The 288,358-nt window shown below is 39.3% G+C and overlaps 2 protein-coding genes and 2 long non-coding RNA genes across 17 annotated transcripts in view; 2 read left to right on the plus strand and 2 right to left on the minus strand.

The window, feature by feature from the left end:
* The first annotated feature begins 4,035 nt into the window (after positions 1-4,035).
* Positions 4,036-132,342, plus strand: LYPD6 (LY6/PLAUR domain containing 6). Of its 9 annotated transcripts, none has more exons than XM_044768940.2 (6): positions 4,039-4,298; positions 27,663-27,754; positions 101,100-101,275; positions 108,487-108,585; positions 127,286-127,441; positions 129,375-129,543. In XM_044768940.2, exons 1-6 carry the CDS (start codon positions 4,251-4,253, stop codon positions 129,392-129,394), a joined length of 591 nt encoding a protein of 196 aa, XP_044624875.2. In that variant the 5' UTR covers positions 4,039-4,250; the 3' UTR covers positions 129,395-129,543. The 9 variants fall into 9 exon arrangements, 7 of the variants coding, with proteins under 7 accessions (XP_044624874.2, XP_070363807.1, XP_014687184.1 ...); XR_006526927.2 differs by having other exon boundaries at positions 4,040-4,298; positions 127,286-127,512; positions 129,375-132,342; XM_044768938.2 differs by having other exon boundaries at positions 4,043-4,298; positions 127,286-127,416; positions 129,375-132,342.
* Positions 132,343-169,966: 37,624 nt separating this feature from the next.
* LOC123285264 (uncharacterized) lies at positions 169,967-200,938 on the minus strand. The gene is made up of 3 exons (XR_011502810.1): positions 200,816-200,938; positions 183,066-183,135; positions 169,967-170,102 (listed from the first exon to the last, which is right to left on the minus strand). It is a non-coding gene; the product is annotated as an uncharacterized lncRNA (long non-coding RNA).
* A 753-nt stretch (positions 200,939-201,691) lies between these two features.
* MMADHC (metabolism of cobalamin associated D) lies at positions 201,692-218,886 on the minus strand. Its single transcript, XM_044768937.2, has 8 exons — positions 218,739-218,886; positions 218,173-218,232; positions 213,022-213,166; positions 210,435-210,652; positions 207,611-207,716; positions 206,897-207,027; positions 203,131-203,217; positions 201,692-202,214 (listed from the first exon to the last, which is right to left on the minus strand). The coding sequence occupies exons 2-8, from the start codon at positions 218,179-218,181 to the stop codon at positions 202,020-202,022; spliced, it is 891 nt and encodes a 296-aa protein (XP_044624872.1). The 5' UTR covers positions 218,182-218,232; positions 218,739-218,886; the 3' UTR covers positions 201,692-202,019.
* LOC106825099 (uncharacterized) overlaps positions 218,884-288,358 on the plus strand; it is a 76,035-nt gene continuing 6,560 nt past the window's right edge. Inside the window, exons 1-5 of one of the 6 annotated variants that reach the window (XR_011502806.1) lie at positions 218,884-218,950; positions 220,525-220,645; positions 264,145-264,292; positions 285,258-285,355; positions 285,968-286,048. This is a non-coding gene — a long non-coding RNA (uncharacterized lncRNA). The remainder of the gene's footprint in view (positions 218,951-220,524; positions 220,646-264,144; positions 264,293-285,257; positions 285,356-285,967; positions 286,049-288,358) is intronic. The other 5 variants (XR_011502808.1, XR_011502807.1, XR_006526924.2 and 2 more) reach the window with 5 other exon arrangements.

A 288,358-nucleotide genomic window follows, 5' to 3' on the forward strand; every position in this document is an offset into this window, starting at 1 on the left:
TAGATCATCCAGACCTCAAATTTTCGCTCCATCATCAAGAAAACCCTCGAGCCCTTTTATCTTGCTGCTCTGCCATTCCTAACCAGTGTGTGCATTTAGCTTGAGTCTGTTTTCTTTCACTTAGCATTATGTACCACAATGCATTGTGCTAAGTGAAATAATGTTTGTATTAACAGTCCATTCCTTTTCATTATTTAGTAGTATTCCCTTCCATGAATGTACTGCAATTTGTTTATCTATTCTCCAGTTGAGGGACCTTTGGGTTGTTTTCAAGATCTTAGCAATAAAATTTCTATAAATATTTGTTTACAGGTTTTTGTGTGAACATAGGTGTTCCATTTCATTTGGGTAAATATTTCGAGTGGGAATATTGGGTCAAATGGTTAAGTGTATATTGAAATTTATAAAAGCTGTAAAACTGTTTTTAGAGTGGCTATACCATTTTGCAGTTCCACCAGCAATGTATGAGAGTTCCAGTTGCTCTGCATCCTCATCAGCATTTGGTATTATCAGATTTTTTTCAGTCATTTTATTAAGTGTATGGTAGTATCTTATTGTGGTTTTAATTAGCATTTCACTAATGGCTAATGATATAGAGCATCTTTTCATGTGCCCTTTGTCATCTTTAGATCTTCTTTGATAAAGTATCTGTTCAAATCTTTTGCTCATTTAAAAAATTTGGTTGTTTGCTTTCATATTGTTGAGTTTTGAGAGTTCTTTATACATATTGGCTACAAGTCCTGTGTTAGATACACGATTTGCAAATATTTTCTCCCAGTCTATGTTTATCTTTTCATTCTCTCAACAGTGTTTGCAGAGCAAACATTTTTAATTTTGATAAAGTCCAACTTATTTACTCTTTTATGGATTTTGCTTTGTATCTTTTAGCTTCGTATCTTTAAATTGGATTTTTATATGTTAAAAGCCAAATTTATAAAAAAGCAAAGAATTCCTCCTAGCGACAATAGATTATCTACAAATAGCACATTAGTTGTACCTTCTAAATGTGACATTAAACAAGAAAAAATTAGGTAATTTATGGTGGAAGAACCAAGTTAGAATTATGAAAGATGAGACAAGGATTTAATGACATTAATCTTTAAAACATAGAACTAAAGTCTTTAGATTTTGTACAATAGCAGCATGTAAATACATGAAATAAAATACTTCGTGGGAGTTTCAAATACTCATCTATTCATCCAATTATTTATTTTAAAAATTTTACTGAGCACCTACTATGAACCAGTCACCATATTCTAGAGGGAGGTACATGGATGAATATGATGGGAGACAGAACTTTGGGTAAATAAATCAACAGATTGTAACACCATGTATTGAGAACTATAGTTGGCGTATGTTCAAAGTAAACCTTGCTTCTTTTTGCACATGTAGTGGTTTCATCACACTTAGCTCAGTTTGCAATCATTTATTTGTGTGACTTGATTTAATGTCTGTCTCTCTCATGGTGTGCTCCAGGAACATAAATATGATATATGTTTTCTTCATTGTGGCTGGCACATAATAGGAGTTGGATTAATGGTCGTTGAATAAATAAAGTGCTTGCTATTGGAGTAGAGAGAAGAGGAGTTGCTAAGCCTGCCCCTGTCAGTTTTGAAGACTTCATAAAAAAGGTAATATTTGAAGTAAGTCTTGAAGCAAGGGGAGGAACTTGCTGTTAGGGGTGGGGGTAGGGCTGGTGACGAAGAGAAGGGCAGCATTCCAGCACTGTACACTCTTAGCCATGGACATGTGAAGTCACATAACATGTGTGGGAAGGACAAAAAGTTGCAGTGGGGCAGGATCATCCTGCCTAGGGAAGTGTCGGGGCAGGAGATGAGGCCAACGTGGAAGCCTGGGGTCAGGCTGGGAGGGAAAGGCCTTGCCAGCCAGGCTAGGTCTGAACTTCATAGCAATGGAGTTACAGTGACTGAAGGATTTTAAGCTTTTAAGGGACATGATCACTTTTGTCATTCTTAAAGAGAGATCGCAGCATGGTGGCTGACTGATTAGTAGAGCAGTTAAGGCTGTTGCTGATGCCTGGGTAAGAGATGATAAGGGTGTGGCAGCAGCAGTAGACATGTTGAGGAGGGACTGACCTGAAAGCTATTCTAGGAGACAGAATTTATGTGACTTGGTGATTGATAAGATTCGGAGGGTAAAGAAGGAGTATTTAATATTTTAGCTCTTCTGATGCCTGAAGAGTATTGTATGTTGGGAGTTAACGTATTTAAAAATTTTTTTCTTGATCAATATGTATTACATGTTCTCTAGAAAATACATAAAGCATAAAGAAGGAAACAAAAAATCATCTATAATCCTAGCACACAGAGATAAACACTGCTGAAATTCGGAGTGCATATCTTTCTATCCTTGTTTTAAAATACATTTTGGAAAAGAGATCCCAAGGGTTCTATCTCCACCCGGAACTCAGAGCCTCATGAACTGCGTTAATATATTGAACTGCATTTTGAACCCAAATCATAAGTTTTAACTAAACTATGAGCTGAGGCAATTAAAAAAAAAAATCAAGTGAACTAGGAACACGGATGGGAACTTCAGAAGGAGGAATTTCTTCCCTGGAGACGGGATAAGTGGCAGCGCTGACACTTATTAATAAGTACCAGACTCTAACTCTCAGAGGTAGCCTGCCCAGTCCCTGAGGGGCATTTCCAGGTTCAGTTTGATTAATTCCTGTTCAATTCATTCAACATGCTGAGCCCTGCAGGAAGACAGCACCACAAGGAGCGCCTCCCGTGTTCCAAGGTTCTAAAGGAGCGCTGATTATTTTTGCCCACTTGAACCTGGAGCTTGTGTAAACCTGTGTACATAAACGAAGTAAGAAAAAACTTGCTGAGGTTCAGGAGGTGTTAGTCAAAAATATGTTGTCGGAGGCCCTTCCAAACAGAGAGAATGGGAAGGAAGTTAAAAAAAGAAAAATAATAAGGATGCTTTTATGTTGAAAGGGGGTAAGGAAGAGCAGAGGCAGGAAGACTCAGAGGGGGCTTGCCTGAAAAGAAGCTCGAAGAATAGAAAGTCCAAGGAGGAGAGAGAGGGGCCTCAAGGATGAACAAACAGAGCCACTGGGGCAGACGGTCCTCGAGCGGGTAGCCCTGCAGATCAGGTGCGGGCGCAGGCGGGGCTGCGGAGGCGAGCTCCCGGCTCCCGCGCTCACCCGCCGAGTTCCTCCTCCAGACCTCCCCGGGGACCTTTCCTGGTCAACCCGCTCCTGGCCAGCGCCGGCGGGGCTCCGAGGGGAGGCGGGTGGGGGCGTGCTTCTCTAACACTCTGAGGCTCCGGATTGATACAAGTCCAGGAGAGTCACACATGATTTACAATAAGGAAGAGAAAATCAATACCTCTTGAGAGGTTGGGGGGCGGGGGGCTTCACTGGGGGGGAGGGTATGGTAGAGGGTGGGAGAATTATGTCCACTAAAACCCACACCGGATTCCCACTTTCTCACGGAGATCTGCCTCCCAGACTCTCTCCCCTGCTCCATCGTCTGGCCCGCAGTCTGGGTCTTCTACTGCAAACGTCCAGTGGTCCAGGTCTGCCCTGGGTTCGGAGCTCGCCCTGCTCTTCAGCTACTGTTCCTAAGTGCAGCGAGCTTCGCGCGGCCATAGGGGTGGCGGGGAGTAAGATCTGACCGGGGCCATTCCACACTGCCAGGCTTTCCATCCCTCTGCTGCTAGCCAAGGTGAGGCGAGCGGCTCAGGGGGTCGCTAGCAGGAAGGAATCGTTGCAACCTGAGCAAACACTGCTCGTTTTGAACGCTCACTGGGAACGAGCTTCAAGGGCAGGTCTCAAATCCTCCCTGTTCCGCCCGCCGGACTCGGCTGACTCACCCCGCCGGCCAGAGCGCGGGCCCAGGCGCCCCACCTAAGGCCAGGCGGTCCGCTCCAGCGGGCCAGAGTTTGCAGACTTGGCGCTCAGGCCGACTCTCCCGGAGTTGGGTCTTGCGCGCCGGGCCAATGAGCGCGCCCGGCGGAGGGCTCGGCTCCCCCCGCGCGCGCTGATTGGTCCGCGGCCCGCGAGGCCGGGCTGGCCGGCCGCGGCTGCGGGCGGTGGCGAGTGCCCGGCGCGGGTGGGAGTGGCGCGCGCGCCCCTCGCCGCCCCCCTCCCCTCCCGCCGCGTCCTCTCCCTCCCTCCGCCCTCCCGGCGCTCCCTCGCTCCCTCCCCGCACTCCCCGGCTCCGGCGCGCGCTGGCGGGGCTCCGCATTGCACACTCTGGGGGCGCCGCAGTGTTCGTGGGATGGGGCAGCGGGCTGCCGCTGGCGGCCGGAATCCGCGTGCAGCCCGGGTGAGTAGAGGCGGGCTTCCCGGGAGAGCACAAAAGGAGACCCGGTTGGTGCCAGCAGCCCGAACTGATGCGGGGCCTGGGCCAACCGGGCAGTGGGCTGAGTCCTTGGAACTACCCAGTGTTTGGACAGCCCCCCGGGGGGAGCGGAGCTGGGGTCCTCGCCTCCGCATCCCGCTCCGGTGTTCTGCCTCCGAGTAGGCAGCCAGCACTGCGCGCAGCGTGGGCAGGTCCAGAGGGGCGTGTGTGTGCGTGTGTGTAGCGCTGGCGCTCAGGGGGTGGGATGGAAATTGTCTGGAGCTGCCAAGTTCAGCGCTGGAGGAGTCTTTCCCAAGAGTAATTCAGCACCTTCCCAGGGCCAAGCGTGCGTCCACCAGGAACTCCAGCCTGAGGGAGTTCCCGGGCGGGGAGTGGCGGCGCCCCACATGTTGCTGCGGGGCAGGCGCGGGGCGGGTGGCGGCCGTGGCCTGGCTGCGCCCACCCGGAGCCGGTGCCCCAGGTGCGGTGAGCGGGGGCGCCTCCAGCCATTGCGAGAAGGCGCCAGGCCCACTGACCACCCACCTGGGCGCCTCGGCGAGGGGGCCGTCCGTCCACCCAGCCAGGGCTTCGCCTGGGCTTGACTGGGCGACTGCTTTTCTCTCTGCTAACAGCAGTTCGGTTGATTTACATTTGGATAAACAGTCAATTTCAGCCTAAAACTCTCTATTTGTGGGTCTGACTCACTCTGACCCCCACCACAGTCTCACCAGCTCTCCGCCCCTCCCCACCCCCGCCCGCAGTATCGACCCTACTCCTCTCTGCGCGGTTCAAAACTTGGTGGTTGAACGTGATTGCATCCGGCGTGGTCCCTGGCATCTTAAGTGTCATAGTCATTTGCCATTTCCTAGGGGACTATAGGACTTGTTATAATTTGAGGGGGGCGGGGGCGGGGGACTTTGGTAGCAATCTACTGGTGGAATAGCACTGGCCTCCCAGAGCGTATGACAAAAAGAATGTTAAGCTTCTCTTCTCCCTCTGGTAACCTACCTAAGGTGTGACCTCCAAAATTCAGTTTTCTTTGTGGGAGGCTAGGGAGCTTAGATTCTCCAGGGGGAAGCTTATTTCTTGTTAAATTGACTTACGTGGCATACACTGTGTTCTGCTCTGCTCTGGCCAGCCATTGCAGATGCCGTGATGTTATTAGAGCAGTTCTCTTAAAGCCATTACATTTTCTGTCGAGTGAGAGGACTCGAGGAAGCTGCTTAAAATTTTGAAGCTGCACCTTATTTCTCTAGAAGGCATTAATGGTTACTGTATATGTGCTCACGTGTATCAAGTTTGCAAAAGATATTTGTGCAATCGCCCATGAAATGGCTCAAAGCACATTTATGTTAAACCCATTTAAATGTAAAACATCTATCTGTTTTCAATTTTAGTTACCACCTTGACCAAAGGCACCAGACTGAGACAGGACTTGAAAGAGGCTTCCTTGTTTAAACAGAGGTTTTATAGAACTCCAGTACTGAGAGCACACAGTAAGCTTTCTGAGCTTGTAGGCACGCAAAGGCTGTTAAAAATTGTGAATTGGTTTCTCAGGGTAAAAATATCAGAAATGCTTCCAGACCAAAAAGGTAGATAAGATTCATGGGCTTATATTTTGAAGCTGTTGACAGTCTTTGTAAGATGAATGTTTATATCACAGAATGCATAAATGGGGCTGATAACAGGCAAATAATGCCAAGTAAAAAACCATACCATATATTGCATCATGCTGTTCAGTTTACAGGGCACATTAAACTGCTGTTAAATCTGTTATTAAAGTGTCTGTGAGGAAGTCAGATTTTTATCACCCCCATTTTACAGATGGAGTAACTGAAGCTTTCAGAAATTAAGTGAGTTTTCCAAGGTGAATAACAGAGTTCAAGTTTTTTTCCCAGTTTTTCCCTCCCTTGCTGCCTCCTCCCTCCCTCCCTTCATTCCTTCTTGCTGGGCTACATTCTTTGGTGTTTTCCTACTTCTAATTTCTGCACTCTTTTTACTATCAACCCATGGCTTCAGGACCATTCTGTACCAATCCCGAAAGGCTTTGCTCTCTACCAAGTATCACTTAGCTCCCACTAAGGTGTGGGCTGATAAAGATTTAAGGAGAAAGCTAATAATGGTTTTAAGGAACTACCCTTTTCAAAGGGGTATATTATTTTTATTAATGAGTTGTTAAATGTACAAGCAATCGAAACCCTAAAGAATGAGGTCCTAATGGTAGTGTTTCAGGAAAGTCAAGTGACTAATAATGGCAGAGATGTTTGAAACATCGTGAGTCTCCCACTTTATGAGCAGAAACTCCTCATAAAGTCTGTAGACAATTACAACGAAGCCCTAATAAATGATTATTTCATTAGTGCCATTCTTATTTTAAAAAGAATTGGCAAAACAGATTACTTAAATAAACCCAGAACCACTCTGGAAAAAAAAATACCCACTTATCAAAAGTCCTGAAATCCTTGTTAGCTTGTTTACAAATGCAACAGAAGACAGTGATTAAAGAGAAATCATGTTTTTACCTGTATTGCTAGCAATAAGGAGTTTACAGGTATCTGCCTATCTGATTATTAAAAATCCATCATTTGCACATCTGTTTTTGGAAAATTATTGTTCATAGTGTTTATTTGTGACGTTGCATAATATTTATTAAGATAGAGTTAATTTTATTTGCATTAAATAGGTAGTATTGAGTTTACTAGTAATAAATCTTGGTTAAGTCTGTGGGCTTTGGGTTCAAGTTCTGGCTTCACATACCCTGTGAGGCTTCAGAAAGTGATTGTACCTCTCTGTGCTTTGGTTTCCTTATGTGTGAAGCATGGGTAATAATGATACCTACCTCATGCAGTGTTTCAATTTATCCATGCAACCATATTTAGTAAGCACCTACTATGTGCCAGTACTGCTCTAGGTGCTAGGGATACATGGACAAACTCCTTGCCAGTGCAGTTTATCTAAGAGTTAATGACATGTTGCATGTAAAGTGCTTAGCATAGAACATGACCCCTAGTAAATGCCCCATGATTGTTGGCTGTTGGTATCATACATTCATTCAGAGAATGTTCACTAAGTGCCTAGCAGAAGCAATGTGGATTGGAGCATATAATGATACATATTTCAATGATAGGTATTTCAGTTCAGTTAAATATTCCAGTGGGAGGGGGAACTCCAAGGAAAGACATCAAGTACACAATCAGTTCTCTAAAAGAGACTTCAGTGCAGATGTGTTACGGAAAAAAAATGGAAGGAAATACTTAAAAAATCAAATTACCCATAAGAAAGTGGGGAGTATTTCCCACTTATGGCAACTTATGATGAGAAAAAGAAAGATCTTGTATTCAAGCTCTTTGAAACACTAAATATATAGCAAAAAAATAAAGGGAAGAAAAAGAATGCTTACTTAGATACATGTAGTGGAAAAGGAATATTTGAATTTAATATTTGAATATTAAATTGAGCCCATGAAGGGTGACAGATCCCAGGCACACTGAAAATGAGATAAAAAGTGAATATGAAAAAAATCTTTGCAATGGATTCCCAGAACAATACTGAAAGATTCTTAAATACTGTGAAATGAGAATTGTGGAAGCACTTGGCTTACCTTATACCAAATATATACTCAGAGATACAAAGAGAACATAGTGTAAATGAATTCTTTGCTTCTGCTTTTGCCATGTATTATTCCTACACCCAGGCTTTCTCAAGAAATAAACACGTTGGAGATAATAGATCAGGAAATGGCCAGTGTGCAGGATATTCCAGACCTAATCAACAGACTAGATACTAAATTCCTAAGACCAGATGGCCATTACCCCAGTGTGTTGAAGAACCTTTGTCTGTAAGTGACAGCTCTCTGGGGCGTTGGCTGGCAGCCTTGGGGGGCTTCTGTCAAGGGAAGGGTTTCAGGGAGGACCCTGGAGCCATCAAACCAGATCCAGGTCCCAGTGGACAAGTGGGTGATTATTATTCAAAGCAAACACAGTTTAAAGCAAATACAATTTATTTTGTAGAAAGGGGCAATAGTATATTAGAGTTAAAGAAGGAAGTATGTGTGTGGCTACAGTGTTGTAGAAAATGTGTTATTTTTAAACTTTCAAAAAGCCTGACCAGGTTTCAAATCCCAGTTCCCTCCCTATTTATGAACTTTTTGTTTGGCCAAGGAACAAAGAGTGGAGATAAATAGATGTTTCTCTGAGTGGACAAAGAGGCTCTTTGGGCAAGTAGTTTGAGGATGGTTTTATTTAAACTTTTATAAATGTTTACAGATGGTATGCAGTTCTTACGGGTAAGTAAAAACCAAGCTGATAAAGTTGAACCACAGGAATAACTTAAAAGACAACCTAAATGGGAAGAAAAATAACAGAAGATTAAAGTCAAAATGGAAGATTAAAGATAAGTGTCCTTGGGAAAAGCAATCCCAAGCACATTTATAGGAGATGGTTTTAAATTCTCTTCTCATCAGCAGTCAACATAGCTGGATAATATTCTCTCGGTTTGGATCCCGGGTGTGGACATGGCACTGCTTGTCAAGCCATGCTGTGATAGGTGTCCCGCATATAAAGTAAAGGAAGATGGGCACGGATGTTAGCGCAGGGCCAGTCTTCCTCAGCAAAAAGAGGAGGATTGGCAGCAGTTAGCTCAGGGCTAATCTTCCTCAAAAAAAAAAGTAGGACATAAAATTATATATTAGTGTGATGCCGTTTTAAAAAAGTGTAGTTGTCAGGGCCATCCCGTGGCTGAGTGGTTAAGTTGGTGTGCTCCGCTTCTGGGCCCAGGGTTTCTCTGGTTCGAATCCTGGGCATGGACGTGGCACCGCTTGTCAGGCCGTGCTGAGGCGGCATCTCACATAGCACAACCAGAGGGACCTACAGCTAGAATATACAACTATGTACTAGGGGGATTTGGGAAGAATAAAAAAAAAAAAAAAAGAACAATATTGGCAACAGATGTTAGTTCAGGTGCCAATCTTTAAGAAAAAAATGTAAAAAAACGTGTAGTTGAGTAAGCTTATATAAATCCTCTCTACCTACCTGTTCATCCATCTATATAGAAAGGAATGAATCAACATATTGACAGTGACTGTCTCTGGGTGTTATGGGATTGCAAATGGTTTTATTGTCTTTTACTTCAATATTTCACAAATTTCCTACAATGAGCATGTATTGCTCTTATAAAAAAGCTGTTATGAAAATAAGATGTATTATAACCTTAGATTTCATATAGTCTTACTCTGAGAAAGGCTCTTTTGATTGTCATTTCTATGTCTTCTGCAATTCTGTAGTTGAAAATTTTGCCTTCTTTTCACCCCTGAAGTCCTTCTTTGTAAAAGGCAGCATATTTAAATACTTTTTTTGTATTTGGTCTTAGGGAAAAATGTGGCTGAAGATGAACGCTGGTGCTTTCTTTAGTGAGAACTGGGAAATGGAAAGGGATTCCATTTTTGCAATAACTATCAGGATATGAAGAAGCAAGTTAATGGAAGCACTGCTGAGTCCTTCCTAGTGTGTAAGCCCCGTGAGGACAGGGACCAAGTCTCTTTCTTTTCTTTTTGGCTCCACAATGCTTGCCTTGGTGTCTGGCACATAGCAGTCTCCCAGTACATACTGTTGAATGTTTTGAATGGAATGAAAGGGCTGAAAGCTCCTACAGAGTCTCAGAAATTGAAATAAGAAGAGATCCTAGGGCCCATTTTGTCCTTGAGGTTGTATGATTCACTGAAGTCTTAGCTATGATCTGTAAGTCATCCTGAGATTCCTTGTTGCATATAACCCCTGGGCTGCAAAAGTGGTATGTGTTGGTCATCTAGGATCCTCTGGCTTATTCTTGACTTTTGACCCAGGTCCTGCCGCTTGCTTCCCTCTCTTATTTCATTTTGTTCCTGTGTTTTTAGACTGGAGTTTTGTTTCTTTCCTTGGCTCTGGACTTTATCTTTCTCTCGGGTCTGGGCTTGAATTCACCACCTTCCTTTCCTGCTTTAGACCCCAGTGCATATGATCCCAGTGAGCTCTGGCCCTTCCTGATAAGCTAGAATCTTTGCAAGATAAAAATATATACCCAAACTATTAAATATTAACAATTGACTATTAGCACCAGATCCCTAGAAGAAACCTAGGAATCCTTGTATGTTGTTTTCCAACATCAGCTTAATAAGGTACTTATGCAGTAGTATACTTGGTATTGTCAGAAAGAATCTTAGCAGAAGGATGGATGATTTTATCTTGTTATTATGTAAAATTTGGTGTATATGTGACTGCATGCAACTCTTATTCCTCAAAAAAGACAGACGTGAAGGACCCAGATAGGAGCCCTCAAATGATTAAATCAAGCCTTAGGATTGTGGATGAGGATTTGGGGGAGGTGGCCATTATCTGATGACAGAATATAAAGTTTTCTAGTTTGGAAAAATAAAAGCTCAAGTGATAGGACCGTTGTCTGTCCATTATGAAGGTTACTGCAGAGCCTACTAAAGGATCTTCTTGGATTCAGCTGCTCTAACTCCAAGACTACCATTGGTCACCTGTGGCACCCGTGTAACCAGAAGGCTATAGGACAGGAACCACTGCTTGCCATCCTTTGTAGGAGTCCTTGTAGCAGTCCACATAGCACAGCTCAGGTGTGAGGAGGTGAGATCCACACTGATAGGTGCGGGAGCCATCCTGGCTTAGAAGCCTCATGCCCCCAGAAGCTGATATCTCTTGTGACAACTCCACAGACAAGCTTCCAGGATCCCATAAGGGATGTACCCAGTTTCCAGAATCAGAACCCTCCGAGAAGCCCTGAGTATGAGGTCCCTATCAGGTAATTTTAGTTTTCTCTCAATCTACCAATTAAGGATCATAGTTATAACTCGCAGCTAGTTACCGTTAACTAGTAACCTAGTTGACATTTTTACCCTTATCAGGTTGCTACAGAAGAAGAGCTAGGCAGATACCAGAAGTCAAATTTTCACGCACACAGTTACAAATAGAGTGAACTTGGATTATTTTTCATGAAAATAAAAAACTAGAACTAGAACTCATCTGTTGGTGTTTGAAAGCAAGGAGTTTTAGACAGAAAGTAGTAAGCTCAAAGACTATGTAATACCCCTGTCTCCTGTCCTGCATTCCCACCTGCTCATCCTTACTCTCTTTTTTGCCAAGAGGGGATGCAGGCTAAAATTAAAAATAGGTTCAAAAACATTTTGGTGTATACATGAATGATTACCATATAATGGGTTGTTAGGTGAAATGAAAGTATTGGGTGTGAATCTTCCGTGTTTTGATAGATCTTTTAGAAGCCATAGATGTAAGAAACCATAAACCCAGGATTATTCCCCTATCTCTGCCATTTTTTTTGAAATCATGATTGTTACTTGAATTATCAAAACAAGTATCTTTAAGCATTCTAAATGCTTAAAGAACAACACAGTTAATGTGTTTGAGTGGTGGGATTTGGGGTGAACATTTTCAAAAATGTATTTCTTAGTATTTTTATACCCTAAAAAGCAGGAGAAATAAACCTCACATTATTCTCGTCTCGCTTTTTTCCTTTTTAGTACCCAATAGTATAATAAATTAGCAAATGTGCACATTATTTAAGTTTCCATCAAGACATCTAGAAAAACTGGTTCCTTTATGCCATTAAAGCAATTTAGATAATGTATGCACTTACTTGCACTTATAAGAAGAGCATTTATTGCTCTCTGCTTTTTATTTGCAGGATTCTGCCTGTTTGTGAGGGAATATGTCAGTTTTCCATTGGCAGAGAGGCTGTGTGGAAGAAAGGATAGAGGCCTGGGCTCTCCCGTGTTGTAATCCTGGCCCCACCAGTTGCCAACTGTATGACCTTGGGCAAGTTATTTAGTTTCCTCCAGTTTAACTGGTTGCCATTAACTAGCTGGCTGACCTTTAGCAAGTTAGTCACCCACTGTCTGGGCTTCATTTGCTTCCACTATAAAATCAAGAGGCTGCACTAATTTAAATTCCCAGATGAGTAGGAACCAACATATATTTTTTGACATTTAAAACTACCCATTAAATGCTGATCTAATAAAATAGTTTTGAGCAACTGAAAGTGTGGCATAATGTTGGTATTTAGACCAAACTAAATTAAAAGACAGAGTTCTTGACTTCTAAGAGCATGAGATCCATAATAAATAATTGAAAAGATGGAGCACATCTCCCTGGAATCTTGCTGTGTAGATTTTCACTGTTCTTTGACTTGATTATCCATGTGGAATACATTTAATTTCTTAGAATTTTTCTGTCTTGAAGAGAGAAAAAATCAACTTTCAAGTGTTCTAAAAATATTACCACTTAAAAATACTGACTTGAATAGAGGTAATATTCTGCATTTACGTGGTGTCTTTCCGTACAAGATCAAAGGAAGGGTATTAGAAGTACATGGTTTTTCTTTTCTGTATAACTTCATAGAAGAATTTTCTTTTATGGAGTTCTTTTAATTCATATTCCCAATCACCCAGCCGAGTGAATTCACAGAAACTTTTGTAGGCGTTCTGACTCGTTCTTCGTCAGGAGTGTCCTTCCATCCATTATTTCCCAATTGATAATCCTTTTTATTCTTCAAGGCCTAGTTCAAATGCAGCCTCCCCAAGGAAGCCTTTTCTCCTGATTCCCTGGTCCATGTAAATTTTACTCTTTTTACTTATACCTGCATTTTGTACTGACATACTGTTTTTTACATCCTAGCTTATTGTTTACGTAATGTCTTATTTCTCTTGAATGCTAGCATGAGTGTATTGTCTTGCACAGAGTAAGCTCTCAATAAATATGTTGAATAGAATTACAACTTTCATAGAGAAAAAGCTGTAAAGATTGGGGAGAAGGGGGGAAAACCATAAAAGATTGGTTTACATGGAAGGGATAAGTTTTGTATATTATGACAACTGCTGCCTAATTTTAGTCTTTGGATGCCCACGAGGAACAAATAGATACCACACACTGTGACTATTATCCTCAGAGACACTTCTCTACTTTGGTTTCCTTAGGAATACCTTCTAGGTACTGAGAGTCTTTACGGAACAGACCCTAAGCCCCACATCACCATGACCTAGGACTTGGGAAAGTTACCTCTGCCATCTTCGCAGGTGGAAGTAAAAAGCTGGCTGCTTCACATTTTCATAGTAAGCTGTCCTGTGCTTTTAAAAGTGTATAGATAATTTCTATTAAAAAAAAGAGAAAAAGTTCAAAGAAGAAAATAATCATTCCCCTTTCTATCACTGATATTTAAGTATTCATATGTAATTTCTTTAGTACCTTGATAGTCTTCTTTTTCTCGAGTTTCCATGGTGACTACCTAGCTATGTATATAGCTCATTTCAGTGTGTTTGATACTTATCCTAATAGAATAAAATAGAGGACTATATATCAAACTTGCTGTATGTAGATAAAGATATACAAAGTCCTTCTGTGATATTGGAAAACTCTTTCAGGAGCCAAGTCCCATATGGCCCCCTTCTAGTAGAAGTGAATAACACATAGAAGTTAGGGCTGGTGCTTTTTAAACAGAGAACTAGACAAGGTTAGATCTGTTTAATCTCTAATAGCCAATGTTCTTCTTCCTGTTCCATTGTCATAGACTGGAATCACAGCCAGCTGAGTTAAAATGTTATTTTTTTATTGCAGTAAGATTGGTTTAGAACATATAAATTTCAGGTGTGCATCGTTACATTTTGATTTCTGTGTAGGTTACATCATGTTCTCCACCCAAAGACTAATTACCATCCACCACCACACACGTGTGCCTAATCACCCCTTTCGCCCTCCTCCCTGCCCCCTTCCCCTCTGGTAACCACCAATCCAATCTCTGTCTCTATGTGATTGTTTGTTGTGTTTTTATCTTTTACTTATGAGAGAAATCATGTGATATTTGACTTTCTCCCTCTGACTTGATTTGCTTAACATAATACCCTTAAGGTCCATCCATGTTGTCACAAATGGCCGGATTTCATCGTTTCTTATGGCTGAGTAGTATTCCATTGTGTATATGTACCACATCTTCTTTATCCATTTGTCCCTTGATGGGCACCTAGGTTGCTTCCAAGTCTTGGCTGTTGTGAATAATGCTGCAGTGAACATAGAGGTGCATGTATCTTTACGCATTCATGTTTTCGTGTTCTTTGGATAAATACCCAGCAGTGGAATAGCTGGATCATAGGGTATTTCTATTAATTTTTTGAGGAATCTCCATACTGTTTTCCATAGTGTCTGCACCAGTTTGCACTCCCACCAGCAGTGTATGAGAGTTCCGTTTTCTCCACATCCTCTCCAACAATCATTATTTCCTGTCTTGTTGCTTATAGCCATTGTGACTGGAGTAAGGTGCTATCTCGTTGTAGATTTGATTTGCATTTCCCTGATAGTTAGTGATGTTGAACATCTTTTCATGTGCCTGTTTGCCATCTGTATATCTTCTTTGGAGAAATGTCTGTTCAGATCTTTTGCCCAATCTTTAATTGGCTTGTTAGTTTTTTTGTTGTTGAAATGTATCAGTTCTTTATATATTTTGGATATTAACCCCTTATCAAATGTATGGTTTGCAAATATCTTCTCCCAGTTGTTAGGTTGTCTTTTTGTTTTGTTTATGGTTTCCTTTGCTGTGCAGAAGCTTTTTAGTTTGATGTAGTCCCATTTGTTCATTTTTTCTTTTGTTTCCCTTGCCCAGTCAGACGTGGTATTTGAAAATATGCTGCTAAGACCAACGTCGAAGAGTGTACTGCCTATGTTTTCATCTAGAAGTTTAATGGTTTCAGGTTTTACATTCAAGTCTTTACTCCATTTTGAGTTATTTTTTGTGTATCGTGTAAGATAACAGTCTACTTTCATTCTTTTGCATGTGGCTGTCCAGTTTTCCCAACACCGTTTGTTGAAGAGACTTTTCTTTCTCCGTTGTATGTTCTTGGCTTCTTTGTCAAAAGTTAGCTGTCTGTAGATGTGTGGGTTTATTTCTGGGCTCTTGATTCTGTTCTATTGACTTGTGTCTGTTTTTGTGTTAGTACCATGCTGTTTTGGTTACTATAGCTTTGTAGTATATTTTGAAATCAGAGAGTGTGATACCTCCAGCTTTGTTCTTTTTTCTCAGGATTCCTTTGGCTATTCGGGGTCTCTTGTTGTTCCATATAAATTTTAGGATTCTTTGTTCTATTTCTGTGAAAAACATTGTTGGAACTTTGATAGGGATTGCATTGAATCTGTAGATTGCTTTAGGAAGTATGGGCATTTTAACTATGTTAATTTCCAATCCAAGAGCATGGAATATCTTTCCATTTCTTTGTGTTGTCTTTGGTTTCTTTCAACAATGTTTTATAGTTTTCAGTGTACAGATCTTTCGCCTCTTTGGTTAAGTTTATTCCTAAGTATTTTATTCTTTTTGTTGCAATTGTAAGTGGGATTGTATTCTTAATTTCTCTTTCTGCTACTTCATTGTTAGTGTATAGAAACACAACTGATTTTTGTATGTTGATTTTGTGTCCTGCAACTTTACTGTATTCATTTGTTATTTCTAAAAGTTTTTTGGTAGATTCATTAGGGTTTTCTATATATAAAATCATGTCGTCTTCAAATAGTGGCAATTTCACTTCTTCCTTTCCAATCTGGATGCTTTTTATTTCTTTTTCTTGCCTGATTCCTCTGGTTAATACTTCCAATACTATGTTAAAAGAGTGGTGAAAGTGGGCATCCTTGTCTGGTTCCTGTTCTTAGAGGGATAGCTTTCAGTGTTTCTCCATTGAGAATGATATTAGCTGTGGGTTTCTCATATATGGCCTTTATTGTGTTGAGGCATTTTCCGTCTATACCCATTTTATTCAGAGTTTTTATCATAAATGGATGCTGTATGTTGTCAAATGCTTTCTCTGCATCTGCAAGATGATCATGTGATTTTTATTCTTCATTTTGTTAACGTGGTATATCATGTTGATTGATTTGCAGATGGTGAACCATCCCTGCATCCCTGGAATAAATCCCACTTGATCATGGTGTGTGATCTTTTCAATGTATTATTTCATTTGCTAGTATTTTGTTGAGGACTTTTGCATCAATGTTCATCAGTGATATTGGCACGTAATTTTCTTTTTTTGTGTTGTCCTTGTCTGGTTTTGGTAGCAGGTAATGTTGGCTTTGTAGGATGAATTAGGAAGGTTCCCCTCCTCTTTCATCTTTTGGAAGAGTTTGAGGATAGGTATTAAGTCTTCTTTGAATGTTTGGTAGAATTCACCAGGGAAGCCATCTGGTCCTGGACTTTTATTTTTTGGGAGGTTTTTGATTACTGTTTTGATCTCCTTACTGGTGATTGGTCTATTCAAATTCTCTATTTCTTCTTGATTCAGTTTTGGAAGGTTGTATGATTCTAAGAATTTATCTGTTTCTTCTAGGTTATCCAATTTCTTGGCGTATAGCTTTTTGTAGTATTCTCTTATAATCTTTTCTATTTCTCAGGTGTCTGTCGTAATTTCTTCTCTTTCATTTCTGATTTTATTTATTTGAAACTTCTCTCTTTTTTTCTTGGTAAGTCTAGCTAAAGGTTTGTCAATTTTGTTTATCTTTTCAAAGAATCAGCTTTGGTTTCATTGATTTTTTTCTTTTTGTTTTTTAGTCTCTAGCTCATTTATTTCTACTCTGATTTTTATTATTTCCTTCCTTCTACTGATTTTGGGCTTTGTTTGTTCTTCTTTTTCCAGTTCCTTTAGGTGCATTATTAGATTGTTTATTTGAGATTTTTCTTATTAGTTGAAGTGGGCCTGCATTGCTATAAACTTTGCTCTTAGAACCATTCTTACTGTATCCTATGAATTTTGGCATGTCATATTTTCATTTTCATTTGTCTCCATTTTGATTTTGCCTTTGATTTCTTCATTGACCCAGTCATTGTTCAGTAGCATTTTGTTTAATCTCTACATATTTCTGGTTTTTCTGATTTTCTTCCTCTAGTTGATTTCTAGTTTTATGCCTTTGTGGTCTGAAAAGATGCTTGGTATTATTTCCATCTTCTTAATTTATTGAGACTTGTTTTGTGGCCTAGTATGTGCTTAATCCTGGAGAATGTTCCATGTGTATTTGAAAACAATGTGTATTCTGTGGCTTTGGTTGGAATGTGCTGTATATATCTACTAATATCTACTAAGTCCATCTGGTCTAAGGTGTCATTTAAGGCCAGTGTTTCCTTGTTTATCTTCTATTTGGATGATCTATCCATTTGTGTAATGGAGTGTTAAAGTCCCCTACTATTATTGTTACTGTCTAATTCTCCTTTTATGTCTGTTAATAATTGTTTTATATATTTAGATGCACCTATGTTGGGTGCATAGATGTTTACAAGTGCTATATCCTCTTGTTGGATTGTTCCCTTTACCATTATATAGTGGCCTTCTTTATCCTTTGTTACACTTTTTGTTTTAAAGTCTACTTTGTCTGATATAAGTATTGCTACCACGGTTTTCTTTTCATTGTCATTTGCATGGAGTATCATTTTCCATCCCTTCACTTTCAATTTGTGAGTGTCTTTAGGTCTGAATTGTGTCTCTTGTATGCAGCATATATATGGGTCTTTTTTTTAACCAATCAGCCACCCTATGCCACTTTTTTTTTTTTTTAAGATTGGCAGCTGCACTAATATCTGTTGCCAATCTTTTTTTTTTCCCCTTCTTCTTCTTCTTCCCAAAGTCCCCCCAGTACACACTTGTATATTCTAGTTACAGGTCCTTCTAGTTGTGCTGTGTGAGACACTGCCTCAGCATGGCCTGACGAGTGGTGCTAGGTCAATGCCCAGCATCTGAACCAGTGAATCCGTGGGCTGCTGAAGCTGAGTGCATGAACTTAACCCCTCTGCCACGGGGCTGGCCCCAATCCTTTACCTTTTGATTGGAGCATTTAGTCCATGACATTTAAAGTAGGTATTGATAAGTATGTACTTAGTGCCATTTTGTTACTTTTTTTTCTGGGTCTTTTAGTAGTTCTTTTTGTTCCTTTCTTCTCTTGCTCTCTTCCCTTGTAGTTTGATGGCTATCTGTAGCATTATGTTTGGGTTCCTTTCTCTTGATTTTTTGTGCATTTATTATAGTTTTTGGTTTGTGATTACCATGAGGTTCATATATAATAACCTGTGTGTATAGCAATGTATATTAAGTTGATGGTCTCTTTAGTTTGACTTCTTTCTAAAAGCTCTACTCTTTTACTCCCCTCCTTCTGTTTTATGTTTTTGGTATCATATCTAACATCTTTTTTTTTTTTGGTGTGTGTATCTGTTACCCTCTTATCATGGAAATAGGTAATTTTAATACTTTTGTCTTTTTGACCTTCTTATTATCTTCATAGATGGTTGATCTACCTTTACTGTATTTTTGCCTTTACCAGTGATTTTGTTGCTTTTTTTTTTTAAAAATCATTTTCTTATTCCTATTTGTGGTCTTCTCTTTCCCACTTAAATAACTCCCTTTAGCGTTTCTTGTAAGACTGGTTTCTTGGTGATAAACTCCTTTACTTTTGCTTGTTTGGGAAACTGTTTCTCTTTCCTTCCATTCTGAATGATAACCTTGCCAGGTAGAGTATTCTTGGCTGTAGGTTTTTTCCTTTCAGCACGTTAATTATATCGTGCCACTCCCTTTGAGCTTGTAAGGTTTCAGCTGAGAAGTCAGCTGATAGCCTTAAATGGTTTCCTCTGTATGTAACTTATTCCCTTTCTCTTGTGACTTTTAGGATTCTCTCTTTATCTTTAATTCTTGACATTTTACTTACAGTGTTTCTTGGTGTGGGCCTCTTTGGGTTTATCTTGTTTGGTGCTCTTTGTGCTTCCTGTACCTGGATGTCTGTTTCCTTCCTTAGGTTAGGAAAGTTTTCAGCTATTATTTCTTCAGATAGATCCTCTGCCCCTTTGTCTCTTTCTTCGCCTTCTGGGACACCTGTGATACAAATGTTAGTGCACTTGATGTTGTCCCAGAGGTCGCTTAGAATGTTCTTGTTCTTTTTAATTCCTTTTTCTTTTATCTGTTCAGCTTATGTGATTTCCTCTAGTATTCCGTCCAACTCCCTAATCTGTTCTTCTGTATCATCTACTCTGCTATTGAGTCCATCTAGTGAATTTTTCATTTCCGGTATTGTATTCTTCATTTCTGATTTGTTCTTTTTTTATATTTTCCAATTGTTTGTTGAAGTTCTCACTGAGTTCATCCATTCTCCCAAAATCAGTGAACAACCTTATAACCTTTTGTTTGAACTCTTTGTCAGGTAGATTATTTCTGTTTTATTTAGTTCCTTTTCTGGGGTTTTGTCCTGTTCCCTTATTTGGAACATATTCCTTTGCCTCCTCATTTTGCCTCTTTCTCTGTGGTTATATCTATGTATTAGGTAGGTCAGCTACATCTCCTGATCCTGGAGAGGTGACCTTATGTAAGAAATTCCTTATGAGGCCCAACAGTGTGCTTCCCTCTTGTCACCAGTTGCAGATGTTTCAGGAGTGTCCTGTGTGGGCTACATATATCCTTCTGTTGTGACAGGGTTGCTCTTGCTGCAAGTGCCCAGGGAGGCTAGGCTCTCCCTCTGGCTGGCTGGCTGTAATGCTCAGCTGTGTGTGGCTGCTATGGACCCTTCAGTCACTTTACTGGGCATGGGGAGCCTCAGCACAGTTGACTGCAAGGTCTAATAGCACATTCCTGTTTCGGTTTTTCTGTTAAGTGAGTAGGCCCCCAGCATGGTTTGTTGCTAGGCTCAGGGGCTTATAATTGCTGTAGGCCTTCATCCTGCAAGGCTCTTGTCAGCTCTCTCAGGATTGCAGCTGAGTGGGGCTGGCCCTGGCACTCAGTGGGAGCACCCAATTGTTTCATGCTTTGGAAGGTGGAGCCGATCCCCTATGTGGCTGTATGAGACGCATAAGTCTTCTACAGTTGACAAGCCCCTCCACCTGCAGGGCCACAAATACTGTCAACACAGTCCTGCCCCATGTACTCACCCTGACGCCCTGAAGTGGATCCCGTCACCTCACTGCAGAGGCCCCACACACTCCACCAATGCCCCACACACTCCACCCGCTCCTTGTGTATGCCCTGACCCTCGGAGGCAGACCCACTTGCCGGGATGCAGAGGATCCAGGCACTCAGACTATGCGGGCCTATAGGTTGCTCGAGGGCTTGCTGTTGGGTGGGGACAGTCCCAAGGGCAGGCTGCCTGCCCTGGCTGACCTGGATGAAATCAGTGCTCTGGTGGGTGGGGCAGACGCCTGTGCCAACAGGCCAGGGGAAGAATTCCAATGGCTTCTGCCACCATCTGTGTCAGCACGCCTGTACTAGGTCACAATAATGGCTGCTGCCAATGGTCAGTCCCTGGAGAGGTCTCACCTCTCACCAAGATGCACCCAGAGCCTATCAGGTGAGTCTCTTTTCACCAAAGGACTGTGCACTTTTCTTTCTGGTGATTTTAGGTTGCTTTCCAAAAAAGGTGAATTTGTGTGTGGGCCCTTTAAGAGCTGGCTTGTTTCCCCTTATGTCCAATAGCTTTTCTGGGGGCATTCCCCATTGTTAGTAGCCAGCAAAGCCAGATATTATGACACTTGTCTCAGTAGTGCTGAGTCCAAAGGATGCTTATAGTGGTAGCGCTCCCCCGCTCAGGTCCCCCACTGCTCCAGGGAAGACTGCATACCTTAGGATTGCTCCCGTCTAGCAGTGAAGCACTGTGGCTTGTGAAGATGGCTTTTTTTCCTCTCCAGAAAGGAATTTCTCCCTCTTCCACCTCAATCAGGACTGTCCCTTGTTGCGGGGGTTCTTTCCATTCAGTTTTCAGTTCTCTCTCAGGGGTAATTGTTCCAAGAGTAGTTGTCAATTTGTTGAGTCCATGGGGGGAGGTGAGTTTAGAGTCCGCCTACACTGTCATCTTGACACCAACCCCCTAAAATATTGTTTTAAGGAACACCAGTTGAGATGTGGCTGGATCAGTATCAGCTCCACCCAATTCTGAGAAACAACTAAGGGTTCACCTTCTACTCTTGCCAGTGTGGTTATTCTTGGTATAGGCAAACTATGCAAGTGAAAATCAACAGGATGCAAGAGATATTTTTCCCACGAAAGCTATTCAGAGGCTAAACTTTCTAAATGAAGGACAATATGTATCATATAATGGAATAGAATTGTAAAGAAATCCACTGTTTTTATGGTATTTTCTTCTCTGCTTGTAAACTATCTGGGGGAGACCTTTGCTAGAAGGGTAAGTTTTCAACTAGGCCAAGCAAATTCAAGAAATGTACAGTGGTATAGCACCTAGAAGACATTGCAGACATGCAGGGAACCTTATTTCCTATAGTTTCTGGGAAGTTTTGACGTTGCATGAGGGTTTCAAATATCTCCAGGAGAAGGAGTGTGCTAAATAAGGTTGAACATAGAAAATGGAAAGGAAAAGAGTTCAAGAAAGAAGGACTAAAGTAAGGAAAGGATCACTTACTTTATAATCGATTTAAGAAAACTTTCCAATCCTATCTGATTCAGATCTTACCTGGGAACCCCTAAAATGAACAGAAAGCAATTTGAGGAGAACCACAGAGCTCTATTTACCTTAAATTATGTGCCCTGTTCCTGCCACTGCCTCCATTCTAGCCACTCCCTTGGTAAGGCATTGTCTCAACTCTAGAGTCTAAAAGATCATGGTTGAAAGGCTTCCCTTAGGGGGAAAGGTATGCTTGCAATGAATGAATCCCAGCCGGTTAACAGCTGCATATTGATCAAGTAGGCAAGTAAAAGTTGAGGGAATATAAGAATTCAAGGGGATTGAGACAGACTCAGAAGAGGCAACTATTTTGTGGTGAGATATGAGTGGAAAGGGAAAATCTTGGGGTCATTGCTTATTTCCCACTTTTTAATCTAAACTCTCATCATGCTACTTGCTGAATTATCAATCACCAATTAATTACTGGATTTGGGCCAAGCCAGTTAACTTCTTTGAATGTCCGTTTCCTCATTTGTAAAACGATTGTAAAAAATCAGCACTTCTAGAGCAGGATCTGCAAGAAGAGCTGCTGGTTCTGTGGATGTTGAAGGGAGAAAAAAAGTGTCTGTGGTTGAAGATGTTTGGGAAACAATAGGTTAAATAATAATTTTTTTTTTCTTTTAATGGCAGGACTTCTCAGAACTTTTAGTAACTGAATGTTCATTCTAAATATCTGTGAGGAGGTGGACTATTCAGTGAATCCCAAAGCTGTTTGACAGTAGAACTCATTTTGAAGGTGCTTCTCGAGGGTCAGTGTTCTGTGCACAAAATATTGGACTTGCTGATGTCTGAGGTCGTTCTGGGTTTTAAATTCTGTGAATCTACAATTAGGGAATCTGTCTCTCTTCCTGTTTCTTTTCTAGCTACCCTCTTGCTTATGATCTAGAAGCGCTTGTGTTGTCTATAACCTTTTTGATCAAAAATGTACTCTTGTTAGAAAATCTCTGTGCCTGCTTTAAGAGAAGAAAACATTAAGATAGTGCAAACCTGCAAGCTGTGCATTTTCCCCTTTATTTTTATGTTTTAGACTACATCAAGTCACAGGCAGTCAGAGCACAAATAATGAATTCCCCAAACACACACACACACCACCTAACAAAAATATTGAAACATTTATATTAATAGAAGGGATAATATTTCAGAAAAGAACAATTTGTAAAAGACCCAGATTTTATTCTGACAGAGGCATTTCTGAGCAAAGCAGTGCAATTAATCAAGAGCTATAGCATAACAATGACAAAGATGAATACTGAATATATAGAAAATGTGCACTATTCTTTCCTTCATCTTCAGGGATTATAGAAGACGTTTATTACACCTTGTGCCACCAACACCCATCTTGGATTTTCTGTGTGGCTCCTGCCAGATTAACCCTTTGCTTGACGAGATGCTGGTAAAAGCTGGGTATTCTTGGGAGGGAGTCGAGGCAGGTATAGATGTCTGGGACACAGCGTGGCTAAGTCTGGATTGTGCCTCCTCCTCGTGAGATAGGTCTGCTTCCAGAGGTCGTTGGGGGTGGGGGAATACAGGGTGGTCATCTGTAATCTCTTAGGTTAGAAAGAGAAAGGATTGACACTGGCTGTTTTTCATAATATTATCATTGCATTTTATGAATTCTCTGAAATTAGAGTAATCTGAGTCTCTACAGGTAATCTACAGCAGACAATTTACAGCAGGCTGTGAATTTGATTTCCTTTATATCTTTTTAAAGAAATAATTTATTAGGTAATGTGAGGATACAAAAGCCAAAATATAATAATTTCCCTTTTAGAATTAAATTAATACCTTGTGCTATTTCTAAGCTGATTTATCCTCCCCCCTTATTTAAAATTAAGAATCTTTGTCAAATGTTCTGTTATTTGAATTCAAGCTTATCTCTGATGAAACATCAATATTCCTGTTTAGTTTTTCTTGTCTTGTTAAAAAGATTGGAATTAGGGCTGGCCCTGTGGCCTACTGGTTAAAGTTCTGTGTGTTCCGCTTCCACGGCCTGAGTTCGCAGGTTAAGATCCTGGACGCGGACCTACTCCACTCATCAGCCACACTGTGGAGGCATCCCACATACAAAAAAAACAGAGGAAGATTGGCACAGATGTTAGCTCAGGGCTAATCTTCCTCAAGCCAAAAAAAAAAAAAAAGGAATTAGTTGTATACATTCAATTATATTTTTAAACTCTAACTTGAATTTTGAAATTTGGTGAACAATTGCTAACTATATTTTTCCCAAGTGATAAAAGATGTTTTGTAATATTGTCTTGATTCAGAGGTCACGTGTGTCCTCACCTCCTTGAATTGTCTTGACGAGGGTTCCAAACCACGCTGTGCCCTAGTTTTTGAATTCAGCTCTCTCATCTTTAGAGGCCGCCTTTTCTATTCCCTTAAACGTATGAACGGTGTGTTAGTTCATCACTCTTTGCCAACCCTGGCACAGAGTAGGTGCTTGGTAGATATTTGATGAGCGGAGATTCTCTCTTCTCAGTCAGTGTTTGCTGAATAAATGAGAAGATTAGTTAATGAGCAGTACTTCCTATAATTCTCACCACTGTCATGCCAGTAATGTAACCATTACCTGGCATACAAGACTATTTTTCTTAACAATTAAAAGTAAGTTTTTAGTAACCCGCACACACGATGCTAATTAGTGTTTAATGTTTAGTTTCCTGTTTTTAAAGATACACAGATAAAAGAATTCTGCTTAGATATTTCTGTACAGATTTTAAAAACATAACAGATGATCCATGTGATTGGTTCTGTGCTGCAGAAGCTCAATAAGCTTTGGAAGAGACCTGAGTCCTCTCCCGTCAGACTGAGATGCTCTCTCTGGGACTGAACCTAGGTGCCGTAAAACCACTAGGCAGGGTTTGTTTTGGCATGTTACAGCATTGCCCCTTGGGAACGCTCAATCATTTTATGGAAGAAGGATTTCCATAAAGGTTTCTGCATAACTTTCAAGTCATCTTACGTGAATCTAGTTTGCGTTTGGCTGTACTTGATTGTTGATGTTTTATAGGCAACACTCTGGATGTGTAGAAAGACTGAGTCTTCCCAGCCATTTTTCAGACTTATTGACCAGGAAGTCTTCCTTATTAAAGACCAGTTGTTTGGGACATGACTGGGTTTACACCCTTCTCTTTTCACAGGGGGCAGAGAAAAGGCTCCTCCTTTTCCTGTTGCGTTCCTGCGGTTTCCATAATTTCCTAACAACACCAACATCATTATTTGACAATGTGGAGTTGATTTATTAAAAGGACCTGTCCATTTAATAATCCACCTAATGGCAAAAGAGTTCAAACGTCTTGTTTTGGGGTTTGGCATGTTGATTTTCTTTGCTGTAATTTACCCAGTAAATGACAGTATTGAGATTTCCTTTCTCATCTTTTTTGGCCAAGTATTTGTGTCATTTTTTTGGCAGGACTTGAGAAACTATCTCTTATTGATGATTTTGAGAATTGTTCATACTTGAATAGAGATTATGAGCTTAAGTTTAAATAGCTTTGAAATCTTTAAAAAATAGTTACATCTTTTAATATTGCATCAACACTGTCTACATTTAACTTGCCTAACAATTTGAATGACCTAATATTTTACATTTGCCAATGCAAACAGCAACAATCAAGCAACAAGTACTTTTTTCTGGGCCCTATCCAGAGGTATAAAAAGGAAGGGTAAGACATGGCAACTGTCCTCATGGAACTTGGAATTGGCTTCCCTCTCTGTTTCTCTCTTTAAATCTTTGAGGACCAACTTGTGCCAATCACAGTTCAAGGTAGAAAAACAATAGTGAATGGAAGCAGCAAAAGTCTGGGGATAAAGCAGTGAAAAAGACTCACAAAGATCCCTGTCCTCATGGAACCTACATTCTAAAGGGGTGGAGGCAGAAAATAAATGAATAAGAAAATATGCGTATGTTAGATGGTGATAAACACTATGGAGAAACTAAAGTGGGGAAGAGGGAGAGAGTGTCAGAGGTGGGTGGGAGGCAGTTGGTAACTTTAAATATGGTGGTCCTGGAGACCCCACTGTGAAGGTGTCGCATGAGCACCTGGACAAGGTAAGGGAGAGGGCCATGGGGACCTCTGCAGGAAGAGCCTTCCAGGCAGAAATACAAAGGTGCTACAGTGGCATCGTGTCACACTTGCTCTCAAAACAGCAAGGAGACCAGTGGCAGGAGTGGAGTAAGCCAGGGGAGAGTAGTAAAAGGTCAAAAACATAAGGGGGCAGGCTGTCCATCACGCAGGGCTTAGAGGTTATGGTAAAGACGTCCTTCCTTCCTCCCTTCCTCCTTTCCTCCGTTCCTCCCTTCCTCCCTCCCTTCCTCCCTTCTTCCATCCTTCTTTTCTTCCTTCCTTTCTTCCTTCTTTCCTTCCTTCGGAGAACCTGAATGATTTGGGGAGCCACTGGAAGAATTTGCACCAAGGAATGACCTGGTTAAATGTATAATTTAAAAGATTACTGGCCACTGTGAGGACAAATAATAGGAGGGAGCAGGCAAGGTTGAAGGGGGCTGTTGTGATAATCCAGATGATGTTGGCTTAGACCCAGGTGGTTGTGGTGGAGATGGTAAGAAGGGGCATTCTTTGTCTATTTGGAAACAGTGGAGGAGACAGTATTTCCCAAAGGGTACGATGTGGGGCATAAATGAGAAAGCAGAGTCACAGATGGTTCCAAGGGTTGGGGTCTGCTACCTGGAAGAGTGGGGTTGTCTTTTACTGAGATGGGAAGGCTGAGTAGGAGCAGATTTGGAAGAGGATCAGATCAGCTTCAGACACCTTGCATTTGCGATGTCTCTTGGGCTTCCAGATGGAGATACGGAGTAAATGGTTGGGAATACGAATATCAGTTCAGGGAAGATGTAATTTGGGGATCTTTATTATCTCTGTAAAAGAAATGAAATGGGAGCAGATCCACAGGTGTGAGGAGATCAGATCAGCATCAGCATGTCAGAGCAGAGTGAGGACAGTTAAGTTGTAGTCGTATGAGTCCTTTAGTATTTGCTATAAATGCAGAGAAGTCGGAACTTGTGGACTACAAGAGATGCAGCAACTTTCATGGAAAGTGTGAGAGTTGGACTGGTCTTTGCAGATGGGTAATATTTGGAGGGGTAGAAATAATGGTGGGGAGGCATTTTGGTTAAAAGGCACCAGAATTAAACACACTGCAGTCTCTTAGCAGGAAGGTAGTGAGAGAGAACATTCCAAGATCACGGCAGAATTTTCTCACACATGGATGGGGTAGGACTTCCAGTTTCTGTTCAGTCTGTTTCCTAGGATGATATGCAAATGTAGTGAGACTTGGGTCCCATTAAAATCTTGAACATTTCCCAACACTTTGCTAACAGCTTTTCTTTCTTATCCTTGCAGCTGGTGCTGCCTTATATTTTATAGTAACTTGAAACTGACATGTGGGGAATTTTAAGTACATGTGTTATCAAAACAGATGTTTCACAGACTTTATAGAGGAGGTCATCTCATCTTTCAGAAAGCAGCCTGGAATTTGAATTTAGTTCCTCTCATAATTTTATGTTTTCTAAAGTAACTATGTGGGAAATGTAAAATTTATTAGCAACTTTTTCTTGTTCTTGGATTTTCGAGAAATGGCAATTTCAGTAAACCTGAAAAAAAAATTATATGTTGTGCTACCTAGAGGCAGATTATTGAATAACTTTACTTTCCTGGTGATAAATCTAAGGCACGTAAGTATTTTAATGCTTTCCCTGGGACTTTGGAGTTGTATTTTATACAGAAAAAAACCCCCACGTTCTTTTTTGATGCAAAGTGAAAATTAAAGCAAAAATGAACTTCATAAAATAATACAAAGGATGCCGGCTATAGAACAAATGGTTATAGAGATTTTTCCTCGTGTTCTCTCTCCCCCTCATTTTTACTAGAATTCAGATGAGAATCCAGTCTTGTTTTTATTCTGTGTAAAAGTTTCTCATGGAGTTTCAAAAGCTCCAGGAGTTTGGCAGAACTCCCTGAGGTAAGAGCAAATGATGTTTTTCTTTGTTCCTTTTACTTAAAGAATGCTTTTATAACGATGTGGTGTTAATTGTTTGGCATAATCAGGTGTGACATTTCCATATCCCTATTTTTTTGTTGGGTTTCAAAGAGGTACAGAGTACATTTCCAGCAGCCCTTGTCAGTTTATCGGTCAAGACCCCCGGGTGTTGGCTAGAGAGCAGCAGTCAGTGGGCAGCACGGTGGGCCCTGTAGCCCTGTCCAGTAGAACTTTCTAGTCTCTTCTGTGGTGACAGAAATATTCTATATCTGCACTGGCCAATAGAGTAGGCACTATTGAGTTCTTGAAATATGGCTGGTGCAGCTGAGGAACAGGATTTTTAATTTTATTTAATTTTAATTTACTTAAATTTAAGTGGCCACTTGTGGCTAGTATCTACTGTATTGGACAGTGCAGCCTAGGCTGACAGCTCGTCTTGGGCTTTCTGGAGCACGGGGTGGGCAGATGCCCACCCTGCCCTTGCTGGGGCCTCTCCACTACCCTGATGAGTGTCCACAAGCAATCTTTCACATATGGACACAGCAGTCACAGTTATTTCTAGTGACTGGAGATAGTACAGGACTTTGTGAAATATCTCCCTCCTGTCCTTCGTGGGGGTGGGGAGAAGGAATATAACAAGGAAGAATGATGTTAAATGAGATGAGGTCATTGTTGTGGTCTTAAAGACCCTCGATATTAAAAAATAGCCTGCTTAAATATTTGAATATTTTATTACTGATTATGAAAGACGCTTGTGCTAGGGAATACATTTTTTTGAGGTAACGTTGTGAGATAATCATTTTACTAGTGTCTTGTAAGTAGGAATTCTGTGAGGGACCCAATTTCTTACCCTGAAGAGGATTGCTTGTGAATAAGAAGCACTCTTAAGGTTTTATTAATTTCTTAAATTTGAGTGGATTATTGAAGGCCTGCTATGTGTTTTTGCATAAATACCGAGAGTGTGTGTATTGCTCTGTGATGAGGATTATTAAGGAGAGGGATAAATAGCACAGGATATTAAAATGACTGAGATAGGGCCGCTGGAAGGCCAGGAAGAAGGGTTGAATGTGTGACCAGGACAGACAGTGGGCCCAGCCTCAGACTTCTCAGTTGGAACGTTGGAGTTATTGAGTGTGCCACATTAAAAGTACACTGCAGGATCCTGGTGGGTGCTAGAAGGTAGAGAAAGGAAGCCTTTTGCCTCTCAACAATCAGTTTTTACATCTGAAGAATTCCACACACTAGCAGCCTTACTGCTGCCGTGATGAGCCGTCCACCTCCTGTCTCAGGAGCAGTCCCCACTGAATTTGTGGAGAAAGGTGTTTAAAAAGATTTGTTGATTGATATTTCTGTGGTCCTTCTGCCACTCTCACTCGTAAAACTAAATGGAACTCATGTGCCAGGGACTATGCTTCACTTGCCATCTAAACGAGGAGGAAAAAAATGTGTACATGGAAGAAGAAAACTAACAATAAAAACGCTGTGAGATAGATCCCAAATGAGTGGTGCAGACAGTAAATGCCTTATCCCGTAGTTGTCTTAAACACATAAAGGGCCGTCAGGTGGAGGAGGTATTAGACTCACTCTCTGGGGCTCCAGAAGGCAAAACTGGCGGTATTTTCTTTAATTGAAGGAATGGTTTTTGAAGGCCTATTTTGTGCAGAGTGCTCTGGGCAGGGAGAGGACAGGGTGAGCAGCAGATGAGGATGTGACAGTGGCTGCAAGTTGTGGGGAGATTCGTTTCAGTCAATGGAAGGGCAAGCTTCGGAACATAGAAGAGGCTGCTGCGAGGGGGTTAGCTCCCTTCACTGGAGGTCCCCACGGAGACTCCTGGACTCTGAATGGGAAAGAGAAGACTCAAACTGGTGGAGCAGGGGTCAGCAAATTACTGACCGTGGGCCAAATCCGGCTCCCTGCCTCCTTTTGTAAATAAAGTTTTATCAGAACCCAGGCATGCCCAGTTGTTTAACTCTTGTGCATGGCTGCTGTCACACTCCAGTGGTAGAGGTGAGCAGTTATGATGAGACCTTCCGGCCCACAAAGCCTGATTTCTTTACTGTCTGGCTCTTTATAGAAAAAGTTTGCTGGGCCTTAAAGAGGATAGATCCAGTGATATGTAAAATCCTTTCTAATTCTTTGAATGTAAGGGATTCCAAAAAGAAACAAGCCTTGTGGGAAGTGTGGAGAAGGGTTCCTGTGAGAGATGGCCTCTCAGTTGGCCCTTGAAGGAAACTGGCTGGTCCTGGCAGAGGAGGCCTTTCCACGTGACCACTTGGGCACATCTCATGGGGGTTAAGTCACTGTTCCTTGGATACAGTGTACAAACTCATTCCAACATTCATTTATTAATTCGTTAATTCAGTCAGTCATTCTTTATGCCTCCAGCATGTTGTTAGCCAAGGTGGACAATAATCTGAAACACTTCTCTGCCTGCTCTTGGTAAAGTAAGTCCAAATTCTGGCATGAGCTGTTGGCATTTTGATAATAACTTTACCAGTATGGAAATGCTCATTAAATTCAGTGTTTATAATTGACTTTTATGGAGTTATTTTATTTTAAGTATAATAGTCTCACCTAGACACAACTTAGAATTTATTCATGTGTTCGGTTTAATTGTAGGATGTAAGAAATGATTGTTCCACAATGCATACCTCACTGTATTTGCAGTGTTAAGGATAGGATGCACATTACTATTCATGCCTTTTTAATTGATTAGCCTTTAAGGCTTCTGAAAGCCTTTAAAAGTTGTTTTGTCAACATTAGACCAGCTGCTGTGTAATTATGGTAGCTCTTCTTGCAGTTAAATTCTTTTAATAACGTGTTCAATCTGCCGATGCCAAAGTGCTTTGAACCTGTGATATATACTATAGAGAGCTTTTGTTTTTACTTACAGATGGTTGGTGCTATTTTCTGGGCAACTCTAGAATTTTCACAGAAATTTTAAAGATGAATTACTTCAAAATGGGAGGCAAATGAATTTGAACATCAGGTTACTCCTCCCTCTATAAAAATTCTTCTTATGTGACTTGAATTTTGAACTTGACTCATAACAATCTAAATATGCTCATTAAAAAAAAAAAATTCTCTACCTTGAAACCTTTTAAAGCCTCTTTTCTCTGACTCTCCAGCTTGTAAATCAGAACTTTTTGGCACCAGTCAGATGATGGCAAAAGCAGTGGGGTTGGTGATAAAGACTCTGCTTAATGAGGAACCAGGCTTGGTGGTTCTGCCTTGCGGGCAGGGGGCTGAAGCTTTGCTTAGAAAACCAAATGCTACTTTAGCAGTGTATTTTGCTCCTTTTTTTTGCTGAGAAAGATTTGCCTTGAGCTAACATCTGTTGCCAGTCTTCCTCTTTTTGCTTAAGGAAGTTTTGCCCTGAGCTAACATCTGTGCCAATCTTCCTCTTTTTGCTTAAGGAAGTTTTGCCCTGAGCTAACATCTGTGCCACTCTTCCTCTGTTTTGTGTGTGGGTCGCTGCCACAGCATGGCTGCCAATGAGTGATGTAGGTCCACACCCTGGAACCAAACCTGGGCCACTGAAGCGGACCATACAGAACTTAACCACTAGGCCACATGGCCAGCCCCTGCTATTTTTTAAAGTTCTCTCCTGAAGTCTGGCATGAGAAAGTATACCTAGGGGTAGAGACTAGTATTAGAAAGATGCAAACAGAAGATCCTGTGCTTCTTTCCTCCCCTGCCCCCTCAAACCCTGCCATACATACACACATAACACACACAAACATACAGACTTCATGCAGCATTTTTAGGAACCGGTTGCACTGGTGCTTAAGGTAGGTAGGAGGTGGGAATGGTGATAATGGTGGCTGTGGAGGTTGCTCCTGGTAGCTCTGGCTGTTTGGGTAACTTCCTCCTTATAGCATTTTAAGAGAGAAAGGCAAAGCCATTTAAACTAGAGACACAGAGCATTAGCACCTGGAGGAACAAGAGTCTGTATGGGTCTCCAGCTGGCTCTTTATGGCCCCTTTGTCCAACTTTTTTTAAGGAATGCATCTATGTTGTTGGAAAGCCATAAAGTGAATCCCTCAACCACCTGTGCTCACCTTTTCTCACCTCTTTGTGGTGTAAGGGGGCTGGGAGAGAAATTGGCCTTTTACTGGGTGAAAAAGCCAATCTGCTTCAAGTTTGAATGGAAGTTCAGGAATATTAATGATCTGCAAAATCTGGAGAAGAAGCTAACCGTGACAGCATTGGCTTATATAATGGCAGGGCCAGCCGAAAATTGTGCGTCTTGTTCTTGCTCACTCACAACGTGCAGGTTTGTTTGCCTTAGGAACTCTTGAGCCCTGAGAACTGAGCATTTGAGAGATTGGAGGAAGCATGGACGTGTAGGAGGAGAGTACTTGTGTGTTATGAAGTAGCTGTTGAGACGCTGTTATGAAGAGAACTTGAATTTACTTAGTTTAAAGTTACCTAAATTAATTATATTTTTTTCTGTGGCACAAAACTTGTTTCTGGTAAATGACTTAATCTTTTCAAAGTTATATTAAATGTTAATTCAGTGTTTTTAATATTTTTGGCTGGCAGAATAGTCCACGTGGGTGTGACCAAGAAAACTAGCGTGACTCTCGGTGTTCTATCTCTAAATATCAAAACTTGTTAATATCATTATACAGTTTTTTGTTAACATAATCTTTTTGCTAGGGTACATAGTTTACATTGATATGATAAGAATTAAATCTGCCTTCAAGTGTCAATTCTAATTGCTTGCTTGAGACCTGACCTTCTAATCAATCTTATCACATAAACATTTTATATGCTTTCACATATAATGCTTATCACATTAGCATTTTATATGCTTTCTCAAAGTCTTGTATGTAGTTTTAGAAAATTGTAAACTTTCAAAATTGCTCTAAAGGCTGCAAAATTGTTTTTGTTATTCTCTTACAGTAATCTGACATCTCGAGATTGCGTTGAATCAGGGAGAGGAGATGTTGACTTTAACCTTTGGTGCTAAGAAAAGACCTGATAGTCATAAACCTACATATATATGTATACATGTATCCATACGTATGAGTAATCAGTTCCCAAAGAACCTCACTATCCACGAGACAAAGGACTTGTGCACACTCAGATGGTGGAACGTCTGGGAGGCCTGCTTCTCAAACTAGCCATCCCTCTGTCTTCTGTTATATTCAAAAGTACTCAGGCATAAACTCTTTTTATTTTTTTATTGAGTATTTAGATTCTTATATATAAGGAGCAAAAACTCAACTCAATTTAGGAAGATTTATATTTAAAGGATTGTCTCATGCATGGAGCAGAATGGATCTTTTTCTTCCCCCTAACTAATTCTCTTTGGATTCTGTAAGGATTGGCCTTTGCACTCTGGGTCTGTGAGTTTAATTAATAGTAGATTTTTATGGCTATGGTCTGTGCCAACCCTCCTGTACATGGTTAAGTGTAGAACAATGGAGGGAAGAATCAGGCATTGAAACCGCTGGAGGACCAGAACTATAGTTGGGCCTCACTAGCAGAGACTTGAATGCATCCAGTACTCTCTTCCCATCTCTTGATTTCTCTCAGCTTGTTGGTTTTGTTCTTTCTTACTGCAGACCCAGGTGTGGACGAAGTGGGAAGAATGCCCTCAAATGCTCCTGAGACGTACACATCTCATAGTTTATGCCACTACATAGGACTTACTCATTCTCTCTCTGGTCCCAGACTCAGCAGTCCTGGGGAAGAGAGCTGATTGGCCTAACCTGGGACAGATATCCACTTGGGCCAATAAGCAGTGGCTGAGGCGGGTAGGACCACATTATACTAGTCACTGGTGGCCCCTTTCCTGTGTCTCAGTAAAAGGAGAATCAGTATAGGCTGGAGAAACTTGGTACACCTGAGATGTTTTCCTTTTCCATACATAGACACATCACTTCTCTCTTCCCAACCGTGACTACTCAGCCTGTTCCAGATACTTTCTTTTTTCCTATCACTTCTATGTTGCATGCCATTGCTTTTCACGATTTGATAAAGAACTTGAGGCAAGACAGGAGGACAGGAGGAGAGTTCCTGGGTCTGTGATTTAGAGCAGGTGTCTTCTGATCGTTTCCCTTGGGCCCTAGTGCTGCTCATCTTCCTTTTCATAATTTGGGGAGAAGTCACAGCTCGGGAGAATGCCAATGAAAAGGTCAAATGATGAAGCTTGCAGTCTGCTTTTGGCCCAGGAGATAATGTCCTTTTCTAAAGGCTAAATGTTTTCTCAGGATGAATGGATCAGTCATGAGTCCAAAATTTCATGACTACCTTAGGAGATATTTGATTCTTTATGTATGCATAACGTATGTATAATAGCTGGAGAAAATGTACTTCTGATTTTTATTTCCTATTTTGTTTTCATTATCCAAATTCCTTTGTACAAACTTTTTAGGCTAAAAAAGTTTTCTAAACCCATTTAACATGTAACTCTTCAAAAATTTACTAGGATTCTATGTGTGTTCACTTAAATAGGAATCATTCTTTTACCCCCAAGTTAATAGTGCTAACTCGCTGCTGTTCTGCTTCTGACAGCCATTCAGATGTGATGGATTCCGAAAGGAGATGCAGTTGATTTCTAAATCTTGTATTTTCTGCTGCTGCCTCGTTATCCCACTCTGATTGGCATTTAACCATTGAATTAGTTTTTTCTGCTCCTAAGGAGAGCTTCAAGAGTTTTAACTTCAAGTGTTTGTATTACAATGTGATGTTTGCATTATAATTGACACTGACTAAGCACTTTTTGCTGGAAAAGGCATTGTCTCTTAGGGTTGAGGGAGGATTTGGACACACAGTTACCTGATGCTCTCTTTCAGGGTTCAATTTAGTGTGCTTCTGGGTGGCTCTTATAGGTGAACACATTCATAGCAGTCTCATCTGGCACATGTTAACGTGCTTACTTTATTTCTCCCGTCAATGGTGATCGTATTCCCGAGAGCTGTTTCTCTGGGCTTGTTGACTGATAGGGCTGTAAATATATTCCTGAAGGGTGAAACTGTAGCAGCTTCAGCACACATGAAACAAAAACAAATGTCCCACTGTTTTAGTGTTACAAATTGTAATCCCACTGCAGCATGAAATTTAACGTGGTGATAGTTCAATTTCTACGCTTTCTGTTTTTTGACATGATGGCAGGATAAATCGGATTAAAAAAAATTAAACATGTTTTGCTGACCATATTGTGTGCATGGTTCATTCTTTGCCCCCTAAATTATGGAATATATTATATTTCAAAAATAGCACTACCTTTAAAAGTTCTTACCTGTAATTATTGGTAGTAAATAAGCAAAGATTGTTTTCTGGACCTATAAAGGATTTTGAAGAAAGGAATGTATCTTTGTCTTAAAGAGACCAAGTAATGCCCTTGATGTTTCCTCTTCTATTATATTCATTCACTCAGCCAACAAACATCAGTTATATATCTGGCCTGTTCTACTTCTGGAAAATTAAAACTTAGTAGCAGGATATAGACATATAACAAATTTACAAGGAGGAGTGTAGAAGTCATGATTGAATGTGCAGTGAGACACAAAGGAGGGAGTGGCCAATTTAGAAAACTGGAAGATGACAGCTGAAGTGGGCCAGCTGAGCAAGATCTGTGTACCTGGGGAGGACAAGAAGGAAGAAGGAAGAATGTGAACCAGGATACACAGCATAAACACAGCATGGTCAATTGGAGGGAGTCACATGTTTGAATAAGGTTAAGGTAAAACGTATAAGGATGCATGTAGCTACAAGTCGGACACAAAAAGGTAGGCCAGAGACTTAACCATATATATATATATATATATATATATATATATACACACACACACACTGTATATATAAATATATATGTATTGCCATATATATATCTTATTTGGACACACTCATATATGTATGTACATACGTATACCCATATAGATGCATGTACATATATGTACATAGGTATATATGTATTTATGTGTGTGTATATCCAACTAAGGAATATGAATTTTATTTTAGATGCTAGTATTTTTCAATCTTTTTGTTAACTGTTCTTAAATTTAAGAGGAGTAGGAATACTCCTGTGATTCAATCTGGGGAAGTATAAGAATCTCGTAGGATGGAGAAAAGGGTACATTAATAATTTGGAAAACCCACAAGATGATTGTGCTAAGTCCCTATATCTACCCCATTGAGAATTATAGCTAAAGGCAATGGAAGCCACTGAAGAGTTTTAAGTGGGGGCTTATATTGTCTTTAATATCAGTGACCTTGTAAGAGTACTGTCATGATCCCCCATACAACTTTCAGCACCCAATTAGAAAACTCATTTGTTGTCCTGTTGGCACAAACACATTTTAAAGACTAATAGGAAAGGAGTATTTGGGGACAGAACATCAAAAAGATAGAACAGAAAATGGAAGCTATTATTCGTAGCTTTATATCTTTGATTTCCATGATGCAAGTCTTTTCTAGGACCCCTTGGGGGTGCCCAGGCCAAGTGGGAGAGCAGTGGAAGGAGAGTATGGCAGGTGTAGTGCCTGATGCATAGCAGGCATGCAGTGATTGTCAGTGCCCTGTCCTCCTCTTTCAAGCTCTAGCCCTTCTTTGAAAATCAAGACCCGTCAGATTTTCTGTTACTGGTTAATGTGAAGAGTGACTGGGAGAGGGGGTTGAAACTGAGAAGAAAATAATGACTCAGATATTAGGCCTGTATAATGTTAGAACAGAAAGGGAATTTAAGATTATCTAGTACCCCCGACCTCTCACTTCACAGATGGGGAAACCAAGCCCCTGAGAGACTGAACAACGTGTCCAAAAATCGTAAAGCTAATAAATGTCGGGGAAGGACCAGAGCCCAGCTCCCCTGACTCCGAATATTAGATCTTTGTAGTCATTTCTTCGTGCTTTTCTTTTTTGCTAAACCATCAGAGTTAGCTCCATTAGAGGTTCTGATGAGTGTGTCTGAGACGTATCCCTCCATAAACTATCCCCTCTTGTCTTTTAAAGATTGGCACCTGAGCTAACATCTGTTGCCAATCTTTTTTTTTCCTTCTTCTTCTTCTCCCCAAAGCCCCCCAGGACATAGTTGTATATTCTAGTTGTGAGTGCCTCTGGTGGTGCCATGTGGGACACCACCTCAGCATGAGTTGATGAGTGGTCCACACCCAGGAGCCAAACCAGTGAAACCCTGGGCCAGCAAAGTGGAGTGCATGAACTTATCCACTTGGCCATGGGGCCGGCTCCTCCCCTCGTTCTTAGTGGCATCAGTATCCACCAGTTGCCTGAGCTAGTCATTTGAACATCACTTCTGTCTCCCTCTTTTTTTTTTTTCTTTTGTGAAGAAGAGTTGCCCTGAGCTAACATCTGTTGCCAATCCTCCTCCTTTTTGGCTTGAAGAAGATTAGCCCTGAGCTAACATCTGTGCCAGTGTTCCTCTACTTTGTATGTGGGACACCTCCACAGCATGGCTGATGAGTGGAGTAGGTCTGCACCTGGATCTGAACCTGTGAACCCTGGGCTGCCAAAGCAGAGTGGAACTTTAACCACTCTGCCATGGGGCTGGCCCCCTGTCTCCCTCTTGTATTCAGTTGATCACTTGGTCTTGTTGATTTCACTTTGGAAATGTGTCTCAAACCCATCTTTGCTTTCATTGCCTGCATTCTTTCCTTAATTTAGTCTTTTTTCCTTTTTTCTCTGCACTTTTGAAATAGCCTTAAATTGGGGTCTGCCTTCTGCAATCCACTCTCCTCACTGCTTTGGGAGATTTCTTTGTAAAACATAAATCTGAATGACGGGTTCAGCAGCCTTCAGTGGCTTTTCATCTGTGAAGTCCCTCTCCCATCACAGTATGGCCTCAATGTCCCTCTTCAACATTTTCTTCTGTCCATTTTCTCCTCCCTTCATCTCTAGGTTCTGATCACACCAGTCCATTCAGTATTCCCAACTTTTCCATGTGTTTTCCTGGGATGCCCTTCATACCACAAGTTTATGCACGTATCAATGCCCAATTCTATGCGTGTATCACTTTCTCTGTGAGGCCTTCACTTCCTTTCTTGGTTGAGATAAATGGATCCATCCTCTGTTACCCCCGAACACTTTATTTATACTTCTCCAATAGCCTTAAGTGGTGTCGTCCCATGTGCACTAGAATTAGTTTTCTTTTTTTAAAATACATCTGTTTTATCCGATAGTCTGTGAACTTGAGCTCAGCATTTGTGTCAGATTCATTCCTTTGACACCTATGGTAGGCTGAATAATGGTCTCACAAAAATGTCCACATCCTCATCCCTGGGACCTGTGAATATTACCTTACATGGCCAAAGGGATTTTGTAGATGTGATTAAGTTAAGGATCCAGAAATAGGGCTATTATCTTGGTTATGCTGGTGGGCCCAGTGTAATCACAGGGTCCTTATAATAGAGGGGCAGAAGAATCAGGGGCAAAGAACACGATGTGAAGAGAGAAAGAGGGGAGAGAGGAGACAGTCAACAGAAGCACAGGCTGGTTGTGCTTTGAAAATGGAGGAAGGGGCCACGAGCAAAGGAATGCAGGTTGCCACTGGAAGCTAGAAAAGGCAAGGAAATGGATTCTCTCCTAGAGCCTCCAGAAGAAATGCAGCTCTGCCGACACTGGATTTTAGCCCAGCGAGACCCATTTCAAACTGCTGACGTCGAGAACTGTGAGATAAGAAATATGTGTCGTTTTAAGCTACTAAGTTTGTGGTAATTTGTTATAGCAGCCGCAAGAAACTAACACACCACTTAACACATACCTGACACGGAGAAGGGCTCAGTGTATCTGCGTCTTATCTGATTAAGTGGAGAATTATTCCTGATCCTCAATAAGTGACCCTCGTAATTATGGTGGCCAATGTTTTGTGAACCTTTTGCTGTGTGCCAGTCACCGTGCTAGGCACTTTATGCGTGATCCTCATAATCACGCTGAGGCCAAGTGCTTTTATTATCCCCACATAGTCAATGAAGAAACTGACACACAGAGTGTTTTAATAATTTGCCCCAAATTACACTGTCATAGTTAATGGCACTAGGACTTGAAGTGAGCACTGTGGCTCCTGGGTCTTGGTTATACCACCATCTTGTCTAATCCTGTCCTCATATCACGTATGCAGAATCTACGTGTGCTATCCTAGCATGATACGGCATGAAGAAAACCGGAAGAACTAGATTTAAATATTGATATCTTCAGTAATCAATGGGCTCTGTAAATGTGGGCATGTCAGCTAACCTAGATTGTGTGCTTGTTCTTGTCAAATCTTTCTTTTCCTGCTTATGTTGTGGGGTCGATGTGAGAACTGAATGATAAACCATGTATGAAAGTGCTTTGACAAGTATCAGGCACTACACGTATGCTGTTTATCATAATGTATTTGGTTGCCTGTGTATCGTCCACCGATTCCCCTGTACCAGTATTATCTGGCTGATTAGCTATGAGGTCTGACTCATTTGGCAAGTGGATGCTTAATAGTACTTGATAAATGCATTTGATAAAAAAAAGCTCTTTTGCCCTTTTGGTTATCATTGTTATATTTTGGCTCACTGATACCTGAGAGCTCATAGTTTGTTCTCCTGCTAGAACTTCATTTTGTTTCCTTCTTTAAGTGGATCTTTCTCATTGCCCTCATGAGGGAATATTTGTATCTTGTAGCCTAGGAAAGGTAGGACTCACAGAAGACTTGCGGTGATTTCAGCAGCTTTTCAGTGGGGTTTTTTTGCATAAGAGAACAATTAATCCCTAGAGAATGCTTGTCGTTTGCAGTGGAGAATCTTAGGTTGGTGATGAGTTGCAAATCCTGGGGAGTCCTGACTCAAGAAGATGGGGAGTTTAGAAAGAAAGCCAATGAAGTGAATTTTATTCTCTTTCTCCCTGTGCTGCCTTAGCCTGCAACATTACTTGTTCCTTTAAGATACTTTAATTGCTAATTGTTTGCCATTTGATTTTGAGATTAGTTGAGATCACCAGGATGATGGAAGACTAACACCTGACCTGACCAGACCTGAACTGATTGGCAGGTTCTCAACTTTTTGAAGTATTAATGAGCAGCAGGATGGCTGGTTTTGGTTGAGATGACACCTGATTTTTTGTAGCACCTTGTTTTGATTTATTGTTTCTTTTGTTTACCTGTCAGATATTCCCGCCCATAACATAGGGTCTGCAGAGCACAAGTGTTTTATGCAGTATCAAAGCAAGCCAAGCTGTCCTGAGTGATAGAATATCCAAACATAGAATGAGACTGTGATAGGCATCCTTATGGATACATTTTTGTTCTTCTCTTTGATTATTTCCTTGGGATAGGTTCTTAGACATAGGATTATTCGACCAAGGGTATGAACTTAAAACAAAAACGAAATTAAAACTGAACCAAACAAAGAACAATTTAATACGTATTAACAGATTGCTTTCTCTAAAGAGTGTACTAGTTTACACTCCTGCTAGTATATGTGAGAATCCTTACCTCACTGCAACCTCGTCAGTGCTCACTGATTCAGTAAATATTTATGGAGATCTCACAATCTTCCAGGTTCAGACATTTTTCAGGGTTTCAGAAGCGCCCCCGGTGATTCGAAGTGTAGCCGGCTGAGAACTGCTGGTTTAGTTGATGGGAGAAAGATAAGATGGGAGGTTTTTCTCTCATCACTTCTTTGTGGTTTGAGTCTCTCTCACTATCCCCTTAAAGTAGAATCAATGAGTCTCATTAAGTCATTCCTGTTTTGTTTTGTTTTTTACATAGGACATGCTATTCCTAATGAGCAGCTCCTTCATACTCTAACACCATCATAAAGCAACAATTCTCAGTGGTGTCAACTATAGGCTTATTAATGTAATCCTTTGCCCATCAGTACTTTCCAGTGTTCAGATGGATGATCTGCTGGATGCTGTTACCTTTCAACTGAACAGCATCTTCTTGTTTGCAAAGTGCTTCACTAATATTATTTCACTTATCTATGGCACTAACCTTGTCAACCTGACATTTTCATTCTTTCTGCAGAAAAGGAAAAAGAACACAATTAATAAGTAGCTTTTCTCTAAGGTCAGACCACTAGTATCATGTATTAGGAGCTGACTCAGCCCACGTCTTCTGACTTCAAGATCAAGATTCTAAACCTGGGTCATAACCTGCCTTTGGGATTTCTCTAGTTCTGCTCTTGTTTTAATTCACAAATGGATCTGGTTATTAGATCGTTATTAGGGTTATTTCATTTAGTCTTTGCAGATTCTACCGTGCCTTTCTTATACTCATTTTCTTGTCTATATGCTCATTTAGAATTCTAATCATCTAGAGTAGTGTTTCTCAACTTCTTTTTTCATTATCTCTCCCTCCCTCAGGAAAAAACCCTTTAATTTAATTTAAATTCTTCTTAATGAGAGAAATTAAATCCTGAGGAATAAGATCTTGTCAAGTATGTTTGAGCTTTGGAGAGCTACAAACTATTGTTATGTGTAAGATTTTGTTTTGCCTCCTAACAACCAATTTTCATCTTTTTAGGGGCTCAAAAATGCTGTTAGTGGACAAACCAGTTTAGATGACCTTAACCCAAGTTGTCGGGGCAAAGAGGTGGGTTGCAGGACTTAACAGATGGAGCTGGCATCTACGTGTAGCTAGTGGGACACGTGTGAAACTGACATTACTGTATAGCTGAAGGCTGTTTAGAAACCTATCAACCAACTAATTACTTACAAAGAAGCAGTGCTTTAGTGTGAATTGCTGATTACTTAAATATGCCTTCCACATAGTCAAACCAGCTGGAATTTCAAACTTGCCTTTCTTTTCCATATCCTGTATAGATCATGTATATTGTGCCTACCCCCTCTGCTCACTGCCTGATTGTTTTGAGCTTTGTATGGGCTCTTCTCTACTTGTTATCACAGCTCTAGGCTGAACTTTTAGATTTATTAGTTTCAGATTTGTGGCAGTTGCACATGCTTCCATTTATAATTTTAGAGAAATAAATGCTGGCACATTCAGAGCAGAAAAACATTGTGTTGGTAGATAAGGGCCATCCATACTAGGTTTGACTCGCTGCCACCAACTCTGACATCCTCTGACCCTTGGCATGGAAAGAATGTAAATGAGCAGGAGTCAAGGGCCCCAGGTAGCTTCTGTTTGTTTTTGCAAGAGAGCCAGATCTAAGTGATTTGAGAGGATGCCAGATTTTATAAACACAGAGCCAAAGTAAAGAACAAGGATGGCAGGGAGGGGCCCAGGAATTGGGGAGGTGTACTTGTATTGAGTAGAGAGCGGCAGAAAATGAGGCTTTCGTTCATTTCTATGGGTAGAATTTTTAAGATTAACATGCTAATTTCTTTATTGAAGTCAAGCAAGATTTTAAGTCATTTATCAGGGCTCATAGAGTGCCTATTTATAGAAGTCAGAATAAAAGTAAATGAACCATGAATGCTAACATGCGTCCAGCAAATTTAATAAGATTTAAAAGTTAAATACACCAGTGGAGCCTGCAGTTTTCTCCAGAGCCCCATTACAAGTTTCAACCTTATTTCCCTTTTTTTCCCCCCTTCATTTTACACAATGTCTTGTGTGGATTCTTTTAGCCTCAGTGTTTAGAATACTAAAATGATTTAAAAGCTTGTATTTAGAAGGAATTTCATTTTTAGTTAAACATTTAGTTGATGATGGCTTCCTATTCAACCTGCTGAAAAATGGAAGTTTTATTTTATTTTTTTTCAGGCAGCTAGACTTTCACTAGGGATAAAGGAGATTGTATTAGTTATCTTTGTTGTATAACAAACTACCACAAGTGGGTAACTTAAAACAACAAATATTTATTATCTCACATTTTCTGTGGGGTATGGCTTGGATAGGTTTTTGTTTCAGGGTCTATTACAAGGCTGCAATCGATTGTTAACCAGGGCTGGGGTCTTATCTGAAGGCCCAACTGGGGAAGGATCCACTTCCAAGCTCACATGGTTGTTGCATAATTCCGTTTCTTGAGGACTTTTGGATTGAGGGCCTCAGTTCCCAGTGGCTTTGGAAGCCACCCTTAGTTCCTTGTTATGTGGGCCTCCCCAGCTTGGCAATTTGCTTCATCAAAGCCAGCAAGAGATACTGTCTGCTATAAAGACATTCCATCACCTTTGCCATAGTCTTTTGGTTAGGAACAAATCAGTAGGCCAGCCCACATTAAAAGGGAAGAGATTACATAGGGCATTAATACTGGATGGGGCCACCTCAGAACCCCATGCCAAAGAGATGCGTGGCTGCCTTCCAACAAGCCTTTAGTGTCTTGGGCTCTTTGAGGGAAAGGACCTTGTCTTTTCTGAGTTAAAATATTTACAGAGCCTTTGCCAGGGGATGGCCAGCACTGTCTGCTGAACCACGTTCTGCAGCCCTGGGCCAGCACTGTACAGGGGAGGACAAGACCACTCTAAATAAATGCATATAGAGGACCACCTCCTTGAGGTCTCTCAGGCAAGAGAAAGAAAAGCCCCAGAGCTCTCTCAAAACAATGGCAGAAAACACACCTTCGTCTTCTCCTTTTCAAAGCTGTAACAGAAGGATGAGAATAAATTCTGGTTCTGGAGATTCTGGCTTCTTCTCTCATTGATTTCCTGCTGGGTGTTCCAGGACAAGATATCCAGAAGGCCTGTTTTGAATGGCAGACCCTATGAATACAAATATAGGAAAGACATCGTCTCTTCCCTTAAGAAATTTACAGTCTTGTGGACAAGACACAGTTGGAAGCAAACGATTATCAAATGGCATCACAGGCCTATGAAAAAATTATACAGAAGGGACTGGGAGCAGAGAGGCTATAAACATAATCCCAAGGTGCAGGTGGGTGGGTATTAGGTGACATTCAAGGAAGCCTTTCGAGAAGGGGTGATGCTGATCTGAATTAGTTGAGATAGCCTTTGAAGAAATGGGGGCAGGCTTTTCAGGGAGGGTGGGGCATCAGGTGTGAAGGCTCAGAGGCAGGGACCTCAGGAAACTGCAAGTTGTTCATTGTGGATGGAGTTTAGGGGTCCACTGGGAAGTGGTAAAAGATGCGGCTGGCAAGGAAGACAAGAGTCTTAACCATCATCAGAGTTCTTGGATGTTGTTCCAGGGAGTTTGGACTTTACCTTGAAAGAATCAGGGGATAATCAACCAGTTTCGTGTTTTAGAAATAGAGAAGGATTGGAGGGGTGTTAGGAGACAAGAAGGCCAAATAGGATGAAGTGATGGGGGTCTAAAATAAATGTCAGAATGGAGAGGAAAGGATGTATTCAAGAAATACTAAGGGTGTGGAATCATTAAGACATGGGGATTGCGCTGATTGTGGAGGATGAAGCAGAGGAAGAAGTGAAGCTTGCCTCAGATTTCTGACTTAGGTGACTGCGTGGATGGTAGGGTGATTCATCAGTCTAGAAAGTATGGGAAAAGCAATGGTTTTGAGTTCACTTTTGTAATTATTCATTATAAGGGCCTTGTGGGAGATCCAAGTAGAGATGAACAATCTTCCAGGGTATACAGGTCAGGAGCTCAGAAAAGAGATCTAGCCAGGTGACTTAGATTTCTGAGTTATTTTCCCAGAGGTGGTAGTTAAAGCCAAGAACATGGAGGAGATCACCAAGAGAGTATACAGACCCAGAATAGAAAAGAGCTGAGGGTGGCCTCCAGTGACATGTGCAATTAGAGGGAGGAGGAACTGTAAGAGAGGAGGAGAAGGAAGTGGTGTGGTACTCAAACTCCTGTGGTTGTGGGCCACAGAAACCAACACAAGTGAGCTCGAGCAAAAAAATATCTTTACAATTTATTAGAAGGCTAATGAAGTATCTGAGGCAGTTGGGGTTCTGGAACTAGGGACTACAAAGTCACTAGGAGCACAGCAGAACTCTGTCACTCTTAGTTTCACATATCTCAGCAAACTTGTTTCTTTTTTCTATCTGAACACCATCTTCCTTTGCTGCTCTGTGCAAGTGATAAACCGGTGGCTCCTAAGTTTAAATCTTCCCCAAGGAGGAGACCACCAGTCCGATTGGCTGCCCCTCAAGCCCAGTTTCAGTTTTCTAGAATAGTTAATCTAGTTTTTCTATTTTAGGCAGGTGCCCACTCCTGCCAGAGTCAGCCGTCAGAGAAAGAGGAGTGTGGTAAAAATCGTATATACCGTGGTCTGCCCAAAAGTCAGGAAGACAACTAGCAGGAGGTGGGGTGAGGAGGGCCAGACAAGGAGAGAGTTCCAAGGAGGAGGAAGTGGTCCATGGTGTTAGATGCCAGTGACCCCGCGGAGAGGGAGAGTTGAGGAAGAGGAATGCCTTTGAGTAGCTAAATCTGTGAAAATAAGAGGGAAATCTTTTGTTAGTTGGTTGGTTTTTATTTAGATGAGGAAGGCATAAATATACTTCTCTGTGGAGAAGAGGCAGAAAACCATTCAACTGGGATTGAGGAAGTGGGAGGGGATGCAAGTGGAGGGAGGAGCCCAGAGAGGAAGGGGGCCATTGCTCTCACTGAGGTAGGAGGGAAAGAGGGATACAATGTGGACAATTTGGAGGGTGGTGGGAAAAGGGTACACTGCCAAGAAATTAAGTCCCGGTCCTCCAACCAGGAATTATTCACACTCTAAAAAATGCCAGCTGCTTCTCTCATTCCTTCAATAGATTGAATGTCTTTGCTGACAAATGCATTTGGTATTTCACACACCAGGGGATTGACACGGAGAGCTGTGGCCAGGAGTCCCCAGTGGACCAGAGTCCCTATCCGGTGCTAACGCATCTCCATGCCTAAGTAAGCCCATGAGTATCTCATGAGGAGCGAAGATTAAAATGTGAGTGCAGCTGATGGAAATATGGGTCAAGGGCTGGGTGCAGCTGTACAAGTTAAAAAACTTAAAGTGTGTCTTTCCCCTGTCTCCTCACGGGGATTTTCCTCCTCACTGGGCTGCGTCTTGGTTGCATGAGAACAGCGCAGGGCTGCGATCCTGTCTTAGATGGGCTTGCTTCCAAGTTCCAAAACAGTCACTGACAAAGAATATAGCTGAGGATGACTGACCCTGCCTGGGACTTGCCCTCCCACCTCTTGCTTCACCTACCAGAGGATCTGGAAGGTTTTTCCATGCATCTTAAGCCAGGCTACATGAAATTTACTAAAATAGGGATTCAAGGGAAATTAAGGGAGAGAAAGGAAGACAAAGTAGACTTATGTTATATGTCATTAAATATTTTAAAGAAACTTTTTTTCTAGGAAGTATTTCGGTTTAGTTCATCAAAAAGAGGATGAGATGATGGTGATTTAACCCAAATTACTTTCTTATCCTCTGCTTCCCTCCACCCTCCCAACACTTCAAACTGAAGAGTGAGCAATTCTTTTTCTCTTTTATGTCTAGGAAGCAAAACTATGGCTTGTGGCAACAGTCACCAACATTTTTTTGAATGCCTTCCCTGTGTCAGGAATCATGCCATCAAAACCCCTGCGTTTCACTTAGGTGGTATCAGCAGGTCTTACCAGCTGATATGCTTAGCAGATTTTTTTTTTTTGAGGAAGATTAGCCCTGAGCTAACATCTGCCACCAATCCTCCTCTTTTTGCTGAGGAAGACTGGCCCTGAGCTAACATCCGTGCCCATCTTCCTCTACTTTATATATGGGACGCCTGCCACAGCATGGCTTGACAAGTGGTGCACAGGTCCACACCTGAGATCTGAACCGGCAAACCCCAGGCCGCCGAAGCGGAAAGTGGGCACTTAACCGCTATGCCACTGGGCTTGCCCTATACGCTTAGCAGATTTTTAACTGTGGTGCCAAAGGGTGCAGAGCCCTAGGCTCTCTAGTAGCAGGGAAGCTTGGTAAGACTTGTTTTGTCAATTCTTCCAGAGTTTGGTAAAGTCTCCAATATACTCCCTAATTTTAAGTTTAGGATTTTAAGTTTAAAATTCCTCTTCTTGATCCTGGGGAGGGGTGTTGGACCATCAAGGGAGCAAAAAAAGTCCCTGGGCTTCTGCCTCTGCCCCCTGCCACCCACTCAAAAGCTTCAGAAATTCCAAACTCTGAGGGAGATGTCTCTTTGGATGTCAGGTGGCAGAATAAGCTCTCCGGAGGGGCTAATGCATTCTAGGGATTTGGCTTCCTGGGCTGTTTATTGGAGTTGGTTCTTATTCTGGACAGAGGGAGAAAATCAGGTACTGAGCCTTGGAAGTAGAAACTTGATAGCCTTCCTCCAGGGTGAAGTTAGAATGTTGAATAGGTGCAGATGAGCCTTAATCCAGTTTTAAGCTGCCCCACTGTAGCCCATCCTATTTAATTCCTAATACTTGTAACACAACTCCCCTGGTAAGACCTTAAGCCTGATAAAGTCCCTTTCCTCTGTTAAGACTGTAACTATAGACTTTGCTTATGCTGTCACATTTTTGTCACTTTGAAGTCTCTGAATTGAAAGAGTACTCCTTGACTGAATTTGCCTAGCAGATCAGTTAGCCAGATTGGCTCAAAGCCTGTGAGTAGAAGAAGTACTAGTCCCTGTGTCATCTTAAGTACTGAGGGACAATTCATGAGGGCAACTTAATCTGGAGTACTTTGTAGATTTCGTTCTCATTTGTTAATTAATAAACTCTTCTGGGGAGTTGAGACTCTAGAACTGAACACCTGGCTTCAGGTGACTCCAGGATGTTACTGTCTTAAAGCTGGGTCTAATCATTAATTTGCAGGAGCATTTGAAGAGTTTAATTTAGTTGAAGCATTTTTTTTTGGTCTTTATAAGCCTATTTATATGAAGTTCAAAAACAGGCAAAACTAATCCATTGTAATAAAGGCCAGAATAGTGGTTGCGTCTGGAGAAGATGGGGACAGGGCGGGGCCGTGAGCTTTCTGGAGTGCTGGAAATGCTCCATGTCTTGCTCTGGGTGGGAGTTACACAGAGACATGCATCTGTAAAAGTTCATAGAAGTATACATCAGTGAAAAAGAAAAAAATTTCTCATCTAGGAGTGTCTACCATCATTCTCCAAGATCACAGACTTTGTTACAGATCCTTAGTGTAAACCTTTGGAGGGTTGCAAGATTGGGGACAAGAGTGAAAGCAGTGACAATGGCTTGGGAGGCTGATGCAATGGTCCAGTAAGAGACAGTGAGCCTTGGATTAGACCCTGGTCGGGGAGAAAAGGAGATGGAGGGATGAGTAGGGTGTGGGAGAAGGAAGTATTGAGGATAACTCCCAAGAGTCCAGAACAGCAGTGTGGATGGAGGGGTCATTGCTTGGAGATCAAGAATTCAGCTGGAGACATGTTAAGTTTCAGATGCCAGCCTTAGAGATGACAAGTAGATAATTAAATAAATGATTCTGGAGTCATAAAATAGGTCTGGGCTGAAGTGATAAATTTGGGAGTTGCTGGTGTAGTATTTAAAGCAATGAGAATGCATGAGATCACTTTGGGCGAGAGCATAGAAATGGAAGAAAAGATATTCCAGGACTCTGCCCTGGGGGATTGCCGCATTTAGAGGTCAGGCAGGGGAGGAGTCGGAGTCGGAACAGAACGCTAAAAAGGAGTGCTCGGGAGGTAGGAGGACAGCAAGGAGACTGTGATGCTGCCGCATCCAAGGGAATAGTGTTTCTAGAAGCAGGGAGTGAATGCTGGTGAAAGTCAAGTAAGCTGAGGACTGAAATCCTCATTTGGATGTAGTAGCATGGAGGCCATGGTTCACCTCAGCAAGAATGGTTTATGTGGAGGTGTGGTGGCAGAGGCCACACTAGTGTGAGGCAAAAACAGATTTTGTTTTCCCTGAAGGATATTTATTGCTGTAGCTGTGTATTCAAAACATCAATCCTTATGTAACATTTAATTGTGTAATGTTTAAATTGAAGTTTAATTCTAGAGCACAATGTAAAAGGGATTGATTGGGGTACCAGTTTCTTAGTTATTTTAGTCAAAGAAATTGAATTTAGAAAGTACTGTGGGAAATTATTTTTGAGTCCATATATTTACTCAGTAGGGTTTTTAAAGAGATCATTTTCACAGCCCATTCCTGCCCCCACCCAGAAATGAACTGCATGATACTTGATTCATGTTGCTTTAAAGGGCAAAGTATTGAGTGAACTTTCTTGGGAAATTTACAATTTCTCTGGGTGATATTGAGGCTAAATATACCCCCTGGCTAAATGACCAGCCTCTTTTCTGAAACCTATTATAGAAATCCCGGTAATTGAAAGAAACCAGCACAGTTGGTGCTCATGTCACATTATTTCAGAAGTCAAACATACTGTTTTGTTCACTTAAATAAATAGGTTGAGAAAAAATAAAAATTACTATGGCCAGGTCTTCAGTGTAGGAAGTGTTTGTGAATTTGATGTGTCATATTGCTTTGGTCAATAACATTGAAAAGTACAGAGTAGAAGTGTGATTCTTACATCCTGGAGAGTCGTGGTGACACCTGGCCTAGGATTCTGAATGCTTCACAATATTGGCATGAAGGCAACCGTTTAAGTATTACTTAGAGCCCAGCAAGAACTGGATGCCCAAGGGATATTAAATGTTGAATAATATTACACTGAATGGAAAATCCATCCCTGACAATCTCCTTTCTCTTGCTTTCTGTTTGAGTTTCAGGCTCTTAAGAGAAATGATCTGTATTAAATTTCATATTCTTATTCCACTTAGGAGGTACTGCTAAGAATTGCAAGGTCAAATCTATAGTGAGGTTCTTTATATACTGGTGCCAAGGGAGAGAGAATTAACATCTGTTTAATGGGAAGGTGGTACATCTTAGGCTTTTACTATGGATGGTTAACATTTTTAGGATGAGATTTGATTTCACAGCATAGTCATATTTAAAAATATTTTATATATATATATATATATATACATATATATATAGTTGTTTGTTCTTTTTTCCATGTGCTGGAGATGACTAAGGAGAGAAGTAGTAAAGAGCTCAATTGGTTTTGGCACTGTGCCCAGGCTTCAGGGGCAGTTGAATGTCCATCTTGGTCCAGGTGAACTTGAGTCTTCAAGGATCTAGAGAGACTTTGGGGGACTCATCAGAAAAGCTGTTTCACAGACCTCAGGGCTTACTTTAGATTAGAATCACAAGGCCTTTGTGCATCCTTCTTAGATGCGGCTGGGATATGTGTGAATTCATTTTGGAGGTGGCCTAAACAGAACTTGCCTTGATTTCTTGAGGATTTTCATTAGCATGAAAGGCCCTTGTAAGTGCCCATGCATATGCCATGTGTATTTTTGACTTCCAGGTATATCAAACTAAATCATTCTGGGGAATGTGAGGCTGTCATGGAGCTGTTGGAGGCAGATGTGGTGTGAGTGGGGAGAAACTTGAGTGAGAGGTTTCTTTTCCTCTGAAGATCAGTTGATGATAAGAATGATGCGTACTGTTTTTTGTTCGCTTGCTAAAGATGTGATCCTGTTCTCTGTCTTGGTATGATAAAAGTAAAGCCCAGAAAATTCGTATATCTTCTTTGACCCCGGTCCCAACCATCTGAAACAAGATTTAGAACATACCTTTTCTAAACAGAATCAGGAAAGTGGAGTTCTGTTCTTTGTTCTTGATCCACCCTTTTGTTTCCCTGCCTCTTCCCCCAGGCTTTGTTGTAGGCCCATTGCTATAACTGATGCCAGGACAATTGGAATTCTCTCCCACGTGCCAACAAGGGACCATTTTGTTATTATTATTGCTGTTATTATTCTTATTGTTACTGTTATTTCAGAGAGGCAGGGAGTTGGTAGGGGTGACTCCAAGAGGACAGTGTGACTGGGATGCAGGGAAGCCCTAGGACTGAGATCTGAGAGATTATACAGGATATTATTACTGAGAACAATGCCATAAATGTGCAAAGCATACAGAATTGGGCATCTGGTTCCAAAAATCCTACCACTGCAAAATTACAATAGCAGCATTTTCTTAGCACATAAGCCAAGTGTTATTTTAGCTGAGAGGAGGCAGCTGAACTGGAGATAGTGAACACACCTAAACAAATGTGGCCTGGGATGGAGCTGCAGAAACACAAAAGGGCTGCGTGCTGGCGTGGAAACCGCCTGAGGGCTGAAATAACAGAAACTAAAGTTAACAGTGTCCACCTGCAACGTGTGGTTTGCCCTGGGTCTGTTTTGGAGGCCTTAGGAAAACAGCCCTGCAGATAAACTCTCCAGATTTGCAATCCAAAACCTGTACAAAAGAAACAGCTCTCTGTAACTTGGCAATTGAAGAGCTTTTTGGCTGTTAACTCATATTATGCAATCTCTTTGTATGCCTGCATTTCATCTGAATACCATTAAAATAAATAGAGTGGTCCCTCACCTACTCCACACCAACCCCAGCGCTTTTTTTCTCCATTGCCTCTGAACTCTTCTGCTTAGGAGGTGGGGCCCTTATAATCTGGAAAAGCCACTAGAGGAACCGTTAAAGAACACGGGCTTAAGTCAGATGAACCTGAACCCCCATCTGTAAAATGCTACTAATAACTACTTGGCGGAGCTGTTCTGAGAATTAAATGCAATTAATCATATTATTTAGTTGTAATCTGAAAATATATTATCATTAGATGCCATACATATGTAAAGGGTCTAATAATAATACGTTACCAGGTGCTCACCGTGTCCCACCCACTGTCCTCCCGGCTTTGTGTGCAGTATCTCTTTTGGGATAAGCAACTTAGTCCAAGATCACACCACTCATTAGGAGCAGAACTGAGATTTGCCATCCTTAGGACTGACAGCAGAACCTCCATGTAACGATTGCTACTGTCCCCTCATTTGGAATCTGGCATTTGATAGTTTAAGTACAGAGTAAATTCATTTAATTAAATATAGGGCAGTCCAAAGCGTGTGTGTTTTTTTCTCTTGGTTTTGTACAAACCTGCCCACAGTGCCGTCCCCAAACACCATACCTTCTCATCTCCTTTGTCACACTGGTGCCAGGAGATGGCCTTAAATCAGACTTATACGGTACATGGTTATGCATATATGAACCATCCACTCCAAGATTCTACTGTCTTAACTGGGTTTAAGGCCACTGCTGCTAAGAAAATCGATGGGCCCTGGTTCAGAACTTTGTCTAACAAGAAAGATGAAGAGTCTGTTCTACTTTGAACTAGGCAAGTGATTTTTCTATAGCAAAGTAGATGACTTGATTTTATTTTCTTTTCTGTGTTCCTTTTTTGGAAAATGTGCTGAATCATGTGGCCTCTGGAGTCTGTTGGCAGGTTTTGGTCTGAGAAGACTAGGCAGAAATCTGCCTGCTTTGCTTAACGACCTGAGGAAACCACAGCTGCTGAACAGGTCCTGGGGTGCAGTGGGCCCTGTGCACAGGAGCAGTTTTATCAGACTTGAAGGAGTGCAGGCCACAACAGCATTTCTCCCAGATGTGGGCTCCAACCTTTTGAAGACACAGTGGCTCTCACAGGGCCAATAATGATGTCAGCATAGAACAGCAAAGCAAGGGAAGCTGTGTTACGGCTCCTCCGGTCCTGCCGGTCTTTGTGTCATTACCCCTTTGTTTGCTGGCTTTGTCGTTCTTCTCGCCCGGGAGCCTCCCTTGGCCTCTACGTTCCTTCGTCATATACGCACTGAGTCTGCCACGTGCCACACCCTGGGCTGGACCCTGGGGACTCAGTCGAACACAGTTCATGTCTACCTTTCGTCTCTTCTTTTTTCTGTGTACCTTCTAAAGCTGGGGACGTCTTGTTTTAACCATTCTTGGGAATGGCTCTCCTAGCTATCTCTAATTCATAGTAACAGTCAAAGGAGCTTCTATGACCAAACTTTTAATAATAGTACTTGTCCTGTCATTTCATTTTAGTTCTCTTGTTTTTAAGTGGTCAATTTAGCAGCAATATTTTAACTTCTAATATTCATAAATTTATTAACAAACTTTTTTTAACAAATATTTTTTGAATGCCTCTTATCTGCAAGATACAATGTGGTTCCTGTTTTTAGTGAATAGTGATTTTGATGTACACAGATCTTTTAAATGAGAGTTTGCAGAAGTTAAAAGGGAAGCCTTGCACGTAGTGATTTGCCTTGCATTTAATGAGCCGGCCACCTTATTTCGTCCCCTCCTGTGACATAGCCCCTTAGCTTGCCCTGCAGTTGCCGCATGAAACCTCTGACCAGCCCCCAGGGAGTGATACATGCAGACGATATTTAAAGCCATCGGCCTGGAAGAGATCACCAAGGCATGAGTGAGAATTAGAAAAGAGAAGAGGTTTAAGTAGTACTAGCATTTGAAAAACTCAGTATCATGAATCTGGAACAAGGAGGAGGAAAACAGAGAAGCAAAATGAGAAAAAACTACAATTGAGAAAGAAAGAAAACCAGGACAGAGAGGTATCAGAGCAGCCAAGGGAAGGGAAGGTTATGAAGAAGATGTGATGCTCTGTGTCAAATGCTGTGCATAGGTCACGTAAAATGACAACTGAGAACTGACTATCGATGCAGCACACTGGAGGTCATTGGTGGCCTTGATGAGAACTGTTTTGGTGGAATGATGGGGCAAATGCTTGTTTGGAGGGAGTTTAAGACAGAATGGAGGGAAAGGAACTGGAGACAAGTATAAACAACTCTTAAAGAGTTTTGCTGTAAAAGGAAGAAAAGAAATAGGCTGGGGCTGACAGCGGGACTCGAGTCAAGAGGACTCAATTTGGTGGTGGTTTTGTTTCTTTTTGATTTTAGATGGGTCAAACAGCAGTCTGTTTGTCTATTGCTAGTACTGATCTGGTAGGGAGCAAAAAATTGCAGTATCAACAGGAGAATTGCTGGAGTGTTATTGAGTGGGTGGGAAGAGATGGGATCTCCTGGAGAGGTTGCTCAGTGGTAGGAGTATGGACGTTTCATCCCTGGAGCAGAAGAGAGGCAAAGTGTATGGGCAGAGATTCTGGCAGGTGAGGAGAGGTGGTGGTGAGAGTGTGTGGAAGTTCTTTTCTGTTTTCTTCAGATTTCTCATGGAAATGAGAAACAGGTCACCAATAGACAGTGATGCTTGGGTAGAGAATGGCAGAAGTTTGAGGAGAAAAGAGAAAGGAGATGTGACATTGTCATCCAGGAGAACAGGAGTGTGAATGGACTAATGTCTAATACTGTGGACTAATTTCTAATGCTGGTGGTGTATTATCAGTATTAATATACATTTGTCAGTACTGTTCCATTTACCAGGTGCTTTCTCATGTGCTGATTGTCCCAACAACCCTATGAAGTGGCAGAGAGAGTTGGATGTCCTAAAATGACACAGCTTGAAGTCCAAGTGTGGGACTCAGATCCAGGTCTTCTGAATTGCAGTCTAGAATTCTTTTCCTCTGATAAGCTTCTCTTTTTTAATGAGTGTTAATTAGTGATGATTTCCAGTTATGGAAGTTCTTCACAGGATCCCTCTCTATCCTTCTGTGTTTTATTGCTCTGAATAGTCCTAGAGAGGAGAGACCAGATTAAACATTCTTTGTCCATCACTATTAAGTGTTGAGTTTCATCATCTTCAGTCGTGGTCCAGTGTACAGCAAATTTAATAGTGAGAAAATCCTTGCAGAGTTTAAAAATGAAACCTACTTAACTTAATAGGAAAAGCATAGCCTTGTTAATGGAAATTCTGGTTGCTTTCCAGATCATAAATATATGTTTAGAAATACTTTGGTTTACATGGAAAGTTATAATTTCCTTAAGTGCAAAGTATTATTATAAATAGGACTGAGGTATGAAATTATTCCTAGTCTGCAGTGACATCTCATATGATGCTAATTGTACCATATGCATAAGTAATGTTGGGGTAAAATATCTCTCATTTTCCTTTAGGTATGATTAGAATTTCTAAGATGGAATTGATTGTTTTCCTATTATATTAGAAGTGGTTTAATCAATTTCAACTGCTACAGCTCCTCCTCAAAATGCTAACTCTTAAAAGAAACTCTTCAGCACACTCCACCTTCTGAAGATTTGCTCACTTCTTTTTACCCTCTTTTAGACGTGATTCTGTGACCTTAAATCATGGTTGTGAAACTCACATTGACATCAGTCAGCATCTCGTGCAGTGTTATTGACTATGCCAGAAATTAGTAGAGTTTCTAAATCTTTCAACAGCTTGATTCAAATCTTGTATAAGATTTAGTTAGTGTCAGAACAACTTAACTATGCATGAATTTTGGTCTTACATAAAAACTATAGAAATTGTAACCATTTCCGAATGTCTCTAGAAGAGTAATAGATACTCAAATTGATAGCCTGTTAAAATGCTGTTACTTCAATAATTTAAGAGAAAATTGGGAAACGATTGTGCACTGAGCTCCTCTAGAATTCTTTAAGGTAGACTAGGTTTTCTTATTTTGTTAATAATTTACATATGGTTTTGTCTGAATGCAGATCAATAAGCCTTAACTAGAGTCTGTGATGATTTTTTAAAATATTCTCCAAGGAAAAGGATAAGAATAAAAAACTTTGAATGTCAATATCCAGTTTGTAAGAAAATATTCTAATGAGTACTTTTTTTGGGTATTTTTTATTGTGGTCAAATACACATAACATAAAGTTGATTATTTTAACCATTTTAAAGCATACAATTCAGTGGCATTAATTATATCCACACTACTTTAATTAATTACAAGTAGTGATCTACTATGCTCCTTCCAAAACTTTTCCATTATCCCAAGCCCAATAAGTGCTTTTTAAATTACAAGAAAATATTGGAAGTTTTCTGTACCAGCTGACTTACCTTGAATAATGCCTCAAGTTTTCATAGGTCAGTAAATGTGTTTTGGATCAAAAACTACCCAATATTAGTGTTCATTTTGTAAAATACTCATTTCTTACTAGGCTGAGCTTAACCACAGCTTTGGCCTTGTTGATTATTGTTAAAATTCAGTTTTTCAGGTAACGTGATTGCTTTCATGAGCCTTCTCTTAGTCCTTTTATCAAAGTACCAGAGAATTAAAGTTGACATCTGTTAGTTTAACATCAAAGAGATTTGACGATCATGTGTGTTGCCACATGTACAGTCCAAAGATTAAAGTCAGTTTAGTTTAAAGGGACCCCAAATAACAGATGACTAAAGGAAGCAGCACATGGAAACTAGAAGGAGAGAAACATTCATCTTAGTCATTATGGTTCAAAGCCTTCCATGAACTGTATAAATACCATAGAAAGGAGTCGGTTTGGTAAATTACAGAGAACTGAGCATACTTTGAGTGAATTTATAACTTTTCAGTTTAAGGCATTATTGCATTTGCTTTGAGATAACAGTGGTGATGATTTCCTAGTAACTGGATATAGACCAGTAAACAGTACAACTGAATTTCCCCATGTACCATGTATTTATTATGGCCTACACTTCTTTCTCCACCTATAAAACATATTCATCTTTAAGGATCTAAATGAAGCGCCATTTCTTTTGTGAAGCTTTTCCCAATTCCCACAGACCGTCATTGAATCTTCCTTTATGGTCCAATAGTACTCTGCGAAAACATCCACATTGTACCAAACATCACATTAAATTTTCATTTTCTAAACACTATAAGCTTCTCAGGGGTAGGGGCTACTTCTTATTTCTGCCTATATTCCCAACGCAATTACTGGCACTGGAACGGTGGAAACTTGTTAAATATTTGTTGACTGACTGACTGACTGAATGCATGAACTAATCAATCTAAGCATCCATACTGGAGTTTTCATTTTCTGACAGCATCTCAGTTATAAGATGTTCATATTTTATTTACTAAGGCAATTGGCAAAATGTATATAGGGTCCAATTTTATGTGTTTGAGATAGCATACATTTCCATTTGTGATGTAAACTGAAGACAAAGTATTCTGATCACAAACTCCTGGATATTTGCCTATGACTGTAGAAAACTCAAAATGGCAACCTCTATAGAAATTCCTGGATGATTATATTTGTCATGAGAATTGAGAAGGGACTACTGCAAGATTTCGCCTCCATGTCCTCTGTAGCAGAGTAAAATCTCTATCATCTGCTTTGTTCCTATGTAAAGGCCCAGCACTGGTCCCAGTCACGGACACTGGTCAGGGAAACATTCCACTTGATATGGTGCTTGCCACAGTTGGGTGCTGGTATACAGAGGAAAGAGCACAAAGGGAATAGTCTGTCTCAAGGTGTCCCCATGGATCTCTGTGACTAGACTTATCTCACTCTCCTGAGGCTCTGTTCACGTATGAGTACAAATGCAGCATCCTTCTACCTTCAAGTGGCTTCATGGGGCCCATCCTTTCATTTTCTTTCTCTTCCCTTTGCTTTTTTCTTCTTCTTTTCTTTTCTTTCTTTCTTTCTTTTTTTTTGCTGAGGAAGATTTTCCCTGAGCTAACATCTCTGCCAATCTTCCTCTACTTTGTGTGTGGGTCATCAGCACAGCATGGCTTGAGGAGTGGTGTAGGTCTGTGCCCAGGATCCAAACCCATGAACCCAGGCTGCCAAAGTGAAGCATGTGAACTTAACCACTTGGCCACAGGGCTGACCCTGTTTGTTTTTCTTTTGATCCCTCCTTTTCCCTGAAGGAGAGCTCATGAAGTTCTAGGTGGCAGAGTGTGAGTAAGTGAAGATGGATATTATAAGTGCCTCACTTTATTCCTGTGTGTAAATTCACAGGCTCTTTCTGCTTGCAGCATTCAGAGCAGAAACATCTGAAAAGCGTATTTCTTTCACTAAGCCCCCAAGAGAACAAATCCAGCAGGGACATACTGGATTTATCTGAGTTGAACAGTGTTAGCCAGAGACAAGCCCTAGTGTGCAAAAAAAAAATTGGCAATTTGGATAATTAGCAGCAGAGTCCTAATATGGGTCATGTCTGCGTAGGGCTACCTTGGTGACCTTCTTGTTAAGAATTCAGGGACTTAAGCTGATCTTCTCAGCCAGTCAGTTGGGGAGATTTATTTTCTTGGAGTGACATGACCAGTGAATTCAGTGAAGGCAGTTAGACTGGTTCTGTACATTTTTACTGAAGTTTTTCCTTTCCCATGATTAGCAAAGAGAGAAATCAAGCCTTATTTGTTCTCTTTCCAGAAGAGAACAGCTATAGGAAAGAAGGAGGGGGAGAGGGTCCGCTTATCTTTGGCAATAAAAAAAATGCACGTTTGTCTTTATATATACAGAAAGAGACAGAACGAACACAAGAACTACCTGCTTTGGAGAGTGGGGTGGACTTGGGGCTCCCTTTCCATGAATTGGGCAAGTAAGGCAGCTCTTGGGTCTAGAACATTGCCACTGTTCTCCAGGCCACTCTTCCCTGGGTGCCACTCAATGAATACATCTTGGCAAAAGTTCAAGAATTTTCCCCCTAAACCTGTAATTAACTATTATAATCACCTATGTTTTCCAAAATGAAAATGTCCTTAAAACCTAAGCCATATATTTGAACCTTTGAATCTTCTGTAAAAAGATAAATAGCATGTGGGGGAAGTTACCCTTTCTTGAAGAATGAAGACTAACCTGAACTTAGTTATAATTATAAGGAAAGGAGAATCTTCAGAACAGTAATGGCAGGGTAATAGATTTTGCTTCCTGTTGCACTTAGATGTAGAGTTTTTTGTTTCCATTACAGCTGCCTAGGAATTTCCCCCTCTAGATTTCTCATTTACCATGTACTTTAAATTTTAATAATGCTTACTGACATGGAAGGTCTTGATTTCTGCTTCTCACTGATCTCATCATCTTGCCTTCAGCTGCTAGAAGCTCTTCTCTCCAAAAAAAAGCCTAAATGCAGTGCATTTCAGCAGTGAGGGTGGAAACAGGTCCTTTATTACCAGACTCAGAGTGGGGGCCTGAATACCTGCTTCCCAGGTAGAAACCGCAGGCTTCGCTTACAGGCATATTCCCAACTGCTGAAAACAAGGAACTGGTTAGTGCAGGATGCTACTGGCAGTGAAGAACTGTGACTTCTCATTTAGCAAAGAAAATAGACATTTTAGAACAAATCTGAAGGCTAATGGAATTTCTGAAAAGGGAGAGAGTGGAAGTAAGGTGCACTGGTGGGAGGTTCTGGCAGACCAGACTGATGTCCGCTCTCTGCATGGCAGCTTTGCAGCCAAGCAGCAGATGGCTGCATGTGATCCTCATGCACACTGGCTACCTGTTGAGTATAAACAGTGAAATAAATTGAGAACATGGAAAGATGGGTTGTATCAAGACATGGAGCATCTTCCATTCACCTGTGCATGTAGTGCAGAAAATCAAGACTTATCCACCAGCCATCATGATCCTGGTTATGGAAACATAGCCCTCTGCCCTCACCCTCATCATAACCACAGGAATGGTGTTTCCTGACAAGGCGAGGGACTGCAGTAGTAATTGATGAGACCAAATGGAAAAATGTCAGTGCACTCAGTGTGACAGTGACACTGTCCCTCCAGCAGCATTGAGGGGCCTCTTCCAGAGAGTCAGCTCCTTCCTTAGTTTGAGGTTCTCTATTTTTGTGTTAACTCTCAGTTCCCATATGAATATCTGAACAAAATGTTTCTTCCAAATGAGTAGAATCGAGGGCAGATGTAGGGATTGAGTGTGGAAAGTAGGAGAGGGAAGAAAACGTAGTAATGCTTCTAGTTCTGTGAATTTAGTCCTCTTCATGCAGAAGCCAAATCATTTTGAGTCATAGAGGTCCTTGGTTGGGTTCCAGGTGGATGGAAGCAAACTGGCCTCTAATTCCATTCCCTTTCTCACCTTGCTCTTTATTAAAGTAGTGCTGCCCAGTATAAGTTAATTTCACTGACCAGTATAAGTTAATTCATTCTTTCATTTATTTAATTTATGTTCACATAAGATTTACTACATGGGAGGCACTGTGTTAGATGCTGGCAATGCAAAGATAAATAGGACAGATTGCAGGTTGGAGGAGCTCCTGGTCGGGTGTGGAGGCAGGCCTGCTGATAATGGCTACAGCCCTGCACACTCTGAGAGTAGTGTTAAGGAAGCTGGGTTCTCAAGGGGGCAGCTGTTTGAGCTGAGATGGAGGGATGAGCATTCACTGGGCAGATAACGAGGATGAGACACTCCCAGCAAGGGAAACAGGGAGTAGAGGGTAAATGTGAGGATGTAGAGGGAGCTGTAAGTATAAACAATGAAATAAACTGAGAAAATGAGAAGACATCCTTTATCAAGACATGGAGCAACCTGCCAGTTGTCTTTGCATGTAGTGCACAAAACCAAGGTTCATCCATTGGTCACCCTTGAGCCATGGAAGCTGGGGACAAGTTCACAAATGTCCTTGGTGCTACATTAAGGAATTTGAATTCCCTCTAAATATTTGATAGGGAGTGTTGAAGGATTTGTAGTTGAGAATCACATGTCCATATTTTTATTTTTGAAAGTGTTCAGTTATAAATGACTGAACCTAACTTAAACTACTTTATGTCAAAAGAGGATTTTTTTCCTTTCACGTAAGTGGGAGGTCTGAGAGGTCTTCTGGCTTCAGGTACAGTGGAATCAAGGTGTTAAAGTGATGTCATTGGGACTCTGTTCTCTCTAAGTCTTTGTGTTTTACTCTCTCCCTTCATATATGTCTCTCTGTCTCTCTGAGCCTTTCTCTCTGCAAGTCTCTGTGTCATTTTTACTCTAGATTCTTTTTCAGCACCTCCTTTATATGAATTGGCTTGATTCTTAGGAGGCTTTCTTCACATGTTAACAAAGGTGGCCACTGACTTCTTAAGTTTTATATATATATATATATATATAGTAGCAATATAGGGCAAAGTGCTTTGGGGCAAAGTGCCTGGTTGGCTTTGGTTGACCACATGCTCATTGCTGAACCAATCTTTGAAGCTAAAGAGATACTTCCATCTAGGCCAGGGTCAGATGCCACCCCCTTTACAGGTGTTGGGGAATTAACCTCCCTAAACTACTTGGGATAGGCTTCCCTCTTGGCCCAGGGTTCTATCAGCCACAAAAAAAGGCAATGGGAAAGTAACACAAATTCTAGCTACCACATTCCACTACAGTATGGAGGAAGAATGGAGGGCAACACAGGGAAAAGAGTAAAATTGAAATACTCTCTTTCTTCTAAAAGTTCCTAATAATGACTTCAATTTTATTTAAATAATTAAGTATGCTCAACTATCTTTCTCTCACCTTATTTTTTTCTAAAGCTGATTTACAGAGAGAAAGGGGATTAAAGGTTTGAGCGAATTTCTGTGGAGATGGAGGATAGTGTGAATTGATACTCATAGTGTACCACGATACACAAAACGATAGGATTAACCTGGTGCAGGTTCCTAAATGTGAATCATTTCACATGATTTCAGAAAACATATTGTTTTATCTGAAAACAGATGAATATCTTATGGAGTAGAATGCAATCGATACTTTTTAAGAAATGAAATATGAGTCACCAAGGAAATTTCTACTTTCTATTTTGGGCTGAATCTCAGGCCTCCTTGGATAGGCACTTGCTCTACTGTGTAATTGGGGACAGTTGAGAGGAGAAGGTTGGGAAGCACTGGGCTCCGTCTTCCTGAGGTAAGGAAGGCCACACACAGTGAAGTCCTCATGCATAAATGATGTGTCAGGAAAACATATCTGGGAATTGGTTAATACCCACGGAATTCTCCCAACTCAACAGCAGGGGTGAGGGGGTGGAGAGGTGGGGGAGTCACGGGTGTGATGGGAGGGAGGAAGGAGAAAGGAGGGAGAATGGTGTAATTCTTGCCTGAATGCTTGGGTTTCTTTTTACAAAACAGGTAACTACATTTGAAATCTATTCTTCACATATTCTTAGCTTCACTGAAGTCTACTACCTTAAATACCTTTTCCCCTTCTCTATAGTCTTATTTTATGAGCTGCTCAACCAAACCTGTTTTCAGTAACATTCAAGTTACTGTTACTATGACTTATATTAAAAGGAAGATTAAAAATTCTCAAGAACCTGGTGAACTTAACCCTTCCGAATGCTAGGTACACTATCTCTCTTCTTTTCTGGAAGCACTGGAAGAGTTCTAGAGGGTTCCTTATCCAACAGAATGGGTTAGTACTGTATTGCACACACTGTTGAGCTTTACAGTGGGCATTGTCAGATCAAGTTACAGCATAAGACTTAAAGGTCGATTATACCATGGTTTTAGGGGGAGAAGAAAGTGACTGGGAGGTAAAAAATACCCTAAGCCTTAGCTTTTAAAGACTTAGGAAGTTGTGGTTGCCTTGTGACATTTGAGCCATCACTTTTCTTAACTTCCATTCTGATAACAGTCTCCTTAAACTTTTCCTAGGAAGCTCTTTGCTGGCAGAAACACTGTCCTGTGTATGTCTGAGAGAGAAGGGCCACTTATACAGAGTGGGGGACTGTAGGTGGTACCCCTGTCTCTTTGAGATGATTTGCTGATGTTTTCCTGGGTTTACTAAAATCAAGACACCTGAAGAAGTTAAAATTTCAAGACATAAAAATGTTATAGTCACAGCTAGGCATGAAACTGGCTTCGGGGGATGAGAAACAAATTAGAGAAATATGAAAATTAGGAACAGAGAAGCCAAAATGGCCCCGTGCATTAATGAATGGCCTGAGGGAACGTCTGTGCTTGTCTGCTTCTTGGCTTACAAACTGAACCCAGGCACATTTTCATCACAATGGCTCCGTTTGAATAGCAAGAAAGGTCACCTGGATTAAGGGTTTTGACCTGTCACTGCAGTGGAGCTTTGGTTTGCTATCTTTGTTTTTGGTCTTTAAAGTCTTTTTGTTCAATGCAAAATTGATCTCTCCCTGAGCCAGGCTGGAGTGGAGGTGGACCAGTGTCATGTTTCAGTTTCATCCCTCCGCCTGCTCCTGACTACCTCTGTCCTGTTAGGACAGGAGCCCCAAGCCCTGTCTCTGAGCTGCAGAGCAGGGGATCACTCTAGTACTGGACGGGTGCATTCACGTCGCTGGTATGGTGGCTCCTCTTGAGATCCCCATAGTGGATCCCATGCTTATCTCTGGCTCTTGACTCTTGAGCACTCAGCCTCCTGGCATTTTCCCAGATGGAATAATATATGTGGAAACACTTTGAAAAGCATTATATGCTGCTTGTTAATTAAATGCAATTGATTATGTTAATTTGCTTTGAATTCCTTGTCAGTAGACATTCTATCCAGGTAGCTCACCTATGTTTTAGACCTTGAGTAATTTTCAGAATGTTCTATGTTGAAGACCTGAAAGAAGCTGTGGCCGATTTTGAAGATCTTTAGCCTGACTAATAGAAATGGCAAGCAATAGGATATATTGGAGTATATGAGGAAGACACTTGGTGTAAACCTAATTCGGCCTGACTTTGTTTCTTCCCAAAAGGGCCTGACTGTGGCCATTGAGCATGCATTGTATATCTGCTTTAACATTTACTATGGCAAGAACAAATGGCCTTAAGATAAAGGTGCAACTTCCCCCCCACATTGGCATTTCCTTAGGGATAAGCATCTTTCCTTAGGCTAGGAACTGATTGCTATGCTCACCTTTGACCATCCAGCTCACCTGTGAAAACCCAGCTCAAGACAGCAGACTTGCCGCCCTGCTGTGTTCACCAAAACAGCAGACCTACCTGTTGTTTCCATCAATCGCTGTGCCGACAGAGCAGTCTCGTGACTATTGTAAAAGGGACATTTCAATCACATGTGAAGCATCCTGTTTGGGGGTATATAACCACTCTGTGCACCCCACTTCTTTGGTGGCCTTTCTTCCTTTGGGAAGAAGGGCCATGGTCCTCAGATTTTAGCTCAGAGTAAACTCTCCCAAATTTTCATTTATGGATTATTTTCGTCGACAAGCCTTGCAGTGCAACTGCTTAGCTGGGCTTTCTGGCCTCTTACTCTCAGCACCTTCTTACTTTATCTCTGCTTTGAATATTCTCTTGCCCATTCTTTGGAAAGGGGGGTGGTATCCTTGTCCCTCAGGGGAGACCCACACATGTGTTGTAGCTGTGAAGCTATGTGTTGACTCCTTCTCACTAGTTTAGGAAATTTAGGGAGGCCGGCTTGTCCTCTGTTCATATCTTCTACTCATCCAGCACTTCCTGTGCTTCCATTTCATTGCAGATTTTCATGTTGGCTCATTCTTAACTTGCTTAGTGGTCCTCTGCCCTACTTAGAAACAGCCTACTTTTTTGACTTTCAGGAAAATTCCTGGAGACGTTGCTACTTGGAATTGTTGCAGCAGTGCCCACCCGCTCAGCCATGCAGGTCCTGTCCCTATTGCTTGGCCCAAGGCATCAGGGTACATATCCTAGCTATGTTTTAAATCTCAGGATCTGAGGTCTTACGATAGTCAATTCTGTCTTCTAAGTACTATAGATCAATGATGTCCAGCACAAAATATTACACTCCATCAAGTCACAGAATAGTGTAGACAGCAATTGAATGGAAGTATTGCTAGATGTAGTTTATAGACGATGAACAGGTGTGATAAGATGTAGTGAGTATAAGTGGATTCATATGTAGACTCTTCTTTGGAGATATTCATCAATAATAACAACCTTCATTTATTGAGCACATATGCTGTATGGACAGTGCTCTAAATGCTTTATGTGTATTTCCTGTAACATTCGCAACAAGCCTGTATGGTGAACATTAGTATCCTCATTTTACAGATGAAAGAATTAACACACTTGCCCAAGGTGAGTGGAAGAATCAGTGTCATTGTGCAGGTGTGTCTGACTTCAAAGCCAAAGCTTTCCATTATGCTCTGCTGCTATGTATTTACAAAGAAGAATCCTGGAGTGATCAGTAGTAACCCACTCTCAGCAGGAGACAACATTTTTGAGCATTCTCTTGGACGTGGCACCACCTTTATTCATTGAATGATTGATTGATTGATTCTTTCTTGCTGTATACCAGGCACTGAAATGGACTCTGGAGTTTTAAAGGTGAGTAAAACTTGCCCTTGCCCCTGAGACTCTCACGGACCAGTGGAGGGACCCCTTGTTCAGTGTCACTCAGTTAGTGTCAGGGGTAGAAAGTGCTTAAAACCGTATTTGAGCCTTCTCTTATACCAAACTTTTTTTTTTCCTGATTATGAAGAACAGTTCTTGCCCTAAAGTAACTTGACTTAGGGGACGGCATAGACTATTTGTATGGATCTTTGTATGTTTGTATGGGGCTTTTAAAAAAAAAAATAATTTTGTTACTGAAGCTGTTACTGGGGCTTTACATTGAGGTCGGATTCCATAAAAGGAGCTAAGGTGCATGATTATATTTTACATTTATATGGCCCCTCACAACCTATAAAATGCTTTCCAGATATGTTATTTGGTTTAATCCTTATAACGGCAGATATTTGATTCCTGTTCCCCAGAAGTGACTCCCAGAGGCCACTCAAGAGTGTGTGCTGAGCCAGATGCAACCCTGTGTCCTCTGCTTGTGACACACCATGTTTTCAGTGAGAGGAAGAGGTGTTGCTGGGAGAATGAAACTTTCTGAAAGCAGAGAAGGTGTAGGTGATAGAAGGAAATGTGGTATAAATATCCTGACTTGTTTGTGGGGAAGTAGAGGAGAAGGGTGTGCCTTTAGCAGGACAAATGGTTTGACTGACTGGAGTGAAGGAACTGGGCAGAGGGAAGCCATAGATGGAGGTGTCTCAGTCAGCTCGGGCTGACGTAACAAAATACCACAGACTGGGGGAATTAAACAACAGAAATGTATTTCTCAAAGTTCTTGAGGCTGGGAAATCCCAGGTCAAGATGCCAGCTGATTTGGTTCTTGGTGAAAGCCCTCCTCCTAGCTTGTAGGTGGCCACCTTCTCGCTGTGTCCCCACATGGGAGAGAGAGGAGAGCAAGCTCTGTGGTGTCTCTTCTTATAAGGATGCTAATCCCATCAGAGGGCCCCACCCTCAAGACCTCATCTAAACCTAAATACCTCCCAAAGGCCCATCTCCAAATACCATCACATTGGGGGTGGGACTTCAACATATGACTTTGGGGGGACACAATTCAGTCCATAGCAGTGGGTGTGATGGCAGAGAGGTTAGAACTTATAGAGGAGGAGCGCTCTCTCTGACAGGGCACGGTATGTGAGCATCTAAGTGTCGGTGTAAAAGGCACAATCAGTGTGGTTGCAGGATACAATTTCTCAGTGGTTGTTTGGACTGAAAGTAAGAGGAGGGTGGAATTTCTGAGTGCTCTGCATACCTCAACCTTTTTCTCAACATCTCAGAAATTCACATGGTGTATTATCAATCCCCCTGAGGAGGAGGGAAGCTGTGATCACATAGTAGTGTGTGTTGTTCCCATCTGTATAAGCAGGGTGCTGCCATACAGAGCTGTTGTGTTATTTATTTATTTTTTGAGGCTACACAAAGGTCTTGACTGTTCTTTTGAAATCCCTTAGGTCCAAATTTGACCGCCTGGGAAAGTTCCCTGTCAATTGAAAGGATACTGCTTTATGTAGGAGCCCACTAGAAAAAATAGTCTTTGCACATTGGCTCAAGTGCATGATGAAAACTGTATGGTCTTTTGTTCTTTCAATAAACCCAGCTGATGCAGGTATGGCCTTGCATAAGTCGTTTCTTACTTCTGAAGTTAGGATGATTCAGAGATAACTATGAAAGCCCTTTTTCATGGTAATTATAATCAGAGTTCTGAATACATTTACGCATCTATGACTTTTCAGCTTTACACTTAAATAGCTGCCATCAGAAGTATTTTGAGGGCTGATTTAGCTTGAAGAGTTTCCATTTAAAACCCATTCTTGTGTTCCTGGCATTTTCAGCAGCAAGGCGAGTGAAGTCAGTCTGGTCATAGATGACTATGGTGAGTGGTTGAATTCAAAGCTCTTCACTGAGTGAAGGTAACATGGTTATTTCCTCCTCACAACTAGAGAAGCATAAATTTTCAAAATAAATAGCCTTGTACTTGCTCCTTCAGCATATTAGAAGGTACTAAATAACTAGTTTATCAAGAATGAAGGCCCACTGAATTCCTGGGCACAGAGGATGGAGGGTGGGCAGGGCAACCCCCCCAGGAAGGAGTTGGAGCCGAGTGTGGTCCTGCTCACATTGTGTGGGCAGCTGTCCGGCAGCAGACCCAGGGGTGCGTTAGGGAGCTGCCTTTTTGGACACGGTGCTACTTGAACATCAGAGGATTTTATGCACAAATCTGAGGAAGATTAAGGGATCTGGGTTGCACTGTACTGTGAGAGAAGATGAGATTAGCTTTCCCCAGCTAGAAAGACTGGATACATTTTTAAGAAGTGTTTTAACCACAGGGATTTCTAAGTTCTCTTGGAATCTATTACCATCTATTAGCTCCTGGGGCTTTGAAGTACTGACTGCTAAAGACATGGCAGTAATGGTGATTTGCTTTCCTTTGTGGTGGGGTTTGAATAGCAAGGTGCCAAATGGGACTGGAAAGGCTTCTGCAGAACTGATGATGGAGGTAGGGAGATATTACACAAAGCCTGCCTACAAATTGAGTGGCTCGACAGTCTAGAATAAAAAGTGTGATAATCAGCTTACACTGTCACGTTTCTATCAGGGTGACAGGAGTACTTAAGACCTTCTGTTTGGAAAGTCAGAAGCAAATATTTTTGCTTCATCTCTTAATTCACAATGAGGTCGTCTCTTCTCACTGTACAGCTGTACTGAGAAAATGAGCCGATATTCTTTTTCCTCTCCTTGAAGGTGGCTTTAAAGCCATTAGTGATTCTATGAGCTTCTCTTCACTCTGGGTCCCTGAGGTTATACTTTTGCTACAGCTAGACAGAGTTGTCAACAGGTGACCTCTGAACTTCTGGAAAGAATAATAGCGATCATTATGTGTCAGACATGTGCTGTGGGCTTTCATTCTCTAACTTATTTAAACTTCCCAAAAAAGAATATGAAGACCCTCTGACTTGGCATCCATTTAAAATATATTTTAAAACTAAATTTATATCCTTCAATTTGTATTTCATAATTTTGATCCCTTATTGATAATGAAATTTATTTTTTCCTGATTATATAAAAATCATCTGAAATTCATGCTTCTGTGATAACCACAAATAACATTTTGGTGCTCATCCTTTCTTTTCTCTCTCTCTTTTTCTAGACAGACACACTAGTGTGTGTTTATATGTGTGTGTGAATAATTCTTGACAAATTAGATCACATTATACATTCTGTATTTGTTATGGATACCTTTTAAAAATTACATTGTTTGTTCCTTCCCTCCCTTTATAGCCATGACTCACCCACTCTCTCATCAACCAGTATTGAACAACCTAGTTTATATATCTCCGCATTTCTCTCCGTGTGTTATATAACTACCTTCAAATATATGTCTTTATATTTTGTTTTCTGCAAAAAACCATCCTCTAAAGCAGTGTTAGTTATGTGCTTAGGATTCATTATTCACAATTCTAAGTGGTGCACAAGACATTCCCCAAATGGAGGATTATTGTAGCATATATTCTCTGAATCTTAACTTTGTCTTGCTGAACAAGTACATCATAGATTTCCCTTCTGGAGATGGCATAGAGCTAGCTTGCTCTGTTTAATGACTTCATAATGGGATCTGGGGTAGGAGCCCCACTATTTCTTTTTTCCATATGCATAGTCAGTTGTACATGTGCCCTTTATCAGTGAGCTGTTCTCTCCACACTTTCTTGCCTAGAAGCTTCTATTCTATGAATATTGCCAATGATCAAGTGAGTTTCACTCCAGAAATGATACTGAGATTCATTTCTGGGCTCTCACTGCGTTCTGTTATTTATTCCCATGCTATGTTTTGATTCAAATGGATTTAAGTCTGGTATGGCCCTCCCCTCATTATTCTTTTTCAAAAATTCTTGCCAGTTTTTGGACATTTAGTCTTGCCTAAACATTTATTATATCCACTTTAAAAATTGGGGATTCTAATTGGCATTGCATTAAATGTGTGTATGAATTTTGAATTTATAGGATTATCTCTAAGTTTTCTTTTCATTTTTGATGCTATTGTATTTTTTAAAATTTCCATTGCAAATATGGAGAAAAGCTCTAAACTTTTCCAGCCATCTGATGAAACTCCTTCATTGATCATAGTAGTTTTTATTTTTAAACTGGAGTTGGAATTTCTAGGTATATAAATGTATCGTTAGCAAAAGGGGAAAATTTTATCTTCCCATTTACTCTATTTATATTAACTATTTCCTTTTCCTCAGTTCACTGTTTAACTGTAATGATAATAGCAAGCATCCCATCTTATTCCTGGCATTTGATTTTTTGGAATGTTTGCAGTTGATTTTCGGTAAATAGATATTTTCACATTCAAGAGGTTTCTTTCTACTTGTGTTTTACTTGGAGTTTTATTAAAAATGGCTATTGAATTTTACCAAATGCTTTTTTAGAATCTGTTGATGTAACCAACCATTTTTCCTCTATGCATTTGTTGCTATCATGGATGATGTTAATGGGTTTGCTAGTGTGGAACTACCTTTCTAGAGTAAACCCCACTTGATCATTGGCAATATTCATTTCATCTACTTTTGGATTTTACTTGCTAATATTTAATTTAGAATTTTTGCAAAATTTATAAGTGGAATTGCTCTGTCATTTCTTTTATTGTACTGCCTTTATCAGATTTGGTTTTAAGTCTAAACCAGTTTTATAAAATGGATTTAGGAGCTTTCTCTATGTTTCTATAGCCTTGAATAATTTAAATAACATATTTCTATTCTTTCTAAGTTATATAGAACTCACTGTAAAATCATCTGCTTCTGTTCTTTTTTAATGATAAGAATTTAACCGCTTTCCCAATCTCTCTGACAGTAATTGGACTATTCAATTTTCTATGTGCTGAGTCAGTTTTGTTAATTTATATCTTGCAGGAATTCATACCAAGAACTTTAGAATGCTTCTGTTTCTTTCACTCCTTCCTACCTCCATTCTTTCTCCTTCCTAGCTCCCGTTTTCTTTACTTCTTGACTATTACTATACTCTTGCAATCTTTTTCTTATTTCAGAAATCTTTAACATTTAATTTACACTTTCTCAGTCATGTATCATTATCCATTTAGATTTCACAATATATTTGCCAGATATGCTTCTCACCCATTTTTCCTCCTTCCCCTTGTCCTTTATCTTGAGGTCTCTGCACTGATTCATTCTTGGTGCATTAGGGTCTTTCTCAATATTTTTTACATGTGGTTTTACTATTACATGTGCTTTATAATAAGCATGACGTTTATTTGTTTTTGAATCTTTGCATTTCTCCAAAGATTTTCTTTTTAGCTGTATGACCCTAGGAAAGTTATTTAACTTCTCTGGGCCTAGTCTCCTTATCTGTCAAATAAGGATAATAATAATACAAATGTTCTAAAGACTAAATGAGTTAGTATAAGCATTCTGGTTATCTATGTCTATATAATGAACTACTCCTAAACAACACTGTAAATAGCAATTTATTATTATCTTTCATGGTTCTGTGGGTTGGTTGGGCTTAGCTGGGCACTTCTTATTTGGGAGCTCTCAAATAATTCTTGTTGGAGTCAGATAACAGCAGGGGCTGGAATCATCTGAAAGTTCTGCTGGGCTAGATGTCTAAGATGGCTTTTCACTCACACGTCTCGGTTCTCCTCCATATAGCCTCTCTTTCCGTCAGAGTAGCCTGGATTCCTTACATGGGAACCCAGAGCTCTGAGAGGCAGAAAACTGAGAGTCTCCATAATGTCTTGACTTAGAACTGGTACAGTGACACTTCTACCAGATTCTGTGAGGTGTGAGACTAGATTCCATCTGGAGTTGGAGGAGTGACATGAATAGAGAGGGAGGGAGGGAAGGAGCTAAGTGCAGCCACCTTCGTAGACAAACTGTCACAGTAAGTGAAATGCTTAGAATAGAATCTGGCACTGAGTAAGTGCAATATAAGTGTTGACGCAACAATACTATTGTTGTTACTAAATTACTTTTCATATTTCCTTTGAGAGTTGAATGACATCTCGTATGGGAACAGAATCCTGGGAATGTGATTCTTTTCTCTCAGTGTTGGGCAGATGAAGTCTGATACCAGTCTAATTCTTTTTCCTTTGTAGGTAACTTGTTTTTGTCTAGAAGCTTTCAGGATTTTTTATTAAAATCAGAAATAAGACAGCTATAACCACTTTTTAAAAGACTTGTGGAGGTTCTAGAAAATATAAATAAAGGAAAGAAAGGAATAAATATTGAAAAAAGAAAAGATAAAATTTCCTTTTTGCTTATGACTGTTTTTAGAGAATCCAGGAGACTATATTAAGAAAAAAAAACTGGAATTAAGGAGGGAATATGGTAAGATGAGCAATTACAAGATAAACATATAAAAACAATAGCTTTTCTCTATTCTAGCAAGTACCAGAGTTTGCATTGATACCTGTCTTTTATAATCATTCTTAACTGAGAACTGGACAAGCTCTTTCAGCCGGCCAACTGAAATCTTTTTGCAAAGTAGAGAAATTTTCCTCTATAATTTCTTCAGGTTTTGCCTCTCCTCCATCTGCTCCTTTTTCTCTGTGTGTTCTTGTTTGTATGACTGTGATATGCCAACTGCCTTTTCTTGGGAAGGTTTGTCCTTTTGTTATGAGGTTCTGATTTTCCTATTTTGGAAGCTTGTCCTTTATTTTATGATCTGATGGGGATGGCAGGAAGTGGCTGTGTGTGCGGTTTTATTTTGTCTTATGGCTGCCCTGGAAGTGCTTCCAGTGGGATATCAGAGGGAGGCTGCTTTCTTCTCATCAGAACACTCTCTTTTGCTACTAAGGAAGCTGTGGGTGGTACAGAGAAGTTTCCCTGGGGACATCAAAAGAGGACAGACAGACGGCCAGCTGGACCCGCCCCAGGCTCATAGGGTTGTTGCTGTTCCAAGTGTTTCAGTTTCTTGACCTGAACTCTGAGGGTGAACAAAGCAATGAGGAAGCCGCGGAAACCAAGAGGACCCAACCCCAGAGAATAATAAGCAGAAGACAAGCAGTGCTGGTCAAATAGAATGGATAGATGAGAAAGATGATAATTCTAAAAAAAAAAAAAAAAAATCCCACTGCCAATAAAAAATTTTCTAGAATTTAAACAAGGTGCTTTTTAATATTCAGTAGATGGGAAGGATACGCAAGAAATTGCTAACAGTGATTTCCTCCAGAGAGGGAGCAATGGGATGGCTGGGAGACCAGGGTGAGAGGTAACTTCCTTTTCATCGACATTTGCCCCTACGTCAAAACGACACATCAAATATGCTTGCAATTATGCAGTTGAATGGAGAATGGAATGGGCTATAAAAAAATGAAGTAGTGGTGCTAGGATAGGGTGAAAATTTTCTGTTTCTGAATTATAGGAGAATATAACATTTAATTTGGAAGGAAAAATGTATTTTTATTTTCATTATCTTCTCATGAAACCACAAGAGTATTCATGGCACCTGTGACTTTGTCATCAATTGAAATAAAAAATATTTTCACATAACATTAGAGTTGTTGCATACATCTTAAAATATCATTTATGCTCATCTCTGCTTGAAATTATCATTGTTATTAGTATTACCACTAGAGCTTGATATTTAATGTCATAATAAAGATGCATATATTGCTGTATCATGAGTTTATGTATTTTGGTATTTTGATATTGGTATTTAAATATAGTCAGTTTCCTTTGTAATCCTATCTATTTCACTTTATGCATTTAAAAATACTGTTTTGGGAAAGGGTCCATAAGTTTCACGAGACTGCTGAGGGGTCCATGTCCCAAAAATAGTCAAGAACCTATGGGTTATAGGGACTATTGGGGTAAACTACTGGCTTGGGAGATGAAATGGAAAAAATAATTCAAAATAGAGAGCAAAAATATATAAATAAATAACAGGTCAAAATCATTAGAGGGACCTTAAGAAACTTGGAGGATAGTCTAACACTTTCAAAACAGGCAGAACAGAATCCTTCATCACAAGGGGACAAATCTCAATAAAGGGTGGTTGGGAACGTTATGTCTATGTTGGCTTTTGTCGTTGGTTTATTTGTATGTCCTTTTAAAGAAAAACACAACATTGGCAAACCTTCATTGGACCACAGTTTTTGTTTTCAAGTTGAATTTTACTGGTCCACAAAACTCCCCAGTCTCAGAATCACTGATGCTGGTCAAACCCCTTATTGTACAGTTGGAGAAGCCAGCGTGATTGTCCGTGGTGGGCAGCTCATTAGAGCAAGAGCCAGGACTGAAGCATCCTTGCCCTCTATCTCCAGGCTGCTCGCAGCCCACCTCAGCTGAAGACGGCGCTGGTAGGGAGGTCCCAGGACAACGCCCGACACTTTTATACCTGAAAGAACACGCAGTGATCCGTCCCTGCGGCACGTGGGAGCAGCATGTCCTCTGCCTGAGCTCTTCTTGCTGTTTACTGCACCCTCAGGGGTACCTGGCTTTTAGCATTTTTACTAGGGTAACAAAGAAACAGATTTTAAAACTCTCGTATGGTGTCCTGCTGATTGTAAGTCTCAGGCGCTGTTTATGTAGCAAAAGGAGAGCAACGTCAGTGCTTGAGATACTGATTGTGTGTAAGGAGACAACAAAAGGCTGTGTGTGTGATTGGTGTGTGATAGTTCATAATTCTCTTTCTGGAGGAGAGCGGAACAAATCTTGTTTAAACAAATCTTATTTAAACCCTGGGATTAGGTATTCATGTGAATTTTTTGAAGGAAACTGGCCATTGTAATCTTATTTTATTAGCTCTTCATTAAATATCATATTTAAACTTTCCAGTAACACAATTGTTAATAGTCTTTGCTGCTTAATTATAACACCATTTTTAAAAAGTATCAAAGCCTCCTTAATTTCATGTTTTGAAAAAAGTGAAGCATTCAGAGAGTTTGCTTTTGGATGTTAGCATCTGTTCTAAGATTTGGGGTCTTCCCCAGAATATGGAAACAAACAAATAAAATAAATAGTAATGCATAAATAGTACTGTCTACATGTATGAGATGGGTTTCTGTTTGCAGACATCTGGAGCTGTCCTCACTCAGGGGCTTAACTACAGGGATTTATTTTTCTCAATAACAAGGAGACTGGAAGTAGGCAGTCCAGGGCAGACATGACAGCTCCAAGAGACCAGTCCCATTCCATCTTTCCTCTCCTCATGCTCCCCCAAATGACAGCCACACCTCCGAGCTTCTTTTCTATACCGCAGGCAGCAAGAAAGGTGAAGGGCAAAGAAAGGAAAGGAAAAGCCAAATCTGAGCCAGTTGCATTCCTAGAAGCCCTACTGTGACTTTCACTTACATCTCATTAGCCAGGAATGTGTCACATGGTCACCCTAGTGTAGGGAATTATGGGAAGTATATTTTGAGTCAGGCTGGATGCCACCCTGAGCAAAATTGAACTTCTGTTTGTTACGTAGAAGGAGTAATTGGATTTTGGATCTGCAGCCTAGCACAAACTGCTTCACCATCCTGCTTTGTCTTCATTCCAGCTATTTCCTGCTCCTCTGTCAAGTCTCTGTGTCTCCTCCTCCAGGAAGCCTGCTGGGAGCCTCAGGAGGGGTTAAGTGGTCATTCTTTGAGCTTTGATGGCACCCTTTAGTGGTATAGTTAACATAACACCTAACTTATCCATGTCATCTGGAACCATCTGCTTTATTTAAGTGCCTCCTCATTGCACTTCTAAGTGCGAGGAGAGTAGGGTTTCCCTCCAGGTTTTAGTACCAGCTCCTAAAACAGTACTTGGCACGCAGTAGGTGCTTAGTTAAAGTTTGTTGAACTAACTGTTGAAGATGAGTTAAACTTAAAGAAATTCAGGGATGTCAGAGCACTTTTAGTTTTTTTAAATTCTTTTTTGTTTTTCCTTTTTTTGAGGTACAGAGTACACATTTATAAGTATGTTACCAAACCAGGTTCGTTTTGCCTGCTGCATGATTATGCCAATCACTGAGAAGATGAGTTTGCAAAGAGAAAGGATTTAGTCACAAGGCAGCCAAGCGAGGAGGCAAGAGAACCAATTTCACATCTGCCTCCTCCAAAAATGGGGACTAGGACTATTTATGGGATAAAGAGGTGGGGTGGTATAAGTGTGCACAGATGATTGGAGGTAAGGAGAAGTGAGGTAATTGATGATCTGTGCAAGCATAGTCAAGCTTCATGGCTCTTCATAAGATGTGTACTCACAAAATGGCGGTGTTATCATGAACTGAGGGTGGAGTTTTCATCTCCTTAAAGTCAAAGGGTCACTTATTGGTCATCTGTGCAAGCCCAGTTGATGAGTTGGTGGTCTCAACTGGCCTGAACTGAACAAGGAGTTGACTCTTAGTTCCTGAACAAAACTTATGCACCCCACCTGTTACGATGATGACCCAAGCGTCAAAGATGTTACCTATAGGGTGGACTTTAGTAACGTATTATCTAACTACTTTTGCAAAAAGACAACTAACTGAATGTAGTTAAAGCAAGCAGGCCCACGGTTTCTAGTGCATCTATTGGATACATTTTTAGATGTTTTTAATCTGGTAAAACATACTGGTTGTTGATGCCAGTGTGTGTGGGTATTTGTATATGTGTATCTGTGTGTGTGTCTGATCTGCATCTGGGTGTAGTTGTTAAATACACCAGTTATTTCCTATGGCACCAGTGCTTTGACAACTGTGAACCAAGTAGGCATTAGAGACCAAGTGGTCTCAGACATAGAATTCCAGTGTTGTGACAAAGGTGCTGCTTACCCCCCAGGGATAATGGAAGACGAATGAGGCTATTTATCTGAAAAGTGTTTTGAACTGTTACCTCTCCATGAGAAAGGCCCTATATTAATCCCTGGTACAGTTAATCCTCTATTCCCCCTGTCAATAGGAAAAAAAAGAGTGCAGATTGTCTAAAGGTCATTGATTCTTGATTTTGGAACTGAATGATAATGTATTTGTATGTTGGCAGGAGACCAGCCTCCTGTGTGGGTAAAATGAGGCTATTGTTAATGCGAGTCGGTATTTCATGAATTTGCATTATCAGCTTTTGTCTAAGCCCTATCAAGGGCAGGTGACGTGGAATGCATTTGTATTAAGAAGGGCCGAGGCATGTGTGATACATTTGTATCTATGGCTGTGTCAAGGCCCATCTATTGTTTTCTGACTAGATCATAAGAAAGCTATATATATGGATCTCAGCAGCTTTGTAAGTGTTTTCACTGGGTTACATTTCAATGTTTTACTGAAATGCTTATGTGAAGAGTATCTCCAGATCTTTAGCAGAACTTCCAGATGAAGTCATTAACCATTAGGGTTAATGAATGAATGGTTGGTAAGATCCCAGTGTCCCAAAGTGGGGTCCTGGACCAGCAGCATAAGCATCACCCAGGAACCTCTTAAAGATGCAAAGTCTCAGGCCCCACCGCAGACCTGCTCAATCAGAAACTCCGGCAGTGGGCCCAACTATCTGTGTTTTAACAAGCCTTCTGGGTAATTCTGATGCAGGGTCAAATTTGAGAGCCTAAGGACATAAAATCAAGATGTTTTCAAAGTGTCTTACATCATGTCTCTCAGGATCCAGTACCAGGTAAAAAAGTCTCCTTTAATAAACAGGCATGAAATCTTTTTCTAGACAACAAGAATGACATCAACCTTCATGTTTCCATTTTTGCCTTTTCCTTCAGGAAACTTGGAGCTATGTTACTTGCTCAATCATAGTCAATGCATTTGCCTGGGCTTTTTATTTCCTTCCTATCCATGAATTTTATTTACTTCTTTTATTTAACAGCTTTACTATGAGTCTTTTATTATAGGTCTTCTCAAATCCATTTTGCTAGTAAGTGGGTTGGCAGTGTGGGTAGGATATAATTTGAAATAAATTGACTCAGTCACATAATGATTGACAGAAGTATTTGACTAAGAAATGAACTAGATAGTAGGGGAAGCTAGCATGGAATTAAACATATCTTGCAGAAAACAACATGCATGCCCTTGAATACTTATACATGGTAGAAAATGCAAACAGTATAGAAAGATATAAAATGAAAGTAAAAACTTCTTTTACTGAAGGCCTTCTCCCCAAAGATAATCATTAACAATTTCTTGGCTATCTTTTCAGAAAATAAAGGTTATGCATAGAGCCCACATATATAAGTACATGTATATATGCATTTCCCTTTTAGAAAACACAAAAAGGGAGCCAGCCCAGTGGTGGGTGTAGTGGTTGGGTTCGCTTGCTCTGCCTCGGCAGCCTGGGATTCGCGGGTTAGGATCCCGGATGTGGACCTACGCACTGCTCATCAGACTGTTCTGTGGCGGCATCCCACATACAAAATAGAGGAAGATTGGCACAGATGTTAGCTCAAGCCCAATCTTTTTCACCAAAAATCAAACAAATAAACAAATAAGAGAACACAAAAAAGACCATAGTGTACATTCTCATCTGCATCTTGCTTTTTTTTTCTTCATAATATATCATATGGGTCTCCTTTCTTTTTAAAAGCTACACAATGTTCCTTTTTATGGTTGTACTTCAATTTATAAACCTACCTCTTATTACTAGATATTTAGGTTATTAGGAACATTTTCGCCTATATTATCTTGGCACACTTTTAAAATATATCTCTAGGAAAATTGTTGGAAATGGAACTTTTGGATTAAAAAGTGTGCACATTAAAAAAATTGATAGATACTGCTTAATTACCTTCCAAAAACCATAAACTAATTTACTTCTCAAATGAGATTGTCTTTTTTCCCCACACACTCGCTAACATAGGATATTATCAAATGAAAACATTTTTACCCATTTTATAGGTGAGCAAATAATATTGTTTTGAATCATTGTTTCAATTCACCTTCTTTTAGTTTTCTGATAAGATTGAGCATTTAAAAAAGATTTATTAACCAATTTTAATTTCTTTTTTGGTGAACTGCTTTTTAGAGATGCTGTTTTTCCTGACCTAATTCTAAAGTTTACATGCCTGGAAATGCTTAGAATCACCAGAGAAGGTAGGTTTTTTTTTTTTTAATGAGGAAGATTGGCCATGAGCTAACATCTGTTGCCAATCTTCTACTTTTTGCTTGAGGAAGATTGTCCCTGAGCTAACATCTGTGCCAATCTTTCTCTGTTTTATGTGGGATGCCGCTACAGTGTGGCTTGACGAGTGGTGCTAGGCCCACACCTGGGATCTGAACCTGTGAACCCTGGGCTGCTGAATCTGAGCAAACTTAACCCCTATGCCACCAGGCCTGCACCTGATTTTTTTTTTTTTAATACAGATTTTTCTGATTCTACCTTAGACTTCCTGAGTCTGTTTCTCTAATAGTCCATTTTTTGAGATACTGTTGATAATCAGTCAGATTGGACCATGGTCTGTGAGCACTGTCAACACAGTGTCCAAGAGAGGTCTCTCATACCCACAGTGTCTCTGCTCTTTTTTCCAGTTAACAGGAAATAAGTATTCAGTATTGCATTGTGGGCACTATTATTATTGGGAACCAAAATACTCTGTCAACTTTTGCTTTTTTTAAGCTAAAAAATTATATGTAAAAAGTGATCTTCATATTAGGATCCAAACTGTCTTTTGTGGTGGGAATGAAAATAGAAGATAGAGAATAAGTATTTAGAGAAGAATTTCTATTTGTAAATGATGTGCCACTGAAATTTGCTTCTTTCATAATTGTTAACTAGTCATGCTCCTCATACTGCTGTCTGAGCTGGGAAGCTCAGACCTGTCTTTTAAGACTAATCATGGTAACAATATTTTGCTAGGTTTCTGGTATTTTTAATTTCCCCTACATTGCTTTTGTTTTTGATAATGTCATACTCATCTCAGAAAATCTCTCCATGGCTGGCATTTTCCCTTTTCCCAGACTTTATAAAGGATTAATGTATCATTAAGCATCATCCACCATTTGACCTTATGCTCACACAAGGCAAGTTGAGGATATTTAGAACTCTCCAGCTGGGTCCTCTGGATATCCTCCATTACTTACTAATCCTGAACCCCAACATCCTTATCACGCAGGCTTTCCTTGCCCAGGCGAGACTGGCGTGGGGGAAATAGGAAGTTGAATTTGTGTGTTACTAGATACATTTTCTTCCTTCTCATTTATCACAACATTAGACAGGAAAACAGATGAAGAGAACAAACCAGTCCAGAATTTCTCATGTATAAAGAAAAATGAAACTTGATTAGAAATTTTAAAAAAGCATTGGAAAAAAAGAAAAATTTCATCTTTTTATTATGTTACAAACCTACCAAACCATAGTTTCTATGGCCCAAATTCTTTCAGTTGTTCATCTCCCACTTATTTTCCTTTCTCACCTCATTTCTCTAAAATTTGCACTTTCCATTTGTTCTTGAAATCAGTTAACAGTTAATCTATTCCCTGGCATTAGGGCTTCCTCTGGGAGTTTACCAATTGATTGGCCTTTTAATCCAGCTGTTAAAATTCTCCGAATACTCACTGACGCAGAGCAGTTTCAATTTGTGTGTTTTAAAGTGTTGGCCAGGGTCATTAGGAAAGTGAAGTTCACATACCTGCTTTTGGGACTGGAATAGTACCAGGCAACTGACTGGCAATGTCATCGTGGGCTTGGAGGGGAAGTAGGGAAGAGGTATTTGGAACAGTTGCCAAGTCCATTCTCATTCTGGGCTCCATCCACGTGCCACACCTTATAGCACAGTGAAACACACTTCGGCCCAGGTTAATGCAGATGTGCCTAAGTTAGGGACAGGGGCTGAAGGGTGGCTAGTTGTATCTTTACAATGTATAGACGTGTCTTCAGCAATCCCGGAATCCATGGCCAAGTTTCCCTGGAACTAGCTGGTGGTGTATTTGTGGATCTTTACAAGTTTCTATTGCTGGAAATAGGACGTAAAAAGCAATGGAACTTTGATAGGGTAGATGATCAGTTAAGAAAATTGTATTACACTTTTTGTTTTCTTTCCTCAAATTAATTTGTGTTTTATGCCACTATTCAGAAAAAGAAATCTCAGAGTGTGGGAATGAGGTACAATTTTGAAGTGATTTTATTAAAGCATTTACTAAATATTATTAATACTTAAAAAAATGCTCAGTATTCATATTTCCTAAATCCTCACTTTCTACAATTTTATAATAAAAATATTTCTTATCCACTGAAATCTTTCAAATAGCCAAATTATGGTTTAAGGCTTTCTTGAAATTGTATTTTTTTGTTGTTGTTTAAAAGATGTTAATTTTCTTTGAGAAATCAAGACGTTTGCCTTTAGTAGAGAATAAATGTATTAATAACATCTACTTCTCAAATAATATAACATTGTACTTTTTACATTTCTGTCTTTCCTGCTTAATTATGATTTTCTTGATGGTAATGCTGGCTCTTGTTCTACTCTGAACCTCCATACTTAGCACAGAGCTTGGCTCATGATAGGTCCTCAGTAAATATATATATTTTTTTGAAGATTTTATTTTTTCCTTTTTCTCCCCAAAGCCCCCCAGTACATAGTTGTATATTCTTCGTTGTGGGTCCTTCTAGTTGTGGCATGTGGGACGCTGCCTCACCGTGGTTTCATGAGCAGATCATGTCCATGCCCAGGATTCGAACCAACGAAACACTGGGCCGCCTGCAGTGGAGCGCGCGAACTTAACCACTCGGCCACGGGGCCAGCCCCCTCAGTAAATATTTGTGGAACAAGACAATGAATTAGTTGCCTCTGTGGTGAGGTGAATACAGTCTGTGGTGTCACGGAGTTATGAAATACCCATGAAGTGAGAGGACAAAATTTAGTTTCTTAAAAGAGAGAGTAGCGCAGCCTCTGAGAAGCATCATCGTGTGCTGAGCCTCGAGCATTCAACCCTGCTGGTGGGTCCATGGGGGTTATGGTCCGGGTCGCTGAGGTGTTGGAAAGTGGTGGACATAAGCTGGCAGGCGTGAACCACAGCAGCCAGTGGGTTTCCTTCGTGTGCCCTCCTGTTGGGTATTGTTTTAATTTTGAATCAGTTTATAACCTTTACCATGCAGCAATCTTACAGTAAAAATCTGGATTTCAGATCTTGCCTCACTAACCCTCACAGCAGCATTCTGCTGGAGCTGGGTAGTGGAGTTCGTTATAGATGGACACACTCTAGACTCTGTCACTGTCTAGTGGGAAAGAGACACTTTGTGGGATGCATGTCGTATGGGACAAATACATGGAACCTTACAACTCGGCGTAGGATGTGGAGGAATCTGCGCTCCGTAGTCAGGCAGATTTCCTTGAACTGTTCATGCAAAAACAGCAATAGTGAAAACAGGGCCAGGCCAAAGTCTGGTGTTTATACTGACTGCCAAACCTCAGTCCCTAGAGAGAGAGCAGAGAGGGAGGGCATTCTAGACGGAGGGAGTAGTGTGGATTTTCCTAGGCTTGGATGCAGAAGGAAGCATGCCCATTAATGTAGTGTCTGTGGAGCACACAGCAGGCAGGGGGTTGCTGGGAGGAAGGAGGAGATGAGCCTAGAGAGATGGTACAGGCTGATTATGAAGGACTGTGAAGCAGATGCTGAGACAGGATTAGATGTGCAAGAGACTTACTGAACACCTGTAAAGGAAATGGGGCTGGAGCTGGGGGAGGCTGGAGAGCTGTCAGATGCAGTACAGGCCTGACCCTTGTGAAGGAACAAAGGAAGGGAGAGAGAGAGGAAGGAAGGAATAATGGAAGGAAGGAAGGGAGGGAGGGAGAAAGGGAGGAAAGGATCGATCTTAGACTACAGTACCATTCCAAGAAATTTTAGCAAGGAAGATGCAGAGTCCTTGAGACAAAGTCCCCTATCAGAGGAGTCCCATGTCTTCCCGGAATGAGCCTGCTTTAGTATCCCTGCCATGCTCAGTCATTGGCTAGGAGCAGCCTTTGGAAGTGTGGCCTCGGTGTGAACATGGTCATGGATTTTGGAGGACAGTAACTAGGGCCATAGGTTAATTGTGCTACCCACAGTCAGAAATCATGAGGCTTAGACATTCTCTTGGCTGCTACAGTCTGCCCTTTATGCCACACAGACTCCTTCTCCACACAAGTTCAAAGAGTAGCACCTACATGGTTCCTGTGGACTGCTCTTCCTGAGAGGGAACTCAGACGACAAAGGTTAGTGGGACAAACTATTCCGTCCTCGTTGCAGTGGATTTGGGGGCTGCAACTGGTACTCATCCTCTCCTTCCTACAATAGCCATTCTGAGTTCCTCACATCCTTGATTATCTCCTTGGTAGGTCTTGATGGTTTACCTAATGGTTTGACCCAAATCTTCTTTCCTGAGGGGTATGGAATCTTGGTACTCATGCCCTTCTCAGGCTAAGATTGCTGCATGTGTCTGTTCACAGTCACAGTGGTGTAAGGGAGTCCCAGGAAGCACCCATGTGGATCACTTATGTTTCATATGGGTTCCTCCTTGCCTTCATTGTGTAAAAGCAGTCCTGCCTCTTCTTCTTATTTAGGGCCAGTTATCCCTGCCTGTGTGGCATTCTGTTGGTCCTTGGGCACGAACAGCCAAGGTGCCCTGGTGGCATCTGAAACTTGTAGTTCAGCAGGACCCTTGCTGTGTCCCTTGGCAAGAGTGTGTCCCCTTGGAGACCAGGACCTCCAACAATACAGAGCTCAGAGTTGCATGGGTCTTTGGGAGGGACAGTAAGAGGGGCCACTCCTGCTTCCACCTCTTGGTTTTTGGACCCATGTGTTCTTCCTGTTTGGCACACAGCATCATATGGAGGACTCTGATCTAATGCATATGCTGCATCCCAAAGGATGGCACCCTGTCTTTTCAAAGCATTGCCTCTGGGTTGGTGCTTCGGCTGCACCTTTGGAAGGCTATTCCAGCATTTGGTGAGGCCAGCTGCTTCTGAGTGATGCAGTCTGTGATACAACAGTGCATCCCATGGTCTTTGGCCCAGTGCTCTACATCCTTTCTGTGAAATGGGTCCTGATCAGATGCTGTGCTGTGCAGGATTCCTTGCCTGTGGATGAGACATTCCATAAGCCCCCAGATAACAGTGCTGGCTGAGGTTCTGTTGGGTATGAATGCCTACATGAATGAACAGGTCCAATAGAACCCACCTCATAATGGGCAATTCTGGATACATGACTTGTTATCACATGAGCAAGCATTTTGTCTTTAGCAGGACTCGATAAAATGCAAGGGGCTGTTTCTTGAAAGGGTTACACTTCTCTACTGCAGATGGCATGGCCCTGATCCAGAATCCCAGGGTCCTATTTTCTGATTCTCCCACAAGGGCTTGCCATAACTCTGTACTACCTTGTAGATACCGATAAAGAATTTAAACTATATCTTGCGAGCAGTGGGAAACACAGTTTCTAACTGTTGACCTATGTGATTAGATCTCTGTTTTTGAAAACTGTAAGACATAAAGGTTGGGAGGAAAAGAAACTGGAGGAAAAGAAACTAGAGGAAGGCAGACCAGCTTTGAAGCTATTGCAATAGTCCAAGCAAACATTAAGACCTGAACTGAAGTTCTGGCCATAGGCCTGATAAAGACAATGTATTCATGAAAAGTATTTAGGAAGTGGGATCAGTAAAACTGGGGGAGGTTGCACGTCAGGAGAAAAAAAATGTTCAGAACAATTCTGGGGTTTTGGGATGCGCTGAGTAACCAAAAAGCTTTTCATGTGGTATATTTTTGTCGTTGCACTTTAGAGTAAAGAGTCTGCAAGGACTGTACCACTGAAAGAACCTTTAACTGTGCTGAGCCAAAATGTTAATAAGCTACATTTAATCAGCTGGATCTTGAACTGAACCCCAATATTAATTATCATTGAATCAGTTTTTTCTTCCAAAAATACTGAGCTGAGATAAATCAGAAATATAGTGAACCAAAATATCAAATGTTGTTTTCATCTGTTTTATTTACTCTATAACCCCAGCACCTAGAACAATACCCAGTATGTATTAGACATGATAAATATTTATTAGAATTAATTCTCCCAACTAAACCAATAATTAATTTGGAGTTTATGATGGTTTTCTTGTCTTTTTTTTTGCCACATTTAGAGTATGAATTGTTAGTGGGAGATGTTGAACTTGCAGTGTAAATGAAGACTGGAAAAGACATACCTGTTCGCAAGTCTCATGATAAGTAGAGATGGGTTGTATTAAGTCATGGAAAACTCATATATTTCCTCATTTTACCTGGACTTGATATTTTGGCTTCATCAAATCCTACAGGAGGAAAGGACCAAGAGAGATTCTTCTCTTTCCCTCTTGATTGCAAGCAGAGGAAAACAAAAGATCCTGGGAAATACTTACCTCATGACTTTATGACCCAGTTCCAGGGAAGGGAAACCTTCAGCATTCTTCCTAGTCTAACCAGTGCAAGCCAGGGTGCTTTCATTTCCTTTTTTCTGCATGTCTAGGAGTTTATTCTCAGAAAATAATGGGGAATAGACCATGTGATGTAGAAGCAAGGATGCTACACGCGCATTGTTTAGAATCCAAAAATTTGGAACCCTCTGAAATTGGTAATAATGGAGAATTGATAGAGGGGAACATAGCCCTTCAGAATTACCCACATTTTGATCTTAAAAGATTTTGTAGTTAAAGCAAACTGAGTTATGTAGAGACCAATTCTCAACATATAATAGAAACACTTCTTTTCTCTAATTCTCTCAAGACTTGGACTGTTTTTCACATCTCCATCCACAATCTTCCCATTGACTTTAGTGACTTGAAAAGAAACCAGTAGATTCAGAGAAGGCTTAGGAAAAATGGCTGGTTGGCCAGGTGGGTCTTCCAGAGGCCCTGGTTTCCGTGTCTGCTTGTCTCTTCATCCTCCTCATTTGGGGTCCAGTGTTCACGTTTCCTTTACGCTTCTTAAAACTAAAATGACCACTTTCCCCTAAAGTGATACAGTCTTAGTATGTCCAGGATACTTGGAGCAAGCCAGCCTCCTCTCAAAGGCAATTCTTTTGTATGCTGTAACTTCTAAATTACTGATGGCTCTTTGAAGCATGGCGTATGGAGCCAGACTGCCTGAATTCAAATGTCCACTCCCACATGTTCCACCCACGTGACCTTGGAGCAGTTGAGTTATCCTTTCTCTTCCTTAGTTTACTCCTCTATAAAAACTGGGATTAAAAAAAAATCATAAGCTAATTGACAGAATCATATATGAGCTAACATTTTCAGGCATCAAGTAAAAAAGAAATAAAGGTGGGGGTAGAGTGCTTCTTTGTGGTACTCCTGAAAATATGATACCTAGGTCTACTTCACTTCGTTTTTATCCCCTTTCATCCAGCACTAATGATCTGGCCAAGAGTGCCTTCCATAGAAGCAGTTATACGATATTTTCTGATTTGATTTAATTAAAACTTATGTGTTGGTTTTTAGCTGGGTAATAATCATTCTACTTCACCCTAACCTAATTGGTCCTGAGGTTACAACTTCAAATGACTCTCTTTCATTTATTTATGATTAATTTAGAACTCTTCTATCCAATACTGTAGACACTCTTCACATGTGACTATTTGGTTTAAATTACAATTAAATTCAGTTCCTCAGTCACACATTTCCATTGCTCAATAGCCATATGTGGCCAGTGGCTCCCAAATTGAACAGCACAATATAGAACATTTCCGTCATTGCAGAAAGTCCTATTGAACAGTGCTGACTTAGACCCTTGCTTTACATAGAATTTATGTAGCATTTATCATCACTACTTACTATATTCCTGTGCACACAGGCTGGCTGGAAACCTCAGATCCTTATAAGCATGAAAACAGGAGTTGGAGCAACCAGTCATCCTGTATCCAATCCCAGTCCTTTTAAGATCTTTGATCCAGTTCCTTTGCCTCTTGTACGATAATTCTCTACAATATATGCTTCTTTTTTTCTTTTTTTTTGCCACCCATATGAAAAAGACGTGGCAGCATGCAGTGCAGCTGCATAAATTGTATGGTTTTGATGTTGGAACTATGTTATCCTAACTTGGTGGAGTGAAATCAGGATAAATGTATTACTATTCTTCCTGTTTATTCCCAGCTCCGATACTTGTGTTTATTTCCTTTCAGTTTATTCTCAGCCCTGCTTTCCTTCTATGAATAACATCAGAACGAGTGACTAGAAAGTCAGAGAAGATGGAAAATTTGCCACCTCTGAAGAGATGGGGATCATTTCACAACCAAGGCTTAGCCTGATGATCATAGTCACTCGCAGTGGATCATAGTCACTCGCATAGTCACACTCGTAGTGTGGGGTCCCAGTGAATTGAAGAAATCTCCGTGTGTCAGTGCAGATGAGGAGACTGAACTGTGGGAGAGTTTTGTTACTCAAGTTCACTTGGCTCTTTGTAGCAGAGCAAGAGTTTAAGCTCAGGTCTGCAGTCCGCGAAAGCCATTCTCTTCCTGTCACTCCACACTGCCTCTGAAAATGTTGGCGTTGTTTCCTTTCTCAAAAACTCACCCATCTCTCTGGCTACCTTCAGAGTAATGGTTGTGAGCGTGTGTTTGTCCCAGGAGAGGCCTCAAGACATTTCCTCTTCTGTTGTCATAAAAGTTAAGTGTGCCAGGTCGGAAAGGTAGAGTGCGCTTCACCCTGGAGCATTTCAAGGGCTCCATGGGACAGTCACTTCATCAAGAGGATGAAAACCATTTTGGGGAAGTTATTACAAAGAAGCTGTCAGGTTGGAGCCAGAGCATCATAGAAACCAGGTGTGAAGCTGTGGTCATTTTGTAGGTCACAGCCCGCCCACTTCCTTTCCTCAGTACTCTGAGGAGCTCAGGAAGGATGGATAGAGGAGACCTAGTGAAATAAATTACACTGATTGTGTGGGACTGTTTCATAGTCCCTTATCTGAGTGCTGTGGGGAATTTTTCAGTGCAGTTTGCTGGTGCCCGTGGATGAACAGAATGCATTTCACGGCTGTTTCCTTCCACCAGCAACTTACAGAAGCATAATAACATTTCCCAAACTTTGCTGCAAATTAGAATCACCTGGAGGGCTTTTAAATCCCAATACCAAGGTCACACCCCATACCAGTGAAATCACAGTTGGTGAGAGCCAGCATCAGTAGTTTGTAAGGATCCCTGGTGATTGTAATGTGCAGCAAATTTGGAAACCTTGGCCCATTTTTGACAACCCCCTTCGCTCTCTTACTTACCCTCTCTCCTTTTATCATCCTTTCCCCTGCTCTTCGTCTCTCCAGGTTTTCACCTAAACTGTTGTTCCCCAAGGAGGGCCAGCCTGTCTTCCTGGGAAGTACCAGCAAAGCCCTCTTTCTCCCCTGCCCATAACACAAACAAAAGAAATGGTCTTTGAGGCCCCTTCCCTCCAGCAGGAGACACTGTCCCCGTCTTGGTGTCTTTCTAGTGCTCACTGACTGCCCTGAACTCTCTTCTGGGTCTGGCTCTTCCTCCATGGGATGCTGTCTGCCTGCTAGGTCAGGGCTTCCCAAAGTGGGGTCTGCTGCTCCTGGGCAGCAGCAGATGAGTCCTCTGGCACCTGCCAGTTCTGTAGGACATTTAAAAATATGTGTCTTCATTTCTCGGTGCCCCAGTATTCTGATCTGTAAAATAAGGTAGTAATAACGCCTATTTCATAGTGTTGTGGAGATTAAAGTACTTAGAGAGGGCCTCACCCGTGTTGTGTTGAACCTATGAAATTGCCATTTTTGTAGGTCAAAATGATAGAATAGTGGCAATTTCACATGGTTCACCCCTTTCGTAAGTGCCCAATAAATATTAGTCATTTCTGTTATTTTCTATTTTATTTAATTAATGGACAGTCATGCATTGCTTCACAATGGGGATGTGTTCTTAGAAATGTGTCCTTGGGCGATTTCGTCATCGTGCGAACGTCATCGAGTGAACACAAACCTAGATGGTCTAGCCTACTGCACACCTAGGCCAGATGGTGCTAACCTCAGGGGACCACTGTTGTATATGCCGTCTGTGGGTGACTGAAACATCATTATGCAGCACATGACTTGTTTAATTTGAATGTAATTTCATTTATATTTGGTAATTTTTTTTACTTTAAAGCTATTACACGAGCTTTAAGGAAATGAGCTTAATCCTAGTTTTCTGTATATGTGAGTAGCATTATAATTAGGATTAATTAGTTGACAGTGGGGGTATGAGAGGTCCTGTCTGAGACTTTTTTCTCTTTAAAGGAGAAAGCATTTTTCAAATTTGAGAAATCCTGCCCTGGGCCCTCCCCAGTCTGCCTCACTTAATCCACCTGCCCTGTGTTTGTATCCTCACTGCAGGATGGTGATCTTAGTTTGGGATCAGCTGGAAATTCTGACAAGCAACCTGGGCTTTTGCTTTCTCCTCACAGAACACGGCCCTCCGTAGGTGCCTTCCTGAAGACCTTCCACACCTCCTTTCCGGACTGGAGAGCAGATGGTTCTGAACCGGCGTCTTGACTCAAATGAGTAACCAGATGCCTTGCTAGGCCACTCAGGGCTGATTTTGAGAATTATATTAGCTGGCAGTTATGTGCTAGGTGATTTCCCCTATTTTACTGATGGGGAAACTGAGGCACAGAGAAGTTAAGAAACCTACCCAAGGTTAATCAGCTGTCAGTAGCAGTCAGAATGCTAACCTGGGCTAGCTCCAGAGCCAGTGCTCTTAGCAACTGAACCATACTGCTTTCCAGGCATTCTCTCTTTGTCCTCAGAACCATCCTAGGAGGGAGGTACAGGGTCTGGGGTCTCCCTGACTCTGGAGCCGACACTTAATGCCCTCTTTGCTCTGTTGCCTGGGGCCGGTGAGCCCTGCTGGGTGTGGTCTTGTCACTGCCCTTAGAGTGGCCTCCTTTCCAGTCCCACTGCATTCACCTCTCTTTTAGGTGATAAGATGAAGTGGTTTCTCTGACCCTTCTTAACATAGTTAAAAACCACATGCTATCTAAAGTTAGGGCCTTTCTCTTGACTGTAGTTGCCCTAAAGGCACCGTGGCATTCTCTGAGTGGTCCTGAGTGGTTTGCCCACAGGCAGTGCTGGAGGCAGGTCCAGGGGGATGGAGTTATTTGCTCGATTGGTTGTTTTTCCAGCTTTAGTTCCGCTTCTCCAGTTTTGATAAGGCCTGCCTTTGTTAGTGTGCTGGCTTTCCCTCATTTGTTTTTTCTTTGCCTTTCCATGAGAGTAGAATGACATGTATTTTTATTTAACTTAACCCTTCTCAGAGAAAAAGCAAGAACATTATCACTAATAATAAGAATTGTTTTTGCTTTACTATGGCCAAGGGTGGCTGATCCAGGTTTTTAGAGAAGAGCTGTCCTTAAGGAAAAGAATACATGAATTACACTCCTCGAATTAGGAACCGGCCTTGGCAGGGGCCCATGCAATCAGCAACCCGGAAGCTTCCCTACCGTAACTTCATGATGAATGTGCCTCTGGCTGTGACACTTTGGAATTTTAAACATCTCTTGTTTTGTCTAATCCCTCTTATTTCCAGTGTCCTGGTACTGGTATACTTATTTAATTATTTGTATGAACCTAGACGTTTATCTTGATCTTTATATAATGTAATGGATCATCCCTGTCTCCATTTCTCCCTGTATTCCTTCTTCCAGATAAGCTGCCCTGGTTATAGGAAGGAATATGGACCCCTAGTGGGTTTCATTGATAATGCCTTGTGATCTCCCCGGAGGGCCTGTGGAGGGTTGGTGCAGTCATTGTGTCATGAAGCTCCTCTACCTGGCGTCTTACGAATATGTAGCCTTGGTTGTAAGGACAGCAGGGCAGCATCACACCATGATCGCTCTTGACTAACCAACTCAAAGATGCATCATCTCTCCCCCATAGACTAGGCAAGTCAGCATTGCCTCCCGTGTACTTAGCGGCCTTTTTGGTGGTTTTTAAGAATTGCATAAATGATTTTACTAGAGTTCGAGAATTTGGGTAAGCTGGAACTATTAACAATAACAGGTATAACAGATAATGTTATCTGTACCTGCCTCATGGAGGATGATGAATGAATGAATGAGCGAGTGAACAAATGAAACAGAAAGCAAGGACACTTGAGGAACAGAAATAGGAAAACTCAGTAATCAGGTGCTGGGGAGAGGTATCTCATGTGGCTTTTTCAGCATCAGCAGTCAGGAGTCAGTTTAGATACCTACATTTTCTTATCTACAAGAGGCTACTCAGTAATTTTTTCCCTAAGAAAGGAATTCATTTAGATGAGAAAATAAAAAGCTTCTGTTACCAAGGACAATCTTCTTTTATTAATAACTTTATTAATAACGTCTACATCTTTTTCTGCCTGAATGAATGCTATGTAAAATCTTATAATGTGTTTTGCTACAATAATAGACTTCTTTAATAACCGTTATTTATGGAGACTTATAAAAGAAGATGATGCATTACAAAGGAAGAATTCCTACCTCAGTGATGCAGAGTTAGGAGGTCATCTGATCCATTTCTTTGCCTTCAAAGCTAGGGTGAGGAAATCCTTCCTTCCTAAAATAATTGTGCTAATTTGTTAAATGTGCTTGAAAAGTGAAGTTATAGTTTAGACTGTGAGTTTTAGCAGACCTCAATACCCTTTCACAAAAATGCAACTGTGATGGTCTTTGAGCTATCAGAAGACATATTGTGTGTAGCTCGAGGTATTGGTTGATCAGAAATTTGGAAGAGAGTGCATGGGTAGATTTGTCTTTGAAAATATATTCTTTATGAAATGAGAAATGTCGGTTAAGATCTAGTAGTTAGGTACTAAGGAACCCAGTGATTTGAAAAAATACAGCCGTAGGGTTTTTACATAAGCTATTTTTTTGATATTGCCTATTTGATTCTCTTTTCATTTTTTCCACAAGAAGAGAGGGCACAGGCTGGCTATCCTACCCTGTAAGAAATTCAGAAAGGGCTCCTCACACCTATGAAACTAACAATTACAGTTTTCTTGAACTTGAATGAATATAAATGGCTATATGGAAACAGCCTTCAAGGCCTTTTGACAAAAACTTGGTTAGGATTCTTTAAACCATGGACAAAACCCTGCTCCATGCAAGATAGGAAATAATATTTAATGTGGATTGGTTCTTCTCAGTCCTGGATGAGAATCAAGATTAGTTAAGTGATTGTTAGTAGTTCAAGGTAAGCCACAGTCTTCATATTCTCCAGCCACTTCCTGACAGCCGCCAGTGCAGCTGGTTGCCTTTGAGGTGAAGACGAGAATTGTTTGAAGAGAAAGAGCAATGATTTGTAAGCTGCAGTGGGAAGGAGAAGAACTCTGGCCTTCTCCTGCCCCCAGGATCCATGGGGCTCAGGAGAAGGAGCTCCCTCCACTGTAGACAGTCCAAAGGGAGGTGGTGTTTTCATTGTGAGCTGGGCCACAGTCAACACACAAAGTGATGGAAGGAATATTTCATGAAGAAGTTAGAGATGTCAGGGTCATTTGTTTACATTTGGCTTTCAGAGAACGAAGTGAGGGGAGGCAGGAGGGGCAGAGAGCACTTAAGAACATGGCTGAGCATGGCAGTGGCCAAAGGGGACCCGGAAGGGTGATATGGAAGAATTAATAGGCCTCAAGGCCTCAAAAAGAATCTTCACATCAGGTCTCTAAAACCAAAACGAAGTGGACCAAAACACCATACAATGGTCCCTGCCCATAAAACTTGGTTCAAATAGTGCAGAATATCTCCATGGATTCACCGCAGGCAGTGTCTGCTTTATAATTGATTAAAGCATAATTATTCCTAGCACTTCTTCCTTGTTTCTGAAGGTTTGGAAACACTCTGAATTTGCAGAGGAAAGATGAATGCACCACTCCGGATATGGAGAAGACTACCTCTGTACAGTTCCGAGATAACTCTTCTTTGATCAAGAGATAGAAGGCCTATACCTAATAATCTCAATGTCGGATTTGGAACTGCGTTATTTTGAACATAAGAGCAAATCTATTTACGATTTAACATACTTATAACTATCGTAATGTTTCTGAGTACCTTTTGTAATTCTATACTTTTGGAAGGTCTCTAGGATGAAAATTCCTGAAAAAAATATTAAATGAAAACATGGCTTTCTTAAACAAATAGGTCTTTAATAAAAGACACAAAAGCAAAAATTTCCCCAAACTGCCACTCCCTTCCAAGTAAATAAAAAATGGCAGCTGTAACTGAAACGTACCCGGTGTCCCATTCCTGTCTGGAGAGTTCTTTGACTCCATCCCCTCGCAGCTGTTTGCACTTCAAAATGCCTTCTCATCAATTCTCTAGAACCTTCAGATTGACAGAGGAAGCAAACAAGCATACAGCCAACAAGCAGAATAGAGTTTATACAACATCTTTTAGAAATGTGAATATACTGCTAGGCATACTCACCAGACATCATTTATCCTTCAGGAATTGAAGCATTTTTGATGCAATTGACCTTTAAATCAGATTGGTGCAAGGTAGAAAGGCAGCTTTTCTCTATAACTCTCGCCTTGCCAAGGGGTTCAGAAAAAGAAATACGCATTTTTTTAAAATCATTGATTTTTATGCAAATAGGTCCTCAATTCAGACTGGGAATATGTGAACATCTATCTCTCCATAGGTTATGGAAATGAAACCTCTGTGTCTACGAAATCTAGAGAGGTAATCTCCAACTAGTTCTCTATTATTGACATTTTTAAAACCAACTCTAGCCTTTTAGTTGATAAAGAAGTATTAATGTAAAAGGCATATTTGTTACAAAGGAAAATTTGAGCAGGTGACTGGAGCGTTTTTGGAAGACTCTTGCATTGGTCAAAGCTCTTGGTTGCAAGGGACAGAAAGCCAACTCAAAGTAGCTTGGGCAAAAGGGCTATTTATTAGACGGAGACTGAGGCTTCTAAGGGAAGAGAGAAAAATTGGCCAAAAAGGCAAAAGTAGCACATTGCTGGGCCCTTCTCTCCATCTCTCATCTCTCTCTCTCTCAGCCAGCAAGCTTATTCTCTTCTTCCTCCTTCACATGGGAAGAACATGGCATACAAATTTTCCTGAGTTTCACATCTTGGTGGCTTCTGTACCAGAGAGGACTGATTGCCACTTTCCAATTCTGACTTGAAAAATATCCAGAAAGAACTCTGATTTGCCTGGCTTGATCAGATATCCCAAAAACAGTGGCCTATAAGATGGACTATGTGAGAGCATGGCTCTCCCTAATAGCAACATAGGATGTGTGGGAGTAGAAGATCCATTCCATAACGAGGGGCAAGCATGGGGCAGAAGTGATTCTAAATGCCCACTAGAACGACGTTTTCATTGTTTAAACCTTATCTTTTGATTTGAAAATTTTTAATGGAGTGATGTTCCATTTTTAGAGAGGAGAATCATGTCAGTAGGTAACTTCTCCACCTTCTGGCATTTGCAGAAATACTCATGTGAGCTACTGTTAGCTTCTTTTGCACTTTCAGGTTAATGAGGTTGTTTCAAACTCAGTGTTGTTTTTGTGGTGGATATCTGTGTGATTTTGCTAGCCCAACATCCAGTATTGCTTCACATGACAACACCTAGATTTTCCTTTGGGAAACCAATACCTCCCCTGTTCTCAAACCATGTGATTTCCATGAAATTTACACTCTGTGTTTGTTCCAGTGACATGCTAGTGACTGGCCAGCCCTGGCCAATTGAAATGCCACATTCCCCTGAACATTATGGTCCAAGGATGGACTTCCCACCTTTTTAAGGACTTTTTCTGGAATGGTTGGGAAAGAGACTCCCTGGGAATTCTTCTCAAGCTGCTGGTGGCAAGTTTGGGGAGCCCTGAAAGAGAAAGGCAAAGAGAGGGGACGAAGCAGCTTTGAGGGATGGAAATTCCGGATAACAGGGTTGAAAGTCCAGCCATGTCCAAACTTGAGTCAGGTGAGACAGTAAAATTCTATCCCCTCCTTCTTTCCCCTCAGTTTTGTTTACAGCCTGTTTAATTTGGATTTCTGTACCTTGCAACCAGTGTGAAAAATGGAATTATCTTCATGAGCAGAACTATAATTCCTAGTTAGCTCTCCTGCTCCACTTCCTTATATTCCAGATAACTATAGTTACATAACAAATCCCCACAAAATGGAGTGGCATAAAGCAGTAACAGTCATTTTATTTATTTCTCGTGCTTTCTGTGGGTCAGGAATGCAGGAAGGGCTTGGCTAGGCAGTTCTTGCTTGAAGTCTCCATGCAGTTGCAGTCAGACAGTGGCCAGAGCTGGAACAGAGGGGAGGGGAGAGGGGGCTGGAGCAGCTGGGGTCTCAGCTGTGAAGCCTCCGTAGCTCTGTGTGGCTCACTTGGGCTTCCTCACAGCATGGCCCTCCGGGCACTCGGACTGCTTATATGGCTTCAGTGTGAGTGTTCCAGAACACCAGCTATAAGTTGAGTCACCTTCTATGACCCAGCTTTGAAAGTCACACAGTGTTATTTCCTCCATGCTCTGGTCAGCTAGTCAATTAGGTTCGCCCAAAATCAAGAGGAAAGAATGTAGACCCCACCTCTCAATGGAGACATGTCAACAAATTTGCAGACATGTTTTAAAACCACCATATATTATGAGCAATTCTCAAATTGTGAGAAAGGTAGTGTGGTCAGAATGATATATTTAAATAGATAGTTGTGTGGACGTGCCTTCAGTTTATACTTTTGGGAGCTGAGTTAACTTTTTCAGGTCATTAAGGCATCACCAAGCCTAGTCTATACATATTGAAAATTAAGTCAAGATTTGTCATGATCTTTCAGGCTCCAGAATTCCATTTTGCTCTCGTACTAGGCATTTCAAATTTCACTACGAATAGCAGGGAAAAATATTTAGCTTTGCATTTGTTCTCTATTTCATAATTGCTTATATATTGATTTAAGACTGAGGTGTGGTCATTTAGTCCTTGGTACCTCAGTCAATGTAGCTTCCAGAATTACTTAATTGTCTTCTAGTGACCAGTGTAAGGAGTTGGGAGTATCTAATTTTATGAACTCTACATGAAATAGTAATTAGGATGTGGATTTGTAAAACCTCACCTGGGTTGTGGTCCTCTCACTTTGCCTCTCTGAGTAGTGTAGAAATCCTCCTTTATCCTATCTTGTACCCTGGAGTGAAAATAAGAATGCAGCTGTTTTCAAGTTTCTCCCAAGTGGAGAAAGTCTAATAGATCTGAAACTAATTTTTTTTTTCTGTTTCAGAATGTAGCAAGTAATCCATTGGAATAAAACCAGCAGTTGAGTAACTCATGCAGAGGTAATTTAGAGCACAAATTAAATCTGTCAGAGTGGTATTAGATTTGCAAAAGCTCATAAATAACAAATGAAAGGTCACAGAGCTGTGAAAATGAGAGTGTACTTCTTCATAAAGAGAGCCATAGTTGGGGATGGAATCCTCAGTGCATATTCAAATAGCAGTGCATAAAATGGAAACGCAGCATCTTTTCTAAATGTCTAGACCAATCCAAAGGCACAGTGGACTCCAAGGAAAAGTCCTAGAAAAGACCCTTCTTATTATTTAAGCATGTCCAGCATCGTATTTGTGGGGTTTAGGGATTAAAGCTCCATCAACTGCTGAGAACCTGTACAGAAAAGATACATCCCTGTAAAATGGAGCCTGTAATTCAGTAACAACTAGTTTAATTGTGAATGCATGTCACTTATCTTTCATTTTTCAGTTCCTAGAAATTACTAATAGGTGAGTGGTGCTTCATGATTTACTGCAGGAATGTAAGCAGTCAGGATATTAATAAATAGTCCTGCCCATCCTGTTTTTCTCATGGAAAAGAGAGGTGGAAAATATAGCCCAGGCTACTGTGAAGTAGACAAGTTCTTTTACTTTGCATCGCATGCAGATCTTTTTATTTAGTCTTCTTTGGGCTTAACTTGTATAAGGGAACAAAATCTATACTTATAAAAAGCAATGTGTGGGCTTCATCAAAATTAAAAGCTTGTGTGTGTCAAAGGACACCATCAAGAAAGTGAAAAGTCAACAGAGAGAAAGGGAGAGATCATTTGCAAATCATCTATCTGCAAACAGTCAAGAGTCCAGGATACAGAAAGAAGTCTTATAACTCAGGCACTGCCCACCAGACCATGCTGAGGTGGCGTCCCACATAGTACAACCAGAAGGACCACAACTACAATATACAACTATGTACTGGGGGTCTTCAGGGAGAAGAAGGAAAAAAAAAAAAAGATTGGCAACAGATGGCTCAGGTGCCAATCTTTGGGGAAAAAAAGTCAGGGCAGGCCTCTGGAATGTAAGGTCTGGAAGTGAATTCATTAAAAAAAAAAAATGAGCAACGGATTTGAATAGACATTACTCCAAAGAAGATAGACAAATAGCCAGTAAGCACACGAAAAGATGTTCAGCATCATTAGTCACTTCAGAAATGCAAATCAAACTCACAGTGAGATACCACTCCACACTCACTAGGATGGCTATAATAAAAAAAATTTTAATGAAAATAAGCGTTGGTGACAATGTGGAGAAATTGGAACACTGATGTTTTGCTGATGGGAATGTAAAATGGTGCAGCCACAGTGGACAACTATTTGGCAGTTCCTCAAAAAGCTAAACCTAGAGTTACCAAAGGCCCAGCAATTCCACTCTTAGGTGTATACTCCAGAAAATGGAAAACTTAAGTCCTCCCAAAATTTGTACATGAATGTTAATAGCATTATTCACAATAGCTTAAAAGTGGGAACCACCCATAGGTTTATCAACTAACTGATGAATGGATAAACCAAGGTGGTATGTCCAAACAATGAAATCTTATTTGGCCATAAAAGGGAATGGTTTACTGATTCATGCTACAACATGGATGAACCTTGAAAACATTATACTGAGAGAAAGAAGCCGGACACAAAAGATTGTATGTTCTATGGTTCCATTTACACAAAATATTCCCAAAGGGCAAATCCGTAGAGACAGAAAGTAGATTAGTGTTTGCCAGGGAGTGGGGAGAGGAGGGAATTGGGATTGACTTAGTGGGTACAAGATTTCTTTTTGGGGTGAAGGAAGTGTCCTGGACTAGGTGATGGTTGCACAATGTTATGAATATACAAAAAACCCCACTGAATTGTATTATTTTAAAATGATAAATTTTATCTCAATAAAATTTTTTTTAAGTAATATAAAAATATCAGATCTTGAAAAAACAAAAAGCAATGTGATATTTACAAGGATTAATAACACATGCCCTAGAGACAAACCTTGAGTATTTTCTCAGGTTGCTGTGACGGGTCCCTTCTTTTTCTTTTTTGGACAGAGGTCCAGCCACACTGAGTTGCCCCTCCAGTGTGGCTGCTGCAATGGAGGGGAGTGAGTTCTTTGTAGAGTGAACCTTGATCAATGGGAAACAAGAGACAGGAAGGCACCAGGCTGACAAGTTCTCCCTCCTTCCTTCTTCCATGGACTGCTCTAAGGTGCGGGTCTTCCTTGGAATCCTGTGTCTCGTTGTGGCTTCTTGTGAAGTGGTGAGCAGCGTAGTGACCTAGGATCACGTTGCTCTGTGTTTTCTAGCTTCATTCTACCTTTCTCTCTTTCTCCTCACCTTCACCCTCATTGTCTTGGGCTTGTTCCTCTCAAATGAAGTCTGAGCACCTTTAGTCTTTGCCCCAGATTCTGCTATGAAGAGCCTGGGCTATGACACTAAGGGAAGAGCTTGGTAAAAGAAGGCAAGAGACAACATTCTGTCCGATGTTGATTCTATTATTTTAGGAGAGACAGGGCATTTTTGAGCCTATGCTCATTGGCCTTAGGAGAAAAGCTGACTTTTATTTGTGCATAAAAAGTAAAATTATTTGGGGCTGGCCCCGTGGCCGAGCGGTTAAGTTCGCGCGCTCCGCTGCAGGCGGCCCAGTGTTTCGTTGGTTCGAATCCTGGGCGCAGACATGACACTGCTCATCAAACCACGCTGAGGCAGCGTCCCACATGCCACAACTAGAAAGACCCACAACAAAGAATATACAACTATGTACCGGGGGGCTTTGGGGAGAAAAAGGAAAAAATAAAATCTTAAAAAAAAAAAAGTAAAATTATTTTGTCAAACTCATTCTTCGAAGAGCATTATTTTTCAAAAAACCATTTTCCTTTTTATAAAAGTAATACACGCTCATCCAAAATTTTTGAGCAAGCAAATTAAGCAAAAAGAACATTAAAATTATCTTAAATCCCACGGCATTTTGGTGTCTATCCTTTCAGTCATTTTTCTAATCATATATAAGCCTAGAAATACATACTTGTTTTTTTCCTGAAGAAGAGAATAATTTCATGAGTAAAATGTGTTGGGATAATAAAGTTTCAACGACTTTAAGAATTTGGAAATTCTCCGTTAAATACATAAAATTCATGATTAAAAATTGTTGAACCCCCTAGATTTGAAAATTGCACTAAACAAGTCAGGTCTGAAGAATCAGGCTTGCCCTTTGCTGTGGTAAGTAGAGCTGATCTCCTTTAGTGAAGGAAATGGTTGCTTTCACTTAATCCATGATTCTTCACCGTAAGTAGCGTGTGTGAGCATGCGCACACAGACAGGTACTCGGAAGGGATGTGAGGTGATGTGCTCGTGACCTCTGCTCTCCCAGCATCTTTTATACAGGTAAAATCTACCTACAGCAGTGTGTAAGGATCATAGGGGTGGAACACAGGCCTGGTAGGGTAGCCTGCGGAGAGGGGAGAGTGTAAGAAGGGCAGCATCCATCTGTTTGCTTCATTGACGAGGGATAGCAGGATGTCACCTGGGCCTGCATGAGCCTCAGCAATATTAAAATGCTGGTGGCAGGAGGTCCCCTCCCCTTCCCTCCCACCAGCTTAGTCCCTGCGTGGCTGGTCAGGGGGCAGATGTTGGGGTGCAGGAGACGTATGGATTATGATTTGTCATACTTGCTAGTTTTGGGAATTTTCATATTTTTCTGATTTAAGGAAAGTGAGCCATATGTTGTACCAAAGTTAATTACACCATGTTTTACTTTCACTTAGGAAACTATATTGACTGATTTTGAACAATAATACAGTCAGGCACTGCATAACGATGTTTTGGTCCACAGCAGACTGCATGTATGGCAGTGGTCCATAAGATTAGTACCATATGGCCTAGGTGTGTAGTAGGCTAGATCATCTAGGTTTGTGTAAGTATGCTCTATGATGTTTGCACAACAACGAAATCACCTAATGACTCATTTCTCAGAATGTATCTCTGTTGTTAAGCGATGCATGACTAGTAAAAATACTGGGAAATATTACAAGGCGTTTACTGTGTGACAGACGCTATTTCACTGTTTTAGTGCTTTACATATGTCAACTCATTTAATTCTCATCATAAACTTTTGAGGTAGGTAGTATTATGATCCTCATTTTTCAGATTAAAAAACTGAGGCTCCAAGTGGTTAAGTAACTGTTTTAAGATTGCACAGCAAGAAAGTGTTGGAGCAAGGCTTCAAACCCAAGCATCTAGCCCTTCACCTCTGTATGTTACTTAAACATATTAAACACAGGCTGTGAAAATGGAGGCTGCGTAGCCATGCCGCAGAGGTTGTAGTAAGGTTAATTTCAGATGACATTAAGTAATACATAATGTTTAGTGCAAGTATTGTGCCAAGGGAGACTTTTAAATCAATAACCAGAAGGAATACTCTGGTTGAGAAATGCTTTAATGAAAATGTGCCACTTACATTGTTTGATATATGTGAAGCACTGGTGTTGACATCACGTTTCACATTTAAAAAAACTTAGGTTGGCAACTAGTTGATACTGAATGTTACATTATATCAAAATAAAACCAGATAGCTTTCTTCACCACCCCTCTCAAACTGAGCCCTCCCTCAGATTGTCAGGAGATGGGGATGTTGCTACAATGCTCTCAGGTTTCCACAGAGCCTCACCTGACCAGAATGGATGTCCAAGGAAGCACTATTGCGTTCATTTAAGATGAGACAATGTTTGTCTCTGTCACTCAGCAAGGGAAAGATATCTTTGATATTTGTTTCTTTATTTTCTCATCATATTGTTCAACCAGATTCCCAGCACAGTGCCTGGCAGTCACAATTATTAAGTGAACAAGCAGCTTATTCTTTTCCTGAATGCAGATTTTGCTTGGAGGAACCAAACTGTAAACGGAAGATGGTGTTGTGAGCATGAAATTGGCAAGGTTGGCATCATCAAGCTGGTACAGGGCAATAAGAATTCTACTCTATTTCCTAATAGTTTGTCTAATTTTTTAAAAAATAATGAACACACCAATCCATCTGGAGCTAATGTTAGTGTATCGTGCATTGTTTGGTTTCAGTTAATCTTTTTCACAGTTTTTAATCAAGTTATCATAATATTATCCATTTAATATTTTTCTGTTTCATAATTTTGAAAAGTTGCTTGTATCTTGTAAATAGTTATGTCTATTTCTGAGCTCCTTAGACTGTTCCATTTTCTGTATCCATTTTTACATTTTCTATCATTCTGTTTTGATTAATATTACTCTGTAGTATATTCTAATATCCAATTAGTCCATACTGATTTTCTCTCTTGATTTTGCTTTGTAATATATTTACTCTTGGCCTATTGTTCTGACAAAATAATTTTAGAATTATTTATACTGTTTAAAAAAATCCCAGTAAATATTTGTATTAAAACTTATAAACAAAATGTCCAAATTATGTTTTTTCCTCCTGTTTAAAATGAAGTGAATGTCTAACTTGACCCCTTGCCTTGGCAATCGAATGATGATATTTGGAAAACAGCAGAACACGAGGAACAGACTATAGGAAAACAGTAAGAGGGCAAGCGAATAGCACATAGAAATGAAGATAAAAGTCTACATCCTAAGTAAACTGGACAATTCAACCCAAGTAAAAAAGTTTACTGCCCTCGATTTTAATTGAAAAGGACAGAATTGGAATAGCAGGTATAATGATGATTGCTTACTGCCACAGTGGTACCTTGATCTCATTTCATCACTTTTTGTGTATATACCTCAGAACGGTCTCTGGAAGAACACAGTATCACCTAGTGTTTAAAAAGGTGGACTCGATGGCCAGACGGCCTGAGTTTGAATCAACTCCCCTACTTATTTGCTAGACTTCAGTTTACTCAAAATGGGATATTGATAGTGCCTAGCTTGTATGTATGTTTTTCACTCATAGGGTTGGTAGGAGGACAGAATGATACGTACAAAGGACTTCAATAGTACCCAGCCAATATGTTGTGTTAAGGAGATTTTGAGCTATAAAGGTACTTTTTGGTTTGGGAGAAGCCAATTTCCCTACATTTTGGATTTTTTTCCAAGTCTGAAAGCCTACCCTGTACAACTCTGGATGGGCAACATGGCCCCATAAGGCTGCACTCGTGTGTCTGGCCTTCACCCTTATCAAGGGAATGCTTGTGAGCTGTGGTACCTGACTTATTTATGGTTGCATTCTGGCAGCCATCGCCTGGCTTCCTGGCAAAAATAGCTGGATTTCATTAAAATTCAATCTCTCTTGATACCATCTCTGCTGGATATTAGAGGGGACTTCTACCAGTGAAGCTTGAGCAACCTGATTAAGAATAGATTTGGGCTGGAATTTTCTAAGTGCTCTGAAATTACCCTTTATAAAGTTTCTCTCCATGTCTGCCCGATTCCTCGTGCCCTCGGCTCCCTGTCCCTCCCCAACCCATTCCACCAACACGAGATCTCAGCCAAGTCTCCCATAGCTTTCTCGAGTTGGACACTGAGATGAATCTTGCTTCATATTTCAGGTTCGAGTTCTCTCTCGTCGTCCTGAGTCCCCGCTTCTGGGCGCCCTGTATGAGTGACATGGAATCTGGCCCTGCCCTGGCCTGGCTCCTGCTCCTGAGCCTGCTGGCTGATTGTCTGAAAGCCACTCAATCCCGAGACTTCACAGTGAAAGACATTATCTACCTCCATCCTTCAAGTAAGACCATTCTCTTCGCTGCAGAAATGTCACTTTACTTTGAATAAGACATGAGTTGAAAAATGGCCAGGAGAAGGCAGCCTTCACTGTGGGGGAAGTCTTTGGTGATTTAATTGAGGGGTGCAGGCGCTACCAAAGATGCTGTGTATTTTACCCTCCCCTTTTTATAGGGTGTTTATTTTAAGGCAAATTATTAGGCTTTTTTTTCCTGTTCCCTACACAATTGCTCTGATTCTGACCACCCTTCCCTTTGACTTGTGCCAGCCAGTCAGTTATCAAAATGAACCACCATGTCCCAGAGGAAGGTGTAAAAGATCAGCCCTTTATAGGGAAGATAGTAGCTGGTCTTCCTGTCACTGCATCTAATTCTCAGTTTCAACATAATTGCCTCCCACGACTTCCTATCCCCTATCCCTTAGGGTTTCCTGCATTTAAGAATTGTCTAGGGAGTGCCTAATAATGTAGATGCCCAAATCCCTTCTCTAGAGTGTCTGATTGCATATATCTGGAGCTGTCCCCAAGTATTTTTGCTTTCGGCTAGAATTTCAGGGGCTTCTGCTGCTGATATTCAAAGGATCACATTTTGGAAAACACAGCAGTTTTACTGCCTCTTTAGGTTCCCATCTCTGTATTTATTTCGTCTCTTTTATTTTTATTTGAATCCTCTTCTGGATTGCCCCGTGGTGGTGAGAACTGGTAACTGTGTGTGTGCTGACCTTTAGCATTAGCCCCGACTGTGGTGCTGACTCTTCTGAAATGTTCTGTGCAGCAAACATTTTTTGAGTGTCTACTGTGTGTCAAGGATTGCGATAGATATGAAAAGTATAAAGGCAAATAAAACATAGCCCTTGCTTTTGAGGATCTTACAGATTACAAAGCCAAGGCAGCCACTTGGACTCCTTCCATGCCACACTGTTAGAATATTTAACATCTACAAGTTCTGGTTCAGAGGAGAGGTGGTCCGAGGAATACACAGGGGCTTGGAGTCCACCCAACCTTGGGTCAGCAACTAGCTCAGCTGCTTCCTAGCCTTTTGACTTGAAATCGATTCCCTAACCTTATGAAGATTAAATAAAATAATGCATACAAAGCCCTTAGCACTGAGTGGGAGCCATAGTAAACGCTCAATAAATGTTAGTGGAATCTTTTTAAGTCATTGCGCACATTTCTAAGGTGGATGAAATCATACATACCCTGTAGCGTTATTTTGTGGACTAGAACTAATATCTGTAAAATACTAGGCACGTACATAATAGGTGATCGGATGCTTGTTGTTTATTATGTTCCTGTTGTAATTGGCTTAGACAAACTGAGGGCGCTGAAAACCTGTCGCTTTAATTTTTTCACTCCAGATATACTTTTGACAGGCAGCAAAAGCTCCTTTAGACTTATTGCTGTCGTACGCATTCACCAGGATAGGCTGGTGCCTACTGGCTAATTGTGCGGAAAGATTATCTGGCTGCTTGTTTTTGCAGGCCTGTTTAGTTTGAGTAACATTCATGAAAACAAGGAGCTTTGATACTTGCTTGTTTCCCAGGATTGCATTGTTCTTTTCTCCAAACAACACTGCTTTTTTATCAGGTGTGGTGAACACAAACCTGGATTTCAGTCTCTTAGGTTTGGTTGCTGGAACTTCCGGCTTCTGTGGGATATTTTGCCCTCTTCAGTGACAGACTCAGTAGTCCCTGGGCGGCAAAACTGGCCCTGCCTGGCCTTCTCTGAGCCAGTGATTGAATACACAGAGTGGCAAGGAAATCAAAGGGATTGAATGGAAGTGAACAAGAACAAAACAAACACACATACGACTTCTGCCTCAGTGGTCTGGTGGGTCAGTGCCCGGGTTGAGTGGGCCCCCAGTTGTAAAGTCCATTTCAGAATGGGATCTTTGAAGAATGAACTCTGTCAGGCCAGAGGGGCAATCACTTCTGCTCTTTAGAAGTTAGTGGAAAAGTTCTGTTCATGTAATCTATGTTAATTAAACAGAGCCATGGCTTGATTAAAAAGAACTCTCCACATGGAAAGAATTGATGGAGTTTTCTGACATGATCTTGAAATAGGGAGAAGGATAGAAGTCGTTCCTAAGCTAGATTGTACGTAGACAATTCACCAGGAGGTCTGGGCTGAGTTCTCTTTCAGAGTGTCCACTACTGGTCCTGAGGAGTCTAAGTTCTTGCTGGACTGAAGTTACTATCCATGGTTCCTACTTGACCAGAACTTTGTTTATTCTGCCCACTTTAAAGCAGAGTTAGCTTTACACTTCTCTGCCCTATTTCAAAAGTTTTTGCTGTTTGTTTGCTTGTTTTTACACTTTGACTCTTTAAGCAGTCATGGTCTTCTGCCCTTGAGCAGCACTCACTAGACCATGTTCAGATGGAGCGATCTTTCTACAAATAAGCAGGTTTCTGTAGAACACAGACTATAAAAAATATATGAAGGAAATGTGGAATTATTTTGATTTTGAATTGTTAATATAATTGCCTCACTTTGTAGATGGAGGCACAAACAGCTTTCTTGGGGTTGGCGAGTGAGCCAGATGTCTTTAATGTTAGATACAGCTCGGAACCTGCCCAAGGAGAGATGTGGTGATGCTGGAGACGTAAGAAGAAACACAAGTTTTCTATGCCAGACAAACATAACCTCATTTCTCATGGGCGGCACACAGCCCTCGGAGATAATAAGTAGGGTGAGATTGGAACCCGGGTTGGGAAAGTTCAGCCTCCCATGACTAATCTTCTTTGCTCTCTGGTTCCCTGATCTTTGAAGTTTCTAAGCCTTTCAAAGAAATAAACTTGATGGCTTTCAAACTTGAGGCACTGTCCTCAATAACATGATTTTCTATCATTTGTATTCTTTTCTTTTTTCTTGTGAAAAATGGTGACTTTCTTCCTAGTCATGATTAAAGTACTATAGACTAATAAAAACCTTCAAAACAGGAGTTAGTATTACAAGAAATGGAGCTACTTATTTGATTGTTAGACATCACACAAGATAGCAGAATTCAACATCCCAAGTGGCTCCACGTTGTTCTTGGCCTCCATTTCTTTCCCTGTAATAGAAACCTGTCCTGAAGAATCTAACTTTTCTTTGGTTGAATATTCTGAGTTTTTCCTTAATCAAGCGGACCAAAGACTATATCGCTGCAGGGGGAGCTTGCTTGTGCCCAGACAGAGGGCCGAGGAAATTTTTTCACAATTCTATACTACGTCAATCTTAGGGAATGAGGGCATTTTCTAGAAAGGTACTAAGAAATGCGTTTCTGTCAGAAATATGTTCATGGTAATAAAGTTGTACTGACAATATTTTGTTGCCAAGTGGACTGAGAAGGAAGATCAATTTATTAGATTTCTAGAAATTTTATATTTGTATCCAGTTTCCAAAAGCAATGGAAATTAATTTGGCAAGAATGAAAAAAGTTTGGATGCATTACACATCAGCATACCTTTCAAAACAAGATTCTTTTCTCACCACAGTTTTGGTGACTGAAGGCCTTTGTCCAGGCAAAAGTTCCAAGCGATGGAAACAGAGAGGAAATCTTTTCCGATGCCTTACAAATGCATTACGGTCGGTTGAACTACGACTGACCATGAGAGTTAATGGACAGATTATGTTACAGGAAGTAACTGGCACTTTGGGATTTCTTTTTTTCTTTACAATCATCTTCTCTTGAGGGACCAAGGACTTATGCACTGAAATACAGAGTACTAACTCTGTGATCAAGAGCCAAATTAGATTCATTCACAGCTGGGGCCACAACGATTTGAAACTCTACTTGCTCTGTAGTGCTTTGAAGTAACAAAGAGCAAAATAGCACATCTCTTAGGAACCTCTTTCTGTTCTTTTTGAAAAAGACTTCTTTATCAGATGCAGTATCAATTAGCAAGTTACTGGAGATAGTTGTTCATCTGTAGACCGTATTGTTGGCTAAATATTTCCAGAGGTAAGCATTTAACCATTATTTGCTATTTTTCTATAATTACTGACTTAAAGCTGAGTCTGTTTACAGAGATTTGTCACCGAAAAGGGTTTGATTATTCACGCATCAGGGCTACCTGCCCAGATGTAAATACGAGTTCCCACAGGCAAATATTAAACGGTTGTCCAACATGCACACAGATATGAAGTTGTAGATTAAAACTCACCAAAAATGAGATTATTTAGTTAATTGCCAATGATACAAACTGATAAACACATCCAGGCATAAGTGTTTTGAAACAAAGGATTATTTTGCTACCATAGTTTTTTAGCTCGTATATCTGTTTAAATTTTGAAATACTTTGAGTTAATTTCAGAGTTCAGGCCTACTTGTATAAGAAATGACAGTATTTGATGTAATATGCCACTAGTCTTGTAAAAGATAATTCTGAAGAGTCTATTAAATGATCCAAATTTGGGAACACTAGAACTTATTAATGCTAGGTTCTCCATAAGTTTATTCTTGGAATGGCTGGATCGTCAATCTTCATTCAAAGTTCTTAATTTATTTCTTTGATGGGACAGTTTCCAGGAATAACGAATCCAACATTCCAGCTGGAAGTTTTACTGGCTGCAGTGACAGAAAAAATTGGATGCTCCGGTGAATTAATCATGCAAGCTGAAGTGGTACGGCTAGCTTGCAGTCATAAACCCTGGCGAATATGATCATTTTTTGAGAAACGCTGTTCTTTGACAAGTTTTTCACATCGTTTTTTCAAAACTCCTACTTTGATAATTCTACCAACTATTTTAAAGTTCTATCTTTTAAACGTATTTGTATATTAACTATTTTAAAATTGATTGTGAAACTATTTTGTAATGTATCCTATCATGATAATTTCTTAAAAATTTCATATGGTTTTTCTCATAATGTTATTTATGAAAGCAAGCTAATTAAAATGTCCATGAGAATATTGAATGGCTTTAGAATAGAAGAACTTGTTTGTTTTGAATTCTTCAGGCATGTACTGACCTAAACTAGAATATTTTAACTCAAATGTAACCCATCTATCTGGGTGGTGGGATGTGGAGATATGAAAATTATTTGTGTGTAGTTTTACAAAATAGTTTACTTCTGTTTTATTATAATTCCATGGGAAGGAGAGCATGTTTAGCCCTGGTGAAATTTCCTCGTTGGTAAGAAGCAGTTGTATGGCTATGTCTCAGCTGCTTTCCATTCCTTATTTTCTAAAACGACCCATGTACTCACCATCATTCTGTTTATGAATTTGAGTCATCAACTACTTGGAGGAACATAGAACTCTCAAATGGGCCCAGAAAAAGGTCCAGTTAGCTGTCTTTTTTAGACAGTTTTTGACTTTTGCTCATGTTAGGATATTATCAGAGTTGGCTCTATGAAATATTTGAAGAAAGTGCACGGATGGGCAGCTGTTCGAGGCAAGGTGAAAATCAAAGTTATATCTGGCCCATAATTCTGGCCTTAAGCTGCTGCCTCCTCCTTCATTTATTTTTGATAACATACTTAATTGGTTCCATGTGGGCAAAGCAATTTACCCTGAGATGATTATTTCCGCCAGTGGGAAATGCAGGCTCAGCCATCTGTGAGGGCGAACACTTGGCTCCTGCAGATGAAGTGTCTGAGTGTTTGCAGCTTTCAAAGAAGCCAGGTAATTTTACAAATTAAAAAAAAAACCCCAAAACACAAGTTCTGTTTATGAAAGGCAACACTCTAAGCAGCAAAGCAAGCAAATGATTAGTGCTAAGCAGCCAGTAACACAGCCTTCTCACTGTTGGTGAGAAGGCCTGACATTCCCTGTGGATCCTTGTCCTTAAATGCCAAGGAGGCCTGGTGTGCTGGGCCCTCTCTGGAGCATGACTCATGGGATGCCTCCCACCTGAGCGTAGATGCAGGGCGAGGAATACAAGAACCTGGAGGACGGTCTCGTAGGAAGGCAGGAAGAGATGACTCGGGTGAGGAGAGCAGGGGATCAATAGGAGGGCTTCTTGGAATTATGCATCCCTTGGGCTGGAGCTGGGACCCTGTAGTGCATCCACATCCCCACGTGTCCTCAGCATGCTACCCCATTGGACACTGGACATTGGACATGGGCCTGAGAGGCCCCTTAGGAGGGTCACCTCTGCACAGACAGCATGTATTTTAGCAATGAAGACTCTCCTCTTAGCTGATACTTACCATTCCCAGGAAGTCTTAACCATGTCACATCTGACCAATAAAAATATTAGATTGAACCAAAGAAATTGCCAATTTTGTAGGTAAAGAATGGTCAAACATCAGAAGATTTTTAATGATTGAACCTATTATTTATATTTACATGTTGACATGCCTACATAAGTTGACACAAAAATAAATTGTTGGAAAGCCAGAGTGCCTTTTTTAGTTGAAATTTGTATTGAGATAATTGTAGATTCAAAAGTAAGAAATAATGTAGACGGATTCTGTGTATATTTTACCCAATTTCTGCCAGTGGGAACATTTTGAAAGACTGTAGAATAATAACATAACCAGGTTATTGACATTGATATGTCAATCCACCAGTCTTATTCAGACCTCCCCAGTTTTGCATGTGTTCATTTGTGTGTATTGTGTGTGTGTGTGTGTGTGTGTGTATTTATTTCTACATGATTTTATCACATGTAGGTTTGTGTATCCACTACCAAGTCAAGACACTAAACAGTTTCAGCGACACAAGGATTCCTCCTGTTGGCCTCACACCCACCTCCCTCTAATCCTCCCTACTACCATTCCCATCCTTAACACCTGGAAACCACTAATCTTTCCTCCATTTCTAAAATTTCCTCATTTTAAAAATATTACCTAAATGGAATCATGTTACAGCATATAACCTTTTGGGACTGACTTTTTTCATTCAGCATAATTCCCTGGAAATTCATCCATGTTGTTAAATGTATTAATAGTTCATTTTTATTGCTGACTAGTATTCCATAGTATGGATATACCATAGTTTGTTTAACCATACACCCTTTAAAGGACGTCTGGGTGGTTTTCAGTTTTTGGCTATTATGAATAAAGTTGCTGTAAAGATTTGTATAGATTTTTTGTGTGAGTTTTCATTTTTCAGGGGTAAATGCCCAAGAGTGCAATTGCTGAATCATATGGTAGTTGCATGTTTAGTTTTTTAAGAAACTGCCAGGCTATCTTGAGAATCCTTTTAAAAAAATGAAAATGTCTCACTTCACAATTCAAGATTCTGTGCTCAGTCTAAAATGTTAATCTTTTCTCTTGATCCTTTTTGTAGCCACACCATATCCTGGTGGATTTAAGTGTTTCACCTGTGAAAAGGCGGCAGACAATTATGAGTGCAACCGATGGGCTCCAGACATCTATTGTCCTCGAGGTAAACTCTCAGTAGACAGATTGGGGTCCCCAGAGCTGTCCATGAGTGAAAAGCCCTGCTGACTCTGACACATGCAGAGAGAGAGGCATGCTTGCCATCTCAACCGCTTCTCTTGTCTAAAGCTGAGAGTAGATCTTTCATACCACACCAATAACTTATCATCAGAGACTCAGAGACATGAACTGATCCATAGGATTGCCCCCTTTCTCGTGAAGCATTGTTGGAGCTCCAAAAGAGGTGAGATACTTCCCAGCCCCAGTCCCAGCCAAATGCAGGACGAGAAGAGAACAATCGGCCTGTAATCCACTCTTGGAAGCGTTAGTCACTGCATAGTAACTTCCTTTATGTAAAGTATAAATCGATGTTCATATAAAGACTCCATTTATTACATAGCTTGCCAGAGGCTTCTTCTATCCTGAGACTGCATGAAAGCTAGAATTCTGAATGTCATCACTGCACAATAAAAACCCTGAGCTTTTTAAACTATTAAGTTCTCTTTGAAGGGTGAGCTGGATGCCCATCGAAGCATGAAATTTCAACTCAAAGGCCCATTTCAAAATGAAGGAGATGCTTCGTATTCATATCATATCTCATTTATCCTATTGAATTAAAGAGGAGGTTATATTTGGCTATGGAGTCACTGTTAATTGTCTGTTTTATTTTTGGAGAAAAGTCGCTTCAGTTGATGGGGAGATGATTTGGACAGAGCATTTTATTGACAAATGTTTGAGCAAGTGGTGAGATGGGCTTCGCTGCTGATCTAATTCAGTTGTTCAAATGACTGAACACACCAACACCAAATCTGTTTTTTTCAACGTAATGCAAGAGCTCTCATCCTCAGCCCAGTGAATGGCACTTTGTGTCTCCCGGATGACTGGACATTGGGAGAGCATGGAAACTGCAATTAAGAGACAAGTGTCATCTACCTAAGCCAGTACTATTTAACCCCATGAGTCCCCACCTAGGTTACCCAGTAGGAACACCTGTGGGTCTTTTCAGAATCACTGGAACCTGTGCCTGCCTATACCAGTGGTTCTCTGACTTGAGCATGATCATCATTCTCTGGAGGACTTATTAAAACACAAATTTCTGCCTCCCTCTGCCCTCCCTTCTTCCAAGTTTCTGATTCAGCAAGTCTGAGATTGGGCCTGAGAATTTGAGTTTCTCAAGCATTCCCAAGTGACGCAGATGCTGCTGGTGTGCACATCATGTATTAAGAACCACAGCTCTACACAAATTGAGCCAGCATCTCTGAGATGAGGGCCCTGCATGCGTGTTTTTAAATATCCCAGGTGATTCTAATGAACAGTCACAGGCAAGAACACCTGGGAGCTTGTCTCCCCAGTACTAGAAAGTGAAATGTAGTGTTGTCATTGCTAGATTCCTCTTGTTTACTTGGAGGTAGACATGCTAATGGGAAAGATCACAGGGAAGAGAAAAATATGGAGAAACTAAAGATTGGCTTAGTCACAAGCTAGATATCCAGCCATCTGGGTAATCAAAGATAAGTCCTGTCCACATTGCCTTCTGCAGTCACGTGCTCATTTCGGAATGAGCCAGAGTTTTCTAACATCACTGCAGAACGAACGTTTTGGTAGGTTGCTGATGGACCTGGTTAAACCACTGCTTCTCAAACTTGACGGAACATTGAAATGAAGGGGTGAAATTTTAAAACACTGATGCCTGGGTCCATTCCCAGAGATTCATATTTAAATGGCATGGGGTGCAGCCAGGCATAAGGATTTTTACAAGCTCCCCAGGTGGTTTTAATATGCAGCAAAATTTGAGAACCACTGTAAACAGTGATTCTGGACAAAAACAGGATAATTTGCTTGTTTAGCCAGTAACCTTTGTGCTGGTTCCTGCTGGGACAAAGCTGGCAGATTTGCTTTTGAAACTGTTGCCACTGGCCAGAGCTGCTGTACAGGAAACGGGGCAGTGTTCTCTCAGTGTTGCCCTAGCAGAGATGATGCAGAGGAAAGGGAGCATTGTGACTCGGTGCTCTCTTGGACTTTGGGTCATAATTCTTAGAGGTCCAGTCCAAGTCTGGTGGTCCACAAGTATGTCTCTGTCACAAAGAAAAACCAGGGGCCAGTAGCACTCAGCTTAAATTCCTCTCAGAAAAAGAGAAAGTTCCATCTTTCTTTTCTTCTTCTTTTTTTTTTTTTTTGAGTAAGTTCCATCTTGATGCTTTCATTTGAGGTCAAATCTATCCTTCTAGTGTACAGATACCTAACAGTATCAGAGATCTTGACACAATTTCTTCTTTTCCCTTTTATTTTCCTCCCACTTTTATCTTTTTGTCCTTAAATTTTTAAAGATAAATGGAAAGTTATGCCCTCAGGTTCATGACACAGAACAACCATGCCAGGCCGTTTGGGGGACCATGCAGTGAAAGATCAGAATCTGGTTTCTTCTTTCAAGGAACAGGCAGTTTAGCTGGGGAGATAAGATCTGAACATATCAAGTGTCAAAATAGCAGGACACAGGCAAGCGCCAGATGAAACATGGCATTAAATGCTGTGGCAGTTTAAGGGAAGAATTGCTACTTGGGGGCTGAGGTGGCCAGTGACAGTATCATGGGCTGGAAAGATGGCAGCAGCCCAACAAGTGGGCAATAGAGGTAAAGGTTGAAGAGGGTGTGTCTTCCAGGAAGTCACTCAGAACAAAGGCATGGAGACAGGGTTCCCCAAGTTTAGTGGATTTGGAGAGACCTGAACTGGGTAGGGCAACTAGTTTATGTCGAACAATAGTAGGGGTAGAGTCATGGAGCCAGGTTGTTTTGTGGGGCCTTGGACATCAGGTAAGGAGTGAGGACTAAAGCGAGAAGAGATGAAGCCATGCTCAGTTTCTTTCTTGACCAGCCACGTTTCTCATGAGCCACCTTGCCTTTCCTCTGGGTTTTCTCCAGATTGTACGAATAATGAAAATAATGCCATTATTATTAGATTAAAATATAAAATGTTTCTAATTGCTGAAATCTACTGACTAACCCTATATTTGTTTTTCCTGTTTGTTATTAGTTCATTTGAAGCAGCTATAGGATTACCAACAGGCTTAGGAAGGGCAGCTCAGTAGCTGCTATGGAAAGACATCCAGCTTTCTGGGACATCCCTGGTTTTTTGTTTATTTTGTGATATATATAGGTTTTAATTATCATATGACGTGAAAGTAACTTGTTGAAAGTGAAAAAAATCATTTCATGTATTTAACCTTATCTCTATGGAATAAGCTCACATCCCAAGTTGCTTAGGGGATGGCCTGAATTTCAAGAATCTTCAAAAGCTAACTTCAGTCATGTGGATGCACACAGAGACTTAGTGGCTGAGGCTAAGCTTGCTTACAGGTTCAACAGTGTTATTGTGAATCATCATTTGGTCAAGTAAGCATCAAGAAAGCCTTGCCCTAACTAGAATTGCTCTGACCAGCAGTGGTGGCTTCAGCCAGCCACTTCTAGGTAACTCAGGTTCCCCATCACTCTTAGTTTCAAAATATGTTTGTAAGTACTTCCTCCTTTATCACACTGTTATTACCTCTGGCACTTACAGATTCATGGTACCATACTCCCTCCCTAGAAATGAGAATTTAAGATGCCCTCCATAATGGACTCTCATTGCTTCATTTGCTGGGCTTCCATTTCATCTTTGGTCCCTGAGCACTTCCTTTGCAATAACCTTAATTTCATCAACCACCCATTATAAATCTGTGCAGTTTTCTTGACTTTGTGAACCAGAATGGGAAAGGATCTTGAAATCATTTTATATGAGGGAGCACTTGAAGGGACTCATGAAGGAAAACAAGAGTTGAGTGTCACATGCTCAGATCCATGTGGTTTTGCCTGTGACTTTTCTCTGTGCTACAAGATTAAAAGCTCCTTGAGAGTATAAGTGTTTATTAAGAGTCTGTGGAATTAAATGTCAAGTCAAAAACATTACAGTTTTTTAAAAGGCTTATTCTTAGGAGGATACCTAAGCCGCCAAGGATTTTATGTTCCTTCTTAATTATGAAGTGCAGATGCCTCCCTCTGAGGCAGAACCTTCTTTCAAAGTTATTGCTGATATAAAATTAGACCAAGAGAAATCTTAAGATAGAGGGGCACGTATCCTTTTGGTTCTAGCTTCTGTGCTGCTCACTATTTTTCTGTGAAAGTGAAGAAAAAGCTGGGCATGTCCCTTGACGACTGTTTCTATATACATTATCTGGTGTAAGCAGGAAATATAAATGTGATCCCCAGCTCAACTGAAGACAAGCCCCGTGGTTACAAATTGTCAGGAAAGCCTTCTTTATTGTTGACTTTTTTTCAGACAGAGCCCAGGCTGAGACAGACAACCTTTTTGTTTTACTTTACCTAAAGCTGGATTTTTTTTCCTTTTAGGCAATCTTACACTTAGGATATAAGCCCTTCAGCGTTTCTATCACTATACAGGGATCTCTACTCTAGCTGTAAACCCCGTAAGGACCCAAGGCCTTGCATCTTCTTATAGTTTATCTATTAACAGTCCCCCCGACCCCCAGGGTGAAAAAATCAATACCTTACCCAGTGTTGGCCCCTGGGATTTCCCTTACTTTCTGGAGAGTTCATCTGTACATTTACAAAAGGTATGGGTTATATGTCATCCAATACTTGTGGCTGCTGTGTAATGAGATATGTTCAGATGATATTGCTAAATGATAGTCTTAGACTTCCTCCTTTTTTTAAAATAAGTTTGTTAAAGTTTGATATACATACCAGAAAGTGAACAGATCATAAGTGCACAGCTTGTTGAATTTCCACAAAGTGAACAAGCTGTGTGTCTGTCAGCTGTGTTGAGCAATAGAACCCCAGAAGGCTACCGGGATCCCCGAGTCATTACACTGAACCTCCCAAAGGTAACACAATTGTGACTGCTGTCACTGAGCTTTATATAAATGGAACCATGCAGAATGAACTCCTTTCTTTCCCACATTCTATATGTGAAATTCAGCCATGGCTTTGTGAATAGCAAAGTCATTCTTTCTCACAGATGTATAGTAGATCATTATGTAAGTACAGTAAAATGAATCCACCCCACTGTTGATGGACCTTGGGGTTGTTTCCAGGTTTTGAATGCTCTGAGCATCCTTGTGCATGTCTTTTGGTCACGTGTGTACGCATTTCTGCTCGGTCTGTCCCAGGGAGCAGGGTTGCCGGGCATGCAGCACATAACGCTTTGGCTTTACCGGATCCTTCCTACCTGTTTTCCAGACTTGCTGTGCCAATTTATACTCTCCCCAGCAGTGGCTGAGAGTGCCAGTTACTACACAACCTTGTCAACACTTAGTATTGACAGAAACACTAGAAGCTAGAAGTTAATGGAATGACATTTTTAAAGTGGTGAAAGTAAATGACTGCCAGCCTAGAATTCTTTACTGAGACTGTCAGCCTCCTTTCTCTGTACTTTCCTTCTCTCCAGCTGCCCTACAAGCTCTGAGTTCCTGTTTGTGCCTCCCAATCCCCTTAAGACTGACAGAGGCCCAGCTCAGCTTCTCTGCCCCTTCGCCCAGCTTTCTGCCTGGCTTCTTCGCCCCTCCACTTGTGCTCCTTTTGAATCAGCAGGTGCCTCGAGGGAAGAACAGCTAGAGAATGCCAAGCTCAACTCAATGCGTTCATTTCGCTGGTATCTTGCTCCACCAATCCTATTTGCCCTGGTGGCTCGCCTATGCTTTCACACAGATTTTTGTTGTTATTTTTATTTTATCGGACTATTTTAATTTTGTTGTACCATTTCTTGGTAAGAAGGTATACGCCACTCCATCTCAGCTGGCATTGTAATTCTCAGATTTACTCTTTAATTAGAATTTTTCCAGCAGTTTTCTAACCAAAAGTACTACTAGCAACCTAAACAAGATTTTTTTTGTACTCTGAGAGCATCTAACCTACTCCAGTTCACAGTGTTTTTGTCCAGGTGTTTTCTGTTAGCACAGTGGCCTCAGGTAGGAAGCAGCCATTTGATGGTTTTGCCTTACCGCTTTTAATTACTGTCCACTGTAAAGTCTGGTTTACTTGCACTGCATTTACATGCTTTCCCATCCACCTTTTTGGCCTTTGTCTGGTAATAAGCACATTACTTTCTGAATTTCAGTGATTTGCTTTAAAAGAGAGTTTCCTCAAGTGAGTGTGTCACCTGTCCTTAAGAGGTGTGGACGGTCTTTTTTTAAAAAGAGGGAAGTATCTGTTTGGCAATTTCTTCACGAGACGCTGACTGCAGGCTAAAGGAGAGCAGTCATGACTCAATCAGGATGATGAGTATTTAGTTATTTTTAATTTCTGCCTTGAAAAATTTCTTACTTAGGACAAGAAGGGAAAAAAGTATTTTTTTAGGGGTCTCCGGAGAGTAATTGATAGGACTAAGAAAGCCAAGAGATTAATCTGATGCCTGGGTACCAGAGACCATGTGATAATTCCTTATTAGGGTACACTTTAAATAATTCAGCTTAACTGCAGCTCATTTTGTAGTTCATCCTTTTCATAAGTCTGTTTTCTTTCATCTTGGATTCTTTTTTCTTTCACTTTCATTTAACTGAACTTATAATTGAAATATAACATACATACAGAATAGTGCATGATGAATTTTCACAAATTGAGCACACCATGAAAGCAGTGCTCAGATTAAGAAATTGACCACTTTCAGCGGCTCAGAAGCTTCTTGCATGTCTGTTTTCTGTCACTGTCCCTACCACCAAGGATATTGTTATGGATTGAATTGTGTCCTTCCACCCCAAATTTGTATGTTGAAGTCCTAACCTCCAGTACCACTAAAAGTGACTGTATATGAATAGAGGGGCTTTGAAGAGATAATTGAGGTTAAATTATGTCATTAGGGTGGATTCTAATCCAGTATGACTGGTGTCTTTATAAGAAGAAGAAAGTAGGACACAGACATACACAGAGGAAAGACCATGTAAAGAAACAGGGAGAAGATACCCATGTGCAAGCCAAGGAGAGAGGCCTCAGAAGAACTTAACCTTGCTGACACCTTGGCCTTGGACTTCCAGCCTCCAGAACTGTGAAAAAAAATTTCTGCTGTTTAAGCCACCCAGTCTATGCTACTTTGTTAAGGCAGCCCCAGCCAGCTAATATGGTTATCCTCATGATTTCCAATAGCATAGATTAGTTTTGCCTCTTATTGGGTTCTTTAATAGAAATGGAATCATGCAGTATATACTATTTTGTGTCTGACTTCTTTCACTCAATATTATGGGAGATTCATCCATTCTGTTAGACCTACTTGTAGTCCACTCATTCTCATTGCTGTGTGAATATATGCCATAATTTATTTATTCATTCTACCACTGGGCATTTTTATAGTTTCCAGGGTTTTTTTGGTATAGATAGTTCTTCTATGAATGTTATAGTACTTATCATTTCTGTTGGAGATATATTTAGGGATGAAATTGCTGATTCATAGAGTATGTTTAGGTTTAGATTTAGTAGATCCTGGCAAACAATTTTCCAAAGTAGTTATACTATGTGAAAGTTGCACTTCTGGTTGAGATATAGTGTTATTTCACTTTCAAATTTGATTATACCATTCAAAATTCCAGAAATGGAAGAGATGTTATAGATTTCATAGAACTAAACTAAAATGCTTTAATTTGGTTCAACTTTGAGTTGAAGAGCTCAGATAAATGTATCCTTACCCATCCATCTCTATTCTTAATGTATTAAGTGCCTGCTATATTGTGCAAAGCCCTGTTCTATATACTGGAGAGAAGGCAGACATGAACAAGAATGGGCCTTATTCTCAAGAAGATTATAATCTAGAACAGTGGATCTTAACTGGGGGTGATTTTTTTCCCCCAAGGGACATCTGGGGACATTTTTGGTTGTCACAATTGTGGGTGCTAATGGCATTTAGTGGGAAGAGGCCATAGATGCTGCTAAATATCCTAACTGCACAGGTCAGTCCTGAAAAACAATTATCTAGCCCCAAATGTCAGAAGTGCTGAGGGCTTCTGAAATGATGAAGTAGATGTACTTTTCTGTTCCTCCTGCTAAGAACAACTAAAACTCCTGAACATTATATACATTAAAGAAAGAAAAAAAGACTCTGAAAGATGGATAGAAAAAAGCAGAATAGCTAAGGACCTCAAGATCCATGGAATGATTCAGTGGGGAGTTCTCTGGGTTTTCTTTTTGCCTTATATATTCCAGACTTAGAGATGAAGACACTGGCAACCTGGAAAGGCCGCAGGCACCAAGAAAATAAATTTCAACAAAAATTTTCTCTCTGTAGCCAGAAGACCAAGAAGGAGGCAGCCTAGAAAGACAGAAAACTAGGCAATAACCGCCCTACCCCAGCCAAACACCACAGAAAAAAATTGTAACCCCACCCATGCCAGCAGAGGCTTGATAGAGGGCCTAGACTTCTACCCTCAACAGGCTGTAATGAAACACACCAACCTTCCCTGGGGTGGTGTCAGAGAAGGATGAGTAGGAGACTTTTTTTGCCCCTGGATGGGAATGAGGCCTGCCCCAAATGGTGTCAGTAGAGACCATGTTGGGGGCCTGGACTTCTACCTCCATCCAACAATAATGAGGTGGTTCTCCCTGGCACTTCTGAGATTGTGTTGGAGGAGGCCTCATGGAGAGTCAGAACTTCACCAGTGCCCAATGGTAATGAGGCCACACACACGCCTTGTGGCATCAGTAGAGGCCACGTGGGGATCATTAACAAGGCACTTCTACCACTCTCAGCCAGGATGGTATCATAGGAAACCTAGCAGGGAACTGGAAATCCCACTTCCACCCAGAAATCATGAGGGGATCCCTCTCAGGTGTGAAAGGGGACACAGTGGAGAACCTGGTCTTCTACCTCGACCTAGCAGTAATGAGGCAGCACCCCTTCCTTCCCCTTCTGGGACTGTGTCAGAGGAAGTCAGCTAAAATGGAAGGTTTAAATAAGATCAAGAATGTCATTGCATAATACCAACATGTCTAGGTTTAATCAAAAATCATTTGTCATACCAGGAAGATCTCAAACAGAATGAAAAATGGCAATTAATAGATACCAACACTGAGATAAAAAGATGTTAGAATTACCTAACAAGGATTCAAAGAAACCATATAAAAATGTTTCAATGAGTAATTACAAACACACTTGAACAAACAAATGAAACAGTAAAATATCAGCAAAGAAATAGAAAATATAAGAAGAACCAAATAGAAATTTCAGAACTCTAAAATACAGTAATGGAAATAAAAACTCAATAGCAGAATGGAAGAGATAGAGGAAAGAATCAGTGAACTGGAAGGTGGAACAATAGAAATTACTAAATCTGAAAAACAGAAAAACTAGACTGAAAAAAAAATGAACTCAGCTTCAGGGATCTGTGGGGATACAACAAAAGATTTAATAGAGTGTCATTGGAGTCTCAAGAGTAGAAAGAGGGCAGAGCTGAAAAAATTACTCAAAGAAATACAGGATGAAACTTTCCAAATTTGGCAAAAGATAAACTTGCAGATTCAAGAAGCTGTGTGAATCCCAAAGGGGATAAAACTGACTAGAGAAATCCACACAAAGACACATAATCGTCAAACTTCTGAAACTAAAAACCAAGAAAAAATATTGAAACAGCAAGAGAGAAAGAACACCTTATAGGAGAAAAATTATTTGAACAACAGAAAAGTTCTTATCAGAAACCATGGAAGACAGAAAGAAATGGCACAGCATTTTTCAGGTGTTGGAAGAAAAAAAGTCAATGTAGAATCCCACATCCAGAGAAAATATCCTTTAGGAAGGAAGTGGGAAACAAAGACATTCTCAGATGAAGGAAAACTAAGAGAATTTGCCACCAGCAGACTTACCCTACAATGGTTAAAGTAAATTCTCTGTGCAGAAAAGAAATGATAAAAGAAGGAACCTTGGAACATCAGAAAGGAAGAAAGAACACGGTAAGCAAAAATATGTCTTTTACAAAACGATACAACTGTCCTTCTCTTGAGTTTTCTAAGTTATGTTTGATGGTAAAGCAAAAGTTATAATGCTGTCTCATGTGGTTCTGAATGTATATAGAGGACTATTTAAAATAATGTTATGGTAAACAAGTGAGGTTAATAGGACATAAAGAGAAAGATTTCTACACTTCCCTTGAAGAGATAAGATGATGATTTCAACAGACTGATAAGTTATGCATATAATTTAATACCTAGAGCAACTGCTAAAGAGAATTTTTACAAAGAGATATACTCAAAAACACTACAGATAAATCAAAATGGAATTCTAAGAAATATTTAAGTAACCAACAAGAATGCAGGAAAAACAAAATAGAGTGACAAAAAAATAGAACAAACATAAAACAAAAATTAAAATGGTAGAATTAAGCCTTACCATATAAATAATTACACTAAACATAAAATTTAAAGAAATGGTTTGGCAGAGTGTTTTAAAACACATGACTCAACTATATGCCATCTGCAAGAAACTCACTTCAAATGTAATGCTGTAGGCAAATTGAAAGTAAAAGGATGGAAAAAATATATCTTGTAAACATTAATCAAAAGCCTTCAGAATAAAAAAAAATTACTAGAGGCAGAGAGGAACATTATATAATGATAAAAGGATCAACCACCAAGAAGACATAGCAGTCTTAAATGTGTATGCACCAAGTAACAGACCTGAAAAATATGTGAAAAAGAATGATAGAAATGAAAGGAGAAACAGATGAATCTACAATTTTAGTTGGAGACTTCAGCAAAACTCAACAATTAGATAGACGGCTAAACAGAAAACCCACAAGGATATAAAAGAACTCAACAATATAATCAACCAACAGGATCTAATTGACATTTATAGACTACTCCACCCAATGACAGCAGAATACACGTTCTTTTCAAGTGTCCATGGAACATATACCAGAATAAACCCTATCTTTGGCCATAAAACAAACCTTAACAAAATTTTAAAAATGGAAATCATACAGAGTGTGCTCTCTGACACAATGGGATCAAACTGGAAATCAATAACAGAAAGATAACAGGAAGATCATCAAACTCTTGGAAACTAAACAACACACTTCTAAATAATCCATGAATCAAACATGAAGTCTTAAGGGAAATATAAAAAGACAGTGAACCAAATGAAAATGAAAATATAACATATCAAAATTTGTGGGAGACAGCAAAAGCCATGCTGAGAGAGAAATTTGCAGCACTAAATGCATACGTTATAAAAGAGGAAAATCAATAATCTAAGCTCCCTAATAATCCAATAATCCCTAATACTCTTTTTTTCTATTTTTAGAAAAAAGGACATCTGAAATAAACACAACAAAACTAAGCAGAATAAAGAAAATAATAAAGATGAGCAAAAATAAATGGAAAAATGTAGGATAATAAAGGAATACTGTGAACAATTTTACAAACGTAAGTTTGACAACTTAGATGAAATAGACCATACCTCAAAAAACGCAAGCTACCAAAATTCGCCCAACATTAAATAGATAAATGTGAAGAGCTCTATAGCTATTAAGAAAAATAGATTTGTAATTTAAAATCTCCCAAAGAAGAAATCTCCAGGCCAGATGATTTCACTGGAGAATTCTATCCCGTTTTTAAAGAAGAATTAACATGAGTTCTATACAATATCTTCCATAAAATAGAAGAGAAGGGAACATTTTTCAATTCATTTTATGAATCTGGAATTATTTGAATCCCAAACCAGACAAAGACAGTATAGAAAAAACCCTACAGTCACAAACATCCTTAATAAAATATTATAAAATAGACTTTAGCAATATATAAAAATAATTATGCACCATGAAAAAGTTGGGCTTATTCCAGGGATGCAAGGATGGTTCAATATTTGAAAATCTATCAATGTAATCCACAGCATTAAAGATTAAAAAATCACATTTTCTTATCAACTGATACAGAAAAAGCATTTGGCAAAATTCAACACCATTCATGATTAAAAACTCTTAGCAAAATAGGAATAGAGAAGAACTTCCTCAACTAGAGAACATTAAAAACCTATACCTGATATTATACTTAATAGTGAAAAACTGAATGCTTTCCTGTTAAGATCGAGAACTAGGCAAGTATGTTGCATTGACCACTCTAATCCAATGTACTGCTGAAAGTTCTACCCAGTACAATACGGCAAGAAAAGGAAATAAAAGGCATACAGGTTGTAAAGGAAGAAAGAAAACTGCCCCTTATCACAGATGACATGATTTTCTATGTAGAAAATCCCAACAAATCTACAAAAAACTCCTAGAACTAGTAAGTTCAGCAAGGTCATAAGCTATTAAGATAAACTCACAAAACTCAACTGTCTTTATATATAGATTACCAATTAATGTGGTCCCTGAAGTTAAAATATAATATCATTTATAATTGTTCATAAAAATTAAATACTTAGAATAAATCTAACAAAGCATGTACAGGACTTGTATGCTGAAAACTACAAACACTAATGAAAGAAATCAAAGAAAACCAAATAATTGGAGAGATTTACTATGTTCATAAGTGGAAAGACTCAGTGTAGTAAAGATGTCAATATTCTCCAAATTGATATACAAGTTTAACATAATTCCTGTCAAAATCTCAGCAAGACTGTTGTAGATATAGACAAAATTATTGTACAATTCATATGGAAAGGTAAGAAACTAGAATAGCTAAAATGATTTTGAAAAAGAGGAATAAAGTGGGAGGAATCAATCTCTCTTTCAAGATTTATGCTACGGCTACAGGAATCAAGACTGGTATTGGCAAAGAGAGAGAAACATAAATCAGTGGCGCAAAATAGAGAACTCAGAAAGAGACACTCAAAAATATGCCAAATTTAATTTTGGCAAGGACGCAAATGCAATCCAATGGAGGACAGATGGCCTTTTCAACAAATCGTGCTAGAGTAATTGGATGTCCATGGGTAAGAAATGAACCTCGGCCTAAGTCTTACACCTTTGTCAAAAGTTAACTTGAAATGAATCACAGACTTCAATGTTAAATATAAAACTATATAAGATTTAGGAAAAAAACACTGGAGGAAATCTTTGGGATCTAGGGCTAAGCAAAGATTTCTTAGACTTGATAGAAAAAGCATGATCCGTAAAAGGAAAACCGATAAATTGGACTTCATCAAAATTAAACACTTTTGTGCTGCATAAGACCTTGTTGAAAGAATGAAAAGGCAAACTACAAACTGAGAAAGAATGTTTGCAAATCACATATCTGACAAAGGCCTAGTATCTAAAATGTATAAAAAGATTTCTCAAAACTCAACATTTAAAAAAACAAAGTAATTAGGAAAAGGGGAAAAAAAAAAAAAATGAGTCTTCACCAAAGAAGATAAATTGATGGCAAATAAGCATATGAAAAGATATTCAACATCATTACCTATTAGAAAAATGCAAATTAAAAACACGAGATGTCACTATACATCTGTCAGAATGACTAAAATAAAAAATATAGCAACACCAGCAAATGTTGATAAGAATTAGGAGAACCTAGATTACTCATACATTGCTGATGGGAGTGTAAAATGATACAGCCACTCTGGAAAACAGTATGGCAGTTTCTTAAAGAACTAAACATGCCACTACTACACAACCCAGTAATTCCAATTCTGAGCATTTATCCCAGAGAAATGAAAACTTATGTTTACACAAAAACCTCTATACAAATGTTGATAGCAACTTTATTAATAATATTTCCAACCTAGATATCCTTTCAATGGGTGAATGATTAAACCAACTTTGGTACATGCATACCATGGAATACTCCTCAGCAAGAAAAATTTACAAACTGTTGATACACATAACAACCTGGATAACTCAAGTGAATTAGGCTGAGTGAAAATACGCAATCCCAAAAGTTTATGTATTGTATGGTTCTATTTCCATAACATCCTTGATATAACAAAGTTATAGAAATGGTGCACAGATTAGTGGCTACCTCAAGGGTTAAGGAGGGAGTGGAGGCAGGAAAGAGGGGGATGTGAGTATAAAATGTCAGTATCCTGATTGTGATATTGTACTATAGTTTTACAATATGTTGCCATTTGGGGAAGTTGGGTAAAAGGTACATGGGATTTTTCTGTATTATTTCTTACAAATGCATGTGTATCTATAATTATCTCAAAATAAAAAGTTTAATTAAAAAACAAACAAAATCAGCCAGTAAAAAATATATGCCAATTGTGCCAAGGTTGAGAAACCCTTATCTGGAAGAAAAATCAAATAAGAAAGCTAAGAAAGGCTGTCAACCTGGTTGGGAGGCAAATCAAAGAAGATATCATGGAATTCATCATATTTGGATTGAGCCTTGAAGAACATCAAGTTTCTAGGAGCAGAAGATAGGAAAAAATCTTGTGTTGTAAAGAATGGTCAGAAGTTGTGGCATGGTGGCTCAAGGTATCTAGTAGGCATTGACGAGGTAGTCTGGGACCTAGATCAACGAGAACCTTCAATAATAACTGCTGAGTTTCAAATGCCAAGCTCTGAGTTATAAATGTAATTGTTGCTTCTACCAGGGAAGCACTGTTGTTCCCATACTCTTGACAAACAGCTTCAGGGGCAAAGAGAAAACAACAGATCATCTACTGGCCATTCTGGTAGGCCAAATAAACCTAGCAGTGTGGAGTCAGGGCTCCTTGACAGCTCGGTGGTCTTCATGCTTTCATAGGCAGTGAGTGAGTGGCATGATCTGACCTTGGTTTCAGTCATCTATCTGGTGGTTGTTGGTTGTTGGCACCTGCATTAGAAAGGAGAGAGGTCAGAGACAAAGAACACAAGAAGTGATGACAAAGTGCACAGGTCCTGCACTGAGGAAATGGAAAATGGAGCAGAAAATATTAGATGGATAATGGAGACATTTCAGAGGACTTGGAGACACTCACCTTGGGAAGAGAAGTCTCAGCCGATTCTGAAGTTTCTAGTCCAAGATGGAGGTGCCACATCTCAGATGTCCCTTCCTGAGATAGAAACACAGGAAGATAAACAGGTAAGATGGGGAGGAAGGTAATGTGATTGGTTTGAGACACATGAGGTGTCCTCGAGGTCCTGCTGGCAATGTCCAGGAGACTTCTCAGTTGGAAATTTGGTTTTATAGCTCAAGAGTGAGAATCAGACTGAAGATGTTTCAGTGGAGATTGGATGAGGTGACTTGAGTGAGAAGAGGTTCAAGAACAGAACATGGGGGAATATCTACCTTCAGGTTAGGGAAAGTTTTGGAAGAGAAGAGATCAGAGATGCAGAAAATGAAACTCTGAAGTCCAGGGAGGAGAATCCCACAGAGAAGATTATATATAGTAGATCCCAAAGCTGCAAAGAAATCCTTCGGGATCAGATATGGCAGAAGGGCATTGATTCGACACTTAGAAGACCTGGAAGGAGCTTAACAGGATGTGAAGGGCTGAGTGCACAGTAGGGAATCAGGCAGGGCGTGTGCTGGCAGATGCCACTAGCCTTTTATTTTTCAATATAATTTGTAATATTATGATTAAACTTATTTTCCTCCCATTAACTTTCTTGCACATGGTGAACTGAATACATACATATGTATGTATACATACATACATTATACGTATAGTTTGTAAAGGAACTAGAACTAATGGAGCCACAGAGAATAACTGAGTGTTGAGAAAGCCTTTTTTTAAAGAGTTAGTCATTTTTAATTCAAATCATTTTGTGTATGTTTTGTTTAAATACAGTTTCTGTTATTGGAAACTGAATATTGGTGGGTAAATGGAAATTAAAAGCTTTGAATCTTTTCTTGATTTCAGAACTAAATTATGGTATTTCCGTGTGTGTGTGTCTGTGAATCTCATGAAAATTATATTTTGTGTTATCCAATAGTTGATTAAACGCTCTTACCCAGTTCTGATTTTAGCTGAATGCCTGTGAATCTCACAGTAAAAGAGTTTTGTTTCACAACCTCTGGGAATACCATGCAGTTGCAGAATATGAGATTTTAGAGGCTGAAACTAACCTGGTAGAAATTCAAATCCATCTTTTATCTTTTAGATAAAAGCCTTTGAAATCCTTTTAGTGTGAAGTTATCAGCAGGCTTGATTCTCATATAACCTCATTACTAACCCAAGGATTATTCAAAATGCATGGAGAGCAAGGCTCTGTCGCTGAACCTCGGTTTTTGTCAATTCTGCAGTCCAGTGATAAGCCACATGTGTCCACCTAGTTCTGCTTGGGAAGTCCAAGATTTGGGTGCCTGCTTGCCCCCATCCCCTTGGAGATCACAATACAAACTCAAAGCTGTCTTAAGTTGTGCGCTAAAGAAACCTGTTCAACTTTGAGCATTTCCAAAACTTATTTAAACACAGAACCTTTGTCCACATTAACTCACATGAGAATTTTGTAAGATGAGAGGTGGAATGGATACTTTTAAGGGATTTCTGCTTCAGATCTAAGGTCTCTACTACTGGAAGTAATGGGTATTCTCAATATATCTTTGTTTTATGGATTGTACTTGGTTGAAGTATAAGAAAAATTCTTATTCAGCCTCATCACTGATTGCCTTTCTCCCCCTAGAATGGCAAGAATTGGCTTATTAGGTACTGGGCTCATACTTATTTTCCTGAAAAAAAAAGATTTATATTTGTCTCTACTTTCATTCTATGGAATAGCTTCCAATTAATAAATTAAAAGAGTTTGATATGGACATAAAAGTATGAATAAAAAGTAGTTGTATCAAAGTTCAGCAATTATTTTAAGGCTTACTTAAAACAAGAGAATTCAATACTTGGGGGACAAACCTAATTTCCAAAACTGAAACCATGTAATGATTTACTTATTCCATAAATGTGTGATCTTATCTGCTCAGATTTACATTTGGAGCAATAAAGCCTCGGGCAGCTGCTCCTGGTTGTCTGCAGGAAGAGGAGACAGGAGATAAGGACATTCCTGTTTTTATTGCTTTCTTGAGCATCTCAAGTTGGGATGGGGGTGGGAACGGCGCACCTCTCATGGCCATAAACTTCCGAGTCTGATAGTAAAGAAGAAAACCAGTTCTCTCCGGAAGACGTGGCACATCTCTCCGGGCACTGACCTCCATTTGTTAAAACCTGCCAAAGGCTTAAAAATATAAAGAAATCAGAGGAGAGCTACCACCTCCTCTTCATCAGAAAAACAGTCCCTCCAATTTTAAAATATTTTAGAGCTTTGGGAGAATCATTGCCGGGTGCAAAACTTTCAACTTTTCTTGTGAGCTCATAGGGTGACCTTACTTACCCTTCTCCCAAAGAGCTCTCTAGGATCCTGAGCAAGCTAGGGACTGCCTTATTCTGGTCCCAATGACAAAATTCTGGTTGAGGTGCAGTGTGGAGACAGCATTTGGGGGAGGACATTGATGCAGACTCAGTCCAGGCACACCCACCAGTAGTGCCGCCATTGGGAAAGTCCCTGCCCTTAGCAAGACTGTCAGAGGCCACTCGGGTTCCTGACAAGTCAGGGTGTCTAGGAAGATTATTAAAATGCCGGAATTTTCATGACTCCCAAGATGTGTCACTGTGGTCTATATTAGCTCAGTCTCAGGGTCTAAAATTCTCAAGCTTTTTTTCTTTGGACATTAGTATTTTGGTTCAATGCTGTCAAAATTATGACAGAATCTGATGAGGAGTAACTTTTATTGCCTAATAAATAATATCATAGAAGGTCATAATTCCATATTAGCCACTAAATATCCAGAATGTATAAAGCATGCAAGTTGAGTCTAAGATAGGGATGAAAAACAGCTCAGTGACATTTCTTAAGAATTATTCATTTTCTTTTTCAATCTGAAAGTGGAGCAGGAACGTTCTCCTAAATCCCAGGCTTAGAAAGCTGAACACCACCTAGAGGCCTTAAAGAATTACACTGACAAAGCCATTTTTCTTTAGTCTTTAAATTACAAATTTAAAAAAAATTCTCTGTGGAATTTTGTAGTAAATCTCAAGTTTTCAGACTTCTAAGACTTAGAGGGACCCTAGAAACTCACATCCTGGTCTTCATGTGCCATCCTAGAAAGACCCTGAAATTATGCTCAGGAGAGATGATGCGCCTTAATTTTGGAACACCTTCATTGTTGGGTTAGCTTTCTTCTGTAATGAATTCTTGGATCCAGCTATGCTCATTGACAAGAAGTTCTTTCTTTTGGATAAAGTCATTTTCTCCAGATAAAATGAATCTATTTTTAATTCTTCTGGCCTTACTTGGGAATAGCTGTTTCCAAAACACACACACACACACACACACACACACACACACACACACACACACCCCAGCCTCTACTATAGTCTTTTATCTCCTTGAAAATCATTGTTACCTGCCTAACTTCTTTTCTTTTAACCCTGTGTTCTTTGTACTTTTTCACCTCCTCATCTTCCTGAAAATTGCTATGACTCTCACCTACTAAATTATCCCTCCAAACCTCTCCTTCCGTAAAAATAAAAATCAATACAGTGGCAAAATTTGTTGAAAGGCAAAGAGTGATACCACTGTATCTTGATTTATGGGGATTAGGACAGGCAGAGAGGCCACTGTTCTTCAGAAGGCCCTCCTCCTACCAGGGTGAAGTGGATCTCTCCAAGGATATCTCTGGGATTGGACACGAACTCAACCCAGTGTACATCCCATGTGCTGTTTGATCTTTTCAGGACAGTGGTGTTGACAATCCTGTCATTTCCCTTTCAGGCGGGTTGGGCTAACATTTCCCATCTCCATTAAAATGTATTTTATCTGTTGACAGAGACCAGATACTGCTACACTCAGCACACAATGGAAGTCACAGGAAACAGCATCTCTGTCACCAAACGCTGCGTTCCACTGGAAGATTGCTTGTCCACTGGCTGCAGAGACTCTGAGCGTGAAGGCCACAAGGTCTGGGCAACAAAGCAAGTGACCGGTACAACATAGTCAGCCTTCCTCCGCTCCAGATGCCTGCCAGTGTTCATGAGCAAATTCTTACTCCCCCATGTAGGCTGGCTTTTGTCTGTCTTTGTACCATTATGAGAAGATGCTTCCTTTCCTGTTTGCTCTAAAAGAATAAAAATTTATAAGAGGGCATAGGACAACCAGTATAAGTTATGTAAACACAACACCAAGAGGGTATTGAAAATTATTGTAAGCCCTTTCCTCACTCAGAAGAAAGTAATAGAGCTACCAGAAGGAAGAGGAGCAAGGGATCAATGGTAAAGCATTGCAGTTGTACCAACAAGTCATTCATCTGGGAATGGCCACGGCAATTTAGCTTTGATAACTGTCTATAAAGTGAAGCTTGTGTCTTTATTGGGATGCTGATTAGGGGAAGGTATCCCTTGGCTACTGAATCATTTGAGTAGGTGATGAGAGAACCATCTCCTTGTGGGTTTGCTTCCCTTAAACTCCATCTGGTGCCTGTATAGAAGCATTCAGTGTGAAAGGAACTTCGAGGGCAGCCTCAAAGGAGAATAGAAAGAAGCAGAGAGTGGTGGTCTGACTCGTGCTTGGAGTGGGGAATGCGCTGACTCTCCTGCTGGTTGTGCAGAGCTGGCTGTACATATGGTCTTGTACATCAGGCCTTGGTCTTTACTTGGAATCTGCCTGCGTCTCCCCATCAGGCTGCCTTCCTGGTGGTTGGGAGCAACTCCCATTCTCAGTACCCTGGAATGGCACTGTTAGTACGGGCTTCTTTCTCTTAAGAAGACACCCAATTTTCAAGCAACTTGTCAAATACATTAAGAATTACATTTTAAAATATAATCTGCCTACTTGTTCCTGGCTTGAAATATTAAAAGAAAACCCAAGGGCTTTACCAACCTGCCCCCGTGCCACCCCCACACCTCGCTCCCCCCCCCCCCCCAGCAAGTTAGGCTTGGCTCTCAGGCATTATTGTGGCTACCTTACCAAGGAGGAAGTTATAGATCAAAGAAGTGACATCATGTGCTCAGGTCACACAGCTGGTAAGTGACAGAGACAGAATTCAAACTCACTTCTGACCTCGTTTTTCTCTCCTCAACATTATGATGTCTTCCTAACCTGTGTCAACTGCAATCAGACTCAGATCTCTGCAGGATAATGACTATAGGATACGAACCATTATAAAGCTCTTCAAACATTACTGTGCAAATGAATCACTTGGGGATCTTGTTAAAATGCAGACTCTAATTCACTAAGTTTGGGGCCAGCTTTGAGATCCTGCATTTCTAATAAGCTCCCAGATGATGCTGAAGCTGCTGATCTGTACTTCCTGTAGCCATGGCCTAAAATAATATCTGTCAGTAATCCTTTGGTTTTCTTTCCTTCTTATGATCCATGAATAAAGTGGTATAAAGCAAGAGTAATTGCATTAATGAAAACCCTTCAAACTTTAACTCGTCAATAAGAATGGAGATAATTATGCAGATAGTTCTAATGATAGTAAATATCGAAGTTTAAGTTGGGTTGTTGCCACTTGACTTTCACTGTGAAAAGTTGGCAAGTGAAAGGTTATCCTCTTAAAAGCTTCCTCAAGTAGTTGGAAAGAGCCTCTTTGAGAAAGGTAGGGTATTATAATCCCCATGTCACAGATGGAATAGCTGAGACCTAGAAAGGTTGGAAAACTGTGTATTAACCACATGGTGGGATGTCAAAAACAGAACCCATGTCCCTTGAATCTTAGTCCAGGGTGTTTCATTTTGACCACATTGTTTCCAGGTGAAATTTCATCCCACCCCATTAAATGCAGGGTTGGTGTCTGTTGTAGGACAGGTAATTTTCATTTGAGTCTTGCTGTGAGGGAGACAGTTCCTTCAGAAATTCCTGCCTCCTTCTAAGACCTGCCAGCTGCTCATCACCTTTTTGTTCTTCCTTTCTTTCAGGTCTGCACTTCCTGTTGTGAAGGAAATATCTGTAACTTGCCGCTTCCCCGAAATGAAACTGACGCCACATTTGCCACAACGTCACCCATAAATCAGACAAACGGACACCCACACTGCATGTCAGTGATAGTGTCCTGCTTGTGGGTGTGGTTGGGACTCACATTATAGCAGCTCAAAGGCGTCATGTATAGTAGCGATCCCTGGGGATCTCAATGGTCCATAGTCATGCATGAGTCGTTGGCCTGACAATAGTTACACACGTGAAACCACAATACTCACAGATGTCTTCACGGCCAAGCATTTCCACTTGTCATGAGGAACAAGCATTGCTTCAGTGTAGTCATTTCAAGTTCAAGACCTCATCAAAGCCAGCCTGCCCCCAAACAAACCCTGCGTTCTATACCACAAACCTTTGTATTCACACTGGGAAATAGTTCTGCATTTATTGAGCTCTGGGGCTCTTAATCTGGAATATGTGTGTGAGCTACAGGAGGTCCTGGGACCCTCTGAGATGTTAGGCAATATGTTATATGGACATGCGTAGATGTGTGTTTTTCAGGAGAAAGGTAAAGGACCACTGGTTTAAATATAATTATGAATTCATTTATAGCTTTAGAATTTTAAGACTTTAATTCAAAAATGAATGGACTATTTCCGGTGAGATTCTGAATGAGTCTTGAAAAAGTAGTAAGCAATTGTCCAATTTAATTTTCCCAACATTTTCCTTGCAGTAGTGGGAATCATATTCCCTCTGCTCTGTGTGGGAGACAAAAAGGCAATACATACAAGTTTGTTGTATGGGGAGAGCGGTGGATGAAGAAGGGTTTTTCCCAACTTAACGGAACTAGCATCTATAAACTAGCTATATCTCTTCATATAACTGGTGAGATTGGCCTTGATTTGGCACCTAATTGTGCTTCGTGAGATCCTGGATTTTACCTGCACCAATGGGTATCCAAAGAGTCCCAAAGCGGGCTGGGGTTGTTCTCTTCAGTCATGGGGTTCTGTTCAGGCATAACTAATCTTGAGAGAGATTGGATTTCAGAATGAGAGGAAAGAGATGTGTGCAGGTTGATCCTAGTTCATGGTGAGGGCCCAGTAAGTAGCTTAGCTAGATCATCTTCCATCTGCACTTCATACTGCCAAAGAGCCCTCCATTCCTCCTCTTTCAAATCCCCAGTGACTTTAGGGGGAAGATTCAGCATTAAGCTGATAGGGAAAGAAGACATAATATCCTAGGATGAGCAGTAAGTGGACCAGTGGAGTGATGGTGAGACTAGTAAGGAGACCCAATGGGAAGTTTTTATTCTTTTAAATGATTGCTTTTCAAGTAGATAGTAAAATTTTCACCATCCTTCCTATATTTTGGGCACCCCAAGTTACGTTTTTTTCTTCTTCCTTGTAAATCATTTATACAATATTTATTTTTGTATGGCATAAACTAAAATATATTGTAAAAAATTCTTTATTCTGACAAAACGATCAAATTAGAATACTTATTTTTCAACAGTGGTAGAGATTGTAATATATGGTTGTTGAAAGTTATCTATAATACTTGCACCAGTGTTGAAAAAAGTTAACTTATGTTGTGAGCAAGAGTAAGGTGTTGGCCTCAAGGTTTTTGCCCATGGTTTCCCCGTGGTGTTGTCTCAGAAGATTTCAGGTGGTGACCGTCACTACTATGAGTTTCTCTGTAGGGTTATGGGGCATATTTGCATGAAATTTGGTAGAGCCATTGCTCATAAAGTGGAGAGTGTTGTCAGGGTCCATCTACCCTACCCAGGAAAATGTCTCTGGCTCATAAAATGAGACCCCCTCAGGGACCAAATATGAACTGACAGTGGTAACTCTGCTGCGGAATAATCTAAATTGCATCAAATGGCCTTAAATCAGAGTTTTGTAGGCTTGTCAATATGTTGCTTATAATTGGAGTGGGGGAAGGAGGGAGAGAGAAAGCAAGACATTTATTAAGCACCTCTTATGTGCCAGGCACTATGCTAAGCACTTTACATAAGTTTGGTCATATAATCCCTGCAAGCACCCTGAAAGGAGTATTACTAGTATTTACACTTTACAGATGAAGGTACTGAGGCTCTAAGGAGCTCAATAACATGAAGCCTTTTCCTTCCGATTTCGGTTATATTGGGTGAGGTGGGATTAAAGAGGAAGGGAAGGTGGAATTACCACCCCTAGGAAAACTTCCAAGCCTGACCAAGAAATTTGTCCATCTTATCACGTGGAGTTTGTCTGGTCCTGCCTCTGCAGGATGCCATTTGCATGTGTCCCCAGATGGTGTTTTTCTTTGGGGGGTGGAGGTATGGCTTCCTCATTCATTCCTCTTGCTAAAAGAGGAGACAGGTTAATCCTACATCTAAAGATGCTATAAAGACAATGAAAATTTGATGTTGTACATATCTACAAGTACCATTTTTTGCATGGTCACTCTCCACTGACACCTTCCAAGTACTGCATGCGATTTGAGTAAGAGAAAAAGTCCAAATGTTGGTTCTTAACGAAAAAGCGACTACTCCAAAGCCTCCCTGGCTGGTGTGCAGGGACCAGGTCTACAATTGTGCGAACTCATCTGCCACCCAGGGAGTCACTGCACATTCCACACGGATGTGGCTATGTGCACCCTGTGTGCCTGTCAGAATGACTAGTATTTCATTCTCTTGAAAGAAAATGGTTTGTTCACCATCCACAGCCTGACGGAGCCAAGGAAGGGCCATTCAGGTGGAAGGCCCAGGACTGGTCATCCATCTGACTTTTCCACCACATTAAACTTTGCATTACATCCCACCACTAGTGACGCGGCCTGAAGTGCAAAGAGCCGCGATATGTATATTAACCTATGTGCCACTTATTTATTTTTAGACTCCTCACGGTGTTCATGTCAATATGGGATTAATGCCTAAATTGTGTAAATATTGTACATTTTGTAAATCAATGAATAAAAGTTTTAAGTGTATTTCACCAGGCTCCTCCCTGCAAATGCACATGTCAATCAATGATTAAGGCACCCAGTTAGCTTCAGGGCGCTTAGCGTCCCAGGGAACTTCCTTCCAGGAGTTCACTTTCTGGTGGTACAGACAAGAAATACGTGCATGAAAAGATATAAGACAGTTCACCCATGCCAAATGATTCATAGAGACAGTAAGTCCTGCAGAAAATCAAGGAAGGAAAGATTACCAGACTTTTCAACCAGTTATGCGGTTTCCCTAGAACATTTTGTTTGTTAAATCAGGAAACAAAAAGATGATGTGGGTGTGTGTATCTGTATATCCAAATACTACCGCATCAGTTCTTTATTTTTATATGTTATTCTCTTCTTGGGGTGAATTATGTTAGTGATGATACAATAGGAAGCATTTTCCCTTGGTGGTTTCTTCTGCAATAGGCAACAAATATTTGAGTAGTATAAATGTCATTTTCATCTACGCAATGAATTTATTGTATTCTTCTTAGTAAAATGATAGACATTGAAAGTGACCTTGAAAATCCTCCAGCTTGTTTGTGATTCATAGTTATTTAATGCCCTATATTTTGAAATTCTCAGGGAAATACATGTTTTCTCCAAAGTTAGAGGTTTTCTTTAGGATCTGGATCAGTGACATGGTTGGTCCTCATTAAAGTGTTGTACATAGATGAAGATAGCTCTTATCACTAACCTCTATGAATAGCTCTGTGAGTTTCACACTTAATGTAAACGGCACTGTGAGTAGACTGTGCTTTTAGAAAACCTGATTTTGAAAACACAGACTTACACAGTGACCCAATTTGGGGGGTTATAAAGGATCCTTCACTTTATAAAGGCATTTTATATCTCTTTTCTAACACATTTATAGGCTTTTATTTATAAACAACATTTAGAGCATACCAGGTATGTGAAGCCAGATGTGGTACCTTGCCTACATTATGGTAACTTTTATGTGACTACTTAAAGCACTTTCACAAATGTTTTTAATAAATTACTTGTAATTTATCTACTAGGAGTGAAATATGTGGAAACTCCTTTAAGCATGTGTTACTAATCCACATTACTGTAATTGGGAAAACTTGACCTTAGAGATTCAGCTATTTTTCTAAGCTTGTGTAGCAACTTGGGAGCAGGACTAAGGCATGACGGTGAAGCCTCATGACTTTAGCCTGGAGTGTCTCCACTGTAATCTACTGGGAAAACAGGTCTTTTTTTTTTTTAATGTAATAATTTTTAATATATTTTGGTGTTACAAAACCAGTGCAGATTTCCAAAATGCCTTTCAAATCAAGCCTTCATTTTCAGCATTCACTCTCTTTAGCTAATTTTAAAAGTATAGCTTTTCCCATTAGCACATTACTCTTGTCTTGCTCTTACCTTTGGCAAATTCTAACTCCAATGTAGTTGCTGGAACTGGATGGGGGAAGAAGTCTCTATGTAGCTATATTTTAAGCTCACTAGAGACCTAAAATCCAGATGTTAAGAAATGATTTCTGAGGGATTCTCTGTGCTCCTCTCCTACTAGCAACTTCTGATTCTTGTATATGATTTTATTTTCCAGGCACTTTCATTTATATATTGCTTTAGTTGATCAACATGGCGCCATTTACAGCTTTCACAGCTAAAGCTTTGGAATGGTTAAGGGGGGTCCCACTGGTGGTTTATACTACAAGGACTTTGATTCCTGTTCCAGGACTCTTTGTTCCATACACAGTTGTCACCAGGGTGACACGCATGATGGCTCCATCCTTCTTGGCACTTTTACTAAAAAGCCATTTCTCAGGTCACAGAGTTAGAGGTGAATGGGGCCTTAGAAAATTTCTAGTCCACTCCATTTTATACAGGAGGAAAAAGAACCCCAGAGAACCCAGTCCGTTTGTCTCTGAGAAAGGCACATTGCTTGTGTTAAAGAAAAGAAAAAACTCATCAAAATGTCCCTTCTTTGATGCTCAATGTAATTAAGACACGGGTTATAGACAATAGTTCAAAAGTTTCCTCTTCCTTCACACTCACTGTGGGACTGGCAGTACCATGAGACCATCAGCAGAGGAAGGGCAGAAGATAAATTTGGAGAGGGCAAACTTAAGCCAAGAAAGCAAGCTAGCCTGATGGAAACATAGTTGTTCATTCTAACTTGAGAAGAAAGATACTAAATTAAGTGGAAATAATCATTTTCAGAGTCATAGGCTAAAAAAGCAGAATGATTTGTCTAAATTAGAGATTGTCAGTTTTTCAGAAATGGTTTTCTCAGGGTTTATGGCACGTCCAATGTCAGAAACCAGCCTCAAAAGCTGTATTTGGGTCTGGAATTCAGGCTTCCTCTGAAGTCCTCCTATGGAAGTGACCGGGATCATTTTGTCAAAGTGGGGAAAGTGTGTATGAAAAGCAACTCTGTTGACTTTAAGCAAAATGAACAAAACAGCACCAGAATATAGGCATGATGCAAAAGGAAGGCTAAAAATGTCAGACCCTCAATAAAGCCATTCATCTTTGAGAAGAATCCAGAATCGACTTACTGTCTGACTCCTATTCTCTCTACAGAGGAACGTGACTGTTTAGGTCACAGGGAGTCTGCACTCAGAGTCTGAGTACACCCCACACCCCGTCTGCCCTCTCCTGGGTGTTCACTGCGTGATGGCTACTGGTTCAGCTTCATGGCTGCCTGCTAGCGTGGCTTTGCCTCCACCCCAGCCTCTCCCAGCAATAAAACAACGAGGGCCTGCATTACACAGTGGCATGTGAAGATGAGTGGTTTGAGGACAGGGATCAGGCTTGAGGGGCTTTGGGTGAAAGGGTGCTGAGTAGACCTCAGTGGTCTGAGAACACATTTGGGCTCACTCGTGACTCACTCAGCCTGGCTTGGCCCTGGCATATGTCAGAACTGGGCTTATCCCTTCCTTTAAAGTCTTTCTAAACACTCAAAGGGTTGGGGCCCCTCCCTGACTTTAATATCGTATTTAAATAATTAATGACCCTGCATATGTTTTGCCACTGACCTAAATACCAGGTGTATTATGTAGAGACGCACCATCCTTGATGCAAGAGATCCTGAGACCAATGTGAAATGCACAGTCAGACCTCCCAGGAACTCTCTTTCTTCAAAGTGAGATAATCTAAAGAACTGAAAGGCCTATTTGGAGTATTAAAAGTCTGCGAGAAAAGCATAGCTGGTGTGGTTAGGTGAGGCTAAGGTTGAACATGTTAAAAACAGCTGACATGAGTATCTAGTCAAATTAGCCAGCCCATTGCCACCTTCATTTTATAGGGAGGGGACGGTGAAGGCCTCTGCATAGCCACCTCAGGAGCTCCAAGCTACCGAGGCAGCCAGCTAGGAACCTGTTTTGTGCTAGGGTCCCCAAGTCCCCCATTCAGTGGTCCTATCCACTGAACAAACGGAGTAGACAAATCCCGCCTGAAGTTCTCAGGAGACTCAGAGATGAAGGGAACTCACCCTTTCATACACAGAGGTGAACACTGGACTCAGCTGGGAAATGCTTCTTTTGAGCATGACCCTGGATAACTTCACTCTATTATTTTCAACCTGGGCACTTTATTCCTGGTACTTACATAAAGGGAATGATAAAGCTGAAAGACCAGGGCAAAGTTTGGAAGGCCTGAGAGAGCAAGTTGCACGAAAGATTGTAGATCACTGCATTTAACAACATTCCTCTGACTTAGAGAGCAGTGCAGAGAGCAGTAGTGACAGCAGCTGAAGACACACCGCCCGCCACCCATCTCTGCTGGAGAACAGTGCCAAAGGCCTCTGCAGGGAGGGCAGGGGTGGCTGGCTGGATGGAGTTCCCATATATGAACTAGGCAACGATAGAAGGCCAACATTACTGAGATTAGTGCAGATGTCACAGAAAGAGCAAGAGCCTGTTGAAACTCAAACATATGCAAGAATTAAATCTCTCAGACCTGGGGGAAGCAGGAATGCCTGGCGGTACTTGAGGGAAGAGGGTGGAACGGAGGGAAGTAGATGCTCCTGTCCTAATTCTGCACCCTCACCCTGAGGCCTGGGATTCGATATCCTGAGACCAAACCTCAGTGTATCCATGTAACCGAGAGCCCACAGCAGTGGGTCTCAATGCCAACTACACATTAGAATCACCTGGAGTCTTTCTAAAAATTATAATGACCAGGCCCCATGTCCAGTCATTCTAATATGGTTGGTCTGGGGTGCTTTCAAACAGCAGACGGTTAGGAAAGCTCCCCCTGCCCACCGTGACTCCAATGGGCAGCCATTAGCTCACAAATATGAAAGGTTAAACACTGATCAGGGATGATCAATAAATAATCACAGAAGCAGCAAAGACCAATCTAGAAAAATAAATCATGGACAAGTCCATTGGTAACTAACCTTCAAGTTATAGTCATCTACCGCTAATTGCCAACTTCTCCCAAGACTGACCTGATAACTTTCCTAAAACTCAATGTCATGACCCTTTGATGCCCATCCCTCCTTACAAGCTAAGTCTTTTCATCAGCCAAACACCTGCTCATTCTTCATGTCTTAAATTCATTTTCCCTGGGGAGTCTTCTCTCACCTTTAAAATAAAGTGGAGCCCTCCTTAGATTAACTGCTGTAGAACTCTCAACTACTCCCTCATGATGCTTTACTCACTTATAATTATTTAATTAGTTATTATTATGACTCCCCACTATACTGTAAGCTCCAGGATGATGGGTAATATCTCCTTTTTATTCCCTGCTCCATTCCAGGTATCTGGTACCCAGAGGACACAGAATAGACATTTATTAATTTACCAGGCCAAACTGATATAACAGGATCTTGCCTATATCACATTCCCTGTGGATGTAGTTCCTACAAAAAAACCAATCGTGGCCAAGTGCATGCATAGGAGGGTTAGCCTCCACTAGCTGATCCTGTCCAGTGATGACAGCAACCTAGCCCAGAAGGAAGAAGTAATTCATTTAAACTAGGAGCAACAGATCTTAGAAGTAGACTGCGGGGATTAGAGATGTTTATTTCCCTCTAGTGCAAAGACCTTGACCAAGAGGTCCTTGCCTTACCAGGACCGATTTGTAGAACCCACTTCAGTTCTTAGCTTCTACCAACATGTTGCTTTATCAATGGCTTGAACTTGGAAATTGCAGGTACTTGGGGCTGGAGGGCTTTACGAAGTACTTAGTCCAACCCCTCTGTCCACTGTCTTCAACACTACAACTTTCCCCTCATTCTCCACAGATGGCACTCCTCCTACTTGATACGGAAAATAGAAATGAGAACACTTCCACTTACTGCCACCAGACTGTGCACCTCCTTCCACCCGCACTGATGCTCTTTCTGACCCTCCATGGATGTGGATGAGGTTAATTTCTCCTGTGCCCAGGACCCCCTTCCTTCCGCCCTCCTCCGGGACCTCACTGTATAGATCCTTCTCCACCCCCAAATCTTCAGCTTCTTCCACTCAGCTGTGTCTCTCTCATCCACATCTCTCTCATCCAAAAATCATTAAAAAAAAGCAAATCTATTTGAACCCTACTGCCCCCTCCAGCTACCCGCTCTCTATTTACTACACTCCACAGCCAACCTTGAAAAGTGGCTATGCTCTTTGTCTTCATTTCCTACCACCCACTCACTCCTCACCCCACTGCATTCTGTCTTCTGACCCCACAGGGCATTCACTTAATTCACTAATGGAGGAAAGCTGCTCAGCCCAGTGTCACTTCTCAGTCCTCTTCTCACTGCTCCCTCCTTGTTGAATCACTTTTCTTGGCTTCCGTGAACCACTCTCTCTGAGGAGCTTCCCTACTTACCTTTGTTTTCTAACTTTCCTTTGATGGACTATCCTCCTCTACACAAATTTAAATGTCCACGTTCCTCAAGGTTTGGCACTAAGCCTCCTTCTCACTCTGTAATCTCTCCTAGGTGATTCCTCCTGCTAGTTATTAATATTTCCAGCCATTTGCCAGTGGCTGCCAAATGTCTATCTTCCCCTCAGACTCCTCCTGTGAGTTCTAGAGTGCTCTCCCCAAATTACCATCCCAACGTATCGCTTGTTTGTTACCTCAGATCAAGAGTAAGCAAAACCAAACGTGTCGTCTACTCTGAAGCTAGCCTCCCTCCAGTGAACAGCATTGACACCATCCAGAAACCTGGAGTCATTCTTGACACTCCTACCTCACCACCAAAATTTAATGCAATGCCAAGGCCTATCTATTTTATTTCTTCCAAGTCTTTCTACGTCTTTCTATGTCCACTTTCACCACTTAGGACTAAGCTATGATCACATGTTTCCTAGCATCCTAATCAGTCTCTCTTATCCTTTCTTGCCCCATTTCAATCCATCTTTCACAGCCAGAAATAGTTTTAAAAATGCAAATCAGATTATGTCACCCATCTGCTTAATACTTTTCAAAGGTTTCACGTTCTTCACGGGGTGGAAAAACGATGTCCTTTCCACAGCCTAGAAAGTGCCCCTGATCTGGTCATAGGCTTCCCCCAGCCTCGTTACTGTCACACTCCCTATGGCTGTCATCCATATGCCGACTCTGCTTTTCTCTTAATTCTTTGAGCTCTCTGCTCCCTCCAGGCCCAGCTCTTCGCACATGTTCTTTCCTCTGCCAGATGTACTCTTCACCCCCGCTCACCTTTGACCTGGTTACCTCATTTTTATCCTCCATATCTCAGCTCATATATCACTTCCTCAAGGACATCTTCCTTGAAACCTCCAGATTAGATCAAGTCCCCATGCTCTCCATGCTCGTGGCATCCAGAACTTTTCTTTCTGAGTGCTTTTCAGTTTGTCGTGTGTGTGTGTGTGTGTGTGTGTGTGTGTGTGACTGTAACATCAGTGTCTGTTGGTCTCCCCTTCATGGAGCAGGGACAATTGTCAGTTTGCTCACCACGTTCAGTAATGTTGTGATACACCACCCAGATCTCCCTTCAGGAATGAAAGACTTAGATCCTCAACCACCGGGAGCATCGCCACCCACAGTCCTCAGCCAGCTGTCCTCCTCATGAATTGATGGGGCTGAAGAGAGCTGCCTCACGCAAGGTCATGCCCACTTCCCAGGGCAGCCTGCATCAAGTCACTGACCAAAGTGGGGACACAAAGGACCAGCCCCCTTACCCCAAGTTGGTATAGCTTTGAAGGCATATCCCCAGCTGTGCGTGGGGTTGGCTGCAGCTTCATTGAGACTTTGTTGCAGGTACATTCTCTGCCCAGTCCTGCATTCATCAGCTTCCCTTCATGCATGCTGATCCCCAAAGCACTCCCTAATCAATCCGCTACACACTAATCTCCATTTCAGAGTCTGCTTCCCAGGGATCCCGACCTGCAACACTACCATATTCCCAGCCCTGAGCACAGTGCCTGGAGTTCCATAGGTGCTCAGTTAGCATTTGTTTAATAAATACATGAAATGCAGAAAAAAGATTAAGGGATAATCTCAAAGCATCACAGCTGGGTAGTGACAGAATAAGAGTTAAAAACAAGCCTTCCCTTCTGCCAGGCCTGGCCTACTTCTGATACATTTTCACATATTAAATTTGCAACAAGAAATGTGTAATGTCAAATGCTGCAAAACTAGCATCTCTTGCTGGTCACATCATAAATTGTTAAAGCTTTTTTGCAAAGCAATTTGGCAGGATGTGTTGAGGGCCATGAGAATGGACATATCCAGACCCAATAATCCTACTTCTGTAAATGGCTTGAAATATGGAAACACTGCTTTGAACAAATTTGTTCCTTGCAGCATTATTTGTAATTCAAAAAAATAATAAAAATTCTCGACAACCTAAACGTGCAAGAGTAGGGGAACAGTCAAGTCAACAACAGCACATCCACTTGGTACAGTATCATCAACAATGATTTCTCTGAAGACATTTTCAATGTCAAATGAAAATAGCAGCACTAAAGCCACATGTTCGATGTGTTATACTATCTGGGAATTAAATATATACATTGAAAAATACTTGGAGGAAATAAACCAAAATACTCTCATTGCATATGTTATGCATATGCAACATTTTCTTTTCCCTTTAAAAATTTTTTTTCCCAATTTCTATGTAATGTGGTTCTATTACTTTTATAATGAAAACTATAAATATAGTAAACAGTTAAGCCTATATATGGTTAAAGTCACAGTTGTTACTAATTTGGAGGCTCCTCTTGGTGTCGTGTTAACACGGGGTGAGCCTTGGAGTCCTCTAGCCTGATTCTCAGCCCTGCCTGCCAGCTGCGGTCCCTGGGGTGCTTAAAATCTCTCGATGCTGGGGTCTGACCCCAGAGATTTGGATTGTACTGATCTTATATGAGAAGATCTGGAGAGCATGCTTTTTAAAAAATTCCTTTGTTTTTAGCTGTTTACTTAAAAATAATTCCAAACTTACAGAAAAATTTCAAGAAAATTCATTGTCTTAAATGTCAATTTGATTTATCATTCTTTTTAATAATATAATATTTTTATCTTCAAATCATTTTAAGGAAGGTTGCATACATCATGCCTTTTTACCCCTTAACACTTCAGCATTTCCTAAGACAAAGATCTTCTCTACTGTAACCACAGTGCAGCCATCAAAGTCACGAAATTTAACATTGATAAAGTATTTTAAAAGCCATGTTCTAATTCTAAAATGAGGATTTGACAAAGAAAGCAGTTATTATGGAGGAATTGGCTGCCTTCTAATTGTAACGATGGCAACAAAAGCCAAAAGCTACAAAGCAGCAGGAACCAGCCCTTATACAAGGAGCTGGCCTTGTCCTGTCTCCTGCTTTTTCCACCCTCCCTTCAATTTTGCGAGCTCCCCTATATCCTTCTAACCAATCCTCTTTTGTTCCAAAAAAGTCCTTAAGTTAGCTGAGATCAGTTTCTGTTGCTTGCCACCGAGGAATCATGCTGCTTCAGCGTGGCAGACCTGGGACTGTTCAGAGAATACTTGAGTCCTTTAGGAGTTTCTTTAGGCCTTTGTGGGCTGTTCATGGACATTTCTCCATCTCCTTTTTAGCCCACAAAATGCTCCATGATAAAGAGACTGGTGGAAGACAACTGTTCTACTATCCACAGGAGATCACATCTGACCAGAGCTCCAGGGATCAAACCTTGACTTAAGAAAAATCCTGACAGGCTGGGGCTCTGAGTGAGCAGAAATCATGGCTGAAAGCCCGCTTCTCCTAACACCTGAGAGAGCCACGGCCCAGGAGCTCGTCCAGAGACAGGAACTTTAAAGTGCACTCCACGTTTGCTGTGCCTGGAGAGCCTGCCAGATGGGAGCCCAGCAGAGACTTGTCAAGTCTGGGCCTGTCACTGACACCCCCTCAGGTCTGAGTTGGAGGGAAAGGGGTGTCTCTGGGCCCAGGAGACCCACCCTGGCCTCCAGGAGGGATGTCAGGGCCTGCCTTTGTCTGGATTCCAGCAGTTAGGTACTCAGGTGGAGGACTCCTGCCTGCTCTGTGATAAGGGAATGTAGGACCAGGGAATTTCTGTCTCAGCATGTCTGCTCAGCTTTGGGAGTTGTGAGCTGCATATTTCCCTGGAGGAAGAAAGATGCTGAAAAATGCATTTCTTTCCTCTCTGCTTCTCACTCTCCAACCTGTGTTGGTTAAATATGTAAGAATGTGGTGCTAAGAAGGGAGAGAGGTTTTAATGCTTCCATTGAATTTTAAAGCATTAGGAGGTTTCTCCCTCCTGTCTTCCTCCTGATCTCTTTCTCTCAAAAGTTTGCAAACCACTAGTCTAGAACCACCCAGAAGACTCGCTAAATAGAAAGAAGGCTTAGATTCAACTCTGACTGTAAATAGAATGTAATTGGGAGGGTAGATGTGTGCTTTTTGCAGTTGGCTTAACACGTTATCAAAGCAGTGGTGCATCTTACAATCATTGCTACAAATCCAGAAAATACAGTGTATGTTGCAATGAAAGGAAGACTCGTGAAAAGGAAGGAACATCAGCTTTGGCTCAACAGGCTTGGACTCAAGTCAACGCTCAGCAACCAAAAAGCTAAGTGACCTCAGGCAAAGTTCTTCATATTATTTTGAGAATCAAGAGATCATGGAAAGCTCTTAGTGTTGAACCTAGCACACAGTGAACTCACAATGAAAGTTATTAGATTTGTGTATGTGTTGAGCTCTCCTAACTGGCTTCTTGAAGACAAGAAACATCACCTCTGAACCTCCTGCATCTAGCACATATTTGGTACATAGTAATTACTTATTAAAGTTTTGTTGACTTGAGCTGAATAAACCTGTAGCAGCATTGCTATTTAGGTTGGAAGTTCGCAAACTATTTGACTTATTTCAAATAGAAGGGAAATGGATTCGAATAGAAGGGGACCCAGCCTGGCTCTTCTAGTGTTGATTGATCATCCTTAACCTTTCTCTTATTGCAAAAGAAGTGACCTAGTATCAATGATGGTGAACTGCATTGGAGACAGGGCTGGGGAACCTTTAATGTTACACAAGAATCATGATGCCAGGGTTTCTGCCCAATGAGAAATCTATTTTCTGCCCAGATCAAACAGAGGTCTAAAATGCCTTTCATGAGAAGAGAGTGCAGAAAGCTTAGATCCCATGGAAAAATCATAAAAGGCTGAGAAAAATCAGATACAAATACAGAGCCTCAATAGATCCAGAGCATAATCCATGCACACCAGCCCTGCAGAACATGGCAAAGCCTTCGTTAAAAATCAATGGATCAAAGCTTTCAGACTGTTCTTTGATCAAATGGATAAGCAAAGGTTTAAAAGGGAATTAAAAATGGACATCCCAGCTCAGGCCGATCCTAGTGGGACCAGAACAAGGTAGGATAAGGAGAAGCATGTCTGAACCAAACCAGTTACAATGAACAAATTAGTAATTTAAGTAAAAAAAAAGAAAGTAGTAAACTGCACAAAGTACTGCATCCTAGCATTATTATTTCCTTATGTCCCCCTAAGGATGTCTTTAGCACTGCCAATGCCCAGACCATGCATGTCTGGGCCCATGGTGATAAAAAGCAAAAGTTGGAAATCCAACAATCTAGCCATATCCAGTTAGTTTCTCAGTCTTTTTCTGGTTTTGGGTGAGGGTCTGTTGTCTTAGGCTATCTGGCCGATATCTGGCCACAGTGTTGTGATGAGAAAAAGGGCATTCTGAGTTGTTGCGTAGGCATTTTACAGTATGACAATCCTGCTCACATCCAGAGTCTGGACATTTAGATCAGGACCCAAGCTTAGGATTCCCGCCATAAGTTCCTGCCTTGCTTTTCCTGGGGCACCTTTTAAAATGACCACTCAGAGTTCAGCTTGCTGTCCTGCTCTCTCTCTTGTTCTTGCATGTGACCTGGGACAGAGGAGTGCCCTTCCCTGGGCTCCTTACACCCCCATTCTGGGATGTCTAAGAATAAACCTTGTGACTCTACTTACTTTGTGTGAGTGTATTGAAACTATTTCTTCAATCAATGGCCCTGGAGATTTCACTTTTCCAAAGTGGGAGCTTGGATGCGGAGGGAGCTATCTGCTGACCCTGTGTGGCTGGCTTGTACCTCTTCATTCAGCAGGTCATAATCCGCATATTCTTCACACATCAGCTCCAGGTTTTCCAACACAAGTGTTTTGACTGTGCCTAGTATCAGATGTATACAAAGGAGTCCTACTAACTCGGCCCATCAGCTCAAATCAAAAGGACTCATAGCACATTGATCACACCCAAGGGCCAGGGAAAAAGGAAATGTTTGCATGTTAAGCTGGAGAAGAGGAGGACATTCCTTATGCTCCTGAGGAGAGAAAAACTTAATGCTTAATGAAATGGTGCATTGTTAGACTAAAGAAAAGCAAGAATTTTCACTCACCACAAAACAGTAGAGTAATGCATTGGATAAAGCATTCAATTGGATCACAATTACCACTTTCTTATGAATTTAATACACCTGTTGAGAGGAAATATGTACAGTTAGAGCAAGAATTGGAGTTGATCTTATGGGATGCAGCAAAAGCAGTTTTAAATGGAAATTTATAGAAATACAGGCCCACCTCAACAAACAAGAAAAATCTCAAATAAGCAATCTTAAACGACACCTACCAGAACTAGAAAAAGAACAAACAAAGCCCAAAGTCAGCAGAAGGAGGGAAATAATAAAAATTAGAGAAGAAATAAATGAAACAGAGACTGAAAAACTAATAGAAAGGTTCAATGAAACTAAGAGCTGATTCTTTGAGAAGATAAAATTTTAAAACCCTTAGTCAGACTCAATGAGGAAAAAAGACAGAAAGTTCAAATAAATAAAATTATAAATGAAAGAGGAGAAATTACAATGGTTACCACAGAAACACAAAGGATTATAAGAGAATACTATGAAAAGCTATATGCCAACAAATCGGATAACCAAGAAGAAATGGATAAATTCTTAGACTCACACAACCTCCCAAAACTGAACCAAGAAGAAAAAGACAATCCAAATAGACCAATCACAAGTACAGAGATTGAAACTGTAATCAATAACCTCCCAAAAAATTACAGTCCAAGACCAGATGACTTCTCTGGAGAATTCTACCAAACATTCAAAGAAGACTTAATACCTATCCTTCTCAAACCATTCCAAAAAATTGAAGAATACAAAATGCTTCCTAACTCATTCTATGAGGCCAATATTACCCTGATACCAAAACTAGACAAGGACAACACAAAGAAGGAAAATTACAGGTCAATATTGCTAATGAACATAGGTGCAAAAATCCTCAACAAAATATTGGCAAACTAAATACAGCAATACATTAAAAGGATCATAAAGCATGATCAAGTGGGATTTATACCAAAGATGCAGGGATGGTTCAACATCCACAAATCAATCAATGTGATACACCACATTAACAAAATGAGGAACAAAAACCACAGGATCATCTCAATAGATGCAGAGAAAGCATTTGACAAAATCCAACATCCATTTATGACAAAAACTCTCAATAATGTGTATAAAAGGAAGGTATCTCAAGATAATAAAGGCCTTATATGACAAGCTCGCAGCCAACATCATATTTAATGATGAAAAACTGAAAGCCATCCCTCTGAGAACAGGAACAAGACAAGGGTGCCCACTCTCACCACTCTTATTCAACATAGTACTGGAGGTTTTGGCTAGAACAATTAGGCAAGAAAAAGAAATAAAAGGTATCCAAATTAGAAAGGAAGAAGTGAAACTCTTGCTGTTTGCAGATGACATGATTCTATATGTAGAAAACCCTAAAGAATCCCCCAGAGAACTATTAGAAATAATCAACAACTACAGCAAAGTTGTAGGGTACAAAAGCAACTTATAAAAATCAGTTGCATTTCTCTTTTTTCCTGAGGAAGTTTCACCCTGAGCTAACATCTGTGCCAATCTTCCTCTACTTTGTATGTGGATTGCCACCACAGCATGGCTGCTGACGAGAGGTGTTGGTCCACGCCTGGGAACCAAACTCCAGCTGCTAAAGCAGAGCACAGCAAACTTAACCATTGGGCATGAGGTCAGTTCCCATCAGTTGCGTTTCTATAGACTAACAACAAACTAGCAGAGAGAAGTCAAGAATACAATCTCATTTATAATCACAACAAAAAGAATAAAATATGTAGGAACAAATTTAACCAAGGAGGTGGAAGAGCTACACACTGAAAACTATAAGGCATATTGAAAGAAACTGAAGAAGGCATAAAGAAATGGAAAGATATTCCATGCTCATGGATTGGAAGGAAAAACGTAGTTAAAATATCCATGTTACTTGTAGGTAGATTCAATGCAATCCCAATCAGAATCCCAATGACATTCTTCATGGAAATAGAACAAAGAATCCTAACATTTATATGGAAAAAGAAAACACCCCACATAGCCACAGTGATCCTGAGAAAAAAGAACGAAGCTGGAGGCATCACAATGCCTGACTTCAAAATATACTATAAAGCTATAATAATTAAAACAGCATGGTACTGGCACAAAAACAGACACATGGATCAATGGAACAGAATTGAAATCCCAGAAATAAAACTATACATCTATGGACAACTAATCTTCAACAAAGGAGCCAAGAATGTACAATGGAGAAAGGAAAGTCTCTTCAATAAATGATGTTGAGAAAACTCCACAGCCACATGCAAAAGAATGAAAGTAGACCATATCTTACACCATACAAAAAAATTAACTGAAAATGGATTAAAGACTTGAATGTAAGACCTGAAACCATAAAACTCCTAGAAGAAAATATAGGTGGCACACTCTGACTTTGGTCTTAGAAGCAACTTTTTGAATACCATGTCTACTCAGGCAACGGAAACAAAAGAAAAAATAAACAAATGGGACTACATCAAACTAAAAATCTTCTGCAAGCCAAAAGAAATCATGAATAAAACAAAAAGAGAACCCACCAACTGGGAGAAAATCTTTGCAAGTCATATATCTGACAAGGGGTTAATTTCAAAAATAGATAAAGAAATCATACAACTCAACAACATAAAAACAAACAACCCAATCAAAAAATGGGCAGAGGATATGAATAGACATTTTTCTAAAGAAGATATACAGATGGCCAACAGGCAGATGAAAAGATGTTCAACATCATTAATTATTAGGGAAATGCAAATCAAAACTACACTGAGATATCACCTTTTACCTGTCAGAATGGCTACCGTTCCAAGAACAAAAATAACAAATATTGGAGAGGATGTGGAGAAAAGGGAACCCTCATACACTGCTGGTGGGAATGCAAACTGGTACAGCCACTATGGAAAACAGTACGGAGATTTCTTAAAAAATTAAAAATCGAAATACCATGTGATCCAGCTATCCCACTACTGGGTATTTATCCAAAAAAACTTGAAACCAACAATTCAAAGAGACTTATGCACCCCTATGTTCATTGCAGCATTATTCACAATAGCCAAGACGTGGAAGCCACCCAAGTGCCCACCGACTGATGAATGGATAAAATGTGGTATATATATATATATATATATATACAATGGAATACTGCTCAGCCATAAAAAAGACAAAATTGTCCCATTTGCAACAATATAGATGAAGCTTAAGGGTGTTACGTTTAGCAAGATAAGCCAGAGAGAAAATGGAAAACACCGTATGATTTCACTCATATGTGGAAGATAAACAAACACATGGACAAAGAGATTAGTGGTTACCAGAGGGAAAGGGCATTGAGGGGTGGGCGAAAGGGGTAAAGAGGCACATACGTGTGGTGACAGATAAAAACTAGACTATTGGTGGTGAACATGATGCAGTCTATATAGAAACTGATATATAATAATGTACACCTGAAATTATACAATATTATAAGCCATTATGAGCTCAATAGAATAGTTGGAAAAAACAAGAATTGAGGTTGAAAAGGGGATTACCTTTAGGTGTTTGGAGTCCAGTGATGCTGGACGCTCCACTACTACTCACGTCATATTCCGTATCACTGATGCCATGCCAAATGTTCTCTCCCTACCTGGGGGTCATTGATGACTTGGAAGCATTCTTGGTAGGCCATCATCATATATGAACATGGAATTCTCACTCTCTATGGCAGGAAACTGGCTTTGTCACCTGATGCCAAGACAATGACTTTGGGTCCTTCCAGAGCTCAGTTCATCCTGTGCTAATAACATGGTAAGTCCTAAGGAGTATAGCTTCCGTATTTATACCTACATTACCTTCCCTAATGGCCCTGTCAGAAAGGTGAGCTCAATAACATCAGTCCCATTTGAAAGATGAGAATATTAAAACACAAAGGACATAAGTGGGGAAACACAAGATCGGGTCAGGTGCTGCAGAGAAAGGCATTAGGGTCTTAAAGGAACCATCCAATCCCTGAGGGTCATCATCTGATGAAGGAGTTGAAATTGAATTGGTAATTTTAACACCTTTCAGGCTGCCCTCTATACTAATACTTTGCAGTGTAACTCAAGGCACATATTTCTGTGTATATGAAAATATAGCTGAAATATGTTTCAAAAAAATACATGGATCTTCACACCACGAATTATATCTAATATTTTCTATATTCCATTCTATTCCAGTTCACTATTATTTTATTTTATTTTATCTTATTTTATTTATTTATTTATTTTAGGAAGATTAGCCCTGTGCTAACATCTGCCACCAATCCTCCTCTTTTTTGCTGAGGAAGACTGGCCCTGAGCTAACATCCGTGCCCATCTTCCTCTACTTTATATGTGGGACACCTGCCACAGCATGGCTTGGCAAGCAGTGTGTAGGTCTGCACCCAGGATCCGAACCTGCGAACCCTGGGCTGCCAAAGCAGAACTTGCAAACTTAACCGCTGCACCACTGAGCTGGCCCCCTCCAGTTCACTATTTTTTAAAAAATCCTGATTGAGACCCACTACATTGATTTTAGGACCCACTTATGGGTTACAACTTACAGTTTGAAAAACAGTGAACTATGTGATCGCTCATGACCCTTTCAGTGTTTCTTTCCTACCATATACCGAGAGGCAAGAAGTCAGCACTCAACCCCTGGTCTAGAGCCCACTCCCCTTCTCTGTTCAGGTGCTGTGACAGGGGAAGGATTTCTCCCTGAACTATGAGTTCCTTAGTCACAGTTGTACTAATTGAATCTGATGTAGTCCGGTAATCTTTCTGTGATCCCTTCTGTCGTTTTTTGACTTGTTGAATAATTTACTCCACAAAACTTTTGGTTTGGGAAGACAAATCGGGGTTTGAATCCAAGCTTCTCTAGTTAAACATACTCCCTAATCTTCAGTCTCCTTGCTTGTAACATGGGGATAAATGAGGTCATTGTGAGGATCAGCCATAAACTATGTAAGCCCGAGCACAGTGCAGGCACGCTGTGACCATCAAATAAATGTACTTTTGAGATGGGTGTGCTGGGCCCCATGCCGGCACTGGTGTTACAAACCTGGAATGTGTCCTTGAGGGACTTCAGTGTTTTCCAATGGTTTTTCCTTCACTTTGTTAGTCTTTTTGGTTTGTGAACTGCTTTTTAAATTTAGCAATACATCCAACATTTTTCTGTCGGCAAGTAGAGTTGTAGGAGATAATTTTTAGTGGTTGGTTAGTATTACATTTTATGATTATATCCTAATTTATTTCACCATTTACTCTTTTTTTAAAAGATGTTTCCAGTTTCTTACTTTGAAAAATTTTTATGTAAAGATAATGCATGAGCATTGAAATATGAAGTAGTTAAGTAGAGAAGTTTTTAATTGGAAAAGTGAAATCTTTCTTTCTATTCCCACTTCTCATTCAGCACAATAACCTCCATCAATAATTTCTTGAGTTTGCTTTTATATATCTAATGCACACACATCAATTTTAAATATATTTATATAGTTATGTGAATAGTGTCATATGTACATGTAGAAAATAAGTTCTGCAAAACACCTTTTAAAATTAGTACATCTGGGATCTCTTGTCGTCAGCACGTGTCGATGTGCTTCTTTCTTTAAGTGGCCGCATGCATTCCATTGTACGGATGGGCCATGGTTTATTTAACCTATTTCTTATTGATCCACATTCAGCATATCCTAAAAGTTGTTTCTAGATTTTGCTCTCATAAATGATTATGCAGTGAACACCTGTGTACACTCTTGAGATAACTCGAGGGCAACTAATAGAAGTGGAATGTTTTTATGCATTTAAAATTTTCATCCATATCGCCAAATTACCCTCCAGAAAGTCATGCCAATTTAGGCTCATACCAACAGTGTAGGAGAGTGTCTGTATCTGCGTACTCTCTCTAAACTTGGTGTTATCAATATTTTACCTTTGTGATCTCTCTTTTGTTTCTCATTAGGAAATATTAACAAGAATATTAAATTAATTCAGTGGAGGAAAGTAAGAGATGTACGGATAAGGGGGATTAATGACTTTGCTAATCCTGGAATAATTTGGGGGGTGAGCTGCTTGTGGGACAAGTCCCTTTACTTTCCAGCAGAGATCTGACTGGCCATTGACTACCTAGAGGACACACTTTTCTGAAGGCTGGAGGCACCCGCCGTGTGTGAGATCATGACTTAAATGGCATAAAACAAGCCCAGATACCATTTCTCATCTCTGCCAAATATGACCTATGTTGACTCTGACGTGACTGATCTGACAGGTAAATCTAACACAACCACCCTTCGTTGCTTAGGACTTGGCTTATACAGAAAAGAACTTTGGGAGCACGGATGGAAATCAACACTCTTGCCTTTGGAGAACAGATGTTGAAATTTTGTTAAGAGTAGCTTACGGTCCTCTGGCAACTAAGATTAACTCACTTGCCATTTTCAAGCAGAAAACATCAGCCCCCTCCCCAGACTCCACCCCACCCCCACCCCCTGGAAGTCTGTAACCTTCTACTTTAGGCTTTCTTTTTTAAATCTACAAAGTAGGAATATCATGGTAGGGGCAATCAATGTTATTTTTAAATAATTGGATAAGACAGAATATCTATTTTCAAAGCCCAAATGTCAGTAATAATAAGAAAAAGAAGTAACAAAAATGGCTGAAGAAAGCTAGAGCAGATTCAAATGACCAATTGATATGTACAGAAACAGGAAGATCCATATTACTGAAAAGTTGCAATGGACCCTAGAAATAATTACACCAAACATCCTCAGTTCATTTTATGGATGAGGTCATGGATACACAGAGATGTTAAGTGATTTAGCCCAAGTCATACAGTATGTTGGTGGCGCACTAGGACTCAACCCTAATCCCCACGTTTCCAAATTCAGTGCCCCTTCTGCTACACCACTGCCCCTCTTAGGACTGAAGAGATCAGGGGGATGATGGAGATGGGAAGTGGACACCAGGCAAAGAAGATTGCAGCTGTCCAGAGCCAAGGGTGGGGCACAGGAGAGAAGGAAAGGAAAGAAGAAAGGGGCTGGAGGGGAAGCCAAAAAGAGACAGCTGATGCCAAAGGCAGGTGATTTACTGCAAAAGAGCACATCCTACCTTAATTTCCAAAGAATCTGAGATGCTGTTTGTTACTAATATTTCAATAATATTAACTAATATTCAAAAATTAAAAGCAATCATTGTAATTATGTTCTTCTGTTTTTTAAAATATGTATCTATGATGACGGCAAATAGGAATGGCATGTTGAATTCTCAGCAGTATATATATGGTCGGTATTGAAAAAGTTATTTTGATATACAGAACGTTCCTACGTGTGCTGAATAAAATGATGTACTGATTCTACTAAAATTAAATGGATACAAGACCCAGATCACTCCACGTTTCCAGTGTTTATAGGCCATTTTTATCACCTTCGCTAGTCAGTTTGTGTTTCCTCCAGAAAAGCACCCCGTTGCCATGAAACTCTGCTTTTTTTTTTCTCTCTCTGTAACTATGAACCTTTGTCTCGTTCCTCTGCAACAGGCTGACCACAGTCAGGCTCTGGGCTATACCCGCATTCAAGGAACATTTAATGAAAGACTTTCTATCTTCCTGGAGAGACCACTGAGGGTCACTAATGGCAAAATCAATAGGAAAAAAATTACTCTAATTTTGGAAATTCTAGTTTTTCCAGCTGGTAATACAGAAAAGATAGGAAACAATCTGCTCTGTTCGAACAGCAATGGTTACTTGCAAGCTGGTAAGAATTTTCTTAAAGCTCTCCCTGGGAAGTTAGGTGGAACACTGGAGCTTGCTCTGGACTAAGAAAATTCTGGACTTTTGAGATGAATTTAACAAAAGGAAAAAAAGACCCAGGAAGCTTCTTAGCAGCTTGTATACCAAAACCAGAATATTTGCTACAATTGGCCTTGCAGAAGAAAAGAGGCCAGCCCATGGCAAAGTTCCCTCTCACCTTCTACAGGGCACCTGCTGCTGATGCCAGAGGGGAGGCTCATCAGGAGCCTGGTGGCTATTGTGTAACGCGCATTTTTAACTTATTCTAATTTTTTAACTCACCATTGGTCATCTTTCAGCAGGTTATGCCACAGTAACCAACAACCCTAAGATCTGAGCGGCTTCAAAAACAAAGCATTTTTTTATTTTTTGTTTTCCCCCCTGCTCATATTACATGTCTGCTGCCTGTTGGCTCCAAAGCTCTTCTTTATTCTGGAATTCCAGCTAAAAGAGCAGCCTCTTTCTAGAACATGCTGTTCTCTTGGTAGCAGGAGCAAGACCCCTGGGGGAGAACAGCAACGCCTCTTCCAGCTTTCAGCGGTGTCGACACACTTCCACTTCTGCTCACATTTCAGTGGCCAATGCAAGTCATGTGACCAACCTGCTGCCCAGACGGGAGGGCCATGCCCTCAGGAAGGACTACACGACTACCACAGGGTCTGAAGCTCAACTGTATCTGTGGGTCCCAGAAACATTGTCTTCCTCAAAAATCAGAGTGGAGGTCATGCCTTTTCTCTCGTTGTGACCAGCAGTTCTCAAACCAAGGGACATCAATATTAGATTATGATTTTAAAACTAGGAATGGGTCAAGGTCAAGCTTGACGGGAGTGTGGTTTTCACCACCCATCTTTCCCTCATTATTTACAATGGGTAGGTCTAGTGTGGGTCATACGTTTTCCAAAATTGGACAAGATGGCAAAAACAGGAAAATGTCTATAGGATGTTTTCCATAGGGCTGAGGCTTGGCTTTTTTATGTGGAAAACTGTTCCATGGGGAATGCTGAGTGGAGGCTATAAAAGAAAAATCCAATTTTGAACTTCTGAGCCAACTTTCCCTACTTGTGTTTTTAGATAAAACAAGAAGGAAAGGCAAGCCTGAAGATCAGCTGATTTTTAAAAATTGAGTTTCCTTTTTTTCCCCATGAAAATCATCTTCAGACGTTAATGATTCTAAAAGGCAATTCCAGCTCCAGGCAAAAAGTTTTCAGTAGATGGTTTGTCTTGAATATTTCTTAGCGTCATCTTCAGGCGTGCGGTACCCTCATTCTGCCCTCTGCCAGCAGAGGGCCCCACTGCAGTACAGCGTCTGGACCAAGAATCTACAAAATTCAGCAAAAGGGGAGGAAGGACGTACTCGGACTGGGAGCTGCGCCAGTGGAAGCTCCCCTAATGAGTACACACAGCCCCACCCTAAGGAGCCAGCATCTCAGAGGGGAGACAAACAAGGAAACAAGAAATTATACTAGCGTGATAAACGCTGCAAGGTTGAGGTACACATAGAGAACTTTTCAAGTACAAAGGAGAGAGATGTAACTCCCTCGTGCAAAATGAGAGACTTCCTTGAGAGAATAATGTGTACAGTGAGAAATGAAGGATTTAGTGGAACCAGCCAAGATGGCTGGATGGAGAGGAGCGGAAATTCATTCAGGGTCTCCGACAGCAGACCCCTAAGTAGGAGAAGGGCCTTGCAGTTCAGTCTCTGTGCGACCCTGCCACTGCACGCTGTACTGAGTTTCTTATATTGGCGACTGCCACCTTGTTAACAGTCTTTACAAAACCCTATTCAGCTCCAGTATTAGGTGGTTTTTTTTTTTCCAGTTTTAGTTTTCTTAAAAAAACAATTTGTAAACTGTTATAATTTATTTTTAATTTGAGAAAATAATTTAAACACCAAAAAGTTTTTTCATTGACAATAAGATAAGATAAATACCCATGCAGCTACCACCCAGAATTAACAAACATTATGTCATAGTTTCTCTAATCTTTTAAGAAATAAACTATTACCAATAAAGGAGAAGTTCCCTATAAACCTTCCCCTGGTCACATTTCTCTTCGTGCTTCTGCTCAGAGTTAACTGCTATGAATTTTGTGATTCTAGTCTTTGTTTTTGTGTTTTCTAAATATAAATTAATAAATAACAGATTATTTTATGTGTATGCAAATTTTATGTAAATGATTTACTGTACTATAAATAATTTCTGCAGCTTGAATGTTTTTCAACATTATGTCTTCAAGATTACTTCTGTACTAATGAAGTCCATCAAATAAATATACCAAAATTAATTTGGCAGTACCACTGCTCTGAAGATGGAAATGGACTTTGATTTTCGCTCTCACCAAGAGGACTGCAGTAAAAGCCTTTGTGGAAGTTTAGTTATTTATTCATTTATATTTATCTCTATATTTCACTTGGATATTACCTGAAAATGCAGTTGCTGGGTCATTGAGAACACATATTTGAAGTTTTACTAGACATTAATATCTCTTAAAATAAATTATTAGTTTCTAGTTAGTTTCTTCTTAGCCTTGATGAGGAAATTCCTTTTCTCTTGATCTTCAGTGACTGTTTGAAGGTCCCATATTAATTTAATTTGCAATTTCTCAAATGAGTGAAGATCTCTGCAGATATACTCTTCATCAAATGATTGGATATGTCCCTGCTCATCCCCCTTCCCTTTGGTTTTATGGACTTTGTTTCTCATATCTGTATATCAGACATTTTCTCCCCTCCACACTCTCATTAGACGACTTCACTTCTTTTTTAAGTGGCGAAAATAGAAATAATCAAAAAAGCACAACCTGGTATGCCACCTCCAGATTTACTAATGTCCCACTGTTTGTATATTCCACCTGCTTCCACCCCAGTTACAAAGGGAAAATGTCCCTGCTCCTACTTAAGGCCAGTACTTATAACCTGGTACAGTACTTGTAATCCAGTACAGTACTTATAACCTGGATCCATTCCCGTCATCTCTTCAAGTCCATTGTTCCTCCAATTTCCCCCTTACTTCCTATGTCAGGGGTCAGTGCACTTTTTCTGTAAAGGACCAGAGAGTAAGTATCTTAGGCTTTGTGGGCCTTATGATACCTGTCACTGTGTTCCAATGAAACTTTATTTTAAAAGGCAAGCAGAAGTCTGACTTGGCCAGCAGCAATAGTTTGTCCATCCCTGTCTTAAATCAGCAATAATTTCTCCAGCTCCACTGGAGTTTTCCCCTTCTGTTTCCAAGGATGCTGTAATACCTCCCCTCTTAACAAATGCCCGTTCAGCCATGGAGCTTGTCATCATTTCTCATCTGAATTAAAAGGCAGTGAGAATCTGTGTGACTGAGAAGGGAGTGAGGAGAACCAAGCCTCCTTTCTACTTCTGATTCACAAAGAAAAGAAGAAAACGTGAACCTAGATCCGTGTCGCTCTCTAGCTACTGCCTCACTTCTCTGCTTCCCTCTGCAGCAAAACTTCCTGAAGCTGGTCTGTAGTTGCTGTCCCCCTTCCCCGCTTCCCTTTCTCTCTTGAACCCACTCCTCCCACTGTTTTTGGTCCACTCTTATATCAAACCATTCTTTCCAAGGTCAGCAGCCTCCATCTTGCCAACTCCCAAGACCCGTTTCCAGTCTTCACCTTAATCTCTTGGCAGTATTTGGAACCCTCTCTTCTCCTGTCTTCTGGAACACTGTCCTTTTTGGATTTCCTCACTACCTCATTGCTCCGATTTCTCTCCTTGACTAAATGGCTGAATGCTCTAGGCTCAGGCCTTGGTCATCTTCTCCTCTCCATCTGCCCTCATTCCCTAATGATCTCATCCGATCACATGGCTTTCAATTCCAGCCCTGTGCTGATGACTATCAAATTCACATTTCCTGACTAAATCTCTCCCCTGAGCTACACACATGCACACACACAAATGCACACACACTTGCACACATACATATATGCATGCACCCCTTGGACTGGATGCCTAGAGGATAAAAATTTGAACATATCCAAACCAGAATCTACATTTCTACCTTCTCAACTGTCTTCTCCAGATTTTTCCATCTCAGTAAATGGCACCACCACTACTCCAGTTGCTCTGGTCCAGAATCAAGGTGTCATCTTTAGTACTTCGCTTCTCTCGAGTGCCACATCCACTTCATCAGCAAATCTTATCACCTCTGCCTTCAAAATTTATCCAGAATATGACTACTTCGAACCATCTGCATAGCTGCTGCCCGGCTCCACGCACCTCCTTCTCCTGCCTGAACCACTGCAATAGCCTGTAACTGGTTTCCCTCTTCTGCTTTTGTTCTTTTCCATAAATTTTCAACACAGTAGCCACGATGATCCTAAAAGATGTAAACCCAATCATGTCATTCCCCTTTTCAAAACCCTCCCAAACTCATACTGTGACCAGGGAACCAGGCAAGGAAAGGTTACTGAGAATCTGATCAATAGCTAACATGGCCTGTCAAATGTTTTCCAGACAGGGAGAAACTAAATGTTCTGTTTTTCAGAAGTTGATGTCCCCATTTCGCGGATGTTGCCATCTTGCACAAGAAACTTGCACACTTGCAGCAAAACCCTTTCAAAAGGCTCTGGCCCCAAGCATCAAAATTTACCTTGAACTTGTTATGTAATGGCATGTTACCTTGAACTCATTATGAATGGTCTGCTTACTGATTCCACATGCTCTCTGATAAAGCACAGTTGTTACACAATTGTAACAAATAACCCTGTTATCTCCTGCACTCTTGTGCATAAAGTCTCCACCGGCACAGAGGTGGGGGGACACTGCTTTGGGATCTATGCCCAGTGTTCTCCATTGCTTGTGCAAGCAATAACCTTTTCTTCAGCCACTTCAGCCTTGGTTGTGCTTTTCAGCTCCAATTCACCAGGAGACGAACCCATTTGAGTTGGGTTACAATATTCCACTTGGAATAAAATCCAGCCCCTCCACTCTCTGCTCGCTGGCAGCCTGTCTTCCCTCTTCCCTGCTGTTTCTCCCTTGATTATTCTGCTCCACCCACGCTGGCCTTGGAGGACACTTCTACCTCGAAGTTTTTGACTGTGGGTCTCTATAATGCTCTCCCCTGACCTTCACATTGGCCTCCTATCTCACTTCTTTCGAGTCTTTCCTCAGATGTCACCTCCTCAGGGTTTTCTAGACCCCACCCCCACTTCGTCACTCACGTTTAATTTCCTTTATAGCACTTAATGCTAAATAGCAACATTTGTTTTTTATTTATTTTATTTTCCACTTAAAGTAAGCTCCTTGAGGGCAGGTTGTTTACTCAGTGCCAAGAATAGTGTCTAGTGGGGCCGGCCCCGTGGCGCAGTGGTTAAGTTTGCATGTTCTGCTTCAGCTGCCCCGGGTTCACTGGTTCCGATCCCGGGTGTGGACCTACGCACCACTTGGCCTTCAAATCACATTCTGTTGTCAGATGGAACTTCCTGTCTCCCTTTAGTTTACAATGTGTAGCCCTATTCAATGAATAGTTTTTGCCTTCCTCCCTACTCCCCTCATATTGGGAAACCAGGACTTAAAGGTAATGAGAAATTAGGCAGAGTTCATAATTTTCATTAAAATGTTTGTTTACCCACTTCTTGAAAGCTGCTTTCAGAAGGTTTTACTAAAGGTTTGCACTAAAAGGAAGTGAATTCTGAAGCTCACTTTTTTTATGATTCTAGGTGTGAACTGAACACACTTACATGGTGAGCATTTGAAATGACAGGCTGCACCTTCTGGGGAGACGGGCTGTGTTTCTGTCTGTTTGTCCTTCCTCACCCCATCCCCAACTACGAACATAGCAGCTCTGTCCTGTAAATATATATGACAAGCGGAGACATGGCCTTTCCAGGGCTTGACACTGAGGATTTTTGCAGCAGTGGGTGCATTTCTGCAGCTGGAGGACGCAGCTGAGGGAGAGGCAGCTCATTCAAGGGGAACAAGTTCTCTGTTGTAATGGGTCCGCAATGTAGACATGGGATCTGTCAAAGGAGCGTCTCTGTTCTCCCTGCTGACAGCTCGTGCTCGCTCCATGACATGTGTGCTGCAGAAACATGACCTGGAACTGATGTGTTCTGGCAGAAACAAGCTGGGAGATTTCAGCTTCTTTCTGTTTGCCTTTTTCTCTTCTCCCTGATGGTATTGAACTGTTGAAGGGGCGGGAGGCATGTCGCTGTCAGAAGGGGGTTCCCAGCCCCACCATCAAAGCCAGCTCTGGGGCCCACTAAATCCATGCGGAGGGTTTCCTGGGATTCTTGGAAGATGGTGCTGTTATCTTGCAGGTGGAATTTTACTCAACGTTGAATAAAACTCTGGGATGGGATGTCTGCAAAATAGGGACTGAAAGAATAGAAAAACCAAAGCCAACTCTGTAGACACAAGTAAACGTGATAACCACGATAACAATAAAGTAACACAGAAAAAGGATACAATGACCTGGAGACACAATCAATTTTGATGCTGGAAGATAAACAGTCTATTATGATCAGGCTTGATTGCCCATATTAATGAGATTTAACTCTCTCTGTATAGCTTTACAATTTCTTTTTGGGAGTGAGGAGAAATGACACTTTGCTTTTGAAAATTCTATCCAGTTTATCAAGCATTATATTAATCAATTCATTTGACAAATATTTAAAGGATTTTTAGTCTGTGTTAGGTCCTGGATGCAATGGTGTAAAGGAGAAGATGATTCCCACAGGGCTTACCTCTATCAAAGGCAGAGACTGATAAAAATAAGTACACAAATAAAATAATTACAAAATCTGATGAGTATAGGAGGGAAACCAGTGAGGGGCTGAGAAAGAGACTATGAATGACGGGGGAAAACTTGTGACGTGGATATTAAAGGCGAGATTCAAAGGATGCAAAAGGGATAGTCATGAGAGGAATGGGGAAGAGTATCCAGATAGAAGGAAGAGCAAATTCAAAAACCCTGTCATAGGAAGGAGTATGATTTGTTCAAGGAACTGGAAGAAAACCAGTGTGGGAAGGGTGGGAGGGGTCCAAGGGGGCTGGAGAAATGACCACGGGCAGAGCATGCAGGGCATGGTAAAGAGTTAGGGTTTCATTCTCAGCGTGATGGGAAGCCAATCAAGAGTTTTAAGCAGGGAAGTGGCATAATTCACAACACACACACACGTTTTTAAAACAATCTCAAATTTAAAGTACAGCTTTTCCTCTGGAACTATTTGAGAGTAAGGTGCAATATGATACCCTGTATTAGTTCTCTATTGTTGTATAATATATTACCCCCAAATTTAATGTCTTATCACAACCTTCATTATCTCAGAGTTTCTGTGGGTCGGAATCTGGACGTGGCTTACCTGGCTCCTCTGCCTTACAGTCTCTCACAGGCTGCAAACAAGGTGCAGGCTGGGGCTGCAATCTCATCTGAACGGCCTAGTGTAGGAGGATTCACTTCCAAGCTCGCTCAAGTGGTTGTTGGCAGGATTTGATTCCTCACATGCCACTGACCCAAGGCCTGCAGTTCCTTGCTAAGGATTCAGTCCTCACAGGCTGTGGGCGGGATGCCTCCCTCAGTTCCTTACCAGGTAATTCTCTCCACAGGGCCGCTCACAACGTGGCAGCTGACTTCTCTTAGAGTGAGTGAACAGGAAAAGGAGAAAGAGCACCCGAGATGGGAGCCACAATCTTTTTGTCAGCTAATCTCACAAGTGCTGTGCTATCACTTTTGCCATATTTTATTAATTAGAAGTGAATCCCTAGGAATAGACCACACTCAATAGGAGGGGGTTATACAAGGGCTTGAATATCAAGAAGTGGGGATCATGGAAACCATCTTGGAGGCCACCTACCACACTGGCCATCACCCCAAACACCTTCCAACAAGAAGTTCTCCTACTAACCACAAAGCAATCACCGAAATTAGGAAATCAAATTGATACGTTACTATTATCTAATCCTCAGACCCTATTCAAGTTTTGCCAGTTGTCACAATAATGACCTTTATAACAGAAGGATCCAGTCCAGAATCATGCTTTGCTTTTAGTTGTCATGTCCCTTTAGTTTCCTTCAATCTGCTCCAGTTCCTCATTCTTTCCTGATGGTCATGGTCTTGACACTCTGAAGATTGCAGGCTGGTTGCTTTCTAGACAGTCTTTCAGTTTGGGGTTTTCTGATGCTATTTTCTGATGGTTGGATTAAGGTTATGCGTCTTTGGCAGGAATATCATAGAAGTGAAGTATTTGCACCCTAGCAGGTGGCACACAGTTTTGATCAACTCATTCATTGCTGGTGATTTTATTTATTTATTTATTTATTTTTTATTTTTTTGAGGAAGATTAGCCCTGAGCTATCTACTGCCAGTCCTCCTCTTTTTGCTGAGTTAGCCTGGCCCTGAGTTAACATTGTGGCCATGGCCATCTTCCTCTACTTTTATGTGAGATGCCTACCACAGCATGGCGTGCCAAGTGGTGCCATGTCCGCACCCAGGATCTGAACCAGCAAACCCCAGGGGGCTGAGAAGCGGAACGTGCGAACTTAACCGCTGCGCCACCGGGCTGGCCCCCATTGCTGGTGATTTTAACTTTGATCACTGGATTAAGGGGATGTCAGCCAGGCTCCTCCACTATAAAGTTACCTTTCCATCTCCTTCGTAATTAATAAATATTTTGTGGAGAGGTACTTTAAAACTATGTAAATTTCCCATTTCTCATGAAACATCCAATCTGTTCATTGATTGACTTATATCAATATGGACTGATAGGTTTTCATTTTATTCAATGGATAATTATTTATTATTAGCACTACTTATTTTGATACTAAATATTTCCAGATTTGACCAGTGGGAGACCCTTCAAGCTGGCTTCTATGTTCTTTTGACACGTCTCCATCATTTTTTGAGCACTTTGTTAGTTTCTGACACAAAACAGGTTCCCTGGCCATTTTGTACTTCCCCTACCCAGCCTTGGGATCATCCATTTTACTAAGAAGTCCTGGTTCCTTTCAGTGGAGAATGATATTTAGAAATCAAAATATGTGCTTATTGCTATTGGGATATCACTACTCCCAGGCTTTCTCAATGGACAGAGCTAAGGAGGTATGTATGTATGTACGTGTGGGTTTGCACACATTTACATCTATGTTTATTTTTATGTCTATTGATATATATTGGAAACCATGAATTCACACTACTCTCTCCAATTCTAATGCAGTACCACATGGTAAATTCTATTTTTCTAACTTTCTGTATTTACAACTCCCTTCTCCTACAGTGAGAAACCTGGCTTCCATTATTCTTAATATATTTGCTTGTTTGATCAGTGTCCCTGCATGCAGTCAACCTCCCATCTCTGTTACCAATCTCCCCTCCCCCACCTCCCAGAATGGATGATCTCCTCACCTCACTCAGGCTCCAACAGCCATGCTGGGCTATGACCATCTCCACTACCTCCTGTGTGGTTATCCTTCTCACCCATCCAGGCTTAGGCAATTGGCACAAAGTCATCTCCCCACATGATGTCCTTGCCAGCCCTGCTTAGGTTTTGATCCCCAGTTCTGGGTCATTGTGACTGATACACATCACACATGGATGCCTACCTTGTTTAGCACAAACGAATGACTTTCGGGCTGAATTGTTGAGGAAAGGTAGGGAAGCAAAGAAAGGAAAGAGAAAGAGGAAGGACCATGGTGTATTTTAAGCCAATATCCCTAATTATTACATGCAGTATGGGTTGGAGAGAGCAGGAACTGAAGCAGGAAGACCCATTGAGAAGCTACTAGAAAAGATCAGGTCAGAGATGACTTAAGGGGTGGCTTGACTTCAGGAGCTTACAGTGGAGTGAAAAAGAAGACATTTGGAGAGTTGAAATCACTTTCTCTTGGATTGCACTTGGGGGATGAGGGAAAAGTAGAAACCTAGGAGTGCTTCTTGGTCTCTAGCTTAAGAAACGGAAACATGATGTCCTTTACTAAGACAAGGGAGTTGGGGTTGAGGGTGCAGTGTGCTGAGGAAAATCAATCATTATTTTTCAAACATGTCAAGGCTGAGATGTATGCGAGATATTTAAGAGGAGATGTTAAGTAGGCACATGGATAAGGGAGAGGACTCAAAGCAGAAGTCTGGGCTGGCAATATGAATTTGAGAGTCATGAACACAGAGAAAGAGCTGAGGGAGGGAGAGCATTCAGGACTGACCCTTAGCTGCCAGGAAGAACAGACACACCTAGCAAAAGAGCTTGAAAAGGAGAGGCCAGTGGAGTAGCAGAAAAAACAGAAAAACAAAAGTGCTACCACAGAACCAAAAGAGAAGCATGCTTCAAGATGGTGCAAATAATTGGTTATATCAAATATAATTGAGAAGACAAACATTAGAATCCAAAATTCCATTGGCTTGTCAATAAGGAAGTCATCGGTTGATCTTGACAATATTAAATTCAGCGGAATGGCTGGGGAATAAACCATATTGTAGTGGATTAAGTAGTTAAAGAGATTCAAGGAAATGGAAATGTGGTATATAACAATGCTTTTGGGAGGTTTGCTCTGAATGACAGGAGAGATGGCAGCGCAGCTGGAAGAGCATTTGGGGTCAAGAATGAGTCATTTTAAGATGGGTGGTATTGAAATCTGTTTGTATGTGAGGACAGTGATCTCAGAGGAAGAGACTGATAAGGCAGAGCGAAGGGGAATAACCCAAACTGAGAAATCCTTGAAGGTGATGCGGGTTGTTGTCATAGGACAAGCGAAAGATTGGCCTTTGATATGACTGGTCTCAGTGGTAAGGGGAAAAGAAAGGTATGTGGATGAACAGATATATTTGTGGTGTAGTAAATCGAACACTTAAAAAACATATTCTGATATATTTTTTCTTCTCTTTCATCACAGTTTTTCTTCCCTTGCTGACCTTCTACTATAAGACTTCAGCCCCGTAAATCTTGTTGCCCCAGGGAAGACGTGGAGGATAGGGCTTTGGGTAAAGTGCAAAGAACACAAGAGGAGAAGAAAAAGATGTGCAAGAGTTCCTGCCAGGCAGAGGAGGGAAATTCAAAGAGAGGAGACATCAGAGAGGAGAGGTGGCTTGAAAGGAAGAATCAGACACACGAATCCTCTTGAGGTCTAACCTGAGAGTATGTTATGTTAGTAACTTCCAGATAGATTTGCAGTAAACAGAATCTGGACAGCTGGTATTTACCTTCTTGGAGGATTGCCTGAGGCGGCTGAAATCCTCTCAAATAAGCCCTATATCTGGCATCACATACAGCAAGGCACAGGAGTGGGAGAGAAATCAGGCTGAAAGAGATGCTTGAGAGCTACCTTATGGAGCCTCCCCACCAACACAAACCCACTCTCATGGGTGTGAGAAAGCAGCTGTTCCCAGCTCCCTGGAGGCATGGATGTACTGAGAGCAACAGAGGCCCAGAATAAGTCTGAGGTTGAGTTGAGAAGCCTGTGATGTGGCAAGAGACCAGGGCATCATCTGTGGATGCCACAGGACAGCCAAGAGTACATTAGAATGAGCCAAACCCTAGCAGGGCTTGATGAAGGCCCAAAGGCCAGCAAGCGGACCAGAAGCTTCTCCCCCACTGTTGTAAATGCACATGAGCTTCCACTATGTCCACATGTTACCCACGGAGAAGAGAAAGACAACAGGAAATGGAAAACACCTTCTCCTTTGAAAGATTGAGTATTCACTCCAAAGAGAATATTTAACCAACGCCTCTTTTAAATTAAGAAACTAAGTTACTTTTAATAAATCTGCTTTCATTTTCCCCAGGGAAATAGGAACACCAGAGAAAGATGAAGTCAGTAAGAGAAAATGAAAAGTCACCTTTTGCCCAAACATAGGTGGTAGTATGTATTTTAACAGCAACTTGGTAGGTTTGTTGGTGCAAAGATGAGTGAGTTTGCATCAAATGACTTCCATTTTGCTCAGGAAATATGAAGTGTGAGTGCTGGTTGAGGCTGAGAGTTAAGAAAGAGATGAGGGAGTTTGAGAAAAGAGGAGAAGGTATAAAATTATCTCGGGGGCTTCAAAATACACATTAGTATCTTAGTCTCTAAGAAGCCCTGTTTTATAAAAAAGACACCTGTTCACATTTACATACAAGCTGGAGCAGATCTAGGTTTGGTGGGTCCTGAAGCTTGTACAATTTGAAGGCCCTCTTTAAGAAAAAGAGCTCAAAATTATGAGTACAAAATTTTGAACAGACCCTTGGAAAGAACTTGTGAAAATAAGGGTCTCTGAAGCTCTAGTGTTATTAATTTTACAGTAAATCTACCTCTGTCTACATGTTAGATGACCATATTTGCTTATGAGAAGACTTTCCCTCCCTACACCTACTAATACCCCCCAGAATGGGCTTACCTAACATCAAATTGGGAAGTGCTGCCATACACTGCTGTGGCTTCTCCCACTTCCCTTCTTGCATCTCTCACCTCAAACATAAATGCATGCTGCTCATTATTTTCCTAGAATACCAGCCTCATACCCACACTACCTCTCACCACAACTTAGCTTCCAACCTCTCTAGATGGGTGCCTTTCAGACTTAGACCACAACTCATAATGAGAATACATTTTATATTGTGACCTAATACCACACACATCACTGAAAAAAAGTTCCACAAAACACATCTTAATTTTTTTTACATATAGTCTAGTCTAATATTTTCTAGCTGATAGATGGCATATTGAAAAACAATCCTGGTTGGGCTAGGCTAAAGTGATTCTTCCAGCCAGCAGGTTGAGAAACACGTTCTGGCTTGTGCCGTCCCCCTAATGCTCTTTCATGCTGCCATTCTTTGCTTATGTGGCTCCCTCACTCTGGATCGCCCTTAACCTCTGCTATGATTTTAGAGATCATTTTCCTCCCTGCAGTTTCAAACAAAATTCTCCCTTTTATATAAAGCCATTCATTAAATCCTCTGTGCTCTCGTGCATTTTGCATTCATGCTGCTATGGCAAATATTTTATTCTGCTTTTAATTATAGTTAATTATTCAAAATTCAGTCCTCCTTGATTGTGAAGTCATTTAGGGCAAGACCTGTCTGATTCTGACATAGTCATTTGTATGAATCCTACAGCACTCAGCACCTAGGACCACGCAAATTTGTAAAGTAGGGGAAAATAATAGTGGCTCACAGGGTTGTTGTGAAGACCAGATGAGATAATACACTTAAATAATAATGATATAGCTAACCTTTATGATAACTTGTTTTACAGTTGAAGTAATTGACTTAAGGTCACACAAGTAGTTCCTGGTATAGCTAGGACACAAGCCAAGCCCCACGCTGTTAGCCACCTTGTTGTTCTGTCTTAGTTATGTGCTTTGCCCATAGGAAGCACTCAGTAATTGCTGACTGTTATTATCACTTAACAAAAGGGTGCTGCATCAAAATTGAATGAATGATTGGCAGAAGCTGTAGATTATCTGTAACAACCTTTGTGCCTAGGGATAATTCCATTCATCATTCTGCTATTAGTTTGCTATTTAATCTGCTGTTTTATTTTTCTGTGTGAGTGGCTGTGACTATATGATTAAAAATTGCCAGATCAGGAAAATGAATTTACTGTCTTCAGTAGTCTTAACGACCACATCAGATTAACTGCAAGACTGATTCAACTATGCACAAATTAGATATTAAGACAGATGAAAAGAATCCAATTTGACCAAAAAATGATTTTGAGACTGCATAGATCAAATTAATTTTCTTCCTTTGTGCAATTCAGCTCAATTCCAACCTTCACATATACAGTGTAAGGCACTTCAGGGGATAGCAAGAAAAATAAGCAATACCCCTTGTTGCCAAGGAGTTCATAATCAAGGGTGAGTATCTTGGGGGTGGGGGTGGAGGGAATAAGATGTCTATACAAATAACCCTAATATAAGGCAGGGTAAAATCTGTTTCATGAGGTTTCAATGAATCCTGAGGTTCCAAGAGGAATGGATTGTTTCCTCGGTGAGGGAATTGTGGAGAGGAGGAGAGTGTTAAAAGACTGGAGACAGGCAAATGTGATTCTGGTTCTCAAAATGAAGAAGATGAGGCATTTCCCTCACTGCAGATCAGTGGAAATTTCATAGATTCTACGTAAGATTCTAGGATTACTTATTAACAGGATGGCGAGGACTGCTTATATATGAAAAGAATCTGGTGATAACTAAATATTATTGAAGAAATCATATCAAACTAGTCTTTTTTTCAGGAGGGTCATGATTATTAAATTGATACAAGTGAGAAATGTGATATGTATAAAGCAGCCAAATTTCAGGAGAGCTTTGGGGACAAAACAAAAGAAAAATGAGGTACATTAAAATTGATAAATTGAACAACTGTATCCAAAGGATGTTGATTGATAGACGCACGCTACCCTGAAGGACACTCTTTAGTTTCTTTCCATAGGCCTCTAACTTTACACTGTTTGATTCATATTTCAACAGAAACTTGAATAAAGATGTAGAAGACGTGTTCACTAATCTGCACATGACCCGGAGCTGGGAAGAACGGCAAATAAACAGTGACAAAATCAAGATCTAAAACCATCTTCATTAGGTTGCAATGATGGTCTAAATCTACCAAGATACAGCTCAGTAGTCTTCACCTTGGTCCAAAAAGCCAAGAGTTCATAAAAAAGGTGTAGAGATGTGACTTCGCAGCAGCAAAACAAGCTTCTAGTTCGAATTAGTTGACTGTGATGAGTCAACAGTATTACAAGGTCACTGAAACCATCACCACCATCACCACCACCACCACCACCACCACCTCTACCACCACCACCACCACAACCACCTCCACCACCACCACCACCACCTCCACCACCACCACTACCACCTCCACCACCACCACCTCCACCACCACCACCACCACCTCCACCACCACCACCTCCACCACCACCACCACCACCACCACCATCACCTCAACCACCATTACAACAACAACTTGATGAGCTCTTAGGCTGTGTTTATGGAAAGACCATCTCTGGATGGGAGGAGGTAGTTCCACCAATCACATCACACTTAAAGCAACGTGTACAGTTCTGTGTGCCACATGCATAATCTGGAGAATGTTCACGGGGAGAGAAATTACATGGGGGAAGAAACCCAAAAATGTCTTATATTCAGAAAATTTCAAGGCCCTGGAGTTGGTTAGCCTAGAGTAGAGAAGTCTTAGCAGGAATAAGATAAAAGTTTCTAAGTGGTCCAAGGGCTGTCATATGAGAAAAGCAATTGAACTTCTTTTATAGAGCTTCAAAAGGCAGGACTAAAACAGTAACATTAATTAGAGGACTATAGATTTCAGCTTATTAAAGACTTTGCACATAGCTACAGTTGTTTAAGAATGGAAAGCGTGACTCCTGCTGTAGTGTTTCCTATAGCCAGGGTGTTCAAGTACGGGCTGATCACATTGGAGATTTTGCCTAGGAGTTCAAGTGTCTGATAGGCTGTTTGAGTTTGGCATTTTTAATTCCCAGACTGGCATCACCGAGCATGGGGGGATCCTGGGGGCTTAGAGGAGAAGCTGGTGAGAGCATCTCATAATTAGATGATGCGACCACCAAGGGAGGCAGTTGAAGAGGAAAGGCAATGGGCTGACAGTTTTAAAGTAGCTGTAAGGCATTTACTGACCCCTGCTCAGGGCTTGGTGATGGGGTATAGGATGGGAGAAATGGAGACAGTGGTACCACTGGAGAGATTCCCTACTGTCACGGAGGATAAAGGGAAAGGCAGATTTTAGGAGAAAATAAATATGGAAGAAAGTTTGATAACCCAGGAGGCTGTCTGCAACAGAATGGAGATACAGGAAGTAGCTAGAGAGAGGGTGGAGAGATCTGAAGTGGGGGTGTTGTTGAACTGGAAAGCCTGAGGGTCCTGGAGCAGGAGGCAGAAGAGTTTGGGACTGGGACAGCAATAGAGATAAGGAGAATTAACACAGCACATGTTGGAAGCCAGTCTGTGTGTCATGCAGGCAAGAAGAGGAGTGGTGAGAGGCTGGTGCCTCTAGGACTCATCTCCTCTTGCGCCCCTGCTTTAACTCGCAGTTTCCACACAACGGGAAGGTGGGACTGCTTTGCAGCAGTTTGCAGAGTGCTCTGGACTCTTGGCCTGTGTAAATATTGGAACAGGAACCCGACTCCAGGAGCTGCCCTCCTTCTCTTACAGAATTCATATTTGCTATGCATGAACTTGCCATTCCTGGAAGGTTGATTCCCAAAGCAGATCACCTTCCGGCCATCTCCACCTGTCCCTTTCCCATTCTACTTTAAACAGACGTGAACTCCACAATCTTAAATCCTGGACCTAAGGCAAATTTCTATGCCTGAAGCACAGATTCTGAACCAAAAAACTCCACAGGCAAACAGGAATTTTTTTTCTTTTCAATCATGAGAAATTTTGTTGCAGTAATAGTTGAATTTAGTAGCAAGTAAGGGATATTTGTATACCGTCCCTCTTAGAAGGGTCTCTAAGCACTTTAACATATTGTGGTCTTTAAGAAGGGCTTGTGTAGTGTGTGACTCTGTAAAACAGCCGAAGGCATGCTAGGAACCATCTGTAGATGGCATTTAAAGAGAAGTCGAATCTTCTCACATTTGATTTGGACTTCAATTCTTTTTAGCCATAGGGCAGAATATGCCTTCTCTGCTAAATAGCCATATTTCGCTTGTCATGGAGTCTGAAATAAGATGACTTTGTGTACGACTGTGTAATGCAGTTGTCTTAGACTTTAATACATTTTCCTCAAAACACTATTTCTTACAGATTGTTCTCATCATTCCTATGGCAAATAGTCAAGTATAAAAGTATAGAATGATTGCATGAAGACTTTTTGTCATTTTAATTTATCTTCAAAAGATCTTCACATAAACACTCACAAGGGTATTCTGATTTTTGCATTGGGCAGGCAGGAATCACCATACCAGCGGTGGCTGTTAGGAAAAAAACATTTTTCCTAGTGTCATTTCGCCCCTGGCAGAGCAAGGACAATGCAAAAGATTACTTCCTGTCTCCCTTCCGCCAGTGCACTTTTCAGTGAAAGAAAATCATTTTCTCCTCTGAGTCATAGTCTCCCAGACTATGAACACTAATAGGTACAGACTGTGTGTATTCTGTATGCGCCATGTCTACAGCCTGGCCTGGAGCTTGGCGCACGGCAGGTCTTGAGTAATATTTATTTATGTTAAGGGAATCCTACTAGATCAGGTTCTACCCAGAGGAGCTTTTTTGATTAATCAAGAAACTATTTCCGTTATTAGATTTGTATGAAAACTAGACTCCTCATGAGACTTAAATGCCAGAGAAAGAAAATCTATCCTCTTACTTATTCAAAGTCACAGAGGCCTGACTCGGAATAAACCTAATAAATACTATCCCACAGAAAGTGCCTTTGTTGGTCGTTACTTTGAATCATCTTGTGACTGCTAGGGAACCCTAAGCCGCACATGTGGAAAGAACCTAATAAGATGGATAACAGGGGAGCAGAAAATCTGATTAGGCAGACAACCCAGCCTAATCAGAAAATAACCACATAGGCTGAACACAAACCTGCTGTTCTCAGCTGATTGCTGCTGGAAGGCTTTCCTCATGAGCTTTTTTTTCCCCCCACTTAATCTCCATCCCTTTTCTTTGTCTTTCATTCTCTCTCTCTCAGCATCCTGGTCTTAGGTTTCTAACTAAGTTGGCCCGTGATAATTATGATTTTGTTACAAGATGCAAATGCAATCCTGGCTGTGTATGGGGCTAAAAAAGACATCTGTGTAAATATGTTTGGATTTGTAATCTCATCCCACCCCCAGCCTACAACCTTTGATAGGATTAGCTGAAAGACTAGTGCCCAGGGATGGCTACATTGACTGAAAACCGTGTGAGCCCCTGGTGGGTTAATCAGACCCTTATAATCACGTCCCTGAGCATGAGAGGCATGTTCTTCAGAGTATGGTGGGGTGAGTGCTCTCTTTGTGCAGAGAGGGTAGCAATAACCATAGGCGAACTTCATGTCTTTCATCACTGGATCATTTTCCAAAATGAACCAAGTGCAAAGTGATCCAGAAAAGCTGGGAAATAAGCTGAGCTGTGGGTTAGACCATGGCCAGGGGTGGGCAAGTGTTTAGTGTTCTGGTAAGTGGAGAAATCCTCTAGCTGAGACAAAGCTGTTGACCAGTCTTCTCCACCCAGAGGTGGTGGGGACAGGCTTGCCGGCACAGGTAGGTAGCACACACTCCTTGCTTAGTGCATCTTCCCCTGCCGTGGACAAACAAGAGGGCATTGGCTTTCCTGGCAATTGAGAGAAGTTGGGTCACAAATCATATTTTTATGACTTTTCAGGCATGTCTCAACACCCAGCAAGTAGGAGAACGAATGCCATGATCCAGACATATCAAAGCCCCAAAGGTGTATTAATTGTAATATCCAATTAGCTGAGAGTTAGCCAAGAGGGATCAAGATCCTGAGTTACCTGGGCAACTGCCCCTTCTCTCAGGATGTACAGACGTGCTGACTGCAAGGCACATGTTCTAAGCTGCCTACCCGGGTCTGGCCCGCAGTCTTGTTAGAGAGCTGGCTATCACTGCCAACAGGATGCTGCATCCAGGGAAAACAAGATTGATGACTCTTACAATCACCTGGTGTGTTCTGACTTAGCTCACCGAAGGGGCTCTGTGTGACATTGGCCTCTTGATTGAAATCTTGTTTGCCGGGCAGATTCACCTTTATGGGACCTGAAGCTTATACTATTTCAAGGAGTCTCCTTAAGAAAAAGAACACAAAATAGGGTGCAGAAGTTTCTGATAAAAGTAAACATACACCTACTTGTAACCTAGCAATTTCACTCCCAGGTATACCCAAGTGAAGGTTAGCATATGTCTATAAAAAAGACTAATACAAGAATATCCATAGCAGCTTTATTTGTAATAGCCCCAAACTGGAAACAACCCTAATGCCCATCAACAGGCGAATGCATCAACAAATGAGCTATATCATACGATGGAGTACGACTCAGCTGCAAAAAAGAATAACTGCTGGTACATGGAATAACACAGATGAATTTTGCATTCATTATGCTAAGCAAAAGAAGCCAGACAAGTGATTCCGTTTATACAATGTTTTGGAATAGGCAAAATTAATCCATGGCACTATTAGGATGGATAAATTTTTTTTAAAAAATCTAGAACTCTGATGGGAAGGCAAAATGGAACAATCACTTTGGAAAACTTTGACAATTTCTTATAAAGTTAAAAATTCCTTCCCACACAACCCGGCAACCTCGCTCCTTGATATTTACCCAAGTGAAATGAAACCTCTGTTCACACAAAATCCTGTACATGAATGTTTTATTTGTAACAGCCAAAACCTGAAAACAACCCAAATGTCCCTCAGAATGGGTAAGCAAACTGTGATATGCTAATATAATGGAAGATAATCAGCAATAAAGAAGGAACCGATTACTGATACACACCACAAAGTGGGTGAAGTTTACATGCTCTATGTTAATGAAAGATACCACATCCAAAAGGTTATATGCATACTCTATGATTCCATTGGTATGATGTTCTAGATAAAACAAAATGGCTGCTAGAAGCTGAAGGTGCAGGAGTGGATGGCCACGAAGGCCATGGGGGAAACTTTGGGGGGATGGAAATGTCCTATATCCTGATTGTAATGGTGGTTACAGCACACTGTTCACTTACCAAGACTCACAGAATTGTGGCCTTGCCTTTCTGGATGTTTCTACTTCAGCAGAAACTGTATGTGTTATAGAAACCATGAAGGAAACAGCTTGGGGAGAAAAATCAATGAATTAGACACAGGGAAATACCCACCATGAGACTTAGCCACCATGAGCATCCCCGTAAAACTTGCTACCATCTCTTAAAATCACACACTCTTAGGGCTGGCAATAGTAAGTAGCAATGTCCTTTTCTCTCTAGAAATTCTACTCACAACTTGGCAGCCTGGACATCTGCTTCTTCGATTATGGATATCACCCCTCTTGGCTGAGAGACATGACTCTAAGGGAGATAATTCCTCTTATTAGTCAGGTTTGACTAAGTTGAGATATGAAATAGTCCCAAACATTCAGTGGCTCAACACTATAGAAGTTAGCTGGAGCTCAGTCACGTGGCTGCTCCAAACCAGAAGGGATGATGTAAAATGAAGTCTAGGCGTGTGCCAGGAGAAAGGATTTTGGTGGGCAGCTAGGCGTCTCTTTCACTCTCGGAAACTAACCAAAATAGAAAATGATAGCTTCAACCGCTTTGCTTATAAAGGATTTGGCTTTAATCTGGGCAGCTATTCACATCTCTACTATTTTTATCAGTGCTTTTGATAGAAAGATAAAGGATGAGGCAAAGACGACGAAAAACTGTAAGAGAAAGTTCAATAATGAAAGATTTTATAGTTATTGGCTTGAATGACACTGATAATTTGTGGTCTAATGATGATATATCTTTCTTTGTTTTCTGTGATCATAGATTATTGATAGAGGGTGAAAAATTATTGGTAACACTTTTTTTTTTTTCTGAGGAAGATTTGCCCTGAGCTAACATCTGTGCCAGTCTTCCCCTATTTTGTCTGTAGGTCACCACCACAGTGTGCCTGACAAGGGGTATAGGTCTGCTCCTGGGATCCAAACCCGTGAACCCAGGCTGCCAAAGCAGAGTGCTGTGAACTTTAACCACGACACCATGGGGCTGGCCCCAAAGCTAAATTTTTATTTGACACAATACTTAATGGGCAAATCAAGAACTATTAGGTGGAGCTGGTTTTGAGTTGATCTGAACTTAGATAGCAGAAGAGGATGAAATCTTCCAGACAGTAAGATGCTAATCTGTGAGATTCTTCTAGACTTTGCATATGGTTTTAAAATGTCAAATGCATTTCCGTGTGAGCGAGAGGGAGGCAATGGCACTGGGGAAAAGTACTCCAAAGGAGTGATGTAGATCTAAATACTCAGGCGTAATTTTGAACAATTCTAATGACAACTAGAGACAACATGGAGTAAACAACGTATAGTTGCAACAAAAGACCCACAAAATGTAGCCCCTCATTAGCAGGAGCAGTGGGAGCAATACACAGAGTATTATCTTATCTTTGCGCTGAAACATGGAAATCCATGGCTGGGGTCCTGGGAAGTGCTGGCTGCCCATCACCGAGAAAGACATAATGCCACCTGGGATGGCACAGTTCTGGACAAGTAGGTAAGCAAGGAGAGAAGAATATAGCTCTGGGAAGGGAAACTACAACAAAAGAAAGTAGAACTTTTTAGTCTTCAGGAGAAAGTGCTCAATCAATGTTTATTAAATAAATACATATATGAATCAAATCCTACAGGGTATAGAACATAGAATTATTCACTACATACTGGAAGGAGGGATTAAAGAGATAAATTTAGCACAGTCACAAAAGATGAAGAAGTACTTTACACAATAGTAAACCTAAGGAACCTATTTCCTTATGAAAAATTAGTAGGACTGAGAGTGTAGAAATAAATTCATGGAGAATATATCACTAATGGTTATGAAAGGAAGCAAGGGAAGCTTGAGGATTATTTTTTGAGACGGCTGTTAAAAGATAATGTAAGCTGGGGAAAGTTCTCCAAACTATGACTTTCTACATTGTCCCTCGATGTCACCGTCAGAAAGAGAATGATGGGATGAGCCGTGTGTTCACTATGCTTGTTCCTTTATAACCACAAGCATTTAAAGTAAAGCCAGACGTGAAAACAGGCAGTTGTCTCTCTTTAGCATTCCTGGGTTGAGACTGCCTGCTCAGAGATGCCGAGGAGTGCTCTGTGATTGATGACCACCCATCTAAAAAGACATCTGTGATAATGGAGGGGTGGGGCCGCTCAAGAATTGTCTCTGTGCCCATCTGTGTCACAAGACAGTCCAGGAACAATCTGGATGAAGCTTCTCCAGCCTGGGGGGCGGGGGGTGGTGGTGGTGGTGGTGATTAATTAATGTTCAGCAGATTGAGAGTAAGTGCACTAGTTATTTTTGGTTGCTCTGTCTTCTTGGAGCAGAGGGCTGCTAAGTGGGGAAGGAAGCAGGAGGTGGAGAAAAGAGAGGAGCAAAAAGCACTGGAGCCCCCTCTCCAGTACTCCAAGCTTTTGTGCCAGAGTGCTAGCCCCTTGGGGCAAAGTGTTGCCATTTCTCACAAGCAGAAAAATGCACTTGAGCCCCTGGGGGGAACACACACCTCGATGTTGGAGGATCACAGCCGGATGAGGGAAAGCCGGGGTGAGACTGTGAGAATAAGGGAATGGAGCTGGCCTATCTGCAGAGCTCTGGTGACATCCTTTGAAATCTGGTTTCCGTTCTGAGATTCCCTCTTTGATCTGAGTCGAAAAGTCTGGTCCCCACAATGCCCAAACCCCCTGTGCTGGGATATTGTGCCATTTATCCGGTTCCTCTTTTGGGCACCTTGTCTCAGACAAAGGTGTCGGCAATGACGACCAGCAGGCTGACCCCTGGGCCTTCCTGGCCATGTCGCTTGGACATAAGCATCACTTGGCTGCTATATCGTGTGGACAGATGTGCTTTTCCTCTTCCTGCTCTCAGGCTTATTTCTGTGTTCTCCGCCTTTCTCTCTGTGCACCTCTGTCTCCTGTTCCCTCTCTCCCCTTCTGCCTGCCCTCTCGCTATTGCTCGTTCACGCAGGCCATTTTTCAGTCTACAAAATGTAGCAACACATTTATTACCCCTGGGTAACTCCACAGACAATCAAGAAAATGCATTTCAGCATTATGAAGTGTCAGGAACAATGAATGTATAGCAAAATAAATTACTCTATAAATGAAGGAAAACATTTCACTAATGCGGAATCTAGGAATATCTGAAGGTAACAATTTACTTGAATTAACAACGATTTGGGGAAAAAAAACAAACCCATGAGTCAAAACCTGATATTTATAAAGGGTTTCAGACTTGAGGAGGGCAGTTACTCAGCCAGCGGGTTTGTTACGAGGGAGGGGACTGCCATCACTGGAGGCCTGCTCATCCTCTATGTCAGATAGCCTTCCGTCACCCCAGCCTGGGTTGATGCGCTCTGAATTCTCATGGCCCAGGTGCATAACTTTACCTTGCACTTAGCACATTGTTTTGGATTGCCATTTCATGCACGTGCACCTCTGGCTAGATTGCAAGCATCTTGAGGAGTAGGTAGGACCTCAGCTGATGGAGCTCTGGCATCCTGGGTACCTGGCACAGAGTCTCCAACATGGTGGTTTGATAAATGAATGAATGAATAATTGATACCGACTCTAGAATCTTAATTGAGCTCTGCAAGATGACAGAGTACAAAATCAAGTGTGTGGCTTCATGCCTCCTTGTGATCTGAGACGCAGGCCAGGCCAAGTGGTCTGCGAGATCAACTATCCATCATGGATTGCCTTTAGATGGCCTCTAGGCTATCTTCACATAGGATGGGTCTCAGCAGCAACCTTTTACCATGAGTTCATGCACCATCAGTGTGACATGGGTCACCTTCAAGTCTTTGCTTGCATCTCACCTTCTCCATGAGTCCCGCTCTGAGCACCCTGTTTACGGTTGCACCTGCCCCATGCACACCAGGACTTCTAATTCCTCTTACTCAGCTATTTTCTTCCGTAGCTCCTACCACCTTTGAACAGATTATATAATTTATTTATTCATTCTGTTTATTGTTGGTCTTTCCCACTAGAATGTAAGCCCCACTTTGTGCCTGGCATATAGGAGGCATTCAATAAATCTGTGCTGAATGTGGCACTGGCCGGGAGATACAAATTATAGCCTACACCAATGGGTTTTGTCATTGTCCTTTGGAAAACAGAGTTCCACTGAGATATTTCTGGCTGAGAGAAGCTGAAAGGGAGGCTAAATGGGCAGGTCCAGGGATCCTCCCTTCACATAACCACTCTCTCTGTTTTATTCATTGAAGTTTTTGAGAATATTTCTGTTGAGAATGGAGCTGTCCTGCTTTTAAGAAAACCTGTTGGACTCAACTCTTTCCCTCTCCAGGAGGAAACTGAGAGCTGAAATTTTTTCCTCTGCTTGCTCCGTGCTGAGCAGGGGGAGGATCCACGCTGTCTACCAGCCCAAGCGGCCATCTCCATTTCCCCCCAGGTGGACAGACTATGCTGAACCTGTCAGAATTCCAACACCAGCAAGAAAGAGGCCAGTCTTCTGGGGAGCCGCCTTGGAAAAGTTGGGGTGCTGGATGCATAAACCAACACCTTCCTTCCCCTGGGTGAAGCTGGAAGTGATATATATGTACAATGGAATACTACTCAGCCTTAAAAAAGAAGGAAATTCTGCAATATGTGACAACATGGATGAAACTTGAGGACATTATGCTAAGTGAAATAAGCCAGGCACAGAAAGACAGATATTGTATGATTCCACTTAAACGAAGTATCTAAAATAGTCAAACTCGTAGAATCAAAGAGTGGAATGCTGATTGCTGGGGTCAGGGGGAGGAAGAAATAGGGAGTCATTAATCAAAGGATATACAGGTTCAATTAAGCAAGATGAATAAGTTCTAGAGATCAGCTGTACAACATTGAACCTGTAGTTCGCAAGACAGTATTGTATACTTAAAAATTTGTTAAGGGGGGGCCGGCCTGGTGGTCCAGCGGTTAAGTTCCCACATTCCGCTTCTTGGCAGCTGGGGTTCGCCAGTTCGGATCCCGGATGAGGACATGGCACCACCTGGCAAAAGCCATGCTGTGGTAGGAATTCCATGTATAAAGCAGAGGAACATGGGCATGGATGTTAGCTCAGGGCCAGTCTTCCTCAGCAAAAAGAGGAGGATTGGCAGTAGTTAGCTCAGGGCTAATCTTCCTCAAAAAAAAAAAAATTTGTCAAGGGGGTAGATCTCATGTTAAGTGCTCCCATTACAATAAAATAAATTTTTTTTAAAGGAAATGTTTGAAATCTACTGATTTATAGCAAAAAGTACATTTTTCTGTATTTAAAGAAAAATGCACCATGGAGGACCTTTATTACCTATATCCTGAAATTTATGTAAAAGGAGAATGAGTTCTTATATATTGCTTACCAATGTCTACCACAGTTTTTCTAAGCTTTTCTCCTCAAATGTGTGGGTCCATGAACCAGCGACACAGCATCACTGGGAGCTTGTTAGACGTGCAGAATCTCAGGCCCCGCTCCAGAGCGCCTGAGTCAAAATCTGCATTTTAACAAGATCCCCAGGTGATTCTAAGCCACCTGTAAGGACTGCATCTTCAACGCTGTAATTAAGTCTTACTCTTCTTAGAGTGCTGTGAAGGTAGCGGGCAGCAGACGTCGCTTGTGCTGCCTTTCTTCAGGTAGAGTTAGTAATGCGTAGGCCTGCTGACGAAGGTGGGTTGATAAAGCAGGTACAGAAGGGGGAAGCAGGTATGTGGACCCCCCACAGCTGAGATAATTAGACTTGAACAGCTGACTGAGTGCCCAGGACTGGATTATTTGGCTAAAGATCAGAGAGCGCAAATAATCGAAATACACTATATTCCCTGAACTCCATTTCAGCCAATATTTCCAACCTCTTCCTGTAATAAATCTTCTACCATTGCTGTTAGCAAGAGGCAAAATGAATGGAATTAAGTTTTGGCTCCTTTCTCTACTCCCTTGCCAAGCAGAATTACTAACAAGGGATGACACATCTCAAAAACAGGCAACAGAAAAAAAGAAGAGGAGAAAAAGAGACAGAGGAGCGGAGGGTCTGTATACTTCAAAAACGTGATAGCCCAGGGGTCAGCCCAGTGGCGCAGTGGTTATGTCCACACGTTTTGCTTCAGCGCCCCGGAGTTCACTGGTTCAGATCCTGGGTGTGGACCTACGCACAGCTTGACAAGCCATGCTGTGTCAGGCGTCCCACATATAAAGTAGAGGAAGATGGGCACGGATTTAGCTCAGGGCCAGTCTTCCTCAGCAAAAAGAGGATTGGCAGCAGACGTTAGCTCAGGGCTAATCTTCCTCAAAAAAAAAAAAAAAAAAACAAAAACATGATAGCTGAGCTACAGCCTCTGAAAAAGGAAAGGTTGACTGCACCTTAATTTGAAAGTGCACACACCCCCCCGAAAGTTAAATGTTGTTAATTACACTTGGAAAAAGAAGTTTGGTAAGGCAGCCTAGCTTTTACCCACAGTGTATTTTTAAGCTGTATGCAATCAAACAGAAAGACACTTTAATATTTCTTGAGCAATTGCAAGAGATCCCATAAATACTTTGCTGCTTCCTCTTATCGTCTCTGTAACTGAGGGTTGTGGATCTTGAAGAATGATTTGGCATCTTCCTATAGGATTCTGATCATATCATTTGGTAGCACTGTAGGAGGGCTCTTACGTGGTTTAGCTTTGAAACTACCCATTAAGAGATGAATAAAAAGTCAACAACATTATCCACATCATTAGCTTACGTAATAAAAAGTGATTAAATACAGCTAGCTTTCAAATGCATATAAAATAGATCTAGCTCAAAGTATAAATTTTTATAACACTTATGTTTTGCTTGGATTGAATTACCTTAAATAACAGAAAATCACCATCCTACCTCAGATAACAATCAATACTGAAGTCATTATTGGATTATGAAAATTTTGCCAAAATGGTTGGACAATCCTGTAATTTTCATTGCTAGTACTGTTACCCATCTCTTTGGATAACTCCCCCCGCCCCCAAAACTGACCAATTATATCTTCAGCAAACAGGAATTAGAACATGAGTTTTTAGGCTGCCGGAGGTGGGAGTGGGGTATGTGAGAAAGGGAAAGATAAACTTATTATTTAACAAATACGTTCGTTTTTTTTTTTTTTAAGATTGGCCCTGCAGATAACATCTGTTGCCAATTTTTTAATTTATTTTTCTTCTCCTCCCCAAAGCCCCCCAGTACATCATTGTATATTGTAGTTGTAGGTCCTTCTGGCTCTCCTATGTGCGATGCAGCCTCAGAATGGCTTGATGAGTGGTGCTAGGTCCGTGCCCAGGATCCAAAATGGTGAAACCCTGGGCTGCCAAAGCAGAGTACGTGAACTTAACCACACAGCCATGGGGCCAGGCCCCAGGAATACATATTTTTTTTGTATGACCCAAAGATTTGGTGAGTCAGATGTGGATGTTTTCCCTCCCTGATTTTAGGGACTACCAAAAATTATGGGGAATTCCCAACTTGTTTCCACATTCCTGGTCCTCTCTGGATGGAGGTTCTGGAGAGGGAGGACCCAGGGGACTACAGGTTTGGAAAGTACACCTCTGGAACACCCTCTGGGTGGCTGAGTCGTGCCTTATTACTGAGCTACTTGGAAAGCCACCAAGTCTCAGTTTCCTAAACCTCATCAGGAACTGGTTTTAACATTGACAAACCATGTGCAACAACAGTCAACACTGATCACACCTCCTCATTCAAAGGTGGTGTCCATGTTTAGGTTCTGTAATTTAATTTACTTATGGTACATTTTCACCATGGAATTATATCAAGTTTTCACAATCAGCATTTTTCAGTCTTTATCCTTACTGACCTCCTAGCAGCATCCAAACCGTCCATCTCTGCTGATCATCCCTTTCTCTTAGAAACACTCTCTTTCCTTGGTTACCATGACATGGGATTATCCTGGTGCTCCTTCTGTTTCTCTGACCAAACTCATCTCTCTCTTTCTCCTTTAGTGGCTCATTCTCCTCAATCTGATTGTTCTTCAAGTTCACTATGGTCATCAGACTCATAGTCCTAGAGTGGTTCTGTTTATTTCTTGCTGTATTCTCTCCCTAATCAATCTTACTCCTCAGTGACTTCAGTGACTGTCGATATGATAATGACTCCTAAGTTATCTTCAGCTCAGAATGCTCTACTGGGCGGCAGTCTTGTATAGATAATTTTCTTCTCAATAGCTCTGCTCGGATTTTGACAAACACCATTTCTTCACAATGGATTCCTCTTCTATTCCATTTAAAGGCACCACAATTCAATAAAAGCCAGAAAACAAGGCATTTTCCTTGACACCTGTGTCTTCCTCACCATCCATATTCGATCATCACCAAGTAATAATTTTATCTCTGAAATCTAACTACTCTATCACCATCCTAGTCCAAGTTCTTATCTCCCACCAGGATTATTTTGATTGAACCCTCTTCAAATGATTCTCCACACTGTAGCTAGAGTGATCTTTTAAAAATGAAAATCTAATCACAACTCTCCCTGTTTATTGGCTTCATATTGTTCTTAGGTTAAGGACCAAGCATCCTCAGCCCCGCCTACAAGGTTTATATAAACTCATCTCTGATGACTCAGCCTCTCATGTTTCCTCCTGAGTTACCTCTGGGCTTTACCACATTGGCCTTATATTTCAGTTCTTCATGTGTTCCAGCCTCCTTCTTTCCTCAGGCTTTTTTCCAAATAGTTTTTCTTCCTAGAACTGTTCTCTCCCTTGCTGTCTTCCTATAACATCTCTCAAGATTTTATCTTGGACTTGATCTCTTCCCTTTTTACTTTCTCACTCAGAGTATTTATCCACTCCTAGGGTCCCAGTAATCATTTCCGTGCAGACAATACCTACATATACCTCTTTTTAAGTTGGAAATGAAATTTTTAAGATGGATATTTATACCTGTGTGTTTTATAGATGTCTTCAAAATGTCCCAAACTCATCTTCCCCCCAAATATGCTCCTCCTCATGTCCTCTATATCCTGGTAATTGTATCATGTCTTAAAGCCACTCACTTTTAAAAATAACATATTTATTGTTATATAATTCACATATAAAATTTGTATTTTAAAGTGTGCAATTCAGTGGGTTTTGCTATATTCACAGAGGTGTGCAATCATCACCGCTATCTAATTTCAGAACAATTTTATCATTCCAGAAAGAAACCTCAAACCCATTAACAGTCATTGCCCACTCCTCCCTCCCTCCAGCCCCCGAAATCATTAATCTACTATCTGTCTCTATGGATTTGCCTATTCTAGACACTTCAAACACATAGAATCTCCAATATGTAGCCTTTTGTGTCTGGTTTCTTTCATTCAGCGTGTTTTCAAGGTTCATCCATGTCGTAGCATGAATTAGTGACTTACTCCTTTTTACAGCTGATTAATATTCCATTATATGGATATACCACATTTCTTTACTCATTCACCAGTTGGATATTTGAGTTGTTTCTACTTGGGGCTATTATGAATGATGCTACTGTAAACATTCCTCTACAAGTTTTTGTGTGGACATATTTTTTAACTCTCTTGAGCATATTCCTAGGAGTGGAATTACTGGTCTTTCAAAACTTCTCCTCCTTTCCCTGTTTCTCCTTATTTTAGCTCTGCCTGCATCAAATTAACGAGTCAAATTAAAGCTCTAATTCTGTCATTCGAGTGGTCAAGAATCCCTCAGTGACTTCCCAATGCCACTGAATGAATTAAGTCAAACTCCTTGTAAGGACATTAGGGGCCCTCCATAGTACGGTCCTTGCCTAATATTTTGGTCTGAACTCTAACTACTCTAGTGTAAAAGTTGACTTATTTGTAAAGTCTTCCCTGGACAACCCCAACCACACCCCAAATTAAAGCCAGAAGAACTTCCCTGATCCTTTCCTAGTGCTTCCATAAGCACATCCATTTGTCCTAGAGTGTAAGTCCTAGAACAGTGTGCAAGTCCTAGTACAGTGTATATAGTAGGTACTTGATATATATGTATTGAATGAATGACAAAATGTATGAATGAATAAGTATTTGTTTTCATATCTCTTTCCCATGTGTTCACTGAATTCATTCAACACCACTTACGAGGCAGTAAACCTCCTGAGGGAAAGGGCTGTATCTCAGACACCTTTGAGTCCTCAGCTGGTAACACAGTATTTGGCATATACTAAGTTTTCAAAAAAAAAAAATGTTGAATGACTGAATCAATCAATCAATCAGAACCAAACTGTTCTCTTTCTTAGTCTTTTTTTTTTTTTTAAGGATTGGCACCTGGGCTAACAACTGTTGCCAATCTTTTTTTTTTTTTTTCCTGCTTTATTTCCCAAACCCTGCCCCCCCCCCCCGCCCCCACCAGTGCATAGTTGTATATCTTAGTTGCAGGTCCTTCTAGTTGTGGGATGTGGGACGCCACCTCAACGTGGCCTGACGAGCGGTGCCATGTCCGTGCCCAGGATCCGAACCTTGGGCCGCCAAAGCGGAGCACGTGAACTTAACTACTCGGCCACGGAGCCGGCCCCTTCCTTAGTCTTTGGACATGCTTTAAACTTCTTTACCGCCTTGTCCTTGAGAACACAATTCCTTCTGCCTGGAATGCCATCTCTCTCTCTTAAGAGACCCATGTCAAATAACACTTCCTCTATTATACTTTTTTTTTCTCCCTTAGTCCAGCAAGAAATCATCTCACTTACACTCTTTTGCACTTTACAAGTAACTCTCTCATGGAAAAGCCTATCCTGCCTTTCCTCATGGATGACACCCTCATAAGTGTTACCCACACCTCCCTCAACTAGTCCTTCCCTCAATTATAAGTTACACGAGGAGGGAATACATATTATTCCTGGCAGAATGCTTTACATTTAAGTATATACTTAAGGACTGAATCAGAAAATACTTTATTGATTTTTAATTGATTGGTTGAATTGAAGAGGATACAGTAGGACTCCTGCTTTTCTCCACCTTCAGTTTTCCCATTTCAGTATATGATACTATTAAACCAAAACTTGGGAATAACCTTTAATTCTTCTCTTTTCTTTACCCACACATCCAACCTACCAGCAAGTTCCAGTGATTCTAACTCCAAAGTAGATCCTGAATCCCTCCATTTTTATTTATTACCTGGGCTACCACCCTTATCCAAGCTGCCATCATCTCTTACCTCAACTACTGCAACAACTTGGCAACCGGTCTCTTTACTTTCACTGGTGTATCTCTACAAGACTAAATTTGTATTTTAATATTACTAAATTTATGCATGTAAAAACAGACAGAATTATGGCTTCCTACTGCACTTAGATTAAATTCAAACTCTTACGTGTGGCTGGACCCCATCCTCCTGAGGTTCCCATCTCCTCCCATTCTCCTCATTGCTCTCCACCTGCCAATGTCACTGGCCTGGAGTACAGGTGGATTGTATTTTACTTCCCATTCTGCTAAAAACTGTGTAATTTTGGACAAGCCTCTTTACTTCTGGGACTCAATCACTTATCTCTAAAATGAAGGGAGTAGACTAAATGGTTGTAAATGGTCCCTTTAATTTAATTACCTTTAGAGTTCCTGAGTCACTTGTCTCCACAGCCAGGATTGGTTATTAGTAGGAATCATTTTCAAAACTGCTAGACAACAACAACAAAATATATGTCAGTAATGCTACACTGTAATAATTTATTATGCTCCAACAAATACATCTTCTGAGACCAGAAAGATGAAAGTGAGTGCTTCATAAAGTATATAAGTGGCTTATTTATTCTGCTTTCTTTTTAATAAATAATGATTTTAGACGGTCCCTAAAGTGACTGCTGCTAGGTCATACATGCCACGTGGATTTATTTTCTTGGCATATTACTTTACCAGAAAAGTTTATAGTTTTTCCTTTTATTAAACATCTTTTTCATTGGGAAGGAGGTGTATTAGTTTTCTATTACTGTTGTAACAAATTACCACAAGCCTGGTGGCTTAAAAAAATACAAATTTATTATCTTACAGTTCTAGTGGTCAGAAGTCCACAACGGGTCTCACTGGGCTCAAATCAAGGTGTTAGCAGGGCTGGTTCCTTTTGGATGCTCTGGGGGATGACCTGTTTCCTTGCCTTGTCGGGTTTCTAGAAGCTGACTGCATTCCTCGGCTTGTGGCCCCCTTCCATGTTCAAAGTCCACAGTAGGGGTACTATTTCTGACTCTGCGTCATCTGACAGCAACTCCTCCACCTGCCTCTTCCACTTTTAAAGGCCTCTTAAGATTCCAACGGGCCCACTCGAATAATCTACTTATTTTAAGTCAGCCGGTTGGCAACCTTCATTCCATCTGAAACAATAAGTCCGCCTTGCCATGCAACATATTCACAGATTCTGGGATTAGGATGCGGGCATCTTGGCAGGACCATTATTCTGCCTACTATGGGGAGGGGGAAAGATTTTCATCAATGCCTCTTGTAGTTGTTGTGAGTTTTTTTCTCATCCCCATCTCTTCCCCCAAAGACAAATGACATGAATTTTGGAGGCTGGAATGCATAACAAAAATGACCAAGTTCAACACTCTTCTTTTAGAAATGTGTAAAATGAAGCCCAGAGAGGTAACACAACTTGCCCTGTGAGGTCTCTGGGACTGAAACCTACGTTTACTAACAACGTTCGACCCAATGTTCTTGCCAATATAGTAGCCATAATGGCTGCTACTATTCAATTCAGATCCACTACAATTCTATTTTTATGTTTGACATTCAAATCTTGGTTTCACACGTGTTGTAACTCATTATTTAAAGTAACGTTTATTTACTCATGCAAGTAGATAAAAAATCATTTTTTTTTGGTTGAATGAATGAATCAATCAAAACTGCATTATTCCCTGGTTCTTGGACATGCTCTGAAATGTACTATCTTTTAATACGTATTTGTAGAGCACCTGTCATGTCTATAACAACGGGCTAGGTAAGGAAGAGCATGTGAATAAATATAAAATGCTGCACCTTGATAATTCAGAACTCATGGTTTTTTGTGTGTGGGACACAAGACAGTAAGACTTTAAAGAATTACATCATAATTCAAGGCAATGTAGGATTAGTTGCTAAATGAAATGCTTCAATCAAATGTTGGTACCGAAGTTCAGCAAAGGAGAACAATATGGACTATTTAGAAGAGGTGGTTCGTGAGCTGATCTTTCTTCTTGGAAAGGATGCAGATAGGAAATGCAGAGGAGGAGGACAATGCTATGAGAGGAAATAGTATGAGCAAAGGCCTGGAAGTTAAAGCTAACATGTTGTTTGGGGAGACAGTAAGAAGACTATTGCGCCTAGAGAGAGAGATTCATAGAGGGAAATGATGGATGAGAAAGTTGGATGGAGAGCGTAGGACAGTTAGTGAACTCTGAATGCTGTAGTTTGAATTTATGAATACCAGAGTCAAGGAATGCTTGTTATTGTCAATTTTTGGAATGATTTTCAACTTTTCTCCAGAAAAAGCAAAATATCTTACTTTCATTGAGAAATTTCAGACTGACTCTTGGTTTTGACAAAATGATACAGACAACATACACAAACACATATAAAACTATATACAGTATGAAAAGTACATCAAAAATAAAACCATACACTATCTAGATATTGTTCTAAGTGCCTACAGAATTCAGAAATGAGGTGAGGGGACGATGGATACTGCATATTTTAGGGAAGCTCTTCTGAGATCGCTCAACCCGTGCCTTCTGAATTCATGGAATCGATAACTCTGAAGCCCTCCTTTGTACTGAATGTTGTACTCAAAAGAGGGGGATTGTTAGGGTCAGGAAAAATGATCTGGAGGTAGTAATGATTTGTGAATAAGAATATACCTGATGGAGAAGGTAGGAGAATAATTCCAATAAAAGGGAGCAGATATACCAAGGAAAAGCTTTAAGGTATGAAGAAATAAATTGCAGGGTGTCCTGAAGGCTATTAGAAGATGAATGTGAAAAGGTAGGCAGGAGGTAGATGCTGGAGGGCCTTATACGTCAGGCTGATTACTTTGGATGTCACTATTTAGGGTGGTGATTTCTAAACAGGTTCTACGGAGCTCTGGAAGTTCCCCTACTAAAGGGTCACTGTGAAGCATTATGAGGGAACGGAAAAGGCTTCCAACACTGTCCCACTGTGCAACCAAGGCTTAATGGAAGAATTATATCTTATTTGTCTATGCTCTTACATAAGTTCGCAAGGCTAAAACGATTAAAAACTACTGGATGCAGAAGGAAGCTACAGAAGGATTCTGAGTAAGACAAAATCAGGTGCCTTTTAGAAAAATCACTCTGAATCCAGAATAGAGTATTAGTTTCCAACTCGAAGCGAGTGTGTTACAAGTATGTTGCGATGGATTGGTTGTTGCAACTGACACCACCACATCTAGTCTCTTCTTAGAAGGCTGGGAAATAGCCTTCCCTTTAATTGCCTTCCTAGTAGTTATGCATTAGTTTTCTGATGAGAGGAACTTGTGGAAATTGAGCAGGCAGAGGTGAAGCAAACCCACCGTACTCAGAAGGTTGTGGGTGTCCCGGGGATGGTTGCACCCAGCAGTTTCCTGAGGCCTCTGCAGGAGCTCCCATTTCACAGTCCTCTTTTGAGGTCAGACCTGTGGCTTCTCAGCCTTCTGCAAACTCTGGCTTTTCCACTTCAAGCTGAAGTGGTGACTATTTTTCCAATCTTCTGACGACCCCCTTGCAACAGACCTTCACTTCCTAGCTTCTCCCTTGTTCAAGTGAGCCATATTTTCTATGTTAAACCCCTTAGTCCTGTAATACTTAGAGGGTCTCTTATCCTGACAGAACCCAGAGTGACACATAATCCAGTGGATGGGAAAGATCATTTTAGAACTCTTATTTATCTCTCTCCATATTATAGCATTTTATGACATAAATAATGGCCAAAGAATATACACAACTTAGAAATGAATCAATGTGCATATATTCAGGTGTGTGCTCAATGTTTTTCCTCATAGGGGTGTAAAGTTCTAAAAGTTTGAGGATATTGGCAGAGAAAATGGCCTTGGGAGGGGGACAAAACTGGAGGCAGACACTCAGTTAGGAGGCTGTTATAGAAGTCTTCCAGGAGAGAATTTATGAGGCTCTGAAGTGAGGCAGTGGCAGGGGCAGCCCTGATTTAAGTGGTGTTTAGGATGTGAAATAAATAGGGAGCAGTAATTGATAGATCACCTCTGAGGAGGAAAGAGAAGGACACTTCAAAGAGGACTCCTAGGTTTGCAGCTTAGTGCTCCCACTCACAAGGCAAGAGCTGCTGGTTGGGGTTTTTTTTTTGTTTTTTCACTCAGCTCAACAATTTAGAAAAACAGCCATCCACCAAAGCCAAGTAGGATTCGTCTCAGGAATGCAAAGAATGATATAATATTAGGAAAACTGTCTTCCAAATCTATCTCATAAAAGCTCTAAGAGAAAATATGATTGTGGTAGATACAGCAAACTGTCCACCCAAATTTTGTGTTTCCCATTCCTTGTATTGAGTTGTTACTAGGAAGCGGCGCCCAGATGGGGCCATGTGACTGGTTGTTGCCAAAGGAATGGGGTGATGATGTGTGCCACCTCTGGGCCAAAGCTTTTAAAGAAGCTGGTGTGCTTCCTTCGCACCCTTTACCCCTTCCATCAGCAGAATTAGACAACAGGAGGGCCCCAGGGGCTAATGCAGCCACAAGATGGAAGGAGCCTGGGTCCCTGAATTACCTTACGGAAGACAGTCACCTGCCTCAGTGTTATATAGCTGAGAAATAAGATTTTCATCATGTTAGACACCAAAATGCATATCAGCTCAATTTATTATAGTAGTTTAGTCTACTTTAAATATAATAAGGATTATTATAGTAGAAGCACCAAAGCATGCAATAACAGTGAATGATCACTGATGGTACAAACGTTTAGAAAAGATTAGTTACAGGCTTTCTTAATGTGGGCTCCACGGATCCCCCAGGGGGGTCTATGCATAGAATAAATTTGGTTGGGAAGAATTCCATTTTTATTTCCACTAACAGTTAACTGAAACCTAGAATTTTTTTTCATTATGAATATAGGCAACAAATAAAGTGTTACTGGCAGTTCCTGTGACTTGTCACCAATAGAAAACACAGATCTTTTCCTATCATATCATGGTTGCTGCAGATATCTCATAATACCATTTATAGTTATAACTAATTCAAAATTACAGTGGTTATTATACTTGCTGCTAGATCTTGTAATTTAAAGAATAAAAAGCACATATATCCTATAACAAATTTAAAAAATATTTTGATAAGTGTATTTCAAAATAATCAAATTTTTAATAATATATGTATTTTATTTTTCTTTCTAATTCATTCATATGATAATTTTATAAATAGTAAAATTCTGGTTAACGTATTTATGATATTATTGATCTTCACTAAACCATATAAGCAGGTGCTTGTGTCAAATAATATATGAATAAAAATATTCCACTTTATTCATGAATCATGCTGGGGACTGCAATATTAACAATTTTAATTTCATTTAAATTTTATTAGTCCAGTCTAAAAATCGTGCCCTTTTTGTAAACCAGAACTCAAAGGCTTCTTGAACTCTTAGTTTCCAAAGACAGCAGAACACACGGAACCACCTGCCATATAATCTTGTACTATCAAGTCTTTCCATTTATGACTTCTTGGTACCTAAAAATAATCATTTCTCAAAATCTCTTTAAATCACATTTAATCAATAGCCCTTCTTTCAGTAAAATATCAAAAGCTATTTACAAAAGTTAGAAGCTTGACCAAGAACCTTCACACAGTAATGTAGTATGAAAGATTGTGACTCTCATATAAAAAAGACCGAGCTTGAGTTCTTAGTCCATTACGTAAAGCTTAAATAATTTCTTATGTTTTTCTGAGTTTCAATTTCCTCCTCATGAATTGGAGATACCATCACTTCTTACCTCACAGTTTTTTTGAATATTAAATGAGATTCTTATGTAATTTCAAGATATAATGTCTGTGCAAAAAAAAAATGGTCAATTCTAATCCCTGACTGACTTATGGAGTTATCACAACAGACGTGAACAGTTTGACCTCTAGCACAATCTCCACATATGGAACTACTTTGCCCAAGGGCAGGACAACTTAAGACTTGGCTTTACACATAGCATCTGTTACTATAAATATTGATACTTTAAAAATCTCTATTTTTCTCACAGTGTATGTATGTATGTATCTTTATAAATTTTTGAGGTGGAATTCTGTTGGATCCATTATTTGCATGTTGGGTTTTGAGGTAATGCCAGCCTAACTCAAGGAAAACTATTTAAAATGCCAATAAAATGTCCCGGCAAATGTCTCTGGGCATGTAATGGCTGATTAAATCTAAAGCAGTGAATCCCATGATTACCTAAGTTAACACACTATGTATTAACAACTAGTGGGAGTATTCCATTTTTTTTGTTTTGGATGTTATGAATTGTTTGTGATATTATTTTTTCTGTTCCAATGTTGTGGTTTGATTAAGTACTAAAGTGTTCTGATAAATACATCCCCTCTTGAAGTAGTCTGTATTATATTTTCAGGGATACATTTTTGGGGTAATTTTTATTTAGATGTCATCAAAATTTGTATACATTCAGAGATCAGATGACAATAGCAGCTAAAATTAACTGACCTTTTCCATAGAAAATGGCAGCAAATGACTTGCATATGTCATCTCCCCTAAACCTTACAACCTTCCATGAGATGGGTGTTATCAGAGACAGGAAGTAACTTGTCCAAAGTTGGAAAACTTGTAAATGGCAGAACTAAGATCCATACCCAGATCTTTTCCAAAGCCCCCTTTTTTTAACCATGATGCTATACAGCTCTTTGATTTTCTGATGAGTGTCTGGATATCTGAAATCAATGATATTTCATGGCATGCTGTAATGTTGAGAATTTCAGAAGCCTACATAGGTTGGAACTTTTAAAATGAGCATGAACATACTATAAGCTACCTGATTTCCTAGAACCAAATGGAAATGAATATAGTACATGACCAAACAGCAAATCACTAGAATACATGAGAAAGTAAAAGATAAGCAGAACATTACTCCTGAGAGCGTTGGTGAGGAAGTCTGTCAGCACCATTTCTAATGGGGCTCAACATCTTTATCGTCTTGATCCCACCCCTACCACAACCCCTCCCGAATTAGTTCAGTGAGATATAGATAGCATTCATTTCTATATCTTCAATCCTGATTATTCTCTGAATTCTAGATTCCCATCTTTAAGTACATGCTGGATATTTAGCACCATTTCGGCTTCAACACATCTAAATTTAAGAGGGCTAGAACCCACAAACTTGTTAGTGAGACCATGAGTAGAGGCATTAGACTCTGGAGACAATTTCTTCCGTTCTCCATCCTGGCTGTCACTCATTATCTGTGTAAGTGAACACATCATCTAACCTTGCTTTGCCTCAGGTTTCTCATCTGTGCAATGGAAATAATAATATGTATTTCATGGGGTTGTTATGAAGATTAAATGAATTACTACAAGTAAAGCACTTGGACAAGTACTGGGCACATAGTAAGCACCATGGAAATGTTGCCCATTGTTATTATTATTTCTTAATAATTCTTAAATTGCTAGATGTAGAGGATGTGGGAGCAAGGTAGAGGGAGCAGTCAGCTATTAACTCCTAATTCTTCCTTTGGAATATTTATCTCATTTTCACGGACACCACTCTAACTTAGGCTTCTATTACCTTTGATCTTCTCCATTACAACAGCAGTTTTCTTGTTGCCAGTTATTTCTCTCCCAAAACTTATGCCCATTACCGCCAGAAGGTATATATATATATATTTTTGCTTAGGAAGATTTGCCCTGAGCTAACATCTGTGCCATTCCTCCTCTATTTTATATGTGGGTTGCCACCACAGCATGGCTGCTGACGAGTGTTATAAGTATAGGTCTGTACCCGGGAACTGAACCTGGGCTGCTGAAGCAGAGTGCACCAAACTTAACCACAAGGCCACGGGGCCAGCCCCCAGAAGATCTATCTTTTAAAATGTTGATTGAATAGAATTATTCTCCTACTCAAAAGCTTTCCGTGTCTAATGCTACAGTATACAGTGCAAATTCATCAATCTGGGGCTGTAAATCCCTTCCATCCCAACCTATTTTTCTAGCCTCATCTTCCTCCCTCACATGTCAACAAAGCTCTAGGCAAACCAGTCCACTACTAGGTGCTGTTCTTCACACAACATTCTCGGGCCTGGAATATCCTCTTCTTGGTATTCAAATCCTACCTGTCATGGACCAGCTCAAATTTCATCTCCTCCAAAGACTCTAGACATGCCATAAGCTCTATGACTTGGAGCAGACATAAAGGGCATCAGAATAAACAGTCAAACTTGACTAATTCAGTCAGAGTGCACATATATTGGAGATGATTAAGTAAAAAGCAAAGGAAAGGTATGGGGTTTGAGAAATAATGAATTATAAAATTTTAAAACTATTCAATTATATTCATATTTATATAGTGACAGCCAGCAATGATTGAAGTAACTAGCAAACAGCTTGCTGTAACTCATTTTAATAAATAGATCTCATTTTGTATAACAGAATGCTTGAAATCATTGTTCAAGATCAAATTAATAGGCTTCATTATCTCATTTGTCCATTCTGCTATTATATGACAGTTGCATTCCTAAGAAAGCTTGCATGCTCAAAAAAAAAGTCAATGGGAAAAACAGGAATTTCAGATAACATTATCACTGAGTAAGGAATTTCAACAATAAAGGGTGATATCTTACAGCCATATAATTATAAAGCCTAAACATTACTGAGCAAATCCAGTATTTTATTATATTAAAAGTATTGGCTTTCTTTCTCTGTTACTTCTACCACCACCATTAGACAGAACTTCCTACCCTTTCTATCATCACTGATATGATAAATGAAGCAGAGCTGCTCAAATAAAGCAGGAGTACTGTGAGCAACCTGGTTTCCTCTTTGAGAATGGGGAGGGCTCCTAATTAAGACTGCATTACAAGGAGACAATCATGTAATGCAAGTTGATAGTATAAAAGCCCATACTGTACCTGAAAATTCTTTTTTTCATAGAAAATAAAACATTAATTTCAAAACCACCTGGCTGAATTATTAGAAACTGTCAACTAGAGGAGAAGCAGTTCAAGAGATTAAGACCCAGGAAATCTGGATTCTAATGCAACCTTGGGCAAATCACTTAAGACACTAAAGGCTTGAGTTTCTCATCTAAAAACTAGAGAGTAGGACTAGATGATTTTGAAGACCCAAAAACACATCACTATTTCTATGCCTTTTTCTTTTCTCACCCACAAGGCTACAAATTATGTGTGTCAGGTTCTGTTACTCATTTACCATGACCTTAAAGTTCAATGAATGGGTCTATTCTTACATACCTTATTTTTCAAAGAATTAGAATATAAATTCTCATATTAAAATAATCATAAATTTTGAGTTTTCTTTTATGATTCAGAAGATACTTTGGATTTTGAATGCCCTGTTCCAAATACTGCAGAGTAACATGAAAAACTTTAATTGGTTCATTTTTTTCATATACCTTTCTCTGTACTTCACATAGTATTGTATATTTTTAATGACTCTAAAACCATAACACATTACTATATCTCCAAAGCCCAATAGTTTACTCTTGTCAACTTTTTGTTTCTGTAATATTTCAGAGACGAAGTCCCTTTTATTGAGGATAGGAGGCATCAAATAATTGCTTAACAACTGGAAATTAATTTGAAATCTGCCACCATATCAGATCTTTTGGCTATATCCAGCATTCTGATGACTCCAGGATTTCTTCGCTTTTCTTGCTGGTGAGGATAAATTTGACCACTTTACACTGGCTCTCACTGCTGCCTCTTTCTTTAAGTATTAATAGCTAGAAGTCTTCTTCCCACCCATCTTTTGGGTTTCAAGCCACTAGATTTCACTGTGACAAACTGATACTTTTACAGGAACTTATAATTCAAAAAACAAAAAAGATGTGTATAACTATTGAACAATTTGACTTAACTGCACTGAAGACTCATTTTCTATTTTAAAGATAATATAGTTTTATAGATCAAATAATGGAATTTGGGTAATAGCGTTAGAGAAAAAAAGCGAAGCAAAAAAGTCCTTTAGCAGTGTACAGAAACCTCTCTCTCTAAATAGAATAGTTCAAATTTCAGACTGGAAGAATTGATAAGATAGGATATTCTTTACAAAATCAGAAGCCCCACACTTTTTGCAAAACTAGAAGTTTCAAATTTGAGGAATTTCTAGGTAATTAGACGGTGACACCTATTGGCCAAATGTATCACTAGAGTGTATTTTTCAAACATCTATGAGCAGAGAGTTGAATAAAGTTGGCAAAGTCCCAAGTGCAAGATTAGGGATGTTTATCCATTTGAGATATTCACACTGTGGGTAATTTTTTTTTTCTTTCTGCTTTTTCTCCCCCCCGCCCCCACCCCAGTACATACCCAGTACATACTTGTATATTTTAGTTGTGGGTCCTCCTAGTTGTGGCATGTGGGATGCCACCTCAACGTGGCCTGATAAGCGGCGCCATGTCCATGCCCAGGATCCGAACCAGTGAAACCCTGGGCCGCCATAGCAGAGTGCACGAACTTAACCACTTGGCCACGGGGCTGGCCCATGTGGATAAATTTTAATGTAATATTTTAAATTAGATAACTGTACCTCACATATATAGCTATTTTGCTCTTAGAAGCCGTTTTGTTCACAGGTTTACATACGTGTGTGTGTGTATGGCATACGTATGTACGTGACAGGACACTCATTATTAGCATCAGCTTGTTCTGCACTATGAAATGGGCACAGTGGAAAGGCCAACAGCTAAAGGCAATCCCGGACTTCCAACAGCTCCTTCTGCTGGCTGGGACCAAGCCGTCCAGTACCAACAACAGTAGAGATCTGCTTTCAGAAACGATTGTAGGGGGCCAGCTCCGTGGCCGAGTGGTGAAGTTCGCACGCTCTGCTGCGGCGGCCCAGGGTTCAGATCCTGGGTGCGGACATGGCACCGCTCATCAGGCCACGTTGAGGTGGCGTCCCACATCCCACAACTAGAAGGATCTGCAAGTAAGATACACAACTATGTACAGGGGTGGGTTTGGGGAGATAAAAGCAGGAAAAAAAAAAAAAGATTGGCAACAGTTGTTAGCCCAGGTGCCAATCTTTAAAAAAAAAAAAAGAAATGATTGTAAAGTAATGAGATTGATCTTTACATATAACTTATGGAATTAATTAATCTCAGTGCTTTTCAGTCATCCTTTATAATAATCATAATGTAAGAAAAGTGGTTATATTAACCTTCTACAGAGTCTTTAATTTGCCAGTGAAAACAAACAATTTTAAAATGGAAAACAGGATTAATCTGAGAAGCAGGCCAGGAGTTCTGAAAGCCCTAAATAGCATATCGTATCTTTTTCACTTTATTGCCACACCTCTAATTTGCTTGGAGGAACTTGTGTTAACTGTTATAAAGAAAACTTCCATAATAAAATCCATCAGGCTTTTGATAGTCTCTATTTTAATATTAGTTGTATCTCCATTGTAGATTCCTTAACCAACTTTCTAGCATATTCCAATATGCTAGAATGATTTCTGCCACCTGGAGCCATTATCATCTTGAACCACTGTAGAGCTTTGGGCTTATCTGCATAAAACTACATCGTGTGTGCATCTACAATTGATTCTAAGGGAACTATAAATAGAGAGCAATCTAAAAGCCAAGTGCTCATCCATTTGAGATTAATTGCCTCTTCCAGGTCACTAATTCATACCCCAGTGTCCCAGGAGAGTTAATTTATTTCCCATGAGTGACCATTTGACTCTGTGAAGGTATTTTAACTCACCCGGGCTTAACACAGGACAAATCTTATTACTCTAACTTAGTTACACTGCAATAAACATGGTTTCCCTTTCTCTTTCCCAGCTTGTTTACTCAGGGCCAGAACTAAGTCTTCCTTTCGACCCTACTCTTTCGACCCTACTAGTGATATAACTCAGTTTAAACAGTTCCAAGCCCAGTAATTTACAATTAAGAGTGTGTGACATTAGAGATGGAATTTATAATATTTAAAATAACTTCAAGTAAGGGTAAATGAAGTCACATGTTCTATAAGCAAATGACAAATGGATCTCATGCCCTTCTGTAATCAAATAAGAATGTGAAGAATAAAATTCTTGTAAAAAATACTGTTGATTTCAATGTTAAGGATCTAATTTGGTCACAGTTTTAAAACAAACAGGAGAAATAAAAAGACAGCAATCAATGAACAGCAGCATGAACATTCAAAGGCAAAAATCTGAAATACAAACATGATGATGAGTCACAGAGGCATTTGTTTAACCTGAAAATGCTGATTTTTCAGGGTGTTCAAAGCTTGTGCCCTTTTCAACTTCAGTAGGTATTTGTTTAAAAAATTTTAGTTTGCGGCCTGCCCAGTGGTGCAGTGGTTAAGTTCGCATGTTCCACTTTGGCGGCCCAGGGATCTCTGGTTCGGATCCCAGGTGTGGACCTATGCATCACTTATCAAGCCATCCTGTGGCAGGCGTCCCACATATAAAACAGAGGAAGATGGGCATGGATGTTAGCTCAGGGCTAATCGTCCTCAAAAAAAGAGAAAATTTTAGTTTGGTATTCTATTAAAGTCCTTCTACAACCTCACCATTAAAAATAACTATTGTTTGATAGCAATGTTGTCATTCACATAGGGTCACTAGATTTACCAAAGAAAAACAGAGAACACTCAGATAAATTTGACTTTTCAGATAAAAAGTGAGTAACTTTTTAGCCTAAGTATGTACCATGCAATATTTGGGAGACAAGCAGTATATATCATTAACTATACCATACCAATTGTGCTGCAATTGTAAAATAGGTTGAACTAATGTGAAACTAATTGGCGATCTCTCTACACAAGGTTCTTTGATTAAAATGGACACAAAGACCAAGTTCCAGTTTGAGCCCATCAAATCTGGATTACTGTTCTGAACTATCACTAAACTAGTCAGCATCTAGTTCACAACATCTATTCCTGCCCATCTGTGTTACAGGGATTATGCTGAAGCACTCTTCTGATAACAAAACTGGACCTCTGGCAGGCATTTTTCATGAAGTTTGTGATAAGGATGGCTTTTTACTATTCAGAAACTACTAAAAATTCAATTTATAGCAAAACAGCCTAGGCTATGAGTACACACCAGTGTTTAAAAAGGTAATGTCTATTTTTGTATCATTAAATTGCCACTCATTTTAAATACAGGAATACTGCTCTTTATATCAGAATATGTAAGAAGTTGTAATTTAAATATAATCTTACACAAACAAAATTAAAGCAATTAGAGCCTCTATTTTTATATAGGACAATCTGATCAAAGCAGACTACAGCATTGCAACCTTATCTGTTTAGTTTGTTTTCATTTTAAGGAAGCAAATTTAATGACTATGGCATTTCATGTAAACATACTGAAGTAAAATTGCAAATGTGACAAAAATGAAACATTTCATGAAATAATCAAATATGATGGAACTGTTATATTAATAATTAAAGAGAGAAAATCCACAAGGATGACTCAATGTTAGGAACTCTAAAAGAGAATGATTTATATATCCAAGGATTAAGAGGTTTTTGGAAAACTCCTTAGCTCTTGGCAAAATAGATCACATTATAAAAAATACAGTGTCTAATACAATAAGAAAAATGAAATGCTTTGTAAACTTGATGCTTTGTTTAATCTAAGAATTAATGTACGGTAGAAATTACACCTAAATATTTAAAAAGAAAAACCATAATTTTGTTCAAAAATTTTCTCAGGGTTAACTACAAATTTTAATTCCTTTTTTAAAAAGTGGATTCAGGTGCCCGCCTTGTGGCATAGTGGTTAAGTTCAGTGTGTTCTGCTTCGGTGGCCTGGGTTCATGGGTTTGGATTCTGGGCAAGGACCTATACCACTTGTAAGCAATGCTGTGGTGGGGACGCACGTATAACGTAGAGGAAGACTGGCACAGATGTTAGCTTAGGGTTAATCTTCCTCAGCAAAAAAAAAAAAAAAAAAAAAGTGGATTCAGTTTTAGGGGTCTTTTCTTGGTATCAGTTATCTTTGAATAGGTTCTACCACTATTTTAAGAGTAGATTTGGTTGCATTTTAAAAACTTTTTATTGAAGTATATTATACACACAAAACAGTGCACATAAGTGTACAACTTGAATTTGCACAACTAAATTACCCATGTGGTCAACACCCAAATTCAGGAAAAAGAACATTATGAACACCTCAGCAGCCTCCTTATCTTTCCTTCCAGTCACTCCCCTTCCCCTCCCAAGGATAAGCATCATTCGGACTTTCAGCAACAGTTTTGTTTGTGTACTTCATATTATTGGAACTATATAGTGTGTACTCTTTTAAGTGTCTAGCTTCTTTCACACAACATTATGCTTATTAGTGTCATCATTTTGTTATTAGTCATAAAGCATTCATTTTCATTATTATATAGCATCCTTTTACACAAATATGCCACAATTGATACATCCATTCTAGTGTTGACGGGCATTTGAGTAGTGCCCTACTTTTGGCTATTATATATAGTGCTGATATAGACTTTTACAGGAGTACATGTTTTGGTGAACATATGTGTGCATTTTTGTTGAGTCTATATCTCAGTGGAATTGCTAGGTATGTTAAGCTTTAGAACTACCAAGAGTTTTCTGAAGTATTTATACCATTACATCTTCCATTGACAACCGCTGTAGTTGCTTTACGTCTCTGCCAACACTTGGTATCTTTTTTCTCATTTTAGCCATTCTAGGAACATGTAGTGCTGTGGTATTGTGGGTTTAATTTGCATTTCTGATAATGAATGAAGTGGAACACCTTTCCATGTCTTTGGTCATTTGGATATCTTTTTTTGTAAATGTTTAAGTCTTGTTTCTTTTTCTGTTGGTTTTTTTGCTTACTGATTTTATAAGTTCTTTACATATTTTGGATATAAGTCCTTTGTATATATTGTTGTATATTTCTGGATTTTTGGATATGTATATGTCTTCAATTCTGTTGGTTGCCTTCTTCCTGATGCTGAATTAAAAGTTTTGATGAATTAAAAGTTCTTAATTTTAACACAATTAATCAATTTTTCCCCCTTGTATGGCTAGTGTTGTATCCTATTTAAAAAAAATCCTTGCCTACTCCAAGGTCACAAAGATCTTTTTTCCCCCTAAAAGCTTTGTTTAATCTTTCACATTTAGATTTGCAAACCATTTGGAAGTGATTTTGTGTGTGTTGGAAAGCAAAAGCAAAAATATATTCTTTTCCTGTATGAATATCCTTTGGCCCAGCAATACATATTGGAAACATCACCCTTCACTCACTGCACTGCATGTCACCTTCCTCATAAATCAAGTGACCGCTTACGTTTCAGGTCTGTTTCTTGGACTTTTTCTGTTCATTGGTCAGTTTGTTTACCATTGTGCCAATACCACTCTGTCTTACTTATGACAGCTTTATAGTAGCAACATGGTTTTAAATGATTATAACTTCCAACAATATGACTAGAAGTCAAATTCTCAAAGCCTGATTTTCAACATTCTGGATAATTAAGATACAGTTTACACATATCCTATTGACACAAAGTGAGGAGGGCAAAGAAAACTTAAAAGTTCAAAACATCCTGGCTAGTAATGAGAAGATGAGAAGATTATTGCTGTAAGTTTAGTGCTGTGTTTAAGTTTAGTAGAGAACTGGATCCCTCCTTTGCAGGTATGGGAGGAACAGCTTAAGATAACAAAAAACACAAAAGAATATAATCAAGCACCAAATTGTGTGGTGTAAACCAAGTGCTATACAAATGAAGGGAAAGAAAAGATCAGTAAAGGATGGAGTAGTTAGGATAGGCTTCACAAAGGAAGTGGGCCTTGAAAGAATCTTTGAATTGATTTGGGCCCAATTAGGTCATTCTTAATGCAGAACATTCGAGCCTTCATATTTGTTTCCTTTATCTCCTCAATACATTAAATTCATTATCATATTCTGCTTTTATCTTTTTTTTTAAAGATTGGCATAGTGAGCTAACATCTATTGCCAATCTTTTTTCTTCTTCTTTTTCTCCCCAATTCACCCAGTACACAGTTGTATATTCTAGTTGTAGGTCCCTCTAGTTGTAGCTATGTGGGATGCCACCTTAGCATGGCTTGAGGATCTGCACCCAGGATCTGAACCCGTGAAACCCTGGGCTGCTGAAGGGGAGCTGCCCCCTGCTCCTATTTCTTTAGATGCCTCTTTAATCTACTGAGTTTCAAAATAGACGATGGTTTTAACCCTGAATGCACATCTGAAGCACCTGGGAAACTTTTAAAAAATACTGATGCCCGAGCCTCATTAGACTAATGAAATCGACCTGTGTGTGTGGGGTGGCCCAAATCATCAGTATGTTTAAATGCCCTCCCAGGTGATTCAAATGTACAGTTGAAGTTGAGGACCACTGAGTCAGAAGGTGCTTTCAGTCACTGGTCCTCAACTTGGGGGAGGGTTGTCAGATAAAATATGGGACACCTGGTTAAATTTTTTCAGCTAAACATTTGGCACCCTACGGGAGATTTGGGAATGTCTGGCGATATTTTTATCATGACCAGGGGTTGCTACTGGCATCTAGAGAGGAGAGGCTAATGATGTTGCCAAACATACTACAACGCACAGGACAGCTCCCATAACAAATTATGTTTTTCAAAATGTCAATAGTGCCGAGTGGATAAATCCTGCCTTGGAGCAACAAAAGAACCAGTCATAAGAAGAGAAAATAGAGTTGGAACTAAAAGCAGAATACTTTTCAAATGTAAGGATTATATCAATGTTACAAGTGACAGAAGCCTAAAAAAGAAATGAAAGTTTTAAACTCGAAGTCAGAGAACTACTGTTTGAAGTACAGCATCTATAATTGAAGTTTTAGATACATTTCAGTAAATTTTCAAAGAAATTTAGAGCATGCAGAGTTCAATGGAATGAATTCTGAAGCTTCTTTATCTATGAAATGTGGCAGCAGTATTAGTTAACTCAGAAGGTCTTGCAGCTTAAATTCTGCAACTCTTTGATATTTTTAATCACTTAATAAGCTTGATAATGACCATGAAGAGCCAATATAGAAATATACACATATATTGGAATCACAGTCAAGTTCCAGCGCTGGGTCTTAACACTAGCTGCGTGACCTGATGCATGCTCCTATATGTTTCCTGTTTGTCTACTATAAAATGAGGGATGTGGGTCAGATGATCTGAAAGTTCCCTTCCAGTATTTAACTTCTAAACAATATTCCTAAGTTCTTGTCAAAATATAAATTCCACAAAGAAAAAAAAACATTTTTCAGTGACAGGTCTAATATCAATCTCAATGGATCAGCATTATTTTAAAAGGTAGCAAATTTACATTTAAGATGGATAATTTTACAAATTCTTTCTTTATGGATCCTGATCAAGTGAATATGATGAAACTGACACCTGCAGTGTTTTCTTACTGCAGTACATAACAGTAAACCACTTTCTACTACTGTCAGTAATGGTCCCCTGGGTTATGTTTGCCAAACCTGAATCTTGCTATAACATTTCAGAAAAAAAAATTTAATTGGCAGTTACTGCTTTTCACTCCTGGGTTTTGGAAATCCTGTTAGAAAGCAAGATGATAAAAGGAGCCTCAGCACGATGTACCCTAACCTCCCTACAACACAGTAAATACCACAGGTGCCTAGAGAGAGTAAGTATCCTTTTCAACCAGTGGATGTCACTTCAGAACTGTTAAAGCAAAAGTTGAAATTAAGAGAACATGGCTCAAAGAACAGCGCAAGGTAGGAAATGCCTGAATAAGCAATATGCACATTAGAAACAGTAAGAGTAGTTAGTGCAAGGCGGTGGACCAAATAATTCTTTTTTGTGGGAGCTGTCCTTTGCATTGTAGGATGTTTAGCAGCATCCCTGGCCTCTATCTACCTGATGCCTATAGCACCCCTCTTAAGCTGTGACAATCAAAAAATATCTCCCAACATCGCCAAGTTTCCCCAGGGGGGGGCGGTGGGGGGCGGGCACAAAACTGCCCCAGTTCAGAACCACTGAGATGGCAAAAGCTATGCAAACAATCTATAATTATGCACAATAATAAGGGTTAATCTCGCATTGTTGAGTGAAAGAAGCCAGACACAAAAACGAACACATTATATATGGTTTCATGACAAAATCAATTTATGCTATAGAAAATCAGGACAGTAGTTACCCTTGGGAGGAGCAAGTAAGGGGAGAAAGTACCTGGAAGGAAGCAGGACGAGCCTCCGAGGTACCAGTAATGTTCTGTCTTGATCTGCATGCTGGCTACAGAGATGAAAATTTATTGAGCACTTATGCCAAGTGCACTTTTCTGCATATATACTTCAATAATTTTTTTTAAATGCTATGGAAATCATTACTTCATCTTCTTCATGATAAATGAAAACTGTGTAGCTCTTACTCTTTGAATCACTTATTATCAAGCTACAAGTGAACTAAACAAAGTTTTAAACCAAACTGTCAACTAAACTAAAAACTTGGTTATTTCCATGTGTTCCTTTTAAAAACAGGAATTTAATTAAAAAAATCCATTTCAATTAATTCATTTGGTAGAAGTTACCTGTTCTCTTGAGATTTAGCTCTAATCCTATTGGCAAAAGCCTCACAAGTCAAAGAAGATTCTTTTTAAGTTTAAAGGGCTGTAAAAACAAACTCTATCACTAATGAGGCATTTCTGTAAACTATGGCAGTTTCCATCTATTGCTAAAATTGGAGAAATATGATTTAGCAGCTGAAGCATAGTTTTGTCTGAAAATAAACTATCTTTATCTGTTTCAACCCAGGAGTTAAGAATTATTTTTCAGTATGTGTAACAATGAGATTCATATGCTTTTATACATAAAGATGTAGTATATCCTTATTCTCCTTTTCCTACACATACATTATTTAAAAGTAATACTCAGATTGGTACCAGAACACTTAACAGGTAATAAAGAAAATTTTACAAAGTTCAATCTACACTGAAGCTAAAATTCTCAATCACATTTATTTAAAAAACTTTAAAAAGATTAATATTGTAGTTTCTTAGGAATTTTTAAGAACTGTATTTTAAAAATACTGCAATAAAAAACACATGCATCATAGCCAAATGAGTGATTTATTTTTGGAGAAAATAATCAAAACTGAGCCTTTTCCAATAAAGGGGAGAAATAACAATATGAGATCATACCCTGGTTACATGTTAATTACCACATTCTGTACAATGTGGATGTGTTCAACATGTATTCAATGATAATATGAATGAACATTTGAGACTTAAAAATCACAAACCATTTGCCAAGGTTAATTCATAAATTTGAAATAAATACCTAGAAATAAGTAAATTTTAAAAACTGAAGCCTTTGACAGTGTTTATAGACCAATCCAAATGTTGTACAAATAGTACAGCAAAAAATTAACATTACTGCTAGTTTCCACTTAATTTCTTCATAATATAGCTGTCTGGTGTTGCATTAGTGAAGATACTTCCTACAACCACATGAGTGCCCCAGAAACTATGACGAATTACTTTACAGCAGCCAAGATCATCGACAGAAAATCCTAAATGTCGATAACGTTCATCTGTTTCAAAAAGAGTGTTGTTTGTATATGGTCCAAAAAACTGGAGGAAATAAAAAATGAAGTCATATTTTCATCAGTGAGAAAGACAAAGGAATAATAATTTTTATGCAAACATGAGCACCTATTTTAATACTCTAAATATTTAATAAAATCAAAAGAGCTGAAAAGGTCAAACGCAACATCTAAACTGATCTAACACCTCTCCTGCTAATACAAGTCAAAGATGTAGCAAATTTCATGTTATCTAGAACCAAATGCGTGACGTTAAATGACCTTTAAAGATGGAAGAAACTTTAGACAGTCATCTATGGTTCACCTTCATCATTTTCAAGATAAGGAAACGAAAGCTCAGAGTAAGTTTTTTTATTTCTAGTCTATACTCTCTCTTACTTGACTTTGGGAAGAAACAGTATACATTCCTATATTAAGATTCAAAATTTTATTACTATTTGTAACTGAAAGATATACCCAGAATTTAAGATGTGACCACAATAGTGGTTCAGTTATTTTCTTCAAAGTACAACTTTATAAATGTTAGTTTCCAAAAAGTTACTTCTCTAAGTATTCTTTTACCATCCATATTTTCTTAATTCTAAAAATAATTGTTTCTTCCTTAAACTATTGATTGGTAATTCTTAACTAACAAACAGTAAACACACTAATTCAATGTAAATCAAATAATATCTACTAGTGAGGATGGAAAATAAAAACTGTTTTTATCATTTTTAATAAAAAAATTTAAAGTGGTAGAGAAACTTAACTGTGAGTGATAGAGGTCACTCAAAGTTGTGAATGCAAATGACTCATAGTGGTACTTCTTTGGGTAAAATTGTGAAGTTTTAAAAAAGTCTTAAATGATCTATTTTTACCAAGGTTATAATCAACAATTTTATAATAAAAACCATTCCTACTTCAAATTATATAAACTGGCTTTCAAAATATATTTAATTACTCACTGCCAAACCAGATGATGGGTCAATAAAGTCAGCCCAATAGCCTTCAGCTCGAAGAGCATAGCAAATTTCCTTAGCACCACTGATGAACTGCATAGAAAAAGACATAAATTATACGCTAAAGACAGGACCACTACAGGTTGTTTTATTTTTTAGTAATTTTTTGAATAAATATCTTCTGCTTCAGATAGAGAACTCAATAAAGATCAATAAAAAATTAAAACTAATGATAAATTAGACCGTAAAGTAATAAGATTATTTTCACCAGTCCAAAGGATTAATGGTTCATATAACACTTTCACTTCTTTCAAAAAGTCTAAATTGTATATTTTTTCTTCTAAATTATTTCCTATTTTAGGAACTATTTCTAATCAGTTCTATGCTATTAACTCCAAATTTGTCATGAATTATAAACTCTAGTTGCTATTTGGTATCATTATGGAGATATTAGAAATAAGGTAAGAAAGAGAAAACAAAATATTCATAATGCAAAGATTTGAACCATTCATTAGTTTGAATGAAAGTTGTTTAAAAACATATACTTGCTTATGTGTCCTTCAAAAACACATCTATCAACTCACACAGTCAATGAAATATTTCTGAAAAGGCACATAAAAATAATAGAAAATTGGATAGATGGGGTACAGGGCTGGACAGGATACTTACTTTTCACTATATACCCCTCTGTATCTTTTGTATAGGGCATAATCATTACATACTATATGTATATATCACCTATTCAAAATCTTGGTCTTACCATCCTAATTCCTGTGATGTCTTTATTGCTTTATCAGAAGTCTAAGCAGCGAAAAAGACAGTAACAAATATTAAGACCAGATTAGAATGTTAAAAAAAGGACAGATCATCAATGTCTCAAAACAAGAGCACAGTTCCACTTTTGGCCATAACAGAGTAATAAGTATCACATTTGCCATCTGCAGAAAACTATATAACTGACCAAAATATGAGGCAACTGTTTTTAGACCCTGAAAAACAGTCAGACAAAACTGTAATCTTTGATAGAAGGGAAACAAATGAGGTGATCCTTATATTTCCACCAGCTTTCTGTCTGGGGACACTTCCTTGTCGCCAGGCAAAGAAGTGAAGCCCAAGCAAAGTGATGGTGTCACCGAGCTGAGGAGGTAGAAAGCAAGAGTTCTGAATGGCTAAAGCACCTGGAATTTGCAGGGCAGAGTACTGGAGAAGAGGAAGATACACAAACAGGGCTCCTGACTAGTTTGCAGAGCAATTTGCTGTGCTTCAGTAGTCAAGGACTGAACTGTGCATACAGAAGGTAGATTCCACCAGGCCCAGTAGAGTGTGCCTGCTGCAGGGCTGAGAGCTGAACAGTGATATTAGGGGTCATGCAGTGCTAGGTAACATGGATTTATGGCCCACTCAGAGTGATGAGACCTTGCTAAGCACTTCTGGTATTCAGCTGAGATCCCTAAAATGTCAAGCCTTAGGAATATGGGCCATATCCTAAAGAAGGGGTTAGCAAGCGACATACATAGTGTGAGGGCCAAATCCAGTTGGCTGCCTGCTTGTGTAAACACAGTTTCATTGGAACATAGCCATGCCTGTTTATTTATATATCGTCTATGGTTACTTTAACAATACAAGGGTAGAGTTAAACAGTTGAGACCGTATGACCTACAAAGCCTACAAATTTACTATTTGGCTCTTTACAGAAAAAGTTTGCTAACTCTCACTATAGAAGTACACAACTTAAGCTAACATTTTCTCCCAAGACTTTCTTGTAAATTAATGAAAAACATTAAGATAATACTGTATCCTTTAGGTTATCGTCATACTTAAAATTACACTTATTGCTGTATTTCATTAATCCTCAGAATTCTTAAAAATAGGAAAACTACTGAATATGGTCTGGAAAAGTCATTAGAATATTTATCAATTTCATGAACAGATGCAGCATACACAAAAACTACAAGGAGAATAAAACAATACAATCAAATATCTGCAAAGACTAACTAAAAGAATCCCAAACTATCACACACAAAAAAATCAGTTTAAGTATTTCTCTTAAGATTTCTGTTCATCGACAGCAAACACTGACATCTGCTGGAAAAAAACTAGAACAGATTTAAACCATAAAACAAAATATCTACTTGGACAGTAAGCTACATGTGGCTCTAAAATAAGCACTAATATCTGGTTTCTTTCTACAAATAATAAAATAGCTTCAGTCATTATAAAACTAAAAATCACATGATAAAGCATGCTGCCATTTCAAACCCTGAAATTGGTTACAGAAAACTGATAACTATACTAGGCTCAGGATCAAATGAGGATCCGACCCTTTCAACTCATCAAAAATTAGGACCACTAATGCAACACACATGTGAGAGCTGTCTAATGACTAAATGATAGTGATAAGTATTATTTCCTAAGCAATGTCTTAATATGTAAATAGAATATGTTTACTCACTTACTGCCTATTTAAATTTCAACTCTCTAAATTCAGATCTCTTTAAAATCAGAGACAATGTCTTAGGCCTCTCTGTAACTTCCTTGTTAATTAGCATATAACTTGCTCATGATTGTTAACTACTACATGAAATTTATTAGCAAAGCTGTATGTGGGACATTTAAGTATGAAGTCATTATCATAAAATACTCTGTTGAGTATGTAAGATATATTTTTACAAATGGAGAGAACCACACACCCAACTCTAAAGAAAATATAGAATAATTCCTGATATTATCCTGCACAGAAATTAGTAAAAGGAATTTTTTCAACTATAGTTAGCCAAGGTGCCCAAGTGAGTTCATCTTAACCTGTCACACAGGGAAAGGGATATTCTTTTCTATCTTGTAGACAAAGAAATTGATATAACCCAACATCAAACTCTTACAGAAAAAATTATAGAATTTTTAAATATAACACTTGAAGTTACCACTTATTTCTCAGGTTGGAAAAAATGAAAGGAAATGCTAATATCTAGGGTAAGCTAGAGTGACAGCATATATACTAGGATAATCTTTTTGGTGGGCAAATTGGCAGTGTGTATCAAAATTTAAAATGAATATACCCCTAGACTCAGCAATTCCCTATTTAGAAATTTACAGATGTAAGTGTGTGCATAAAAATTCACAGCCTGCAATAGTAAAAGTTTGATTTTCAACTTATAAACTACTAAGGAAGTTTTAAAATAATTTAAAAAATTTATGGTTTGCCCATGCAATGTAATACTATGCAGATTTTATAAAGAATGAAATAAATCTATGTGCAATGCTTTGGAAAGGTGTCAAAACACATCTTCTGGTTAAAGGCAAAGGACAGGAAAAAAAATGTGAATATATAGTATTACATTATTATTGTACCGTACACTGTTACTGTTTACTTGCTGAAGGTTGGGATAATTTTCACTTTTTATTTGACATCCTCTAAAGACAGAGAGAGAAAGAGATATGGAGGGAGAGAAGAGGGTCAGAGAGAGGGGGAGAGAGAAAGAGGCATGAAGAGTTAACTTTATTTTGCTGTTTTTTACTGTACTTTCCAAATTTCCTAAAACAGACATAAATTTGAAAAAATAGGAAATGAATGGAAAGAATCTAAGTTTTTCAAAGATACTAAAAAAAATTTGTGACATTTTTATTCTCAGAAAAGATGTAAGTTCTTTAGTACTGCAATATGTTAGCAGAGAATTAATAAAGGCTAGAAAAGGCACCCATCATTTTAGAACATCGGTTCACTGGTCTTTAAATAAGATCATAAAATTAAATTGTCAGCAACTGACAGAATTACCTTTTCTAAGAGCATTTCTCTTTCATATTCTACCTCCTCGCTCCAGACAGTCATATCATTCTTAGTTTTCTGTGTTACAGTCAGAATCATTAGTTTGTTGGTGGCCACTTCTGGAAACAGTGATTCAAAATCTACCAATGAAATAAGAATAAAAATTTCAGGAGGAAAATAATTTTTTAAAGATGAAACAGTGCATAAAAATACTTCTTTTGAAAAATGATGATTAAGTTAAATTATTGTGGTACCAAGGTAGGTTTATAAATGCATATTATTTTTGAAAAGAATGAAATGAAGTTAGTTTTGGCTTACTTCTGTTCTTTTTGGATTAACTGAAATATTACTGCCAACAATTCTGAAGAGTAAGTAGGATTAAATGTTATTGGTCTTGTAACTTCCAAAAAAACAAAAAGTTCATTAAGATTTTTCTCAGTATTACGTAATAGCTCAAATTATAGCTCTAATAATCACTGAGGAGTGGAACGACTTCAGGGAAAAAGTTATTAAAAATTCTACTATTCTTTAATGCCAGCTTGAGGTCAGATGTCAGGGGACATTTGAAAGCCTTTATCCTGGCCATGCAATCATTTCCAGCCAGACACATTAAAATATTAAGTTACAAAATATTATGATTCCTATGGAGTACATTCAACAAATTAAAACATTAGTGACATTATCTACCATACACTACTGTAAAATGTGTAAAGCACAACATACCCTTTCGCAGCAATTCCGGACATGTTTGGATTGCACACTCTACTTTGGCACTTTCAAAGTAAGTTTCTGCACTGTTAATTTGTTGTTCAACAGGTGCATCATTACCCTAAGGGAAATAAGAAATATAAGCAAACAAAATCTGGAGTTCAAATAAAATATCTTGCATGTCATGAACATGTCTTCCCTAGAAGGTTCTAACTAGGAATAATAATCAGTGTTTTCTTATATACTCAAACTTTTATCTATGATGAATCTAAGATTTGAAAATTCTAAAAAAAATTTGAATAATAAAACCACAAACGTCTAAGACTTGATATGGATATAAGTTGGCTAAGAAACTAAATAAAATGCCATAATTGTGCCTACATTACCTCTTCTGATATTTTGTGATATCTAATTATCCTTTCTTTTCTTTTGTTCTATTACCTGTGTAATGGGGACAGTAACACTAATTTACAAAATAACATGATTAAATATACAGTCTCCTACAGGAAGAGCTTAGAGGCTTTTTATTCACCTGAAATGTACTAGGTACCTACTAAACATCAGACACTATGACAAGAACAGGTACTATAATGGTAGAAAATCCAGTCCTCACTCTTAGATATATCAGCTGGCAGAAGAAAAATAGCACAAATAAATGTAATCCAACATGAAAAGTGCTACAGAGTTATGAAGAATGTCTTCTGGCAGTATAAATGGGGATGAAACTTGCTTTGCTGGGAGAAATCAGGAAAAGGCTGAAATCATATTTGAGCCACATGTTAATTAATGTGTATTTTTTAATAGGTAAAAAAGAGGTGAATATAGGTTAGGAATTCAGGAGGAAAAACAGTCCAGCAAGAGATAACAGTACAAAGCCATGCAATAGTCAAAGAGAATGGTGTATTAAAAAAAGTGAAAAGAACGCTGTGATTAGAGTGCAGAGGGAGTAGTGGCAGGTAAGGAGGGAAATATAAAAGATCAAAATTGTGACAAGCCACTTATGCCACATTAAAAAATTTTGACTTCAGTCTATTTGCAATGAGGAAAAGAAAAATCAGATATAAAAAGCTAATGCTAGTATTACTATGGAGGATGTATGGTTATGAGGAGGAGCAGGTGACAGACCAGTAATCGCCAATATTTATTGATCACTTAGTGTATTTAAGTGCTTTACATACATTTTCAAATTTAATCCTGTGAACAACTTTGTGGGCTAGGGATTATTATTATCCCCATTTTACATATAAAGAAACAGGCTCAGAAAGGTTAAGTAACTTTTTTTTTTTTTTTAAAGATTTTATTTTTTCCTTTTTCTCCCCAAAGCCCCCCGGTACATAGTTGTGTATTCTTCCTTGTGGGTTCTTCTAGTTGTGGCATGTGGGACGCTGCCTCAGCGTGGTCTGATGAGCAGTGCCATGTCCGCGCCCAGGATTCGAACTAACGAAACACTGGGCTGCCTGCAGCGGAGTGCGCGAACTTAACCACTCGGCCACGGGGCCAGCCCGGTTAAGTAACTTTCTTAAGGTCACAAAATTAAGTAAATGGCAGGGCTAACCTTTGAACCCAGATTCATCCTATCTCCATACCCCATCATATTATGCCTCTAAGAATCCAGTTAAGAGAAGGAGGCATTCGACTGGCAGTATTAGTGAGAACTGAAAGGACATAAATGATTTAACAGCTACTTCAGAAACAGAAGCAATGCAATTTTGTCACTACTTACGAAAGTGTGATGGAGCGAGGGGTCAAGGTCGGCAATATAATTTTTATCTTGGGACAGTGGGAGGATGACTAAGTCATTTATACTATGGATAATATGGAAGTAAGGACAGGTCTTGAGAGAAAAAGGACTAATTTCGTATTAGACATGTAAAATCTGGGGACTTGTGAGACATCTAGATAAAGATATTCAGCAGATAGATAGAAACATAGAACCATAAATGTCAGAAATAGAAATACTAAATTGGGAATTATAAAAACATAGCCTGTGGAGGAATTCAAGGGGTTAAGTGACCTGGGAGTAATTCAAATGAGAAGATGGAGGACAGAAATGTACGGGAAATATCATGTAATTGGTAGAGCAGACAGAGGAGGAGACAAGAAGACTGAGAAGGAATCATCTGAGATAAAAAGTCAGGAGAGGTCAACTTTGCTCCAATGTTAGGTTATCCAATAGAACCCATAATAATTGTGAGGGGTTGTTAATTTTAATAATACTGCTTTGATCAAAAATTCAGCCTGAACCTATGCAGAGATGTGAAAAATGATAAGTATCAGGGGTCTAAATTGCATGTAACTTTTCACTTGAGTGAGCAAAGATGTAATACCAGTTTAAAAATTCATTTAAAAAAATTCCTCAGACGCTATTAAAAAAAAATCTACTTCTACGTCTTCCTTTTCGGTTAAAAAAATCTATTTATGTGTCTTCCTTTTTTCATATATTAGAAGTATTTCTGAGATCTCAAAATTTTCTGAAGTTGTTAAAGATGGCTAGAGGAGTTTAAAACCTGTCAGAATTTTGTCTATATATAAATTATAATTACCACTTATAGAAGTGAAAAAATGAGAATTCCAAATTTCTAGTAATATAGAAATATTTTTGAAGAATTATTTAATTACCTAAGAGACTGTAATCTAAAGTTAAGTAAAAAGATTATATAGCAAACACTATGTAGAGGAAAATGCCAAGTTTTTAAAAGCTATATATGTAGTTTTTTTATACAATGGAATTAAATAGATTTGTTTTTTACTTTTTCAATGAAAGTAATATGCTCATAGTAATCAGAAATTAATATAGCACTAATAATTAGAAAAAGAATAAATGACATTAACAATTTACCTGAAATTCATTCACATATTGTGCCATCACAAACTCATGTCTTTCACTTGATAAAGGTTCTGCCAGAACATCAGGCAAAGTTTTATGAATCTGGCTTTTCTTCTGCGATGTGGTCCCATTGAGGTGACAATCAAAACCTATGTTTCCGGGAAGCTGGAATCTCTGATCCTGAGGTCCAAATGGTCCCATAGTTTCATCAGGCCATATTGTTCGAGAACCTGAAGAACAACAAAATGAATCATTTTCTCCTTAATAGTTAACTGTATTGGTAGAGTGAAAGAATACTCTTCTTAAAATTATATATTTTTTTTACCCAAATGATAGATCTTTAAAATTTGCTGTCCTGTGTGAATATAAATTAGTTTGCTGTCATTTCCAAAATACTAATCAATGAAACCAGTTGTCAGCTCATAAACAAGTCCATTATTAGGGGAAGGATTCAATAAAATACTGTAATCCATACTATGTTAACCCGTGATAGTCATTAAAAATAATATAGTAAATCTTTATGTACTAATATTGATGAAGTCTAGGACGTATTACATTAAAAGGAAAAGCTAAGTCAAAGAACAGCATGTGTAATGTTTATTTTACATCCTTATATTTATGTTTTTCAATACAGAAAGAAAGATCTAAAAGGAAAGATAACAAATTTAAGAGTGGTTACCCACAGGAGAGGCTTTTAGCTGCCATTACCTGGTGGCACAAAATATTAAAGGTCTGGAAAAAATTCTTGTATGGACCAATGTGACATAACGTCCGTTTATCAGCCACAGCAGTTAACACAGGTTAAACACTTAGAAAAGAACAAACCATATTACTTCATTCCCTTAAAACTTGAAAATTTTTCTTTTTTAAAAACTAGCTTGTGAAAAATTTAAAAAGATCCAGAAAAAAATCAAGTAGAAAATTAAACAAAGAAATACTCAGAGTAGGAGTTTGGTTTAGAGCAAGGAAGGGACAACTGCTGCACGCCTTAGTTAGCAATAAAAATAAATATTTTTCAATGCCCTGCCAGAACTGACTGAAAATAGCCATGTCAATCAATATGGCTGCCTCATCACTACACCATAAATGCCACCACATCCCTTTTCCAGACTTGTTAATAACACAACACCCATCAATCATGGAACTCTTTCCTGCTGACCCAGATACTGACTCATAATTCTCAACCCAAACACTCTAGCCCAATACTTCTTAAATGTTTAAGTATTTAATAATCATCTGAGAGCTTGTTAAAATGCAGATTCTGATTTATTAAGTCTGGAGTGGGGCTCAAGATTCTTCATTTCTAACAAACTCCCAGAAGATGCCGACGCTACTGGTCTGCAGATCATATTGATTAACAGGGCTCTAGATAGCCACTAATGACTGACTGGAGCCAGTTCAGAAGTTAAAACATATTAGCTATTTTTGAACAAAATGGGTTTTAAAGACTATTCATATCTGACAGTGTCTTTAAGAAAATAAATATCCCATATTAATAATGGATTTGAAGACATTTTCATGTTGACTGGTCATTTAGGTTTTCTCTTCCATGAATGGCCTGTACATATCCATTTTTAAATTTTTTGTTTGGTTTTCTATTGGGTTGTCTTTTTCCTATTGATCTATAAAAACTCTTTATACATTCGGGATATGAACTCTTTACATATTCTGAATGACAAATCTTCCTTTATGATACATATATGTTTAGCCTTCAGATGATGTAAATTGGGGAGTAATCAGAGATGGAGTTGTAAAATAAAACTAGGGCAAGATGGAAGGCTTTGAATGCCCAAGTGAACTTATTTACATTACATTCTAAGTAACATGTTGCACGAAAAAAGGATTCCACATGTAATCCCTTACGGATACATTAGGGTAAGTTTCTAAGTGCACTTTCTTAATATTTTAGTGTGCTTATAAACTTTCAAGATAGGAATATGGCATTCTTCAAACTTACCTAACCATAGAACTTAAAAACACATTTGTTTTAGACCTTGAACAATGATGCATAGTTTGAGGATAGTTTGGGAACTGCTACTGAAAGCACTGAGGGATAAGCAAGATAACTTGATAAACCCAGTTTATCAAGGAAGTGACATGATGATCAAAATATTTTAGTATGATTAATATGATAGTTATGTGAAATGGACTAGAAGAAGCAGACTTTACAGATAAGTACTACAAAGTACAAAAGTACAAAGTACAAGCAGATTACCTACTGTAGGTGAGTTACTGATTCAACAAACACTAAAACAGAAAAGGTGCCAGCTACATTTAAGAAATTTAGCAAAGAATGGCAAGAAGTAGTAACACAGTTTAACAGAATCAAACGAAGATTTGTTTCAGGTAGGACTGTGTATATCTGAAGATAGTTAGAAAGGAACTAAAGTTCAAGAAAATAAGTTTTAGAAGCCAACATTCATTCTTTCTTTCTTTTTTATACTGAAGCTTTCTGGTATAAATATTTAGGCAGAGCTCTGGTTTTATTTTCAATCGGATAAACGTAACTTTAGAAAATCTGTAAAACCTCAAGAAGAAACATGACAGAAACACAACTCAAGATATTTTGAAACAATTATAAGCAATAACTTTTACTTACATATATCTGGAGGTGCAGTGGCCACATGAGACTCGTCAGAACCTGAAGATCCTGCAGTTGAAAAGGCTTTGGGATTGACAACCCTTCTAACTAAAGAGCAAAATCCTGGGAGGTAGGAAACCAGCCTGGCTCTGTTACAGAGCACCTAAGAATGACACGAAAATTAAAATCATTTGTTTTGGATATAAACATTATACATACACAATCTCTGTCAAATCTTCACACTGCAATGTACCTTTAAAAACTAAAATTTATTCTACTATTGTTGAGCACCTACTATATGACAAGCATTATGTATATTTACAATTTTAAAAATAAACAGAATATTAAAAAAAAAACAAGCAATAAATTACTTTGGGTAAAAGTGTATGCCTTTTTCAATAAAGGCTAGAATCAAGAGGACCACACTAGAGAAAACAGGAATCTCTAAAATTTGCCCTATTTAGCAACAACACCAAAATGGTAGCACAACTAGTAAGATTCTATCCTCAAAATAAAGAACTTTCAAAACCTCTCTTAGGACCAAAACTTTTTTACCTTCTAACTGTTCTCTTCTTTTATTGCTATAAATTGTGCTAATTGTCTCCCATGCCACCTTTATCTTTCCTCTTGGTTTTACAGCAATGTCTACCTTCCTTCATTTTAGCACATACATTTGTGATACATCTTCTGCTTCTATGTTCCTTTCCTACACTCTGAGGTCAGTTACAGTGGACGAATGCGTAAAGATCCTTCATGCATAAGCTTTTAGCAAAATACATGGATCACAATAATTTAATGAACCGGTTGGCAAACTACAGCTGAATACAGCCTCATTCTTTTTTGGTAAATAAAGTTTTATTGTTAACACAGCTACACCCATTTGTTTATGTCTGCTTTCGTGCCATAATGGCAGAGTTAAGTAGTTGCACATAGACTCTATGGCCCACAAAGCCTAAAATATTTACTATCTGACCTTTTACTTAAAAAAAAAAATCCAACTCTAATTTAGTGAAAAACATATAAGAACATAGACTGTATCATCTGTGAAATGCTATTAAAAGATTTGAACAATTAAGAAATCCCTTGGAGGAGCTGGCCCACTAGCATAGTGGTTACCTTTGCACACTCTGCTTTGCTGGCCCAGGGTTCACAGGTTTGGATCCTGGGCGCCAACCTAGCACCACTCATCAAGCCATGATGTGGTGGCATCCCACATAAAATAAAGGAAGATTGGCACAGATGTTAGCTCAGTGACAATCATCCTCAAGTAAAAGGAGGAAGATTGGCAACATGTTAGCTTAGGGCCAATCTTCCTCACAAAAAAAGAAATCCCTGGGGGAGTAGGAAAAGGTTTCACAGAGGATATACTAGGTTTTAAAGAAATAGTATAAATGTGCTGGAGAAAGGGGTATTACAATGACTGACTTTTAGGAACAAAGGCATAGAGTCCTAAAAGGTATATCCAAAAGAGTGACAGTCCAGTGAGGGTGGATATAAGGGAGTACAGCAAAAAACAGGCTTGAAAGTTAACTTGTGGGCAACTACAAAAGGCTTTATATTTGACACAGTCAGTTAAGGGCCTGTTAAATTAAGATAATAAGGCAGAATTTTAATCTGTAGGCAGGGAGGAGTAGAGTAAATTGATAAAGATAAGGAATGTTTCAAGGAATGTAGTGCTAAAGGTAGTATAAAGAATGGACTGGAGTGGGTTAGAGATGGGGTATGAAAACTAGTCACCCGGATGTTGAAACAGTCTATTTCCATTTGATACTTCTGAATCATTCTTTTTCCCTTACACATGGTATTCTGAAATCCAACCCATGAGTTCTTTCTGACTTTCTTTCTCCTTATAAGTAAAAGAGAACATCCTAACTGGTCCTTCTACCTTTCTCACATAATTTCTTACTAATTTTACTTCCCCTTCCCTTCCTCTACTCTTTAGTCACATAAAAATATCTACCCAACATTTGCCATCTTTCTCTGTCTTCTTTTATAATGCCACAAGATTTCTTCTGCTAAAATGCCCTTTTTTTCTCTCCTTCTAGGCCTGGCAAATCTGAACTCTTTCTTAAAGACCTGGATAAACAGAACATCCATCATGTGTCTCCAAAGTGCAAGGCTTGTCTCCAGGGCATTCTGCCCACCTGAATATTTAAGCATCTTCCCTTGGGGTGTGTACCCAATCTGCCCAAAGAGACAAAAATGGTGATTAGTAGGGTTTTTACCCACTAGACAAACTCAGACTTTTGGGTGTTTCTATAATATAAATTTACCTTTGCAACTGAGGACAACTAACAGAATATGCCTCAGGATCTAAAGGGAATTTAAAATTTTAAATTCCAAAAATATCTGAGCAAAGGCTCACAATATTAAGAGGCTCAATAAGATTATCTGAAGGTGACAATACTCACTAAAAGCATACAATAGTAAATAAGCAATAGATGTTAATGACTATGGCCCATGTCCTGTGCTAACTGCTTTACGTGCATTATTTTTACTTAATTTTCATAATAATTCTATATACCATTATTATTTTAAGTATGATTATTAAAATATGATTTGTGATCCTTCACATCCACATTACTTCTCAAACAAAACCAGATGGAAAAGGAAAATTAGCCAAATTATTTTAGAAATTGCCTAGTATTATTAATGATTATTTCAGACCCTGAGAACCAAAGGCACTAGATTCTATTTTGATATTTTTTTCTTGATAGTAAAACTTTTTTGGTAAGGAAGATTGGCCCAGAGCTAACATCCATTGCCAATAGTCCTCTTTTTGCTTGCGGAAGACTTGCTGAGATAACATCTGTGTCAATCTTCCTCTATTTTGTATGTGGGACAGCTCCACAGCATGGCTTGATGAGTGGTGTGTAGGTCTATGCCTGGGATCTGAACCTGCAAACCCCAGGCCGCCAAAGCAGAGCATGTGAACTTCACCACTACACACTGGGCCGGCCCCTTGACAGTAAAACTTTTAACAAAAGTTGTATAACAAAATGTGAGTTTGTTTCCAGTCTAGGAAAATCTAATTACCAAGTTCCATTTTAGTGGCAAAATAAACTAGTATCTAGTCTGCCCACTGAAAAAGATAGGTGGTGACGGTACTAATTTGCTTCAAACTTTACCTTTTATCCTATATGATTCTCAAATTCTTTACTGTGGAAGTGGAATATTTTGTGCAAACTTGACAGATTTTATGATATTGGGTTAGCTGGTGAATAAAATAATTAAAAGTAACAGCCAATAAATAGCCAAAAATTAGAAGAGCCAGTTTATTTTACTTCGAGGATAAGTATTTTATACATGGCTAACTTCAAACAAACCTAGAATTCTACACTTGGGAAGATGACAGGCTATTAAGATTTAACTGTAATATTCTTATTGGTATATAAAGACAAACAGTCTTTTAGGTGCTGTCTTAGGAATAAGCCCTGCTTTTGGCCATGTGAGGAGAAAACTCGGTCTACACTAGAAACTGAAAAGTGATCATCTACAAAATGCATCGGTATCCACCTACAGAAATGTCTGTGTGGTACAAGAAATTTGAAATGGATATCAACACGGAGAAACTGTGGGATTTCACACAAAAGTTCCAGTTTTTTGGCTGCTCCTGAAACCTCAGAAGATCTGGCAGCACTGGATTCACATTCCCCAATGGCATGAGATAGCAATAAATCACTGTAGCTAAGGAAAGGCTGCCCACTTTACCTAAGACATGAGTATTCCAGTTTGTCAGTCTCCTCCAACACCTCTTAATTTACCTGCCCAGCTTCTGAAGCACGGCCATTTATGCCACGCTAACTAAACTGTTGAAGACACATCTATCTGCATAATTCACTACTAACATCCACTCTGAATTTACAGTGCATATAAACTAACACAAAATTTCTTAAAGTACATTTGAATATTAAAATTAAAATTTATTTTAATAGGAACTTCTCACAATGAAAGGATTTTTAAATATCTTTCACAACAGTCACCCTACTGAACTAATTTATTGATTTAAATCAAAATAAAGCCTGATCAAATATTAGCATTCTCTTCTTTTTTAACTAATAGAACACTACGTTACTTTGAGAGTACCACATACTTCTTTTACAACATTCCCTTTCTGTGCATGTTATGGCTACCGAAAAATTCACCTTAAAAAGTGGCCAAGACTAATGGTCAACTTTTACAACTTGTCCCTATAGTCACATCATTAAATTTAACTGCAGGAATACTATCCTGGCTAACTGTTGGCATGTTAATCTTCCTAACATACAGCTCTGAATAAAGCCCCACGATTTAAAGAATAAAGCCTAAATTACAGAGTTCAGCATTCAGGGCTCTCGATTACTTGATCTCAACTCCAAAACCAACCTCATCTTCTGGAATCTCTTTTATACATCTTACATTCAGGCAGCCAGAACTGATTCTTGATTCAGAAAGGAGAGTGTCTTTGGATATACCTCCAGCTCTTCCCACTCAAACCTCAGATTATTGAAACCTCACCCCTCTTTTCAAACTCAAGTTAAATGCTTCTCCAATTAACTGATCCCAAACTCCTACTTTTCCTTCTTCACAAAGCTCTGAATCTGCAACGCATCTTTGCGTAGCCTTTAAAAAATTAAAGCTTTCAACTTCTTTTTCATGTAGCTGTTTTAATACACATCTTATGTCCCCTACTATGTGAACTCTTTATGGTAGGATGTGTCTTACTAATCACTGGACAGTCACATGCAATAAATCTTTCTGGTCTATGTGAATATTATTTCTTGCTCCCATTTCGTAGGATTTGGAAGGTTACTTCCTACACCGAAACTGCTACAAAACCTTCAGTTAACCAAAGGAATAAAAAACGGCTTAAAAATACATCCTAAATATTTACTGATAGAATTCCTTTTAAAAATATTGAAAGGATGCTGGCACTGAACTTATTTCTAAAAATTGAATCTGGAGAACTAAGTACAGGGTACCGAAAAGAAGGTTTGTGTTCTACCTTCTTTCAAAGCGTACCAACACAATTTCCCATCCTTCGCTTCCCTTAACATTTTTGACACACTAACTCTAATCACGAGAAGTATTATGCCACCACTGCCATTGTAATTAAGTCCGTCCCTCTATTTCCTAACAAGTTCCCCAACCATTTCACCATCCTGCTTCTTAAGAAGCTGCTTTACTTACATTGGCCATCGCTAGCGGAGAGGGCAGACACAAAATATCTTCCCTTCTGCAAAGTTACCCCTGGGAAGGGACAAAACAAAACAGGCTAGAACTGGATTACCCTCTGACAGCAGACAGCTCGGGGAGCGTCGGCTCTCTGCTCCTGTGCGCTCCTCCCCAACGACCCGACACAGTCAGAGCCTGCCCCAGACCCCACGGAGACCCGAATTCGCCCCCGCCGCCCCAGGGCCCCGAGCCCTTCCCCGCGGAGGCCGGCAGCCCCGAGCCCTCCCGGGGTGCCCGCTGACAACAACGCGGCCCCCATCCGGGCGGGACAGGGGGCCGGCGGCCAGGGTACAGTCCTGAGGGCCGAAGCGGCTCTTTTAACCCAGGTCAGGGTTGCCTGACAACAGCCCCAGCAAAGTTCGAGCTGAGCTGAAGGGTGAGGAAGCGACAAAGTGCCTACAGAGTGACAGGACGACCGGGGATAGCGACAGGGGCCCTGTGAGCATAGGGGCAATACTGAGAGCTATGGCCCGAAGACGGGCACATTTGGAGGGGCTCACGCGGGCGGGAACCAACCGTACCAGTCACCAGCACCGCCTCCAGCTGTCCCAGACCCTGACTCTTCCCGCCGTCAAAATGGCGGCGCCGACGGCAGCTGGGGTAGCGACAACGCTGGCAGTGACAAGGCTGAAGAAGTTGCTTCCGAGCGCATCGATGCGAAGGAGCGCCGAACCAATGATGCGCACGCGCACAGTAGGCCACACGCCGTGGGCGGAAAAAAGGTGACGTCGGGGTGAGTTGGCAGGATGGGGACGAGGGACCGTGAGCTGGGTTGGGCGGCTCGTTTGTTTTCGTTCCTTAAATCATTGATCCATTTGATAAATTCCTCCCACCCCGAAGAGATACAATCTCCTATTCGTTGTATCATATCACTTGTTTTTCATGAATCACTGCGTTTGAGCGTAGAGCACTTATGTTTTTCTTTTTGTGTACCAGGTCCTTAAGAAGCTTAATAAATATATTTATCGAAAGACTTATTTATAAATAGTATATCATTTTTATTTATCAATTGTCTTTTTAAAATGTACTGAAGTCCTTACTTTATTCATACTGATGTTTCTAGTTGGGTCATGTTGGGCAGGTTACTTAGTCTCTTTATGCTTTAGTTTCCTCACTTCTAAAACGGGAATAATAATAGTGCCCACCTCATAGACTATTTGTGAAGATTAAACAAGTTTATATATAGCTAACACTTATATAGCAATACACACACACAGAGCCCAGAGCTTGGGAGTCACAGAAGGCTTCTGAGAAGGGACCACTGAGCTGAGTGTTGCGGTTACTTACAACTCGTTATTTTTTCATGCTTCATAATTTCTCTTTGTATTTGGCTTACTTGTCCTGGTTATATAACAAGATTTCTGGTTGAATGATGATTATAAGCTTTTTGAGAGTAGGAACCATATGTTATTCATCTTTGCCATGAGAGAAAATCATCTGTCAGGAACAGGTGGGAAATAAAAGGAGACAGTGATCAATGGTGTGGCGGGAGGCTGTCAGGAATAACTTCATAGAAGAAGTGATGCTTGAACTGTTTTGAAAGATGAGTAGGTGTTTACCTGAATGCCAAGAAAAGATGCAGAGGGGTGAGGACATTTCGGGCAAAGGAGGCAGTATGAATAGAGGTATGGAATCCAAAACAGTATGAGCAGTTGGAGAGATCCACAGGCAATCAAGGGATTAAGTTGGAGGTAGAAAGGGGCCAGATCATAGTCAGCCTTCAGTACAATGATAAGGTAGATGTAATCCCGAAGCAATGAGAAGCAACTGGGCAGATTTAAGCAGACTCATGGCGTTATCAGATTTGTGTCTTGGGAGTATCCTCTGGCTGCAGTGTAGAGGATAGGTTGGAAGGGTATAGGAATGGAATTGGATCAACCGGATAGGAGACTATTGCTGGATCCATGGGAAAGAACATGAGAGCCTGAACTAAGGGCAGAGGGAAGTTGAGGAATCAACATAGCATAGCTGTCTATTGGTTGCACGTGAGGTAAAAGGGACAAATTAAAGATGATTCCTAAATTTTTGACTTTGGATACTTGGTGAATGGAGTTGCTTGTGCTGAGATTGGGAATCCAATAATATGAATATTTGTGGAATGTATTCTCTATGGGGGCACTTGGGTAGAGATTTTCTGTTTATCTATTTTAATTCTCATAACAATCCAGAAAATGGACTTATTATTTTTCTCATGTTCAATATGAAGAAATTAAAGCACCAAGAGGTTAAAGTATATTACTCAAGCTTCCAGGGCTGGATTTAAATTTAGTTCTGTTAGGATTGAAACTAATGTTCTCTTTCCCACAGGTATTGTCTTCCAGGAGGAGAACTGGTTTTAGGAGAAAGAAAACGAGTTTGATTTGGGATACTTTGAGTTTTATGATGCCTGAGGGACATACATGTGGAGTTATCACTAAGACGTTTGAAAGTAAGCTTATTGCTCAGAAATGTGGTTTATGTGGGAGACAGAGACTTGAGGGTCATTGACATATGGGTAATAGTTAAAGCTGTAGGAACCCCTTAACCTGGATTCAATAATGGGCTTTACAAGAAGGAAGGTCAGCTCCTGAAAATGTATGCAAATTTTTGTATATTTGTAAGTAAATCCGTTTTTTTTCACCATAGGGAAAGGATGCATATCTTCTTCAGATTCTTAAAGGAGTTCATGACTCTGAAAAGATCAAGAACCACTAGTGTCAAGTATAAAAGGAAAAGAGCCAAGGTCAGAATACTAGGAAATATTAATTAAAGGGGTAATAGAAGAAGAAAAACTAGCAATGGAGACTGAGAAGTTTCAGGCAAAGGGTGGAAGGAAATCCAGAGAGAGAGAGGAATATTCTAGACATCAAGGAGATAATTGCTCTGTATTATTTAGATGCTACAATAAGGTCTTATTGAGGACCCAAGGCAGTCCATCATATTTGATAAATAAGGCATTGGTGACTTTGCCAGAGGAGTTTCAGTGGAGTAGTGGGGGCACAGACTTTGATTACCGTAGATATTCAAAGGATGAAACATAAACCTCTTGAGGACAGAGACGTTATCTCTTTGTTCACTGTATGCCTGGGACTTCACTATATTTCTGCCACAGAGAGGTGATCAATAAATATTTCTAGAATGTTGAACTGGTGAAGACATGGTGACCATTAATAGCAAGTTACCATTAGTAACAGCTGCTTTTTGTTCTATTTCTGGGCTCCATACCTCCGTAACATCTATCTACCCAACAATTCGACAGGGGGAGTAGTAGTGTCTACACTTCGTAAATGAAGAAACTGAGGCCCATTGAGGCTGAGTAAACTGCCTGATGCCACACAGCCCCATGTAGTGATGAATATGAGATTCAAACTCAGATGCTTCTGGCTCCAAAATCTCTATTCCTTCCACCACAACAAAACTAAGAAGAGAGAGAGGTGAATAGCTGTCTGTCAACTGTTATTCCAATTTCCGTTATCTTTTGCCTTCCTCCTTTCACTCTTTCTTGGATTGTTCTTATTCTTCAGAGACAAAGTGAAGCCTTCATAGAGCTATAAAGATTGATCAAAGTACCAGATTATGAGATTGTTCAGAGGCCAATATATAATCCTTGGGGCTCTCTTCTCATCTTATTCTCACAGCTACCTACATTAATGCTTTTTGATAAACATATGGCTTCCTTTTTATTCTAGAAAAAACTAATTCTCAATGACAAAGGACGCATACTTAAGCAAATTAAGGAATATACAGTTGTCACTAAGTATTGCAGCTGGCTCTTTCTGTAAAGACCAGAGGATTATAAAACCAAAAGAGACAAGAGGGAATATTTTCTGCTCAGGCAAGCATATCTAAAGCACATTATAAATTTGGAGACAATATTCTGTGTTATTTTAAGAAATGGAACTATTTCATGGAACTGTTACCTGGTTGCAACAAAACAACATTTAAAAGAAGGATAATAATAGAAATAAAAAAGGATATGGATAAAAGAAAAAGTATGTGAACACTTGACTTTTATTCTTTGACTTGGTCACGTAACTCAACTGTTGAGAATACATCTTTTTAAGTTGCCTGCATTAATGCTGCAATAGCTATTTAGTATTTGATACATTAAGCTAGGCATATACTCTGGTCTTTTCTAGAAAACTCAAGATTTTCCTGGAAACCCCTTGTATATTCTAGCCATCTATTGCTAGATAGCAGCATGTGAATGTAATAGAGAAATGTTGTAGAGTGAATGTTATGTGTCTCTCAGGCATAATGGTAGAGGGGTCCTCAATTTAATAGTTTGGGTTTTAGCTTGAATATGATTCATACGGTGTATCAGTGGACTTTAATTATGATATTAGATACAACTATTACCTACCTGCTCTTCTCTCTGTCTCTGTCCTCGTCATTAAAATGGAGACAATAATATTATCTACCTCATAGATATTTTGAGGGTTATATGAGATAATCCATGTAAAGAGTTTGGCACAGTGGATGGAATTTAGAAGGTGACCAATAAATGTTAGCTGATATCATCTTCATCATCATCATCAACATTATCATTATCAGCATCATTGAACTCCATTCTTATAGGGAGGTGGTAATGCGGTAACGAGCTTTGGTTTCCATGTACATGCACAGTGCTAATAGGGGGTGATACTGCCCTGGGCCTTTCTGTCTCTTTGGTACCAGCGAATGGTTTGGTCTAGAAAGGAACAGCCATGCGTTTAGGCATGGCTCCCATTAGGATGTTGGCCTGCTTTGTTCTAAGCTATTTGTCCTTGAGGAGACTGTGCCTATCTTTTGGGACTCACAGCATGTAGATAGAGCAGAAAACAGGATGAGGAGAATATTTAAGCAAAATCTGTTTAACCACTGAGCGGGAGCCATCTGTAAATCACATTTTGTAAACCCAGGATTCAGGCTGTGGTGGTCTGAATCATTTTTCACTTAAAGGAAGTGGAAAGGTTTAACATGAGGGTATAAAGCTACCTGGGAGCTTGTTAGAAATGCCTAATCTCTGGCTCCATCCCAAAACTACTGTCCCAGAATCTGTATTTTAAGAAGATCCCTAGTGATTCATATGCACAATGAAGTTCTTTTGAATGAGATTGACCAGGAGGTGGAAAAAGGATGGCAGTACTGGGGCTTTGCATAATGTACCCCACATATATAGAATCAGAATCTACGAGGGGCTTAGGAATCTGCATTTGAACACGTTCCTCAGGGAATTTTTATGAACACTAGAGTTTGAGGACCAGAGGTAAAAAAGATAAAAACTGTGTTGGAGAGAAGTGCAATACACACTGTGAACACTAGCTGTCACTACTCTACAGTTTAAAAACGACGCTGATAGTTATTAGCCAAAAGAATTATTACAATAACATTTTTCTAAATTTGAAATGTAAAGATCCAGGGAAAATGAACTCCAAGTTAAACAGATTTGGACTATCTTGTGATTTTTATTGAAGATCTCTGGGACATATAAATGGCTTACAGAGAGCAGTGGTTGGAGATTTAGAGATTTGAGGTCTATGTGAGTAAACCTATGTCAGGGGCATAATGTCTCACTGTACTTGGGGAAATAAAGTGAATATCTGTGGTTAAAAACCAACTGGATTCTACAGGCTGCAAGTATGTAAGGTAGCTCAGTGACTCTTTCTGAGAATATCTTCATTTTCCCAGGCGTATGTCACGATGTTAGTTTTATACTAGGTTTGCCAGGTATTGAAGTTTCATATGCAGCCTAGGGATTGAAAGTCTTGTGTAGTGTCCACATGAACATTTTCTTTATTTGTAGACACTGCACCATATTTGGAGACTTGAATTCAAATTTTGGCTTTTCCCTAGTGCTCCATGTGGATCATGATGACAATTCCTTAACATCTGTGAGCCTTGAAATGGTCATTAAAATACCCACACCAGGGTTGTCATGAGGAAGATCTAGATAATATAATAAACATGAAATGCTTTATAAATTTTAAAACATTAAATAAATTCAAAGTACTATTTGACTGCTTCCAGTGTTGGCCCTTTACTTCGATATTGATCTTTGGAACCCGACCAAAGCACCATTTCTATAAAAATGACTCAAGTTCCTTTAGGAGCCTAGTTCTTTTTCTCAACTAGGTCTTTTGTTCCACCTCAAGTAGGGATGCCCAATAAAATACAGAACACTCAGGTAAATTGGAGTTTCAGATAAGCAGTGAATTTTTTTTGGTGTAAGTATGTCTTAAATATGGCATGGCAACCTGGCAAATCTACGTCCAAGGCAGACTAAGAAAACTGTCCCATGTTCATGTTTCTACCCCCTAACCTCATCTAATTGCTCAAATCTTCTATTTTGCCTGGTGTGGAAAAAGTCTGACTCGAAGACAGTCATGTAGGTCTAAAAATGCTTTGAGAGAATTGTTGCTATCTGAAAGCTCGTATCTTCAAAAATTTTCATGCTTCCCAGCTAGCAATGGCTCCCTCGGTCTTACACTCTAAAGATTGCATGGAAGGAAATGGGCCCTTAGATAATTGATCCTTAGAATTATTTTTTGTTTCTAATATATTCTCTTATTCAGTTTATTTTTGATTATTCATTAACATCTCTTTCTCCCTCCCACTATGTGGTTGTGGAACTAGAAGGAAGGAAATGGCGAATCTCCAAAATGAAATGATTCTAAAGTCCCTCAGATGTTGGTGTTATAAGCAATTCTGATGCATTTCTGATATAGCCCTTCCTTCCCAATTATATTTCATGCAGAAACTAATGCTATTAAAATGTATAGAGAGTCCACATCCCAATAATGGAGGAGAGCAGGGAGAAGGAAAGGTGGGAGTCGGATGTATGCTATGTTGAGAAAGAATGATCCTGGGGAACACTTGCATTTTCAGAGTACTTGGGGAAAGCCACGAAATGAGAGTGTAATGACAATAAAATAAATTCATAATTACACTTTCGTGGGTATGCCCTGTAGTAGCATGAGGAGTCACACCGGGAATCCTGATGCAGTGAAGGGCCAAGTTTAACAGAACTTGGAGGGTGACTGCAGAAAAATATCACCTGTGGGCTCAATGTTACCCTGCCTCTGGACACCAGATGGCAATATACAGCCGTGTGAAGATTTTAGAATTTGTGGTGGGTATGCTGAGTTAGTCGGGGAAGAGTTGTGAGATGAGGTTTTGTTTCCTGCTGTTAACACAGAGCCCTTCAATTTATGGTAGAATATTCTTTCAGCTGTGATCTTATGAAACTTCAATAGGGACAGGAACCATGTCAGATTCACCTCTAGGGATTTCCTTTTTTTTTCCTTCCATTCTAGCACTGATTACTTCACACTTCTGAAAAGTACTTAATTAGTCTCATCAGGCATCCAAACTTGATACCTGCATCCAAATTTAGATACAGAGATGGTGAAGATGTTTATTTGGCATTTGGGGCCATTAAAGGGAGCCAGGAGAGGAGAGCAACATTGCGCTGAGGTGATTTGAGCCGCGTGTGAGGGTAAGGCTATATTCCTGGGCTGTGTGTTCCTGTCACTAAGAACATTTGCTAATCAGCTGACAAATTGCAGTGGGACTGTCCCCTGGACATGCTGAAGGCCCAGTGCTCTGTCACTTGAGCAGAGCAGGCACTTCCCCAGTCCACAGGAGTATCAGTGGTTATACTATTCTTTGGTATAAGGTTCCCATTTTCTGTGGTTTGATGATTTTTGATGGCATCAGTGATACATGTTTATTAATTACTTATTAAAGAAGCTTCTGTCATTAAAAAATCAGTGGAATCTTGCATCAGGTAATTTTTTTTCTGTTTTATTTTTTACTGATATTTCTGAGTTCCAAGGAAATTACGTGCGTAGCAAAGGATCTTTGAGACTGTTTTCTCTATTGTTTTGGGAATTCTCTGTACTCCCTCTTGTATTTCTGCCTTTTCTCCTTCCCAAGTAAAGCAGAATGATTTAGTTAGACTTTAGGGATGAAATTTATTAGGCCTATATTCTCAACTACAATCTGGGATTTAAGTTTATTTTCATGCCCCAGTTGGTATCGCTTTTGTCCCCTTTCCGTGCTCAGCTTTATCTTCTGCTGTCTTCTCACATTACCTGCCTTTAGCTAAGCAGACAATGCTTATTCCCACCTGAGTCTTTCTCGTCTTGTTATCACTAGCTGGTTTGCCTCTTCTCGCTCCTTTGTCTATATATATGCAACTGGTTTTTCAGTATTCAGCTCCAAAGCATCTCCTCCATGAAGCTATCTCTGAGTAATTGACACTAATCTGCTTTCCTAAGCTTGTATAATATTACTCAGATTGGCTCATGACTATAACCTAGTTCCAATTGCTTTCTAATTGGTTTACACACATGCATATGCATGCTCACAAACACACACACACCCCCCTAACTAGATTGTGAGCTTTTTGAGGGCATGGACTATACCCCAATGACATCTAGCAGTATGGTGCATATTGTATATACATACTCAATAGATATTCATCTTTTGTCTGTCTCTGTGATCCCAGAGCCTGGAACATGGTAGGTGTTCAATAATCTTTATTGAAACAGCTGAGGAATTGATTTAAATTACTCTGCTGAAGTACTAGATCTCTGATAACAGATTGTGACATCTAGTGTGGAAAACCTGTAGTTATCAGCGCAGACCTTGCAAGAATTTGCTTGAGCCTTATGTCTTCCGTGACAAATTCCCAAGACCAGGACAATCCTTTTTCTCCTCCTGGTCCTGATTTCTTCTCTTGATTTTGAATGACTAAATGATCATATTTACCTTTATCATATCTACATTCGGCAAGTACCCAAGGTTCATATCTGTAGAGTGGAGTTAATAATGGTGTATACCTATTAGGGTTGTGAATATTAAATGACTTAATTTATATAAAGTACTTAAAACTTTTCCTGGCGTATAATAAGTGATTGATTGTGCTATTATTATTGATATAAGATTGTTCATTGTATTCTGGCATAGAGCCTGTCCTACCAACTAGATTATAAACTCCTCAGGGGCAGGCATCTTCCTTTTAATATCTTAGGACCTGTAATGATGCCCCTTTTTCATTCCAAATATTGGTAATAGGGGTCTTCTCTTTTTTTTTCCCCTGATCAGTCCAACTAGAGATTTATCAATTTCATTGATTTTTCTCCTAGTAATAGTTTTTGAGTTCATTGTTTTTATACTGTTTTTCTGTTTTCAATATTGTTGATTTCTGCTCCTTATAATATCCTTCCTCATGCTTGCTTTGAGTTTAATTTTCCATTCTTTTTCTAGTTTCTTAAGGTAGAAGCTTAGATAAATGATTTGAGAACTTTCTTCTTTCTAATATAAGCATTTTCTATAATTTCCCCTCTAAACTCTGCTTTAGCTGCAGTCCATAAATGTTGATATGTTGTGCTTTTATTTGTATTCACTTCAAAATATTTTCTATTGTCCCTTGTTATTTCTTCTTTATTCATGAGTTATTTAGAAGTGTATTGTTTAATAATCAAATACTTGGGGATTTTCCAAACATCTCCTCTTGATTTCTAGTTGAACTCTTTTGTAGATATAGAACATACTTTATATGAGTTCATTTCTCTTAAATTTATTGAGTTATTTTATGGCCCTGAATATGATCTATTTTGGTGTTCAGTATGTGCTTGGAAAATGTGAGAATTCTGCTGTTACTGAGTATAGTGCTTTATAAATGTCATTGAAGTCAATTTAGTTGATAGCTTTGTTCCTATTTTCTATATCCTTCAGACTTTCTGACTCCTTACACTATTAGTAACTGGAAGAGAGGTGTCAGTCTCCAAGTGTAACTCAGACTTGCCTGTGTCTCTTTGCAGTTCTGTCAGTTTTACGTTTTCTATTTTGAAGTTCTTTTAGTAGACACATACACATTTAGGATTGTATCTTCTTGATGAATTAACTCCTTTTCTTATTATGAAATGTCTCTCTTTATTCATGTTAATATTCCTTGTTATGAAGTATACTGTGTCTAATATTAATATTGTCACTCAAAATTTTCTTTTGATTAGTGTTAGCATGGTATATATTTTTCCATCCTTTTAGTTTTAAGCTACTTATATCTTTATATTTAAGGAATATTTCTTGTGGTCATTTTTTTGCTTCAATATGACAATCTCTGCCTTTTAATCAGAATGTTTAGACTATTTATATTTAATATCATTATTCAGATAGTTAGGTTTAAATTTACCATCTTGCTGTTTTCTATTTGCCCCACCTCTTTGTTCTTTTTTTCACTTCCCTTTACTTTTTTTGAGATTAAATGACAATTTTTTAAAATTACGTCTTATTTACATTGTTGGATTATACCTCCTTATTTTGTTTTTTAATTAGTTTCTCTTGAGTTGACAATGTGTAACTTTAACTTATCACAATCTACCTTCAAAAAATATTGTACATTTTCATGTGTAGTATAAGAACCTTACAACAGTAAACTTCCATCTCTTTATCCTGTATGCTATTGTTGTCATATGTTTTACTGCTATATATACTATAAATAGCAAACTACACTGTTATTGTTTTTGCTTTAAATGGTCAATGATGTTTTGAAGATAGTTTAAAAAATGACAAAATTGTTTTTTACATTCTTCTACATATTTATCATTTCTGGCTTTCTTCAATCCTCTGTGAAAGTTTAACTTTCTATCTGGTGTTCTTTCAGCTCTGTCTAAGAAACTTCCTTTAACATTTTTGGAGTGCAGTTCTGTTGGTGATAAATTTTCTCTGTTTTGTTCATCTGGAAATGCATATTTATTTATTATTGAAAGATATTTTCCCTTGGTAAAGAGCTGTAGGTAGATAGTTTTATTTTTTCAGTACATTTGGCTTGCATTGATGAAGAATGTGCTGTCATTCTCTTTATTTCTCTGTATGTGATGTGTCACAATCTATCTTATCTTCCTGGATGTTTTAAGATTTTCTTTTTATCATTAGTTTTCAGCAATTTGATTATGTTGTGCTTTGATATTCAGTATCCTTCTGAGGATTCCACTTGATTCTCTCTGTATTTTTTCTTTTCATTCTGTCTTGTAGGAAGACAAACTATTCCGAGCCTTCTGTGAACCACATGGGTGTTCCTGACTACTTCTTTCTTGTGGTTCTTTCCCCAGCCTGGGGCCGTTTCCTCTCACCCACTCACAGATAGGTGGCCGAAGTCTCGAGTGCCCCACACTGCAGAGCTCTGGAGAGCTGTCTCTAGGCGGCTGCTTTCTCTGTGCTACTGTGCTCTGCAAGTTCTTCCTCTCTCCCTTTACCTGAATTCTGTTCTCTGCTTCTTCAACTCAGAGAACCTGCTCCACTCCATATTGTTGCCTCAAAACTGCCTCTAGGAAGTCAGCTGGGGATTCTTGAGGTCCCATTGTCTGTTTTCTTTCTCTCAAAGGTCACAATCTTAGAATGCCTCTTCTCTAATGTCTGTAAGCCATTGTTTCCTATATTTCGTCTGATTTTCCAGTTGTTTATTTTAAGGGGGTGATGATGGTGCTAAATCCATCCTTGTTTTCTCCATTTTGGCTTAAAGCAAAGTGTCAGTGGATATACTGATGGAGCTTGAAGGTGATTCTGACTTCCTGACATGCGGCTACTAAAGACCAAATGAACACCCCACAGTTTATGATAGAAGAGAATAGCCAGGAAATTAATAAGACTAGCACATATATGAGCAGTTCAGTGATTCCCAGGTAATGATAAATAAAAGGATCACGGAGATCCTCTGAATTAGAAAGTTCTTTGAGTTGTGCGTCAACTATAGTGGAACAATATCATGAAATGTAGGGTCCTTTTCTTCTACAATCTCCGCAAAGTCTTAGAATTTTGGAAAGTATTGCCGTGCTTATTTCAGGGAGTAAGTGAAATCCAGAGAGGTCATTACTTTTCTCTCTGGTAGACAATTGTCAGGAAAGGGCAAAGTAGAACTAATATGCCAACAGCCTTAATAATGTATGTGCTGGTATAGGTAAATGAAAAGCAACTAATCTTCTGACTTCAAATGAGAAGATTTGCTTAACTTCCTGCTGGATAAACACTGTATTGCCTTTCAATTCATTTTGTTTAAAAATAGCTCCTCCTAGAATTTTGCTTTGTATGTTGCTTCAGCTTTGGCATAAATCCCCAAAGATTCAGTGCAAAATTTAATATCTAAATCTCTCTTAAAAAGAGTACAGCATTTTTTATGAGCATAGTAATATCATTCAGAAGTGATATAAATGTATACACACATGAATATATGTATATAGCTTCAAACTCTGTAAAGGATTATAATTTTAACATTTTCTTTTTATTAGTCTTTTAAAGTGTCTTGAATTTTCAAATAAAATTACTCTCGATTGTTGTGCATTTCGAGTTATCTTTCCAGCCAATAATATGTAAATTCTTTGCTTCTTCAGCATTTGCTATAATTTTCCGATGTTACATGGAATAATATTTTGGGAAGATTTTTGTTTTGTGGCAGTTTTAACTATCTTTAAAATTGGTTCAAATCCCCAGTTACAATATCTTAGTGTAAAATAATTTTTAAAATGTTCTGCAAAAAAAAAAATCTCATAATTAATAGAAAAATTTTCTTATATTGGCTAATTGCAAGTTTTAACCATAATTCCTAATAAATTTCTCTTTGACATGAATTTATAAATGCTAATTATAATGAATCTGCTCCTCTAAATCAAAGAAGCTGTTAAAATCAAATGATTCAATTACAGATTTATTTTAAAAATGAATGAATAAGGAAAGCTTTTTATCTCCTTAAGATGCTATTGCTTCTTTTGTAGAATGTTGAGAAAGTAATCAGTCTTCTTTTGATTAGGCTTATACTTTCTGTTTCTTAAATTTCTGGAGACTTTCATTGCTAGGGAGAAGGTTTGAAAGCTACAAGTGCAAGGAGAGATAACAGCTAAAGATTTCCAAAGAATTTGATGATAGAGAAACAGGAATGACTCAGATAGTGCTTGCACTCAATTCCAAGATGTGGGCTGCGCTCCTACAGTCTTAGTATGAGCTGGTCCTGATAATTAAGTGTTGGATTCTAGGCTTGCACATAGGTAACGGTGAAGATGTTAGTGTGTTTAATAAAAACAAATACTCATAAATAGAAAGAACAGCCGTATTTTCAATAGCTTTCATACTGACTTCTTTTTTTTTAATTTACTTTACTTGACCACCCAGCAGAAAATGTGGACAGATGATATGATCTTTTAATTATATTTAAAACTTATGTTTTCTTATAAGTTGTTTTATGATTCTTCTGTGAAGAGAATGCCATAAGCTGAATTGCAAAAAAGTAGTTCAAAATTTTAACATATACTTTCGAAGTACTTTCTTCACTCCTAAATTACTTCTGAGGAAGCTTCTACATAAAATTAAGGTCAAACATTTTCATATTGCCTGAAGGTCAATATATAATCCCTCTGGAAATAAACACTTAGGTAACTGCTTTACCATTAAATATTTTCTTTAGCATCTCTTATATGCTCGACATTGTGCTGTAACTGTAGGAATACAGAGAAAGTATTAGCATTTACAAAGTCAATGAAAAGAGACATTTATGTCGAAATTATTTTAAAAATTATAACTTTCCACTCTGGAGGATGTCAATTTAATGCTTTGCAACTACTTGCCTTGAACATACTCAATCCACTTCTGGTCTCACCCACCTCCCAAGATGGCTATCTGATTAGGCCAGTTATCAAGGATTATATTTTTGTGACTGTGTAATTGCTGCTCTTGGATGAGTGAAGTAGTGTACCATGATCAGTTTTCTTCTCCTGAACATCATTTTGTTCTCCCTGAAGTTAGTAAGTGTCTGGTTTTACTGTTGTTTTTGTTCTTTTAGCTTTCTATCCTAGACCAAACTGTCCCCCCACTTGTGGAGATCCCCTCTCAAAACTTTTCACCTTAGGTTTCTATCAGGTAAATCTTCTCAAAGTAATCTCTCCTGATACCTTTTGCCTGCTCCAATCTTAGATCAGCTGCTCTCTAGCTCTGTTGCACACCTGTCATCCTGGGATTTTCCTTCACAAGCCTCCTCATTCATATATTATATCCCTTGTTCCTTGATTTCCATATCTCTCTCTTTCTTGATTTACTCTCTTCTATCGGAGGAGCATGTTCTCCAGTAGCTTTTTGAGAGGGCTTGGATGGTAAGTAAAATTTTTCATATTTTTGTACCTCTGAAAATGTCCTTATTCTACCTTCACATATTATTGTCATTTTTACCACATATAGAATTCTAGGTTACAAATAATTTCCCCTCAAAAAAATTTTTTTTTTTTTTAAAGATTGGCACCTGGGCTAACAACTGTTGCCAATCTTCCTTTTTTAATTTTTTTTCAAAGATTGGCACCTGGGCTAACAACTGTTGCCAATCTTCCTTTTTTTATTTTTTTTCAAAGATTGGCACCTGGGCTAACAACTGTTGGCAATCTTTTTCTTTCTGCTTTATCTCCCCAACCCTCCCCCACCCCTCCCCCCCCACCCCCCCCCCCCCACCCGGACACAGTTGTATATCTTAGTTGCACGTCCTTCTAGTTGTGGGATGTGGGACACCGCCTCAACGTGGCCTGATGAGCAGCGCCATGTCTGCGCCGGGAATCTGAACCCTGGGCCGCCGCAGCAGAGCGTGCAAACTTAACCACTCGGCCATGGAGCTGGCCCCATCCCCTCAAAATTTTGAAGACATGCTTCCATTTTCCTTTGACTTCAGGGTTGGGATTGAAAAGATCTCTGTAATTGTAATTCTTGAAACTTTGTATGAAAATCCTTTCTCCCTCCTTTCTGGACCCTTATTGGATTGTTTAGTCCTTTTTCCTACTGTGTTCTAAAATTTTACAGTGATGGTGTTTGTTGTGTGGCCTCATTTCATTCATTATGCTTAGCACTCACTGGGCCCTTTTGATCTGGAAACTTGTGTCCTTTGACTCTGGTAAGTTTTCTTGAATTCTTTCTTTGATTAGTTTCTCCTCTCCATTTTCCCATTGTTCTTACTGAATGCCTATTATTCAAATGTTTGACTCCTTGTAAGGTTCTTCTAATTTTATTGTTTTTCTTCCCTATTTCCATTATGTGTCTTTTTGTCCTATTTTTGGACTATATCCCCAGTTTTTCTTCCAACCTTTTCTAATTTTTTTTTGTAGGCATGACAATGAATATCTATTTAGACTAAGAAAATTATAAATTTTTTTTCGTAAGGAAGTTTTGCCCTGAGCTAATATCTGTTGCAATCTTCCTCTTCACTTGCTTAAGGAAGATTAACCCTGAGCTAACATCTGTGCCAGTCTCCCTCTATTTTTCCTACATGGGATGCCTCCACAGTATGGCTGACGAGTGGAGTATATCCGTGTCCGGGATCCGAACCTGTGAACCCGGGCCACCGAAGTGGAGTGTGTGGAACTTTAATCACTTGGCCATGGGGCTCGCCCCAGAGAATTATAAACTTAAAAAAACTGACAAATCCTATAAAGGCAATTTATTTTTGCCATACTTTGCAATATTTGTTGGTAGTTTGAAATAATAGACTAAATTAATAAATATCATAAAGAGAAGTCACATATATTTTTTAGACATTGCTTGTCACATCCAGTAGTCACTTTTTTATCTTCTTCTTACTCAGTTGCTCAGCAGCATTTGACGTAACTGACCACTGCCTAATTCTTGAAACAGTTACTTTCTTCTCTCAGCCTCAATGATACCATAATGTTTTGTTTTTTTCTTCTACTGCACCAATTGATCCTGTTCATTATCTTTTGCTGGCTTTTCCTCCTCTATTAAATTTTTAGAAAATACAGTGTCCCAGCAATTTAATCCAAAGCTCCTTCTCTTTTCTTACTAACCCCCTGGGGAATTTTATTTTTCTTATAGCAGCTTTATTGGGCTATAATCCACATACCATGTAGTTCACACTTTTAAACTGTATAATTCAGTGTTTATTGTATATACACAAAGTTGTGCAACCATCACTTCTAATTTTAGAACATTTTAATCAACCCCAAAACAAACCACATACCTGTTAGCAGTCACTCCCCATTATTTCTTCCCCCAACCCATGGCAACCACTAATCTACTTTGTTTCTCTATGAATTTGACTATTCTGGACACTTCAAATATAATCATATAATTCAGAAAATTCACAAAATTTGGAAATTAAACAATATACTTCTGAACCACCAACAGGTCGAAGAAGAAATCAAAAGGAGAATTAGAAAATATCTAGAGACAAATGAAAACACAGCATACCAAAGCCTATGGGATGCAGCAAAAGAAGGACTAAGGGAAGCTATTAGTGAAAAGCCCACGTTAAACAAAAAGAAAGATCTCAAATAAATAATCTAGCTTTACATCTCGAGGAAGTAGAAAAAGGAGAGCAAACTAACCCCAAAGTTAGCAGAAGGAAGCAAATAATAAAAATTTGAGCAGAAATAAATGAAATAGAGAATAGAAAAACAATAGAAATAGAAAAAATAATGAAAATAAGTTGATTTTTTAAAAAGATGAACAAAGTTGGCAAAGCTTTAGCTAGACTAGGAGAGAAGACTCAGATAAGTAAAATCAGAAATGAAAGAGGAGATGTTACAATTGATACCACAGAAATAAAAAGGATGTTAAGAGACTATTATGAACAATTTATATACCAACAAATTGGATAACCTATAAGAAATGGGTAAATTCCTAGAAACACACAACCTACCAAGGCTGAATCATGAAGAAACATAAAATCTGAACAGACCAGTAACAAGTGTGGAGGTTGAATCAGTAGTCAAAAACTTTCCAACAAAGAAAAAAAACCCAGGATGTGGTGGCTTCACTGGTGAATTCTACCATACATTTAAAGAAGAATTAATACCAATCCTTCTCAAACTCTTCCAAAATATTGAGGAGGGAAAAGTACTTCTGAATTCATTACCAGCATTACTCTGATACCAAAATTAGGTAAAGACATCACAAGAAAAGAAAACTACAGGCCAATATTCCTAATAAATGTAGATGCAAAAATCCTCAAAAAATCCTACCACAATGGGACTGGCTCAGTGGCATAGTGGTTAAGTTTGCACTCTTCACTTTGGCAGCCCATGGTTCACAGGTTTGGATCCTGGGCATGGACCTACACACCGCTCATCAAGCCATGCTGTGGCGGCATCCCACATACAAAATAGAGGAAGACTGGCACAGATGTTAGCTCAGGGACAATTTTCATCAAGCAAAAAGAGGAAGATTGGCAACAGATGTTAGCTCAAGGCCAATCTTCTTCACCAAGGGAAAAAAAATGCTACCACAATGAATTCAACAGCAAATTACTAAGGTCATATACCATGATCAAGTGGGATTTATCTCTGGGTAGCAAGAATGTTTCAACATGTGAAAATCAATTAATGTGATACACCATATTAGCAGAATAAAGGATAAAAATCACATGAACATCTCAATAGATGCAGAAAATGTGTTTGACCAAATTCAACACCCTTTCATGATAAAAAACTCTCAACAAACTAGGAATAAAAGGAAATTATCTAAACATAATAAAGACCATATATGAAAATCTCACAGCTAACATCAAACTGAGTTTTTCCTCTAAGATGAGGAACAAGGCAAAGTTGTCTGCTTTCACCACTTCTGTTCAACATACTACTGGAAGTCCTAGCCAGGAAAATTAGGCAAGAAAAAGAAATAAAATGCATCCAAATCAGAAAGGAAGAAGTTAAATTTTCCCTGTTTGCAAGTGGCATGATCTTATATATAGAAAACTCTTAAAGACTCCATTAGAAAAATTGTTAGAACCAATGAACAAATTCAATAAAGGTTCAGGATACAAAATCAACATAGAAAAATCAGTTGCATTTCTGTGCACTAACAACAAACTATCTGAAAAGGACAGTAGGAAAACAAACCCTTTACAATAGCAGCAAAAAGAATAAAATATTTAGGAATAAACAACTAGGGAGGTGAAAGACTTATACACTGAAAACTGAAAAAATTTGCTGAAAGAAATTGAAATAGGCCAAACAAATGGAAAGGCATCCTATGTTTATAGAATGGAAGACTTCATATTGTTAAAATGTCCATGCCACCCAAAGTGATCTACAGAGTCAATGCAATCCCTGTCAAAATCCCAAAGGCATCTTTTACAGATATATAAAAAACAATTTAAACATTCTGATGAAACCATGCAGGACTCTGATTAACCAAATCAAACTTGCAAAAGAAGAACAAATCTGGAGACATCATACTTCCTGATTTCATAACATAATACAAAATTACAGTAATTAAAACAGTATAGTACTGGCCTAAAGAAAGACATGTAGACCAATGGAACAGAATAGAGTCCAGAAATAAATCCATCCATGTATCATCAACTAATTTTCGACAAAGGTGCCAAGAATACGCAATGAGGAAAGGATAGACTCTTCAGTAAATGGTGTTCAGAAAACTGAATATCCACATGCAAAAGAATGAAATTAGACATTTTTCTGACACCATACACAAAAATCAACTCAAAATGGATTAAAGACTTAAAAGTGAGACCTGAAACTGTAAAACTCCTAGAAGAATATATAGGGGGAAAGCTTCATGACATTGATCTTGGCAGTGATTTTTTGGACATGACACCAACAACACAGGCAGCGAAGGTAAAAATAGGCAAGTGGGACTACAAAAAACTAATAAGTTTCTGTACAGCAAAGGAAATAAGCAGAGTAAAAGGCAACATGCAGAATAGGAGAAAATATTTACAAATCATATATCGGACAAGGGGTTAATTTCCAAAATATAAAAGGAACTACTACAACTTAAAAGCAAAAAACCCCTTAATAGTCCGATTAAAAATGGGCTAAAGATTTGAATAGGCATTTCTCCAAAGAAGACATGCAAGGGGACAACAACTGTGTGAAAAGATGCCCAATATTACTACTCATCAGGGAAATGCAAATTAAACCATGAGATATCACCTCACTCCTTAGAATAGCTGTTTTCAAAAAAACAAAAGACAACAAATGTTGGTGAGGACGTAGAGAAATTGGAACCCTTTTACACTGTTGGTGGGAATACAAAATGGTGCAGCTGATATGGAAAACAGTATGGAAGCTCCTCAAAATATTAAAAATAGAACTACCATATGATCCACCAATCCCACTTTTGAGTATTTATCCAAAAGAATTGAAATTAAGATCTCAAAGAGATATTAGCACACCCATGTTCATTGAAGCACTATATAATAGCCAAGATATGGAAACTACCTAGATGTGCATTGAGGCATGAATGGGTAAATAAAATGTGATATTAGTGGGATCAGTGGAATGGATTAGAATCAATAGAATATTAATTAGCCTTAAAAAAAGAAGGAAATTCTGAAATATGCAACAACAAGCATGAACATTGGACATTATGTTGAGTGATATGAGCCAGTCACAAAAGGACAACTGCTGCATGATTCCACTTATATGAGGCATCTAGTAGTCAAACTCATAGAATCGGAGAGAGAAATATTGGGTGCTGGGGCAGGGTAGAGGGGGAAATTGCAAATTGCTAATCAATGGGCATAAAGTTTCAGTTATGCAAGATGAATAAATTCTAGAGATCTTCTATACAACACTGTGCCTATAGTTAACAGTACTGTATCGTACACTTAAAATTTTAAGAAAGTGAATTTCACATTGTGTTCTTACCACAATAAAATGAAATTAATAACAGAAGATCATGTGCAGACATCCAGAGAGAGGAACAAGCAGAAAGGATTGTTTTCTGATTTTGGAAAGTGTTGCAAACGTTTGATTCGGGGGTTCTTCTCATGAGAACCACTGGAAGAAACTTTGAGTTGGACTGGACTTTGATAAGTCACTTTTATTTACTTATTTTTCCTTCCAGTGAAACACTTGACAGGGAGAGGAGAGGAAAAGGAGGAGCAGAACTCGGCACCTAGGCTACTATTTAATAGGCCTCAGGCTGTCCTTGAAACCCCAGGATGAGAAGATACTTTACTTTTCCAGATGATCCTGTGTATCACTCAGAGTCCACCCAGAAAAATAAAAGTCACTCTAGGTCTCTCAGTAGAAGAAGTTTAGTCCAGAGAACAGATTACACAGATGATGCCTAGAGAGCTTGAGGGACCACAGATGGGGCTTTCCTGTGGGAACAAGAACTGTGGAAAGAGGGGCTACCTGGCAAGAGCTGCAACTTCTGGAGACAGAGAAAGAAAGGGAAAAATTATCTGATTATTCCCTTCTTCTTGCCATTCATCTTCCAGTGGTGTCTCCCTTATGCTGAAGCCAGAGGGCAAAGAGCCGGAAGAGTGGTTCCCTGAGATCGAGAGCAGAGCAGAGCAGAGCAGGGCAGGGAAGAGCACAAACTGGCAGGAAAGAGGCATATGTAATAAGGTTTATAATATCTCGATTGTGTGAAGTAATTTATTCCCCCATCCCTCTGACACATTCTGTAACACACACGCTCACTCACTAGCATTTTCAGTGCATGTGCACATGTCTTTGTATATGCACATCTTAGATCTTTGTTGAGTTTATGTCCTAGTCATGAGAAAAGCATGAGGTGGGTCATTTTAAGATTGTATGTAAAATGACAGCTAACACTCCTGTTTTCAATTGGCACTTATTTATGTAATGGCAAACATCTGGTCTTGTCCATCATTCCAGGTGTGAAGTTAGTCCAGTTGACTGCTTGGTGTTATGTACAGAAAACAGCTGGCTGGTTAACTGGAGTTTTGATTATGACTGAAATGGCTGGATGTTCGATGTCATGTAGACTGATGTTATGACTGGCTACAGGTGGAACAGAGCCAGTTACAGGGAAGACCAGCAACAAATTTGTGAAATAAAACTTTTGTGTGGAATTTCATTGGAAAAGATAATTATTTATTTCTAAAACTGATTCTGAGAAACACTGAGACCTAATTTAGTTTATCTCTGCTGTCCTTCTGTTCCCTTTTTAGCTCCTTGCACCCGGGTGTCCTCTGCTGTGGACCCAATATTCTCAGGCTACCATGGCCGTATATCCCTAAGGCCCCTGGCTCCTGGGACTTTTCTCCCTGCAAAGAACCTCCAGCTTCTCAACTTTTTAGGCTTTATGTCCCTCTCCCTCTTTGATCCTCTCATCAAATCTCATTTGTCCTATTATTCCAAGATTGTTCTCTGCTGAGCGGTCAGCTAGTCTCAGAATCTGGAGAACACTATGCTAAGTGAAATAAGCCAGACACAGAAAGACATATACTGTATAATCTCACTTATATGTGGAATTTTAAAAAGTCAAACTCAGAGAAGCAGAGACTAGAGTGGTGGTTTCCAGGGGCTGGGGAATGAGGGGAATGGGGAGAGGCTGGTCAAAGGGTATAAAATTTCAGTTATAAGGTGAATAAGTTCTGAGGATCTAATGTACAGCATGGTGATTATAGTTCATAACACTGTATTGTAAAATTGAAAGTTGCTAAGAGTAGATCTTAAGTGTTCTCACCATACACAAAACATAGTTAAGTATGTGGGGTGATGGATATGTTAATAAATGTGTTTGTAGTAATCATTTCACAATGTATACATATATTGTCACGTTGTATACCTTAAATAGTTACAATTTTAATTTGTCAATTATACGTCAATAAAGCTGGAAAAGAAGAATCTAATTCTCATGAAGACGTTTGTGGATGATAGAGTGTTAATATTTATCTCTTCATCTTTCATATGTGGACATGGTCTCAACTGAGACTGAAATTCAGGCACATCTGGCAAATTTTTATCTTGCATTTGCCAGAAGCACGTTTGCAAAAACACTGAGGAATGTCTTGGGAGCCAGGCTGGATGAGCTCTCAGCAGAGAGCCTTGGCTGTCAGAGGGTGGGCTGGGTCAGCGTGCACTGTGGTTTCAGACACCTGGAAGTGTCCCCTAGCCCTGCTGGGAACATATCTGAGCTCTGTGGAGAGCAGAGGGACCCTAACTAAAATTTTAAGGGGAGATAGAGAGGGAGGAGAGGTAGAAATGGGGAGGTGGGAAGAGAGAGAGAAAAAAGATGTAAGTTCTGGGATCAAAATGGAAGTGAGATGTTCTTTCCTGTGACACACTTCCTTGTATAGATTTGATTTCTGGAGGGCTCTATTAAGAACTGGGGTACTTGCAGGAATGGTGGCTGACCCCTTCTAAGGTCACTGCAGGAGCCAGCAGGAATATGGTCATTTAGGAGCAGGCCTGAGATACCCTCTGAGGACCCAGAAACATTGGAAAGGAGTTTGTATGGGGTGAAGAGTGAGGCAGTGGGGTGGGGGTTGCTGAAGTCCTGAGGGCCTGTGTAGCACAAGTGGATGTTCAAGCCAGAAACATTTAAATTAGTCTTTTAAGTCAACTGCATTTTAACCCACTGTGTTAAGGTGTGAGAAATTTCAGGTTGTGCCTGTAACATAATTGCATTTTAACAGGGACTTTGAATGCTTTGAGTCCAATAAGTAGATTGATAGTGGCAGTTTCAGATGATACCAATGGTAACTTGGTGAAGGAAAAATACTTCTAGGTGGTATTTTAAGTGTTCTTCAAATAATACTTAATAAATTTGCTGCTTACCCTGCTGGTTTTACTTGTTAGCTTAAGACATGAGGATTTGAATGTCACTATACCATTATTTACTGAGGCTTGGCTGGGAAGAGAAAGGTGTGAAATGCTAACACATTTGTGAAATCTAAGCAGTCTTTCTTTATTTGCTCACAACTAGCAATATTAAAATGGAAATTATTTTAGTTTATAGAAATGATTAAGGTAAAACCAATTAAATACTGGGTTTGCTGATTGGTCTTACTATATTAACTAATTCATTTAACAAAAATGTTCTCAGTGCCTACTATGTATCATGCAATTCTCTAGGCTCAGGGTAGACGCTGGAGAATTCAGCAGATTTAAAATTTTGTGCAGATGAATCATGTTTAGCTTCCCTTTTTGTCTAGCTGAGATAACAACTGAAGAAGATAAGACATCTGACAAGGCTGTGCCATATTTATAAACAAACAAACAAAGAAATCTCCCTAAGAAAGATTATACTGTAGTTCCCCCTTATCGGTGGTTTCACTTTCATTGTTTCAGTTACCCTCGGTCAACTAAGGTCCAAAAATAATGCTACATTGTAATGCCTCCTCCATTCACCTTCCTTCATCTCACCACACAGTCATTGTGTCATTTCATACATCACAAGAAGAAAAACGATGAGGACAGTACAATAAGATATTTTGCGAGTGAGAGAGAGAGATCACATTCACATAACTTTTGTCACACTGTATTGTTATAATTGTTCTATTTTATTATTAGTTGTTGTTAATCTCTTACTGTGCCTAATTTATAAGTTAAACTGTATCATAGGTATGCATGTATAGGAAATAACAGTATATATAGAGTTTGGTACTCACCGCGGTTTCAGGTATCTACTGGGGGTACTGGCACATATCCCTCGCAGATAAGGGAGGATTTCTTTACATCATCAGAAACTATGTTTCTACTCCAAGATCTGGATATATGAGTGTATGTCAACTTTTAGTATTTGTGTGTGTGTATGTGTGGTGTTACTTGTACCCATATCCATCAGATCCTTGTATGACTAAAGAAAGATTTCAGAAATGCAAACACCAAATATACGGGTTTCATCTGTAGAAAACATTTCAACTTTCATTTAAACCACCAAAATTCCAGTCAGCTGCTGGGAGAGAAAAATAAAGGCGAAGATCCTGTTTACAGGGCATCTAGAGTTCAGTCATCAAATGGTTTTGGTTAGGATGTAGTTTCTCTTCATGCTGATGTTTCTATAAGACATTTTCTGCAAGTTGGTAATTGCCCAACTGCCTAGTGTCTTTCTCTTTCTTGTGTTTTTATAGTATTTTTATACTGATATTTTAATTTTTGACAACCTTTACTGAAAACTTATTCATTTGCAGCTTTTCTGCCAATGTATAGAATTGCATTCTATAACAGGCAAAATTCTGATTTCTTTTGCTGTGTGGTTTCCCCGTTGCTTCTTTGGGGCTCTTTCTGCCCTTCTTTTACCTCTCCCGGCAAGGAGCTGGTATTAAATCTTTACTGCACTAAGTTATTAAGTATTTAAGCTTATAATAGACGTGCCCTGTCTACCTTGTCTATGTTTTCCTCGGGTGAGAGTGCATTAGAATGTTTATTCCTTGTAGCTACCATGCCACAACTACAATAACTAGGTGATAAATCAGCTCATGCCAAGTTAATATCCTGCTCCATGGGAAGTGTGCTATTGGGTGAGGTGAGCCCCACCATGCCAAAGGTAGGGGAGTCAAGCTGTCTGCAAAAGGGTCAGAGCTTTCCCATATATGTGTGCCAGGACTCACAGACAGGGAAACTGGCCTTAACAAGCTAGAGTGTATTCCCCATGCCTCTTGTGCTAAACATTCAGTGGCAATCTCTTTGACTGACTGCTCCAGAAATGGCAGTTTCTGAATCCTCTGTGGATTTGGATTCAAACCTATTGTCCTCTCTGCCTAAAAATAAGCACCCCTAGGTACTCATTGCTATAAGGAACCCAGTAGACTCATCTATGATTTATTTTTTTGCATATTCCCTGTATTTAAAAAATATATTTTCTGCCTAGAAGTAAAGCTACTCACAATATTTAGATGCATTTATGTTTTAGATGTAGGAAAACATCCCTCTGTGTGACTACGATTGTACATCCACTGTATATTTATTCGATTTTAATCATCCTCTCTGAAGCTGAAAGTGGTCATTCTGGATCTCAGCTTAAGAAGTGCTTGCCCGCATTTCAGTTGGAAAAATTATGTTTGAATTATGGGAGAATGAAAAAGAAACTCCCAGCTCACAGTTCTTCTTGGCTCCTTTCCTTTGGTGGAGAGGTGGGGGGGGGGGGAACCCCACCAAAACCCAAAAACAAACCTCATGGACTATTCCTCTAACTTCTTTCCCTGGAGTCATTGAATATTAACTGAAATAAACCTATTTGTTCATTAAAGAAAACCATATTTATCTATTTAAAAAAGTGTGTTTGTCCTATTTCTCTTATTTTTCTTTAATTCTAGAAGGTATTAGAAAATATGCATATTATTTTTATCATATAGCTTGTGCATAACTCAAATAAAGCCCTTGCAAAACATTATCATGTGCTAGCTTGTGGCCTAGTATAGAACTCAGTATTGTGTGTTCTTCAGGATGCAGTGGGTCAATGTTTATTTACAGTCACCACTTCTCTTTTTTGGTCCTCATTTCTGACCGCAGGTATTTTTTGTTAGACTTGAATTAGGTAACAAGTAGAAATGCTAACTCTCACCAAGTATTTTTGCTACAAGTGTTGTCTAATATTTGTGATTAGATACTTTATTTATACAGTGTTTTATAAAACTTTGTTATCTTCTTTGCATGTCGGTTCCTCTAGGTAAGTGTTAAAGCAGGTGCTATTGTTTCCATTTTACAGATGGCAAATTGTGGGCCAGAAATTATTCATGACTTGTTTGAGGGCACACATTAGGTTAGTGGTAGAGTCTAGACTAGAATTGTTGCTTTTTACAAAGATTGGCCACCTTGACCAAGTATGTCAGAGGGTAGGCCTTGGACTTTGCCTCAGCTAGAGCTTGTCTGTTGCCCAAAGTACAATTGTCTTCTCTCTTCTGCCTCTTCATGAAGACAGGAATCTTGTCTATCTTGTTCACAATTTCAGTCTGGTAGCTGGAATGTAATAGTTACTCAATACCTATTTGTGAATGAATGAATAATTGAATGAGGTGAACGAATCAAGTACAGAAAGATGCTGATGTTCTGCTTTGAATAACAATGTAATATACCTCCTGTCCCTTTTCCCAGTGTTTCTATTATATGCAGATACAAATTGTAATTGGAAACAGTGTAGTTTGACAATGACTTATTATTTAAGCACTTGGTATGGTTGTGAGGCAAAAAGAATTTCATTCAAAACCCCTGTTTCTTGACTTACTCCGTCACCCTAGAAAGTTAAATTAACTTCTTTGGGTCTTGATATCCATCTAAAATTTGTCTATAATCTGAGAATATTTTGTGGTCTTGTTTTTTGTCTGCCTTTGGGATTTACTTTAGAGGGCTGGGAATGATATCTTCATTACATTTTTTCAGTTTAACACATTGTGAGTCTTCACAGAGTTAGGTTCTCCCCCTGAAAAAGCTACCCCTGGGAAGATGTTGGGTACTTTTGAATATTACTTTTTCTTTTTTAGGGTCCCCGGGGAACCATTTAATGGACGTGCACCATCACATGCAAATCCCTGCTCAGCCACTATAAGTGCTTTTGGCAAAGACATCCCAAAAACCACACTCTGTCATAAAGTTTTTGTCTGGAATATTCTCTATTCTCATCCTATGTCTTTGGGATATTTCAGGAGGCAGGAGATCTCTTTTTGGAGTTTTTACTTGCATGATTAGTATGTTCTTGAAAGAGGGGAAGCAGCCAAGGACATGGTCTGCTGGCTCCTGAGACACCAAGGAGACAAGTAGGTACTAGATTATTCTTTCCATCATGTCTTTCTACCACTCTGAATATGGTAGATATTGCAATAAATAAGACCTCTCAAGGAAGAGAAGACAATTATCCTTTTTTTCCCTCCCTCACCTTTCCACCCTATAAAAGTTTTGCAGACTCAATCCAAACTTGTTGGCTGGGAGCCTAAAGGGATTTCTCATCGTGTGGTAGGCTATTGTAGCATTTTTATGATAGCTAGTGTTTCTTTTGGTCTGAAACCCAGATATGTGAAATATAGGTCAGGAGTTGGAAATTAATGCCTGCTTGTCATGTGAGAAGAAATAATTGGCATGAAATGTAGTAAAGAATGCCTGCTATCCTGGCAGCATTGGGTCACTTTTTTGCTATTAGTTTTGGCTCTTATTCCCAGGAAAATAGTGGGCAGGTTCATAATTCTTAGACTATATCTTTATTAACTCTGTCAACTTATGGTGTCATGGGTCCCCAGGAGACAGTCAGCCTGGAACTATTTCCTCATGCCATTTCTATGTTGGGCACATGACCATACACACCGTGACAAATTAACACAGATAGAATAATGAGTTTCTCTTATCCTCTTGCTAGACCTTCTGGGGAAACATCTACATCCTTTGAGAAATTTGAGATCAGTGTACAAGTTATATACAGAGATTATCGTTTTGAATAAAGATTTTTATTTTACTCTTACATGGACAGTCCCTACTGGACTATGCACATATTGCAGAAAAACTCAATCTCCAAATGGCTTGGGACCCAACCATTGATTTTGGAACAATGCACACATTTTCCTTTATCAAGAATGCTGTAAGTAGTGTTTTGGATTATAGGACTAGCCCACTTAAAAATCTATAGGGGAGGGGCTGGCCCCGTGGCTGAGTGGTTAAGTTCGCGCACTCCGCTGCAGGCGGCCCAGTGTTTCATTGGTTCGAATCCTGGGCGCGGACATAGCACTGCTCATCAAACCACGCTGAGGCAGCGTCCCACATGCCACAACTAGAAGGACCCACAACAAAGAATATACAACTATCTACCAGGGGGCTTTGGGGAGAAAAGGGAAAAACTAAAATCTTTAAAAAAAAAAAATCTATAGGGGAGTAGAAATACACTGTGTATTTTCAATGAAAAACAATTTCAAAACACAGTTTTAATACTAGTCATTAGGCAAAATAGAAGAACAACAGAATTGCAGAAGAAATAGCTTTTGCTTTTCTTGGAAAGCTGGTGCTTATGGTTGAGTTAGGGGCAGGTGAGCCAAGCTTCCAGGTGTTCTAGAGTGGCTTTGGCCACACTTAAGGGTTTAAGAGTTGGAGGTCAGTCTTTCTCAAAGTCTGCCAAGGTTATAGTAAAAAAGCTGGACTCATTAGAAAAAACACCTAAAGCCCTTAACCCTGGCTCTTGGGTGAAATTTGAGCAGAACTCATAGCTTTTTAAGTTACTCTCAGATAATTAATAGTTCTCCAGTTACTCTAAAGCTTCAAAGAGTGCAGTTCAGTATAACAATGTAAACCTATTGTGCTCTTTAAATTTTCTCTCATTCTACACCGAGGCCTGACCAAGGGTTAGAAAGCCTGGAGTGTGAGTGAGTGTGTGAGTGTGAGAGTGTGTGTGTGTGTGTGTGTGTAGGAAGTGGCGTCTTCTCTTCCAGTCTCTAGCTATGGTTTCTGGCCCCTTCAGCACTGGAGTGAGGTGGAGGAGGAGAGATAAGGGGACAGCAAAGATCTTACTCATGTGATTCGGATTTGACTTCATAGATGTTCAAAGCAGACTCTTTCATCGAGTGTTTTTAGGGTGATTCCCCTTCTGGGACCCTCAGCCACAACTCTAGTTCCTGTGAAATAGGTGAGGGCTTGCACAGCTGGTTGCTTTTGATACTGTCCTCAGGTCCTGGACTGCTGGTGGCCGTCCATCTCTTGAGTCACTTTCTTCTTCCAGGCAGTCCTTTCAAGATGCCTCTAGGTTTGCCCTCCTGTGTGGCTCACATCCGCTCTACAGAAAACCTGAGTCCCATCTTTCTCTCTGCATTACTCCTTCAGGTCAGCCTAACCCCAGCCTCTTATATCAGCACCTAAACGCTCTTAAACTCTGGGAGATACTTTTCAAATTCTCCAAGAATTTGCTCTCACTTGGCTTAAAGCAAAGAAGTAGTCCTTTGCCTTTGGTGCAACCATACCTCCAATAACTCACACCAAAGGTTTCTTCTTCTCCATTTCTTCTAACTCAAGAGTTTTTATTGGTTGGAGGTTATTAATGCTGGCAGAAATAGTTCTACAATCTTAGCAATTCTGCACAGGACTCTTCTTCCCTCACTGTTATATAATACCCAGACCTTTGGAGCCCTGGCCAAAACTTAACTAGAACCTCATTTATCATTCTGTTGAATGTCCAATTTTACTTCAGTACATATAGTCTTCTTGTACTTTGCTATATGAGTCTTAATAATAAGTGCTCCAATTCAACTTCTTTATACACACAAGTAGTAGTATGAGAAAAATGGAAAGAAAGAAATTGGTAAAACAGACACTTTTCTCTGAGATAAATCTGTCAGAGATATATGACAAGAGAAATACAAATGGCAAAAAAAAGCTAAAACCACAGTCTAGTGTGATCCTGAGAGTAGAAAAATGATGGTGGGGAAGGGAATTTTCTACTAGGAGGCACTGTCAAATGAGGACAGCTTGATGCCTACTTAGGGTGGTCCCTGGAGGGGATAAAAGGAGCAGACATGGTGTGCAACTAAATATGGCACTTCCCATCCATCTGTTACTAATCTGGAAAAGTCTATATTCATAGAGAAAATTATTCTTCAAATGAATCACTTGATTCTTGTCTCCTTGTGCTAATATGATGCCATACTCCATTCTCTTCCATTAACCCATCATATACCCTGCTAGCTCCAATGTCACCCAGGAAAATCATTTATTCAAAACCTATTTGTGAAGGATCTGCAAAGTGGAAGGCACTGTGCTTGGTGTGTTGTGGACATAATATGTTATGGCATAGCCTACCCTCAAGGAGTATTTCAGTTGAGGTGGGTGATAAAAGACATGATCATATGAAGGGTTACATAGAATCATAGACCTGCTAGTTTTAGAAGGTTATTCAGTGTCCTTTTGTTATTTTATAGTTAAGAAAACTGAGACCCTGAGTGGTTAAGTGGCTTTAGAGTCATCTAGTTAGGTGATGGCAGAGCTAGAGGTAGAACCTAGTTCTCTTTGCTTCTGCTCAGTGTTGCTTCTAGTACAATATCCCACCTCTCTTCAAAGATAATACCTTGAAACAATGTTATAAGGTATTGGACCATTTAGTCTCATAAAATGATTGTGTGCTGGAGACAGCTGTCATCAGCTCTCAGGAGATCTACTCCTGAGAGTAGATTGTGGGCACCTTTTCCACTCCAAGTTTTGAAATTAGCCATGCTATGGTAGGAGAATTTACACCACAGAAATTGGCACACAGTACAAATCAAGGATCCCCCTCTTTTCCAGGGAGAACCAGTTATTAAATATTTATTGGTAAACTACTGCTTATAGATAATAAATGTGATAACTCCTTCATGAAAGGATTGTCATATGAATTGATTTTATGGAGACATGGGATTTGACAGGCAGAGAGAAAATGAGGGAGGCTATTTGAGAGTGGAATTATGGAGGGATAGAGTTCTGGGATAGCAGATAGAATAGCTTGGTTGGGTGGGGAAAATGTTGGACAGGGGTCCCAAATCACATGCCTGCTGAGACCAGGCTGAATAAACAAAGGTTTAAATTAGGACGGGGTTATGAGTAATAGGGGGTGATGGAGTTGGCAGTAAGTAGAAAGTAAAGTCCTGCCTAAAGGTATTAGGAAAAAAAAACTCAGTGTATTCTACCCACTTTGAATTTCCCATAAGGAACTAATAGGTGTAAATCTAGGAAACAATTAGAATTAAATAGGCCCTCAGAAGCAGCTATCATTTGCCTCCTTAAAATAGTACTAGTTTCCTTGGCATAATGAAGGCAAAGTTGAGCATCTTAATTTATTTCCCTCCTCCTTCTTACCTTGTTTCCATGTTCTCACTTGGAAATACCTGTAAATTATTTTTTTGTTTGTGTGCTTAAAAAATCATTAAATTGGTGTTTTCCTGCATTAGTGTGGATAATTTAGAGTTGAGTCTTTATTAGTAAAACCATTCTCAGCTTTATCATTATATTTCAAGGGGATAAAGATTCAGTTATGTTTCCAAAGGTGTTCATTCACGTATATAGTTTTCTAAAAAAAAAAAAACAAAAACAAACCCACTATACAAAATGGGAAGTTCGGATATTTCAGGGAAATATCTAGAAACATAGTATTTAATTGATTTTCCTTTCAGAATGTTCTCAAATTAATTTAAAATAGCCTTTTAAATGTTTCTTTTTTACACTAATCTGTAAGGACAATTCCACATTGATCAGCGGCCACTTTTTTTGTGCAGTGAGAATTGCCCCCTTGAGAGAGATCTTTATTCCAACACATCAAATCAATAGGGGTTTATAAAAATGGAAAATCAATGGAATAAGTGATCATGAGTCCAAAGGAAGAGTTTCTCTGAATAAGCATATCCCATAACTCATATCAAAAAGTCTTAAGTTCTTAAAATTCCGTAAGTATAATCATACTTCAAAGAAGCCCAAAAAACTATCAAATAGCTCTTTCCAAATGTTTCACAAGCCCCTCCAATGATAGTGACATCCCTTGTGTCTGAGAAGGACCCCACCAATGTTTGCTGCCAGAAGTACACATCGTCTCTTGTCTAAGAGATGGATTTGACTGAGATTCCCCCTGTGGTAAGCTGCTCAGAAATGGGGCAGTGGTGGGGTGGAGATAGAGTGTGGCATTCAGGCATTGGAAAATAAGTGATAATCTAATCATGGCAATCTAATCTACAACTTTGATCTCCTTAGTCCATATGGACTAACTGATAGACCCAATAAGAGGAAGTTTCAGCTCCTGCTTGCTTGCCATGGTAGCTCTGCCAGAGAGAGAAGTGAGAGAAAAGTAGGTACTTACTAAATGTTGCTGAAGAAGTCAGGAAAGGAGAGGTCAGGTGTTAGATTTCCTCACAATTTTAGATTGACTTCCACCTAGACTCTGGGCCTCAGCCCACAGCCCTAGGCTTCTCTCTGGATCTCAACGCAGACCAGGATAGCACCCAACAAATTCTGTGCAGCAGGCCAGGAAAATGTAGAAAATGCCATGCCGGTGAGCTAAGTTGCAGGCACCAAAGGACTTGTGGAATCTAGACATGTCTGAATTTCCCCCCAGAGAGGAAAGATCAGGCCTGAGGAGGAGTTCCAAAATGGACTTCCCCTTCAAAGGCTCCGAAACGTGTGGCTGGATGTATTTGAGAAGAATGGCCAGCCAGATAAAGGAGGTGCACCCAGAGGCCCAGGTGTGCCCGTGCAGCTAGGAGAAGGACTTACAGCACCATGAGTTTTTTGCTAGGTTACACTGAAATGAAATTTTTTTGGCTGAGATGTGTACTATAAAGCTAAAATTCCAGCTTTCTTTTGGGCTGTCGGCATTTCCGATCCCAAAAAAATTTCAGCCTTTTGCTTCCTCTTCTCAGATTCCTTTTGTGTAACATTTCTACTCCTGGAATTTATCCTGTCACAAGACGTGACTTGATTTTAGCTCCTGTTCCTCTGGTTTGATTTGGTGCTTGGTGCCCTGAAGCATACACCATCAGTGCCCTCTTCCTCCTATCCTTCTAATTCACTGGACTCCTCCTGACTTGCATCTCCCAGTATTTGCATCTCGGTGTCTGATTTCTCCTTCCCTAGCACCTCAGAAAACCACTGTGCCTGTGATCCATGATCAGTAGGCCAGAAGTGCCAGGAATTAGCAAGCCCTGGGAGCAGCCCTCAACTGATGATCTCAGGAATTAGGGTACAAATACCCCAGCTCACTTGCCTCTTAGGTGCCATAATTTGAAGGTGTATGTTTTGCACTGGCTCCTAGAGTTTCCTCAGTGAAGTTAAGTTCAAGTTACCAACAGTGGTAGTTGGATTGGTAAGGCACCCTTCTTTGTATCCTTTCTTTACTTCCACACCGTTATTCCCAGCGTTTCCCAAAAAAACCATTTGCACTCAAATCCTCGTCTCAGGGTGTCCTCCTGGGAGAACACAAACTTAGGCATACCTCTAATGTTAGGGGGCTCTATCTCTACCCGCTTATCATTTCTGTCTTTTTATAACCTCTTGCCAAATCACACAGAATCTATTTCTACAAAAGAATGGGGAATGCTTGCTTCAGAGATTAAAAAACTCAAGTTACAAAAATATAAAAATCATTTATACTTATGCTAGATATTCCATTTGTTTTGAGTCATTCTACCAAATCAGAAGAAAGAATTTAGGAAAACAAGGATAGTATAAAAGAGAGTAATATGGTTGAGGTCTAAGGGAAACCAAAGGGTACCAATACATTTTTAGGAATGATAGTAGCTGACCATTTATTGAATGCTTGTGTGCTGCTAAGCTATATATATCTATATATCTCTATATATGTCTATATATAGATATATAGATGTAGGTATGTGGCTTATACACAAATGCACACACACACCTATAAAATTTATCCCTATAATAAACCTATGAGGTAGTATAATTATTCTCTTTTTACTGATGATGAATGTAAGTGGAGTTAAGTAATTTGTCCCAAATCAGTCAGTTTACAAGAGGCAAAATCCAAATTCAAACTCGGGTCTTACTTTTGCTAAAGTTCATTCTCTTAACTACTCTACTATCATCCTTAGAAGTTTGTTTTTAAGTAAGTGGGAGATGTATGATTGACCTTGTTGGCTGGTTCAGAAATGCAACTGATAAAATAAAAATTCTATAATAATACAATTATATTTTTCTTAAAAAGGTGTGAGTTGGGTGTAAATTATGGGAGGAATTCAGATTTATGCTGTTGTATTTTTTAATTCTTCCAAGAGATTACTTATATTAATTCTTTTATAGCATTATGGTAATATGCATTATGGAAAACTATAAAAATAGGTCAAAGTTTTAGACATATTTCTGGTGGGGCATTTTGCTATTAGTCTAAAAAGATTATAGCAGATTAGTATCTCTAAATCACATTGCAACTTGAGACTCAAATTTGATGATCCTGGGAAAGCTGAAATTCAGTTCTTTTTGAGATTAAGCTAAGGCTGCCAGTAATTTGTGGAAAACTGACATCTTGATAGACTTGAAAAAAAAAGGAAGAGAAAACAAATTGGATCATTCTATCAGGCTTCTCTGGGTTTAGAAATCTTAATTTAATGTGGACTTGGAGATGAGGTGAGATAGGAATAGAAAGAGAACATAGAAAAGAGAAGGAATTGACCAGGAATAGTGAATAAATTGTTTCAGTGGTCTTCCATCAGAATTCAAAGGTCTCTAACTTTTATTTGCTAAATTCTCTTACTTCTGAGTGTACTCTACCTAATAGTTTTAAATTGTTGTAATATTATAATATACTCTAGATTGTTGACATTTGAACATGAGAGTATATTCAGTCTGGCTAGCTGTACCAGTTTATTAAAATACTTTTTCTCTGCTAATATATGAGGTGTTATCAAGTAGAAGTATTTGACTTTTCAGTATGACCGTATGGTACGTTTGTTAAATAAGTCTGTCTTCAGGTGCAAGCATCAGAAGCCCTGAGTTAAAATTCCTCAGGATTGATGGAGTTTACTTTTCTTTTCTTTTTCTTTTTTTATTTATTTTTTTTTTGAGGAAGATTAGCCCTGAGCTAACATCTGCTACCAATCCTCCTCTTTTTGCTGAGGAAGACTGGCCCTGAGCTAACAACCGTGCCCACCCTCGTCTACTTTACATGTGGGAGGCCTACCACAGCATGGCTTGCCAAGCTGTGCCATGTCTGCACCCAGGATCCGAACCGGTGAACCCCGGCTGGCAAAGTGGAAGTTAACCGCTGTGCCACCAGGCCAGCCCCCTGGAGTTTACTTTTCTTAAGTCACAAGAGGTCTGAAGGTTGGTGGCTGCTACTGTTGAGTGGTTCAGGAATGTGAGGGCCAGTGTCTGTGGTTCTTGATTGCAAGTAACAATTATAGCTTTATCATGTTTATGCTCAAGGCAGAAAGAAGGTAGAATGGTGAAAAAAAGCTTTTCTAGAACCGCCATGTAAGCTTTTCTTATGTCTCGTTAGCTATAACTGGGTTCTGTTTGCAAGCTTTAGCTGCAATGGAGACCAGAAAAAGTGAATATTCAGTTTTACTACCCGTATGTATGGTGAAAGGTGAAAGGAAGAGTGGGTTGGGAATGTAGAATGAGCCACCCAAGAGTTCCCATGTAATGCCAGTGTGTAGGTAGGATCACTAAATGTCAAGTATAAGAAAACAGATTTCAGCAGGATATTCCAAGAAGGACTTACTAATCGTCTTGGCTGTCCAGAGGTTAAATGGGCTGCCCCAGTAGGTAACTCATTCCCTGTCATTGCATATATTTCAACATTAAGTGAATGAACATTTCACCAATCTCCCATGGAGAAGATTTAAGCATTAGGTGGATAAATGGTTGAACTAGATATCTTTTAAAGTTGTCTTCACATCCTCAAGACTTGATGACACTCTGTAAGCACTCCAATTTCTTTTAATTTGAACATTTTCTCTTTGTAGCTCACTTCCCTGTCATGTCCCCTGGCACAAATTTGCCTTACTTTTATCTTAACATTAATATCCAACAGTGAGATATCTAGATAGTCTCTAAGAAGAAAATATCTTTATCCCCAACTGTGTTCATATATTTAAAAAAATCATTTTCTTCCCCGAAGAAATGTTGACAGAATTGATGCCAGGGGAGTTTTTTTTTCTTTTATTATGGATGTGGTTTTTAATTTGATGCATCTTAAACCTTCAAAGGCTTCACTAAAGCTCTCACATGTTGTCCTTAAGATGCACAGTAGAAATGTCAGTTTCCGTGGCAATCTTGAAGCACTTCTCTTGTTTTTTGTTTGTTTCTTTTTGAAGTATACATTTACGAAAATAATCTCTTTGGGTTTGAGTTTATGTTCATGAAAGACGGAAATTGTTTGAAGAGAAAATCATATAAATAGTGAGTTGAAATTTTAAATTGGATAATATTGAAAGTTTTGAATTTTTTGCTGAATATAGGCCAAATTAAAATGTTTGCTATTCCTAGGGAACATTATATAGAATAAAACTGATTTCTTCTTTGATGAAAAGCTAAACCAAAGATGTTAGAAAAACTGCTGGAATTCACAGTATATTCAGCACTGAATTATATTTACCAATCCCTGGAATCAGATGAATATTTTCAAATATATCCTGTAAGTCTCAAGACAGAGAACTATTATTGTTATTCTATTTTTCTCAGAGAGCATCAGAAAAGATCAATTAAACAAGAGGGAGGAGAATAAAAAGATAAAATTAAAAAGAAAAAAGACCTTTCCACTTTGATTTGTCAAAAAAATCCAAGTGGAGTGAAAATTGAAATATGTTCTTCCCCTCGTGTCAGGAATGATAGAATTATTAACCCTCAGTTTTGGTGAGGGTATTGGAACAGGCCCTCTCGTTTATTTCTGGTGAGAATGTTAATTGGCCCAAATGATTTGGAGAGTAAATTCTGAAGTATCTGCCAAAAGCTCCCAAAATGTAATAGTCTTTGACTCAGAAATTCCACCTCTAGGAATTTATGCCTCTGAAATTCTTGTATAAGTTGCAAACTATAAGCAAAAGAATAGTAGTGTAGGATAGTCTGTAATAGTTAGAATTGTATGTAACCTAAATAAATAGCCATTGATATGGTGGTGGTTGAGAAAACTATGAGACATTCATAGAGTGACAAATTATGTAGAGTAAAAAAAATACAGTACTGAAAAGGAAATATTTATGACATACCAAAAAAAAGAAAACTTTAAGATATTATGTATAGCCCTATCCCATTTTTATTTTAAAATAGTTTATGATTATATACATTTTACACAATGTTTTAAAGGCTGTATCATTAATTGTTAGAGTAGTCACAGTTTGGAAGAAGAGTTTAGCACGATTTTGTGGAACAATGTCTTAAAGGTTGAACTTGATTCAAGGACCATCTATATAGTGAACTCTATTAAGATTATTTTCTTCATGTTAGATCTCTTGAAAGCTATTCAGATTGTTCTAAGAATAGCGGTTTTATAGTCAGGATGTGAGGAGAAAGAACTGCCTGGGAAATTAGTAAAAAAAAATCAATTGGAAATTAATTTACTTCTATTTCTGGTCTTTCCACAGGCTACTTTTAATTTTGGCAAGTCAACTAAATTGAATGCTTTAGTTTGTCTCTCTGGAAAATGGGAAACTTAAAGATGAGTTAAAAATCAAATAATATTAAGTGCTTCTGCACATAAATGTTGAGCAGTCTTTAGTTATCTCTTCATTTCCTTCGTTGTATTTTTTTTTTAACACAGGTATCTAAGTTATTTTAAATACACTATCTTTGCATTATTAAATCCATCAAATGACTTCTTATTATTAAATTTCTTGTTATTAGAAGCTTGTGTTAGAGAAAAATAGTTTTCTTTGTTTTTGAATATCCTGTCACAGCTATAGAGTGTACTTCCTTAGTGAAGGGTAGGAAAATTACACAGCACAATTTCCCTAATGGGGCTGTTCTTTTTTTGAGTCTTTATTAGCTCCTTCTTGCACACATTGTCTGGCATCTTGCAGGCCTCTATTTCTTTTGCACAAAGGCTCAGCTTAGGCCTATACTTCCTTTAGACTCTGATATTTAATAAAGCCCTTGCTGTATATTCCAGATCAGAAGGACATTGCTATTTGCTCTGGTTGAGCTGTTTTCTTATGATTCTTGCTTGTCAATTTTATGGATGAAACCAATGGCACAAAGGGGTGGTTGTGAACTTTTTTTTATGGTAGGCCTTTTCATCTCTCATTTCTCTTAGTTTCCTTAAGAAAATTTTCTTTTTATAGGCCGCAAATACAGTGGTCATCCACTTTGAAAAATACTTCTAATGTATGAGTAGGTGGTCATATATCATGCATACCTTACACTACGTACATATTAAAAGCTGAGTTTGAAAATAAATCACAAGTATAGGAACAGATCTGCTTTCTAATTTCTTATATTCTATTTCGTGATACTCTTTTGGAAAAAGTGCTATGACATTTGCCCAACACATACATCAGTGCTTGGGCTATTATGTGTCACTTGCTGTTTATTTTGCTCAGTGGGGCTCTGGGTCAAGGCAGTCACCTCTAGGCTAGAACAGCATTAGAATATTTCTGGTTCAGCACTTGGTATCACTAGGTGTGACACAAAGCCATTAATGCAGATGTTGAAAGGATTTCTCAAGCTCTTGGAAGATCAAGGTCAGTGCCATTTAAACATGATTAATGGTCATTAATTAGTTGGACTTAATTTTCTCTGTATATTCTTGTCAACTCTAGAGTTAAGATAATAAACAAATTTTAAACAAGCCTGTGAAAGAGTGAATTAGAATTAATTAAATTAGCAACACTATTCAGGATCATTAAGAATGAAAATCTCCAGAAGGACTCTGAGCATCTAGATCAATGCTGTCCAGTAGAAATATTATGTAGACCGCATATATAATTTTAAATTTTGTAGTCATCACCTTAAAAAATAAAAAGAAACAATTGGTATCACTTTTAAGAATATATTTTATTTTGCTCAATATAACCAAAATATTATCATTTCAACACATAATAAATTTAAAAAAATATTGAGATATTTTAAATTCTCTTTTTGTACTAAATCTTTGAAATCTGGTCTGTATTTTATACTTCAGCACATCTCAAATTCGAGCGCTCAGTAGCCATATGTGTCTAGAGGCTACTATATTAGACAGTGCGGGTCTCGATTTTTAAAGTTGAAGACTGAGCACTAGTTCATTTTTATTTTATTTTGATGAGAGACATACAATGGTCAGTATGTTATTGTAATTAGAGTAATTGCTAAACATTTAGAATGGCAATCAAGTCTAAGGACATATAGTGAACCACCACTTAATCTTATTAAAGAAAGTGTAATGGATAAATTGCTGATTCAATGCCAAGGGGTAAAGTACAAGCTGCTAGTGTCTTCCATTATGCAACAAATAAAACTCTAACCCACAAATCTAAAGGGAAAAGTAAAACTAATGAGCTTTGGTTGGAATGAGACCAATGGCGGAACCAGTTTGACCACACAGGCATTTCCTGTAGTCTCCTAGGGAGATGGATTTAAGGGCCATACTCTTGGCCTGAGGGCAGGGAGCCAAAGGGAAAAGACCAAGATCTTCCAAATGTCGGTTTTTTTACATTGCTCATCTGTTAGTTTCTTAATGAAGCTTGATGAATTGACAGGCACACTGCCTGGTGAGATGCACAGTAGGGCTGTTATACTCTCATATTCCAGTTAATAGTAGGAAGATCTTGCATTTATGCAGTATTCAATTTTTCAAAGGGCATTTTCAGTTATTCTTCCACAAATTTTTAAGGTAAGTTTTACTAATTATGGCATATCAAGCAAACTAAGACCAAAAAGTTTCATTTCAACAAATGATTATTAAGCAATTAATAAGCAAGGAATTATGTTGGCCTTCCAGAGATAATGGTAATTGTTACTTGAGAACTTAGATATATAATACCTCACATATCTAAATCTTGAAAATAACCATTGGAATCCTTTGATTTCAGGGTAGTATGTTCATTCACATCTGTTCCAGGCAAGTGCCAAAATCTTGCTACTTAGCCAAGTCTATCCACTTCTTTATCCTGGTAAACTGGATTAGACCATGCAGGAGCTCTCAAGGAATCTTTCCTTCAGACCAAAATAGAGCCACCAAGCCACTCTCTTTATACTTCTTCTTATGGGTTCCTTTCAGTTTTTCCATTCAACTTTCCAAGGGAAAAGGGCCAGAAAATTGAGACAAAGTTACTTTTACTCTCTTCATTTTCCAGACAAAGATTTACTTGATCCTCACCACTCTTGGACCCATGTTGGAGCTCTACTTGCTGGAAGTGAAATTGTCTATAAGTGTGTTGAAGTTGATGATGATGATGGTGGTGGAATGGGTGTACGACCTTGAATTCTTTCTAAATGGCAGCATGAGATAGGGCAGAGTGTGTCACTAAAGTATTTCCAATCTTGTATCTCTCTTCTTTAAGTCCATTGATTTAACATTCAAGTCTGGTGAACCAGAGATATTGCTCCCTCTTTCAAGAGAGATGAGTGGACTTGTTTGTGAGATCCATTCTCCAGTCCTTGGCTTTGCTCCTATTTACTTTGAGCCAATATGATGGGCATTTTTACCCATATGGCTATTTACAAGTGCGCCATTTTTATTGCCCCTAGAAACTATTGAATTATGTCATGTAAGTACTTTAATTACCAGTAAATTCATTCTGAAGTCATATAATACAATGGCCAATAATCAACCCTTGTTTTATTTATTCTCTCATTTGTACCTAGCTCTTGTTGAATCAAATTTACAGGCTTGGACTATTTATTTTATACCAGAGTTATTGTAACAGTTTTGACCAAACAATATAATATTAGTAGTGTAAAAATGCCTGAAATTTGTTCTCTAATCTTTTACAGTTTAATGTCACAAGAATTTATCTTCTTTTCAGATCAATTCTTTGTCCTTATATAATACATGAAAGTCCCTCCTTTTGTACAAAAATGTTGGATTTCCTCTTCTGATTCTGCTTGATACAAGTTAGAGGGCCCTTCTTCTGGGGCCTGGCTAGAGTTTCTGGAACAGAATATTTCCCTCCAGGTTTTCCCACTTTTCAAAGTTGGTAGAGATCATCAGGAATCACCACACCAATCCTGGTCGTAAGGAGACGTTATTATCAAAGAAGTTTGCCTTTGAAGGGAAGGAAAGCAATGGAGAGATGCCTCGAGAGTTAAAGTTTTTGGAAGGTTGTATTGTTTGACTTTTGTGTTTATTTTTAAAGTAAAGAGACTTCACATGGTTGTGATCAGAAAGAAAAGTTCCAGTAAAGAAAGGGAGATAGTTTTATCGTGTTTATCTTCAGTAATCTAAATGAGGATGGTGGTGAGATTAAGATGATAAAGACGTTTCTTGATAAAAAATCAAAGTGATAGAAGAAAGGAAGAAGAAGAGAAAAAATGATGGAGCTTATTTCAGACTCCCATGGTCTAAGTAGGGTAAAAGATATGGTCATAGTTAAGAGTGGGTTTGGGGAAGTAGTTTCGAAAAAAGTGGAGAAAATATAGAATCTCTCTGCTTTGGAGGTTTGGTAGTGGTTTTGAACTCTGGCTTCACATTAGAGTCAGGTGGGAGCTTTAAAAACACCTAATGCCAGGACCTCACCTCAGATTAATTAATCAGAATCTCTGAGAGGTGGGACCTAGGCATGGTAGTTTTTAAAAGCTCCAGAACTTTCTAATGTGCAGCCAGGGTTGAGAATCTGCTAGGGTGGTATTGTACTAGGGTGGTATTTCCCACTCTAGACCTATTAAATTAGAAGTTTTGGATATGGGAACAGGATCAATAGTTTTTGAAAGCTCTCCAGATAGTTACACTGGGTAGCCAGTTCTGAACATCATTGCACTGGGGCACCAAGGTTAGAGATGAAAAAAGCATGAATGGTGGGAGGTGAAAGGATTTGCCTCCGAAACTCAGGATATTCCTTTACGTTCTTTTGGCTTTGCTCTTACTTGATCTTTGCTTTCTCGGTGTTGATGCTTCACTTCTTCCCTTGATTCCCATCATGACCACCCATGTCTGGACCCAGACACAAATATATTCTGTGTTACACACCTCTAGGTCTAGGCCTGCCCCACGCAGTCCCATATCCCATTTGAAGCTTTATGAAGGGCTGATGGCTCCAACAAGGCCGTTGTCTAATTCTCACCATCGCTTCTTTACTTCATTTACTTTACTTCTGGCTTTCTGTCTTCTCAAACTAAAGACGACTAATGTGGTGATTGTCTATTCTACCGAGGTACCAGTTGATATGGAGGTAGTTGTTTTATAATTCAACATGTTTTTGTGACTTATGGCCTGTCTTATGTGAATTTCACCCATAAAAGGAAATTTCTGGATAGAGTGCAATGCAGTCTATGTTTACTGATGTTTATTAGTCCATTATTTTTAAGTAAAATCTAGAAATGGAAAACTTAAGTAAAATTTTAGGAGAAAAACTACCTGCTTTCTCCTTTTCACTTACTCTATTTTTCTTGGAGGTTCATAAATAATGTATTGGGTGTGTGAGGAGTGGCTCAGGCTTCCTATGGTTCTTTTTCTAGCATTTTCCACTCTTGTAGGCCTCTTATTCTATGCCTTTTTCAGTGAAGACAAACAATAAGAATTTTGCATGCCCAATGGGGGTTTATTCATACAAAAATACTCAGATTTCATAAGATCTTTTCTGACAAATTTTATAATCCTGAAACCAGAATTTCTTAAAATAGCAGTTTTTCTGGAAGAATGCTATTGAATGCAGCTGCTCCCAAGTGTGCCAGTCATGAATAGTGATTCCAAGGTTGGCTCTGGAGAAGATAGACTGGGTTTACAGCTTACTATCTTAGTGGACTTGAACAGTTCACTAAATATGCCGAGGCTTTTTTCCATTATCAGCAAAATGGGTATGATAATAGCTCTTATAAGGATGAAATTTGATACTTCAGGTAAAGCACTTAATATTTAGCAAAAACTCAAGAAGTATTACCTTTCATTATTTCACTTTTTTCTTGACCGCTTCTACCAGAGGTGAAATTCTGAAGGGGTGTAGGTACTAAGTGCTAATTGATTTGCTTAATTGTTAGAGTTTGTTAAAAGAGATTATTTGGAAAAAAGGTCAATATTTTGGAGCTAGGATCTGATTCATCAGTATATCTGTATTTTCTTTGTCAATTTTGGGGTCTGTTTTTAATATGAGTCATTGTGGTTTGTCTATATTTTTCCCTCGTGAACAGTTATTTAATTATGGCCTCGGAACCAACTTTATTGTATTCTGACGTTTGGAAATTTTTAGGATTTGATGTTCTCACAGGAGAGAGGATTTTGAATTATTTAACCACTTTCTTTTTGAGCTTCCTATCCACAGATGGGTACACTTAAACTAGGAATACACTAGCATGAAAGGGGCTAGAATAATGACAGTCAGCCTAAGAAACTAGCAATAATGCTTGATAGTGTTTTTATACTTCACTTCCAAATGGATTTGGAGTGTCTTATGCTACACTGTATTTACTTGGAAGCTTAATAAAGAACCACCTCAAGAAATTTATATCTTTTCAGCATATATATATATATTTTCTTGGACCCAAGATATAGCACTTAAGTTAAACTCTATTCTTTTTATGTGCATACTTAGACATTGAAGCATAGACCATTTATTCTTATGGGTCAAGACCCTGTAAAAATTAATGAGATGTGTCAGAATAGTGCCTTTGGGGATGACAAAACTGGTGGTGCTGTTCCAGATGGACGGCAAGGCAAGTTCTGCCAGTGGGGGCATTACAAACCCAGTTCAGTAGGAAAAGCTTCTCAGGCCTGGAGAGCTCTTGTTATGGTCTGTCCGTAAGAACAAACTCAGTACATTTTTAACCATAAGCTGGGATAGATAAAGATAAAAGATTATGTTAAAAAATATTTTTAGACCTACAGCCTTCCAAGCCCCTCTTCTAGGTGGGTTATGCTTTTAGGAATATCAAACTACAAAATTTAGATATAAGGAATGAGTGATTTGCTTTACCAAAGGAGTTTTTGTTCACTGAAATATTTATGTAGGAATCTTTTAAATCAAGACTTACAAACCCAATTGCTTACAGGGGTAGCAGGGATATATAAAAGAGTAAAGTGGGTTGGATGGAGAACTAGAGAATTCAATCCACTGGCTAGAACTTAGTCTTTTAAATTCATTCACCCAAGTCTTTACTGGTATGGTAAAAACAGTGCACTCAGAATTTGCAAATTTGAGTTTTAGTTTGGGCTCTTCCAGTTATTGGTTCCATAACAGACATCACTATCATCATCAACAAAACAGGGGGTTGAAATAAATGATCTGTAGCGTGAGTTCCAGCTTTGCGTGGTGGAAGTTTGTGGATATCAATCACTTCGGCCCTCCATCCTATAGAGTTCTAAGTCATAGAGGAGAGTGATAAGGAGCCAAATGCAAACAAAATGTCAGTTTTATTCAGAACTGTCTGAAAATGGCTAGAATTGTGGAGGACTGAAGGGCTTTTTCTCTCTCTCTTCTTGTAAAGACGTCAAAGAACTATTCCCTTAGCCTTACTTCTCCCCCAGACCCGCCCCCCAACCCTGTACCAAAAAAGCTAAAGTTGATAAGGTAAGGAGGCCCTACTTGGAGACTGTAAGTATAAAGCCTGTAAAACTTGAATAGAGGTAGGTAGAAGAAAAAGCCAGAAAAAGGAAATTGTGCTGTGTTTGAAGAATGATCTTTTACTCTTAACCCTACCCAGAAGTAGAACATCGATTACCTAATGCATATTGGACTCACGCTTGTCTCTCAAATTAGACATGATGGGGGCCAGTATTTTCCAATATTAAATTGAAGCATTTGACTGTGCCCCTCCCCCCCAGCTTCATACACACATACTAGTCAGGATTCTTAGTTGCAGAAAACAGAATCCAGTCTACCTAGTCTAAGCACAAATAATTTAAGTGAGAAGATAGCTTAGAGAATTGTTGCGCGGGATGAATCAGCTCTCAAGAATGATTTCAAAAGCCCCTGGCTGCTCAGGTTGCTGCTGCCCCTGCTTGATAAGGAGGCTGCCACCAGCCTGGCTACCATGTCCAGACCTTACCACTCCTAGTAATTGACCATCAACAAGTTGCCAAATCAGAGAGCTACTTTGACAGCTGCCAGCTCCAGAACATGCTTTCTTTGCTGTGGTTCCTGTCAGCCTTGTATTCTACCTCTCTCTCCCCAGGTAGCTCAGTGAAACAAAGTTGTATGCCAGTGCATTAGATGAGCAGAACCTAGATCTCATCCAGAACCCTAACTACAAGAGAGTCTGGGAAATGTAGATTTTAGTTTTTCAACACTTAACATTGTTAGAAAGCATTTGGAATGAGGGTTGTATGAACCAATCCATCATCCAGTAGATCATGTTGCCTTACAGCCTTCTGTCTCAGAAAGATGCAGGCAGCTTAACATCACAGATTGGGCAGGAGGGAGCTGGTACTTGGTGTGTCTAGCAAAGCAATAGGCTTAAAGCCAGCCTTAGAAGTTCTTTAAAGTTTTAGCATAGTATTAAGAATCAAGACAAGAAGACAGATGATGTAGTTTTCTCTTAAAGTCTGGGCAAGATTAAAGCCTTTAAGGTTTGGCCAAAATGCTTGCTGCCCAATTAGAATGCAGTTGTAATGGAAAGGCAGAGAGGAGTGAGACTGAGAGAGGCAAAGGAAGGTAAATGTCAGAATTCTGGTTTTTTCCTTTACCATTAGAACCATCCAGATAAATAGGAGGAAGCCTAAGGACAGAAGGGGTCTTTTGCCCCCTTCTTGATTAGGGATCTGGGATTCAATTTTCTGGCAGCTTCCTCTATTACCCAGTAAACCCTTTGGGGCAGCATGGATAAACAGAGAGCCGGAGTTAAGCATTTCTAAGACACGGAGTCTCCGTGTATTATGTGTGTGAGAACTAGAAATTGCTGTATGACTCTGAGTGAGAAGATGTGGAAGTCAGGTGAGTTGAATATCAGCAGACATGCCTTGTTGACTAGAGTTACAGGGATGAGTGACCCTTCAGCAGAGCTGAGAGCTAACAACCTAGGCCATGGGATGGAATGGAAAATGTGGAGACATTCAGAGGGGTCCAGGTTAGAGAGGCCTTCCTCCATGAATTCTTCTCTAACCACCTCTTCCTCCCCTATCATCACCTGGCACTTCAAGTAGAGCTAATTTCTTCCTCTGTCAACCTCCCATAGTCCATTGTGCATCCTTCTGTAATGCCACCTCAAATGCTATTGTAATTAATAGTTTGCATATTATCTTTTTCACTAGATTGGGAACTCTCCAAGACGTGGGACTTTTAATATCAATATCCCTAGTTCTCTGCATATTTCTTTCCATATAGTGGAGGCTCAGTTAACATCTGTTTAATGTGTTAAGACATATTCTTTATCCCATGGGCCATTATACTTGACCTAATTGTGCCACAATTCCACGTAGGTTATATTTTCAGGGTAGGATATGAAATATGATTATGAACCTTGTATTATGGGCATGAAATCTTGTAATATAGGTGCAGAACCAGGAAATAAGAGTGTAGAAGGGAAAAGAATAGGAATTCGGAGTGGCAAAAAAATAAGTAAAGAGAAGAACTAAATATCTAGAGGAAGTATGACTTTTCTTACTGTCTCAAACATTTTTAAAAGTGAGAAGTGAAATTATCTTTTTTTTATTTTAAATTATGTAAATTATATAGTTAATATATAAATGCATTCTAATTGTACTATTTAAACTCTATACAAAAAAGCTAAAATCCCTTCTTGGCCTTTGTGGTAGGCTGAATAATGGCTTCCTGACAGATGTGCATGTCCTGATCCCTGAATCCTATGGATCGTTACCTTTCAAGATAAAAGGAACTTGGTTGAAGATCTTGAGATGGGGAGATAATTTTGAATTATCCAGGTGGGCCCAAGGTAGTGACAAGGTAAGGATCAAAGTGAGTAATAGATATAATGATGGAAGCAGGACATTGGATCAATCCAAGGAAGAGGTCACATGCCAAGGAATGCAGCTGGCTTCTAGAAACCGAAAAAGGCAAGGAAATAGATTGTCCCCTCAAAGCCCCCAGAAGGAACCAGCCCTACCAAAATTTTGACTTTAGTCCAGTGAGACTGATTTTAGACTTCCGACCTCTAGAACTGTAGGATAATAAATGCATGTTTATTTTAAGCCATTAAGTTTGTGGTAATTTGTTATAGTATCAGTAGGAAACTAATACAGCCTCTCAATCTCATGCCCTCTACCAGAGGTAACCAATGTTATCAATACGGTTTGTATCTTTCCAGACCTTCTTTTACGTCTGCATTAATGTATATAACTGTGTGTGTGTTGTCGGGGAAGTGGGAGAATCCCCCTCACCCTTTTCCTTCACGCTCTTATGGCTGGTCAGATAATTAAAAAGGCAGGTTAGCAGGAGAAAATCAAACAAAGTTTAATAGCATGTATACATGGGAGAAGCTCAGGGAAAACTGAGTAACTCAGCCAACTGGCCGTGGCTGCCTGTTTAAGTATCTTCAGCTACAGACAAGGAGGACGTTTGGGGTAGTGATTTGGGGCTTCAAAGGGAAGGAAGGCAACCCACATGAAAATGGAAAAGCAAGTGTTTGGTAAATAGAACTTTGATAAGAGTGGGCTTAGCAAGGGTCCTCCCAGTCTACCGGAACCCAAAGTTATCTATGGTGATGGCCTGTCCTGGGGACAAACCTTTATTTTAAATTTCTTTTAGGCAGTTGGGGGGAAAGGTCGAATGTTCTTCCTGAGTCTGAGCCTTTATTGTCTTCAGCTCAAAATAATCTGCATACCAGAGTGGCACATCTTGGGGCAGCCTGACCTGAACCCCATCAGTGTAAATAGTGTGGTTTTGAATGTTTTTAAAATTTCACTGCATATTTTTTATTCTGTAATTTGCTCTTTTCACTTATCAGTGTGTCTTGGAACTCTTTTCTATCAGTGTATGTTAATGTACTTCTTTCCTTTAGACTATTCTTTGACTTTTCCATTCTATGGATCTTTCATAATTTACACTACCATTCCACTACATTATTTTATACATTAAAATGTTGAAATTTACCTTTCTGGCATATAAAGAGGAAACATAGCTGGTTGAAAAGCATAGTCAAGTTCCTGCTTCAGGATATTAAAAAACCCTCAAATTTAGCTGGATATGATCATCATTGGAAATAACTTCATTTCTCTCAAGTGAATGATTATAGCTGAATGCGCCTTGGAGAAAATGATATTAATGAATCCTGCTTGATCCAAGATTCTTATTTGTGACTTTTTTCTTTTCAAATCTTACAGTTTTGTGAACAACTGTGTGTTTCGTTCTCAGATTATAGCTTTAACAGATCAAAAAATGATAGTGAAAAAAAAATCCCAACTTGCAAAGTAGTCTTTTTTGATGCAGACTTGTCAGAATAGGTTACAACACATAATGAGATGTCACAGCCTGGTGAGACATGCAAAGCAGGTTTAAAAAATTGCCAATACTGCATAGGGACTTTAATACTGAGGACGGTAAATATGCAGAAGAAAAAAATCCATTTGCTGCCATTCTATTAAAATGTCTGGAAATATGTAGTTATCAGAGCACCAGTAAGTGTCCCCTGTAGGGCAAGTTCTTAAAAAAAAAAGCACTATGAGTTTATAGAATCTCTTCGGAAACTGAATGTACTTTGCTCCCGAAGACCTGCTCAAAGCACTTGCTGTATGTCAGGAGAAAACGTTTGGCTATCACCTTGGTGTTAAATATAAATGTAGTCTAAAGGTTTAATGGATTAAAACTGTGCTTTTAATTTGAAATGGAATTTCCACCCTCCTGGCTTAGGTAGTTAGGATTCTGTGGGTTTGCTTTTCCTTCCAGCCTGGTTTATAGGCATAATAAAGAAAAGGCAGCTATGGGGACAGAATGCAAGTGTGTCAAATTGAGAAGACAGGCCTCCTTTTGGTGAAAGGAGAGGGGAAAAAACATCCTATTAACTCCAACTTGTTAAAATTTACCAAGTCTCCATAGTTTATTAGCCTTTTTTCCCCCTCTTCACACCAAAAAAGTAGATAAAAGGTAAGCAGCAACAACAAGAGACATTATATGCAGAGGTGAACATGATATGACAAGGTCTTCTTTTAATAACAAACAGTGGTAGCTCTCTAGGAGGTAGACAGTATGAAGTGCAACACAAACTGTAATTATGCTCTCAGTGGGAAACCTGTATTTAGAGTGACAGTAAGAGTGTCTCTAAAAACCTGTTAGGTTAAGGCTGCTAGTCTTAATTATATGTATTAGGAGTTTGTGTCTTCACTTTTTTCCTTTTAAAATTCAAAGAAGAAACCTAATTATAACTTGGACCCTAGTAAATTGGGCCATATTTAAACAATGAACATTTGGCAATCTCATCATGTGCCACGATGCGTCTGACTGGTGCAGCTGCTATGGAAGCCAAACTGGCTCCCCCAAATAATTTGTTTTTGCTGCCTCTATGACAGGGGAAAAACAAACAAAAGCCAAACAAGGGAAATAATGAAATTATGCTTTTTTTTTTCAGTCAGTGACACCCAAGCCTCCTAGAGGAGAGATCATTCCTTGAGTAGATTCTTACATATAGAATTACAGGTTGTTTGTATGTTGTTAACATATATTTTAGCTAGACCATGGTTGGATAAATCTTCTTCGTTTGATTTTTGCCTCTTTTGACCTTAGGTGTAATAGTAGCTTACAAGTGCTCCTGGTTGACTCTACTTAAATTGCATGCGGCTCAAAATTTTAGGTTCTGCCTGGTATGCAGCAGAGTGTGTTATAGCTGAGCAACACACTTCAGAGTTATAGTGACTGGTCTTGCTGTATTCATTATAAAGATAGCCCCCCAAAATGGATCTGACTACATTTGACATTTTCATGTAAGCTTTATACTTCACTTGGTCTATTCTATACTAGTTTCCTAATTTCTTGTGCTTCTGCACAATATTTGCTGAACTTCAGGATAGAAAAACTTAATCATTCTGTTAAGATTAGATTCTAATCGTATGAGTAAGTATATGAATGGGGGATGGTGACCTACTCTCATTGGGCTCACTTACCGTTAAGATGACACTTTATAATTTCGCTAGGATTACATTACGGGGTGAATTGAACAGAATTGATTTGTTGAGTTTAATGGGCAAAAGTCATGCTGATATGACTGAGCTAATGAATCAAGCTGTATAAAAGTGAACTTAATTCCTTTTGATACTATTCTTCTCTATGGCTCTATTCCTCAAAGTTCTTTTATTTTTGGTGAGGAAAATTGGCCCTGAGGTAACATCTGTTGCCAATCTTCCTCTTTTTGCTTGAGAAAGATTGCTCTTGAGCTAACATCTGTGCCAATCTTCTTCTATTTGTATGTGGGATGCCCCACAGCGCGGCTTGATAAGTGGTGTGTAGGTCTGCACCCGGGATCTGAACCTTTGAAGCCCAGGCCGCCAAAGTGAAGCACACAAACTTAACCACTACACTGCCAGGCCAGCCCCTCTATTCCTCAAAGTTCTTATGGGTTCTATGGCCCAAGCAATTTGAAGATAGTCTGCACAAACTAATGGTGACTGAATGATTAGATCCTGCATCATTTATTTTCTCTATGGTCCCAAGCAGAAATGGAACTCAGAACTAACACATTTTCTTCTCTTTGGAATTTATATCTAACTAAATTGAATTTCTATCATCTGCCCTCAAATAACTACCAAAGTAAAATAAGAGTGGTTCTGAAAGGATTTAAATGCTGAAAAATTTGGAAACCATTTGCATATTTATTGGTACCTCCATTGAAGTTTGTACCTTGGATAACCCAACTTTCAATTTTATTGAAATCCTGATTTAGTCTTCATTATTGCTGGCCTGAGGAAAGCAATCACTGGGTCTAAAGTTAATAGTTTTATAGTAGAATCTCATAGAGTTTTACAGTGATAGGGATCTGTAGTCTGAAGAATGACATTTTTCTAATTAAGCAGCAATTGAATAAACACAATAAAAATCAAGGATGAACTATTCATTAATTTTGATATGTTTAGTTCAATTTAGATTAAACTTCGTAGAGTTTTTGTTATTTCTCTGTTGAATAATTTATAAAAATAATGAATAACATGAATCAGTGGGACAGTTTTCTATATTTTACCAAAATAAATTGATGAAAAATAGAGCAAGGTTTACAGAAGGGGCATGAAGCTTTATTGAATGTTACTGAGAACAAACATTAGGCAGTGAGAAGAATCTGTCATATGCTCCATCCCCAAAATGTGATCAGTTCAAGTGAATACCAGTTCAAGTATCATTACATGATAGTTGCCATAATAGTAGAAATGGTGGGTGGCAAAAATATAAGAGAACAAGGCCCCATTGCTTTGAACCTGACTTTTTAAATTGTCACTAAAAGGAGTTAGAATATTTGAACATATAATAGCCATACAAAGTAGTAAAGTAACTTAAATGTCCCAAAATTGGGCCATGTAATATTAAAAGTAAATCCTCAGATCCGGATAACAGGTTTCCTCCTTTTTATATGAATGAAATGATAGAAAAGATAGTATCTGGAAAACCTAAATAAAGAATGCACAGTAGTATCACGGAGATCTTAGAACTAAAATTCAATGCATTTGTTTCCCATTTCCTATGTATTTCCATTCTTGAAAAAGCTGAATGGCCAGCCATCCTGTGCAGTCTCAAAGAGTATGTTACTATATACTTTCAGAGTTAAAAGGAGACCTGAATGACTATCTCATCAATTTCCCATGCTTCAAGCAGAGTCACATATAAATTAGTTCATACCAGTGAGATATTACCCAATTCTGAATTTTTTCTAGCAAAACCCTTCCTCCTGACACCTCACTTCTAGTGAGTTTAGCAAATCTCACAGTAAGGAAAACTTTCATCAATAGCTTCCATTTCAAATAGGACAATTTTCTGGTTCTGTTCACCACAGAAATGAATGATAGCTGCTCCAAGAATGTTTGAGATTCTTGACCACTTTAACAACTGTATTCATTTAGGAGATTCTGTTTTATTCTCCTTTTCTCTTCCTTTCTGTCAAAAGCATTAAGTGTCATCTACCTTTTTATTTTGCTTTAAGTTAAGTGTATTAATCTTGTTTGAATTTGAGAAAATTAGGACAGTGTTTGAGATGTGACCTTCTAGAATATTTTATATTTGAGCTTGGGAACCATTGTTTTATGTGTAATAAGATTTTGAGTTCTTGAAAGTTACCAGTAAAGCTTATATCTTATTCTTTTCTTAGTCAAATAACTTGATTTTCCCTAATATTTCCCATAACTACATAATATGTATGTAGTTTTGATTATCTTACGCATACTATCAATATAAATAGGATATATATTTTCAATATAAGTAAAAATAGACTGGTATTTATCTCTAAAGAACTGTCTGAACTAAATACATTTGTATAATCATAGGTTCAAGTGATTAAATGCAAGAATATTGATCTTTAATATGTAAATAGATTATATTTTACAACAGTAAATTAATAATCAGCAAATTTTTATCTCATGTATTTCTACTCAGTTTTAGAATGTAAATGATGCCAAGGAATTTAATCTTAAAATATTGTAATTCATCTAATTGAGGAAAAAATTATTTTTCATGTTATACAAGGAAATCAAACAAAAAAATTGTTATAATATATCTCACATCTAATAGGGTTTTGTTTACTTTATTATTATTTTTTATAAGAGAAGTTTGGATGACACTTTGCCATGAAATGGAACTGTTTAGACTGGTCCTTTGGTTTAGTTTGATAGATAATACAATGCGTTTCTCTCCTTACTGTAGGAAGATCTATGTCTGATGTTTTATCTGTTTTATCTTGCTATAAAAAGATTCAACCTATCCAATTTGTTAATTTTTTGAAGACTGGGTTATGGCAGCTTATTCATTTGAGTCTTACCCTATAACTTAAGCAGCCAATTCAATTTGCATGGAAAGGGCATAAGGGCAGAGAAGGGTTGTGAAAATTCTCATTAAAGGAAGACTAGTGAAACTGGAATCATCATTTTTCCTGATTTATCTCAGTCACTTTCAATATGGGAATATTAATGCTCTTTTTCTCTGTTCACTCTAAAATTATGTTTTAAGAATAAATCCAAATCTAGATTTAGGATGATGTTTTAGTTTTGAAGAGCAGGTCTGTGTTTTCCATCTCAGACATCATGTTTATAAGAAATCTGGGCAGTGCCACTTGAATAGAGGAATTTCTTGACTCCAAAACTTATGAGACTTCTGTCTATTAGGAGAAAAATATGGAATTTTCTTTCCTTAAGACATGTTTTTATTGGGACAGCCTGTTTGCCATTGCTGCTTAAAATTGATCCCCAAAGAGTAAAACCTCAATGAATCATTGCATTGCTTGCCTTGGAGCAAGGCCAGGAGCTGTAAGTTTTCAAGATAAACAGTGCTCAGGCTGAAGAATGGCACTGAAGATTTCTCAGGTGCAGTGTTCTCACTTCCCCTCTGGCATGTACTGTATTATACAGTGTCTTACAGATAAGGCTTGAGGGAAAGCCAGTGTGAAATGAGTTTATTTCATGATACTTATTTCCTGGCTGTTTTATCAAAATGTTTCTGGAATAACCTAAAGAACATGGTTTTGAATTCACTGACACTTACAGATTAAAGCCTGTTTTCATGTTCATCTCCACATTTTAAGCAGGAGCCCTGATGCCTGTTTTGTTCACTGCTGTATCCTGACTCCTAGCATAGAGCCTTGTCCAGACCAGGTGCTTAGTAAATGTTGATTGAATATATGTTGAACGAATGAATTCAGGTTCACATCAATTGAAATTTGATTATAAATGTAAATCTAGGATACTGTAAATGCAACCAAATTATACCAGACTGGAACTTTTGGTCTTCATAATTGGCCTTGTTTTTGCCTTCTGAATAACCATACTATGCAGTATACTCATTCTTGTTCATTCACTCATTCATTCATCCAAAAGATCTTTATTGACTACTTTGTCCATAATTGGCGTTATGCTAGGAGTTAAGATACAGCAGTAAGATATATCAGGACTCTGAGATGTATTAGGATGCATGAGACACTTGCCCTGCTTTCTTTGTTCTTGTATTCTGTATTTGGTTTCAGGCAAGCCCAAAAATATTTACAGAGTAAGGTCAATCATGTGGAGACTAAAATGGTCAGATAGGGTGAAATTAAGCAGTGCTAAGGGATAAAAGAGGCTTTACAGAGGCAGCTAGGAATCAAGGATAGGTGGGATTTCAGAAGGTAAAATTGGTGACAGAGAGCTCCCCAGTGCTGCACGAATAGCATGGATGTGTGTATATTCATGCATCACTTAATGACGGGATGTGTTCTGAGAAATGCATCGTTAGGCGATTTCATTGTTGTGCGAACACTATAAGGTGCACTTACACAAACCTAGATGGGTAGCCTACTAAACGCCTAGGCTATATGATACTAATCTTGTGGGGCCACCATTGTGTATTCGGTCTGTTGCTGATGGAAATGTCATTATGCAGCGTATGACTATATGTGAGTGTTTGCGTGCACACATTTGCACACTTGACTAGAGAGAGGAAGAGGAATGGGGCAAAAAAGAGAGATAGGTGGCCCAAGAAAAATTAAAATTTTTTTTTGCCTTATCTGCACTCTTTATTACTCTATTCCTGTATCTGCTGAGATTGGAGACATCTGGGGTGAGTAATTTCATGTTTGCATTCTACATTGTTCTTTGTCAGTATGTGCTCATGATCAGGTTCCTGGAACTTATAATGGCAAACTTGCTCTGGTTGAGAGTGCGGCTAACTGGTATAATACTGGATTGTTTGAGAGACCAAGGTTAAAGGTATTCAGTTGTTTCTGCTTTCTCATATCACCAAAATCAACTATTAATTGGAACCTAGTTCAGTTCTCTGAGCAGAAATTAACAGAAGGTAATGTTTATGATTTTTAAGAGCTAATACAGTAACAAGCAAACATCATGCATTCCCTGAACTTTCATGTAAGAGTAAAATTTAACTTATTTGTCCATTTGGTTTTTTTCAAATCCATTTTACTAATATGTATTCATGGGTCACTTGTTTTAGGAATCTTATTGACGTTTTCTTTATTATTCAAAACTGTAGCTCATTTTCATTCTCAAGTGTTCTCCCAATATTCAGGAACCTTTCTGTAGAATGAGTTGGCCTAGATCCGGCATTTCAAAGGGGACCATATGTAGACTTAGTGCAGTCCGTATATCCTATGGAATTACATGAAAGCTTACATGCACACAATCAGTTCTCGTTATTCAGCAATTCTCTATATGTAAATTTGCCTACTCAGTCAAATATTTTGTAACCCCCCAATCAGTACTCGCAGTACTTTCACAATCATTCACAGACATGCACAGAACAGTGAAAAATTTGAAGTTGCCCAGCACACTCCCAGTTGAGGTCATCAAGGCAATGCTCTGCCTTCTTGTTCCAGCTCTTGTACTGTAAACGAATGTCTTTTTCACAGTCTTTTTGGTGCCACCTTTTTCACATATTTGTGCTTTTTATTGGTGGTTTCGCTGTTTGAACTAGGCCCTCAAGCCTCGCTCTAAAGTGTTGTCTAGAGTTCCTAAGTGCGAGAAGGCTGTGATGTGTCTTATGGAGAAAATATGTATGTTAGAAAGCTTCATTCTGGCGTGAGTTATAGTGCTGCTGGCTGTGAGTTCAATGTTAATGAATCAACAATATATACTAAATAAGGTATCTTTAAATAGAAACACACATAAATGAGGTTATGTGTTGATTGGTTGCTGATAATGTTTCCAGAGGCTCGCAGGAACATAACCCTGTATTTCCCTGAGGAATAATGGTTCAGTATTCACTTATTCAGTGTACCTGGTGACTTTACAGAACATAACTGCAGTGAATAACAAGAATTGACGTGCGTATGTTGTTCTGAGACAGGGGCCATAATGCTCATCAGATACCCAATGGGTACTGCAGTCTCCTCAAAGGATAAGAACCCTTGCTTCTCTTTAGGAGTCCTTCCCATTCTAATATTGTTGGACTCCTAGGTCTGCCCTGTAGGAACTGGAGCTAGTATGCTGACATTGAAGTATTAAAGAAGGAGAGCAATACAGACACCTGAAAACCAGAGACTCACATCTTCACCTTGTCATTTACTGAGTAATCTCACCATTACTGGCTTTTGCAGTCAGGTAGAACTAGTTTGAATCATAATTTTCTACTTTACTAGCTATGTGATTTTGGGCAAAAATGTTTAACCTCTCTAAGTTTCATTTTTCTTATGTTAAGTGGATACAGATAATACCCATCTTGGAGGGTTATTTTAAAGATTAAATTAGATGGTGAGTTTAAAGAACCATGTAAAGTACCTGAGAACACTCAAAACCATTATCATAAATGTTATTATAGTGTATACTCAATAGAACATTGTTAATTCCTTTCTTTTTCTTCTCCCCACTTGGGATTAGTATGAAATCCATTTTCTAATACCTGGATGAATTAGTAAATTCACCATGGAGATGGCCTCTTTCCTGCAGTAACTTGGGGAGAAAGCAGGACGTGCTCCCAGGGCCTCTAGTTTTCTTCCTCCTGATTCCTCCGGTCTGGAGCTCTTCTGCAGAGGTGATGGATGACCGGAGCTCTGGGTGACACTGGTAGGGAGCAGTCAGCTGTGTTTTGGTTATGAAGGGAATCACCTGTCCCCAGCTCCAGACCAAGGATAGAGGGCTCATGCATCAGCGCTCTCCCAGGTGCCTGGCTCCCAAAGGGAAGATGGTGTTAAATCCAGCAGTTCAGAGGCCAAGTGCCTGCTTCATGTCCACCTCAAGGGGGCTCTTAGGATTTCACTTTCCTAATTTGAAAACCTGAAACTCTATTTTTCCTCAAGAATTTCTTAGACTAATCATTTCCCTTAGCTTCTGAGAATTCCCCTGACTTATCTTAAATATGTAAAATAATGTAAGTATGATGACACGTTATTGAAGAATGAGGTGTTCTACAATAATGGATTTTCCAGGTGAAATTGGCCCCTTGCTGTGTTTTGCTTTCATAATTTCATAGAAATGATCGTAAGTTGTATTAGACATTTTTTCTTGACTTCTTAGATGTGTTTATGTAAAGTGGATAATTTAAACTTTTCTTGATTACTTATGAATCAACTGCTGTACTGTTACAGAACATAGCAACTCCCTCAGAGCCTGCTAATGCAAGCAGATGAATTGTCCACATATATTAATAATCCCAGTCTCCTTTCTTTGTGGTCTTTTTTGTGGTGTTGGATTTTTGTTACCAGGTGATGTAAGTAGGTGAGGAATGGCACTGTAGTTCACACTCTAGAATTAGTTATGGTATAAATGATAACTAACTTCTAACACAATCTCAACCATTTGCATCCATATTTGTTAACTAAATGTGTTGACATTGCTATATTATTTATGAATACTGTGAGGTATTATGGCATTATAGTAGTACGTTTGATATTTATACTTACTATAATGTAACATATTTGAGTGGACTACTATATACACAAGACTTCCATACATATCTTCCCCTCTCTCCTATGAATTCTTGCTCTAGATGAGCCAATGAAATAGGCCTATTTTTTTGTGGCCTAAGATAAAGCTGGGTACAGAGGAGTTTGAAACCCCAAGATAGCCCCATATTACTATGAGTTGGACATTTTAGTCACAATTATGTTTCCTCAGAGTGCAGTGTTTATTTACCAATTCCCATCTATTTCTAGGCCTCTGAAGTTGGCCCTTAGGTACCACCATCTACTGACTAAAGGTAGCATTCTACCCAAGAGCTTGTAGAATGATCTCACTCCTTTTAGCTCTGGCAAAATTAACCTACTGTCTGCAACATAATCTCACTCAATTAAAAAAAAAAAAACAGACAGGGGCCGGCCCCATGGCTGAGTGGTTAAGTTTGCACGCTCTGCTGCGGCAGCCCAGGGTTTTGCTGGTTCGGATCCTGGGCAGGGACATGGCACCAACTCATCAGGCCATGCTGAGGCGGCGTCCCACGTGCCACAACTAGAAGGACCCACAACTAAAGTATCCAACTGTGTACTAGGGGGATTTGGGGAGAAAAACGCAGAAAGAAAAAAAAAAAACCAAACAACCAGAGTGTAAATATAAACAATAGCTGGCTTTACTCTCCAGTGTCTCTGTTTTGCTCTGGATAGAAATGACTCAACTCAAAGCCCCTGTGCTTATTTATTTACTTTGGTACTCATTGAGGGGGTGCATGAAGCTGGGGCCTGCAGTGGGCCCCTCAGTTTCTCTATCCACAACACCCAAAGTGGCCGTCTCTGCATAATTTGAAAACTACACATTCAGTAAAATAGAGACAAAGAAATGTAGTTGCTGTGAAATAAAATGACTGTCACAAAGGAAGAGATCAAATGTGAGAGAAGGTGCTTTTAATGTAAAAAACACAACTAGGGTGCCGTTCTTTTTCAAAGCAACGTAAGTGGAGTGTGCAAATGTAATGCATGATAATGAGGGTGCCCAATTTTGGAAAGTGGTTTTTAAAATACTGCAGCAGAATGCTATCTAGAGTCTCTTAGGAAAAAGCAAAATCTCATCAGGGACCTTTTCAAGCATCATTTTCTCCTGTTTTAAATGATCTCACGTGAACTTGCTGTTAGTCGACTTGGCATAGCATTCTATTATTCATTATTTTTGACCGCTTGCAAGAATAAAAGGCCTGTTATTAGTGATTTGCCAATTGTTGCAAGACTTAATCTAGGTACTTAACAGAGCTCTTTGCCTCATGTTTATTTTGTTGTATGAAGTTGTATGATCTAAGGGATTTCATAGCCCCCTGATGCTCAGCTGAGACAACCTCTTCTCAAGTGATTAGATTAGTCTGGAAGAAGCGATTGACTCTGGGTACCAGTCCTCTGAGCATATTGCAGTTTCTCTGGAGAAGACTTTTCTCCTCATCCGGGAGATTTTGGCTTTGGGATAAAGAAGGTTCTTTTGTTCCATAGGTGAAAACGCAACCTTCTAAGGGTACAGTTAAGGAGATGTGCTCTCAATAAGGTCATTATTTGTCAACCACTGAGCACCTCACTGCTGGATATAAACTGTATATTACACTGCTGTGTATATTACACTATTGTAATATTACACTATTGTGTAATATACAGTTCGTGCTATGGTATTACTTTTTTAAAGTCCCCAAATTTCCAGCCAAGGGATTGTGGTTGCACAGGGCTAGTATTATACAATCAGTGACATAAGAGGTAGAAGCTGCTCCGTGAGTGCAGATGAGGAAGAAATCTGGATGATGAGACAACAGGACAGGCTCCGTGAAAGAATCCCATGTGCAAATAGGATGAGTATAATATTAATGTGCAGGAATTATAAGGGATTGTAGGTTGGGATCTATAGATGGCAAAAAGAGCATGAGGAATGTAACAGAAGAAAGGTAGGATATATTTCTGCAGAAGCTTAAATATCAGAAGTAACCTAACTATAGATTGTGCTAAAAGGATTTGAGTTGATCTTCTTTATAATAATGCATTGCCATGGTTCATGTGTCACTGGGTTTTGTGGACTTGGAAGAACTGTTTGATAGCACCATATTGACAAGATGGATTCTTATAATTCTTATGGAACAGCTTTGATCCTAATGGACTATCACAGTAATGGCACAGCCGTATTTCAGGGTATATGCTAGTTGTGATTGTTCTTGATCATTTGTCTGATGTATAACAACCCTTTTGAAGCACTGAATTATGATTATGCATATACATATTTACATAGTATTTGTAAAGGAAAAAAACCTGATAGATCACGTAAAGAATATTTTGGATCTGAATCAAGTCTTTTATTTATTTATTTATTTATTTTTTAAGGAAGATTAGCCCTGAGCTAACATCTGCTGCCAATCCTCTTCTTTTTGCTGAGGAAGACTCGCCTTGAGCTAACATCCGTGCTCATCTTCCTCTACTTGATGTGTGGGATGACTGCCACAGCATGGCTTGGCAAGCTGTGCATAGGTCCGCACCCGGGATCTGAACTGGCAAACCCTGGGTCACTGAAGCAGAATGTGAGAACTTAACCGCTGTGCCACTGGGCCAGCCCCCAAGTCTTTTATTTTAAATCATGTTATTTTGGAGTTGAGATTTTTGTATTTTAGAAGTTTCATTATTTCCAAACAGATTTGGGATAAAAAATACTCTACTGTAATATGGCACAGGCTGAGATGAAAAAGAAAACAACACAAGAAAAACCAGAAAGTTATCCTTTTGGGCTGTATTAGAGCATACGTTAGTAGGGAAGTATAGTTAGGTATGTGGGTATAAGGATCAGATTAAATTTGTGATGAAAAATAAAACACATAAAAATTCACATGAGAAAGGGAAGTTTATACAAGACTGCATGGGAAATAGCATATATTGTCTTTCCACCCTCTTTCCTCTGGACCTGCATGTTTTCAAGAATAGCTTGTAGAGTGGAGTGAGTTTCATGGAGAATTCGAACAACTTGGCATTTTTCAGGATACATTTTGAGTTTAAGTGATCTGCTTTTCTCTTTTCTGGAGAGAGAGGAGGTAGGAGAGTAGAGAAGGCAGGGAAAGAGGGACGAAGAGAGGGAGGGACAAGGGACTGAGGGGTTGGTTTATCACTATCTATTATTGAGCATCCGTTTTGGACAGTTGCATGGCAGTCTCCACCTGCCTCTTTCCAGCCCTCTGGCTTTGGGCAAGTTACCTAAATTCTCTACAACTCTATTTCCTCTTCTGCAAAAGGGAGATAAAATGCTTGTGTGACAGGGTTGTTGGAACGATCAAATGTGACCATGTTTGTAAAGTGTGTAGCTCTACGTCTAGAACATATACCCACTCACTGTAGGCATTTGTCGCATACCCTTTATGAGCAAGGAGCTTTGACTTACACCTCTTACTTAATTCTCCTAACAGTCCTGTGAATATTAGTATGACTTTCAATTTACAGATAAAAATCTTGAAACTTAAGGGAGTAAAGTGGTTTTTACAGGTTTAAGCAAACCTGAGAGTAATAGCTGGGAGTTCACTTAGACCTGACAGTTTGAAGCCCACAATGCACTGTCGCATTAAATTGTCATTCTCTCCTTCTCTTGTCTCTTCTCTCCATCCCCCTCTCCTTCTCCCTGCAGTGCTACCTTCTCCAAGGTAGAGTCTTTGTTTTAAAAAGTTCGTAACAATGACATATAAATCAGATGGAATGAAGCAGTATTTTCATTCTAGTGAATTGAAGTAAATATGATGACATCATTCTATCTTCAAATGCCATTAATTCCTTTCCATAATATACCCCATTCTTTATTTTTTAAAAAAATATGTACTCAAGTAATGCATATTAATTGTAGAAACATTAGAAATTATAAATAAACATAAAGCGTGTGAATACTCAATATTCAAAGACAATCACAAGTTACATTTTGGTGCATATCTTCAATTCATACCTGACTATTTTTTCCTCTTATAGTAGTATCATAGTACAATTTGGTTTGCTGTTTTTAATTAATGATCATTCAAAAAGCTCTTTCTTGGTAAATGTACGTTTACATAATCATTTCTATCAGCTATACAGCATTCCATTGTATAAAAGTACATGATTAAAACAACTGTTATTATTGGATACTTATATTGTTTCCAATTTTTTACCTTTATAAACTATAGAGTCTTGCATAAACATCTTTGTGCCCTTGGCCAATTGTATTCTTGTATAATTCCCTAGAAGTAGAACGTATCAGTTGGTATTTATACACTTCTCTGGCTCTTAATATATATTGCCAAATTCCCTCCCTTAAAAAGGGACTAATTTACACTCTCTCCAGCAATGTTTGAGAATGCCCATTTCCACACTCCCACACTAACGGTTATCATGCCTTTTAATCTTTGAGAACTCCATTAGACAAAAAAAAATAGTGACTTTATTGCTTTTCTTTGCATTCTTGTGTCTATCCATTCTATAAAATAATCACATTTCTAAGGCTATTATCTAAACAAAATGAAAACTTCCTTAGGTCAAAGACAAGTCTCCTCATACTTAAATATTTATAGCTGCCATCCTCCTAAAATGGAATAAATCCCCAAAGAGGCATTTGAGACACTGCTTGGCAGGAAACCAATAGATTAACAGTGTATCACCTTATTAAGAATATCCTTGAATTTTGTTTTCAGACCTCAAGCTCATTGTTCTCAGAACTCTGCTAAGTAAGCTCATCCTAACTGAGAGTGAAAACCACTCCTCCAGGCAGAATCCCAAACAGGAGAGGAGAGGTTACGACAGCTAAGCCTGGGCATCGCCTCACTTTTGTGTCTAGCTTGGACCTTTGTCTCCTTCAGTCTTTGTCCCTCTGTGGTCAGTGCCAGAGTAGCCAGGGTGTAGTGCCAATGTCTCCTCAAGGCTCAGTGGGAAAACAGGGAGAACCATGCAAAATATGTTTGGTAGGTTTGTTTTGAGAAATATTGAACAGAATTGATAGTCTGACCCTTCGTGGATGTGTGTCCTTATTAAAATAAAACTACCTAAACAATATACAACTACTGCTTTGTTTTAAACAAAATTCTTATCATATTTTTCCACAAAGAAAAGCACTGGAGTAGTATTGTCTTTCCATATACTCTAGACCAGTTTGCAAAATGATTATTTATGCTATGCTGTCTGGGTTACGCCGTTCACACACACACACACACACACATATACACACACAAACACTCATGCACATCTCACTAGACGCTGAAAAATAATGGCATCCAGGCATCACTAAGAAGATAATGTTTTTAGGGTCTGCTAATTCCTTATACAATTATTCTCAATTTGGTAACTGAGCAAGTCTAAACTATGTTTGGCTCTACATCATTTTCCACTTAATTTTATCCTTCCTCCGTATTATTTAAACCATCATATAATTTTGAACTTCATATCAAAAATTAATTTATGTTTGAATCAGTTGCACTTTATTTATTAAGAAGCATATACTTTTTAAAGAGACTTCCTTAAAATAGGAAGTTTCATTTAGCTAAATGAAAGGAAACAAAGATAATCAACTCAAATCTGTGATTATAGCCTAGGATCTCCCATTATCTAAGAGCATTCCTTGACTAAACCAGATACATTTTAATGATTGGTCAAACTAGGTTCAAGAGAAAGGTACTGCTCTGTGATTAAAAGGAAACTTAATGATTGAGGTGCCATTGGGAACATCACAGAATCCCTAACAAAGTTCACTTTGTGCATTGATCACAGGATGCTTGGCATTCTCTGGTGCTTCCCATACTTCAAAAGTTGAAAGCAAAGTGAAATTCACTCAACAATCTTTGGCACCATGCCCTGGGAGTGAAATAGCTTAAATCTTTGTGAATCACCCAAAAAGAATCAGAATGTGAATGTGATGATAGATGTTGGTGGTTTGTTTTTGTTTTTAATATGTGTAAAAAAGTCACCTCTTCCAAATGCCCCCTATGTGAATATTCAAAATCCCTATATGAATGTTCAAAATGAACTGGAGGAACTCTATAATGTGTTCACTGTAAGGAAGTCAAGAATTATAAAACTCTTAGGATTTGTGAAGGAACAAAATGTCTTAAAGCCACAGAGTGATGCCCCGGATTTACTGAAGAATCTGAGAAGGGATGCAAGGAATAATATGAGCTAACACTTATATGGTGTTTATTATGTGCCAAATACTGTTTTAAGTGCTTTATATGTATTAACTTTTTCAACCCTACAAATAGCCCCATGAGGTAGTTATTTTATTTTATTGAAGAGAATGTTAAGGCACAGAGAGTTTAAAGGTCTTACCAAAGGTCACACAGATGGTAAGTGGCAGAGCTGTAATTTGAATTTTCTTCTGATTCAGGATGGTACACCAAGATGGCTAGGTAAAAACAGAGCACTGCCAGGCAGCCCCAAGGAAACGTACACCTCCACAGGAAGTTTTATTATTGGCTTCTGTGGAAGTGGTAAGTTTGCAAATATCATCACAGAATTAAAAGCATTCTTAAGAGCTAGTGTTGCAGCTTTGCATTTGGGGGAGGAACTGCTTTGTCTTCCAAGGTCTGAATCTTCCACTAAATTTCTGTGGAACCTGGGTCAAAACATGTTATTTTCTGGGGCTCAATTTCCTCTTTTGTAAAGCAAAAGGGATGGATGACATATCCAAAAAGAGATTCTATAATTCTTTTATGAGACAAACACTTAAGCTCATTGTGGTCTGGTGAAGAATCTTTCTGTCTATAAAGACACAGGGGGACACAGTGGTAGTGTTCTCTGACATTAAGTGGATTCAGTGAAAGGTCTTGATCATATTTAAAGATAATTCAGCATCTTTGCTTTCTCTGAATTCCTCACCTGTGAAACAGGCTAAGGCAGGCAGGAAAGTGGCAATTTTAAGTTTAGGATAGAGTGGAGCAAACCTTTCCATTAGCAGACATTTGGTCCTGTCCAAAATGTCCATTAGACATTTGGTGCATAAGACATTTGGTCCACTCCAAAAAGGTCCTTGACATTTGGTCCTGTTGAAAATGTGTGAGCATATTTGGTCTATGCCAGATGGTTTTGGACAGGACAAAATATCAAGGACCTTTTGGTATAGATCAAATGTCTTATGGATGTTTTGAACGGGACCAAATGTCCTGCAAGGAGCCCTTCTTTTTGGCTTGGAGATAAGCTTCAGCGATGGGGGTATTGATACTGGCAACAGATGACATATTCCAATCGGAAATTCAGATCAAATGATTCCACCCTTCAGAGCATTCCTCAACATTGGCCTTTCCAGCAGCAGGAATCTACAAACAGAGCCCAGCCGTTAATTTCAATCAGCCGGCTTTGCTGGTGTTGCTGCTCCAATCTTAGATTTACAAAGCCATTTTCAATGAAGACAATAAAAGCCTCCTTTCCCTCCTGTGTTGCATTATGTTCTGACACTTTATCAAAGCACACAGACAGAAGGTTGTTCTTAACCATATATAAAGCCGAACAACCTCACAAATCACGCTTTAATATTGCACTGTGGAAGCACCAAGGTTAAAAGGTAAATCTATGGTGTAACCATATTGATTAATTGATGTAAGAAAGGTCAGGCTAATCTTTACCTTGCTTGAAAGACTCTAGTTCTACATGTCAGGTTTGTGGAAATGATTCCTGTGTAAAAAGATTAAAAAAAAAAAAGAAGAAGTGGAGCCATAATGCAAAGAAAGTGGGGGAAATCTCATCAAATGATCTCTCAGTAAAAGGTTAGTAAAAGGAGCCCTAATGCAAAGAATATGGGGAAATCTCATCAAACAATCACTCAGAAAGTTAAAGCACTAAAATGGGGAATGGAAGGTGGACGTTATTTAGATTTCCCTGTGTTTTTAATGGGCTTCATTAGAAACATCTTCATCAGGAAAACAATCACAGGAGAAGTAAAGGCAGTGACTTTAAATAACAGCCTTAGCCCTCCGCCAAAAAGACCAGAAAAGAGAGCTCCATACTCCTCTTTCCAACAAGGCTGAAATCTGTTGAAGCAGAAGATCTAACTTCTGTGACCCTCAGGTCCCTCCCAGGTTAAAAACAGACACATGAACCCTCTCACAAGGTGGTTTCTGTATCCCAGGGCATGATAGGAAGTGGGAATTATCCCCTCCAAGTAAAGATGCAGGGACATCTAAGGACAGCTTGCCCAAATCCACTTCTGGCCCAAGAGAGAGAATGGTGTTTGAGAGCTAAAATTTAGGATCCTGAGAAAACAGAGAGATGTAAGTACAAATGAGGAAGGACTGGGGGCTAAGTCTGTGTAAGTATGGAGGGAGAAAAAGGACATCTAAGCATCAGGACAGGATCTAAGCATCTAAGCATCTAAGGACAGGATGCTGACCCTGAATTACAGCGCTGTTGAATGAAAAGAAGGGCCTGGGCTGGGGATGGGAGGGGGTGGAAATGGGAGTGAATATTGGAAATTTTTTCTCACTATGCTCACACCGGAGAAGACCTTTAGGAAGTGTGAGGACCTGAATAGGTTCTGTGATGTAGTCACAAGCAAACTAAGAAACCTCAGAGGCTTATTAGAATGGAAGTTTATTTTTGGTTCATGCAAAATCCATGCAGCTGAGCGATACTCTTGCATCTTAGCTACGGCATTTGGAACATGTGGCCTCACCACAGCAGTGAGGAGATGCCTGAAAGATGGCAGGAGATGTTTTGAGGGACAGATCTGGAAGTAGATTACATCATCTTTCTTATATACACTGTCCTGGTGCACTGATTAAAACCCTCAGCTAGATGCAAGGGAGACTGGGAAACATGCCATAAAAGGTTACTTATCTAGGTTTACCTTAGAACACTAGGGATTTAGGTTTTCAGAAAGAAAAATTTCCAAAGACTTCATTGTTAGTATTGGAAGGAGTTAGCATGAGATGTTTGCAGAACTACATTGCTATTCTCTCTGACACTGAAGGTTGGCGATTGGACTCATTTCTTTTTGAATGCTACTCTTTATATAATTTTATGCTCTTGCAACTGTATGGGTTTTTTATTTGTAGGGAAAACATAAAAAGTAAGTTAGATATTTGGAATTATTTTCTTATCAAACTGACTTAATTATCCTTTCACTCACTGACCATAGCTATTTCCTATTAGTAGGTAGGAAACATTTTATGTTAAGGAAGCACACACACAAAAAAGGATAGAATAAAAAATTAAATATAGTTTATTCACAAATTTATCCATTTTGTAGCCTAAGGTCAACATTATTAATAATAAACAGCTGAAAACATAAATCATAATTTAATACTAATCCATATGTAAAATATAAGATCTAACCTTAACATCATAATCACTGGAATTCTGATAGGTTGTATGTGACACATGTTGAAGTTTTGTGTTATTTGCTTCAATATATGTTAATAGATGGTAATTGTATGCTTTTCATTTGGACAGCCCTTATCCAAAAGCAATTTAACATTCTCACATCTAATGGCTCGCACATGGCTATTGATCATTTGGATCAGAGTTCAATTTGAACTGCTGCTGGTTAGATTAGAAATTGTAATCATGGGAAAAGATAAATTACAAGGTCTCTGCAGATCAGTTCTGTTTTCAGATTAGATGCGATTTTAGACATGAAGCATCAAATAGGGGAGGTTAGAGAAGATCTGTGATGGTGTTGTTATGTGGGTTTTCTAAGAAATACATCCAGAGATCCTAGTACCCCTTCCACCTTTGTATCAGGAATGTGAAATTTATAGGGAATGACATTATATTACAATAAGATGGTGAAAAACATCCATAAATTATTTGTGAATTATAACTCTAAGGACTAAAGGCAAGAAAGGGATGCTTATTTTGTAAACATAAATTTTGATGTAATAAGTCAAATGCTGTATTAAATTATGTAATTTTTTAATATAGAGAGATTTGGTTTGGATTAGAGGACATCTAAATGAAGATTAATTTAGATGAAGCAGACCTCTAGTGACTTCAGTATTAAAAGGATGATAGCTCTGCTTTAAAAAAATTCTTTTTTGGAGGTCTAATTATAAAAGCATACATTCTTATTGTAGAAAATTTGAAAAATTCAGAAAATTCTATTCAAGAAAACAAAGGACGCTCACTCTCCTAAAATCCAGATGTATTGCTACTAACATGTTGAGATATCTCATTCAAGTCCTTTCCTTTGAATTTTTATCATTAAATATTTCGTATATATAGAAATATAGAAAATGATATAACAAAATCACACACACCCACCACCCAGATTTAAGTATGTTAACTTTTTGCTATAGTTACTTCAGATGTCTCTTATTCACAAAGAAATATATTAATATAGAGACAGATACTTCACTTTTTTCTTCTCCCTCCTTTTTCCATAATTAACTATTATTGTGACATTTCTCTTTTATAATTTTACAGTGTATGATCCATAAAGAAGATATAGAATCATTTTTATGTTTAAAGAGTATGTAAATGTTATCATCATCATTGTCCTCATCACCATCATCATCATAATGGTGAGCACTTATTAAGCAGTTAATGTCTTTCAGGCACTGGTCTAAAGCATATTACAGACATCAACCTTAGAAAGTGGGTGCTATTATTATCCTCATTTTACAAACAAAGAAACTGAGTCACAGAGAGGTTAATTAACTTGCAAAAGGTCATACTTCTACTCTTTTCTAACGTGCTTTTTTCATGGAACACTGTGTTTTGAGATTTATCCATGTTGATACATATGGCTCTAGTTCATTCATTTTAGCTGCTGTGTAGTATTCCACTATATGAATGTCATAGTTTATTCCCCTCTTGGTAGACAGAACTTTGAATTGAATGTCCTTTATGGATCCCTTGTGCATATTTGTGGGAGTTTCTTTAGGGGAGTTACATAAAAGTTTAAGTACTTGGTTATAAATTATGTACATTTTAAATTCTCTCCAATTATGGAAAATTTTATGTATTGATCTCATAGCTATCTCATTGCTGTGCTAAACTTTGTTATTAATTCTAATTATTTGTGTTTTTTTCCATGCTGACAATTATATTTTTTGTGAGTAGTGACAGTTCTTTTCCTTCTGTTGCAATTTTACATATTTTATTTCTTTCTCTTCTTTTGCTGTATTGGCCAGGGCACCCAGTTCACTGTGGAAGAGGGATGGTGAGAGAGAATGCTTGTATATTTCCCAACTGTGAAGAGAATGCTTTATGAGGTGTGTGTTGCTGGTTTGCAGTAAGTACCCTGTATCAGATTGAGGAAGCTTCTGCTAATCCTAGTTTCCTAAGAGATTGGTTAGATTTTATTGAATGCTTTTCTATACCTTTTGAGAGGATTATATAGTTTTTCTCTTTTAATCTGTTAATGTGGAAAATTACTATAATTTCTAAAATTCAATTACCCATTTATTCCTAGAGCAATATTTAGTTGTGATATATTACTTTTTATGACATTGTTGGTTTTGTTTTCTAATATTCCATTCAGGGTTTTACATCTACCTCCAACAATGAGATTTGTCTATGATTTTCCTATGATACATTGTTGATCTCAAGGTTTTTAACTTTATGGAATGAGTTGGTAACTTTCCTTATTTTTTTTTTCTATTTCTTGGGAAAGGTTGTATGATATTAACATGTTCTGTTCTTTGAATATGTGGTAGAACTTGCCTATAAAGGGCAAGGTTTTGAGAGAGATAATAGTGGAGATTTTAATTAGTGATTCTATTTCTTAAGTGCTTATAAGGCTATTAATGTTTTCTATTTATTATTGAATTAGCAATAGTAATTTATACCTTTTTAGTTAATTTTCTATTTTGTCTGAGTTTTCAAATTTATTGGCAGAAAGTTTTTCATAGAGTTCTCTTTCTGATTTAAAAAAGGTTTACTACATTTGTCATTATTCTCCCTTTTTTATTCCTAACATTGTGTATCTTTTCTCTTTTATTCTTAATTAATCTTGCCAAAAGATTGTCTATTTTATTATTCTCAGATATGGCAACTACTAAGAGCCTATTTGTATGATTAAAAACTCCTTAGATATGGTGAGCTGAGGCTTGACTTTAGCCTAAACTAAAACTTCTAAATTTTGGAATTGTTTGTTACACAGCCATAGGTAGCCATACACCTAGAACAAATTCTAGGTAGCCATACACCTAGAACAAGTAGCTGTTGTGAAAAGCCCTCCACCCTCTTGCATTCCCCCAAAGAAAACTGTCTTTAACAGGATAAATATGCATATGATAAGCGGAGATACCCAAGTCATTAAGAGATTATTGGATGCCAGCTCTGAGGTAATACTATTCCCTGAAGGAGCCAGAATGCCAGTGTGGTACCCCAATCAAAGTGAGACCACGTGGATGCTGGGTAATAAATGGGCTGTTGACCCAAGTCCATCTAACAGTGTGCCCAGTGAGTCTGAAATTATCCCATAGATATTTTCTGACTTTCTTTTGGGGAGGTCAATGTGTATTTTTAAAGGCTGGTAAATCAATGGATAAATGTAAATATATTACATAGTGTTATAAAAGTATATTATTTAAAGGCATAAAGAATGTAATAACATAACCAAGATCAAAGGGAGAAGAGGGCAGTTACAAGGAAATAGAATGATAGAAATTTCTTCATTTATAACAGGAAGTAGATATTGATTACAGAAATAGAAGATTAAGCTAGTTATATGTTGTTAGATTAAAAATAAGAGCTAATACTTGCATAGTGCTTGCCTGGCTCTGTTATAAATGGTTTACATATATTAACTCATTTAGTCTTCACAGCAATCCTTCGATGTAGGTGTTATTACTTATTCTTATTTTATAGATGAGGAAACTGAGTCAGAGAGAACCTAAATATAATTAGCCCAAAGTCATACAATAAGTATACGGACAGTTATAATGGTAACTATTACAAGAAGCCAAAACAGACTACAGATCTCTCAAACTGAGTTCTTGGGTTTGGATAGTTCTGTGCCATAATGTGGGCAATCAGACAACTTTCTCTGGAGAATCCTGAGGCTGCATAGTCTCCAGCCTTACTCTTTCTTTCCTGGTAGTTTGGAGCCAACATCCCAGAGATACTGTGTAGATTACTGTCCATTTCTTATGGGAGAGCATATTTCTTTCTGCGCATTCTTAAATGGGCCCCATGTTTCAGGGTGGAGAATTACTTAGGGCTGAGGAGTGGGGGTCCTGATGTCTATTTTGGGGAGGAGACTAAAGCAATAATTCCTTTGGTGTGTGGGTCAGAAGGACAAAGCCATGATGATATCAAATGATGTTGAGTTTGTGACCACACCTTCATCACTGCCCTGTCTACAGAAGGGAATTATTCCCTTTCCTCTCAGAGTTTTAAGAAACTTCAGAGTTATGGTGAAGTAAACTCTTTGCTTTCCACTCCTGACATTAAAACAGTAAAGAATAATATGCTCAGGTGCTAATCCTTGGATTGATCTTTTAAATGTCTCTCTAATTGAAGTAAGAGGATATTAACCCTGGAAAAAATGTCATGGACAGCAAAGCGTTCTTGGCTTT

This window comes from Equus asinus, chromosome 4 (assembly GCF_041296235.1).
Source record: "Equus asinus isolate D_3611 breed Donkey chromosome 4, EquAss-T2T_v2, whole genome shotgun sequence".
In the NCBI taxonomy this organism is placed as follows: domain Eukaryota; kingdom Metazoa; phylum Chordata; class Mammalia; order Perissodactyla; family Equidae; genus Equus; species Equus asinus.

What these genes read in the sequence shown, in the direction of transcription:
- LYPD6 (XM_044768938.2), top strand. Translation starts at nt 4,251, where the DNA reads ATGGGGCAGCGGGCTGCCGCTGGCGGCCGGAATCCGCGTGCAGCCCGG. An exon ending in TATCTACCTCCATCCTTCAA is followed by an intron (nt 101,276 to 108,486) that starts GTAAGACCATTC and finishes TCCTTTTTGTAG; the next exon opens with CCACACCATATCCTGGTGGA. An exon ending in CTGAGCGTGAAGGCCACAAG is followed by an intron (nt 127,417 to 129,374) that starts GTCTGGGCAACA and finishes CCTTTCTTTCAG; the next exon opens with GTCTGCACTTCCTGTTGTGA.
- MMADHC (XM_044768937.2), bottom strand. An exon ending in AATATGTGAATGAATTTCAG is followed by an intron (nt 207,717 to 210,434) that starts GTAAATTGTTAA and finishes TATTTCCCTTAG; the next exon opens with GGTAATGATGCACCTGTTGA. An exon ending in TCCGGAATTGCTGCGAAAGG is followed by an intron (nt 207,028 to 207,610) that starts GTATGTTGTGCT and finishes TTTCATTGGTAG; the next exon opens with ATTTTGAATCACTGTTTCCA.